Below are 279,357 nucleotides of genomic sequence, written 5' to 3'. Positions count from 1 at the left end.
AAATATGGCGACTTAAATTCAAAGTGATGCCAGTTAATAAACTCTTCTCTGCAATTGTTCAATTTGTGCTCTTGAGTTAATAATTTTCGCATAAATAATTGGAAAATAATGTCAAACGATTTCATCAATTTAAATATGTTGATGAAAATGCTTAAAGTAGAATTAACACCTCTCTTTTATTTTGGAGGCTGCAGTTTGTGCTAATTCATCACTAATAACATTTGACCTCGTTATTTCTACAATAATTCTACAGCCCTGGATGAAGGTAAATGAAGAGGGTGGATGCTTTGGTGAGTGGAGATACTCATTATTCTGAATGATTGTTAAATACAGATCGGGAACCTGTGTTTAATGTGAGTAGTTTCCAGGTCGGAATCATCAGCAGCAGAAAAGGGCAAATGAAAACCGGGGGCAGAAGAACCTCAACCTGTAGGAGAAATGTGAGTAAATCTCAACTTTTGCTGAACAGGATCGGGTCAGGCTTCCACTGAATCGCAATATATATATCATAATTTTTTATTTTTTTTTTAAATCAAAGCTGCATTAATTGAGGTTTTGGCAACTTGGAGGCAGTAGAACAAGCTGAAAACAACTTGTTAGCTCTGGTTTGGTGTCTACCAGCTCCTGGCAAAACATCTGTCTCTTCAGCTGTTAAATATTCCACTTTCTCAAGCAGCTATTCTCTCTCTCCAGGTGCTAAAAGAGGCTAAAAAGCTCCGTAGAGCTGCAGCGTTGGAGAGAAGTATCAGAGACTGTTTCATATTAGAGTCAGTCAAAACTGCAATATATCTCATATAATGAAAAAAGAGTTGATCCATTGTTAAATATTGATTAGTACATCTTAAAATAAAAATGTGACATAAATAAAATATATATCTATATATAGATATGTTAACATTTAACTGGGCTGCAGTCTGAAGTAGACAAAGTATGACCAGTAACTGAAAAAATTAAATCTTTATTTCTTGTCTGATGTCTGTTATACATTACTTGTGTATAACAGACATCAGCAAACAGTACAATGTACATGAACAACTCAGGGTTGGAAGATTAAATATCAGTGTTTATTTGTAGATATGTTCTCAGTTAATTGACAGCAGGTCCTGTTCCATCAAAAGACTGAAGACCGTTTAGTAATAACAGATTGGTAAATTTAAAGACGCTTATCGATTTAATTTAAAGACAGTTCTCTATTTTTTGGTGATACACTACTTAAAAATAAAATTATTAAAACGATGCTGCTGCCGTACGTTAACGGGAATCCGTCCAATCAGAGCTCTGTTGCCTCTCTGCGGGTTTACACTTTCCACCTCTAAAAATCAAGAGCTGTCTTTAAACTAAAAGGTACCCTGTGGAGTTTTGACCAGGTGCAGCCGTGTGGAGCTGTGTTTTTTATGAATGGGTCCTTGTATTTTTTTTGCAACGTTAGTTTCAAGCTATTCCACTGAGGCCTGGTGACAGTAATGTGCCAACGAAGGCAATGAAGGAAAAGACCATTAGCAAGTAAACACAGATGTAAAAAATGCAGGATTTATAATATTTAACAAGAACCCCAGCTTTGTAGATGTTTTATGGAAAAAAATATATTTGACATGTTAGACCTCAAAGATTCATCCAGTGAGGTTTGGTAAGAAACACTGAATGTTTGTTTACGAGAAAATGTTACATAAAATGTCAGAGAAACAAACTGAAATTGGCAAATACATTAGTAAACAGAATAATTTAAAAGTTAAATTTTTAAAATTTTAAATGTATTTTTAAATTCCATATTAAAGTTATTTTATTAATTCATTGTAGTATTAGTTCATGAGTATGGAAATGATATATTGGGAAATGTAATTGTGGTTTTTATATATTTTTAATGTTTTAACAAACTGAATCCATTAATAAATGCATTTTTTAAAGTATTAATTATAATTAAAACACTGTCCAAACGTATAATTATTCTAGTGGCAGACAAAACAGATTAGCACAAGCTCACATTTATTTGGCTTCTGATCCTCCAGCAGGGGGAGCTGTTCACTTACTGTCGGTTGTACAGGAGAAAAAAAAAACAATTAAGTTCAGCATACAGGATGCTTTAATTGTTTAACGGACTGGAAACTCAGCGCTCCACTGAGTGTGCTTCCCCTCACAGTTTATGGATCCATTGGCTCACATGTAAAAATATTTTTAAAAATCATTGTTTATTTCTACCAAATGAGGCTCGGTGGGCTTCAGACACGCGATGGAAGAAAACGCAGGTGTAATTTATAACAGGAAGTAAAAACTCTTCAAAATTGAATGATATAAAGTGCAGCTGGTGGACAAAGTCACTGAGAAGGACCGATATAGTTTGAGGGAAAAGTGCAAAAGCATCACATTTGGATTTACAGGGTCAGTTTATCCAAATTACAAAAATAAAATAAAGAATCTCTCTTCCCTCTAGTGTCATAAACAGATAGTTTTGGTTTTACATGTCAAGATTTGGAGATATACATAAATCCCATTCACTTCCAATGTGTTGGAGGTGAAAGGGATTTCACTATGGAAAATTTTCTCCTGTTGAGATTGAATGTTGTTTTTGTTTTTTTAAATGCTGTGGGCACTTCAAACTAAATTTCATTCACCTCCATTGTATTACGGTCGAGGCAGAAAACTCAGACGTATCTCCAAACCTCGACATATAAATTCAAAACTATCTGCCCTGATAAGATACCACTGGAAGAATGACAGAGGATATGTTTGGGTGAACTGACCCTTCAAGAGCCACCACAGCTTTTATAAAACTCTATAAAAAAGCCTTTAAACATGATTAGAAATAGTGAAAACTGGTGTAGAAGCAGTTTTGGCAGGATGCTCTGCTGCTGGTCACGTTCCTCCTGCCAGCAGTGGAGAAGACTCGGAGGCTTCATGTTTGAGATGTTGTGAAACGACGACCCCTGCGTGTGGCCAGTCGTACAGGTGGCTGCTCTGCAAACCTACCTCTGCTCGCAAGTTAATTTTCTTCATGTAACAAAAAAAAAAAAAAATAGTTAGAGAATGTTTCTCAGCACTTTCTCAACCCAGTTCCTCAAAAAGAAAAAGGAAGAGATCGACTTTTTATGGATGACAAGATTGACACCACTCTCACGTCCATATGCTAAGTATGAAGCTGGAGTCAGGACGTGGTTAGCCTAGCTTAGCATAAAGTGTTGAAGCAGCTAGCCTACCAGCATCTCAAAAACAGTTTTAACACGTACTTTGTTTGTTTAATCCGTACAAAAACAGAAATGTAGAACTGAAAACTTGTGGTCTTAGGAGGGGCTGGAACTATTTCTTGGTGAACAGCAGCCCGGTGCAGTGACCTGCCTGCCCGGCAACCTCTTGATGACTATAGAAAGTCACTATTCGCAGCCAAGAAATAGTCCGGTACATTACCCCCATAAAACATTCAACTGACAAGATTGGATTAAACAAACAAGACAAAGTTTTAATTAGTGATCTTTTAAAGGTTCTGGTAGGTGGATTTTTGAACTTTTGGACAGATCTAGGCTAGCTGATTCCCCGTATCCAGTATTTATGCAATGCTAAGCTAACTAGCTGCTAGCTGTAGCTTAATAGTTAGGTCAGATTTATGGTTGATGCAAGGGGTTAACAGGAGTCTGGCTGTAGGTTCCTGACAAGTGTAGGTTTTCATTTCCATCGCTGCTGTAGCCTCAAAGTGTTTTGTTTTTTTTAAGAAGGTGCATTATAAGCTACAGCTTAGAAACTGAAGCTATGCACTATTCTTTTTAAAAGGAATAGTTTTACTTTTTCACTCAATATCTGGACATGTAGTATCTCTATACTGGACAAAAAGAGATAAAATATGAGGTTTTTATTTGCAAATGAGCTTGTCTTTGTAGGAGTGAATTCAGAACGTTTTTCTATGCAGCGTTGATACCCGAGGGCTTTGGTCCAGACTGATTGTCTGTTGATTTACAGTAAATTTGACTTGAAACAAAACGAAACGGACCAGACCTTCAGCTGAAGCTGTGGGGGTGAAAATATGAGACAAAGTACCTGGAAATCCCTGATGTACGTGAGGAAGAAGCTGAGGAAGGAAAAGGCCAGGGACCATTCAGAAATAGTGCTGATGATGTGAGCTGTGTAACCCTGGGGAAAAAAAATAACATAAAATATATAAACCTAAATGTTTCAGTTCCGCTGCAAAGGGCTACGTATCCAACCTCTGTGCTTTTTTGATGCTGAGGATCAAACACTAAACTTCAAAGCCAACATTAAATGTCTGGTCAGATTCTAATCTTTTTGTCTTTCAACAGATATTTTCCTGATTTAAATCATAACTTTCAGTTTTGCACTGTATTTAATTTACATAAAGTTCTTGTAAAGCTGTTTGTGGTTGGAAAGAATTCCTCAGAGTATAATTGTAGTATTGTTACTGAAACCCAGGTATCACATCGGCACTACTATTGAGAAAATGACACCCAGCTCTAATGACACACACAGACACACAGACACACAGACAGACAGACAGACAGACAGACAGACAGACAGACAGACAGACAGGACTACTGACCGTCTCTCCAGGAGTCCAATGCAGTTTGCGTGGTACGTCCACTCCTGGCAGACTGGTGTGCATGATGACTGATGATACGAACACTGACAGGCTGTTGAGGATCAACAGTAATAAAGCAGGACATGTGTCCAGATAATCGCTGCAAAGGAACTGCACGAGATTCTGATTCAGAATATCCGACGTGTTTTTCTTCAACTACATTTCTCAGTTGTGTAGATTTTTGCGATGTGGTGTTTGAGCATGTTGTCCCACTACATAATGGGGGGGGCTTTCTCTTGGAAACTTGCATTTCTTTACTCTCTACACACATAAGTAAAGTAAGTGACAATTCCCGATGAGGATACCTGGAAGATCCCACTTTCAGTCTTCATACACCATCATGACGGGTTTGATGTAAGTGACGTTTCTGTTCAATTAAGTTTACCAGCACTCGGCCTCAAAAAAGGACGCAACATTTCGTTTCTGATCTGAGAAATAAATATTGATCACATCGATCACAGACATAAACAGTTCAAGAGTGACGCTTCAGTTTTTTTGTCTGGTCGTGACCATATCGGCAATGTAATGTGACTGTGCCTTTAAGAGGGGATATAAAACTTTCCTTTCCTCAGTAAATACGATCACTACGAGTCTGCTCTTACTGACTCTCGTGTAAATTAACTCTTGCTTCATGACAGCTGGACTCTGTGTTAAAGGATACTGCAGATGATGCTGCTCAGGGTCCAGACGCCAATGCCGAGGCGGATCAGGTAGGTGGTCTTGCTGTGGATGTGAGGTTGCATGTTGAGCGAGAGCAGCGTCTGAACCAGGATGTAGAGAGCCCCGACCCCGAAGGTCAGCACCGCCCCCACCAGGTGCATGGAGAACAGCGTGGTCTTCTGCTCTGACACACACACACACAAATTCACTGCTGACACGTTCAGACGCAGCACAGGTGTGGACTGATCCAGGACCAGCAGCACTCACCTGGAAGTTGGCGACCACACACATTCCGAAGGAGCTGATCCAGCCGAGCAGGAGCCCAAAGCGGTTCAGTCTGTGGAGTCTGAGTTTGTCGTCACCTGTCAGAGCCTCTACCTGTTTGTAACGCACGTACACCGTCGCTATACCTGCAAACACACACACACACACATATAGTAATCAATCAATTAAGATTGTGGTATGATTAAGAAGAAGTGTGATATCAGTTTAAATTATTTAAAAAAAATGGTTTTAAAAAATTAAAAAATATTGACCAATACTGATAAATAAGGATAAAATACAAACAGTTAATATTACTGTATTTATTTTGAAAATGAATGGAGTAACAAGCTGCTGCTCGTACTTCCTACAATATTTTATATGATATATTTTATTGTTTAAATAATTTTATACTGTAACTACATCCTTATATATTACTTTTTCATTTTCTGCACCGGTGGGAAAGCTTGAAACCTAAGCACATAACTGCCTGCAATGGCTGCCACACCTGTAACTTTTAGTGCATTTGACAAACCAAGAACTCTAACTTTGAGAAGATCACACTGAAGGAACATGCATATTGCACCCATGTCATCCCGTGATCATGGGATCGTATGACAGTAATGAGACCGTTAAAGAGGATGTAGTGTCAAATAGTGTGTGCGCGTGCATTACCTAAAAAGGCTGACACATCCAACATGATGCCGAACACACACCTCTCTGGTGCCATTGTTCCTGTGTCACTGCAACACACAAAAAAGGGGAAAGAGAAGTTTGGCTCATTGAGTTAAAGGGGAAAAAAAAAAAAAAAAAATAGTGTTTATCGTCAGTAATGTAAGATATGGACAGAGGGTCGTCCTGGTGTCGGTACTGAAACTCATCTACCATATTTCGACTTCAGTAACAAAATAAAATCAACTGACACCCAAAAAATGGGAAACTGCTTTTGTCCACTTCTGTCTAAAATCCCGGACATATGCCACAGCTCTCACTGAAAACTGCACGTGTGCTGCTCAAACACTTAGCAGCAAATCTTCTAGTTTGAGAGGCTGGAATCAGAAAATATTTGGCATTTTCACTTTCACTTTCACTATTTTTGCTTCAAAAATTACAGAAGCCATTATTATTATTATTATTATTATTTTTATTATTATCATCATCAAAATGGTTGCAGATAATTTTTCTGTTAATTGACGAATCGATAATTCGACCAGTCATTTCAGCTCTTCGTAGCGTGCAATGTAATATCTGTTTCAAGATCATACCAGTATAAGACTGAAAGTACAAGGGAAAAGCAGTAGGGGCAATATGGCCTAGAATTATTTATTATTATAATATCACATCTTATCAATACTTCCCAGCATGATATTACAATTATTTCTATAGATACAGTTACTTAAACTAAGGCAAACTGGTTTAACCAGTGACAACACTTCACCATCATGAGACTGTGTTTTCTACAGGTCTGATGGTTCTGACTGAAACAGCTGAACAGCTTCCTGCAACAGAAACACTGTCACAACAATCCCACTTTTAGTTAATATGTGGACAACATTTTTGTTGTTTCAGCCCATGGCATAATACCACAATGCTGTAGCTTTTCTGTTAAAACACTTGACACAGAAATAATTGAAGCAATTTGATAAAACAAACTTTACCAAAAAAAAAAAGAAAAAAAAAAAAGAGACCACAATATAAACTAAAACAGTTGAAAGTCTTAAAACTACATTTTGACACAGGTTACAGTACACATTCCTAACAAATCTGTAATTAATCAAATTATGTAGACTCAAATGACATGGAGGAAACCTGGGGTCCGGGGCCCCATTGGGCAGCGGCCCAATTTGCCCGATGGGTTATCCAGACTTGTGTCTGACAGAGCAATGATGGAAACTTTTCCTTTCCGTGTGTGTGTGTTTGCGATTGTGAAAATATTTAGCTTATTATTGAACAATATCTCCCGCCAAGGCAGGCAAGACAAAATATTATATATACTTTTCCTGACTGAATTTAAGACTTTTTACAATGATAAATACGAGGTTTTTTAAGACTTTTCCATACCCTGGAATATAACAGAGGTGATGGATGTTCATACCTCAGAGGAGACGTGTGTGTGTGTGTGTGTGTGTGTGTGTGTGTGTGTGTGTCCAGACTCAGACCTGATGTACGGCACCAGAGGATCCACATGACTCAGCACCACTGCTGTGATATAAGCGAAGATGAAGGACGCCGCCGTCCAGACGACCAGAGTGGCGGGCAGGAAGCACAGACCCTGCTGGAACCACCACATGGCCTCCTCACTGTGTGAGTGTGAGTGTGTGTGTGTGTGTGTGTGTGTGTGTGTGTGTGTGTGTGTGTGCGTGCTGCTGTTTCACTCTGTCCTGTACACAAAAAAAAAGAGTCATATATACACACTGATGTACACTACACAGTGGCATTCAACATCTGTGCTGCAGTTTCATTGCTAACGAAAGAGGAATTGAGCATTCGACACTTGAGACTCAAAATATCACCACTCTAGCGCTTAAACGACTAATCTGCTAGTAAGTCAACAACTATTTTGCTAATAAATTAATCATTGAAGTCGTTTAACAGCCATCAAAATATAGTATGTATTGATAAAAATATCTGTTGAAATTTCTTATCAAATCACAGAATCCTATGGCTCATGTAATTAGAGGCAACACCGGTCCTCAGAAGGACTCACAAATATCTAGCCCCCCTGGGTATTTTATTTTTTTATTTTTATTTTTAATAGGCCTCTGCAGAATTGATCCCAACAGAACATCGAGGCATCTAAAGTTTTCAGGGCCAGAGGCAGCTGCTGCTTTCCACCAACAAGACTTCATTACTCTTATTTCTCACTCTGAAAGTTTATTCTGTTACAAGAATAAACGCTAGCTTTTATGAGCCCGCAGCCTGGAAAAATACACCCAAAATAACAGAACTTTAGTGTATTTAATTATTGTGATAAAGACAGATGTTGAGCACTGACTGTATCATACTGTCTGAGCATGGCTGGTTTGGGGCCCCCGGACCAAAAATTTGTTGTTTAAGCCCCTGGCATAATACTACAATGCTGTAGCTTTTCTGTTAAAACACTTGACACAGAAATGATTGAAGCAATTTGATAAAACAAACTTTACGGGAAAAAAAGAGAGAGACCACAATATAAACTAAAACAGTTGAAAGTCTTAAAACTACATTTTGACACAGGTTACAGTACACATTCCTAACAAATCTGTAATTAATCAAATTATGTAGACTCAAATGACATGGAGTAAACCTGGGGTCCGGGTCTCTCTCTGTGTGAAACAATTTCACAAAGCTGAGCTGATTAGTCAGCGACTACTCCTGGCAGGTTTCCCCTTTTCTTAAATGTCAGTATTTTCTCCTTTGCTCTGTTTTCTATCTTTCTAAACCGAATCTCCTCGGGGTTTTTTTTTTGGTTTTTGGCCCTGTTGGTTGCACAAGACAAAAACTTCACCTTGGACATTCTCCAACATTTTATAGACAAAACGATTAATCGAGAAAATAATCTACAAATAAATTGATAATGAAAGTAACTGTTGGTTACAGTCTGTTATTATGTGCGTATGAGCGTTAATGAATAAACGCTGTCATGATTATCATAAAGCATTTTAATAGCCTGACCTGTCACAGAACATTAGTTTACGCAACCATCTGTTGGAGACTGAGCAAAAACTCGGGCAGGTTAGTTACATAGACTGAACTTTTATTCATTTGGGATCCGATTATGTGACTTCCTGGAGAGGCAGAAATCATCCCACACGACAAGCCCGTCCACCGCTTCGACTGGGAATTAAGTCATTAAAGTGCTAAAGCTCGGCTAAGGAAAGTCCCCGTCACCGAGGAAGTTAAACGGGAGTCGCCGATCAGCAGCTCGAGTCTCACACACACCAAACTCCATCAGAAAAACCCCGAAAAATTTATCGTTTCTTTTTTTTCTTCCAAAAACTACGCTACACATACCGCATAATGCCATGTTTCACTAATTAAGAAAATATTAGACACCAAACGACTCATGTAACGGCCCATACTGTACATACATACATATACACACACACACACACACACACACACACACACACACACACACACACACACACACACACACACACACTCACTCATTCAGCAAATATACAGTAACATTAAGGTAGTGAGTAACGAGCACGGACCAATACGTTTATTTATTTATGTTTAATACCAGCTAACATTTACTAGCTTGATAACGCTAGCTAGCTACGTCCCGATAACCTTCGTCTACCGATATTACCGTTTAAGTTTTGTTTTGTTTTTTTTAAGTTTTATCGGTTGGTCCACACAGTTGCTAGACCGAGGAAATAACGTTCGGTGTAGCCAGTCACACCGACAGAAAGGCGGTATTTAACTCAACATAATGACACTCACGTTATTCGAGTTCTCCGGCGACCATAATCCTCCTGCCGCACCAGAAGTACTCGGACCACTTATTTCAAAACCCGAATCTGGTGTTTAGACGTCCGTTAAAAGTCAATAACCGTCGCTGTACTGCGGGGTTTGTGGGCCAAACTTCCATTTAAAAAACGGCGATAAAGTTCTCACAGCGTCGTTGCTGCTTATTCACGGATGATGTGCGCGCATGCGCGGGTCATTGACAGGACAAAACGCTGGACCCTTTAATTCCCCGATTTTGTGCCTCGCAGGCGAACCTGCAGGAACAGCGCCGCTCTGGGCAATAGGGGCCTCAGCCGGAACTGCAGGTCGGGGGAGGCTCAGCTGTGGGCGTTAGATTCAAACATGAGCATAGCTGCCTCCTACACATCCTGTCACATGACCACCCAGCACAGGCGCTTAAGTTCATGGAATAAAACAGTGCGTTAACGTTTGGAGAAAAAAAAGGATAATTTTTAATGCCTGTTTGCCGCAGGGTTTGCATGTTTACTTCCTTCCACTTCAAAAATCAACAAAATATGTAATTAGCCCATACTTTTGCATTCAACTGTCCCTGTAGCTGACATTAAAAGAGCCGATTTGATGAGCTTTTACAGGGTCTTGTTCTTAGGGCTTTTTGCATACAACTGTAATTACTGGTATTCTCTTCTCGCTTTGTGCTGCAGATTGTCCAAAATTGTTAAAATGCCTCCCGGAAAGATGAGTTAAGTTACTGAGGAGCACGCTGAATATTTTACTCCTCACAAAGCAAATAAACACATTTCCCAAAATGTCGAACTACTCTCTTTAAGTCTCATCTCTTTCACCCGCAGTCAAAACCCATACCGTCCTCTGGCACTCGTAGCAGCTCCGTACTAAATGATGTGTCTCGGCGGCATCATCGGTGGCTTTCCAGAGACGACATTAAGGTGCTGGACGTGGACGTGAATCCATCGGTTCGCCCGTTTCCGGTAGAGCACAAGTAGAGACCTGGCTCCAGGTGGGCGTATGAGATGTATTTGCGCTGGCAGGTGAATGAGAGATTGTCAGGTGATCGAGTCTGCCATAGTCGTGGAATTACACACGGCTCTGCAACACTGGTGATAAGACCTGAGCTTGGCGGTCTGACAAAAGCCTTTGAAATTAGAGACCCGCACAGTGACGTGCCCATCGTGAGAGGCTTCACCTCTGTGCAGAACAACAGAAAACACACTTATTTAGGGCAAACTTTTACTAGTAACAATGAGAAGGTTGACCTGACACCAGTAGCTACTGTATATGCACATGAGCTGCGGCTGCTGATGCTGCATCTCACGGAGTCCTTATGAGAGGTTGTTCAGCTGCGGGTTTCAGGTAGTGGGTTAATACAGAGACTCTCCAGCTATAGTACAAACCATACAGCAGCATAGTACACGTGATTGGGTCATCAGTTCATTTTCCATTTTCTCCTAAAACACCCACTGTGAACAGAAATGAATGTACAGACATCCACTGTAGAAAATAAAGAATAAAAATCCAAATGTGACATTCCCGAAATGAGTGTTTATATCCAACACAGTTATTTAATCTATAATGTGCGTAATCATTTACAACCATGTACTACTTCTAGTTAGTGTATGTCTACATTGAACTGTGTTCCTTAAAGACTACAACCCAAATCAAAAGAATATGTTCCCACTAAACCATAATGAATGCCCGCCCATGTAGATAGCTTTAATTATATATATATAAACAGCAATTGGTTGTAATTTTGTGGCTGATTGGTGTATTATGACTCTTTAAGTGTTGCAGCTTTTGTTTGGTAAAATTACAATTTTTTTTACAAATAGTGACTTTTTTTCCCTCATAGAAACTCTTACTTCATTCCCAATACATCACATTATTGCAAATTTTTGTTAAATTACCACTTTTTTTCTTGTACTTGAAAATTTCCCCCAAAATTACAACTTTACTTTCATAATATTAAGGTTTATTTCTCAAAATTACAACTCTAGACCCTTAATGTCTTTTCTCAAACTGTATTTTTGAAATGCCACAACTTTGTTTTTTTAAAATGATAGCTTTATTTTCATAATTTTTTTTTAAATCCAAATATTGTTGAAACATTACTTATTTTTTACCAGTAGCAGTACACAATTTTCAGAAGCAATCAGGCCTTTCTCTCGTGATTTATGACTTCTTTCCTAATGTTATTTTCAAAATATTGCAGCTTTTTTCCCCCGGTTAAAGTACCACTTTTTTCTCATATTTACTTTCCTTTCATAACATCAACGTTGACTCTCACTATATTCCATTATGATATTACATTATTATCATAAAACACAGCAAATTTTCTCTTGTAAAATTACAACTCCTTGTTACCTTTTTCTGGTAAACTACGACTTTATTTTCGTTATGACTTTTACTCAAAATTAAGACTAAATTCTCATAATACATGACGATTCAGAATCTTTCTAAAAATCTTTTGTATTCTAATAATATTCCATCTTAAGGCAGTAAAGGACAAATGTTTTTGTGATTTGGGTGAAATGACCCTTTAACACTTCTGTGTGGAAGGCTTTGTTCCTATGAACCAATGACCTACAGCCTTTTTTTTTTTTTCTCTCAAGTGCTCAGAAAACTGTAGATTGTGACCAAACCATCCTGAACCCTCAACCCGTCCAGTTAAGACGTTGACTGTTCTGAGGCAATTGTACATCTCTTGAACTTTTTTTAAACAAACCACAGAGGCTTAAAACTGGATCTGCAGATGGAACTGGTCATTGAAATATGAATAAAACCAGCACAATATGTAGAAGCAAGAGACTAATCTCAGCTATTATCCAGAAGCAGCAACAGTAAACACCCACTCAGTGTCAGATGAGGCAGAACGAGCGGCAGCCACACTTCAAATAAACAGGTTTTTATTGACTGTCAGGGACAAAGTTTGATCTGATTCTCGTCAGTCACCACCTTAAAAACTGTGATGTCATCACATGACCTCATCACCTACACATTCAGCCCGCACACACACCTGTCCTGCTACAGCAGGTGTGTGTGTTTGTGTGTTGGTTGTGTGTGTGTGTGTGTGTGTGTGTGTGTGTGGGGGGGTGGGGGGGCACGATTTCATGTCAACCACACTGTGTAAATAACGAACACATTTTCAAAACAGTGGTTCAGTCGAGTAGAAGCATCTGCCGACAAACGCAGGAAGGAGTGCGATGTTCACATAAATAACCGTTATGGCAGCAGGTGGTCGTTCAGTTTTTAGGATGAGTCTGGTTATGTCTTGTTTTTTTTTTCTTATTGTTAGCAAAATCCCATGAAGAGTCTACAATCAGCAATGAAAGGATCCTACTAACAAGTACTGGGTAACGCTTTATGTTTATGGTCCTGTGTCTTCCAGATAATTACCTGGAAACTTCCTCATCATTTCAAAAAAAAAAAAAAAAATTAGCTGGTATTTATTTTAGTTAATTACAGGTATATTTCCAAGAGCAGTCTGACGCAATTTTGTTATGAATTTTAAGGGAAATCTGAGAAAAGGTTTAGTTGCTACAATTATTAAGTACCTACTCATTATTTTTGTGTTTTTAAGAAAAAAATGGGGAATTATGCAGTAAGTAAGTGAAAAATAGTTCATAAACAGATGTAAATGTCAACTCTCGTTTCCTAGAAAAAAAAAAAAGAAAATAATTCTTAATTTGATGGAAAAAGTGCCACAGTGTCACTTTATTTTACAGATCCGGTCTGTGTAAATAAGGTAGAAATATGTTTGTAGGTATAACAGGCGAGTTGATGAAACTTTACGGCATGGAGTGGGTTTTCTTTGTCGATCATCGCATCAGTTAGAAACGAAAAACTAAGGAATTTCCAGTGCAGCGGAAAACTACAGGTAAGCCTGAAATTCAAACAATAAGCAGCACAAATATCAATCGATATTTACCAATTACCGGACAGATCTATAATGTGTGGCACTTCAAATTCATGAAGAATTTTTTTGTTTGTCTCTCCAGGAAACTGATGGATATTAACATCTGCTTATGATCTATTTTTGTATTAACCAACTACATTATTTACTAGTTTTTGCTTAAAAACTTGAATATAACGAGCAAGTACTTAGTACCTGTAGCGACTAATACTTCCTCATTTTACTTATAATTAGTACTAAATTGTGTAAGCCTTCCTCGGAAATATCCATCTATGCACTGGCTATTTTTTTTTGGATAATTATGAGGAAAGTTTCCAGAAAATTGGCTGGAAAAAACACTGGATTCGTAAAATAACGTGTTACCAAGTATTGCCTGTGTACCCAAAGCCTGATAATGTGTATCTTGTTCCTCTGTGCTATAGAGCTCCATTGTTGTCCACAAATGATTAAATACACATCAATGAGCCACACTGTTGCACTGGGTGACGTGTTCCTTCATCACCATGAAGACAGACACACACACAGTGTCGAATATTCTGAATTGATCCCACACACACCATCCTGCTGCTGGAAAGACTCACTAGTGCAGCAAGTGTAGATTAATCAGTTCCAATAAAATAGCCCCTAAGAAAAAGCGCTATTTCCTCCTCTTTGAGTAACATTTGCTAAAAACTACAGTGACCAGCAGTTTTTTTACGGAGCCTTTTTAGAAATTAAACTACATATTTGAGAGACATTTTGAAAGATTTACATCTACATCAGTGGGAACCAGCTGGCTTGGAACTGAGTGCCACAGGCAGCGTAGGGAAGTCACAAAATACTGAAAGTCGGACTTACACATTGTTGGTTTTGGTCTTTTCATGGGTTTTGTTGACAGTAATGAAAATATCAAACAATAATACCAGGTAGAGATGAGTGAAAGGCGTGACAGAGGGCAGAGTGACAGCGGAGTGATCTGTAACACAACAGTAGCAGCAAAGTTAAACAAAAATCGAAACGAGCACTGATTCAAAGCAGCCACTTTAAAATGTCTTGACCTTTGTTCTTATCAACTTCAAAAAATGTGAGAAAATCTAAACCTAAACATGAGTTTTGTGACCTCAAAGCTCCACATTTGCAGAGCTCTGAATGCTTTTAAGTGGATCTTGACTTAAGATATTTTTCTTCGGTGAGGGCAAAGCATGTCTTTATCCATTTACAATTAAAAGAATAACGCAAGGAGGAAGCCCTACCCAGTGAAGCACTAACCAAACCATTGACTTCAAAAGAATATTTCAGAATATTTAAGTAAATAATATTACATATGATAATAAATATACACAAAATCCCCCCCCAGACTTGAATCACTGCCCTAAATTCCACGTGTCCCTTTTAAACGAGTGGTTACAGTTGACGAACCAAATGAAAAACACTGGCAGTAAATATTTTGAAGGTTTGTTCAATAACAATGTTCTGATATGTCAAAGAAAAATGTAATAAAGTTGTTATTAAGTTTCCTCCAAAACCACGTTTTGCTGACGTAAAACAGTTGGACAGTTTCATGTAATGTGCGGGTGATGTCGTCTTTTTTTTTTTTTTTTTTTTTAAATCATATACATGAAGGAAGGTTTTATAAATGTGTCAAAGCAGGATTTTTAAATTAAAAGAGAAGCATAGACATGGTAATGGTTTGGTATTTACAATAGCAAAAGGTAAAGTTATGCAAATATTACAAAAATTATAATCATGAAAAGCAAAGAGTTTCATTCATTTCCTATACATTTTCTTGCACATGAACAGTTAAAACACACTTGAGTTTCTCCTCTTGAACACACTGAGTAGCACCTGTACTCTCCTGAAATATTTGCTCTGTTTCACTATGAGTTTGTCAGAAGAAGAATTATTGTTACCGGGGCAAAAGATGAAACTGGTACAAATTCAATTCTGCACTGGTGAAAAAGAAAACAATGACAGTAATACTCCAGTATCTTAATATATATTATTTGTCCTCACATTCAATTGGCAGAAGCACATACTTTACACCACGTCATCCCCTGCATCTCTACGTGGAAAACAGAGGGAAGAAAAGATGAGTGCGACTAACAGGTAGGGACAGAGTCATTAATGGCCGGCGTGTCCTCAGTGAGGAGCTGAACTGAGGACTGAACAAGGCTTGATTTTGAAAACAAAAATGTGAAGATGGCAGGCAATCTGGTTGCAAACACTGACACAGTAGCGCACCAAGTCAAACAAGGAAATGATCTGCGGGAGAGAAAAGAAACACCGTCACTCGAAAGGAATAGATTATAATTAAAAAGAAAAAGAAAAAGAAAAAAGAAGACAGGTAGAAGTTATGAGTTGCTAAGTCAAAATGGTCACTGTCTCACAGGTTGGATGTACTGTCTCATTATTTTGATTTAATACCTCATTAGGAATAGCATCTCATAGTTTTGACGTACCGTGAGTATTTATTTATTACATATCAAGTATTACTGTCTTTTCTATTCAGGGCAGAATTGGGCTTCCAATACAACACAGAAAAAGCAACCATCATAAAGAAAATGTAACCATGACGGAATAAATATCAGCATCACTGATTAAACATAACTTTAATCTTAACTACAACTGACTTTTATTGAGTGCACTTCACCGTCAAAGAGAACATTTGTCCAAACCCAGCGTCACGCCTGTACTTACCAACGCAATCCAAAGCACCAGGTACTCGTCAATAAAACTATTGAAATACTGATCCAGGAACAGTAGTCCTGGTCCCAGGAAGGCTAAATCGTGAAGATGCATTTCACTTTTTGTCATATGTGCTACCTGTGGACAGACAGACAAACCACGCACAGTCAGCATCAAACACAACACTACAAGCTCTGCTGACCTTTAGGTGGGAATTAGTAAATAAAGTTGTTCGAAGGGACATTAAGCTCCAGTTTTACACATAAGTTGTGCAAACTGAGATAATTTTCTCTGTCACAGTTTGATTTGGTAGAGTGACTACTGGGGAAACGGTTGCAGAAGATTCAATGAAGTACACTAGATGCCCTGAGAATGTTTTGATTCTTAAAAGGAAAACTATGGGCCCTTTATCTTTTATATTTATGTTTTGTTTTTTTTTTTCATATGATGGTTTTATTAGTATGCTGTGTTGAACGTTTTCCTGTCTGCCCTATGAGCTCGCCGGGGTCAAATGTTATGTTGACTTCCAACAGCAAGCTGAGAGAAAAGATGAAAACGAGGAAGGATTTAAATAAATAAAAAAATGAATAAAAAAAAAAAAATCACACTGTCTCATTTGTGTCTTATGCCAGATGATTCACTTCCTCTTCCAGCTCGGTGCCAACTGTCAACAGTTTCATATTTTTTATTATATGAACATTGGTTATCCGCAGTTCTAACTCCTCCACCAAGAACTCGTGTTTCATAATGTCAGAAATGGTTTATTGGTTTCGCCAAAGTTAAAATTAAAATTTCTATTTGGTGTATTTGTTGTGGCTGACATTTGCTAAAACACAACATGCCCTCCTGTTGGTGGCAAGTTTACATGTTTTGCCAAATTTGAGGAATTCCTTTCAGATCCGGTCCCTTTTCTTTGAAAAATAATTTAGGCTTGCCGGTTTCAGGCAGGTTATCCACGAGTGAGTACGTTAAGTCCCCTTTTTAACACTGATCTACACAACTTTTTGTTTCTGTGACCACTGCTTAATGTTTGACTCTCCCCCTCATCAAAAAAGTATGTTTGACTTACAACTAATTTATTGGTGATTTTGGCAGAGACGAAGCCGAATGCCAGGATATAAAGACACGGATGTTTCTCGAAGAGCTGGACAGCAGACTTCTTGTATATCATCATCGCCAGAATTATAACTGAACCAATATGCAAGACTGGAGAGAGGACGCTGGTTCCCTGAGGACAGACACAACAAAAAGACAACAAAAGACGCAGATGGCTAATGTCAGTAGAAAAATACAGAGGAGCTGCTCTGACTTAATCTGTAGAACAAACTGATACTGATGAAACAACAACCTGCTTATTCTGATTAGAAACTTCCAGCTGCCGGTATTTGTACCCAATGCATTATAAACAATGAACATTTGACACCTCTTATAAATTAATTTCAGCATAATACATTAGACACATGAGTTATTATTAAGCTAAAGAAATAATAACTTTTAGGAAATCATCAATTGGATGAAGACAGCGTGAGCTCAGTAAAGTACATTTCTACATGCACCAGGTGTGTGCACTAACAAACATATCGAAAAATATATTATTTATTTGATATCTTATTAACATATTACTCACAACTTCAAAGTTCATCTGTGACCAGAAAACTGAACAAAATTTACTTTAACACAAAATTTCCAATTATCAAAACAATACAGTGGTGCTTTTTTTTTTTTTTTTTTTCAAACAATCCATTTCTGGTCGAGCGTACAGACACCACCCTGCGATGCATGTTCAATCAGATAAAAACCGACAATTTCACTTCTTTGTTTTTGTTAGTCGGGCTAACTGGCATAATTAAAAGCTCTGACAGAAGGGACCAGTGGGTACATGGAGGTCTCAGCAGTATTGAAAGGGGTCACTGTCAAACTGGCTCACTCTGGATTAAACCCGATACAGTTTATTCATACCAGCCAATCTGTGAGCCATAAGACAGGTTTCTCATTTATAAAATTTAGCAGGGAGGTAGAAAGCTCAGAAAGCCACAACCCTCTTTCAGAAAATTTTGTAATTTGCGACATGATGTTCTCAAGATAAACATATGGAAATATTCTGCGACCGGAAAAAGCGAGTTGCTGAAAATCAATAGAGACACAATTTGGAGGTAAATTTGGATGCGGCAATTGGCAATTCTTCCTCACATTACAAAACCTTTTTTTCTTCTTTTAAAAAACAAAACAAAAAACATGTCGGCTCTGTCTAGCTAACATGCAACAGCAGCTGACAGCAACTGCAACAGTGACAACGCAAACTGAGGCTACACAAAGTTAGCTAGTGAGAAATGAAGTGCTTGTCCCACACCATCAACAGTCAGCGCAAGTTAAAAGCACGTTTACCCTCTCATTCTGGATATTATGTTACCAACGTTAGCATGAATGAAAAGCCTGCTCTTTAGCATCAAATTTTCCAGACGCATGATAAAGGGAATAACCGCATTAGATGGCTGCGGTGTATGCAGGCAAAACTTTGCTCATAACAAACTATGTCAATACTGGAGTTAATCAGTATTGTTTATCAATAATTATGAATTAAATCTCATAAATTAATGAAAAGAGATTCTGCGCACCTGCCTTAGAAAACGTTTGCTCGATTCATTTAACAGTCATAATCGTGCAGTAACAGTCTGTGCTGTCGTAAAACAGGCGTTTCTTCCTGACAAGTTTCTACTAAAAACTATCCACCACTTTATTAAAATTAGGGCTCTGACAAGATCACCACATGCTAGCAGGAAAGAAATCTGCGGTTTCCAGACTTACTGCTATTGTGGATCCGTTTTTGCCCACACCTCCCGTAAAAATAACTCTGAAGTAATTGGTGCAGGAGAAGATGGCTCCTAAAAAAGTGCAGATGGCAGGAACCATTTTCATCTGGATATTTAGGATCGGAATCTGGGAATCGAGACATTACAACACTAAAATTAAGGAAACATAATACAACACAGACATTTAAATCAAGATATGTGTCGACCATACAGTAATTTGAGCTATTTTTGTAATTTGTCAGTAAGGTCACCTTTACATCCACAATGAAAGCATCATGAGTAATGTTAGAGAAGGGTAAAAGCGTTCCGAGACATTCTTTGTGTTTCTGACAACAATTACAGTAAAACATTCAAAAGTATCATAATAATATCAGAATTACCAACTTAAAGATCATTACATAATTATGGCATCATGCTATTTAATCTCAATCTGTAGGAATTAGAACAGATCACAGTTACCAGTGACTGCCAAAAAGCAGATCCTCCCACGGCGGCCAGCAAATACATGATTATTATGAAGATTTGCACCTCAGTCACATCAATGCTGAGTGGGAGGAGAAAGCAGAAAAATTTAAAGTGAGGATTAGTGACGTCTACCAGCACACAGTCATCCTACAGCCCCCCTCTACGACACACCGCTGGACGTGGAGCTGATGGGTCGCTGTTGCGTCCCTCTGCACAACACAGGCTTAATTTGGAGGTTCGAGATTTGACGGGAAAGTGGCTACATCAGAGTAATATTTCGCTGGCGCTTTCAACAAAATGACGATAGTGAGCTTTATAGATGTTGGTAGGTATATTTTTTTTTAACTTCGGACAGTGCCAGGCTAGCTGTTTCCCCCTGTTGACAGTCTTTATGCTAAGCTAGGCTAACCTTGTTCTGAGATTAAAGAGAAAAATGTACTTCCCAAAAATGTTGTACTATTCCTTTAGGCTTTCTGAACAGACATAGCCTGTCTGGGTACGTTGGCTTACTAAAGCCGGGCTCAGGCTAAAGGAATTTTGGGCCGATTTATCCTCGATCCCCCCACCTCCCAAAAATCGGAGGACAATCTGTTATAATATATTCAGTTTACAATGATATAAAAAAAGAGAAAAGCAGCAACTCATGGTGTCTGGATAGGGGGGCAATCTAACCAGATGATAAAGTAAAACATTGGTATATGTCAGATGTTACATTTTACAAATATCCACCGGGTCTCTCATTGTGCCTTGTCTTGGCCTTGTTGTTAGAAATTAAATGCAAAGATGGAATATATGAACGGATATTAGTGGTCTAACTTTAGTGTTTCCTGCTGGCAGAAAGTCGCCTCTGCCGGACCGTAACTCACTGACATGGACATTTGTCATAGTCTGATTTAGTAATGTCAAGTGAAGTCAGGCAGTTTGCCGACAGTTAGTTTCCTTCAGCTGATGTTAGTGAAGAGAGCATAAATTTACTGAAAGCTCCTATAAACAGAACAGACTTAATTTAAATTCTACATGTGCCTCCTCTGAGGTCTGCGGTCACTGTGGGAGCAGACAGCATTCAGCCATGCAGCAGCAGCCGGGAGGTTTACCATCGTGTTCCACAGGCCCGGACCCACAGTGGATGTGAACATCTGTAATCCTGCTAGACAGATCTGCACCTCTGTTATGTCAAATCTACACATAGACACATCCACATTTATTACAGCTCAACCGCACATGTAACCGCTATAACCTAATGAAATCCTCACTTACTAAAACATAACTAGCTGATCCACTTTTTAATAACTTCTACAATGCTATGGACTTTTATTTATCACATTATGTATCACATCTGTTTTACTATATCAGATTAATCTGATCTTTAAAAGGATTGTGAAGCTCTATATTTATGTATCCACCCGACTTGCACTACTGTACTACCATTGTACAGTGTATAGATAGTATACACAAAGAATAGCTATGGGTCTCACGGTCTCTCTCTCTCTCTCTCTCTCCCTAGCATTCAAAAAGTTTCCAGGCACCTAAAAGACATCTGTAACCTGCTCATGTCCACCGTCTGTGTGTGGAGCTGATCAACAGCTATTTATGCACCACAAAGAAACATAAATTCTCAAATAAAAGCAAGGCCAAGTTTCAAGTAAAAAAAAGTGACTGACACAAACAAAGGAAGACAGGCCAAATAAAAAGAAAATATTGTTCGGAGTTTGTTGGTTTTTCAGATGATCACCATGATGCTTACATGTAATTTGTTTGTTTGTTTTTTTTAAACTTTTGACCCATGAAAAAAGGAGTGGATGCAATATTTAATCAACATCACGCCACATTCAGTAGGTCTTCCTAGAGTGCATTTAATTACACTGCTTTAGGAAGGAGGCCAAATTGTTAGTTTTACAAAGGCAGAGTTGGGGGGAAATAGAGCAAATCTTAATAATACAGAATTACAGCGACACGAAAACACAACAAGCAAAACACTGGGAGGAACCGAGATGTCAACACTTGGCAGCTGTGATGCAGCTGAACCTCATCTAGTATTAGAACGGTCCAACATGAATCCAGTAGTCCAGACTGAACCGTATCTGAAGCTGTGAGTGTACATAAAGCTGAAAAGTCTTAGTCTTGTTTGCTTATTCTATGATCAGATATTTCCTGATTTAAATCCATATTCTGTTCGTTTTATTTATTCAAAAAAGTTATTCTACAGGTTTTGTCTTCAGACAAAATTAAATTATTATTTGGTTTTTTTTGGTTGAGTATATATTTTTACTCAGCTAACTGAGGTACGGAAAAGTATTGTTTTTGAATAACAGCTGAAACAGGTAATGGTGGAACTGTTAAAAAGTAACAACACTCAGACCCACTAAGGACGTATTGTAATGCATGAGATGAGTGTACTTATTGATAAATGGCGTGAAAACGCCCTTTTGCTTTTAAACAAACAAAGAAACAAAAATATTGACAAAAAAAAAAAAAAGAAGCATCTTTTGTTGACTCACATGCCAAACCGCAGTGTTCCTGACACGTATGTTTGCCAGTGGGCACAGTAGAACATAAACATCCCAGCGAAGCAGCAGAAGAACATCCAGTCCGGGTTGGTGCCCAGTTGCACTGCTATACTGGTTCCCAACACCACAAACACTAGAGGGACAATTACAACAACACGGGCAGTTTTTTACAGGGCTTCAGAGTTACAGAGACACAGTGGAGTTTAACAGGATAAAAAAAACTAACCGGTGGAGAGGGAGTCGCAGCCGTGGTCAAACAGCTCACCCAGCGGAGAGCTGCTATTGGTGCGTCTGGCCTGCTTCCCATCAATGGCGTCCAACGACTGGTAGATGAACAGACCAACCGCGCACAGCAGGTACGCCCAGAGAGGAGCCTGAAACAACACACACACACACACACACACATTCATATGGAGCAGGGGTCACTCCATCTCCGCCGTTATCAAATATGGCCACAACTGGCTGCTGGGCCAGCTATGGCCGGGAGAAAAAGGCAACGAACACGGTGATACTCATGTATATGTAAAAGCAGGAACAGCCTCTGTGATGTGAAAGGAATCTGTTCTCTTGTATTTCTGCCTGCTCAGTCCAGAGAATCTCAGACTTCAGAAATCCTGCATATTCAAGCACAGCTGGCACAGCTGGATAACTTCATTCACCGACCTTGTTTTACAGACGGTTGAGCTGTTTGAAAAGATTTCATTATGAGCACAGTGGACAACTGTTTTACTTTAGGCAAATCTCCAAACCCCATTTGTTATCTGTTTGTTTAGTGATAAAAGGGATGAATAAGGACATTTTATTGTTTCAATTAATTAAATAAGAGCTGCTAGTTTACTGGAGTTGAAATCATTTACCAATTAATCAACTGACAGAAAATTAATTAGCAAATATTTAATGAAATTCTTCATCGTTAAATTAATTTTTCGAACAAGATTTTTGAAAAATGTTTTTGGAAAAAAATGATTTTTTGTTTTTCCTTTGACTTATATGATAGTAAACTGAATATCCTGGGCTTAAAAATTGCTGATTGGAAAAAAAAAAGCAAATAATGCATTTTTCACTATTTTGTCATGTTTTATAGATAAAACGATTAATCGCAAAAATAAACAACAGATTTATCAGTTATGAAAAGCAATTTTTAGTGGCAGCCTTAAAATTTACTGTATTTTAATAATATTTATAAACTTTATTCAATAGCACAATTCAAGCATGAAATTCAGCACAAAGTGTTTAACATAAAGGGAAAGTCAAAATATTATATTATATTTTAATCGTATCAATATGCAAATAAACTTCACAGTACAGACTAATAACATTAATAATTAATAATCTGCTTAATTACTGAAACTTCCATAAATGTAATTTTAGGGTTTTCAGGGGGTTTACTGAGGGGCCTGAGAACCCCTGCACTTTTCACACATAAGACTTCACAGTCAACAGTTTTCATGGGGACAACTTGTCAGGTTGAAGGTAGCTCCAAAGAAAATACTGCTGACAGCTTGGTATTTGAATTATCCAGAGTGACCAGGATGCTGTGTCTAATGTTTCCAATGCACTGAGCACCACGACTGAAATTCCATTCAACTTCATTATATTGAGTGTGGGGACACCTCAGAAGGTCAACAGATGAAATCACTACTATCTACATGGATATAGATGCCAATGGGGCTACATGAGAAAATATGATTTATTTTTTTAATGGTTTGGCTGAACTGAACATTTAAGTTGGTCCCTTACAAATAAATTATTTAATTTATCATTCTGTGGGTTGAAACGGGCCAGTATTTGAAATGTACTTATATCAAAACCAGGCTTTTATTTCTAATTCCCTCCATTAAGTATATTTGATCATTTTAGTTAGTAAAAATGATCAGATTTTAATAAGAGGCCTCCCTGCTCCTTTTTTTAGATTTTTATTTTCATTGTTTTGCATCACAATAGTGCATACATCACTTCCATATGGGTCATGGGCCTGCGCTAAGGAGAAGAATCATAAATAAAAGTGACAGATGAAACAAAGAGGGGAATAGACAAAACTAAAAAACATATCAATTAATCAATTAATACTGTCAATACACTGTCCAAAGGCATTTGCGCCAACCGATTTGCTCCTGTTTTAATTTTCTTTTGAAACTCAACACTCAAAGACGTCTGCGTTTTACCCTTAGTCTTGATAAATACAGTGTAATGTAAATTTCCGAAGCACTAACTCAGTCAGTACAACAACAGACTCATGTCGTGCTCACCACTCTGCTGAAAACACTCTCTTTCTTTCTCTGTTTTTGTTTATGAATCCTAAAATCCATCTAAAATCCTTCCCTCCCCGGTAATCTTTTAATGTGAAACACCTGCAAGAGGTTGAGCTTTGTTGACAGGAGTTTAATACTGACCAAAAAAATGCCAAAAAAGCAACTGGGGTTGCTGAATGAAAACAGTATATGTGTTAACATGAGCTGTAGCTGTCCAGTATAAGGTTGTTTCAGAATGACGACTCACCTGCTCAGTGGCAGTTGGGCAGTAGTAGACGAGCACAAGGGTGGTGAAGACATTGGTGGCCAGGCCGATGATGGTGATGAGGTTGGGGGCAATCCAGGAAGGGACTCGTCCCACCAACCATTCCCAGTAACGCTGCATCAGAGGCTCCAGCAGGGAGCGTCCTGCACTGCTGTACCTGCAGGGACGGACAACAGCCAGGTGCGGACCTGACGACTTTAACTTGCCACCCAGGAAGGACCACAAATAGTGCTGATGACGCGACATTGTCATCATGAATAGGGCTGGGTGATAATTAGAATGACTGTTTATTGGCCTCCATGAGGACTGAACAGTTATTGGTTTTTATATTGAAATTGCTATTGGACATTTTAAAAACAAGTCTCCTCATAAACAGTGTCTTAAGAAGCTGTACCAGGCGACGGTTTAAGCTGGCAAACACCGATTTTGTCATATTCAACAAAAACAGATGCTATCGATTTTACTTAGTGAGAGACAACTATGTTTAATTATGTTTAATTCTGTAAATAGCCATAAGTGGTCTGGTTAATATGCTGTCAGCAATCTAGTGTCCGTACATTTACAGTTGGCCAAAGAAGAATAACGCTCTGAATAATTTTGATATTGAAAAAATAAGGAGAAGGCTGTGTCTTTTAGGACAAGACCAACAGATTAGCAAGTATTTTTTCTACCTAAATAATGTAGTTGATCGCTTCACATCGGTTTCGGACAGGTACCGGGTAGCTCTGCAGTTGTTCAGTATAAATGACAGAATCTCCTGTTAAACTTTTAATCACGTCATATCATCGGCCGGTCACTTTAAAACCTGTGACCTGAGACCTCCTGTATTCAAAACTGTACATCAGTCTGTCCTGTCAGTCTGTGGAGCTAACGTTAGCTCGAGCAGCTACAGAGCAGAGCCCTCGGTATCATTGGGTGTCATCATTCCACTATGAAAACACTATCAGACCTAATATACCAGCAATTTTTGAACTTTCCCATAACTGGACAACTGGGCGGCTGTTATCAATAAATATAAAACCACTTTTGAATGTCAAGATTATATCTGAATTATAGCCCAAGAGATACTTGATTTTTGATCATATGATTTGGGAGTTTTAAAAACCCAATACCAATATATCTGCTCATCGTTATTATACATACACACACACACACATATATATACACATATAACAGAGACAACACTTATACCAAAATCAATATATCTGCTATAAGCTACTGTAACGATATTATATGTTGTATCATTGTTTATAATAAAACAATATAAGCTTTTATTTGAATGTCACTGAGTAGTATTTGGTATACCACTAATGTAACATTTTATTATTTGTGAGCCAAAGTGGTCAGTTTTTCTATAGAAAACTATACACGTTTACTTGGTGCCTTTTCTCTGACTGGTTTGAACTCTGGGAGGACTGCAGCAACAAACCACTGTATTGTTTTATCAGATTCTGTTCATGTAGACACAAGTTACCTTTGTGATCATATTTGGTACATTCAAATCCTGTTTAAGATTTTGTAGACCACAAATACAGACTTGGAGTTTTTTAATTTACAGATAATAATTACACTTTAAACCACAATCGCAATATGGATCAGAAAAAAAAAGAACAAAAATTTTACATTTTCCTCATAGCGTTCTGCCCTAACAGCAACTTAGTTTGAAGTGTCTCTTCTGACAAAGCTTGATCATGTAACAATACCCCCTTTGTACAGAAGAGCCATGTACTCAACAAACACTGAACCCAGTCATATCAGACTGGTCAGTGTCTGGACATTGGAGTATAGTTAGTTCAAAACGTATCACTGCTAAACCATGGGACTGCATAGAATTACCTGTGCTCCTCCAGTCTCTTGAGCTGGTGTCTGGACAGGGGGGGTGAGGGCAGCTCAATCAGCCTGCGCAGCACTCCGGGGGCAAGCCAGCAGGCCGCCTCCATGCCCATGCCCTGCCCAGGGTCCTTGTCCCGGCCAAGGCCTCGGCGAGAACGCAGGCCCCCCCCTTGCTGCTGCCCCGTCGTGCTCATGGAGCCCTGCTGCCAGCTGGTCTGGTCCCCGATGGCTCTGGCTCTGCCTCTGCCACTGTCCTGATGGAAAGGCTAAAGATCCACACTGGGGCTGGATGGGGCTGGATGATACCTAGGAAAAAGAAATCAATATCACAATACTATCCTGTGAATCACAACATATGAACACAGCTTCACATACCCATGAAGCATTTTACTAGGCTGCAACTAATGACAATTTTCATCATCGATTAATCGGATGAGTATTTTCTCAATTTATCAACCAATCTTATCTTCTTGTCTAGAAAATGTCATAAAACTGTGAAAATGTCTTCAAATGTCTCGTTTTGACCAGCCAACAGACCAAAACCCAAAGATATATTTAGTTTACACTGACGTAAAACAGAAAAGCAGCAAATCTTCACATTGGAGAGGGCACAGAATGGATGGGTTTTTTGCTTAAAAACTGACTGACACAACAAAATCAATGAGCAAAACAGTTACCAATTAATTTTGTGCCAATAACGCAATCCTATGAGACTTCCTCTACTGCTAGTTGTTTCTCAGTTAATTCTTCAGATAGTCTTGGTTCATGGGACGTAATAATAAAGAGACGATATCTTTTAGATCCAGATTATTGTCAGTGATTTATAAATTATTGAAAAATGCAAAATAACCCATTAAGATCATAAGGGAAGTTTCATAACATTAGCAACTGAGTTTGTTGTTGCTGGTATAGCAGGGGTTTCTTTTTTCTGCTCTAGGAGGTTTCCCAGGCAGTTTTAAGGTTAGGTGTCTGCAATTAAGCTATTTTTGCAGGTGAACCACACCTGCACCACATACAAGTGGCTCTGTTGGTTGAAAACTTCAGTATTTTGTTAATGGTGAGGTTGAAGGGAGTCTGTCTAAATCCTTTCTAGACCTTAGGCTTACAGTAAATTGTAAGCTGTATACTGTAAACAGAATTAACATATATATTCGATCATAAAACAATGGACATCCACTGATAATACTTGCACCTCAGATAACAGATATGTGTGGGATGTGGATGAGTCAAAGACACTGCAAAGGATGAATATGTAGATGAACTTATGTTCCATGTCATATCCAGAGTTTATAACCAAGTTAAGACTCCTAACAGGGCCTCCAGTGCACAGGGTCTCTGCAGGGTTTAGCAAATTAAATGTAAGACTTTTTAAACCATTTGTAACACAAGAGAAAGCAATTTAATATTTGGTTCACAGTCATACTGTCCAAAATATGAAAGTACAATTAAAAAAAAAACAGGAGATATGATATGGCCTAGAATTATTTATTATAATTTCACACTTTTAAGCATTTACCAGTAGTGTATAGTTAATAATAACTAATAATTCTTAATAATCTCATTAATTAAATTAAAATTAAAGTTTTTTGCTAAAATCGGCAGTCGCCCATTGCAAGACGATGAACCTCTGAGCTACTGCAGCTACCAGTGTTTTTCTACAGCTCTTATGGCGCTGACACAAAACTCCACAAAAAAAGGACTGAAACAGTCCAACCTTTAGATGTATAACGTCTCCCAACAGCCAGCAATCACATAAAAACCTTTAAAAACCGCGGATGGCAGGCAAAGGAAAATATTCAATACTGTAGTAAATTTAATTCGTTACTTTTTTAACAACTTCTATAACCAATTCCAATGCTTTCTAAGGCTTCCCGAGACCCGCAGATGTGCAGGTGCACGAAGACGTGTCCCTGAGAGGCTGGGGCTACAGACGAAGAGATCGGTCCCCTGGCGTCAGGGCACCACCACGGCCGGGATCTGCCTCGGACTGCCACACGTGTTATTGTCACATGTGTTGTTGTTAGCGTCGTTGGTTCCATGAGTACATGAGCGAGCGTGTTGCCACCAGATGTCTGCTCAAACCACCAGACGCGGTACGCATCAGTATCTGCGGGCATGCCCGTTTAACAGGGCTAATTAGCGAGCGAACTCTTAGCCCCGTTCGAATCAAAGACAGTGTGAAACACCCACCGGATGGACTGTGTCTGTGCTCCTGAACTATTTCTTGTGACTGTCAGCGACACATGAACTACTGACAAGCCGCTGCCGACCTGCCTCGGCGGTTCGCTAAGGCTGCCTAGCATACTTGCTATTAGCTAATTTCACATTCTAGTGCTGGTGTTGAGGATAAGCATTAGCTGGGCTAGTTATAACTTGTTCTCTTGGCTTGTTCTCACTTCTATATACGTATGCTGTGGAACGTATCACCTCCGCTACTGATTTACATCGGGCTATACCACTGACACCTCCCTGCGCACTAGCCCAAGCTAGCCTGACTAGCTAACCCAAAGAACTGACGGCTGTAACACCGACTGACCTGGACGATTAAGGGACGTGAGCCGCGGACAGTCCGAGGGGCGGTGACGGCGCTTCAAGCCGACAGACAGCACCTCTCTGTGGGTGTAGTTTTTGATTTTCCCGTTATGAATTAGAACGCCGAAGGCACCGCTGCAGCTGTAGCTGGATCACCACGACCGGTGTCACTGTGGTTGACACAGCAAGCTAGTTAACGTTAGCAGTCACGGAAATCTCGCGAGGCTGTATCATGTTTCCATTCACTTTATGTCCCGAGTTGAGTCTCCCAGGCAGGCAGCTCTTGCAGACATCCTCCACCACAAGTGGAAGTCTTTTATTGTCACATGAGAAGAAAAGCATGACATTTTAAAACAACTCATATAGAAAAACAGGCTTTTAAAAACCAGTATTAATCCTGAGATATTAATAGAGACTTACCACAGATATGTTCAGGTAATGTAATGAAGAGCAATTTCAATATTTAAAATGTACAAAATGTGAGTTGTGCAAATGATCTTGGAGTACAAAACCTCAGCAGAGTGTGCAAGTCCAGCAGCTTTGATCGTTAATCACTTGCTGCTCATTCCCCTGATGGCTTGTGGGGAAAAAAAAAAAAAAAATGTCACTGAAACAGGGGGTACTGGTGGAGATACTACTGTAGTGTGTACTCGAGGGCAGTAGTGAGAAGAGGGCATGAGCTGGGTGGTTAGTGTCTCTGATGATGGACTTAGTCGCCTTCAAGCAGAGGGTAGAGTAAATGTCCTGAAGGGAGGGGAGGTCTGCATCAATGATCTCAGTTGGACACCCAGGACCCTGAAGCTGCTCACTGTCTTCGATGGGTGAAGCGGAAATGTGCAGTGGGAGTTGAGGGCCTCTGATCTTTCGGAGGTCGACAATAATTTCCTTTGTCTTATCAATATTGAGAGACGTATTTTTGGCCTGGCACCATGTGGTCTGGTGGGACACCTCTCTACTGCATGCCGACTTAAAACTTCAAACACCACTCACTATTTCAGATATTGAATTATAGGGTGAAAGAACAGATATGAGAGTGGCACCGATATTTGGCAAGAAAACAAAAAAGTGTACTTCCCAAAACTACTCCTTTATGAAAACTGAATGTTTCAAACATGTTTGTTCATGTCTGGATCAACCTCCTAGGGGGCCAAAATTTGTTGCTGGGCCCATTTGACCTCCACAGTTTCATTATTTCCCCACACACCGAGAAACCAGTCTGGGTGTCAGTCAGTGTGGCGCTGGCATACCGGACCGCAGATGTTAAAGTACCAGACAGGAAAGGACATCTCCACCTCCACATCCTAACAGCACGAGGCCAGACACAGTAACTGACATTAGGGAAGGCGGTGTGCTTGGATTGCAGATAAAGTCATCTTAATAATTCTCAGGGTTAAAGCGATGAACCGTGAAACTGAAACTGAGAGAGGCTGAAACAAACCACACAGGAAAAGCTGTGAGACGGTCCACGTAAATGCAAAAAACCAACAGGAACTCTCATCGTCGTTATACCCGGGCAGAATCAGTTTATTATTCACCTTTCAACAGGTTACGCATAGACACAACTGGTCATCCAAGACAGACCACACCAGGATCATGACTGAGAATTAATCCATCAGCCCCAAGGAGTGGGTCAGGAATCGGAGCGACTGTAAGATAGTAAGATGGTAGAGGCACAGTGGATTACTGAACAGTCCTACCGGGCCCAGAGGCCCAAAAGGGTCAGGGTGCCCCCGAGCTTCATCTTCAAAATGGTACCGAAAGAGACACAAGATGACCAAAAAGAGATGCAACAACGACTCCAAACAAAAGCGAAACCACAGGAAACAGAAGCAAAACTGCTACAAAGAGACGCCAAATGACGACAAAGAGAAGTTAATTATTATTAAACCAACAAGCTCCAGAAAGAGAAGGTCAGACGAGCGAATTGAAATGATCAGCTTCAAAAAGAAAGAGCCACCCATCAGCAGCAACTTGAGACAGACGGGTAATCTCTTGGTGAAGGATGAGTGAGGACCGGGAGCTGGTCAGCAAGCTGAGGGCTGAGCAGGAGGACCTCCGTCAAACGACAGAGCAGCAGACTTGAGGAGCAGGCCTCGAACCACCTCGAACTCGCCATTAAGCTCAAGGCTGATGGAGAGGAAAGGTGCTGCCAAATTTAAGCAGAGGAGCTGATGCACAAACACAAACCGCATCCGTGCAGCCACAAAGTTTAATATACATTTTCACGAGAGTGAAATTACAGGCATTGTTATACAACCACACATCTCTTTATACATGCACAAAGAGAGTTAATCAGACAACATGAAATTCATTAATGTCATTCCACACACTGAGGGTCTTTCAGTCTGCAAGTCCAGACTTCACTACTGTATGTTTTAAATTCTAGGAGAGGAGTAAGCACAGTTCAGTTTTACCAACTACAAGTAGTACAGCACTTGTTAGATTTTTTTCTTTTTCTTTTTTAGATTCGGCAAACGAATGTACTGAAGAAACAGCTCTATCGAGTATACACACTCTGTTGCACACGGATATCATCACACACTAAGCAGCGAGAAAAGGATAACGAAGAACATGCACATATTCAGACATGCTGAAAGCTGCGTGGGGTTGCATAAGACCCTATGGGGGTGATGAAAAATAGTAAATAGACACAGAAATTCTAAGATCTAGAGGATTGTATACAGACTGTTTTGCTCCTTTCATTTGCCTCGTACACCCCCCCCCCCCAGGACATGTGTGGATTTTTTTCAACTCTGTCTCAGTACAACATTCACATATCCGTGCGTGAGAGGAGCTGTTGGTGTGTGTGGTCATCCCGCCCGTCCACACCGGCCCTGAAGTGATTCCTTCCGAAGCCGACTACACTGCAGGAGATGGAGGACGAAACCCAGAGTCCTCTGTCTGTGTAAAAATGACCTGTCAAGTTCAGCTGAGAATGAAGTGAGGCTTTCAGCGGGATGAGTTAAACCCCACCTCACACATTATTTACCTATATACGCCTTGTCGTGTGTTATTGCTTACATATTACACAGTTGCAGCCCCCTGCAACCACATATTTTTTGCATCGAAGCTCTGATATGCATCTACTGTTGTGTCTCATGGACAGAATCTGTGATTCTGAGCGTTTTTTGTTTTTTGTTTTTAGGTAGCAGAGGGTAGTCTGGCTCTCTGGGTCGAGGTGACACAACAAAGCTACCCTGTGTCTTTGAAATGACGTTAATACACTTCTAATTTACCTAATGCAGTTTGAAGGAAATGTAGCTGCTGTCTAGATTATATTCAGCTGCAGTGTTTTCTTGAGTGAAGGAAGGAGGTGTCTCTTCTTGTGCCTGACACAAGTCAGAGGAAGGTGGTCAGGGGTGGACGGTGGACAAACAAAGTTCAGGACCTCACAGGATTCACATCCTGAGTCCTGTGTGTGGTTGGGTTTAGATAACGAAAACACCTGATGTCAGGGAAAGACTGGTTAAATGTTAAAAAAGTGAAAACATCCTGTGTCCTGCTTCAAGTCACTTTTTGACTTTTTCAATATGTAACCAAGGCGACAATCTGTCCCTGACCTGAAGCTCTGAGCGCCTCAACATAGCCATGAAAAAAATGAGTCATTTTTTATTTGCCACGAGTGGATACACTCCTGCAATATTGCAGTGACGAAGCGAATCAACAAATGAAATACTTTGTTTTGCAAAATCATGAATTAAAAAGGTTTCCTTATTATGCTGATAAAAAAAAGAAATTCGGAGGCATCACGTTTCTCTCCAGACGTGTGAGCATGGCGCACGTTAAGAGCATATTTACGTAATTTTTAGGAGACAGGTTTAAAAAAAGAGAGATGCAGCCTGTGTGCAGGAGCTGTTACATTAGCCCCGGCGCTCAGCCCTGATGTTAGGTCGCGGTTCTGAAGTGGGCGATAATAAATAGACTGTAAACTGTGTATGAAAGCGTTGCGGCTGTAGTCTGGAGGTGTGATGACAAGGTACAAACACGGTGCGTTATGTTGTCTACTGGCTGACTGTGCAAATTTGCAGGTCAAAGTTGAACAAAGTGGAACTCTAAAATGCAAGTCTGCTGGAGGAGATCGCACTGGAAGAACTGGAACGGCATGCTGGAATTTGTCTTCAGTTGAATGTAATGAGAGATAAAGCAAACATAATTAGATCTGGGCAGTATACGGAACTGATTCAGGCGATTAAAATTTCACTTTTTGTGTAAAAGATCAGAACAGTGTTTTGCACCTTTTTGCACAAGTAGGCCTAAAAAGGTCTATGTTTCAATCATGTTTTGGTCTTGCTGTGTTTCGTAGGAAAAACAGATTCGTCAAAATGGTGAACTGTCCCCAAGCTTAAAAGAAATTTGATTTTTTTTGTTGTATCACCCAGCGCTGGATTGTAATTGTAATGTGACTGAACTTTAACACCAAAAAAATGTATATGTTTCTATGGCTCTGCCCGTCAAGGGTCAGGGAAATGATCATAACTAAAACTTTAAATTCTTGAGACATCTGGACACGTCTACAGCTTAGCGGGTGTCTTGGCACTAAAGATGATCTTGTCGTTGTGTTGTAGGTGTTTTATTGTTCAAACAATGGACACGATTAATATTTTTTTTATGTCTGTCTCTATACAGTAGCTTCATGTTTGTGCATCAGTGCGGTGTTAGGGCTCTCTGTCTGACGGCTGAGTCAGGTAGGGATTAAAGAAGTCTCTCAGGAGGCTCTGCACCTGGCCGGACTGGGGGCTCCCAGCAGCAGAGACCAGCGCTGGATTCAGATCCAGGTTCAGGACCCTTAAGGGGTTGAAAGCCGCGGAGCGGGTCTGGGCGGTGTGGAGACCCTCGATGGCACTGGACAGCCAGATGAGTCTCTTAAGACTCTGGATGTTTCGGCCGCGGTCGTGCATCAGCTGGTGTTCGGTCACGGCTCGGCGGCTGCGAGGAGGCGGAGGGGAGAGCGGGAAGGATCCGTCAGTCAAAGTACACGTCCTCACAATTCAGTCAACATTCAGGGACCAGACATTTGGTCCAAATACACACTCAGATTCATACGGAAGCAAAAACGGGCAACTAGAAACCCAATTGTGAAATTTAAGCACTACTGAATACATAGTGTTGAAATCAAGATACCACTGCATTTTGTTACTATGAAATATTAAAGTTTGAAAACCATCAGTCTGAATTCGTGCGGTTTGAATTGTGCTCTTTGAAATTTCCAGTCAGTAATTTTAAGTTGTACAATTTCAAACAATCCACGCTCATACAGAGGGATATTTCCAGAAATCACGTTTCACTGTTTTCACTTTTCGCTGAAAAACCAAATCAGTGGGAAAACTTCCTGATTTTATTCTAGTGCTCAGTGGTGACCCACAAATCCCCAAACTTCCTTCCAGCTCAACTGTGAGCTCTGATAATCTGGACACTTTCATGCGACGCACCTTGTGAACCTGTAATTTTGCAGGAAATGAAATGGATTTTTTTTGTGGTTTTGATTTTTTGTTGTTTTGCTGTGAGTCTGGATCCCTGTCTTCATGTTCAGTGGGGTTCTCCTTGAGGCTACATCTGATGCACACCAAACATTTCCCTGCTGATGTTTCTTTCTTTTTTTTTAAGTTACTCCCTTATTTTTCAGCGAATGTGGGAACATAAAAACTGCGAACACTGAGTACGTTTTGTGTCAAAGCGATAAAAATCGTTCACAGCTTGCACCGTGTGATATCGTTGAAACAGGACGGGAACGACGGTCTCACCTCTCGTTCTGTTGACACTGGCCTGTTGTGAAGACGACAAGAAGCATGACAGCGAGCCACTGCACAGGTCTGTGGGACATCTGCATCTTCTGTGACAAAACAAAAAGAAACTAACATCAAAACTTGTCATCTAAAGCAAAAAGAAAAGGGAGATTCATCCATTGAGTTAGTTGGACGACTAGTCTTCAACCGTTTTAGGTTGTGACCCTTTAAAATGAAGAAATGTCTAACTGTGACTCCTCACTATTGCATATTTTATGGCCTGAAAAACACGTTGTCCAGATGCCACACTTCTTCCATTTTACAGCTGCAAAACCTCAGCTCGGTCCGAAACGTTTCGCTCCCAGTCCGATCTTTGTCGGGTCAAAATGCTTAACAACGGTTACCAAGCAACCGACCCGAGGTGATAAACGTCTCAAAGTAATTAACGATTAAAAACGGTGCATCTCAAAGAGTAGAGGTGCAAAGGCGATACATGGCCTTTTCAACATCAAAATAAAAATCCCCGAAACATCCAAAAATATCAGCAATATATCAAAACATGGTTCTTTGCTGGTAAAAGGGGAACCTTAAAAGGTTGTACAAAAAGTATCTTTTCACAGATGCTGGTTTTTAAATAGCCGTGCACCTACAGTATATGTGCGTATAATTACACCCTTTCCAGTAAGAAACAATGACAAACACAATTTCCCTGTTTAGTGCCTGACAAAGTGCAGGAAATCCTCTGTAAATTTGGATCACTGAGTCAAAAAATCCTGTAATCAACCAAGAACGTTACCAACCATGTATGAGTTTTTCACTTTTTCTCCCAGGTCAATTTTCTACCTTTGAACTGTTGGACTGAAAAACGGAAAACTGACGTTAAATGTTACACAGGCTGCGATTCTTGAAACTGCCAGCCAGAGGCTTGGGTTCCTCCCTGGAATTACGGTCAATATGTAAATGAACAACACGTCCACATTACGTTAGTAGAAAACGTAATCTGGCCACAATTACGTTTCATACAAAAAAGATGTTTGTCGATCAGGTTTAGTTGTTTAGAAACATAATTTTTAGCAGACAGGGTTTCCTCTGTGGGTCTAAGCAGAGAAATGTGTTACGGGGAACCGTAGGTCCCAGTGGAGCCGACGAGCACACCTCCCGAAACCAAGTGTCAACCAAGCTGACTGACTGATCCCGTTCCTGACACCGGTTCAAAACCGAAGAGAAAAAAAGCACGTTAAAACAGCCCCATGAACGTCGCCAAACGACCTCTTTGCGTTCCTCAGTCAATCCACCACATGGAATATTTTCATTTAAATAAATGTCTATTGACTCATTGTCTGTGACTGAACGAGGTAACACAATGGTGACTGAGCCCATGGGCAACTGATGAAAGTACTGCAATACTTATAAATTTGCAGTATTGTGAACTGGGTGTCTGTGGCGACGTTCCCTGAAAAAACATTGTCTCAAGTTGCCGCTAATGGAAACTGAACATTTCCTACTGCTGCAGCTTCACAATAAAAGCACTTAACGGGCGAAAAGTTTTGGACAGCACAGTTTGAAATATCGCAGGCTGTAACGGAACAAGAAGGAGCAGCCACAGCGAGCAGTTAGATGAGGAGCTGCAGGTGAAAGGCTGCTCACCTCCAACTTCTCAGCCAGGTGACCGACTCCCGTCACTGTGCCCCTGCTGTGTGCAGACCCATGTCCTGCGCAGCACAAAAAAATCAGATCATGGTTGCTCACAGAATGAAGGGAAAAGGGCCATTTATCGCCTGACTTCTTTATTCAAATGACAGTAGTTTGTTTTTGCTGCCCCCAGAATTCTGTGACCTGTGGTGTTAAACCACATTTGCTGTTACCACCAGTAACTACAGAGGTCGCCAAATCAACCGGGACTGAAATATTCGAGATTGCCACCTTAAATTCAGTTTTACAGCTTTCTATTATAAAATACATCTGACGGAACTTTAACGTCAAACTTTTCAAAACCTTAACAGGAAAATTTGTTCCCTGAAAGAGTCGCAAAACTGTTCCACAAAGGCAGACAAGTTAAACATAAATCACCACATTTGCAGAAGCAACTTTAAACAGAATAGAAGAAAACACAGGTTACAAGGGTGTAACTACACAAATAAAAATAAAATAGAAAACTGACACAAAAATTTGTTGAAATTAAAAAAATAAATCCCACTTTTCGCCTCTAGCTTTGTTAGGTGATGACAAAGGTACTTACATTGTCCCTGTTGGTGACAGCACCTCTACTCAGGATCAGACACTAAACTGACTTCAAGTTCGGCCTCCAGACCTTTTATAAAGCCCCCTGAGACACACACACACACACACACACACACACACACATGTTCAGACCTCCCACAGGCTTAAGAATCACCACATATTCAAAGTGGGGCCTTTGATTTGCTAATGAAACAAACGTCAGCGCCGTCTCTCTGACATGCGATTTTTGTGCCCGTCGGGAGAAAATATCAAACATTTTCCAGGTTTTTTTGTGTTGATACAATCCCAAAGAGCCTCCTGCATCTGCGTGTGGCGGTGGAGGAGGTTTACACATAATCAGGTGTTTTGAAAGGGAGGATGAAATTCAATTGAGGGATTATCATTTTTCTATTTTCTGGTCTAATCTGCCCTATTCCTCTTGGAGAGATGCAAGCGCCTGACAAAGGGGGAATTTGGAGAAATGGGGCTGAGTGGTTTTATTGATGTTGAGGGCGCCAACACACAGGAATGAGTCGGCGCTGATGAAGTGAACGTCAGCAATCTGTCCGTCAGTTCGGGTTTAAACTTTTCTGAACACACTCTGAGGGTAGTTAAGATGCTTATTGCCTGGAGCTCTTCTCCAGCTCCTTGACATTACAACCACCGCCACCTCCGAAACACTAATGAACCCGGATAAATTGGAGTCCGATTGCCGCGGTGCCGCCGCAGTCTCCGTTAGAGACGCAGTTGTCTTGACAACACCTTCCAGGACGAGTTTCCCTCAGCGAGAAATGTAGGCCACTGTTAGCGGCTCGTGGGCGGAGAGATGGAGCGGGGAGAAGTGATTTAGGCCGTCGAGGAGCAAATGACAGTGGTGTGAAGAAATTCAAGGAAGATGGAGATGGACAGAGAAAGAAAGAAAGAAAGGGAAAAAGAGGAGCAGGTAATCAGCAGACGGGGGTAAACATTTGTCACAGCAGGAAGGGCAAGGGCCGATCTGATTGTGGCTTGGTCCCGGTCACGTTAAAAAAACCCAATATTCACGCTGTGCTTTACGGATGAGGTCAGGGTCTGTATTTACCAAACTGCGGGTGAAATCGACAGTATCGTTCTCTCACTTTAACTTCCTTCACTTCTACACACAAGCATCCATCTATCAAAGACTTTAAAACACCCTCAAACGTGGGGGAGATCCAGGGGACGTGTGTGAGGCTGGCTCAGCGTAGATCCTGGAGGTCTTCATTACGGAAACAGAAGTGAACACGCACCTTCTAACTCATGCTTCAGAGTGACTGTACAAAATGTAATTGGTCAGGGTGAATAACAAGGCAGCTGAAACACTATGTATAATTCAGAGTGTAGTTTTAGTCTATTATTTGAATTTTGAATTTGATAGTGCTTCACCACTTTTTCATTTGTTTTCTGTGCTTTAATCAAGGACGCACAAAACACCAACAAAGCTGCTTTGATTTGTTGGTTTTTTTTTCCCATCACTTGCCTGCACTTATTGTATGATTTCTCTCATGCAACCTCCTCCACCAGCAGCAGAATTTCTTTTCCTGCTGCAGTTTCTTCCTTCTTCGTTTTGTTTCCGTTTCAGCCAATTTCCATTTCATCCCTTTATTTTCATCCCTTCTCATTAGGTTGCTGTTAATTTCACATGTTAATTAGAACAGGAGATATTAAGGATTTCACACAGTTAAAATGAACACACAGTAACAATAAAATTACTGACTAAAATGCAACGATTTGGTAATGATTAACAATATGGCAATATAGGCCAAGCGCAGGACAAACCCTTGTGTCTGATTGTAAACATGTGATGTACTCATGTGATCACTTGAGAGCATTTTCAGCCTTTAAGATTTTCATGCAATCGTGCTCGTGCATTTACACTCAGTTGTTTCCTCTCAGTGTCGTAGCTTTTACGGTTAGCGGCAGAGGCGGCCATTGCTGCGCTGGATTCAGGCTGCCTCCGCACACCAGGGAACTCGATGAAGCATGTAAACTGTTTTTAATTTTATCTCACCGACGTCAGCTATGGGTTTTCACTGCATACTGTGGTGAAAACGTACCGATGGTGACCACACCAGCAGCAGTTTGTGCCTCTGCCATTACCATGACGACCGTCCCTTTCAGAGGGCGCCGTGAGCGCAGCGCCGTGGCCCCGCGCCTCTATTAGAGATTCTGACAGTAGAGAGGCGAGGGGAGAGAGAGTCGACAAAGGTCCCCAGTTAGTGCCCCGACGGGACTCCTCTCTTCATGAGCAGTTTTATTTTGATTTTTATCTGGAGTCCACTAACGTTTCAGCAGAGGGTTTTCTGTCCAGTGCTTGTTCGATGAAATCCAAGGCAAACACAAAGTGAAACATTTTCACCGTATTTATGAGCTGAAGGTCGTTTTTCGGTAACATTTGATGAACAACGGGATTTTACAGTTTTTTTTTGTGACATTTCTGGCCACAGTAATTGTGAAAATTTGGGATCAGCATGCGCCTCGCTGGAATGAGAGCAGGCGCCGATCAGTGTTGCAACCCGTTTCGGTTGAAACGTCAGTATCACTGAATTAATTCCCACTTCTTAAAGAAACGTCCAGGTTGCCGGCGACCGGGGGGGGGCCGGCCAGCATCTGACCCTGGCTGAGGGGAGGGTTGTGACGGAGGGTCGGCTGATGAACCTTGACCCGTTGAGAATGATCTGAAGGAAGGCAGCATGTCAGGGTCGATAGGTGGACTGGCGCAGCACCGTTACTGGACTGTCAAGAGCTGAGTTCTGAGGTCAAAGCTGTGGATTTACAAATCCCACCCACATTTCACTTCACTGTCAAGTGCAGCACACGCCTGACGTAGACAGAAATAGCTGGTATGTGCCGATTATTCGATAAAATCGCTTCTGTTTGTGCATGTCAATAGGCCAATAGGCCAAAGGTCGTAAATGCTAAAATGAATGAAGGCTGAATTCCATTTAGCTGCTTCACTTTCGGGGTTGTGGTCTTGTACATGCTGGCTCACTGTCACACTGAGCAGAGCCTTTGTTAATGTTGCTGACATAGTGTGTGTGTGTGTGTGTGTGATGCACTACTGTGTCTAACTTCGTATCATGTGTTTTGTCTTGTTTGTCTAGTTTGTTTTAGTGCTGTTCTCTCACTGTGCTCATGTTTTCAATTATGACCAAGGGACTGCAGATGGAATTACGGGGACTGGTACAATACATCAGATGGTAACGTTGTCTAAAAAACATGCACGGTCCCTTTTTATATAGAATAAATAAACATAAATATTGTTAGTTACACCTGTGCTCTTCCTGCTATGACAAGTCAAAATGTCTGCTCTGATCTATGCCGGGAGAAAACGACAGGACATGTCAACCTGTCACAGGTGTGCGGACTATTTTGATGCACGTCACACACTGACTGTGTGTTTCCCTTTAGCAACTTGTAGTCATACGGACCAGTCTGAGTCTTATAGCAGAGACTCACAGATCACACCGCAGAGAGTCGGGTGAACACTGAGCTTCACGTGGAAGCTGACAAGTCGGCATTTATTGTCATCTGTGGGGTTCATTTAGGGCTACAGGATAAAATGTTTTTACTGTACCATGTCTTTCGCCACACAGCTGGGATTTGTAGACGTGGTGTCATGCAGCAGGAGGTCGTCCAGGTGTAAGGCAGCCGGTATCCACACGGTGGCAGTATTTCACTAAACAGCTTAGAAGAGGAAAGTCTTGCTTCACCATAACTGGAGCTGCAGTTTTATAGGGAGACTGAAGACACAAAAACTGTCTGATGTGTAACACACAGCATATTGGGACTGTTGGATAGCGACCCCTAGGGGCTGCAGTGGCGGTTACAGCCAGACGTCTTGATGATTTAGTTATTCTTGCGGCCTTACCTGGTCTTGAGGGTGGCGCTGGAGAAAAGATCGTGGGTTCATCCTCTGGAAAACAGGAATATCAGATTTCATATTTTCACGTCATGTCAACCTGGTGATTGGTTTTAAACACACTCTACCTTGTCATGGAGCAAAGTAGGTACATGTTCTTGACTTCTCTGCATTTTCGTTTTTCATCCTGTGGAGAGTGTAGACAAGAGATCTTCATGGTTACTGAGACCCCAGGTCCACATTATACTCAGTCTAATCAGGGCTGATAGGGTCTCGTTGTATTGCTGCAGGTCTCAGGTCTGTGTGTGTCAGTATGTCTGATACCTGAGTTCTCTGTTTCCTTCTTTTAAGATCCATCACATTTTGGATCAGATCAAATTATCCTTGTGTCTATTTGGTCCCTTTCAGATCGGGTCTTTTTTTAATAGATGTGGTTCGAATTCAGGTGGATTCAGGTGGAATGGGTCTGTTGCTGATCAGGTCCAATACTTTGAACCTGTGAAGACCCCTTGCGTGGACAGAAAGAGAAATTGAGCGGTCGGTAGGAGCTTTTACCGCGGCGACAAAGACTCGATCCCTCACCGGCTTCCCACCCATCAACATTAAAACCTAAATTTGACACAGTGAATCGTTTGAGCTGGAAGCATCGCCTACGAGTCTCTGAGATGGTGGGGGAGTCCTGCCACCCTGCATCACCCGGATGTCCCACAAGACGACATTTTAACCTGCCAGTGGCACCAGAGGAGAGGTCAGGAGGTCACAGAAATAGACCTAGGGTGGAATAAGTATTGAACCTTTACTTAAGTAAAAGTACCACCACAACAATATGAAAATACTCCACTTCAAATTCATATTTTTTTTATTTGACTTCTTGCAAATAATAGTGAAGATTAGATAGTGAAGATTACTTCACTATTATTTGTGACTTACTGGATAATTTGACCTCTAACATTTAAATGAACCCATCTGAGAATTTCCCACTTGTTTAATCTTTAACAATGTGTTATATTTTATAAGCTTATTATATGTTTTTTTGGTAAACTTTTCATCAGCAAAGTAACTGGTAATGGCAGTTGTCAGATTAGTGTAGTATAGTAAAAGCAGCAACTGAGCTGTTTTGAGTGTTGGACTCACTGGCATCGTCATCATCATCATCATCATCATCATCATCATCATGCTGAGGCACTAAAACCTTTTTAATAGCACACTGTGCAGGTATATAATTTCTGGCTGGGTCGCTATGGTAACGTAGTGATCGAAGATGTCCACCATATACGTGTGATTCCTGGGCTTGAATCTGGCACAGGAGCTCTCTGCTGCTCATCATCATTCGTCTCCGTCTCTGTGGAAACAAAAATGAAGAAGCACCTCAACCCCGATCAGGGAACAAAGTCCACGAGAGGTGCGGAGAGTCCCTGATGAAACCAGCCAGGAGGTCAGATAGAAGCGTTTCATGCGTCCGCACTTCCGGTTTTACAAAAGTCCGTAATTCTGAAACACCGGCCTATCCTGACTTCTGATGAAAGACTTGGTAATTGGGTGAGGCATCCTCCTCTTTTTGCAAATAACAGAGGCAAAGTTTTAAAAAAAAAATTCTAGTCTCCTCAGATGTGACAGGTCAGTCCGAAGTTCATAGCAAGATGATTTCTCCTTGTTATTCTGAAAGCTGAATGCAATAACACAACCTTTAGGCAGTAGCACATTTAGGTGTCCCCATTCAGGACAGACCTTCAGTGTGAAGGGACTCATTAGCTGTGCCATCGCTGGGGGGGCGTGTGTGGGAAAAACAAAGCGACAATTAAAAAAATTGGGATTTCAGAATACAAAGGTGTGAGACAAGACTTGAGCACCCCCGTAGGAAAACGGCTACACAGGTTCAACGCGCACTACAAAAGTCACTTTCCATAAGGAGGGGGGGTAATCTGTTGCTTTTGAAACGAGAAGAGCTTTGGATATATAAATTATTGCCACATTATTGCCACATGGATTGAATGAAGAGCCAGATTTAAGGTACTTAACTTTTCTCATAAATTAAGTACTATTTAGATTTTTTTATTTTTATTACTTCCGCCAAGGAGATTATGTTTTGGCTTGGGTCCGTATGTTGGTCTGTTGGTTTGTTAATTTGTCAGCAGGATTACACCAAAAACTACAGAACCAATTTGCAGCGAACGTGGTGGAGGGATGGGGCTAGGGCCTAGGGAAGAACTCGTTTCATTTTGGAGCAGATCCAGATCATTTACTGTGAAATTGAATTTTTTTTCCTCTGAAGTCTGGTGTATGTCTTTTGTCATTGGCCTTGGCGGAGGTCTGCGCTCTGCTGAGTGCATTTTCCAGTTTATTTATTTATTTTGACAGGCACTGTATTGGTACTAGTATTGTACTGGTGACCACAGGATGGGGCCACAATGAGTAAAGCAAAGGAGAACACCTATGCGGGTGACACAGATGTTGACTTGCCTCCTGAATGATGTAAATATCCCACAAGATTATTTGTATGATATTTAAAAATGTATATAAAGTGCTTTTCTACTTATTACTCCTGTTTGGCCCCTGATGAAGGTGTGAGCTGAAACACTGGGCTTTGATTCAACATTAACAGCCCGTGTGCGGTCCCCTTCCTTCAAATACTTCTGATTCGTGCCACATAACAAAAAGATCACAACATAGACAACTGCCTGAAAAAGCGGCAGTAAGGGGGGTCACCATGGCGCCGTGGTTGGGGGGGGGGGCACTGACATCAACCAACCTTTTACATCAGTATGACGACAGTAGCACAAATAAGACCTGACCAGTCAGTCAAGTACAAAACAATTATTAACACTAACCACCACTAAAAGTTGAGTAAGTTAATTAAGATGCAGAACCAAGTCTCTCCAAAGTCGGCAGGCAGCAGGAATCAGGAGGAACATCCACAGGCCAACGGCCCCGAGTCTACTGTCTGACTCCGGTACATGAACAGATCCGGTGAGTCCCGAGGCTCCCAGTCCGTCTCGGCGGCATTCTCCGGCGTAGGCATCCATCGACAAGAGTGTGGAGGTCAGCCAGTGTGTACGAGAGCTGGTATCAGCAGCAACCGGGTCGGGCCCGAGCTCCTACGGGTTTGTAGTACTGGACTGCACCGCTGCACCACTCAGCTTAGTTTGTGACACTTTTTTCGGGCTGTGACGCTTTTCATTGATATGGCTGGCAGTTAGTTTTGGCAACATGTGAGAGCCGAGTAGTCTGGGAGAAGGCGGGAGACGCGGTCAGCGTCCGGACTTCAGAGAACGAGGATATGGCTGTTTCCGGGAGGCAGCGCGTACCAGTGCGAACTCGATTTGTATGCGAACTCGCAAAAAAGTGGCAAAGATCAGCTCGTTTACTCTTTGGCCAGGACTCCTTAAAAACCGCGGTTTTTCGCTAAAGCATCCAGGTTTCTGTGATTTCATCAGCTCACAGTGCAACTTTTTACGTGCTGAGATTATACCTCTCAGGGTAGAAGCCATTCATCTTTCTCAACTCGTCATCAACATACGTTTTAGATCCCACAGCAATATTCGGAATAAAAAGTCTTAAGGGTACATTAAACTGTAAATACATTTTAAAAATCTGTATAAAAATAATCTTCTTAAAAAATCACAATTTGACACAGATTTATTTCAAATTCCAATGGCTTTATTTTATGTATATAGATTTGTATATATTTATATATATTTATATATTTTATATATATATACTTATGTAACAACTTTTACTCAGTTGCTTGATTATCATCTTTTGTTCAGCTTAAGTTCAAACGACATGACACTAAGACCAAGGCATTCCACATGATCATATCTTACAAAAAGAGTAAAGAAAAAAACAGGCGTGTGCGCACCTGTTGTACACACACACACATATACATACTACATCAGTGTACAGGTATCGTGGTTCTGTTCGTAGAAAGAACTGAAAAATAAAAAGGTAGATAAAGACAGAGACGAGCGGACGGGGTGAGAGTGCGAGGGAGAAGGGAGAGCTGGAGGAGCCGTTGCATTGGAGAATGTTGCAAACAGGAGGAGGATGTTCGATGGAAGCAGGCGGGATGAGAGTGACCGAGGGAGAAGGTGACACAAATGCTGAGGAAACACACCTTCGCCGAGCCGGCGGCCCGCCCCGAGACCAACACACACAGACCAACGCACGCACACACACGCACGCACACACACACATACAGGGAAGCACAGGAAGTTTTATTTTGGCTCACAAAAACCGATCACTGCTAAAAGCTCACAATCTGCCAGACGGGATCGGGGATACGGCTGAAGACACCGAGGTCACAGACGTTTAGCAACAATCGGGCGTTCAACATGCTAAGGTGCTACCGATGACGACGCCGATGTGTAGCAGGTCGAATCTTTACCATATCCACCATCTTAATTTAGCCTCTTAGCATGCTAACATTTGCTAATCAGCCCTAAGCACAAGGTGAGTTGGGGCCGATGGGAGTGTTTGTAGTTTTGCAGGTGTTTGATTATGAACCAAAAGATTGGATGAATTAAAATTTCGACCTGATGATGGCGCTATATGGGAAGCTCATCGGTCCCCGAAGATTTCACAATTCATTGACAGGCGGACATGAATGTGTGCATCAGATTTAAAGACAATCCATCCAACAGACGATGAGAAATTTCACTCGAAAACCCAAAACGTGAACCCAACGTGGCGCCACAGGAAAACTTAGAGGATCTCCTGAATCATTAGGATTCATGGCCTTGGCGCCACGAATGTCCGTGGCTTATTTAGTGTCAATCCATGCAATAGTTGTTGAGACATTTTAGCCTGCACCAGAGAGGAGGCGCGACAGACCAGTTCTACGTTCCTAATTTGGGTTGAATGGTGGAAAAGATCCCTGTTCATTAACAGCGCAGCACCACAACACTAACGCCATTAAACTTAGGTTTAATCAACCCAAACACAGGAGTTTGGATGACAGGAAGCGTTCATGTTGGTTCGTTGTTGTGTATTTTCTGTCACATTCCCGAGACATTCAGAGCCAAGTCATATACGGTACATCGAAGTAATTTTGACATGGACGTTTAGGTGAACACTTTTTACAGGTTGGAAACTAGCGATTATGGTAATTCTGATATGACATGAATGTAGCATAATGCCGGTTCCTTTAGACTCGTATACTTTATGTAAATTTGACTACAACAATAAATGAATCAAGAAAGGATTTAGTATGTCCTCACTAGAATTGTATTCCCCACAACGTGGGGGAGGCTTTGAAACAGCATTTAGACCTTCGTGTTGGGGAATATATTATACACAAAAAAATATCAATACAGTAAATAGTCAGTTAACTGAATTAATGAAATAGGATAAATTAAAATAATTAAAGAGAGATTTTAATGATGTCAGTATTTCTTGAATCCTGGCTTTGGCCCTGCTGCTGGATTTGCCAAACTATCCATCTCAACTTGCTCTGTGCACTTTACCAGCATTAATTTCCACATCGACGTGAAACTTTAGCACTGATAACATTTTGTCCCTGTGACAGTCGTTTCTACAGCCTGATAAAAACCAAATATTCAGAAAGATTTGTCAAAAAAAGTCAATAAATACCCGTTTTTTTTTACAGAGATTTAAAATTTGAGGGGAAATGTCCGGTTGTGTGATGATGAAGTTTTGGATCTAAGAGGAAAACTGGCTTGATGTTTACACGTGAAAACTGAAGTCAGTCTGAGCAGGTGTGTCAAACATGTAATATGGTAGATTATCCCTCATTTCTTTCTTCCTGTTGTGTTTGTTAATGTAGATTTAAAGGACAGTGCGGCATTTTATGAAATCCTCTTGGGTTCTGTCTTCTCCAGAGCTTAGCTTAAAGCGCAAAGACTGGAGGCAAAGGGAAACATCCACAATCCAACAACTTTAAACCCGCCTGATTTACGTTGTATCGAGTTTATTGTTCAGGTGTAGAGATATGTGTCCTCTTTAGAAACCTAAGAGACATTCTGGCTTTGGCTTTTTTTTTCTTCTTAGTTTTAAAAGGGAACCATATATTCTTGAATTACAAGTCTGTCATCACAACACAAACAAGAAGACTGCTCTCAACCATCAGACTGACACTGATGTGCATCGGAGCCCGACTGATACTGATACGACATATAAAATGTTTTGGTTTATTAACATTTGGTTAATAAAGAGGTTTGACCAAGATATGCAATGAGTGGGGCACTTACCAAGTTAAACTGATTGGTCAAAATAGTACTATAGTTTTCTGCTGATCAATTAATCTTCAACAAATCCTCCCATCTGAGAAGCAGATGGGAGGATACATGAAGGTAAACCGAATAATCTTTGGGTTTTGGACTGACGGAGGAATCTGAGGCCGTCATCCTGGGCTCTGGGAAACTATAAAAAGCATTTTCCACTATTTTATGGACAAAACAATATATCGAACCATCACAAAAAAACAAATAAAAAACAGCAGATTAATCAATACTGAAAATATTTCTTAGTTGCAGCCTTAACAAATTAACTTGGACCAGATTGAATTTCTATATTATCATTTCTGTTGTGACATTTCTTATCAGATGACACATATATATATTCTGCAGATTCTGATAAAATCATCCGATATATCGGTCGGGCTCTTTAACATCGACACAGACATTTTACAGGTGAGAAACGAACTCCATTATCCTCAGTTTTCTCCCCAACCTGGCCAGTAGAGGGACGGAGGAGGATAATGGATAAATGGATGTGATCGGTGAGATGATGACACCTGCAGAGCAGAAGCCTACCTGAACCACATGCTGCATGTTTCAGGCCTGTTAACTGTCATCGTCTCCCTGCTCCTCTCTCTGCACAGACGAGTGGGTGAGGAGTTCAGGATAATCTGTAAATCTGAGTGTTTCTGTGCCGTTGTGTGTGTGCGTGTGTCTGTGTGTGTGTCTGTGAGTGTGTGTGGTGGGACGGGAGGATGAAACAGTGGGTAGGTGGATGAGCAGACAGATGTGTTGGCTGTCTTGTTTCTGGATAAATGAGACGATGGAAACAAAAAGAAGAATCTACATCTTTCATTAATCCATCCATCAGAAGTCACACAGTTTTAATTTCCTCAGTGTGTTTCACCTCACAGTGCAAATACATGTGTGTCTGTGTCTGTGTGTGTGTGTGTGTGTGTGTGTGTGTGCGTGTGCGTGTGTGTGAGATGTTGCATGTGTCTAGGGCATGTATTTGAGATTCATTTGGAAAACAAGTCAACATTTGGGGATGTTTCATTCCATACTAAAACATGCAGAACACAGAACATATAACACATATACTGAACAATTAGTTTTATCCAAATGCAGTTACTCTTTTTTTTTTTTAATCTCTTTTCCTACAGAGTGGCTTTAGGCTACACAGAACACGACGGAACCAATCGCACCAGGTTGGACATATTGCTTTAAACCACCAATTTGTATATATGTCATGCATGCCACATAGATGATATTATGTTTATACAAAAATAACACCAACGCCTATTACTGTGTATCATAGTAATTACAGAAAACAAATATTTTTCAGTCTTTTTTGCAATGAAGTTCAACTGAGAAACCATATATATATCTATGTATTTATATCTAATATACATATATTAGATATAAATACATAGATACATTATATAAATATATAGAGATATATTTTGAGTGGTTATGACTTTTCCAGCTGTGATATTCCAGTTCGTTTGAACCATTTTTTTTATTCGTGAATTTTGAAGTGGTTGTGAAGGTTCTCCAGAGATTTCCTTTATTATCCAACTACAGGAAGCTGTTCTTTAGAAAGGCAGCGCTCTGAAGAGGAAGCAACGCAGTCAAAACGCAACAGTGACTGGATAAGAAGCGAGTTCCCTCTCCATACAGATGTCCTAGTGGAAAACTGTGGCAAAACCGAGATCTTATACACTCCAAGAATGAACCTTCGGAAAAAACTAAAACCAGGTGAAGACTTTCAGTCCGCCGCTGAGACTCGTCCTGTCTCGTCCCCGACTGTTTTTATTTGTGACGTGGCTGAAACCAGAGGCACAAACAGATCTGGAGTGTGTCTGATGGCGGGCCTGTACCGTTCACCTGGCATGAGACGTGAGGGCAACCAGTCAAACCAGTCCAACAGATGACCACCACAGCCACACCGAGGCCATGGCGAGAGCACAGGGACAATCTTATCCAGGCGGTGGGGGGCAAGGGGGGGATGGAGGAGAGGGGGTCATGTGCCCACAAACTGTCTAAACAAACTTGTGCAGAAGAAGAAAAGAAATGAGAAAACGACTTTGGCGGAACACTCCTAAAGCTTTGCTGGGTGATGATTGGCTGATTGCCCCCTCTCCCATTTCCTGTCACTGACACACACAGCAGGTACATTTCATTCACTTATATGACAATATTTACATTGCACTGACTGCAGGAGCACAGGTGATCTGTCAGATTCAGCAGTAGAACAAAAACAAAGAGGAAACGCGTCGTTGTTTGGAGGGTGTGTCTCATTTACAGGACACACTGCCAGTAGAGGAAGTGCTGTCACAAGCGCTTTGACAGTCCTGCTCTTGTCCCGGGATGAAATGTTACTCGTATAAAAATGGTGATGATATCTACAGCTGTGTCCTGTCACGGGCCCCACCTCCTTGACTGTCCAAATTTCATGATCAAATTAGAAATCGGGAATGAAGCTGAGAAAGGTGGCGTCTTTTCCTTCTTTGGCCTGAATTTCGATGACACAACCTGTGGTCCAGGGCCAGCCTGAGCATTTTTGGGGTCCTAGTCATGATTAGACTGCCCCCCCAACCCCCCTCACACCCCAGTATGCAACATGTACAACAACAGTTACTACAGTTTTTGATGATTAAATTACTGAAAGAAAATACATTTAAAACGAACAAAACCTGTTCTGTGTAGAATCATCGTTGAGGGAACAAATATAAAAACTCCTCTTGATTTTGTGAGCAACCCCAAATATTTGTAAAGGTATTATAGCTGCTGGTCACAGTTAATAAATCCTAACTTCAAATACTGAAATTACTCCAAATAAATTAACAGAGGAACCAATCGGCGTCTAGCAACTATGATCTGACCTGGGATCCAGTCAGGCTGGGTTCAAATTAGATTCAGTCTAATTGGGTTGGGTAGGGCCCTTCTCTATTGCCCCCGGTCTTGGATCAGTTTTTTAGGATCAGACAAGTTTCAATCACCCTCTGACTTGTTCAGACGAGGTCTAGCTGTCTTTGAGTCCCTTTCGAGCCAAGGCTCATAGACGTACGATGGGATCAAGATAATTTTAGCCTTAAGGTTTGTTTATACTCAAGCAAGACACCGTGGCCTGGGCCTCTGCAGTCGGCACATGAGCTACAAGCATGCACCGAAGCGTTTACGCTCAACGTGTTCCCCATCGCAGTATTCTCCAAAACACCAGGGAGCGTGTAAACGTAGCATTCTGTGAAGAAGCAAGAAGTAAAGTGTTACCAGACGAACATTATCGACCAAACATGGCTGCGCACTCCGCTCTACAGCTCCTTGGTGGTGCGGACGAATTAGTGTTTATGGCTATTAAACAGAAAAAAAAAACTTTTTCCATGAGGTTAATGCCATTTGACTGAAGGTTCATAGAGACTGCGATGACTTGCTCTCAACGCAAGAGGTGCAACTCGTGGCGCTCATTCTGGGGACACTGCGCCGAGCATAAATAAAGATGCTTTTAGAGAAAAAGGCCCGGGTCTGTTTTTTTGAAAAAAAAAAAAAAAAAGTCTGATTTATTCACATCTGGTGCAGGTAGGTTTTTTTCATGGGTCTGTGTCAGAAACCTCTAGGCTGGGGGGGCCGAAACAACTCATTGGTTCGTTTTACGATTTGGGCTGACTCTGCCTTGGTCGTGAAGTTACTTTCCCGGTTTTGGGTCTGTCTGAGGTGATGACATGTCTTCAGAGGACACGCCCATTTGAAGGAGGCGGGGGCCTGAGGTGGGACACAGCTTTGATCCTCGTTAAAGTCGTCAGCTCTGACAGCAGCCAGTTGGAAAACAGCATCAATCCACTCATTCAAAGAAATCAGGTGTGGTAGCTTAAAAAAAAAAACCCAAAGAAACCCAGAGGTCGGATAAATAATTATACACTCCCATTTAATGTTTGATACAGTTAGCTGTATTCACGTTGCATTTGCTGAACTCTAATGGAGTTGGATAACTGCTAAGTCACATAGCGTGTAGTGTGTCACAACATCTTAGATAAAGTGGATATACTCATGTAAAAGGGGGCTGATGAGACTAGATTGTTGAGATTCCAATTGAACGGCCAACAGGAAGTAAACAAGTCACTGCAGGTTTCTGAGCCCTAACATCAGGTGACCAAGACGACACACGTGGCATAAATATTTAGAGAGCTGTAAAAAGACAGAGTCCACGGTAGATTCATCTCATTCATGTACTGTACTGTCACCAAACTCTTCAGCCTATACATATATATTCATATATCTCCAAAATATTAAAAAGTACTTAATATAAAAATACAGAAGAATTGTAAAAAATGAGCAAAACATTGAATTTTATATGAAAATCATGCAAGAAAGATTCCCCATTTAGTTAAATAGTAACTCTAAGATTCAGGAAAGCAAGGGAATGAAAGGGAAGTGGTCGGATGAGAGAAGCGCAGGCGAACTGCCAGCCACTCGCTTTTCATGTAAACATTGTAGAGGTCCTTTAAACTTGGTTCGGCAGTGACGACTGAAGATTTTCTCCTTATTTTTTGGTCATGTTTGGAGTAAAGGGCCGGGGGGGAAGGGGGGTTAAGGGGGTCAAGGGGTGAGAAAGTCCAAAGGAAACCTCGATAACAATGAGATAAAAAACAATACAGACAACCTATAAAATATGGCTCTGAGTTACATAGAAAAAGCTCATCAGAGGGGAGAGGAAGAACCTAGTCATGACAAAACGTTGGAAATATGGCAGTAGTAGCACATTACTTCAATAACGTGTCCTAGTTCATAGATCGGTTGATGGCTGCTATTCAGACTAAAAGGGGATTAGACGCATCGCTGCTTCTGATTGGAAGATGATTCCTTCTTCTTTTAAGACAGTAATCTGCAGACAGTGGCAGGCAGGAAGTACTGAGCGGCAGCAGGGACACACATTGGATTTAACTCTACAGGCTGAAATCATCAGTTTCCCATAAACCTCAGCGTGGCCGCTACACTAATGTCTGTTAATCAAACACAGCAGGGCGGGGAGGGATGACGATGATCAATCACCTCCTCTGCTGCTGGCTGCGGGACGTCACTGACATCTGATTTAGTTTCTGTTAGTAAAATCTGACAAACAAAGTAAACATCAGAAGTGGTACTATGATTTATCTTAAACACAGACAGACCTCCAGAAACTGTTCAGAGATCCATTAACTTCCTGTCTGTTGAGCTGAACTCTCACTGTGATGCAAAACAGACTAATCGATACCGCAGTCCTTCCTGTTTTAATGCGCGCTCTTAAATCAAGTTTTAGAGGTGGTGGGACGACATTTAAAGTCAAAGGAAAGACGCAAGCGGACGCGACTGGAGTTGCTGTTAGGTTTTGAGATCAGTCAGAGTTGTTGCAACTCAAGATCGAGGGTGAGCTGGAGCGCCTGCAGTAATTTGGACACTGTATAGAACTGAGGTGGTGAAGAGGGAACTGACCCTTGATTTACCAGTCCATCTACGTTCAGACCTTCACCTATAGTCATGAGCTCTGGCTCAAAGAAGGAGACTGCAAATACAAGCAGCTGAAACGAGCTTCCTCTGCGGGGTGTCTGGGCTCAGCCTCATGGACAGGGAGAGGAGCTCAGAAATGCAGGAAGAGCTTATAGGGAGACCTGCTGCTCCTCGATGTTGAGGTGGTTTATCGTCTGATCAGGAAGCTTCCCTGTGAACGTACTCTGGACACGTCCAACTGGGAGGACAACCCTGGCTGCTGTGGGCTGGGGCTACCTCGCGTGGTGTCACTGCAACGCCGACCTAGATAAGCGGCGGAAAATGGATAGTTGAATAAATAAGGCTGCAGTAGGAATACATCTCATCCTCTGGCAGCAGTGTTCCGGCTGGGGAGTCCAAACCTGAACGATGTGAGCCCAATATATTTACTGACTTTGACACCGTGTAAGCGCGGTGAAAACAACAGCCAACTTTCCACGCTGCTGTGAGTCTCTTCCATGTGATCTGCAGAGTTCTACAGGGAAGGAGCGGTGGGGCGGTGGTTAGTGTGACCCCCTCACCGTGTCACGGTCACAGGTTGGCTTTTGTCATTTCTGGTTGGTGGCCAAACTTCAAGAGGGTGGGTCTTATCTAATAAGATCGTATCAGGGGGGAGATGCCAAAGAGATGAAGAGACAAATAGGAATGTAATAAGAATGCCACAAAATTTGTGTTTGAGACTGTGATGGAGAATTAATGATAATCCTCATCCCCAAAGTATTTTGGATTAGTTTCTGTCAGTGTATTTGTTGACCTAAATGAACGGAAACTAGCGCCGAATTCAGTGCACTGTTGCACCACGAGAAGAGGACCAGAGCAGACTGGGGCGCACCCATCTTTCGCCCAATGTGAGCCGGGATGTGTTCTGGCACCTCGCAACCCCGCGTGTGCAGGACCACACGGAGAGTATGCAGATTGCACTTGCCTACAAGTGTCCGGAGACACCCACTGTCCTGCTGTCACGTATAACAGCAGCTTCCTCTATGTTAGCTGGGTATTGACGAGTCTGTTTATGTCCTGTCGCGGTGACAGGGATGTTCAGTCCTACGGACAGGACGTTCGTGGAGCTCTGAACAGACGCTGCTGCATACTAACACAAAGATGGCTGTCTAAACAGAATCCCAAATATTCATTCCTAAGTTATCATGCGACTCAACACGAACAAAACGTAACATGCATCCTACTAGAAGGGGAACATGATCCACACTGCTGTTTCCTATCGACACTGTGGACATACTGGGCGAGGGGCAGAGAGAACCAGGACCCTGACTGGATGAGATGAGGTCAGACTCTCACTGAGCAGAACGCAAGCCCTCTCTGGACGCTGCCATGTTCGATATTTTTGGGTAGTAAACATTCTGTCTTTCCACATGCAACACCGCAGCTAAAAAGAAAAACCAACACATACAGACACGATAAAGGGATGAACATTTTTTTAACAGGTGAACCTTGAAGACTGTAGTGTCACACTCACAAGACATTCTCAGAAGTTTGAATCGACCATCAATAACATTCGATGGAAGTTTTAAAAACAAACAAATGTTCAACATCTAAAAGAAAAAAAAAGAAAAGAAAAAAAGGTTACACTTTTGCATTTGCCTAAAAATCTTCTGATCATCAAACCCGGCTGTTAGCTGTGTGGAGGAGCGGAAGCGTATGTACATGAGAATCACTGCACTCTTTGAAATGTTTTGTGCCGTTTTTGAGAGCGTTAAGCGGGAATGAAGCGAGTACGGAGCACGACATGCTGTTGTGAGTCCCGCAAAGATCGAACCCAACAAAAAAGCTCGTCAAAAGGATCATCAAGTAAAAAATATACATGAATGGACAAAAGGACAGGCCTTCCACTGTGGAGACTCTGGATTCCACCCTCTACTGATTTGTGTGTGTGGTGGTGGTGGTGGTGGTGGAGGGACAGACTTACAGGCAGAACAACGCCACAGTCAATATGAAAAACACAACGTGGCAGGAATGACTGAGGGGGGGTGAAGACGATGTGAAGCATGGGGAGAATGAGGGGACGAGCAGAGCGATGACTTCCCTCCTCAGTGCGACAGTTCAGTTGATGGGATGACACATGACGCTGATGAAGAGGAGGGAGGAGGAGAAGGAGGGAGGAGGAGCTCAGATGGATGACTCGCGGCTCTGGGGGGAGGCGCTGGGGGGCTCTCCTCCTCCCCCGCTCGCCCCGAAAGAGGCGCTGGGGAGGGGGTCGATCTCGTCTCCGGTCTCTTCGATGGGGGTGATGCGAGCCTCCTCCTCGGACAGGGGGACGAACTCAGGATGGGCCATGAAGCTGTGGATGGAGCTACGGGACTCTGGGCTCTCCAGCCCCGCGTACAGGGAGCTACGGAACGCGTTCACCACCTTAATCTGAAACAAAAAAGGAAAGGAAATGTCAGGCGGTCGAGCAGAACAACGGACACAGATCGCATTTTTAAGAAAGTGTGATGTCAAACAGCCAGCGGGGACTGGTGGATGGTGCTTCTGAATCCAGGCATGGAGGTGCAAAACCACAAAACACAATGAGTGGTGAATGAGTGGTCGGCTTGGATGAGAACATGGTGGGAAAACTGAAAAGTATTCACAACGCATCGGCACAAAAGGTGAAAAAAAAAAAAAAAAAGGTGTTGTTGGAGGCAGCTTAGTGCAGGAAGATAAACTGCAACAAAAAATCCACAAACAGGCAGCTGAATGTGGAGGGGCATCAAAACACAACGGCTTCCAACACGCACACACACACACGCGCACACACACACACACACACACACACACACACACACACACACACACACACACACGCACGCACGCACACGCACACACACACACACGTGCACACAAACACACACACGCGCACACACACGCACACACACACTTTTTTACCTGTAGTTGTCGTCCTATCCTGCACACTGATTGATTTTTATAATCCCACTTCATATTTATAATCGCAAATTTTAAAATTTAAATCCAACGCTGATAAACTACGGGTCCAAAAGTATGTGGACAGCTGGATAAAAGTATGTGGACACCTGACATTTGCTGGCTAAAGAGATTTGCTCCTATTCAGCCACAAGAGCATTAGTTAGGTCCAAAACTGATGTTGGATGATAATTTCTTGCTCACAGTCGACGCTCCGGTTCATCCCCAAGGTGCAGTGCGGAGGTCACGGCTCTGTGCGGGCCAGTCAAGTTCTTTCACAACAAACTGGGAAAATATTTTTTCATGGACCCGACTTCATGCATGGGGATTTTGTTATCTTGAAACGGGAAAGGGCCAAACACAAACTGTTTACACAAAGTTGTAAACACACTATTATCTAAAATATGACAGTATAAAGGTTTCCCTTTTTTCCACTGGAGCCAAGAAAAATAGGAAAAACGCACCCAGACCAAAGAGGATGTGGACAGGGTGAGTCTTAGTCTTAATGTATTAATTACAGATTAAACACTTTCCCTCGACCTTCCTTCCTTCAACCCATTAGTGATTTCCTACATTACCCTGAATGCTTTTGACACACAAACTCACACTGTACTTGTGAGAATGTATTACCTTCCACATCTTCCAACGTAAAATAAAAGCTCAGTCCTCTCTTCCACATGAATAATGTGACTCCACAGCTGGGTGGAGTGAACTTCATTACTGCTTGGTACCAACAAGAGAACCAAAAACTGCCAATGCAGGTTTAAAACCTTGCTTACTTATTCTTTGATCAGATATGTAGCTCCTGATTTACATACGTTTTTTGGAAGTTTCAGGCTGTATTTTATGTAGACAAAATTTCTTGTATGGCAGCCTGTCTTCAGACAACATTTAACGTTTGAAGACTTTGTCTTTTTTGTCAAATAAAAAATTTGTGTTATTGAAAATCATTTTTATACGTTCTCAACGTAAGTTAGCGAAAAAGGACCCGTATTTCGTTTTCACAGCCGGATTAATCAGGGAATACGAGTCGGGTCTGTGTCCCCTCAATGCAATGAACACCCAGCAAACACTAGGTCGGGGTATCGAAAATTGTCTGATCAAGAAGGTCTTTGTTAATATTGTACTTCAGTGGTGCAAATTCGCTAACAAATTTACTCTAAATCAAATTTTGATTTAGAGTAAAAAATGTATAAATACCAAAAAACAATTGATATTCAAGAAAACTGTGACTTTTGGGGCCCTTGAGGGTCTCGGAGCCACTTTGGCGACTGGTAATTCAGCCACAATGGTGTCATGATACGCTGCCCCAGTAAACAACATACACACACACTTGGCGAAAACAACAAACACATGCAGACTGTGAAGTATTTCTAATCACATTCAGAGTCAGAATCATTTTGTCCTCTAGCTGCTCTCTACTCTCTGCCTAAAGTCGCTGCCACTGTGATGAATCCACCGAGGCTGCAGCTGATCATACTGATTTATACACACCAGCAGGCACTCTTCATTATAATTAATAACCCTGCAGTTCAAAGCTCTCTATTACTGAACCACAGGAGGGCTGCAGGCTGAGCACTGCAGCTTAGAGCATACATGCAACCATCACACACACACACACACACACACACACACACACACACACACACACACACACACGCACACACAACTCACAAGTTAAAAAGCTCTTGGCTGTTAAACCATGAGAGACTTGCTGAGCCTGACAGATTTAACCCTGCTCGGGATTAACACATAAAATTATCTTGGTGCCCAGGCTGTCGCCTCTGAGAAAAAGAAAAAGAAAAAGAGAAAAACAAACAAACAAACAAACAAACAAACAAACAACAAAACAAAAAAGAAAGAAAATAGGGCAGGGATTTTTTTTTTCCTGTTAGAACCAGAAGAATGTCTCTTCTCATTGGCCGCGTGTGCCAACAGTTGTGATGTGTCATCGACTTGTCAGGCAGCAAGTCACATCAGGGTTAATGGATGTATGTTAGGAGTTTAAATCTCCACAACATGCAGGAGGAGAAGCGGCAGGCTGAGAGGGAAGTGGGGACAAATATTTAAAAAAAGAGGGAGATTAAGGTGGAGAAAAATCTACAGCAGGGGAAGGTTAAGCAGCAAGCACACAGAAACAGCGTGAGATGGAAACACAGATCAGATTGTCTGCAAGATCATTCTGAGAGTTTTTAGATGGTAGAGCTGAATATATTCTATATTTTTCTTCCTGTCAACAAATCCCATGAAAAGCCCAACACTCTCACTATGTTCTGTCTTCTCTGTCCTATCTCTGGCACACGTTGATGTGTCTTCAAGTGTTCATTTTTCTGATGAGCTTGGTTTTAGTCATTCATTTTCTGCGGCCTGGTGTACGGGCGGGACCTCGATCCAGCGGCCCGTCCCGCCGATCCCTGCTGAGCCGACTCTAGCTCCAAATGACGCGACCAGCTCAAGATGGCAGCGCCTGTATCCACGACATTTTGTTTCAATTTATGTACAGTGGGAGGAAGTGGACACGCGCCCTCCATCTTTATATAGAGTCATTGGCATGGATTAAACAAATGAGATTAAACTTGTTAATTAGTAAGCTTTAGAAGTGCTGGTAGGTACTTCACTTTGAACTGGCAGTTTCCCCTGTCCTTCCAGTCTTCATGCTAAGCTAGGCTAACCACATCCAGTCTAGTTCCTGTCAGTCTTATTACTGCTTACTAATCGCCTTCCTACAGCTGTTTCGCAGAGATGCATGTTCTTTTTCAATGACTGCAAATGCAGACTGGGCATTTCCTGCCGCTTCTGCTCCACATTAAAGGCTTTCCGCAGGAAGCCTCTGAGAGGCTTTTATTGTGAATAGGCTGTAGACAATAAAATTTAGCGGACGGAGAGATTAGCAGAGCTTTGTTAGAGGTGTAATTTTTTTTCTTTTTTTAATTGTTTTTTTTTTGTCAGCGGCTCAGTTTTGAATATTGCCAGCTATGTTTGAATGGTTGACTTCTTTACGTTTTTCCGTCCAGCTTCAATGGCTATCACGTGCTAACTACATTTCACATCAGTTCCAGTTTAATCTAAATTACTGTCATGTTTTGTCAGTCAGTTATTTATAATAATAATAAAAATAATCATTAAGATATATCAGATTAGTTCAGGACGTGCAGACACCTGCTGGTGACAGAAACAGTGTGATGGATTTAGTTGGTGAGTCATGCAGCATTCGGTGTTTCATGCAGTTCAAACAGAGAAAAGGAGACAGAGTCCAGCCAGGTGAAGCGTGGTGTTAGCTGGCCTCCGGTCACCCGACTCACTGCCTGCAGTGGAGGAGGAAGCAGCAGCGGGGGGCGGAGCCCCGGCCGAGTTGGTGAGAGAGGAGGAGGAGCTAAGCCCAACGTGGGTGGGGCTAGAGAGAGTTTTGGCGGCAGTGGCGTCATTGTGCTGGCTGACGACGGACGGCTGGCGGCGCAGGGCACCTGGCACCGCCGCCTGGCCCGTCTGGAAGGTATAGACCACATCCATCTGAAGGAGGGACAGCCACAACACACCGTTAGACAGCAGAGACAGAGACAGAGGAGGAGAGAAGGAGGAAGCAAGGGAAAGACTTCTGGAGAGGTTAGAGAAGGTTTTAAAGAGGCTGGAAGGTAGTGTTTGGGTTTAGGGTTCTGAAGGTCAGTTATCATATTTCACGTCTAAAGTGCAACAAACACTGGACAGAAAGAAGAAGTAGTCCGGGTGTAGTAGCAGGGATGTACCTATCCGGAGAGTGATAAAATTGCTGTTTTTCTGGAGAACTGACAAGTGTTAATGGAAAGACAGCAGTGGCGGTCGTGTGGCCAAGGAGTTGATGTGCATCTACCCGTGATATTAGAAGGATGACATCAAGATGCTGCCAATGGGTGTGGGTACTGTTGCCCGTAGCTCTGTTTCTCCAAATACAAATAATCAACCACATGTTTAAAAACTCAGTTCTTTCTTCACTGGTCACAAAGAAGTATTAGCTAACCCAAAACTGTCTTCCCTAAGGCTGGGTATGAAACCCCAGCACGTGGCTTTATACACAACAAACAAAGATGCATTTGAGAAGCTTGGCTTATTATATTAAATAGAAAAAAAAGGGTCCTGTGGAAAAAAACAAAACAAACAACTGTACTGTATCTCTGCTGGTATCAAACACTTTCACATGACACCCAGCCTTGGTTTTCACCCTCTGGTTTTAACATGTCAGATGGCTTCATTAGCTTTTGTTTGTGGCAGAAAGAAGGAACATGAAATAAAGACAGAGCGATTCCTATTTCTCTGAAAGGACCACGGCGACGTTTTTTCTTACCCATTTTAGCCCATTTACTAAAAAATAAAATCATGTATTATTTTAAACATCTTTTATTTTTCCCCTCATCCAACGGAGTAACCTGAACAGTGGTGATCTGTTCTGCAGCAGAGGGGAAATTTCTTCAAGCTGACAAAGTGGGTAGAGACACAGAAGAACGTGAGGCAGAAACAAAAACAAGAAGAAGAGGATGAGAGAGAGATCAGGATGGAGGAGAGGTTTGAGGAGTGAGGAGAAGAGGGGGGAAGTTCGAGGGAAAATCCATAATGAGAGAGAGAGCTGTCATTTAGTTAGTGAAAGACAAAATGTGAAAATCCAGACGTTCCGATAGAACTAAGGGATGAAAGAAAAAACAGAACAATGAATAAAGAGCTTTTGAATCGGGCTGAAAGCGCTTTGAGAGAGAGAAGAAGTGGAGACAAGAGAAAGAGGAGAAAATGTGTCACTTGGAATGACTGATAAAGTTTCAGCAGTGAGTGCTGCTTGTACCAATTATTCCCCCACTGTGTCTGCCTGTCGAGGCGTTGAGCAGCACAACGCTGCCCACCAGGATTAGAGAGGAGGAGGACAGGAAGAGGAGCATGAAGAGATAAGAACCTAATTAGCTTGCAGCCTTTCGTCACCTCCCCCTCCATACCCTCATCCTCCCATCCCAGGAGGATGACAGACTGATATTACAGATACACAGAAATGAAGAGAACAGAGGAGAGGTTCCTCTTTTCTCCACAGCGTGTCTGATGGTGGAGAGACTAAAGAGGACGGGAGCTTTGTTTCACTTCCTTCTTTCGTGACGCTCCACGCCTTCGTGAAGGCCAGGTGAAGGTTATCATCACCGTGTACGTACCAGAGGGGGCATCCCACCTTGCCTGGAAGGTGGAGCATGCACCTGCCCATCCACGTAGCAGCTTTTCTGGAGCTTTCGATCGTATCACATGATCTTAATCAGCAGACTGACTTGGCCACGTTGTCATGGAATTGTGGATTGTAGATTTTTTCAAGAGCCTTAGCTTTAAACCTCAGCTTTTACATCTGCAATAACTGATTTTTTTTTGGCCACTCGGTGGCAGCAGAAACAAGTGTTGAACACAACACTGAAATTTCACACTTTTTAAGTCGATATGTTGAATTTGTCAGCAAACCGTTGCTTCTTTACACATCTTGCAGTTACTTCACAACATTATCATTCATTTGGAGTCTGGTTTTGTCCACGTGATGATTGTAAATCCAATATTCCCTCTCTCCCTCCCTTTTTGGTCTCTACCAACTCCTGAGGGAAATATCCGGCTCTTTAGCTATTAAATGCTCCACTAGGTTCACCAGCTGGTTTCTAACTGTGTCTGTCCGCTGTTAGGTGCTGAGCAGTTAGCGTACAGTGGGTTTTTAGAGGTTTTTCTCTAAAAACCGCTGCTTCCTGCGGCTGAAAACGACGCTATGAGAGCAGTGTAAGAGTGAATCGAAACCTCACTATAAAGCTCTGCAAAGCCGAGGGGAGCCGCAGATTCAGGTGTTAATTCTCTGTAGGTTCATCATTACGAGTGAGTCCTTTCGCATTGTCACAATGTTTTTACATTGTCATTTGATACATTGCTATTATAAGGAACTCAATTGTAGCTGCTGTAGACTAACATAATAGAGAAGTCCTTAAAATTTTTTAATTTTTAATAATAAAAAAATAATTCTTAATTAATTTAATTCAATTTAAATCTTGTCTCTAAATCTCTTGTTTGGCTGTTTAGGTTCAGACAACAACAAATAGACAATAATTTGAGCAGTTTGGTTTGATTTGTTAGATGAAAAGTAAAAATGACTGATTCAGAAACATGTTTCAGCATAGTAAGGTATATGAAAAGATACTGTTGGTTGTTTCTGGAAAGGAAACATCTGAAACAATATTAGAAAGCCTGACAAGCCTCCCGTTCTGTCTGTTAGTGTGAGTCCTTGAGACTTTTCAGAGAGTGTGTAAAGAAGCAGAGAGCTCAAACTGAAGAGAGGTCAAACTGAAAAACTCAAGTGGACAAAGCAGAAGAAGATGTTAGTTATTTGTAATTCATATGTGTTTGCCCTCCACCCACAATAAGTAGAAGTTAGTCCTATGCTGAGAGGACGACATCTCACCTCTGTGTGTGCGTGCGTGCGTGTGTGTGTGTGTGTGTGGCGGGGGGAGCAGAGTGTTGGCTGCTGTTACTGTGGGTGAGTGTTAGCATCAAGGCTAATGAAGCCCATAGGGACTGAATGGGACTGCCTGTGGACATGCTAATGCTCAGTGAGTGCTGCTCTATCCTGTAGGAGGAGGGTAACCCACACACACACACACACACACACACACACACACACACACACACACACACACACACACACACACACACTTGTCTTACATCAGTTGTGAGGAAACTCAATGACATAATGCATTCCCTAGCACCTTACAGTAACCATTACAAATAAATGCCTAAAAATTAAGTAGCATATTCAGTGGCAATTCGATGGCAGAGCTTATTCAATTCACTAGCTTCTAACTGCTAACTCTTGTTTGAGTCTGATATGACTTGAATGAACTGCAGCTCATGTAAACTGTCAGAAATGTTTGTAGGGAATGAAGTGTCCTCTCATTGTCTTGATGAAACGCAACGTTTCTGGTGGGACAGTTTGTCTCTGCTCTCAGTTCTTTACCTCACTTTGATTCAGCGGACGTTTGGCGAGGAGGAGGAGGAGGAGGAGGAGGAGGAGGAAGAGCTGAATTGGATTTAAAGTTTGTTTTGCAGACGACAGAACAGAAATTTACCTGGACAGCTTCACAGGTTTAAACAATAATTGACTGACCAAAACAAACGAATAATTAAAAAAAATAATCTGAGTAAAATCAAAAACAAGTCTTAAATGTCATCTGCTCTCTTCCAGAGTCATGTTACCATAGCAACTGATGTTTTCTGCAGCTCTGACAGAACAGATATTTGCGTCATTTTATTATCTTCACCTTGTAAACTTGACATCAGAAAAAACCTTAAAACAAAAAGTAAGTTAGCGATAAAGTGGCTGGGGGTGTGGTGGCGAGGCAAAGCGGGCGTACCTGCGTCTGGATGCGGTTCAGACCTCTGAACCAGAGGATCTGGCCCCTCCTCAGCTCCATCTCGGCGTGGTCGATCTCGTCGGCGCCCTCCGTAAGCTCCTCCTCATGGATCTCCTCCTTCGTGATGCCGTGACCTGCCTCCTTCAGGAACTTCAGGTGGTGGGTTGGGATGGCTGAGATCAGCTGAGTTTGACAGAAAAACAATTGTTTTGTTAAAGGGCCAGTCAGTGTTTGAAGTTTTGGGGCGGGGGGTCTAATAAACTGTTAAGTATTAAAATTTCTAATGCTACAATAAAGGATAAAAGAAATGAATAAAGTCTAAGTAAAATCGAATGTCCTGTTGAGTGCGCCTGACTTCATCTGCTGTCAATAACGCCTGTAACATGATTGATCGGGACATGTGCAGGGTATTTTTATGCCTATGTGTAATTATTGTGCCTGGATTTGGTGTCAGATCAGTGATTCCTCAACGACCGGCCGCAGGAGCGCATCTCCTCACAGCATATCCAGCTCAGCAGCCTCTCCCTTGTCTTATCAGCACACTCCCATAATGATTTGTCCATGTACTTATGAAACAAATTAGTTATGAAACTAGAATCAGGCCTAAATTAAATACTAATGTAGGGAGCTTTTTATTCTTTTATTTAAGCCATTATATACATTATATATACATATTTATAATATAAGCTATTTGTTGTTTTGTGTTTCTATCTAGTTAGGGAATGTGGGATCCAGAGTTTGGGGAGTTTGAGCCATACTAGAGCCTAAAAATCAGAATATCTTGGCCTCCGCTGTTTCTATCTCTTTTCAATTTGTCTTTTATGAGTCCCTCAGTTCTATAGAAGTGTAAGACTAAACCACGGGAATGCCCCTTTAAGGGCAGCGATGATCAATATAATGAAGACGGTTTTTCCCTGAAATACCGTGGAAGTGTGACAACTTAATTTCTGATAACACTGATGACAGCCTAATTGATTTTTACTATTGAACTGCTAACAAACCAACTCAATTATTTGTCTTTTTTTTTCATTTAAAAATTCTTACTGCTAAAAAGCAAACATTCCTTAAAGCTGTACTGAAGCTTGACTTATTTTTAACAGACCTCAAATCTCAAGCTGTTTTTTCAAGTGTTGTTTGTTCATCGAGAGACACACCCAGTCTCCTGCTGCGGTTGGACATCAGCTTCACATATATCTGTGACCTTCCCCTCCTCGCTCTCGGTAGGAAACAAAAGGTGTTTTACCTCTAAAATAACTCACAGACATCAGATCAGTCTGTTTCTGTCAGCATCTTTCTGTCTCTCTGTTCTCAGTCTCTGCCCTCCAACTGAACCCACAGGCTTCTTACGACTGAACATTTTTTCTAAACCTGTGTGTATGTGCGTTTGCATGTTAACAGCATCATGCGTGCGAAGCCGTGTTTGTGTGTGCGTGCGTATCCACAGAGGGACTGACACGCCGGGTTTGTTTTCCCGCGGTGCTCGTAAACAGCAGCCGCACTGCTTTCATGTGCTGAGCTCATTACCATGGCGATGGTCGTGATGGCAACGCTGCAGCAGCGCGAGCGTGACAGGCAACAGTTTGCTGCCACAAAGCTCACATATCCACCTCTTCATCCTCTCCTCAGTACATGTTTTTCATTCTCAGAACCGATATTTCACGTTCAGTTCTGGTGAGACTGAAAAGCACCTGTAGGTCTGGTTCTGGTCTCACCTGTCCCCACAGCAGCTCTCCCACACCGATGAACACACACCACAGCCACTGGTCGATGGTCAGAGCCGTGCAGGAGAACGGCTTCCCTCCGAACTGAACGATGATGATCTTAGGAGGAAAAGAAATACGGGACTTGTTAGCCGTGTTTACTATGACGGTACTGTCTAGTAGCACAAGTCTGGTGATGTTCAGCACTTTTCTTATCACCAACAGTGAACTGATTGACTAACAACTATTGTGTGTCTCCAACCAGCTGTTTTAAGACATTACTGATATATTTGTTTAACTATATATTTGTGAGCCGTTTTTTTTTTTTGCATCTTCCAGCTATGAACAGTGGAAACCGCTTATAGTGATCAAAAAGCTTGGGATAGAATCATTCCTATGGAAACGCTGTTTAAATACTTTGCTCATAGTGATCAAGTAGTCCACTTACAGTGTTCATTTTGGGTCTTTTCATACATGACAATATATGGAAAAAGGATGTAAGACTGTTGTAACCTACTGCTACAAGCTGTCATATGCTTAGGCTCTCTTCTAACTTTTTTTTAATGATGTTTTTGGACTGCCATAGTGCGTAACGACCGTCCCCTGCCTGCTTTCCCAGCATCAGTTCATTGTGTGAGAGTCTGCGTGTGTGTGTGTGTGTGTACATGCACTTGCGGTGCGCACTCGCACACCACGTGCTATTTTCCTCCACTCACACCGCCCTATTTTTCCCTCCCGATCCTGCTCTGCTTGCATCCGTGGAACTTTTACAGCGCTGACTTATCGTCCCCGTTCTTTCACTGCAGCAGGTGTATTATGTGAGGGGCATGTAATGCTTTCACCCTGACCATTCAGACTAGGTTTGGAGCAGGACACGACGGCACAGTTTATGTTATTTTATCTTTAAATCTGTTAATAGCAAAGCTGTCCTTTCCATTACTTTATATTCATGTAATAAATATACAAATGTCAATTAGATGGCAATCTGCGTAACAGTTAAAGAAAAAGAAAAACTTTTACTACTTGTATTACAGACCGTGACGCATCTCATCTCGTCTCACGATCAGTTTGCTCAATAGATTCCTTGACAATTACCTCATTATATACATAGCCTTTGCTGATGATATAGTGCTACTGCTCTTTCTCCCTGAAGGTTAACCATTACATGATGTATATGATGATGATGACAATGATGATGATGAGCTACCTGCAGGGCGAAGGTCCCCAGTACAACGCTGCAGAAGATGGGGTTCCTGTAGATGCCCTCGAACACGTTCCTCTCTCCGTGGATCTTCCTGGCATTGATTTCGTTGAAGAGCTGCATCATGACAAACACGTTGAACACGATGGTGTAGTGCTCAGACGGCGGCGAGTGCAGGGGAGCGTTGCGGCCGCTGTCGATGTCGAAGAACGTCTCACCTGAGAAACAATGCAGGAGATCAACAAAATAAATCTAATTTTTTTTGACAAAAAAACAATAGATACAATAAACAGATTTTCTAAATGGAACAATAATTCCATTAATTAAAGATCTCACAGAACAGAACAAACACTGATGATTTTTCCACAGGTAACTGAGCAGGGAAGTTCTGGCTTTTCTGGTTTCCAGAGTTGGAGTTTTCCTTGCCAACCTTGTTAGTCGTTTAACTCACCGGCAAAGAGCAGGGTGAAGATGATGACGAGCTGGTACACGCCGTGGCCCAGGATGTTCTTCATCATGGTCCTGGAGATGAGCGGCTTGTCGCGGCCGTAAGGTTTACGTAGCAGCAGAGACTCGGTGGGGGGCTCGGTGGCCAGAGCAAGAGATGCCAGAGTGTCCATGATGAGATTCACCCAGAGCATCTGGACGGCCTTCAAAGGAGAATCCTGCAGGAGGAGGAAGAGGAGGAGGTGGTCAGGAGTTTGATTTACAGGAAGGAAAAACTATCTGAATAAGGGAAAATGATAGGAATGATGAATGAAAATGATAATCAACAACCAAGAACACATTTCCATCTTGTTTGGACCTGTAGTATAATTGCAATGTGTCATAAGGATCAGTCAGAACATGATGAATATGATGTTCAGAGGTTTTTTCTTAAAGTGTATTTTCTTTCCTACTTTGTTGTGACAAAGTGGGAAAAGAATTTTAGAAATTTTCCCAAATTTATTATAAAAGGAAAAAATGACATATAATAGTGTCATTTAGCTCAGATCCCTCCCATTTCTCTTGATCATCTTTGAGATGTTTCTGCACTTTGATTGGAGTCCACCTGTGGTAAACTCAACTGATCGGACATGGTTTGGAAAGGCACACACCTGTCTGTATAAGGTCTCACAGCTGACAATGCAAATCAGAGCAAAAACCAAGCCATGACGTCAAAGGAAGTGCCTGCAGAGCTCAGAGACCGGATTGTGTCGCGGCACAGATCATGGGAAGGTTCGCAAGAGCACAGTGGCTTCCATAAATCTTCAATGGAAGAGGTGTGGAAGTGCAAGAGGCACCTGAGCTAAATTTGAAGAGAAATGGTAAGGCGTCTGAATACTTACGTCAATGTAATATTTCAGTTTTTCCTTCTTAATAAATTCGCAAAAAAGTCTAAAATTTTGTTTTCGCCTTGTCATAATAGGGTCTTGAGTGTAGATTGATGAGCGGAAAAAAACATTTTTTTTTTACATTTTAGCATAAGGCTGCAACATAATGAATGTGAAAAGACTGAAGGGGTCGGAAGACTTTCCGAATGCACTGTAAATACATTATAGTGCTATCATTATGGAGAGCACAGTGACCAATTTCATCATAGTGTATTTGCTCGTTAGCCCGATTCTGTTGAAAGGCTCACACCAGGTCTGTCTTGTTGCAGAGGCTGGGCGTGCGCAGGCATGTAGGCTCCCGATCCCCGGGCGCTCCTGGCTAATTAACAATCTAGTGGCACAGCGGTCAGAAAAATGTGGGCCGCTTTATCCCTCCCGTACTTGGCATGTGACGCCGCGTTGTGTCAACGCGTTCGGTTTTGTGTATCTGTATTCTGGAAAACCGGCTATTAAAGTTTGCTGGGCATGGACATGTAATGCTGGCTAATTGGTCACAGGCGGACCTACTTGATAGGCGCTGCAACAGCTGTAACCTTTCTTGCTGTTCTTGTTCAGTTATGTGACACATCCTAATGCCTTCCCATAATTACATATTGTTCAGTCCTGTTAATACGATTATTATGATGATATTGCTGTTGATAGATCTGGAGGTGATTAAAAAAACAGTTTCTGTTAGACTGCAATGTATATTGCACGTATATTGCCTCCCTGAAGGTCCCTTTTCCTATATGTAAGACATTTACTCCCCAGGCATTAGTAGATCACCTCTTGTCAGAAAGCAATTTCTAGACTTGTCACTTCATTGTTAAATTGTGTGTTTTTTCCTCCGGTACAGATAATACACACGGCTAATCTGGCCTTGCTTTGCTGTGCTCTATGTTATCAACACTTTGGGGCGACGGCCATCCTGTATATCCAGACCTATCCTCATTATCCTGTTCTTTTCAAATGCATGTAAATGCACAAAAAAACATTTACACACACACACACACACACACACACACACTTCATCGGACTCCCTCCACTTCTGAAACCCAACCTACGCCCCTGGATCCACAATAAAGGCATAAATCAATTTACCGTCCTTTAATGATCTGTGCCAACATTTCAGTGGCCTATCGGAAACCAAGCCCTAGATGATCAGTGAGCATAAAAACAGCACAGAGACCACAGACCTGCTGAGTCCCCGTTATATTTCAGGATTATGGTGGTGACGTGTTGCCATGGTTTCAGGCTGTATCTTAGCCTACTTTCTGTTCTCCGCTCTGTAGACGAGTTAGTTATCTGTCCTGCCAGCTGTGAGCCTTTCAATTAATACACAGGCGCAAGTTACTTTTTTTTTTTATTGTGTAAGGAGTTCACTTTCACGATTAGAGACACACTATGAAAAAAAAAAAAAAAAGTAACATGGTTTCCTCGCCTCCTCACCGCAACCGAGGCGGTCACATCAAAGTCACGAATAATTCGCCTTTTCTTGTTTCTTTGGATATTTGACCAAAAAAAGATTTACAGATGTTTGCAGAGTGTGGGACAGATGCATCGTACACAACAATGAGCTTCAAAACCTAATAAAACTATCAAAACACAAGCTTCAGCTCGGGTTCAACAATCAAACAAAAGTCAACAGGTAGAAAAGGTAGAAATTCGGATTTACAAACAGCTCATCAGAGAGCAGTGATACAACTCTGTCTTTGGTCTCTTCATTTGGCTCAAGTTCTCAGTCAAATGTCTGCATCCTGACTCAGGTTGAATCAGCTGACTGATGACAGGAAGATGAAACATTTAAACCCGACGATAGTAAAGCTGCAAGTCTGTGGCGGAAAATTTGACTTTTTTTCGTATGTATCTCAATTGTAGGAAGTCAGACTGAGCTCACTGTTCTTTAAAGCACAACTCAGCCTTTTGATTAAAACTTGGAGAGGCAGTAGGATCAAATAACATAGAAAATACCATAGATTTGCTATTGTTAAAGGAATGCAAAGTAATTGTCTCTAAATACGTTTGAAAGTTAATTTTTTTAAACCATAGAGTGTATAGTGACACTGCAGCTCTGTGAGGCTGTACCTAGGAACAGTCATGCTAAGACACTCCCGGTGATAATGCTAACATGCTGATGTTTAGCTGATTTAGATGGTTAGCACTGTTCCATTTGCTAATTAGCAAAAAAAAAAAAAAAGAAACACAAAGTACAGCTGAGCCTGATGTGAATGTTTTGAATGGAATTAAGATTTTTTTTTTAAATTAATTAAATAAACAGTTGTTTGATATCCCATTACAATTTGTATATATGATAAATCACTTCTTGTGACAATGAACACATGTGTACAAGCACATGCATGTCCATGCGTAGTCATATGCATGCATATGTACTTTATATGCATAAGAACTTGTTTAGTTAGCGTCTGGACTGTGGAGCCTCTACAGATTCATATAAGGGGAACATTTTGCATGTGATAAGGGTGGGCAATGTAATCTGTGTTCCTTGCATTCATTTCTCAGTCTGAAGCTGTTTAAGCAGTTGGGTGTATTATTGTCTTCAGTTTTAAACTATCTGTAAGAGTATATGTATGTTTGCAGTATTTGTAAGTAAATGTATTTGCATATGTACCGTGTTTATTAATTAATTCTCTTTATTGCTTTATTTCATTGTTTTCTTTCTTTTGTTTTTATAACTTTAAAGACTGAAATCAATCAATCAGTATCGGGCAAATTGAAATTTTGACCTGATGATGGCGCTAGAGGGAGATCTAAGGGATTCTAAGCCAATTTTATGACAATCCATCCAGTAGTTGTTGAGACATCTCAACAAAGCTAGTATGGCTACAAAATATGGAGGTTCAGACCTTTCTATTATTAAAATTAAATCGAAATTTAATTTACCACTTGGGTGTGCATGATGTATGACAAAATAAAAATTTTAAATAACATGATGTTGGAAAACACATAATTCCTGCCAGGATGAAAAAAAAACAAAAACTCCACTACGGAAACACTACGATTATGATCATGATGAGTGAAATTTAATGTAAAATGGACCCATTCAAAATGCCAGACAATGCGACAGCTAAATTTGAAAGAAAATTTGCAAACTGGATTTTTACAATTTCATTTGACTTCTTTACTCAATTCAATTAAAATTAAGTACAGCTCTCATTTCTGGTCAAAGTTGCTTATCCACTATCAGCAAATTTAGGCTCAATTTTTTTTTTTCCAGAGAATTATGTGAAAATAAAGTACGCTTTCAAAGCACGATTTCATTTCAATATTGGCAGCCCCAGTTTTCCATAAAAACACCATAGAGACCATATTAACAGAGACTTTAAGTGTGGGGCAAGGGGCAACACCGTGGATGTCCATCACTGTTGTCAAGACTAAAAATGGAGACACCCTGGTATGTCTAAGCAGCTGTGATGACCCGTAACCACACGTGAACTTCAGATCCAGTGTGTAGCCCATGTCTTACCTGTGTGATGCAGGCGCCGGTGAACGCCACGATCACAGCCACCACGTTAACGGTCAGCTGGAACTGTAAAAACTTGGAGATGCTGTCATAGACGTTTCTCCCCCACATGACGGCCTTGACGATGCTGGTAAAGTTGTCATCGGTCAGGATGATGTCAGACGCCTCCTTCGCCACATCAGTGCCGGCGATTCCCTGACAAGAGGCAGAAGAAGGTGATCAAATCCTAGTTTACACCATCCTGCTGCTGGAAATAGTCACTGGAGCCCCAAATATGTATCAATACTCAACTGAAAATAGTCCCAAACAAAATTTCCTCCTGTTTGAGTAACATTTGTTACTCATACATTTGTTACATTTGTTGGGCACAACAGTGCCCAACTCTTTTAGGAAATTTCTGAGCCTTTTTAAAAGTGAAACTATATTTTAAAAATTGACATCTTCAGTAGGAACAAAGGGGCTTGGGACTGGTTGCCACAGACAGGGTAGGAAAGTATTGGGAAATGGACTAACGCATTGGTTTTTGTTCTTTTTAATGGGATGTGTTGACAATGTGAAAAATAATCAAAGCAGGAGCTGCAGTGTCTTTGATAACTAACAAGCATCACTAGATCACAAAGAGCTCAAAGTACAAACAGTACCTGCTGGTCAAAAGCTCAAACATTGTGTTTACAGGAAAAACAACAATAATAATAATAATATCAGGTAGTTGATTGGAGGATGATCTGATCTACCAATGATGACACACGGAATAAATCAGACATAAAGACCAGCAGGCTGTTCCTGAGCCCAGTCCTGTCTTTGCCTCACCAGCCTCATTTGTGCTGCAGATTTGAGCTAAATGACACCTCAGGCTACATCGTCATCATTTTCCTAGTTTCAATTTAATGGTACTGTCAGCTGTCTTGCCGTTGTTCTCTCGGAGTCTCAGTTATTATTTCCTGAGTTTGAAGTTGCTCAGCAGTTCTGCGTCCTGTCATGTCCACAGTCCCTGAGTGCTCTTCATGGGTTTAAAGCAGGGGTCTAAAACGACAGTACCATCTCGGGGACCAGATCTGGCCCACAACAAATTTGATAAGAGCCCCCCACATACTTACTGTCTCATCTAGCCTGCGGTTTTCTTTCCCATTTTGAGTCTTCCGCAGTGTTTGATATTAGAGTCATTATTTAATTTTTGCCAAGGCTGCAGGTCGCCACATTAAAAAATCTCTTTTTAATTCACATGTAAAATTTAGCAAGCGCTGGTTCTCAACGTGATGGTTGGGATACCCTAAAGGGGTCACATGATAAATCTGAGGGTTCGTGAGATGATCAGTAAGGTAGGAAAGAAGAAAGCACATACACCGTACATGTACTGTATATATGCTACACAAATTACAACTTTTCTTCAATCTGAGAGGGGAACATCATTCATTCGGTTGAACTGAACACAACTCACGGACATACTGTATACAAAGTGTGAAGAAAGGGTCATGAGAAAACATTGCTTCACGTTAATGGTCATAGAGGTCATGAGGCAAAGAGTGGGAGCCAACAGCTGTGACACCTGACGCCGAAATGTCTCTCTCGAAACCTAAGCAGTTTAAAATGACTGCTTTTTTGTCTCATCTGCAGGAGAGAGCTCCTGTTCCCAGGAATACAGCTTCAGCAACGTTATTATACTGTACCTCAAAAGCAGTATGACAGGTACAAGGAAGAGGAGAAGGAGATACCAGCGACTCAGCCTCAGAGGGGATGTAGCTGAAAAATACTGGTTTTATTTTTTTCCCCAGTCGAGTGTTCCAGGAGAGAACAAGCTGGCCAGTGGCCTCCAGGCGATTTGAGTTTGACATTCCTGGTTTAGAGAAAAATGCAGCTAAAGTGCAGATAGCTTCAACTGAGAATATTTTAAACCCAATCCACTGGCACAGTGGTAAAAATAAAACAGGAGAATTAGCCTCCTGTTAACAGTAACCATTTAGAAGCTGTGTTCTAAGTTGCTGTGTCTCCCTGCAGAGTCAGACTCCCCCAAACAGACGGAGGTGGAGCGTTGTGTTTTCCGGCTGAACAGGCGATAATTGATCTGGGACACTTGGTGCAAACTGAAAGAATTCCAAACGGGCTACATTAGGACTGGAAGGTCACTGGTTTAAGTCCCCAGAGTGCCTCCGTTATGAGTTTAGGAACAGTGACTTCTGTCAGGGAGCGGTCCAGCAGCACAGCAGCTGCTTAGCGGCCTGCAGGAGGCACTGGTGTTCAGATGACTTTTCCTCAGTAAATGAAGGTCACAGCAGCACACAGAGCTCAGCTGATGTTACTGAGCTCGTCCACAGGCCCTTTTTATTCGCTCTAATATGAGTTGACAATTTTTTTTCAGTGTAGCTCTTTGTGGTCTGATGTCAGCCGGGGGAAACGCCTCGCTGTGAATCTTTTCCGATCTGATGCACAAATAATCAGCCGCTGATTCATTCACATTCATTGATGACAAACAATTCCTCAGGTTTCAATCATTCTCTTTGTCTCCATCTCAAAACATTTCTCAGGTGAATCACTTGCTGTTGCTGGTTCACAACTGCATTTGACCCTTTGAACCATCAGAACCCAGAAACCTCTTAATCACAGGCTTAATCACAGTCCCTACATGTTTGAGTGAGTCACGTCATACACTGTTTTATTACCGTACAATATTTTTCAGACTACGTTGGGAAACTCAGAAATGCCGCTCAACAGGCATAATTCATGATATATACGTTTGTATGTATAGGTTTGTTTGCACTGTCTATGGTTTGGAGTTTTTGGCACTACAGTTCCCATCATGCTGTGAGTGAGTGTAATGTTTCCACTGAGTCAGTCAGTTAGCTGTGGGCTCCACATGAGCCCTGTTTTGTTTCTTTTTTCACCTCAAGTTGTGGGTGGTCTGTTCTCTGTTTCCCAGGGCTGATATTTTTAAAAAAAATCTTTATTAGGAGACACAAGGTCACGCGTCAAATATCAACTCTGTTCTGCGCTCACATGGTAAAGACTTCATACGTCAGCTCAATGGAAGATAACTATAGGACACTAAATAAGAAAACACTATAAAATGTTATGGGGTATATTTTCTTTTCAGTTACTCACATGCTAAAGATGTAACGTTCACTGTCTTTTACTAATTTCAGCTCAGTGTGCAAATTTCAGAATAAAGGCAGTAAACATGGCAGCTGAGCAGGACCCCCACTATGTGGATAAGGCGAGGCATCCAAACTCAACATTTATTGATTTATAATTCCATTTCACAGCCAACTCAATTAATCCACGGCATTAGGCTCGAGCGTTATTGTGGATGACGTTTGGAGAAAATACCTATTTCATGGCTGCATTAGAAACATAATTAACTCAAAGGACTTTTTTTTTTTTTTTTTTCCCTTTCGGTAAATGATGCAGAGCAAACCGAAGCAGCAGATGATTAAAGCAGTGAAGAGCTGTGGAAAAAAAGACGACAGATAAAAAGAAAGAGAAAAGCTGAAAAAAATGAAGAAGTGGTTACCATGGCAAAGCCAACGTCAGCTTTTTTGAGGGCGGGGCCGTCGTTGGTGCCGTCTCCTGTCACTGCCACCACCTGTCGGGTTTCACCCACCGTGCTGTCAATAATGCCTGATCAACAGAGTGGAACAAAAGAGACAATTCTCAATCTCATATTTCAGGAAAGATATGGACTCTGTTAAAGCATTGAAAACATAAACATGCCATGACTATTTATTTTTCAAGTAGAGTTTTCAGCCAACATGAGATCTGGTTTAAAACTACAGGTATTATTGCTAACCAATAAACAATATACATTCCACGGTATGATACTGAATCCCCGCTAGAATGAACCCACCTTTGACCAGAGTGTGTTTGTCTGTCGGTGAGGAACGAGCCAGAACGCGCAGTTTGGGCCAGACTTTGTCCAGACGCTCTTGTTCCACCTGGAAAAGTAAAAAATACATTTATCAGTTCTTTTTGCACAAACACATTATGTGCCAAATACTGCCAAATATAATTACTGCCTTTATAATGGACACTACCTCTCGTATGTTTTGAAGTGTTATTTTTCCAGAATAATGGAAATACTTTTCCTTTTGGACACGCACACACTCGGTGCGAGCTTCATCTCACGTATGTGCCCAAACTGACTCTCAGCAATGTGTTTCTAACTGCTCCAAGACAGAAAACAGGACTGAGATTGAACAGGCAGTGAGAATCATTTATCTGTTGCAGCAGCTGGGACTAGACCGATATATAGGCCAATATTAGCTTTTTGCAGAATAAGTAACAAGAAAATGCAGAACAGAAATGTAAAACTAAGTTTGAGATCATTTAGAAACAGCGTCAATATAACACGGTTTGTGCACCAGACAGGAATGTCAAGTGGATTTGTCTGTTACTTGTCCTGCCCAGTATGTATCTTAGTCAGAATTCTTTAAAAAAAAAAAACAAAAAAAAAAACTAAGGGATCCATATTAAGATTGTTTATTTATGTTATGTGTTTATGTTTAAAAAAAAAAACACTACTCTGGGAGATTTTCTTGTTATTCCGTTTTCTTTAATTTTACATTCATTGATATCATTATCGTCCTCAAAAATCCAGTACCAGCCCAGCTATACTTATACTAACTGCTATGTTGTGCCTACAGTAGTTAGTTTTACACCGAACTCCCTGCCTTATTAAACTGCACCGTCTCAACTGATCCTGCTACTGAACTAACGGCTGTAATCAAAACACTGTCACTGCAAGTGACTTTTTAATCCTGCGCTGCGTTCATGTAAAATGGGCGAGAAAGAAACTACATTCTAGTGGTGGGAAGTAAAATACATACGACAGTTTCATTAAAAAACAGAAAGCAATGTAAGCGGTAATGCGTGAACTATATGATACCCGACACCTCATTAATAATTGAACGATCATTTGGTTGCTTCTATGAATATTTTTTTCCTAAGTTGAGTATGGCTGTATCACACATAAATATGGTCATAAATCATACTAACATCAAAAAAGTCCATGGAAAATGTTCATCCTGGTGTAAAAGATTCTGCGGAAGTAAACGTTGCCTGAACTACTTTAGGTTACAAAGAACCAAGTGTTTATTCAACCGAATGCAGCAAAAAAATCGCAAGGGATGCATTTTGTCAGAAAATTTTCCTCTAGCTCTTTTATAATTAGTCACTAACATTTTCTCACTGTTTCCATGACAACAGTTGATAAGGTTCAAGTTGTTTTTAAGTTAATAGTGTAACTCACGTACTACGATCAGACTCAGCGCGACTCTAATGGGACGCCCATGTTGCTTTGTGTCTGCTGGATGTGGAAGTACTTGTCGGGCTCAAGGACTTGATCAGCCAAAATGGCGCTTAGTGGTAAACTGCAGTAAAACATTCCTGTACTCGTCTCACCTCTCCCTTGTCGTTTCTGATTTGCTGGTTGAACTCTTTGCCCTCCAGACACAGGAAGTCCTCCCCAGGAAGCAGGATGCCACACTTGGTTGCAATGGCGCGGGCGGTGTTGATGTTATCTCCAGTTACCATACGCACAGTGATGCCTGCACGCTGGCACTTAGAAATGGCCTCCGGTACCTGGAAGAGTGTCGGCAAAACGTGCAAGTTTCAACAGCATGAAACCTGAAAGATCTGCACAGACATTAACAAGTCCAGAAGGGCAGAGAAACTCACCAGCTTCTGTTCCTGATCACGTTATAGATTATTATGAGGCTATAGGAAGCTCACTCATCTTCAATGCAAGTGAAACGCTGTCTACCAATGATAGTCAGGGTTTTTTTTGGTTGAGTTTATTCGGCTGAAGTCATGCTAAATAAAAAAGGAACACAGAGGATACCCCCCTGAGCAAGATGCCCAATGCCCAGCAGCAGCAGGTTCCACCTGAGAACCCACTGTTCCTGAGACCTCCTCCAAGTCAGTCTGTCAGAGGCGATAGAGTAAATAAACAGCTGTTCAGATGGAGGTGTGTGAGGAGGAGTCCATGGTGATGTGATGGTCAGCTGACAATCAGAAAGCTGTCGGCTACTTCCCCCTGCTCATCGGGAGGTTTCAACTGACCGGCAGGGGTTCTGTGTGTTTGCTTACAAATACACACACACATCGTATCTTTGATTCATGCAGAGGGGAGCCTTGACTTGAGTGGAGGGGTGAAGGGACCCTATTGTTATTATCACAAACATCCTCCAGCGAGTGACACGGTTGAAGAAACTGGGAACATACATACATACATACATTCAGCCAGCGACATTTTAGGCCAACACACGCACCGGCTGCGTTGTGGAGCGTTGCATAATGTTTCAAGTGTCAAACAGCAGTTGAAAACTTAAAAATGGGTTGTGTTAGCATGAATTAACATTTCAATTATATTTTATTTTTAACACGATGCTACAATACTAGGGCTAACTAGACCTTCCCTGCAATTCATGAACGACACTCCTCCTTTATTTTCCAGTCTTCTACATCAATAATCAACTGTTGAGGAAATGGGCTTTTAGCCCGGGACATGTTAGCTTTAGACTCAGTTTAGCATAATGTCATGTACATAGCCATCAAGTGCATATTGAAAACCCCTTTGCATGGTTCTCCTTTTAAAAACAGTCAGCGACATAAAGAGTTTTAGAGAGTCTAACGTTAAAGTGCCGGAAAGCTACAGCTGATAAAATCCAAGAGCGACAGCGGTTATTTCAGAAAAAATTTGACGGCCCCTGGCTAAAAATGAGAAGCTGCTTTTGCTAACTTGTGTCTGAAATCAAGTACCCATTGTTTAAAAAAAACACTATAAATTTTGACTGTAAATCTCTCACCGTTATCACTGTGAAGAATAGAATAGAATAGAACAGAGAAAATAAGAAGTTCCCAGGCATAAAAACGGTAAGTATTAGCACTAGTTGAGTGTGATTTGCTCTACTGATTGGTTGAACTGGGTCATCGCTGGAATTTGAACAGTGCTGTGTCCTGACATGATGACGAGCACCAAGATGCCCTTTAAGGAACTGAACACTAATTGCAAGTGGTTATACAAGGGTTCAGCTCTTTGATGGTGGAATTAGTTCTTTATACAGTTACAGTGCCGACTGCACAGTCAGGCCACGGTGACACACGTTTCATGTTTCCGAATATGAACAGAAAGAATAATTATGTGCCCAAGAGCTACAATATTCTTAAGAGTCTTGTGTCCATCACAGGTTGTGCAGCGATAAACGATGAGCTGCTGCCTGTTCCCTGCTGCTCTCCAGTTATTTCCATCCTGTCTGTGATCTTTGTGCTCTGACATTAAAGCAGCAGGCTGCAGCACTGATGCTTTCTGAGCTTCATTACAGGCTTCATTTAACACTTCAGAGCGTCCGAATCGGACACACCTGAGCTAGACTCACTTCAGCTACATGTTAGGAAAATAATGTTCATTTATCTCGACACTTTCATACACTGCTGAATGTTGGAACATTTGCCTTACAACACAGATGAGCATGTCACATCAGCTCAGTTGCACTCCTCATGTGGTTGATTTGACCCCCTATTTTCTTTGTTCTCTCACAGGAATAAGCTGAGCTTCAGGGACTCTCTGCTGCATTCCTGCAGTGCATGCAGGACATTTTAAAGTAAGCCGAATTCATTTCTGTATCAGTGAAAACAGCTGCAGACTGCAAACACTGATTGTCAAGTACTATAGATCTACTGACAGCAGATAGAGGCTCTTACCGCAGATACTCAAAGTAACGAAACTGCTTCTGTCACTTTTTGTGTGAACAACCTAGTGCAACGTCGTGAATATCTTTGAGAAGAGACTGTATGAAAGTCTGCGCCACTATCTTTATTTTTATGATTCCTGGGGTTGAGAAAAAACGACAAAATACACAGGAAAGAGATTGAGGAGGGAGTGGAACGCAGCCTGGAGGAGGCTGTCACGGCAGACTTCTCCCCCTGCCTTAGTCTCCTCTCTCTGTACTATCATCTAAAGAAAAGTCTGTTTTTGATTGGCGGCACAGCTGGATCTGTTGAAATTTTTCGGGCAGAGTGGACATTACGTTTACAAATCTCACATTGAAATATAGTTTCTATCCTGGGATTTACTTCACACTGAAGCCACGTTTTTGATTTACTAAATTCCATCTCCTGTCACTTCATTTTCTCGTGTTAACTGCAACAGAGAAATTCCAGCAATTCTGTCCACGTGACTCCCCCCAAGAACCATTGAAACATTCACGGCGTAAGCCAGCACACCCTATCCCGTAACTGTGAGGCGACGTCAGGGTTCGAATGCATCTTTTGAACCTGTGAAGGGGATACATTCAAGCTGAAACAGCCTGTTAAGTCGCTCTTTGACTAGATGGTAAACTGGAAAGAAATTAAATCTAAACATTAGGAGTAATATTACTCCTGAGGTGTATTTGTTCCAGTATGAAACTGTGGCGTAGAGGTGATGCAAACAGCTGCAGCGTCTAATCACTAACTGATTTCTAATAAAGAGGTGTGTCTGTGGGATAAAAAAAACTTCCGCAAAGGCTGGTTTTGTGGAGTGTTACTCATGATAGTTTTATTAGTTTTATTGTTGGTCTGTGGGCTATTCTTAAAACTGGGCCTTATTAATTTGAGTAAGTGAGGAGACATGAAACAAGGCCAATGAGAAACACCCTTTTACTTAAACGTGGTTGGACCGCACATCGTACAACCCTATTTGTCTGAGTGTTCCAAAACTCCAAACTCTGCAACAATCTGCCAGATATGAACATATGGGACAAATTAGGCTCAACACTTACACATGTGACTAATTCTGCCTTGTAAGTAACAGCCCGTTCTGTGTGACTGTAAAACATATCGGCTTCGGATGGAGATGGAAGCAGACTAGCAGTCCAGCATGTCGCGTTTCTGCTAGTTTATATCATCTAGCAGAAATGAGCGGGACTTTACTAAACAGCTCGTACTGCCTCCTTTAGTGGTAGGTTTTGTTGCACTTAATGAAAGATCTTATTGATTAAAATGTAACCACAATTAAGTCTGTTTCATTTTGTCCACCACAGCCTCGGCTCTGCTGCACGCTGTGTGTGCATGTGTGTGTATATGTGTTTGCCCTACCATCATGCAGACACATCACTCACAACTAAAAATTACACCAAAGACAAATTTTCTGCTCTGCTGGTCTCACGCCCTAGTGTCTTCAGTATGTAAAAACTCTCCAAGTTTTTACTTTTTTAGAACCGGTCTCAATTTAAATGTCATTCACACCAGCAGCATTTAAAGTTGGCTCACCTGATTTCTTTTCTCAATTTTATCCTTATGCTTCATTTGCATTGTTACTCTCATTGGACCACAACGTATAAATAAAGGTTGAATGAATTAATCAACTCAGAACTCATTTTTCAGGGGCATCCTGACACTCAAAAAACCTCAATTATTAATAATTGGTAATGGCTGACGGATCATTTTTTGATACACAGTTGTACCAATCAAGGTACCCAAAGTATCTAACAGTGTTGAATGATCAAATTCTTAATGGTGACTGATAACTAATCATTAACACACCTACTTTCTAGACAGGAACATAACCCAGCATCAGGTGTCAACTACAGGGAGTACTTTCAGGGTCAGGATATCGGTGCAAGTGGGGTTAACCAGGGTCTGTACCTCAGGTCTGACGGGGTCCTCGATGCCGACCACGACGATGCAGGTCAGCTCATTCAGGATGTCATTCTCGTTGTCCCAGTCTGGCTCTCCGGCCTCAGCGGGAAAGTCCCTGTAGGCCACGCAGATGGTCCTCAGCCCGTCACAAGCCATCGGCTCGATCACTTTACGCACCATCTCATCACGGTCCTTTGGCTTGAAGCCGCGAGCCTGGCCCTGGGCGTCCAAGATACGGGAGCATCTATGAGAGGAGAAAAGAGAGAGATGGAAGACGTGGTTTAAAAGGGAGACATTAACAAGTGAGCGAGAAATGCCATCCATTACTTCATCCATCCAGTCGTCATTTGATCTAATTTCTTACTTCCTCAGGATGATCTCTGACGCTCCTTTGCTGTACATGCGGAAGCCTCCATCGGCGTTCTTCAGCACTGTGCTCATGGACTTGCGGGAGGAGTTGAAGGTGTAAACCTTGTAGAGTTTCTCTTCAGGGATCTCGTCTCTGATTGGCTGGTAGTCCCTCTTCAGGTCCAGCACAAGGCCCAGCAGAGCACACTCGGTCTTGTTGCCCACGTGGCGGGGCAGGCCGCCTTCTTTCTCTGGAGGCTGACAAGGGGCAAAAGGTTTGGATGTGATGTGATATCAGAGGTAAACGTTTCATCGGTTTCATGTCATCACAAATATTTGGGGACAGGACACCAAGACTACTTCTGCATGTACAATAGTTTAGTTTGTGTGTTAGTTCACTTATTCAAGCACTTGTCCGAATATGTTCTAAGACATAACATAAAAGAAGCTAAGAAGCATTTTAGATCTGATTCTAATTCCCTAAAATGTCCAAATTCACTGAGCTCATAGGCTAACCTTGGTGCCCTGTGCATGGCTCTGTAGTAAGAGAGATAATCTGTATACAAAGGGTTTGTAGGGGTGTGTCTTTTTGTGGGTCTGTTCTGCTCCTCATTAGATTTTGGAAAGTCTACACTCCAGCTCCTCTAGCCAAATTCATCGGTTATTCATCCTTGAAGTCTTGAAACATATTGTTTGAATATAGAAACAACAAATCAAACCTGTGATGCTTGAATAATATTTAATACTTTTTTTAACACTTTTTTTGTTTGCCTCAAGATCTCTATAGTGCTGTCTCACTCAATTTATTTTAATATTTTCTAGTTGGAAGCAACTCCTCACTTTCCTTTGTGCATTGCAGTGGTCTGGAATTAGGATACAGTTACTATGTTTTTGTGGTTCAACAGACCAACAAAGTGGCAAGTCACATCTCATCAGTTTCAGGGGTCAGAATCTCCCAGTTCAACTTTCATACATCTGATCAATAATTGAATATGATCAACTTCATAGCTGTGAATCAGGACCTTCAGTTTTTGAATCAAGTAGTTCATCATAATTCATAATTCAATAAGGGATTCAAAAGGATTCAGATTCCATAGAAAGCTGTAAAACCTCAGACTTAAACGCAGGGCAGTCATGGACTAGTTTGACACTTCAGGGTTAAGGTTTAGGTTAAGTTAAGCCTCCAAGGATTAATAAAAACAAGAGTGTGTGTCTACTCTCCTACTTTTATCTTTGTGTGGACCAGTTTCTGACCTTGAAAGTCTGGACATTTTGTCAAGCCCTCACTTCTTTTAAGGTGTTATACACTGGGTTTTAGCGTTAAGTGTAGGATTAGGTTCCGGTTTGCATTAGGGTTCGTGTTGCAGTTCAATGTTAGATGTGACAGTGAAGGTCTCACCAGGATTTTGGTGGTGTACGCTGAGTTGATGGAGATGCTGTTGACCATAATTTCGAGAGTCTCTGGTTTGATGGCGTCTGGTTCAGGGACAGTTTTGTAGTGTGTGTCGCCGATGTAAGCTTGCACCACCGTCATCCGGTTCATGGTCAGTGTGCCTGTCTTGTCAGAACAGATGGCCGTGGCGTTGCCCATGGTCTCACAGGCATCCAGGTGACGCACCAGATTGTTGTCTTTCATCATTTTCTAAAAAATGGAGAGGTTTGTGGCGGAGGTTTACTTTCAGAGTTTTGAAAACTCCGTAACCTGGCCTTAAAGTTAATGACATGTTTGACAGGTGTAGTTATCAAATCCTCAACAAACATGACGTGATTCGTAAAAATCCATTAATGTTACACTTCAAATAATCCCCTTTGCTTCCCATCCTGCTTACCTTGACAGAGTAGGCCAGAGAGATGGTCACAGCGAGCGGCAGGCCCTCAGGAACGGCCACCACCAGCACTGTCACACCAATAATGAAGAACTTGACAAAGTACTGGATGTAGATGGGGGTGCACTCGGCCACCCAGGTCCGACCCTGGATCCCGAAGGTGTCGATCACAAAGTAGAGGATGAGGATGATGACGGTCAAAGCCGACATGATCAGACCTTGTTGGAATGAGCAGAGCGACTTTTAAGAGAAGCACACCTATTCCTATTCAGATCAAGTCAGTTTTATATATAGAGGCTAAAATCACAACAGGTATTTATAATATGTACAACATACAACATTGCTTATACTCAAAGAAAATCCTCCAGGAGGCAACTGGCTTCCACATACTATATTTTATTGCAGTGTGAAATACAAATGAGATACTCTAGTTATTCCATTCCAACGACTGGCCTATGTTTATTTTTCATAGTTTTTGTTGTGGTAATGCTTTTAAAACATTGCTGAGTGAACTGGCAGTTTTATGAAACACACTGAAATCATGGTTCAACTACAGTCAAAAACAGTGTTGTTGGTTTAAATTTTAAAAAAGCAGTGAGGTCTGAATTCAAAATGTAGGTAAAAATTCTCGCCTAACGGGACGCTTGCCACTTGACAATACAAAAGGGGAAAAAAGCTGTTATTTGTCTGTAATTTAGACAACATCCTGAGTGTAAAATCAGGAACAGGTAAGGACAGGTGAAAGAGAAAATCCACTGCTTGTGTTTTTCTGTGTCATCTCTCCTGTCAGTCACCTCCTGTCAAAGTGTTTTAGCCCAAATTCTATTTCTGTCAAGTAATGAGGGGCAGTTTATTACTGAAGCTGGTCTATGGATGGTGCCCCCCCCCCCACTATGTCCTGAAAGCCCCTCAGTGTATTAAGGTCAGTTGAAATGACACAGAAAATACCTCCAATTCCGGGATGATTCCTGTTCCCAACAAAACATCCATCCAATAAAACTGATTGCATTCTGACCCTCAGCTTCTCCGTCCCCGTCCTGAGCACTTTGTGTGCTATTAAAGGAACAGCCCCACATTTCTGGATATCCCCCTGTTCTTTGTCTTCTCCAGCGTCAGAAAATGAGTATCAATTTCATCTCTGTGCGTCCAGTACAAAGAAAGGGCCGGGACGTGGTTGCCTAGCTTAGCACAAAACCTGGCTCAACCAGCCCAAAAAAAGATTAATCAAGCAGAGGCTGTTCATTTTTAAACACAAGTGTGAACAAGGATGAAGTCATTTCATCAAGGAAAAAAATAGTGCTCCGCTCAAAGCAGATCAAAGAAGGCATGTTCACTCACTTTCCAACATCATGATCCACCCTCATGTCTAGATTTCACACTGACCAGGATAAAATTTTAAACTGGACAGTTGATTTAGTCAGTGAGTTGTAGTCTTCAACTTGAATAATGTGTGTGAGTGTGTGTGTGTGTGTGTGTGTGTGTGTGTGTGTGTGTGTGTGTGTGTGTGTGGTCCTCACCAGCCTTCCCGATCTGTACAGCCAGTCTGGTCAGTTTGCCCTGCAGCACCGACTTCTCCTTCTTGGTCACGTTGACCTTCTTCACCGGTTTGGCCTCCTCTTTCTCCTCCTTCTCTTCCGACTCAGCGGCTTCCTCGCTCTTCAGTGGCTGGATCTCCAGGGCAATGCCGTCCTGGGTCTTGGCTGGAGGAGGAGGGGTGTGGGGGGATCAGGTGGTTTTTGAGGGGTAAAAGGAGGAGGAGGAGGAGGCAGGTTTTAAGGGGCAAATGAGTGAGGAGAGTTAGAACAGGGGAAAAGAGTAAAGAGAGATGAGGAGGAGGAGTTTAAGGAGAAGTCAGGAAAAGGTTTGTGATGAGGAAGAGGTGAAGATGAAGGAGGATGAGAGAAGGAGTTATGGGACAGAGTGATGGATGGGAGGGAGAAAACAGACCGTGAAAAAGGTAGATGGTTGTATTTTTTAGGAATGAAGATGGAAGAGAGGAATCGGGAGCAGAGGATGAAGTGAAGTAGGACGGGTTGACAAACGGTGAATGAATTAAATCAATAAAAGTAATAATAAATTACAAAACAAAACAAAAAGAAGAACGGAGGGGGGTTCAGGAGTGGTTTGGGGATAAAGGGTAGAGAGGCAGAGAAAACGTTACAGATTCAGTCGGAGGGAAAGGTGAAAACGACGGGACGAGTTTTCTCAGAGATCAGAAAAGACCCTTGACTCTTTATCATTAACATGGTGACCCTTTGGCTGAATGCAGAGAGTAGCATGTCATCATATTATGATCACAAAACATTCATGAAAAGGTCCAGGTAGCTTTCAGAGAGTGTCACAGACGAGTTGGGAGCAGCAGGTCATAATGAAGAGCAGCAGACAGAACAGAGAACAGCAGATACAACAGAGAGGATTTAACAGGGGACAGTCAGTCACACACAGACACACACACACAGACACACACACACACACAGACACACACACACACACAGACACACAGACACACACACACACACACACACACACACACACACACACACACACACACACACACACACACACACACACACACACACAAAACTGAGTTTGTTTAACATCAGAGCTCAGAGTTTGGAACGAAACTGGTCTCTGAAGTCTGACATGGTGTCTGGTTTCAAGTCCTGCTCGGTGGCTCTGCTCCTCATTTGCATAAACACTGTGTATTTGCATTTCACTTCATCAGCTACGATCCTGTTTGGACTGTACTACTGTAAGTGCAGCTGTTTGATCTGTTTGATCTCTGCTTACACTGAATTCAGCTGCACTCATTCCGTCCTCTGCTGTTTGTCATATTTCCATACCAAAGAAATGTGAGCAGGTGATGAATGGAAACAGAACAGATGTACAACTAATCTGACACACTGAGGTTTGATGTGCTGTTTGTCTTCGTGAACAACTGAGCTGACAACATTGACTGAAACTAGGAGGATTTTATTTTGAAATCCCATGATGTCCTTGTTAGGTAATTAACATTAAATACTTTAAATGTCTGATTGGGCCATTAAATATATACACAAATACTCAAACACCATCCACAAGTTAACTGTGTTTTACTGCACTAAACTCTGTTGGAGAGTCACTGCCGGTAACAATATCAACATCACTTCTGAAACCAACAATACCAACAGATCATGGACATAAAGCAGGTTTAGATTCCTGGATGACCATTAAAAAGTTTCTAAATAACAAGAAAAACTTCCTCTGTTCACTGCTGAGAAACTCTGCCCAAGTTATCCAAAATCTAACCAGGCATTGGTTATTGAAAATTCAAATAAAATTCAAAAGGAATGGGGGAACATGTCCATTGGAAAACCTGTTACACTTGTCCTATTTTTATCATCTACTGGTGTCAGATAATGAAGCCTGTTGGGTCAGCGAAGACGACTGAAACAAAATAGATTTGTTTCGATCAACTCTATTACAGTTTTTCGTTTCTGTAGGATAAACTTTCACTGGAAGCAGCCAAAAGCAAAATAAGTCAATAATAATAATAGCGAGGGTGGCAATCTGTAGTGTTTTGGAGTGAAAGCATAGAGTCCTCTTTTGTGCCGTTTCTGCTGTGAGTTTTCAGCAGACATTAAAATGTATTAAAACTAACTGTCACGGAGCCTCATGTAAGAACCAGTTGCACAAACAGATTGTTCTGTTTAAGGGGAACTTGTCACACTCACAGATTTATTCACAGCTGTACGTGACTAATCCTATACAGACAGTCTTCCTTTCTCCACAGGAGAAAACATTACAACAACATATAGCCGATAGGAAGAAATAAATAGATAGAGGCTCTTGGCATGGCTCGGGCTGCACTGAAAGTTTGGGGGTAGAAGGGTTATTTGGATAAATGTGGAAGAGGCTTATTGTGTTGTGCTGCACATATGTATAAAGTGTAAACGTTGGGACATTGTGAGGCTTACCAGGGTTGGTGTGGCTGGAGAAAATCAAGAAGCTATGTCTCTCTGTTTCTGCTGAGTTTTATGGTATTGGGGTGTGCCTTTTACATTGTATGTGCAGATGTGTTTGCTAGGTTACTGCAAATGTTGTTATTTTTTTATTGGTGTTTCACAAAGTCGTGGACAAGGTGCTAATGGAGACATGGAAACCTTTGGCACTGTTTTGCATAATAATTTTTATGTTTGTGGCTAGATTAAAACATGCTTTCACTGGACGACGCTGGGCTAATGACTGTCAGCCGTCGGCCAAGCCTAACTTCATTTGGCTCTGTGATGTCACGGTGTTAAAGGCTACAGTAATACCTCTCATTTTTGGTTCAGCCTTAACATTTCAGCTAAATTTGTGTTTTCGTCTGCTGATTTCTGACAGCAGGACTCAGAGATTTGTGTGGTTGTTCTTTTTACTCTTGGGAGACATTTTTGTGAATAAAACTTGTCCAAAAAATCCAGCAGAATGAGTAGCCTTATGTAGCAATTTGGGGGTGTTGACCATGCTGGTGAACAAATCTCTTTAACGTACACCTGTTGATGGACAGTGGCATTAATCAAGATACAACGAGCAATTTACAACTATTTTGTACACATGTTCGAACACTCATAGAAGAAAAATTGACAGAAAAACCTGAGAGAAATTTAGGATCACTACAAGAAAATGTTCCTGCATGAGGCTCAATGTCATTAAAAAAGAAATGTCCTCCCAGTTCGCTGTTGATATTTTGTAGAAAACATCCACAGTGAGCTTGTGGACCTTTAAAGATTTGGGGATGCTAGCACAAAACCAGAGAGCGTATCTTTAACGTTTAGTGATGTGTTTTTTGGACACTTTTATCTCAAACAACTCCTTCACTGTCAGTGTCATTGCCTCATTCTGAGTTTCATCAGGTTGATAATGAGAACCCTGAACTTTGCTAAAGCGAAATAATTTCAGGACAACACAGCCTCAACATGACATTTAGACATTCTGAATGTGGGGATGAGTCAGTGTCAAACCAGGAAGCTGTGGAGCTTTATGCACATGGTCCACTCTGAAGACAAGCCACAACATAGAACTAACTGACACAGCTTCACATGAACAGGACTGAGACCCACTGACCAACCACAGAACTGTAAACAGGCGCAGCACTGAACCATGGGAGAACGTATGGCGGGCAGAGAGGGAGGGGGGGGGGGGGGTCTGACAATCCAAAAGAAAGCAAGTCAAAAAACAGAAGACAAACTCAAAGGATCACCCCAAAAAACGAAAAACGACAGCGATGCAGAACCACAACAGAGAGAGACAGGAGGAGGTAGAGGAGGCTGCAGAGCTGTGGAGGCTGCAGGAGACTTCAGCAAGACAGAAAATTAACAGAGAAGAGGGAGAGAGTCAAACAGTGATTACAAGACAACATGAAGTCCTGAGCAACACCCTGCAAGGAGGCAACAGTGAGAGAAATGAGTGGAATCAAAGGCGAAAAAAAAAAGAAACTGAAGATACACAAACAGAACAGACGACAGCCCACAGCCCACAGCCCACTAATACTGTAAGGGTGCAACTCCCACACACACTGACAGCCTCGAAACATCCAAAACACATCATGGCACTGTTGGGGTCAGTTTGTTTTTCTCACCGGTGTCAACAGACAGTCACATTCATTTGAATATATTATAAATGTATTGAACCATGTAGTGGGAAAACTGATCATGTAGCATTTTAAATCCTCCATAAAATCATAAGTACAGTGTGGCCTCATCCTAACTTCAAAGGACAAATCTACCTCTTTCCTGGAAGGCCTTCACCGTGAAACACCTGCAGGAAGCGTTTAGTTTCACTGATATTAACTTAATATTGATGGAAAAACCAAAGTAAAGGAGAAGGAATTGGAATTATCAGTGGATGAAGAGTTAAAAGATAAAGGGAGAGCAGCAGAGTGGTGAGTATGACACGATGGAATTAATTTTAGTAAAAAACCGCAGCTTTCTAGTTTGCACCTGTTTTAATTTGCTGTTGATAGAAACTCAACACTTCCTCCGTGTTTAAATGCAGTATAAATTTCCACAGCAGTAATTCCATCATTGCAGCAACAGAGTCATGTCATACTCACCCCTCTGCTGAAAGTGTCTTCTATTTATAACACTAAACTGTTTTCATTCACTCATTATTTCCAGTTGTGTCTACACTTTGATGTTTTTTGATCGCCGTTAAGCTACTGTCAGTTAAGCTTCCTTCACAGATGTTACACTTTAAACATTTTTTAGCAGCTCAAAAGGCATCATTTCCCCTAGAACTGAAACGATTAGTCGATTAATCAACTACCTCATCCACAGAAAATCAATTGGTAACTATTTTGATAATTGATCAATCGTTAAAGTCATATATTTCTATCAAAGATGCAATCACTCTCACGTTGGGATAATAAGCAGAATATCTTTGGTTTGAGATGTCACCTTTAGCCTTAGGAAAGTGATGTGGCAGCTTTATCGAGAATGAAAGTAATCCTTAGTTGCAACCCTTTTATAGTGAAACATCTGCAGGAAGTATTGAGTTTCAATGATAGTACCTCTACAGTGATCAAAAAATTGCAAAGCAGAAGCTTTTCAAGGTATCAGAAATACTTTGCAGTGTGCGTTAAACGCCAGCTGTGGGACTTTAATCATTTAAAGGTGCATTACTTGCTCTTTCGACCACTAGTGGGCAAAAGAACTCATCCATCAGCCCCGACACATTATAAAGTGCAAACGACTGCCTATTTCCACGCCCATCAGAAACAAAGGAACATCATCCCATTGGAGTCATATGAAAACAGCTGTGTCCTGCTACTGGAAATTGAGCCATACATTTAATCTGGCATAGGACCAAAGCTAGGAGCTAAAAGAGGCTAAAAAGCTCAGTAGAGCTTCTTGTTTGGCTCTGAACCTACAGAGTAGACGATTTGACTGAAGGTGTTTGGTTCTTGATTTGCTTTTAGTGGAGGTTGTAAGTGACTGCAGTTCTGTCTGTGAATTATTTCTGTGTGCAAAGCTGTGATGAGCATCCAAGAGTAGTGTGTGTGCGTGTGTGTGTCTGTGTGTTTCTGTATACATCAAGAAGCGCTCTGCCTGCAGCAGATGCTCAAACCATAGGAGGTCGGGAGGAGGGGAGTTCTGTGTGTGTGTGTGTTTATGAATAAGAGTGTGTGTTCTGACACAGCTTGTGGAGGAAGCTGGACTTGTGTTGAATCACACGGGACACGGAGGACAGTTGGCTGGTCAAGTTTGGGAGGTTGGAGTGGTGACATCATTAACACAAAAACACACACACACACACACACACACACACACACACACACACACACACACACACACACACACACACACACACACACACACACACACACACACACACAAACCAAATCCATTAAATATTTAAAGGCACCAAAGGAGCACCTGATGTCAACACAGCGTCAGACACCTCAGAGGTCAGAGTACATAGAGTGACCCATCACTGATGGACTTATAATCGTGACTCAGTTCTGAGCGTGAAATGGCACATTTTGAGGACAGAAAAGACTTTTTGCAAGCACATGAATTATATTTTGTAGAGAAATAATTATCACTCAATAAGTCACTTTATTCTAGTAGAAAATATATATATTTTGTGCTCAGTAAATGTATTTGCTTGTTTGTTATTATTCACATAGGTGCAAGTTGATAACTTCCAACACTCAGTTTTACTCATTTGCTCTCTCTCAACATTTTTTCTGCACACTTACACAACCTAAGTACTTTATAAGTTTTGGTTACATATCTAGTTTGTTGAACCTCTATGAAATTCTGCTAGGAAGTTATCGTGTATCTTATTAGCCTGCAACCTAGATGTGTTTGTTGCTAGCTAGCTCACTTCCTCAAGAAAAGCAGCCACTAATTAAGCTAGCTTGCTAACTAGATCATTTAGAGTTACACAGCCAAGGCGTTATAGTCTCTGATGTAGTGCCTTAAAAAAAGTGAACTTCAACTTTTTCTCGAAATTTTTTTATGAAATGTCACAGTGGAGCCCTGAATTGAGTGTAAATTTAAAAACTGTAGTTATCACACTCACTAATTACTATTAACCACCTAAAGGCAACAAATAACGATTAATTTCAATGTTGATTAATCTGTGATTATTTTCTTGATTAAATATGTAATCTATAAAATATCAGAAATTAGGACAAATGTCTATCACAATTTCACAAAGCCCAACTTGATATAATGAATTTACTTGTTTTGTCCGAACAAAAGTCCAGAACCCAGAGATTTTCAGTTACCATCATAGAAGACAAAAAAAGTCAGCAAATATTCAGAGAAGCTGGAACCAATGAATTATTGGCTTCTTAAAAATGACTGAAACGATTAAATGATTATCAAAATAGTTTATGATTAATTTTCAGTCAGCTGACTAATTGATTAAATGAACGACCTTACTGACTTTATGCATTTCAGCAACACAGAAGTCCTCCAACAGTATTTTGTTCTTTTAACTTCCTTTCCACACCTGAAGTGGGGATGTTTCGTGTTGTGTAGATTGACATCTACTGCTAGAGATCACCTTGTTGTTACATTTTAGTAGATATCTGACCCAGTTTTATCATATAAAGTTACAGCGAGAAGAACGGGTCATCGGCATCAGAGGTCTTGATCCTTTTCACAATCAATCGAGCTGCTACTGCAACACACAGTAAGCTAACTGAAATAGTCTTGAGATTGTTAACTCCAAAAGTAACTTTGTGTCAAAGATCATCATTTTAATGGAATAACTGTGGTGTTGTCAGGTCGTGTGACGTTCTCATAAATGTGGACATGTGTTCTCAACTTTGAGAAATGTGTAGTAGGCTGAGACTTTGTATGCTTTTAAAACTAAATGCAGTACAAAATCATTTTTTAGATTTAGATTTATTTGAATTTAGAGGCTCGGTTTAAGTACATTAATGATTTCAGTGCCATGGCTGTGTAGCTGGTAACCATGAGGTTAGCTAACTAGACTAGTTAGAGAGCAAACAAGTAAAAGAGAGGGCACTTTCATATTAGGTACGATTGCTTCGTAACATGTCTGAGTGCAATAGCCCCCCCCCGACTGTACCTGAGTTAACGTACGTATATAAACACTCCGATACAGTAGGTGGCGATATGCACCTTGTTGATTCGCAATCCACCAATAAACGCAAAGAAGAAGAGTACAGGTGTGCTCACATTCTAAGGTAGCAGTCCACTTCCATGTTCTCACAGAGAAGAATTCACAGTTGATGTGAGCCGTACCCAAGAACACTTGAACTCTGCTCGAGAATGCCTTTTCGTAGATCCGTGCCCGGGTACGTTACACAGTGTTCACACTAATCAAACGCACAGGGCTTTTATTGAGTACAACATGTATTTTTGTTTCTTACATCAAATTATACTTTATCATTTCTCTACAAAAAATATTTTATGTACTTGCAAAAAACAGATTTTCTTTGCTCAAAATGTCCCATCATGCACTCAGAATTGAGCCAAAAATGTAACTCCATAGTCACCCTGTGACAGTTGCCATGACAACTGTGGATGCTGCGATTGGCTGTCAAAGACTTGAAGGTTGAGAGTTGCACCCTTTGACAGGTAAAGCAAGGCGAGAGAATGTCCCCCTTTTTACAGCAGAGAGAGAGAGAGAGAGAGAGAGAGATAGAGAGAGAGATGGACTGGACACTCCCCTCCTGCCGCTGGGTGGAGGGTGAGGAGGGGGTGAGTAACAGGGAGGATGGAGGGACAGAGAGGGACAGATGGATGAATGGAGGGGTTACCTTTGTTGCGATTTTCAGGGGGTCCTTGTTTTTTACCTGTTCGGACAGAGAGAGAGGGCGGAATGCTGATAAGATGGCTCAAAGGAAAAATAAGATCAAATCAAACTGAGGGAAAACACAAAAGTTCAAACTGATAGAAACCCACAGGTGTGTGTGTGTCGTGTGTGTGTTGTGGGCAGGAATGGACCAATCAGAGGAGAGAGACACATGACTTCCTGCTGCGGAGAACCAACGGCCACAATGTTTGACGGTCGAGCTGATCAATTTATCAATATATCAGTAATCAAAAATAAATAAAAAATGTATAGTTCAATTTGAACATTTTCAATAGAATGTTAAAAATCATGTATTACACAGTTACACATTCTTGGTTTGATAGACCATAATGCTCTGTTTACATAGAAAATGACTTTTATTAGGTTTACTTTCAATCACAAATACCAAAAACAGTGTATACAGTGGTATCAATTAGCCCCCCCCCCCATTTCTGTATCCCATAACTCAATTCTTTATTCTATTTCATTTTGTTTTGTGTAGTTGTTGATCCGTCCATGGCAGGGGACCCTTATTGAATGACGTTCGCCACCTCCATGTCATTTCATTTCCTGTCATCTCTCTACTGTTGGCTTTCTAATGAAGGCAGAAGATCAAACATTTGTCAAGAGGTTGATTTTTTTTGGGGTTGACGTTTGATTTTATTTGACGTGAGCTACTAACAATGGTTTCCGAACTAGATTCTTATATGTGGAAGAGGCTGCTGATCCGTGAGCTTTACACTTAAATTCCAGCTTGAAGACTTATTGTGAAAATACTGGACAGAACTACAAGTTCTCTAAACATCTTTTACGCATCTCTGTCAGCTGTCTGTAACACCTTGTGATCAAGTATTGATCAGACATTTGACAGTGTGAGTACACATCAGGCGCGGGATATTTACTTTCTGTTGCCCTAATATGGAGCTTTCTGCTTTTATTGTGAAAGTAGGTTCAGCAAGGTCAAAGCCAACACACACTCACAAACACACACACACACACACACACACACACACACACACAGCTCTTTATTATGCAGCTGGAGCTTTGTGATTGATGACTGAGACTGAACGGTTGCCAGTGTGTGTGTGTGTGTGTGTGTGTGTGTGTGTGTGTGTGTGTGTGTGTGTGTGTGTGTGTGTGTGTGTGTGTGTGTGAGTGTGTGTGTTTGCACATACTTAAGGCTGAATGCATGTAAGATACCCAATGGGTGTGACTTGAAATGAATGCATGAATGTGCGTGTGTGTTCAACGGGTTAATGTGGCCGTGTGTGCGTGTAAGATCTGCTGTGTGTATGACACACAGCAGTTCCTTTGTGTGTTCTTGTACTTCTATCTTTGTGAGGACCATTTCAAGTTCCAGTCTTGCTGGGTGTGGACACTTGAAAGTGCGGACATTTTTGGAGAATGAGGACAATGTTGAGAAGTTGGGACACCTGGGAAAGCTGGGGCCATTTTGTCCAGTCCTCACTTCTTCAAAGGGCTTTTTTGGGGGTTCAGGCTCAGTTTTAGGATTAAGGTTAAAATTAGGTTTACTGCTGATTGAGGCTAAAGTTAGGACCAAGGGAATGTATTATGTCAATAAAGGAATGAAGTGTAGCAAGTCCAGAGACGTGTATGAGATGCTAATCTAAATATTAATTTCAGTTTAATCTGCAAACCTGCCTTCTTGTTTTCCTCATTAGGAGTTCATAACTGGTGTATTTTTTAAAATCAGTGACTGGAGGCCGAAATGTAAACCTGGGCGTCTCTCTCCGCTGAGCTGGTACATTCAGCCAATTCACAATGAATGCCTGACAAACTCAAAGTTTAGCGAATAAAACAAATGATCAGACAAAAACAAAAGAAAAAGACATGAGTAAAAGGGGGTTAGCATGATCACAAGCAAATCAAAAGCAATAGAGACCGACTGCAGAAGCCTGTTGGTTTACATCAGACTGCTCTGTGATAGTACGAGGATCATCTGGACTTTGGCTTTTGAAGGGTTCCACTTCAAAAAGCAATTGTATGTAAACAGGGGAAGGTACGTTTCACATTTTTAACCAACGTTACATCATTTTAAATCCATCCCTCATTATAATGGCCATAAACTACCATGAATAAATGAGATCATGATATAGTATTTGTTCAGGTGACCGTCTCAGCAGATTCTTTGTCCTTTTTAAGGTCTGCGTCGAAACACTGCTTCATTTGCAAGTGTACAAACTGGAAAATTATGCCTTTCAAGCTTCCTATTTAACACTTATTCAGTTAAAGCCGGGAGATTTACAACCAAAGTTCATAATAAGGTTTTGAAACTATGAGTCTTTGATTTCAGAGAGAAGTAAACAATAGCAGCTGCCAGTGAATTTTTTGAAAGCCACTTGCAGATTTTATCAGATCTAGCTACTCAGCCAACTGACATTAATTCTCCGGAGTTGGTTAAAAACTTCCTCCAATTGACTTTTTAATGTTAAAACGTACTCGTTTGAAAAGATTGATTGATTGAAAGTTTGAAAGTTCAAGATTCGTGTTAAGACATGGAAATAAAGGAAGAACACTTTTTTTTGTATTGCAGGGAAAGGCTGTTTATCCTTAGTGTTATAGTTGAGTATAAAGAGAAAAAAGACTTATGATCAGATCTATTTCTTTAAGACAGTTTTGGTTACAACTGTAGGTAGAAAGCTATTTAGCCAGGCATGCTAACGTTCAGTACAAGTGACACCACCCTGCAAACTCTTGCAGAGAATGCAGAGTGTCTGTCTTACAACCCCGTGTACAGCGGATTTATCCAAACACTGACGGATCTGCCATGCCTTGTTATGGTTGCTAAACTGTGACTGGACGCCCACTGCTTGGGTGAGGGGTTTAACGGACACTCAGTTAGAAGCTAACCTGTGAATTTGCTGCGGCTCGGTCAGATTCTTTCATCTACTGTCAGTTGTTCAGCAGATAGGATCACAGTGTAAAACAACATCATCACTACAGGTCACCTCATCCGTGGTCTCATTTATTCACCGACGATGCTTTTGTGCTCAGATTGAAGCTAAATAGTGCTAAAACACTACAGTTAGACCCTTCAAACAGCTCTGCTGTTATCAGCCCAGACTGGATGAAGTCTACCTGCTGACCGAATCAGCGAGTATGAGAGGAGAAACTTCAATTCAACACCAGGTGATAAAAACATGCAAATATTTCCAATCTGCACTGTTCAAACAGTAGAGTAGAAATATTCTGAAGCTGACACGGTGATAGTCATATTTCTAGCAAAACTTCCCTCCCAACACTTCACACAATTACTGTCCTCGTATGACCTTCAACACTTCAACATGAGTTGTGTTTTTTCAGACGTGTGTCACAGGCTTTGTCTCATGTCTTACTTTTCTTGACCTTCTTCTCTTCGTCGTTCTCACTGGCGCCCAGGAGAGTAAAGATGATGCCAGTTTGAGAGTTGAGGCCGACCGCTGACACCACCATCCTGCCCGATCCCTCCATCACGTGGGTTCCTGAAGAAAGATTCAAAAAGCTACAAGTCACAGCTGAAACTTGGTTTTTAGCTGTCCTTTCTTTTCATTTTAGATTATTATCAAATCATTTATGATTTTATCTGTCTAATCTTTTCTTCAGCTGCGTCACTGAATACTTTAAAAAGACCTGTGTTAGTATTTAAGTTTACTCAAGTGATGTTACAGCATGCTGATGTTGTCAGCTGGTTGGGTTCCTCAAGGATTGACTTTTCAATCTAGAGTATTTTGCCTCTTGCCGGTGAGGATTATCCTCTGCTCCATAAACGTAGTCTTGAAAATATGAGTTTTGTTCCTTTTTAAGTTTTGTTTGTTTAAGTTTGAACCCGTAAACTCTGTGACTGCAAGCCTGCATTTTCAGATATTAATTTTATAAGTCTGAACATTTAAAGTTGTACCTGTAAACCTTGTTTTGCCAGTTTGTGCTATTATTATTTTAGGGTTGTGAGCTAACCTTTACAAGTTGTGAGGCAAAAAACAGACACACAGACGGCACAGGTTCGATGTTTGATCCTTGATTTTTTTTTGTTTTTTTTGTTTAAGTGTAATGAATATTGGCAGAATCACTTCAGACCAGAATCATCCATTTTGGTCCGTGTCATGTGACTGTGAACAGGCACTCACCGGACAGCAGCATGGGGTCCTTTTCCAGCGACTTGCGGACGTGGTCGGATTCTCCAGTCAGAGAGCTTTCATCGATTTTCAGGTCGTTGCCTTGGATCAGGATCCCATCAGCAGGCAGCAGGTCTCCTGCAAGTATAGAGGTCAGGATTCAGAGGGTCTTATTCCCATCAGCCCCGGGAATCGAGGAGGATCTTATACAGGACCTGCATTTCATTTATTTCTCAAAACGGTTTCAGTGGTAACAGATATTTGCTTCAGTCTTCAGTCTCAATTTCTGATGAGACAGAAACATTACATTAAAAACTTAAGCCAAACTGCTGAATACATGCTGTTTAGCTCTCCTATCGATGATGAAAATAGGTTTTATTGCAAAATGGAAAATACAACTGAAATTTTAACTTAATCTGCCCACTCTGTAGTTGTTGTTGAGTCAGGACAGTGTAACAGATCCATGAAATCCACGGCATGGATCACAGCATCCTCTGGTCAGTGATGCTTCAGACCAAAGTTTAACAGAGAGATGAGGGAGGCAGGATATGTAAAATTATCCGTTCTTCGAGATACATTTTTAGCTTGTATTTAAAGTTTCTCTCATCCTCCTTAAACATGTATTGTAATGCATTACTTTCTGTGTATGTGAAGACACTATGCAGCAGGGCCAGCTGGATATCCCTGTTAACATACTTTTGTGGGAAGTAGTTTTGGTCTGGGTGTGTTTTTCCTGGTTTGGACTAGGGCCCCTATCTCCACTGAAGGGAAATCTTAATGTGACAGCATGCAATGAAATTTAAACTGTAGTGATTGTCCAGCTTTGTGTCAGCAGTTTGGGAAAGGCCTTTTCCTGTTTTTGACATAACAATGCCACTGTGCAAAAAATCCAGGTCTATAAAGAAATGGTTTTTCTAGTTTGTCATGGAAGAACTTGGCTTGCCTGCACAGAGCCCCTGACCTCAACCCCATCCAACACCTTTGGGATGAACTGGAACGCTGACTGTGAGCCAGGCCTTATCACCCACCATCAGTGGCCGACTTCACTAAAGCTCTTGTGTCTGAATGGGAGCAAATTCCTGTGGCCAGGTTCAAAGGTCTGGTGGAAGACCTTCCTAGGAGAGTGGGTGTTGTAGCAGCTGATGAATGCACACGGTTTTGAAATGAAATGTTCTACTATCACATACAACTGAAATGTTCAGGTGACCACACACTTTTGGCCAGATTCTGTGTCAGTTTTTTTGAATGCAGCTCAGAGTTAAGTTTGCTAGAAACCCACAGGACAGTCTTTCATGTTCAAACAATTCAAACTGAAGTGAATGAGCTTGAGAGGTTTTGGTAAAACTCTGAAGACTTAAAAATATTTTTCATAAAGTTGCATCAAAGTAAAAAACAAATCAGAATGGACATTCAACAGATGGAAAATGACAAGAAGGAGGCATCATCCATTCCTGTCTAAGTGCATCTTTAAACTTGGGAGCCAGTTATTGACGTCATAGGTTTCATGTTTCAGTCTGGCGTCTTTGGTCTCGTACCATATTTGATCTGAGCAATGTCTCCCACCACGATCTCAGCCACAGGGATCTGGATGACCTGGCCTTTGCGGATGACGGTGAACTTTTGTTCCTGTTCGATGCGACTCTGCAGCCCACGGAACTGCTTCTCCTTGGACCAGTCGTTGAAGGCCGTCACCAGGACCACGATGATGACCGAGAAGAGGATGGCGGCGCCCTCGATCCAGCCAGCCTGGGACTCGCCCTCGTCCTCGATGCCGCCTGAGACCTGGCCACATGCTGGGAGAGGACGAGGACATGTTGAACTGGAACCACTTTTACCAGATAAATACGTCAAGTCCAAACAGGTCAGAGCAGCTTTGTCAAACTAAAACTGTACAACAAACTTACAGCTTCAAACTGATTTATTTTAATGCTAGTTTTAGCTAAGTTTACAACACAAATGTTTCAATATGAACGATAATTGTCCTATTTTTTCTCATTTTGTATATTCAATCCTAGGCAAATTTTTAGTCTTTTTAGAATACAAACCATGTTTTCTTATTCACTATCTCTTAGTTTTTTGAACATCTTTACACAGGGCAATAGTCGGGATTTTATGAATATTGAATTCAAGTTATACTGTTGATATGTCAATAGATAGTAAATAAATGAAATATGAATAAATATAAAATACAATAAATACATAAATAAAGAAGGACATGATTAAACAAATTTAATAATTAAATACATATGTTTATATATTACAAATCAAACAAATTACTGAAATAAATAGATAAATTAAAATAAGAGTTAAAATAAATGAATACATAAAAATATACTGTCCATAAAAAATGTAATTTAAATGATCAATCAATCAATCAATCAATGCATAAATAAAAGCTTGACTGCACTGACCTTCACTGTCGCCCCCTGGTGGATGGTAGAAGGACAGGCCCAGCGAGATGATTGCAGCGATTTCCAGGATTATGAGCGTGACGTCTTGCAGAGCCTCCCACACCAGCTGCAGGAACGTCTTGGGCTTCTTCGGGGGGATGAAGTTTCTCCCAAACGCCGTGTGACGTTTCTCCAGATCGACGGGGTTACCAGACAGACCTGCAGACACAAACACAAGACATTAATATTCATATAATATTAATCATGTGAATACTTATATTCACATAAATTTAAGTTTCGCTGCATTTCTTGGTCTTACATGACAGTAAACTGAATATTTTGGGGTTTGGGCTGTTGGACAGTTGGACAAAACAAAACATTTAATGATCATCTTGTGCTCTAGGATATTATGATAATCCAGGATATGATCTAGTTGAATTACTGTCGCGATAACTGGTGTGTATTTACCAGAAGTGTGGATGTGTCGGCTGTCTGTGATCACCTTGTGCCTACATTTCAGGAAATATCTGACCAGTTTTATCACACAGCGTACAGCATGAAGGACAGAAAGAGCGGGAAGAACAACAGATAGAAACAGTGATTGCCATTTACGTAGCAGAGCTAATAAGATCAGTTCTCCCACATAGCAGCGGGTTCAGCTGGTCATGTTTCTTTTATGATAGTCACGGTGTCTGCTCAGAATGTGTTAGAACTCTTGTGTTATAACAATACGATATCTTAAGAGATGTTATCTGACTGTCGCCGTTCCAAACGTGTGCTAATACATCTTAAATCAAATCACAGAGTCACAGTAGAGACTCATTTGGTTAGCAACACTATAAAACACTGACATTGGCTATTATTGTGTAACAAGCTGATTATTCCAACTTATAATATGTATGTTATATGTTAGGCTTAAAAGATGGGTCCCAATTCATGTTGACAAATCAGATTCCAGACCAACAAAGAAAAAATCCCCTAATTCAATTGCCTTTTGTAAAGATGAAAGCAAGTAAAGTTAATAACATGCAACAACATGCTGAAAACTTAGCATCGGAGCTCTTGAAATTTTTCTTTATCAAAACAGCTAGTGCTACTGCAGCACAAAGTAAGCCAGTTGAATGTAACTTAGCGCCAAGGATTGTCTTTTTTTCAATCCAGCATCTGTATTGGATATGGTGTTGTCAGGCCTAATGACCTCCTCAGAAATGTTGACACGTGTTCCAAACTTTGACAAATTGTATAATAGGCTGTGTGAGCTGATCAGGACAAAGACTTTTTACTTGTATATATAATAGCCAGCAAAACCAAGAGTCAAAACCTGTTTTCAAACTGCATCCAGTAAAGACTTAAAAGGCCACCTCCAGTCTTCACCCTTTAGTGGAAGTGTGTTTAGCTTGGTACATAGCTGTGCACCTACACACATAGTGAGGGAAGAAGATGCAGAGATGCAGTAGTTTTTGCAACATGACCTACTTTAGTTGCAGGGAACGTGTTATGGGAATAGTTGTTTTCTCTTTTTCTTTGGGCAAATCACCAACACAGACAGATTTGTCCCACCCAGAAAATTGACGAACTTTTGTATTCATCATTTCCTCCTTTCTGACGGGAGACAGTTGAAAAAATATTCAGTAAAAGGTTAAACAAATGGTGCGGTCAGATGCAGAATATAATCCTCATGATCAGATTTGAAATATCAACAACTGTAAGTGGTTGGTTAGTTTTCTAGGTTTCGCTGACCCATGTCTGTTGAATACATCAGTGGTTCCCCAACATTTCTGGCTTCTGACCCCTTTAAACGACCCTTCATCACAGACTCCATTTGTCTACTGGTTGTGATCAGCCCAACCAAAGAGAAAAGATTTTTGTTTTATTTTAATAACTTTTAGAGGCCTGGCGAGCTAAAAAGATCCAGCAATTCACAGGAAGAAAAAGTAAATATTAGAGAGAAGTCTGATGAAATAAATATACTTTAGATATAGTATGCTTGCTTTGGCTTCCTCTTCCTGTCAATCATCAACTGCAACCCTTCAGCTTTATCTTGTGGTCCCTTGTGTTGATTCCCGCCCTCAGGTTGGGGACAACGGGTGTATGTTTTTGTCTTTTGGTAGGAATGCGTCCATGGTTGCATGAACTGACCTGAACCCACCCCTGCTGTACAAACAATCTGCTCCTCCTCTAGAGCCAAGCTGCTCCACGTCAGTAAAACGCCAGCCAATCAGACCGACCCATGCTCGATCAGCTGGCTCACACGAAGCTACTGAAGATCCCCGTTAAACACTTATTTGGAAATTGAGAATCAAAAAAGAGATTAATGGTTAACGGAAATAATTATTAGTTGCAGCCCTATAATTCTGACAAGCAACAATCAAACAAAAACAATAAAAAAGGTTTGAATAAATAAAACTGAATGTGTGTTGTAGTGTAGCACTATCCTCGTACACAAGCTTTCTAAAATGTCACTCACAAGATTGCTACATTTGCTCGATTAGTTCAGTTAACTGAAAAATGTCTGATGTTTCGCTTCCTGTGCAGAAAGATCTCTTACAATCCTCTGCTTACTGACGACCAAACAATATCTGTGAGTTATTGATTCCAGAGCTGTGACAGTTGTTTTCCAGCAGTGACTCACATCTAGCGACTCGTCCATTTTCCATGTAAAGACAATGAAAATAAAAAGATTTCTCAGTCAACACAGATGCTTGCAAGGGGGCAGAGCACGAGGGCTATGTATCTAGAGCTCCTTGCAATTGGCTTTTATTAAAACTGGACAAAAATTTGATTTTAAAAACATGATTTCCAGTTTGTTTATCGAAGTATATTAAATAACGAAGGGTAATCAGCAAGTCGTGTTTATCTTCACTTTCGAAAGGATTTTCTGGGTTGACCTAATCACAGGACCTCGTTAACTTTAACTTCAGTAAACTGTGTTTATTTGCAGCTATTTCTGATGCACAGGGACAAGTCTGAATGAAAGCTAGGTTCAACAATCTGCTTCTTTTTACTAGATCTGGTATTTTTCAGTAAAACCCAAAAATCTGTGACTTCCTCTGCATGGCTGCGCGGGGAAGGCAACATGGCTGCGGTGGACTCTTGGTGGAGTTGGGAAATGTGCAGTGGAACGTGATCTGAATGTCAACAGACTGCACTGCCAGGATTTCTCATGATGGAGGACTCTGTAAGTCGGCAAGAACATGAGCTCAGACATGTTTCTGTCTTCATATGTTTTAATAATGGCCTTTAATAATATTCCATCTCTGCTTATTCTCTCCAGACAGACTGAATGAAGAGATCCCTTCCCCCTCCTCCTCATCCTCATGACTTCTTTCCATCTTTCTCTCTTTTCTTTGGATGCAGTAATCTGGTTAAAGTACCAGATATAAGGTTCTGCCATTTTGAGGCTTTATCTTACAATACTTTCAGATAAGTTGAGACGAAGTGACGTGAGAGTACGTTTTTGTGAGACGGCGTAAGATTGATGAGAGGTGAGAAGAGGATGCAAGATGATGGATGGTAAGATACGGGGAGAGACACTAAATGAGATGAGGAGGTAGGTTTAGGGGATTATTTGAGATGAAGTTAGAGGAGACACGGTGATATGAGATGAGATGAGGTGATGTGATCTGATGTGAGATGATGATGGGATACGAGAAGAGAAATGAGGACGAGGTGAGATAAATTCAGAAGCGGCAAGAAGAATCTAAAGTGAGATGAGGTAGATGAGGTGAGCTGAGAATGGACTTGGGTAAATAAAAGAAACTTTTCAAACCTAAAAGCTATTGTACTAACACAGTAATCCACCATAGAGTGGTGTACATGAATATACTTCGGTTGATTTGGCCGACAGTATAGCTTCCTAACATGTCTGACTGAGTATCTCTGTGGTTTAGAGCTGCAGCAGGAACAGCTTCATGATGAGCTGCTCCACAGGGATTTTAAAAATACACTGATTCTCAAAGTCGTCATCAGACATGTTTCATCACACTGGTTTATTTCAAAGTTTGGTTTGATCGCTTTGAAGTCAGCGATTAATGCTGAAAGCTCCTGACACACTAAAATAAAGAAAATCAGAATCACAGCGCACCCTTAGAGGCTGTTTGATCGATACGAGCCTCTTTCTCTGGTTAAATGTTTTGATTGTGACGGCGAGTTTCATCTGGTGCCTGGCATGAGCTCGCCGTGTTTGTGAAGGTCCCCATGGAGTTGCAGATTAAAGCTCTGAGATGATGTTCCAGTAATAGCAGAGCAGTTTGCCCCACCGCTCGCCTGTTACAGATGTTTATGAATTTCAGCCTCTAGCAGGAATGGACATCATTGGTCCAAAACGAGGTCTCTTCCAATTCACAGCTTCATCGGCCAACGTGCAGCTTCATCCTTTGCCGCACACAGCTTTCACTTTCATTCATTCTCCCTCTGACAGATTAAACTGCAGCAGCACGTATTAATGTCCAGTCTCATTGTTCAGACTTTTTGATGTCCACTACAAAGACAAAGGACCGTTTGCTTTATCATCTCTGCGGCTCATCCACCAGCTCTGTCCTCGCCTCCGTCGCTTCTATCGTCATCCTGCAGAGCTTTATTCTTTCACTGCCGTCCCACAGCTGGACTAACAGTTACTGGCACATACAGAAAGAAGTGATGCAACGGTCACACCTCAGCTGCAGCTTCAGCTGTAGCAGACCAATTCCAAGCACGAAACCCAACTGTTAAGGCATGGTCAGACTGAGCGCCGAGCGAATTTTAGGGGCAATGTGACTGCGTGTAAAATCAATGCAAAGATGTGAGTGGCCACGGACAGTTACAAGCCTGGCCCAAGGCCACACATATTAAGGCAAGGACATGTCCTCCTGAGATAAAAAGGTTTAAACAAAAATCTGCACTTTTTCTAAGGCTTCATGGATTAACATTATTTCCTATGGCAAAAAGAACTGGAGTTTCTGGAGCGATTTTGCGATTAGTAAGAGTCACAAATTCTGAAAATTAAATGCAAATTGAATTTGACAACAATCAAATTCAATCATCAAATAAAATTGAATCTAGCAATGTTTGGAGTTACTTGAAGTGAATCAATAGTCTTTCTTGACCACTGAGGCTCGCATTTCTGCTAGATGTGAAAGACTCTTTTCTTTTTTCTGAACACAGGCAGGTGGAAAGTGAGCAGTCTGCAGACATCCAACCCAACAAAAACTTTGGTAAGCTGCCAAACACTGTTACATGGTCAGATGGCTACGGGAGGATGAGAAAATTGCATTTCAAATCAATTCACCATAAGTCTTGCTTTACCAATGTTATTTTGTATTTTGTATGGCACACAGCGTGATCACTCAGGAAAATGTGAAGGATTACTTCAGGACATGGCGTTCACTTTAGCGAGCATATTTGTTTGGCCTTTCTTCTTGCTAGTGTCTGAGTGTACTGTGAAAAACAACAACCAATGCTGGGTTTTTAATACATATTTGAATGATATTTGTCCAAAATGATGTGAAAATATATATTTTCACAATGCACAATGCCTAAATGACCCAATCATCATTTCATGATATCGAACAGTAGCTGCTAAAAGTCTAACTGCAGACAAACTGCAGTCAGACCATCTTTCAGCTTTTTCTTTTGGTCTTTCTGGACAAAAAGCAGTCTCACCGTGCTTACAAATGCATGATGATATGTGGCTTAATAGCGTGCAATAATACACGGTGACACGCATTTACACACACACACACACACGCAGTAAGATATCTGAAGTCCAGGGGCCAGGTGTGTCAACACATAAGCACCAAAGCCATGTATACATCTAGCCTCAGTTCGTGTTGTATTACGTTACATTTGAGTCACAGAGCTTTTTAATCTTTTTTAATTGCGAGTGACCTTTATTGTATAATGGTCTTTTCATCCAGATGGTCAGAAGAGTCTTCGGGGATTAATGGAAATACCTCCAGGACAGCGGTAAGAGCTATTAAATGACCTTCCGGCTTTTTCAAAGATCGCTGAACATTTATTTTTCGGAAAATCAGACGCTTGGCGCTGCGCCTCAAATGTAATGGTAATACACAAGAGGCACAGACTGGGGCTGGCGTACACCGAAAGCCGAAAGTAAACAAATAGATAAATAAATGATACAAATACATTCATACTGACAGTGAAGCCCACTCAGACTTCTCCAAAAATGTAATAACAACAATGAAAAAACTTTTCAGTTTTGTTGAGTTTTGCTAATTTCTTTCTGGTCAAGACAACTGCAGTCATCACACAACGGCAGCTCTGTACGTCTCCTCTGCTGTCACTGATTTCACTGATGCACGGTGAATAATACAATGCATGTGTCACACGGCTGAGCGTCTTCATTAATCATTTAAATCTTCTGACGGGTTTCCAGGATCTAATGGTAAATGACCGCCCTCTACACACTGACGAGCGACTTCATACAGATTCCAACAGTGAGGTCATTTTGAGTACAGCAGTTGCCCTCAGGATGAGGCCTGAAGTCCATCAGAAATCTTGGGGCCTTTTCCCTCTTTAAGGAAATCACCGAACCCCAATTCTGCCTTATAAATTAGCAGGAATATGACAGTGAGGTCTCCATGTTTGCAGTCTCATCTGAAGTCAGACTGCTCCCTTTCTCACAGTATTAATTGAGCAATAATGGCATAAATATACCCAAATGACTGAATGCATCTTATTTAATTTGCTAAATAAAGTCAACATATATAGTCAAGATACACTATAATGGAAATGTATTGTTCTGTACAGGAATGTCAGTGTCTCCTAAAATGAAAAAATTCAGCATCATCTGCCCTCAAAAACAAGCAGACATGATTGGCAATTAGTGAAGCTCACCCACTGCTGTACTGCTTTCATTTTTAATAGTAATACAATGCAGTATGATTTATTGCTTTTTGTTTTTGTAGGAACCGACACATGAATCTTGGTCGCTAAAGGAAAGTCAGATGTAACAGCAGAGTTTAATTTACAGGCTAACAAAGAGCCCGTTCTATCTTCAATACCCACAGACTGGTGTCAGGAAATAAACCTGCTTCATGTAGACACTCACATCCTCTGTTGCAAAATGATGCAATGACTGAGCTTCACAAGTCCTCAGGCTTATGCTTTTTTTAAAAAGTGAAACCCTTTATACCACTAAATTACATACAGTGTATTTTAGATTTGTATTTCTCAGCTATTTTCAGATTTTTGTAAAGTCATGAGTGAAAATTTTAAAGGGCAAGATAGGCTATAAACAGTTTCTTTCAGTTGTTTATCAGCGATGTGAGAGGATGAAAAACCTGATTCAGAGTCAGACAACAAAAGAAAGAAAGACATGGAGAGCGTTGCATGTCTTGGTGTCTTTCTCCCGCTCGGTGATCCCCTAGAGGAGCATTCTGCTTCGACTGGCAGAGACATAGATGACCTGAGGCTGTGTGTGTGTGTGTGTGTGTGTGTGTGTTAGTTACAGCGAATAGGACTCGGGTCACGCAGCTCAAGCTGAATCTCAGATTGGTGGCTGGCTTCTCACGCCACAGAGCTCGAAAATATCTGACACGCCAGCAGGCCAAGAAACCTCTAACCCTACATACACTACTACTGCGTGTGTCTGTGTATGCGTGTGTGTGCGTGTGTGTGAACCGATTTGCGTGCAACTCTGGTTTAACCCCTGAGCGATGCTTAATCGCTTGCTCAGTGCGTATCTTGATGAAAAGTGTAAACTGACTAACTGAGCAGAGACATGGAGGAGGAAACTCGCTGCGGCCCAAAACTGACCAATCACAGCTGTTGTTGTCTCTGTGTGGTTACAATTAGTGCTGCAATGACTAGTTAATTACTCAACAAGCAATTGCCATAAATTCTCAAATAAAGCCAGTGTTCAGATAATGGCAGTGTCTCAAATAATAGCCAGGAACGTGCCCAGTGGCTAATAAAGGCCGGGTTAAAGAATATTGAGGATGCTGGAGTTACCTTAGTTCTAGTATAACGTACTTTTCCACGGCACTAATTCTATCATGACAACAACAGACAGTCAGGTTATACTCACCAATCTGCTGCTCTAAGTTTCTCTTATTAACAGAAATTATGTTTTCACACTAATTAATTCCAGTTGGTTCTTCACTTTGCTTTACTTCTGATTTATGTTAAGCTACCATCTACATAACTCAACACTTCCTGATGGGTTTTTTTTTTTTTCCATATTAAAAGCCCACCTATAAAAGGGAGGCCTGGAAGATGTTTAATGTAAAAAGGAAGCGGAGGAAGTGTTTCATTCATGGTAGCTTAGCTTAGCATTGTTTGGTGGCAAGAGGCAAAGAGAAATCCCCGACAGGACCCTTGGTCGTACTGATACTGATACTACTGGAATTAGTGCTGCAGAAATTGACATTATGGTGAATTTATCAAGTCAACAGGGAAACGAAGAGGAAGTTTGGATTTTGCATTAACTTGGGAACATGAATGTTCCAAATAAAGGCCTGGTTTTCTCTGCCACTGAGGTAAATAAAGCCCCCAGCCGCTATGTGGGAATTTACATAATCACAAGTAATCACTAACCATCAATTATCAACTCCAACCATCCTCTGGTTCAAGCTTTTCAATTTGAGGATTTGCTGCTTTTCTCTGTTTTATATAATTATAAACTGAATATCTTCTTCATCAGATCTCAAATGTCAGCCCTTCGCTGCTCTGGAAACGGCCACCTGGGAGCTAGGGGGTTAGACCATTTTCCACAATTATGCACAAAGGCTGTTTTGAAAAAGATCAAATGTCAGTTATAACAGGAGCTTCGCCTTATGCAGTTGGCCTGTTGTAGCTGATAGATTCTCAGTTTTCGTGATGACAAATATAGAACCCATGAGTTTTAACTCATCACATGTTCTCTGTAGCTCTGGTCTGAGGGGCAGATATTAGCACGTGAGAGAAACGGCGAAAATCTCTTCAAGCTTCACACTGCTAGTGCTTTAAATCTGCATAAAGCTGAACATCTGACGGTCAGCTGATGGCAGTCGGCGACTGTTTAAATCCATTTTTATTTGCCCGTTTCAGCTCTCAGGCCTGGATGTTTGTTTGAAGAGACTAACTACTTTACATGAAGGAATAAAAGTGACGCTACAGAGACAAAGAGAAATCATGTCCTGTCTGCTTCTCACCTGAGCGGTGACAGCACATGCTGCTGTTCATTTTCCTAAAATAGTCATTTATTTTTAGGTCCGTACGTGTGTCTTTGTGAAGGTCTTTCTAAACCAAGTCCTGTTTAAATAAAGTCTACATCTGGCTGTGCGTCTCATGCTCGGAGGCTGCGTGTCCTCGCAAACATGAAATGCGCTCAGATTTTGAAAAATAATGAGAAGGACGATCAATGACCTCCAGAGAGGCAACAGACCGATTCATCAATACACATTAACCAGCAGGGTACATAGCTGCAGTTGAGCCTTGATTGCGTGTTTTAGGATTTGTGTGTGTGTCTGTGTGTGTGTGTGTGCACGCTTGTATCTCTCATAGGCTACTTTTGGGGACCAATTTCAGCCTAAAGACAAGGTAATGGGGGACAACTTGTCCAATTGGGAACAAAATCTGTGTCCCCAATAAGGAACACAGATCGGTCAGTGGTCAGTGGGTATGGTTAGTTCTAGGGTAAGTCTCCAGGAAATGAATGCAAGTCTATGTAATGTCCCCAAAAGCTACCAAGGTCACAATGTGTGTGCGTGTGCATGGTCAGGTTGAACTCGGGACAATGACAGTCATCTCTGCATCCAATCGGAAGCCGATTTTGACAGACTGAAAGTAAAAGCAGCTGAAGAACAAACATCTCATTATCACAGCCAGAGCAGCGGTCTGATACAGAAACAAAGTTAAATATAACTGTGTCAGGTCTCTGCTAAAACAAGGCCTCTGTTACTGAGCTAATTGGGTTAGCTAACTGCCAGCTGGCTATCAGACCGCAGAGCAGGCTTTATGTTGTGTTTCAGGGTGTGAGAAACGCGCGTAATATCAGAATGTTAACATTAAAACAAGAAACCAGATTAATTTGAGAAACCAGATTAAGGTGAGACACAGATAACCTGTTTGAAATTCAGGTTTCCTGCAGGTTTCAGTGTTCAGTAAAAGCTTTTCAGTATTTCAGTCCAGACTTTTGCCACGATTTACGGTCAACGTTTTTTCAGCAATAGCCCTACAATGGATTCATATTCTGTTATTGCCTTCTATATGGTTGTTTTCATTGTTAGTGGCGGATTCCGCCATTCCTTCAAGGGATCCAATTTACCTTTATACGCACATCAGACTCACAGGAAACAGAGCAGCGTTAAGGTGCTGCTAATGCAAACCCACCATGTCCTGCCCCTGTTGCCTCACATTAAAAGTGTTAAACTGACAAACCATGGGGTGGTTTTTATTTTGAAGTAGCCACAGGAAATGCTATGCAATTGTCACCAAGATAACTAAAAACACATCATCAAAAAAAACAAAAAAACAAAACATGTTTTTGGTGGTTTTAGATGAAAAGCTGCAGATGACAGGCTCTAAACTGTGGTTTGTGAGAAACAACACTCCTTCATCATGCTCACTATAAAAGGTAAACAACTACTGTGCTGGGCCCAGCATGAAATCAGGCCTCACCGCTTTTTTTTGGTTTTTTGTTGTTGTTTTTTTTAAGAAGAGGTTCATTTCCGTGAAACTGAAGAAACTCCAGCCACTGATGAAGACTCTGAGAAACCTAGTAAGTGGACCATTGGTTGTGATTATTTTGTCAAATAAGAACTATAGCATCAGCCGGCATATGTATATGTGAAAAGCTAAAACTGGCTAATAATATTCGCCTGCCAATGTATCAATTTGGCTTTAATTTCAGTGTATATATATTGATATCACAATATAAATGCCTGTAATACACCCACTTCTACAGCAAACCCTCTGTTCGCCACAATCGTCACTCTCAGTGAAAAAAAAGTGAATAAAAGACTGTAAAAATGAATTTGGAGTTTATTATTAAAGGTGACACAGTGTATTGATCTACGACTCGTTCAGACCGTGTAGCAGTGGTGCTATCAATGGGTGAAATCCAACACTTTTCTATAAATTGGTTTCTTACACCAGGACAATATAAACTGGGGGAATCATAAAGCCATCTTTAAAGGGTTATGTCCAGTACTTCTGGAGTTTACCCATACTAGTGACTGTGGCTGTTTTCACGTCATATTTTTTAAGCAGCCAAGTGGGAAAAAACCATTCACATCAGCCTCCAACTTGTAATTTTAAGTTGGAGATATTGGGATTTTCTGACACCGATGATACTCCTCTCTCACTGGCAGTTACATCAAAATCAAATTCAGCTATGGAATTCAGCTAATTTTATAGGAGCTATACACTGTTTGTTTGTATCTGGTTTCAACTGTTAATGAACTGCTACGAATACATAACTAGGGCTGCAGCTAATTATCTTCTTGATTAATCGATTGATCGTTTGGTCTACGAAATGTCAAAAAATAGTAAAATAAGGAAAAGACCCCAAAGTTACGATCTCTAAATGGTTGTTTTGACCAATCAACAGCACAAAACCCAAAACACATTCAGTTTACTACCATAAGCCAAAGAAAAGAGGCAAATCATTTCATTCGAGAAGCAGGAACCAGCAAAGGTTTGACTGAAACAATTAATTATTATAAAATCAGTCGACCAATTGATTAATCGAGTAATCATGGCAGCTCTGAACATGAAACAACAAAAATTAGCTAATGTACGTTATTTATCTGGTGTGACTACAACGTTATCACTTGAGTTTAACCACCTCAGGATAATGTGTGAACACTCCCAAGTCGGAATATGGGGCGTTTTTCCTGTCCTTCCCGTTCTTGCTGACATTGTGAGGGTGCAGCATGAAAGCCAGAATATCTTGGCGTCCGCTGCTCCAAATTTATTGGAGAATTTATTGGAGAGGCTGCGGAACATTTGCTACTTACCCAGGAAGAAAATGATTCAGCAAAAAAGAGCTGCTTAATGGAAGTGCTAGACTGAATCCCTGGCGTACTCTTAAATGTGACTAAGCACAAATAATGATGCCGATGTAGGACATGATATTACTGATAAAAAAAATATAAATGAAAGACAGCAAACAGTATCTGGACTGAAACTGGACTGACACTAGTCCACCCTAGTTAATTCCAACAGTCAATCATTGTGTGTTTGCCCTCAATCTTGCATTTAGGTTTCACCCAGTTTTTTTTTTTTCTCTCCGTCCCTCCCTCTCTCTCTGCAGTGACAATATAATTACACTTTCTTCATTAAAGTGAGTCATTTCTTGCGTGGAGGACACGACTACGGCTGTCCTCTGATTACTAAATGGAACAGAGCAATGATCTATGGAGCCATTAGGGGAACGGGGTGGAACTAATTTCAATCCTGGAATGGACCGATGGCTGCGAACACACAAACACACACGCACGGAGGGATCAAAAGATGAGACGGCGAGAGAAATAACAAACAGAAGCTTGACGGCCATTTTCTGGCCTCGTACGAGCTCTGACTGAAATCTAAACTGATCGTCTTTCACCATAAAATAATTCGTTTGTCAACCAGAAATGGCTGTTTGTATTAATTGTTATCAGTCTACTCCGATTAACCAACTTCTTTAATAGTTCAGTGATTCCTTTTGGTTATCTATAGATTTTTTTGTTCTTTTTTCAGTTTTTTTAAATCAATCTGCATTATTACTGATTATCCATCGATACACCTTACCCAGAATTATAAGAAATAGTATATAATTCATGGCCTTGCCCGGTTACACTACAGTCACCTGAAGAGCAACCGACCCACACTAAACATAAACAGTGACTTTCTACATGGCGGGTCTCAGCCTGATGTGAAAACATCTGATTTGCAAACAGTAAGACAAATTAAAAGTACGATGTCGTGTCATAGTTCAGCGATAAAATCGTATAACACACACTTGGTCACACTGACCGGCAGTAGAGTAACTGGAGCCGGGGTTTGGTCCAGTTCAGAGGCAGTTTAGCATTTAGCACAAGGGCTGAGAGTGTCAGGGTGTGTAGAAACTAAGCTGAAGAAACAAGACCTGCCTTCAGCTGCTCTGCTCCCCTTTTCTGTCACCCTCCTCTGTTTCCATGACAGTCTAGTTTGCAGTTACGTCATTTTGAGACAAGGTTTGTAAAGGTTCAGGGCCTACCATGCTGTTATCTTATGTTTCCCTGTGTACAATTATGCAGTGAGAAAAATAATCTATTTGAGTGAACGAGGCAAAAATTTGCTCTTCAACCCTAATGAAGGAGTCAAAATTAGATTTTTATGACGCAAGGCACGACAGGGTCACAGGATTAGATAATAATGCAGCACATTCATTTGTTGATACTGTACATTGGTGATGCAAATCGTCAAACAAATTTACAAATCGATCAGATACCAAGAACCAACTTAGACACATTGAACCCGGGAATTTTGGGAGCCCCTGTAGGTCTGGGATCCCTGGGGCCGATTGCCAGCCGCGCCCGGTTGATAAATCAGCATTGCAAATCATTCAACTGAATGAGATTTAAATCACACCACTCTTTTTATTTAGTGGTTCCCAACCCCCGGGCCGTGGACCAGTGCCAGGCTGTGGGACATTTGCTACCGACCCAAGAAGAAAATGATTCAGCAACAAAAGGGGAATAAGAACTTTGATATCCAAACCTTTGAGCTTTTAGTGTTCTTGGCAAAAAACTAAAACTGAATCTAAATTGCTCCAAATCCTTGGCAATAGACTGCATTTTGACTCTTATTAAACTAGGAGTTTTACATTTTGATTCAGTCTGGTTTGATGTGTTGGACACGTCTTACCTTCTATAGGTGACGTTTTCAGGCGGCGGCAGATGCCCTGCACGTCTCCGTACGTGTCCCGTATCTTGTTGACGGCCTCGGCGCTCCGCAGGTCCATCAGGCTCCTCAGATCCGTCATGGCCACCCCAAAGTCCCCATCGTGGTTGCCCTCGGCAACTGAATTCCCCGGAGGGTGGTCCGCTGTGTTGTTGGCCATGTCGGTCCTCTTCACAGAAGCGTAGGTGTTGTTAGTGTAGTTGTTGTTCCTCCGAGTGTCTTTGTTAAACTGACCTAAACGTCGGACTGGGTCGTCGGTTCGGAGGAATTGCGGGTAGTGTACTTCGCACAGGAGGCAGGCAGAGGAGACGAACACTGAGGTTAACTCCTGACCTGGACGTGCATGCTCCTCTCGGTTACCAGGGAAACAGGGGAGTAAACATGTTCCTCTGGGTTATTGCTGAGGAGGAAACAGAAAGAGGCAAACAGGTTTTTATAAACCAGATCCAGACAGGAAACAGTCTGAACAAACAGCAGCCAAACATCACATCATCAGCCGACAGATCGGTTCAGGACTTCCTTTGAATTTTACTAATTAATAGCACAAAGACTAATTGGGTCAATTAGAGGAGACTTTCTCATCTCAGATTATTAAAGGAGTCCCCTGAATCACTGAGGTCATTATGATATAAACTGATTATTGGTTCGCGCTGCTCCTCTGAGGCACATGATTGGATATCTGCTCTCCTTGAACCGTCTGCTCTGAGTTTGTGACCGATGGAGAAACAACAATATACTTTTTTTTTTTTTAAAGTATAATTTCCTATTTTCTCTTGTTTGTGGGTGAGTCACTTTTCATCCTTCCACATCAACCCACAGTGCATCACTGGAAAATTAATCAGTACATCAGTTAACACACAGATCAAAGGTCTAACAGGAAAGAAAATAAAGCAGCGGCGATTATGAAAATAATGAAGAAAAATTAAGTATTTCCTTGGATTGTCACACGGAAATGAGAAATCCCCGGAAGAAAACATATACAACCTCATGTACCCTAAAGTTGAGCCTGCCTGGCAGTTCATCATCCCCTCTGTAACTGGGTAAATCTATAAATCCTCCCTCCTCTGCTCTCACTGTGCGTGCAGGTGCAAAGCCACACGGCAAGCTAAACACACCTCCAATAAAACCCGAACGCAGGAGTTACCCTTTCGATTCATTACCTGCAGCAACTGTAAAAGCATTACTGAATGAGAAGTTCAATTATAGTGATTACAAATCAGAAAAAAGATGAGATGCCATGATCAAGACTAAAGTTGCTGTAAAAATAGTTACAAGGACTCACAGACACTTTGTCCTGCTGATGAAGAACCAGGAGTTGGGACTGAATACACGACAACTCTCCAGTGTGGGATTGTGTGTGTGTGTGTGTGTGTGTGTGTGTGTGTGTGTGTGAGAGAGAGAGAGAGGGAGGGGGAGAGAGCGGGAGTGTGAGAGTGCGTGGCCAAAGTGTGACATTCCAGCCCATCACCATAGATTATGTAAATTCACATCAAAGGCTGTCCTCCATTTTTCACTGTTTAGTGTTCTGTCATGGACACACACACACACACACACACACACACACACACATACACACACACACACACGGCGTCACAGCCTGTTAGAGAAGTACTGCTGTTACCAGTGCTGCTGATACATGTTTGGTCCGAGCAGGGTTCTCCATGGTGGTGGTTTGTAATACAGGTGACAAAGGCAATTGCCTCGGTGAGCGGTTCTCAAACTGGGAGGTGGCACAGAGCCATTTTGAGAGCGCGTCGGATCGAAAGAATCCCAGGCTCTTTTCCGACATGTGAGTACGTCACATCGGTGTCTTCATCAAGCAATTACAGCGATGGCTCTCTGTCATTCAGATATACGGCAGGTTGCTTTGATAAATGTTCCTCACAGCTTCTTTCAGACATGAAAGGACAGTTATGGAGAGAGCCAAAACGCTGTTCGTGCAAAATTTGGCACCTGCTGCACAGAGGGAGCAGCATCCCTGCGGTATCGTTGATTCGAAAAGTTGACTGATCTGAAGTGAGAAGAGTGTTTGCTGTTTTCTCACAGGCTGCATCACTTCTACACCTGTACAATCTAATGCAACAGCACAGCTACAAATATCCATAGCTATATCTTTATGAAGCTCATAATGTTCTGTTTTTGATGACATTGTCAGAAATGTTCAAATTATTATTATTATTATTATTATTATTATTATTATCATCATTATTATTACTACTGTTGAGGTCATAGTCAAAGGTGGTGTTGTACTGGGCCACATTATAATGACGTGCATTATACCTCTCAGTATAATGCAGTGCAGCGCAGTACAACGCCTTCTCTATGAATTCATTGCTAAAACATAGGTTTTAATCAACACCTCTGTGAGACTGTCAACAAAAGCTGTACGTGTGTACAGGGAGTGTATTTTAAGTTTTCATTAATTACCACTGTGAGTTGGACTGTCCTTGAATTCCCATTTGCTCACGTGCTGTATGAATAGTAAGGCGTTTTGCCGGATATTTATTTATTCATCCATGCAGGTGGCATGAAAGCTGAAACAGTAAAATGGCAGACAGTTGGTCTGATGACTATATTCTGTTGTGACTATGCAGCTTTTTTTTTTAATTTAATTTGACTCGTTTTGACCTCGTTTGCCTCGGTTGCGCTGCGTGGAGGAAAAATAAGTCATTTTTATAGACTGATTCGAAATGAAGCGAATCTCCTTAACGATAAAAAAATTGGCTCATTCAGTGTTTCATAGTTTATTTAACTGATTTTATTTTCTTTGAGCATATCAGCTGGTACTTAAGTAAGAAATCACATTACTCGTAGTCAGAAGAACACGACCCGCGCGTCATTTCTCTCTGTCCACATTTAACCTCGTGCTGCTGCAGCCTTTAGTGAGGACATTCGTGTCAGACTTGTGTCACGGTGAAGTGTTACGGAAATGTCACAGGTCGGACCGTGTAAGATTTTCATCGCGACTTTTACATAAAAGCGGCTCAGGTGTTCTACTAAGACATCGGCCTGATCAGTCAGAACATTAGTAGGTGCAGATGAAAGGAGCTTGATTCATGGAACAACAAACACACAACAGAACTCTGATGCTAGAGCGATATCAAGTTTCAAGTTTGCAAGATTTATTGAGACTATTATTACTTATTAAAATTTTTGACAGGTAAATGAATCGATTAGTCGATCAACAAAACAAAAACAAAAAAAAATAATAAAATATTTGCTGTTTTGTTTATTCTCAAATATGAGGATTTGACGTTTTTGTTTTTCACAAATGATAGCGAACTCAATATCTTTGGATTCTGGACCGTTGGTAGGGCAAAACATTTAAAGACGTCGCCTTTTTCTGTGAGAAATTATTATGGGCATTTTTTCAAATTCTCTGGCAATTTACCGACAAAACGATGGATCAATAAGTCGAAAACATAACTGTCAGATTCAGAGCAGCGTAAAAAAAAAAAAAAGTCATTGCATTCTCCACCGAGTCATAGCTCAAATCTGAACACACAGATATGATACATAGGGGTTAAAGTGGGCCAGAACAATCTGTAATGGTGTTCTGGCACCTTTGATTAATCAGTAAATAATCCGATTAGCAGTTTCGTACATAGCTAGAAAAGGCTGGAGAAACTGCGGTGGGATTGCTGGCTTCTGGAAAAGCTGACGCTTAACTGCGTGGCTGGCTGCTAAATAAAGGCTGTAGCTGAGCCCCGTTGCTGGAAAGGCCGGAAAACTAATCTGCATTGTTGGCATAAATTTGTATGAGGGAGTAGATGGAAGTTGTCTGAAGTGAAAAAGGGCTGAAGGATGCAAAACAGCCCATGAAAGGAGTTTATCTGGAAAAAATAAAAAAAAAAAGCAAAATAAAAATTTGCTGACCGGTATTAAGTCTAATTGAATAATAATATATAATACAAATATAATACTGAAACAGTACAAAAAGCCATTTAAAATAGGGCTGCATCTGCCGATTATTTTCTCGATAATCAAATAATCATTTCATCCAAATTGGTCTATAGTGGTCTTTTCCGCCATTTTAGCATGAAAAATTACTTTAACGATTAATCAATTATCAAAATAGTCGGTGATTATTTTTCTGTTGATGGACTATTTGAGAATTTGACTAAAACATAATTAAAAAGGTTATTTATCGTGGGTGCAAACGCGCCAGTGTAGCTGGCAACGTTGTCACTTCCCGTCTCGGCCCTCTCGGAGACCAGAGACAGTGAACCAGCTTGTTTTCTTAGCTAAAAACCCGTAGGAATCCTGAAGCCCGCCTGCCGTCACGCCAGCATTACTCGAAGAAAATCGTGATCTCGTATTGTTTTTTGGCCCTGCGTTTATTTTAATAACACAAGTAGGCTACTTCTTCGTGGACATTGGACGATTGTATGTGTATGATAAAAAGCTGCAATGTAAACTGAGATTTGATCATTTTAGTTCTTTCATTTTTGCTTTTTGTTTATTAAGGCCTATTTAGTTATTATTCTTCGTTTGGGGTACGGTCTGCCTGGGGACAAAGTCTGACCATTTCATTACCGAAAAGGGCATAATTAATTTTTTTAGCCCTACCATAGGCCTGAGACAAAATATTTATTCTGCTGACATTTAGGTATTTCATTGCACTTTTACAACTAATTTGCATGGCCTAGTTTATGTGCATTATCTTGTGTTAAAAAAGTTCTTTTACGTCAGTGTTTGAAATAAAGCTGCTTTTGACTTTCATTGTTAACCACATACAACCCGTTCATGGATAAACATCCTAATAAAGCCGCATTAGATTCAGAAAAAAAGCCGTTATAGCTTATGACTTCATAACTTCTGATCTTGTCTCACAACCATCATGTTTGAGTGAGGGTTATTTTTCATCAAGACAGTTTTCTTAATTTACCGTGTGTGTTTGGATGGATGTTGCGGAGAAGATTCGTTGAGGCGGAAAAAGACTGATAAGACCGCTGTGCAGTGGAAAATATGATATAGTTCCTGATTTCTCATGAAGGTTCCTGGAAAATTGCCATAAGGAATCCATTTCTTGTCAGTTCACGTCCAACTTTCTTCAATTCCCTTTATTTTCTATTTCAAAGAGTCTACTGAATTTTTTAATCTTCCTCATATCAGGTTTCACAGAGTGTTCTATCAATACGTGTGTGTGTGTGTGTGTGTGTGTTATCTTAAACAGACCAGGACAGTTGCCCTCTCTCTCTCTGCTCAGTAATTATCCGTCTGTTCACTGACCATAAGTCGAGTCATTATTACGACAAGACAACAGAGAAATTAAATGAAATAAACTGCCTTCAGATGTTATCACATTCATGCTTGTTGTGCGGTGCTACACAAGTAGTTGGTGATGTCACTGTGACAGAACGTGTTAATTACAGATAATGAGATTACTTAATTATACAGGCTCTAAGAAGAGGAAATTGGCAACTATTTAGTTAGAACGCACCAAATAGGTACGTAATTGTACATGAATTATTCAGATTCACACTAAAGTAACAGAAATGGTTAGTGTGCTCTGATTGTTCATGGAAATCATGATAATACAGTCTGAAAAAACATTAATAATAAAACATTAGGTTTCCAGAGAACTATTAGCAGCCATTTTTTTCATGTCATATCAGGTAAAATAACAGTTTTCTGGCTTCACTTCAAATAGTATTTTGTTTCCCTTTTTTGGATTAAAATTATTTTGCTCTTCTTTTTTTTTTTTTTCCACTGGAAAGCTGAGTCATATCCTTTGAGACAACCCCACTTTTCTAAATGTCACTATATAACCTCAGAGGGAATAGAAATGATAACATGCTGATTGCATAGAGAAGTAACAATTTGTGTACTTGTAAAGAAAACACTGGTTCACTGTCTGAAGTCTGGATCAGTCTTTTCTGTGGTAAGACAAAAAAAAAAAAAGAAATATTTGTCAAAAAAATGACCAGTGTTTTATGTATTTCGTCAGCACAGGAAGAAAATGCAGGTGAAAGCCGGGAAGGATGCCATGGGCTAGAGATGTCCCGGTATCCCAGTTTTAATATAAACCACAGTGAAACATTCTAAAGAAAACAACACCACCAGCTTCTACAATCGTGATTATGGCTGTTTTCAGAGGGCATTGTTCACACAGCACCTTGCTCCTGCCATTAGTCACAAGGGAGCGCCTTTTTTTTTTTTTTTTTTACACAGCAGTGGCTGCGGGACCAGAACAACCAGGCTCCTCGTCTGTCTCAGGCGAGCTACTCTGGCCATGACCTGCTATGCTTGTACTAGCTGGTCTACTAGCTGCTGAAGTGCGGCTCGTTCATCGGGCCTGAGCCGCAACGTTTATTGGGACTGGAGAGGGAGCATGCATTTTACATGAGTAAGAACGAGGAAACCCCCTGCATCCAGATCACACACACACTGTTACTCCTCACAGGTCAGCTTTAACTCTGGCCTTGGTATTTGTTGGTAGGAATGCCGAGATGCTGTGCATACGTTTGAGTGGATCTAGAGGTTTGTAAAAACCCTACATACAGTTGTATGCAAGAGTTTGGGCAAATTACATATTTTGTTGATTTTTGAAGTGAGAAGAAAGAAGTAAATAGAACCCCTGCCACAAATAGATATTTAAACAAAATTGCCTTTCTTCAAATGTTAATACACTGCTACTTTTGTTTCATGAATCCAAAAAATATTTGAAAAATTACACAGTCTAAAGACCAAATTGTTGACAATAAGGTGAGTACAGGTTATCGACGGCGTGCAGGAATTTTTTTGTTCTTTAAAAGCTGTTAAAGCCCCACAGAAATCGGAAAAGACAGAATCTCATCGAATATAAGAGACGCAAACATTCAAAGTCATTTTCAGTCAACTGTCTTAAACCTCAAAACAAACAACCTGCTTTTGTCAATGGTGTTTTGTATGTTTGTTCGTTTGCTGAGTCCAACAGAGCTTCAATATGCAGCTCACAGCTCAGTTATTAAGGTTTGATTCAATCCAAGGCGATCACAGTTTTAAGTAATACAGTCGTATTTTCAGGAAGGTTTTAAGATCGTGATGGTGATAATACCGTTTTTGATATTTTCGGCCAAAATAATTGAAGGATGAAAATTTGATCCTGGCACATCCAGTGGAATTTCACAAATGTAATTCTCTCACACACACACACACACACACACACACACACACACACACACACACACACACATTTATAAATTGTTAACTACAGCACCACACCCATTTCAGTCCAAAGGTAAGCATACTATTTTTAGGCCTTAATGACACACCTTCTGACACACACATTCACCTTTTCTTGCTTGTCATGTGACTGAGCGTATATGTGGATGTTAGGCTATGACGAGCAATTGTTTGATTAGCGTAGACTAGATTAACACACACTCCACCAGCTATGCCACACTGTCACTCAACACTGTGCTTAACCGAAGCATTAGATCATTGAGAGAAAATACGGGTCGCGTGTGTGTGAGAGAGAGAGAGAGAGAGAAAGGAAAATGACTTGTAAAGACAGGAGACAACGCGACAGAGATGAGTTCTGAACTTCATCTCATACTGAAAACGCTTCTTACTGTTTTCACGGTTTTATTTTGGACCATTTTCACACATCACTACAACAAAAGTACAGTGTTCATCAGTTCTCGACAACAGCTGAGCTTTCTTGCTGAAAAACACCAAAATTTTTTAAAAGAGGCTGAGGCTTAGTAGACAGGTGAGTCAGACAGAACAGGTACAACCGGATGGTGATAGGACTGTGATCACCAACATCTGCACTTTTGCAACTGTTTGCACCATGTGATAATCTTGAATTACAAAATATTATGGCAAACGTTTTTGACTATATGACCAAATCGCTTCCGTTAGGGACCGTTTTTGAATATTTCCCTATAATTCTGAAACTCGCTACATGAGAAGTACTGGAGCTGAAACACATACAGTACATTTATATCTTCATATATATGCAGATAAATAAAACAAAGTCACACCTACATTTACGAAGGCCTGTCAAGTACATCTAATATGGCCCCTCAAACCGCTTTTGGACGTTGTGCTACAGCTCATGATGGAGTGACTTCCTGTTTACATAGTTTACATAGTTTTGGTGCTATAGATGTTTCCTAGCAACAAATTCACCCATAAGGGTAAAACTTAACTTTAAGTCTCCTTATATAGCATTAATAAACAGTATAAAAGCACTTAATGGTTTATAATACTATAATATATCTGTGCGCAGCTGCAAGGATGTGTGTAAGTTTTTTATTTACAGTATTTGTCAACAATTATAACTTCTCCTATGAAGACATGTTTTTTTATTGTTACAGATGTGTTTTACTATATTGTCATTTATTACCTGTCTATACAACAGCCTCCAATTGTTGGTGCCCACTGGAGGGGTTATAGTTGTTGACATATACATTAATAGACACTTACATCTTCTTACAACAACATTATAGTGCACATTTTTATATACTGCTTATAATTGGTAAATAGGGGGACTTAAAGCAAAGGGTTGCCCACATAACTAAAGTTTTCACTGGCTAAGATCTTAAGTTTAACTGAAACTAGGTAGTTGTTACGAAGAACTGAGGAAGAAGTTTACACACAAAAGTGATACGAATCAGTTACACATCGCTAGCTAACAACCAAGTCCTGGCATGTCTGATCGGATAAGTTCACTTAACATCAGTGACGTTTGTCATTTAATGTCAGTGTCATTTAACCAAGTCCCTGAAAAGACACAAAGAAAGAAAGAAAGAAAGAAAGAAAGAAAGAAAGAAAGAAAGAAAGAAAGAAAGAAAGAAAGAAAGAAAGAAAGAAAGAGAAAAGGAGCGATGAAGACAGATAGAAAGGGTACCTATGTACAAAAGGAGAGAGATGAAACTGACACTTAACCTTGTTTGATAATTCATCCATGTAATTCTGCATTACTCTATGGTTTATTTGTGAAGTGGAACTACACTGCAGACTGAATCAGGCTTGTGCCACAAAATAGGCCAAAAAGAAACCAACAATGAGAGCTCGACAGGAAGTGATGTCAGGACATTTAGCTGTCTCTAAATATAGATGGAGGATCTATGTAACCATAAGACAGAGTTTCAATATGTGTGTGTGTGTGTGTGTGTGTGTGTGTGTGTGTGTGTGTGTGTGTGTGTGTGTGTGTGTGTGTGTGTGTGTGTGTGTGTGTGTTGGTGCAAGAGACAGTGTGTCTGTTCGTTGTCCATCTTATCTGTTTGTTATTGACTCCAGATGAAATTATGCTGCAGCCACCATGTTGCCAGCCACTCAGCTTATGTGTGTGTGTGAGATATGATAAGCCTGTGTGTGTGTGTGTGTGTGTGTGTGTGTGTGTGTGTGTGTGTGTGTGTGTGTGTGTGTGTGTGTGTGTGTGTATGTGTGTGTGTGCAGAAAATTACAGAAAAACAGAAAAGGCCAAGCAGAACACATTGATTCATGTGTGTGTGTGTGTGTGTGGGTGGGTGGGTGAACCAGCAGAGGGGACAGTCTATAGTCCTGGACTTGGTGTCTCTCGATCTGTCTGTGGACACTCTCTCTCTCTGTCTCTCCAAAATCTTATGCTGCTTTTGTTTCCTCACAGGAAACAAAACATTTATAATTTATGCTGACATTATTTGTGTGGTTAACTGAAGCCTTAAAATATTTCACATTTTGTTTTAAGACTAAATCTACAAGCATCCTGTCCCATGTTGTATTAATACGTTGTGGGATGAATGGGGGAGATGGAAATATTCCCGTATTTACGACCTGTGAGTGTTTAATGTCATCAGACAACTCAAGACAGTTGTATGACTGCAGAGTTGGTCGTGCATGATGGCGGATTTTCCATCCATAGTCTCATAAATGTGTTTTCACTGTGGAGCAGAGGCTGGTGGAAAAGTCAAGAGAGAGGAAGACGTTTATCAAATTTTTCTTTCTGTTTTAGCGTTTCATTGTGGACAGAGATGTTTTTGAAAAACACCTGAAAACATAAACATGCAGGCTTTTCACATGTAAACAGTTTTTAAAATAATCTGTCTCAGTGAGGACATGATGTGTTTTTTGGCAGAGTGCACTGTGTATTTGTCAGAATTAATGTGAACAAACCTAAGGAGCAGAATGATTCACACTGATTATCATCACATCCATCATGTTGTTATCATTAGGACATCAGATGTGCATTAACATACAGCAGACTGAGTACAATTTTTACATGTAAAACATTTAATTAAAATTAAATTTTAAACTTTCTGAAGGGAGTTTCATATGTGACAAAGAAAACAGTTATTTTACGTAGGTGGTTGTATTTGTGAGCTGTAAACTAGGACATATTTTCTTTATTGATTGATCCAACTATGTCTTTTAAACGATTAATTATCCTTCAGTCTACAAAAGAAAAGGTTTTCCAGAGTTTTCCTTTGTCCAACCTCCAGTCTAGACTTCTGCCCGACCCAAAGATAGATTTAGTTTACACTCATATAAAAGAGTGAAGCAGAAATACTCAGAATGGAGAAGCTGGTTGGAGTTTTGACAGATAATATTAAAGGTAATGAATCAGTTGTTAAAAAGCATTGCAGATTATTTTTCCTGTTGGTTGGCAAATCAATCAATCATCTTATCAGTTCAGCTCTAAAGGCATTACATGTGACAGCTGTGGTGAAAGCAGCGAGCACCCTTGACTAGGGACTGAATGAACACCCGAAATAGACACGGAGGAAACAAGCACCTATCTGTCAACACCAGACCAAAACAATTCACAGCATGTGTCAGGAGGGGGTCAAAGGTCATCGACCATGAGTCAGCAAACTGCCGGAGAAAGACCGAGCAGGTCATTCACATCCGACACCAGAGGCTACCTTTCCCCTCATATACAACCACCTGTCCTCATGTGACTGAAGTCCATGCCTTTCCTTGAAAAAGGCTGCGGGAAATGGTCGAAAGCCCCGGAAAAGGATAGTAATTATGGCTGTGTCAGCACTTGTGTACCTTTCTGTAGCTGCAGTTCTAAGTGAACTTATAGACCAAAATAAATACCGAACGATCAATGTAGTTCAACATATTCACATATTTCCACTCAGGTTTGTTGTGACTGTCACAGCCCAAAATTAGTTTCCAGTTCTTTTCTGACAAAAAAGAGGGGGGCAGGAAATAGCCCGGGTAGAGTAGTAGACATACAGTGTGCCAGCAGGCCAACAATCTCATTCCACAAAGCTGTAAATTACATAGCTTCTTATAAAACACTTGACCTCCTTTGCTGTCTTTACAGTCACTGCAGCCAATCAGCTTCCCTCCTTCTCTGCTGCTTGGATTAGTGCAACATGCAGTTATAACACAGGAATATATAAACGACATTATTTCCTGGAACAGAGGTCAGTCCCAACCCTTGCGTTAAACTGGCTGGTCACTGTAGGGCCTTATATATATGCGTCAGAGTTCAATACGGCTGAACTCAAAGCGAAGGAGGCAGGGCAATTTGCGTTCTTCAGCTTCAGGAGGGTTAACATGTTGTGGTACTTTTTTGCCCAGAATTCAGGTTGTTTTGAGGTTTTAGTCAACAAACTCTTTTCTAAACAATTTGACTTTCTGTGGTCTCTAATTTTATATTTCAGGTTAACAAAAACCACAGTCCAGCTGCAGTTACTGACATATTTCCGTTTCAGATTATATAGATACAAAAATTAATTGACTGAGGATTTCAAAATCTCTTCTCTCTCTCTCTCTCGCACACACATACACCACACACACCCAGACACACTGCATTAGTTTCAGGTCGTTAAAAAGGTTTGATTTTTCTCTCTTTTCATTATCCTCCATCAGACTCTTCCCCTTGTACGGCTGCTGTTATCCCCCTTCCTCTTCCTCCTCTCTGCTCTCTGCCTCTGCAGACACACCTGCTCTGCATACTAAAGCAGCCTGCACCGCCCTCAGACACACACACACACACACACACACACACACACACACACACACACACACACAGACGGGCTGCTGGCCTCACCCTCCACACAGAGAGGAACTTTTTTTCTTGTTGCACCCAGCAACAGATCACACAGACACAATCCCACTGAATCAAGTCACAGTGACTCCACACAGACATTTCCACATGCAGGGTACGTCAAACAGCCGACACCGAGCCGCAGCATGTTTGGTCTAGACGACGGTGTGTGTGTGTGTGTGTGTGTGTGTGTGTGTGTGTGTGTGTGTGTCTGAGGGAGAGAGTGCCGCAGCATGAGAAAAAGAGTGAGACCAGGAATGCAGGAGACCACACCCATATCTGCAGTCATGTGACCAGGGTGGAAAAAGGAAATCCCCACACTGCAGAGAGAGGAGGCAGAGGTCTGGACTCACTGTGGAGCGACAGACACCCACACAAACACACGCAACTCGAACCCAGGAATCATCTCCACACACACAAACAGACACACACAAACACACAATGCTGTTTGTCTCAGGTCAGTGTGTTAATGATGCTTTCAGATAATGACACAGTATGGCCAGTTCCTGAAGACCATCTTAGAATTCTGAACACACATACGACTCACATACGTTGTCGTGGATAGGCCAGAGAAAAGAGCATTGAGTAATCCGAGTTTGAATGCGTTTTTTGAACATCAGTAGGGGTGTGTTCAGGCCACAGCTGGGTGTTAAGTTGCCTTATAAGTACAACTTTGCCATGTTGAATATCAGCCTCACACTGGGAGGAGGTGTGGGCTCATCTTGATGATAAATCCATTAATGACAGCCTCGCCTTTCTGCTTCTTGATTAGTTGAGGCCCAAACATTACTGGCATCCGTCTGACTGAGCACTGATGAGTTGGTGTCAGCGTTAGTTCAGGGTTCAACTGGTGTCTCAAACACTCTCACTCAAACAGGCCTGATGTTGACTCTACCGTGTTAGTGTGATACAGTTTGAGATCACTCATTGCTGTATGAAAATAAAACGACTCTCCAACAAACATCCGCGAACATACACTGAGGCTGTAAATACGTCTGAAGACCTATCAATGTGCTCCCAGATCAGCAAATATGAGCAGAGATTTGTACGTATGGATCTGTGTGTACAAGTCTTAAAGACCATCTTCAGTGAGGCATGATCAGTAAGACTCACAATATGAACCAGGAGAAACTCTGAGAGTTCAAACCTTCTGATTTAAGTGGGCTTTAACTATTTTTGTGTTTTGCATTCAAAGCACAACAAGCTGAAAAAAAATCCTAAACTCTAAGCAGATGAAAACACCACATCATCGCATCTCTGTGCTGAACTGCTTTTATTTTCTGACCGCAAAAAACACAGAGTTCGGAGGAATATTACCACAGTGGTTTGAGCTTTTTCAGATTTGCGAAAAACAGCAAGTCTGCCTCTGACACACTATCAGCTGCCTTAAAAAGATGCTGATGTGTGACAGAAGGATGGAGATGACATGGATGAACCTGTGGAAACAGAATTTAATCTGTTCAGCGGGAAAGACAAGTGACATACATCTAAAACACTACTATTAAATATATTTTAAAAAGCTCAGCGTGCATTGACCATGAAAGCTGTGTGAAAACACACCAGCACACACACACACCAACACACACACACACACACACACACACACACACACACACACACACACACACACACACACACACAAAATTGTTTCACTATTGGTGGGGACTGGGGACTGACTAATCCATTCCCCTTACCCCCTACCTCAACCTAATCAAAAAAAAAATAAACCCCCAACCCTAACCCCAACCCTAACCTAAACCTAATTCTAACCTGAAACCCTCAAACAGCCCTTTGAAGGTGTTAGGACCTCACAATGATGGTTTCAAACCAATATTTGTCCACACAACCATAGTTTGACGTGTACACACACACACACACACACACACACACACACACACACACACACACACACACACACACACACACACACACACACACACACACACACACACACACACACACACCCTCTATGGCTCCATGCAGAAAGCTCATTCCTGGGATTCCTGACTGACTGGTTGGATGATTGGACACTTTAGACAACCTGAGTGAGGCCCCACATTGTATTGTACTGCTGTGTGTGTGTGTGTGTGTGTGTGTGTGTGTGTGTGTGTGTGTGTGTGTGTGTGTGTGTGCGTGTGTGCATGTAGGTGTGTGTGACAGAGAATGTGTACAGTGTTAATAGTGCATCTCATTACTTTTCTGTGTCAGAGATAAAGCTCAACTATCGTCTGTCTTCATTCCTTCCAGCCAGGTGGCCAAAATCCTATGGTTTTCTGTGCATCTTACCACCTAGAGCTTTTATTTCTTAACACGCCAAGTTACTGCTTCTAAACAGGTTAAAATCTGTCATTTATTGCAACGATGTTAACTCAAGTCCAAATTATACTTTACCCATCCAAGTGGCCACAAGGGTCCATGAGATGTCAATGTTGTCTACCATGTCCACCAAGGTCTGTGTTTACCATCCATATGTAGCCCAAACATCATGACCACATGGACCAACACAACGTACATGTGAACACATTTGGCTATGCCAACAACCAATGTAGAATACTATCAGCGTCTGATTGGGATATTATTGAAAATGATAGTAATTCTATTTTATCATTCAGTGTATATGAGTCAAATAAATCACTGATGTTTCGTGCAACACACTTAACATTATCTGAAGATGAACTCTTTGTTGCACTGCTACAGGTCACAGAATACGGTGCAACATCAGTGGTAAGCTGAGGCCCAGCACGCCTCCTCCTCATCTTATCAAAAATGCCGCAAGTTCGTATTTCAACGTCTGACGGTAGATATTTAAACAAAGAACTTGTCGTTCCCCTCTTTGTCGTGAGAACCCTCCCACAAATATTATATTTTGCAGTTGTTTCATTGACATTGGAACTTTCAATCTGGTCCACCATATTTGTTGAGTTATCACGTGTTTGTTTACATTATTAGTCTTTCTAATCTTTGCTGATGCCTGTAGTGTCACAGAAAGGCAAAAGAGACAGAAAACATCAATGAAAGATTGAATTAGGGATGTGTTGGCCACAGACCTTAACGAATCTGAGTATTTTACCAACTGGGACCTGGATCAGAATGGAACCAGCTATTGGAATCACCCCCAGCTGTGTGTGTGACTGCCTGTTGACAATGAATCCCTGCCATTAGGTGAAGTGAGTGGTCACAGTCAAGGCAGAGAGACAACAAAGTGGAGGGAGAGACACTGCCGCTCAGCTCCCATGGAGATAGTTTAGATTAGAACTAATGATTGTGGGTTTTATTTCAGTTACCAGCTGTTATGATATGACCAGAAGTCCATACGTTGGTCATACGATAACAACTAAATCATCCCTATGACAACTGAGCAAACCCCACCCACTTATGAAGGCCACCAAATGAAGCTGAAAGCGTTGGAAAAAACAGGTAAATTGAATATTTGATCACTAAAAATTAGCTAATTATTTTAGCGGTTATGATTCAAATAGGTCTGGTGCTGCGCTCAAATAACCGAGCAAATCAAAGCTTAGTAGGTGGAGAGCCTGAAAAATGGCCTCAAAATGCAGCTGCACAGGTTGTTGTAGGTCGACTTACAGAAATCCTAAGACATCTCTAACCTTGAATCGACATATTTCTTTGACCAACACAACAAAGGCTGAATTAACTGGTCCTAGTAACCGCTACCACTTCTTACAGCTTCTGCGTCAACTGAAAATGATGTCAACAGCAAACATACGTCAGTCGCCGCACAGACTGATGACTGGAAAGAAAAGAAATACACGTTCAGCCTGATTATCAGCATATAATTGGGTCACAATCTCAGCCATCTCGAGCACGAATAATCTGTAGTTTGTGTGTTTGTCATTAATGACTGTGGCTGATGAGTAGCGGCGTCAGCAGTTGTCAGGTGTTTTCTGGGCTGACCTCACTACCAGAGGACCATGTTTACTGTACGCGCTTCTGAACTCTGCACCAACGAACACTGCGACTTCTCGATACCTGCACACATTAGATCCAACCACTGTAACAGATCTAACCATTTTTAAAAATGTGGGTATTTTTCTGTGAACGCTGGTAAAATGATGAGTGTGCTAGACTTGAGATAGAGTCATCCACATGTACGCTGAGAGTGTGTTTTAACGTTGCGTGTTTATGTGAGTGTATGTGTTTGCGTTCATCTTCAACAGTAAACACTGCTGGAATGATGGTACGGAACCGCTGAAGAGAGCAGAGGTATTGGTGCACTATGTGGCCAAAAGTATACGGACAGCCCTGTTCACATACTGGCGATATCTCACATGGCGTTTTCACAGCAGAAATGTAATAAATGTGCTTTTTGACTGAACGACTGCTCATGGGCTCTAGTAGCCAGCAGACTTACATTATAGTTTTCAAATAGTGTGGCTTTGGTCCAATTTATTCTTCTCTCCCTCATCCTCATCCTACAGCTTCAGAGAAGGGGCGATGGAGGTGTGGTTGGAGGCCAAGAGTCCTCCACAGCTCCATATCCCTCTTCAACTCGTAAGCACTCTTTATTTGATAGTCCACACCTAGTTTTGAGCAATCCAGTCGTATCGAAGGTTATATTTGACTTAGCTAACGGTGACATTACACAAGATAAAGAAGCTGCCACTTCACTATGACTAATAATGCAGTATAAAACGGTATATAAAACAATACTTTGCTTCCAACTTTGAGTCAAAGGTTTGTTTTCGGCCCTTTCTTGTTTCAATATGACTATGCCACCGTGCACAAACCCAAGTCCATGAAGAAATGTTTTTTGGACGCACGCAGTCTGTAGACTGACGGCAAGAAGAATCGCTCCTTCTATTTTGTTGTATTTGGCTGAACAACATGAAAAAGTAAAAAAAAAATGCTGTGTGATACTGCTTTACAAAAATAGAACTATGGATGGGAAATAATCAGTACATACACACGGTGCACAAAACGAGCGTCCAATTTACTTGTCTGCAGACTTGGACAGATGAAGAACTTTACTTCACGCGAACCACTGCAGACCCTTTCGGACATGCTAACGTGGAAACCATGAATTGACCTCAATGCTTCTGGGGCTGAAGGGGAATAAATTCCTGTACCAAGGTTCCAAAGTCTGGTGGAAAACCTGAAACCAGAGGAGTGGAGGCTAGCACCAGGTTAATGTCCATGGTTTTGGAAACAGATGTTGACCTCTATCACACGTGGCTGCAATGTTCATGTTTTCAAATAGCTTTGGTCATTTACTGTGTGATAATGACTCTGCAAAAATTGTGAGCAATTTACTAAGCTCAAGCAAAATGATTTTAAGTATTAGTATTTATAAAAAATAAAATTGCAAAAGACCGCTCCAGGTTGATCTTTCATCCTCTCGTTGTTCTGTAAGGGAACCCTCAGAGTCAAACTATTTACCATGAATCATACATATATTCATGGTCCTCCTCCTATTCCCGCTCTGACCTATGTGCTGTTTGAAGGGGAACTCCTTTGAAGTGCGTCAGCATCTGTGCAATAAAGACACTCCTAACGTGTTCCAACAGCTAACGAGCTCCACAGGGCTGTAAGAGTGGGTCCTGCCTTTGATATGGCACCAGGTGACAGTACCTGCAGCTGGGGTTGGAGCCAGCTGACCTCCTCTGGGCTGCATACTAACAGGTGGAGTCCCGAAACCGAAAACCCTCTGCGGCTTAAATCAAAGGGATTTAGACTGATCATCACTTCTTACTGGAAATCCTGAGGAGTGAGCCATAACTGTTACTGCTATACAGCCATATTAGTACAGCACCATCAGTACGGAGAAAGGTACTGGCCCATTTAACTTCTGTTCTATGAACATTCATGTCAATTGAAGCCTGCAGATGGCTGAATTCAACCATGCATTTCCTGTTTCTGTGTGATCTCTGTCACCTTACCAGCCACAGTCTGTGATCACTCTCCTCAGTATTTATTTTTTTGCTAGAGCAGCTACTTTAAAAGAAAAAAATCAAGGACAAACAAATTTAAACTAACATGGTTCTTTCAAATTAATTTGGACACAACCCCTCGTAACTTAGCCTAAAATACATTGTGGCTGCAGATTTCCCCATTCATTTCTATGAGGAACAGGAAGGGGACATATTTGCTGTGGGTCATGATTTGATCCCGCCTGATCAGTCTGATTGAAATTTATAACTACCCCAAGGTTCTCCAATATCCAGCCAGTTTGAGAGGGGGAGTGGGACTGACCTCTCGTTCAGTGGACATGCATTTTAGGAACACCACCACTGGAGGACAAGGTATAGCCTTTTGCAGTTACACACCAAGAATTTCCATTTTACATTTCAAACATCAAAGAAAAAAGAGAGAAAGTTCAAATTCAAATAAAAAGGGACCACCCCTATTTATGACCCACATCAGAACAAAAACCTAATGTGATGCACATTATTTAGGTTTGGGAGCTTGAGGAATTTCAGTGCATTTTAACAGTCAATATCGTTCTACCTGAGGCAGTTAACGTTACATTAAACATCAAATAAAATGGGCAGAGCACCAACACTTGAGGGCATTTGGAGCAATCTTGTCTGGATTTTAAATTGGACCAACTGAGAAAAGCCTGAAATGGTTTTATATTACAATTACAGAGACCAGAACAAAGCAGATTTGCAGAAGTAAGTGACAGAAAGCCATGGCATGCCAATGAGACATGGAGAATGGCTCTAGCATTTTAGATAACAGCAGTTGTCTGCAGCTCGTTGATAAGCAGGACACACCCAGTGGGACACGCCAGCATTTTCCTCACGAGGTAAATGGTGAAGAAGAAGAAGAAGAAGAAGAAGAAGCTAAAACGTATGACAGCACAGGGCTGCAAACATCCTGACGAGACAGCAAAAAGAGACAACATATCCGACAAGTCAAACTTCACGCCCGGCCCCTTCCTCGTGACGTCAGGGAGTTCATGGCTCAACATGCTATAGATACCAGAGGGGTCAGGATCAGTGGCGTGTAAGGGCTTGACAAGTGCAGAATAAAGTGTGTACAGACATATTCATCAACTTTACATTTCACTTTGCCTCTAAACTTCAGTGTTTCCATGTAAAAAACATGTCAGGTGACCTCGGTGTCATTGTGACATTATATTACAACAGGTATCAGGTGTCACCAGGAGAAGCTTCATTTGTTATGGACAAGTTATTTTGGAACTGATCCAGGTTGACTCCCAACAGTAAAGCTACACTTGCACACTTAACCTCTGAATGCATATGAATGGAATAGAGCAAATAATGACTTTTTTTTTGACATTTTTATTATTTATTAACCTGACAATTATTTTCTCAATTAATAGATAATTCCTTTGGTCTATAAAATGTTGGAAAATTGTGAAACATGTCCATCACAGTTTCCCAGAGTCCAAGCTGACAACATCAAAAATCTTGTGTTACCAAAAACCCAAATCAGAGGATTTTGGCTTTTTTGCTTTAAAAAATGACCTAAACCATTATACAATTATTAAAACGTATGCAACCTAATTTTCTGTCGATCAACTAATCAATTAATCACCAATGAATTTGCTGCAGCTCTAGAATGGAATATCTCCATGAGCATTTTCATCATTATCATGATGGTTCAGACAAATTAGGCGAAGGAAAAATATCCCAATAGCCAGACTAAAGTTCCATTTAGTTTCTCTTCATCATTCGGTCTGACATCATGTTTATGTTTTTGTTTTTTGGTCAAACATAATGGGTGTTTTTACCATGCACTGTACTGGGAGCACTGGGAGCAGTCAGCATGTTCCTGTTCTCAACCAGCGGATCAACGTCTGCGGATGATCAGATTTAAAGTCGCTGTGTTTTTGCTATTTATCGAGAGCGAAGTGTTGAGGTGTCAGGACGGCAATCAGTTTCTTTCCTTCCTCCTTTGCTTTGTTTTATGTTCCATGGCCTGCCATCAGTCTTGCTCTCAGTCCCACCTTTGCGCAGCTGAGTATAAAAAACACACGCACAGAAACACAAAGACCTGGAACCTGAGTCATAAGAGTCTGCAGTCACCACCAACTGCAGCTAACAGCCTGCAGGTTATACACGTTACTGCAGAAGAGCCAACAGATGCACTTATCTCCCCTCTTCACTTAACTTTATTCACACAAATGTCTCCTCGTGTCTTTTGACAATAACTGAAGAGCAGTTATTGTCCGTGAGCGTCTGTTTGTCCACAATGGTCACCAGTTTTCAGTTTGAGTTTGAGCTGTGTCATCGTGAATTTTTAAACGTCAGGCCATGTCAGGCCGTGGCACCCTAGCATGAACAACTGAAGAGCCAGTAAACCAGACGACAACAACTTAACATCAGTCTTATACAGGGCTTCCCACATTGTATTATAGCAGCGGAAATAAGGTAAAATAAACTGCTCCAGTAACATTGAAAGATACTGTTAGACCTTCTTGAAATATAATATCAAGATTCATGGGAAACAAGCAGAGCTGCTACATCAAATATCACCAGAAATCAACTATTCCACGAGTTAGTGAATGAATAGTGTTGCAATGTTGAGAGAGAAGAAAAAACCTTGAGTGTTTTTACAAGTTGAGAAATGTAAAGACAACTGTAGAAATGTGTGAGGAAAAACTTCTCCACCTCTTCTGACCTGTTTACTCCAGGAAACCCTGAAGTGAGTCATATTTCATTATGCACCGATTTAGATGCCACATCGGGCATCTACATAAATATATCAAGAAAGAAATGTTCTCTTCCCTGCTGGCTGAAAAGCAGCAGCCATAACTGAGTGTATCAGACCTCTGTGTAACTGAGGAGATAAAAAAACAAAGTAGGGAGAAATAGTCTGAAGGGGTCAAAACTCCAGCAAGACTTTTAGCATTAAGAACTTTATTGTGGACCATCACATTGATCCTCCATCAACGTGTCAGAAGAGCTAGAACAACAGAGGAGTTAGCAGAGAAAAGGACGTGTTTACACAGGGGTTGGAAAGATTGACTGTTGACTGTGGCCATGTGTGTGTGAGTTTAAAAAGAGTATTAATTATGCAGAGTATAATTAATGAGTCCTGCTAAAAAGAGCAGGAAATACAGCACAGGCTATAAGGAATATATTTAAAGCAGCATTTTTCCTGTCAATTAGTGGAATGAATAAAAGTACCTGTTTAAAAAGGTCTACATCAGAGTATTGGAGTCATTATGACCATTATTCATCAGTACAGTGGAAGTCCATCATCTAGCTCTATCTCAGGAGAGTTCTGGAAGAAGACAGAGAATCCATCTTATTGACTGATTCTGCTGCAGCCTCGCACTGCAGACAGAAACATCTTTTAGTTTAATGTCCTTAAAGTCCAGAAGTCACTCTGAGACGTTCAGGCAGCAGACGCACCGTTGTAACTGTCTGGAGGAACGTCACCAGTGGAACCTCTCTCAGCCTGTCTCCACTGCAGAGACTTATCGAAACATAACATACCCCATCAGCCTATATTTGTTTACAATAATATCTCAAATGGCACCTTTAGAAATATGGAGTTCCTGTATGCAATCTACCCATGGATGTACAGTCAGCTATCACTGGATTAGGTCGATACTGAAGAAAACTTGAAAATGTGATGATTCTCAGGCAAGTTCATGTTTTCTATAATTTCTAAGCAGATTTAGGGATGTTAATGATGGACATTGGAGGTATCTTTGGAAAGTGTAAGTCACACTGAATTAAAAATGTGTCATGTCTGTGTGTTCACATATGGCCAAGTTAGGGTGCTGAGAAGCAGTACTGTAACTTTTGATGCCAATTGCAGCAATTGGGCTGTAAGGAAGTGCCTCCATGAAGCAACTGTTTATCATGTTGGTAATTGGGCCAAATTTGCTGGACAAACTATAACAACTAACGTCCTGTTTCCCACATCCCCTTTACCTGTCCCTTTCACCTCACACAGTATCTTTACCTCACGTCTCTCCCTTTCCACCCTGTCTTCATCTCTTCAGTTTGAAAACCTCTGGTACATGTACCCATTTTCTCCAAATCGGCTAATTTGCCACTGTTCTCCGCCTGCTTTGAGAGTGAGTTCTTAGAACTAAATTTGGGCCCTGCTCAGGAGGTGATAGTTAACCCATGTTCCAGCTACTGTCATGGGTTGGTGGCACTGGTGTCAATCATGATTCATCAGATAGTCTGACCTGGGATCTTTGTTGCATGTCATTTCCCGTGTCTACTTAATGTGCAAGACAGTTGACCAAGACTTATAAAAGCCCTGCACCAGATGCAAGGTTGTCATTGTTATGCATTTACACAAAATACAGGTAACCATGTACAGCTATGAACTATCAGTACCAGATGCTTAGATAAAGCAGAGCAGCGAGATCCAGTTTAATACTAAATTTCAGCACAGGTAGAGCAGAAAACTCAGCACACCAATTCATCTGTTCCTGCTGTTTGTTTTTAGGCAATGGTGGGAACAATGTCATCTGGTAACTAATGACATGATGATTCAGCCCAGCAGGTGATTGAGTGACGGATCACATTGTACGTTCACTTCCCAGATGTTAATCAGAGCAGCACTTTGCAATGTTGGGAAAAGAAAGCCTAATATTTTGGGGGCATTTAATGCATTTATAAAAAAATAAAGAGATGACAGGAAATGAGGACAGGCAGAGGTGGGGAACGATATGCTACAAAGATCCCAGGTCAGACTCAAATCAGGGACGTTGTGGTTCATGGTCAGTGCCTTAAATCCCTGGGCCACCAGGCACCCTGTCACTACAGCATTTGTTCAGCTTTGGTCACAACACCCTGTTGTCTGGGAACCATTGGGACGGTCTCTCCCACTGCTGCACTTTTAATGATGTACATTTGAAATGTTCCTGTTTGTAAAATACAGTAGAAACAAGGAAGATTTTTACTGGGGTCTGCACCAAACAAGCTTGTTCCCTTACGTCTGGAGAATATGATTTTTAGACCAGGGACTCTCTGTAGCACCTAAAGGCTTCATTTATAATGGTATGCTGTGAAACATTTTACCTTTAATCAAAAAACTGCAGCTCTTATGATTTGGATATTGCACTTGGCCATATTGCGATTTCGATAATATTTCAATTTATTGTTCAGCCCTAATGTATTCTTTGATATGGCATAACAAAACCAAAAAACCTAATCTGACTATTAGTCAACTACTACATTCTTGAGTCCTAAACCGCTCCACTTTGCAAAAAATTTGTTAGGACATTTTTTCCCCCCTATTGTGCAGAGAAACAACCCCAATAGCCATCAGCCTCTTCCAGTCCTCAGCAGTGAGACAGCACATTACTCAGCCTCAGATGACTGTTGGTGAAGCATCTTGTGACTGAGAGCAGAGTGGAAAAAAAGCTTCACAGTCTGCTGTTTGTTGGGCTGAAAACCACTGGGACAATGTGACACCGAACATTCCTGGGTTTCATGAAAAAGTAACTGTTCAAGCAGACAGAGTGAAGAGAGAATCTGAATGCAGAAAACACAAGCCGCCATTCATTTCAATGGGTTGGAGGAGTTTATCTCACAGTCCAATCGGAGAGCAGGAAGATTGTTTGGAGGAATGTGATGTGAGGAGTCAGTCATCAGTTTCTGTATTAGTATGAGGATCTACAGCAAGTACATCATAAAGACAGCATGTGTCAGATGGTATCAACCAGAGCTGTGCAGGGGGTACCTATTCTAAGTGCTGGTTATGGAAAAAAAAAAAAAACAACAAAAAATTGATTTACAGGTAAAAATGAACAGGATGCAGCTGGCCATGGGCACATAGGAAAAAAAAAGAAAAGAAAGTAATGTTTTGGTGTTCATCAGCAGAGGTAAATTTCATATAGTAGATTTAGACATTTTCTGCACTCTTTGTCGGAAAGTCATTTTGAAACTTTGCATGGATGAAATAAATTTTAGCGCCCGACCGATATATCAGTGCATCAGTAATAGATTAATCCACTTGTTGTTTGAGCATTACATTTAATTTGATTTCTCCTTTCAGCACTTAAGCACCAACTGCCACCTAACTGCCACAGAAATACATTTTCAGAGCTAAACATTCTTTTATCCAAAGCCGCATACATTTGTCTCAATACCAACACAGACATCAGGAGAAATCTGGGGTTCACTGTCTGGCTCTGGGCAATATTGTCCTAGATATTATGTTTAAATACAACAAATTTGCCACACCAAATGTGCTTTGTAGGAAATGTCGTTGCGACCAGATTAAGTTTTCTATTACCGTGATGAGGATTGCTGTTGATTTACGTACAAGTCGCAAATATGCTGATACTGAACGTGTCAGTAAAATGTTCACGGACAACACATTTGTTTTCCACCAAAATATCTGACCTTGCAGAACAATATCCACCATCCAATATCCAATATTGTAGTGACTAAAGGAGTATTAAACGTTTTTATGGTTATGTTTAGACACTCACAAGTTAAAGTTGGGGAAAGATCCTGGTCTGGTTTAACACAGAAAAAGTTCACAGTGACTTCAGACACAACGTGTTTATTTACATTTAACCAAAACCACGATCTTTCCCTTACCTAAACCAAAGCGCTTTTGTTGTCTAAACCTAAGCACAGACGGGGCTGTGGATGCAAATCCCCGGTCTCTGATCTGATAGTTGTGTGCTTTGTACGCCCGCCATCCACCTCAACCACCTCCTGGCAACTCTGCTGCAACGCTGCATCTGAACATAATCCAACCAGGTCACTTTGACACCAAAAGGTATTGTGAAAACAGTTTAGCAGTATATGAACGTTATTTCTAGGAAAAAGGGTTGCTCAGGGACACTGCAACACCTAGACACGAGGTGCTGGGGCTCAAACCACCAACCCTGCAACCTACCGACTACCTGTTCTACCACCTTAGCTACAGCCGCCATTTTCACCAGAACATTTTAGTCTGGACACATAACACCATTTCTACCTTTTCTAGCTCCCCACATGCTGATTTAAGCAGAACACAACAATATGACACATTCAAAGGTCACATGAAAACATGCATGTGTGTGAAGCCATGCATGATTGGACACACGGCTCTCATGTGCCTCTCCTTCACCCTCTAATGCTCTTTTTTTTTTTTCTTCGGGTGAACTTTGAAATGAAAAGCCACCTCAGTTTCATTGAGCACATGATCTCACAGAGCTGAGGCCAAAGGCTCTCTGACTGTACTGAGAGTCAAACAGAATAACAGGTCAGAAGAACAAACCTCCAGATCTGATTCTGGCCCTCAGAGTCAGAAGTCACTGAGTTATAATGACCATCAGCGTTCAGGAAAATCAAGCGAAACAGCGGAGAACAATATTTTTGTACCAAAGTTGAGGTTTTTCAAAACAGCAGAGGAGCAAGCAGGTCCCTGTTCCTCTCTGATGTTTTTTGTTTTGTTATAACACATTTCATCTTTTCAGTGTCTTGGCTCCGAGAGCAAAGTGTGTGTTAAGATCTGACTTGTGTGTTTCTGTGTGTACACACCGTGATGAATGGCTGCATGCTGACTGTTCAGTCACCCTGGCCAAACAGAGCCACGCCCAGTGTCTACAACACAAACACTGCATTCCACCGACCCTGCTCTCGCTGCACAGACCACAGACCAGGACCAGGAATGAGATCTGAGTAGGACTGAGACCTGGTAGACAGAGGTAGTGTGTCTGTCGCAGAGTTCCCTGTTGCCAGCTAGGCAGCACACTGAGGGGAGGACAGAAAACAAACCGCAGCAGGGACTCTCTGCAGCGTCGGCAGTCTGAACAGGAACCAGGACTGAATGGCAGCAGGGTTTCCCCACAGAACTTTTTGACCACTTTTGGCAATGTTTTAAAATCATGTAGGAACGCCTGAACAACAGTCAAACTCTTTAAATAAACAGCATATATGGTATTTATTTTTAACAATGTTACAAGGTTTCCAACGCATCTGAAATGTACTTGGGGGGTGAGGAGGTTCCCTGAAAAATACATAATACTTTAAAAATCAGTCAGCATTAGGGATGTGTATCTCCCCTTGTCTTCAATACGTATCTAAACGCATGATCCATTAGCCGATACCAAAACAACAGATTCATTTGCAACTATACAATACACTGGGATTCAGAGTAGATTTGATAATATTGGATATTATTAATATTGATTAAGCTCTGATTCAATAAGATAAGATTTACTCTTGTTCATAAATGAAACTGTGTTGTGTTGAGTAACTTTTTAACCAGTCTCCCAGGAGGAGGATGTTTTCAATAAAATGCTAAATGGTCAGTATCATCCATCATAATTTGGTAGACACTTTATGACATCAGTTATTGCCTCTAAACCAGAGGAGATGGGGCCAGGAGGGAGTAAAATAAGCTGATAATGCGAGCAAGACTCATTTTGGGTTGACTTTTATTGTCTGTAACTTTACTGTCATTGCACGTCACTTTTTTTAGGGGATTTTTTGAGGTTTGTGGATCGAAATGCAGATTTTAATGACACCCTGGCCTGAATTTTATACAGCATTTGGGTCAGATCTGTGGTTGTGTCTCAATGTATCATCATCTCATTATCAATGTGTTTACTAGATGATAGCTTAAAACAATCGCCTGGCCTTTCTTGTGTGATGCTGAATCACTGCTGGTTTATATTTCATAAAAATTTAATAATTTCTTCTGATATTGACGTAGATGCGGTTTATTTAAGGTGGGGTGGGGCACTTACACTGTAAAACACTGTGGGAAACCCTGAGAGATAGGTTACTGTTAGATATATAGAAGACAAAGAAATCACTCTGTCCACTGTCTAAAGTCGTGACACACACACACACACACACGCACACACAAACACACACTCAGCCCTTGTTGGCTTTGTGAATAGGGAAGTGAAATCCTGACTGTTGCCAACACAACATGAGGAAACCATCAAGCCTCCACTTCCTTTTGGCTCTCCATCCGCCCTCCATCTGCTCACTTCCTCCTCTGACCAACGCCTTTTACTGACTGTCTCTGAGTGGACACAATCACTGGCTCGCACGTGAACGCAACAACAAACACAAACACAAACACAAACACACACACACACACACACACACACACACACACATCCCTACAGTCTATGAGAAACCCCAAACTCATAGACTGTAAAAAACATCACTGAGTACAAGTCTTAGTGGGACTTGGTCCTGCCCGTGAATAATGTGTGTCTTTATGTCTTTATGTGTTCCGATCTCATGTTTTTCAATCTTTTCTGACACAAATAAAATAAAAGAAATAGTCAGCAATTTCGCTCATTTTCCGCGATGTAGCAGGGTTGGGCAATATGGCGATTTTCCCCGTGAGGTAATATAAATTTCTCAGCTATCAGATTTTGCAACACATTTCACACTGTTGTATCCTTCCCTTTAACATCTCTTAGTGTATCAGGTCATTGTAGACACTGTTAGAAATCAATGAGCAGGACTACTCAATGGTGATATTGGAATTTTATGTAGTTTTTGGAATAATGTGACAATGTGCTTTGAAATGTCAACTTTTAATTTGCTGGATGACTCATCATTTTCCCAGTTGAATTTACAGGAAATTTAATTTTTTTTAAATGATTTTTAAAAAATTATATATATCACAATATATGCTGATCTAAAATTGCATATAGTTTTATCCATAATGCCTCCTAAAATGTAGAAACCGTGATTTGATGATGAAAGATGTTCATCTCCAATTTTTCTTATCCTGTTTGGACATGATTGACAATGTTTGGACCACGGACGGTCTTCTCCGAGTAAAGGTGGGATTTTGAGAACACCTTTATATACAGACAGTTTGCGATGATCACCAATAAACTAACATTGAGGACAGTGTGCCCAGCCTTTAATGCTCAGGAGTGCTCATCGAAAACCACAGGAATGACACAACACTAAAGAGCAACATGAAATGTAAAGAGAGAGAGAGATTTAGATTAAAACCACTTAGAATTCTTATAAAAATGTAAGTTTAGACATTGATGAAATAATATACCACTATTTGAGTCGGTTCACTTGCAGCTCTGCACTGTGTGTTTCAATCCTGGCAGCTTGTTGGTAAAAAGCTCTCTGTTCTCTGATACACTCTTTCTCCTGCAGCATTCCTCTCTTTACTCTTTCATCTTTATCAGTTGTTAACATGCTGCAGAGGGATACCCAGTAAGCTGCCAGCATTTAACACACACACACAAACACGGTGGACTACAGAGTCTGCAGGAACATCGATCCAACAGCTGCTCAGTCCTTGAGCTGAGTCAGTTCACTGCAGTCTGTTTAATATATGATATATAACATTGAACGATTGGGGACTTTCAGTCAGCGAGCAGTTGCTGTCGCTGCCTCCACTGCTTCTGATGTAAACATGACGCTGAGTGTGCCAATGAGGTAGCCTCCCTCTCTTATCATGCCACTGCCACTTTCGTTGATAACTTTGTCGCTGCCATCTGAGTTGATGGAGGTTAAACTTTCGAACTTGCTGTGGGACCATGGCAACCACAGAAATCATACAGAGGAAAATGAAGCAGGAGTTGATTTTACTGGTGTCTGAGTTCTCTGATTACTAGTATATACCTCTTCAGAAGCAGAGAATAAACAGATCCATCAACAAAAACATCGGATTCATGGTTTGATTATGCAAGCGGAATCGATTAACAGTTTATTATTTAGCTAAACTTGCTATATTAATGATTTCATATAACCATTTCCTCTACTTTAGGCCCGCTCTGTTTGGCTACGTGAACAGATTACTGAAGGTGAATAATAGCAGTTTGCAGCATATGGCACAGGTCGTTTGCAGGATATAAGGTGGCCACGCAGAGTTTTGCCCTGCTGCCACCTAATCAATGAACATAAGACTGACATGGTGAGGTGGCAATGTTAAACTGGATTTATACTTTGCACAAGGGGTTCAATTTACAATGTGATTTACAGTTCAGCGTTGGACTTCACCCACTGATATGGCCACCATGACACTGGAAAGTTCTATGATATGTGATTAGTCTGTTTAATTATATTCCCCGCAGTATATACAGTCTTATGTTCACTATGTGATACAAGGAAGGTCCACCATGTTTAAGTCCCGAATATGTTCCAGACTGTTAAGTTGTTTTTTTCACTGTGATCAAGAGTGGTGAGCAGAAGGTTTGCAGTGGAGAACCCCTTGCTAGATGAGCCCTAACATGCCTCATGTTGTATTCATGCTGACCAATAACTGCCAGAATCAGAAATTTAGAGGAGAACACACAGTCAATCACAGTTCTTGTGGTCCCCAAGTGGGATCTCTGTAGCCGCCGTAGCTCCCATCTACTGTTACATTTTTTAAGAGGGGCACTTCAGCTACAGCGGCTACTTACATAGGCTCCAAAACTACAGCGTGTAATGCACAAGTATAAATCCAGCCTAACAGCTTGCTGTTTGAAAGCACATTTGCTGACATTGGAACACTGAGACTTTGAGAGACTCTGAGAGACTCTGAGATTTCTCAGGTTTAATTTGGAGTACCCTAAAACATGCATTTATATCTGGTTATTTTATCCATAAACTGTTTCTCTCTCTCTTTTATAATATATATATATATATATATATATATATATATATATATAAAAGTAATATATATATATATATATATATATATATATATAAAAACTGAATTCTGATTCAGTTTGCATTCAGCTCCCAGTTCCCCAAAATATCCGGATCTGTTAAGCTCCAATGCTAATCTTTTATCAAACTTTTTATCTCTACTCACTATAGTATTAGCAAAGAGCAATGTACATTCTAGGTAGCAGCTTGTCATTTTTAGCCAGCGGTGACCGTCGCTTTCCTTGTCACTGGCAGCCGATTTAATCAGCAGTAGATTATTAATGTTAATTAAATAACGGATAAGATAAATTTTAGGTTGGTGGTTAACATTCCTTCTGCAGCTGGTGTCTGTACTCAAAAAGAAAGGACTTTATAGCACCACTCTATAACCATGATGGTATTTGTCAATTTCAGGAGAATCCCTCAGTTAAACTTTTGTGCATATGACAGTGGTTTTCATTTACAATGTTATAGCTGTGAATCAGGACCTAAAGTATTTGGATTCCGATAATCAATCAAAATTCCATATCTACTGCTGCTCATCTTGTTTTCAGGTTAGAGCTACAGGTTGTCACCATTAATTAGGCTACCAATAAAAACTCCAATGTGTCTGGTTTCTACGCCAACAAAGGAGCCTGCAAAACAAAACTCAATCTTTTGAGTTTTAGTTATTAATTACTGTAGTTAATTGCCAATGATGAAAGCTGAACCTAACTAGATTTGTTAAAATGTTATTGAACACCAACCCTCGTCAACACACAAATGCCGCAAGTGTAGGTAGAGAGAGAGAGAGAGAGACTTTGATTCGGTTCATGCTTTTTAAAAAGTCTTAAGGAAGATGCTGTTGTTGAATGTCCATCCCACAACTCAAGCCGTCCTGTCTGTCACACACAAACACGAACTCCCACATTCCCACCCACAGAACAGAGAGAGAGATGTTATGTAAGCATGTGTCAGGAGGACACTCTCAGATGGTCCAGTTACAATCCCCAATCCTGCTGACACCTCCTCAAACATCTGTGTGAATATTCCCCAAAGGCAATTGCAGAGTGGACCCGGAGCAATGAGGGGTCCCCTTGACAATCATTACCACTGAGGAGGCTGACAACACAACAATGGGAATCCATTATGGTCTCTCGTCTTGGAGTCCATTATTCCCTTCTATCATTTCCACTGACCAGATGGGCAAATGTCAGGTGTGTTTGAATCCACCTCCATGCTTTAAAGTGTGTTTGTTGTCAGTTTTAATCCATGGGTAGGTTAGTTTCACCAGTCAGTTAACTGCTAAATGAGCCTGAAGCATCATTGCTGTTGCTATGGTTACCTGCACTTTAACATACTGTACGTCATGCAGAACTGAACAGGTCAGAAAATTTCATGTGTGGCACATTTGGCTGGTGTATGTGAGATGGCGTGAAAGGAAGACCAGTCTGAATTTGTCAAACCACTCGGCCTTGGGTTGGGCCGCAGACTTCTGATACTTAAAGCCAGCCTGCCAGCCAATCAGAAATCAGAAATCAATTTTCCTTGGTCATAATATACACTAAATTCACAAATGGAAGAACTAAGAGCCCTTAAAGCACTAATTCCATCAGTAGGGTTTCACCTTTTAAGGTAAATACTCTTTTACTAAAAAATGTATTCTATTCACTTTTACTTCACTTTTTTCTAAATCTGTTAAGCTACCATCAATGAACCCAAACACTACCTGCAGGTGTTTCACATTAAAATAACACTTTAAACTCTTTTTATAATACTTGATAATATTTATTCACAAAGTACAGAATATCTTTCGAAGGGGTGTCTAACATGACTTGCATTAAAAACAGGAAGCACATCTGGAATATCCTGCTTAGCCTGCTGCCACCGCAACCCAACTCCAAATAAGCAGAAGAAAAAGAATGAATGAATGAACGAAAGAATGCATTAAAAACCTACCAGGAAAAGAAGGGATTATGCCACATCTGTGGAAGTGTTGAGTTTCATTTCAGTTTACTACCAAATTAAGAAACAGCAAAGTAGGAGTGAATGGAAATCATTTATGAATGAGAACAGTATTTGTGTTAAAAGAGAAGTGTTTCCAGCTGAGAGGTGAGTATGACATGACTGTTGTTGTACAACAAGTAAACACGGAGAAAGTGTTGAGTTTGCATCAATAAGTAATTAAAACAGGAGTAGATTAGAAATGGAGAGGCTTCTCACTAAAGTATGATCGAGTACATTTTTAAAACAGGGGAAATTAAAAATCAGTGCCTATCTCTAACGTTAGCCTGTTTCTAATAAAGACCTGTGATGGAGATAAAATAAGAAATTAAACCTGTTGATACCGATGTTACACAAACCCTTACATGATCCTGCAGTGTACCATAAACACTTTGTTTAAGGATTTAGGATTAATCAATTAACAGACAGAATTAACTGATAATGATCATAGCCATTAGTTGCAGCTATGATAAGCATCATCTCATATGACATGTCTCCATGTCCACAGTCGATCGTGTTAGAAATTTTATTCATATTTTAATAGTTACGTTTCTGTTTAATTCTTGTTTGTTGCATATTTTGTGTTGTTATCTGTCTGTTTTTTGTCTGTAACTCATCTTGGCCAGGAGACTCTTGAAAAAAAAGCAAGGCTTTCCAGGTTAAATTTAAAAATTAATAACAAATAAAAACATTGCACACAGCTGTACTCCTGCAGTTTCTCCATTACAGTGGGGTGAACTCTTTTTCTGCCAACAGAATTATAAAATAATTATAAAGGACAAAAGCCCCTCTTATAACCACAAACACTGAGGTTCTGCTGAGGAGGGACCATCCATATCTAAAATATAGGACTGAGCATCTCACAGCTGCACTGCGTCCATTAATAATTGATGTGGACTTACATAAGAGACAAAGTGTGCGCTGCTGGATCTGGTTCACGGGCAGGGATTCCGTCTGCGGAGGGGTTTCCACATTTCACTGAATTTTAAAAACCTCCATCCACATCAGTGTAACGGACGGTGTGCTCGGTCGCTTTCTTTTGTCCCTGCTGTGAATGATACCATGCTCTGGCTGCTACAGGAGCATGAGGATCTGCAGGTGTAGGACTGAATGGTGCTGTCACAGTCATGGTGTCCAACAGACTAGGGTTGGGCAAAATGACGATATAACAGTGAGGCTGTGCACATTTGTCAGCCGTCACAGATTTTGCCGTAACATTTATACTAAATTATCTATCTTTTTAATGTCCATATAGCAATATTGGATTTACTGGATTTTTGGATTGCTTTGATTAAGTACTAGGATTTTACAGGTATTTAATTAATTGGAAAAACCACATTTCCAGAAAATGTACTGTATCTTAATATATATTAATGTTTAGGCTGCAACTAATGATTATTTCAGTTATCAATAAATCAGCATTTTATTTTCTTGATTAATCAATTAATCGTTTAGTCTACAAAAAGTCAGAAAATAGAAAAAAAAAATGTCCATCGCAATCATCCAGATCTAGGGTCCAAGCTGATGTCACGATTGCTGTAAATTAATTTCCTGTCAAACACCTATGTCTTTAAGCTCTAATTCATATCACTGTATGAAATGATGCATAAATGTGATGGATCCTTATTACCTACCCCTCATTCAGGCAATTCTGTAATTAGCTACTGAATTTTACAAAGTGTTTATTCACTGCAGACGTAAAATTTCAAGCTCAAGCTCTTCAGATGTAAAACATGAAATTTTTCCTCAGGACTCGTGTATAAAAAAACTGTCAGAAAAAACGTAAAAGCAACATGGCAAAAACCCGAGGGCAATAAAAGATCAGAGTTTGTTCAAGTGCATCTAACAGATTCAAAATAAAAAATGACAAGGTACTATTATTATACTTTGGTTTTTGTAAATGGTCCCTGATACCTACATGTAAGACAAAAATTCATACTGTCAGACTGTAAACAGCAACATGAGCATCACAGTTCAACAGTTAAACCACCATAAAATTACACAAGACTCCAACAGTTCAGCAGTGAGAGAGGAAACTGGTCTTCTGCCTCGGGGTGACTCAGATCATTCTGATCTGTAAATCAGGCCCCAGAGGGTTTGGACTCGATCCGGGGTCTGAAGAACTGGATCACTGACATCAAAGTAACACACTTGTTTGCAGCCTGATTGTCAGTGTAGCAGGTCGGTCTGAGGTGCCAACATTTCAAACCCACTTTCCCTAACAACCACATACGCATTAAAAACACAGCTAGGGTTCATGTGCTTTAGTTCCATGTGGTGCATTTGGTAGCTGGATAACAACAAAACATCTCCATCTGCAGTGATGAACAGCAGGTGAAACACAAGAACATCCATGATAGGCTGACTGGACATTTCAACAACCAGACAGACACCGAAATAAACACTAGACCTTAATCATCTCCATTTTTCTGCTTGTTTCTGAAAAACACTTTCGGGGGAAATGTAGGAACATCACTGCTATTCAATGAAGTTGAGAAAAAAAAAACACCTGATACAACACTTTAGAAAAGATTAAACGTCATTAATGCTCAGTGGGGAGAGCAGTTTGATCATCCACAAAGAAAAGACCATTTAAAAATCAAAATAAAACCTTCTTCAGTAAAGAATCTGACTGATCTCTATAAATAAACCACAATTAGATATCAGATCTATTCTTCTTTTTGCTGCTGAAGGAGCCTCTACCTCCTGCAGGACGTTAACAGGACAGACACACTGAGTCAGCATCCATCTGATCCTGTGGTCATCAGGACCGCAGCAGCCGCTTCTGACACAGACAGAGCAGTCATCTGTCTGTAGGTAAACCCGACTGTGTCCTCAGCTGGGAGGAGGTCACGGTTGAGGTTGGAAAGACAATATTCATCGGAGTGAATTATTATCAGACAATATTCATTAGGATAATATCAGACGCAGGCCATAGCCAGCACCATCCATCCAATTATTATCTATACCTATCCATTATCCTGTTAGGCTATCACCGAGTTCACCTGGACAGGTTGCCAGTCTATCACAGAGCGGACTTGTATAGCATAAAACTGTCATATAAAAACTGGTATTCAAATTATGGTTGAGTCTCAAATGACAGCCCAGGGTGTGGCCAGCACCGACAAATACTGGCCTGGTGAAAAAACATTCAAGGGTGGAATTACCTGCAGCCAACTAAATGCTTCACATGGTAGATTCAGTATGACACACACTTTGACAGCAGCAATACCTCAGCATACACTCAACATGTCCTGCAGTTCTCCAACCTGAAGTCCCACATAGGTCGTTTGTCTCCTGTGTTACAGTTCAGTGTTTTCATCCACCCCTACCTCATCCATACACGGACTTTGTCGCTCTATTGCAACGTCACCTGACGTCCTCCTTTGCTCCCGACATAGTTACTACGGCCACTACAAGTCTCTGTCCCTTTAACATAAACATGTCGTTTTGGGGCATTTGCTGAAACGACTGGTCCTCTTTCACACAACCAATAGATGTTGCTTAACAATAAAATGTAACTATGCGTCATAACAAGCCACTCGCACAAACAGCCTATGGGGCCTTTTTTTTCTATGGGAGGAAAGTCTCAATTTTACCATTGAGCTGGAAAGCTGAAGAGCCTGGAGTGAAAACCACACCCATCCAACACAAAACAGCACTACGCCAGTCTCCTTTTGGTTTTGGAGCACACCCACTCATCACTTATGATTGTAACTGGAAACATTTATATGCTAACATCAGGAATTTTCCCACAGTGTGGTATGCTGGAATCAGTCTAATCCAGGCTGTAGGTAAGCAAACGTACATGGGTCTCGTTCGTAGCATGTTCGTGTCTGTGTTTATTTTATACTTGGGTATAACGTACACGTCCGCTAGGAAGCAGTGTCACGTTTGGCAAACCGCAATGTATAGAAAACGTCGAAGAAATCAGGAAACACAAATCAATTTCACCCGGAGGGCAGTATAAATAAACCACTACATCTGTGAGACAAACAAGAAAGAGTTTGGATTAATCAGAGTAATCGCACATGTCAGTAATAGGACGGGCAACAATATTTAGTGCCTTATAAGAGGAATTTAGTTTACTTTGCTCTGCTAGAAGCTCAATTGTGGCAGTACTCTGCTGAAAAGTGCATGCAAACTCTGAAAGAAAAAATATACAGAAAGCGTCACGACACGATGCTGGATCTAACAGTCCGTTCGCTTGACATGCAGGTCCAAAACCCCGCGTTGTTCTTTTCGTAGGTTCGCAAGGACGTTTATGCGTATCTCGATGGAAGCAGAATTCTAGCTTTATCTGCAGCACTGCAATACAAGTATTTTCATTATCAATTACTCTGGTCATTATTTCCGCAACTAATTGAGTACTCAAACAAAGATGTCAAATATAGTTTAAGTAGAGCACTAGGTGATGCCGTTAAACTAATGTCTTGTTTGTTTTGACCTACAGTCCAAAGCCCAAGGATATTCAGTTTACAGTGATATAAAAGTGAAAAAAGCAGCAAATCCTCACACTGGAGAAGTTGGAACTGGTGAATCTTTGGGATTTTTGCTTGAAAAATGACTTTTACAATGAACTGATTGTTGCCAATTATTTTTCTGTCAATCAACTAATGGTTAATCAACTAATCTTTTCAGCTCTAGTTAACTCAGCCGTGGACCACCTCGCCTCCAGTAAAGACCCCCTCTGCTAACTTCATTAAAAAAAAAAATCAATATACTTTCATTAAAATTAAACTGTTAACCTTCAGGGAACTAAAACAGAGGAGCCATTTCACAGAGCAACCGCCATCAGTTTAGCTGCTGTTCAGGTCGTCATCTATCAACTAATTATAACACGAGACAAGATGCATCAAGATTTGGGTGCCAGACCACCTCAGCTGAACCACTTCATGAAGGGAACCCCTGTCATAGGATTGTGCAAAATTTTAATACACTGTCCTGTGAAGAAACTTGCACATTGAAAATCACTTGTACTGATCTGATTAAAATCCATCTCTGAATTTTACCCGATGAAGTTCCGAGAAAACGCATTAATTATGTGAGAGTTTTTGAGCCAATGCATCTGTCAATAAGACTTTGAGGTGTGCAAGAAGTTTGTGGTATTTCTAATCACTCCACGAGGTTTATGAAATTGAGTTTTTACGTGGCCCTGTCGGGTCTCGGCGCCCATACAGATCCTACAAATAAGATCAATGCATCACTAATCATTTGCTTTCCCCCTTAAATTCAAATGGCTATAAAGCGATTTGGAAGATTTTGGAAGCAAAGCACAGACCCGTGGACCAACGGCTGGTGAAATATCGTGGATTCATTAGTGAAAGAGAAGCACATTGGATCAAAAGAAGCCATTTTCACTTAATGATCCAGCAAAAAACAAAAAACAGTCACCTTGCCATTGCTCCCCTCAGCATCATCTCAAATTTAACCTTCTTCTCTGGACGGGCGTCAAAGTTTTCCTTGCCACTGATGTTCTTTGCAAAGAGCTTCTCTGTTTAGATGAAATAGCAGCACTGGAAAACAGAAGGAGCAATGCCCTCGTTTGGAGGTCACAAGCTGAGGAGGAGTCACCATGAGCCAAGATGCGGGATCCCCCCTCCTTTCTAACGCAATAAGGCAGGACACACCCAGTTTAGAGGGCTTGGGGGGGGGGGTGGCGGTGAAATGAGAGGAGAGGAGGAAAAAGAAGCAGAGCTGCTGCTGCTCATCCGCCCATCTTAGCAGATGACGTAAGGACAGTTCTTCGCAAGCTGAACGCCCGTTAATTAAAATTAAACAGATAAATAAATAAATAAATAAAAACGAGCTCGGTAAAGATTTTTTTTTTTTTTTTTTTAATTTTCTTCCCCGCCGTCGTTCACGGCCGCCCCGTCCATTATGTGACAGCCTGGAAAGCAGAAGTAGTACTTACAGCGTGAGTGCTAAATGTGGGGAAACCGCTCCAACAAGCTGAACAAGCTCAGTCCGAAGGCGCCGCATTCATGGCAACAGTGCGAGGACGCCAGTCGTGCCAGAAACACATTTTAATGTCACAACGGGAGCAACCGCCGCAGCAACCGGTGTCCACTGAGAGAAAAAAAAAAAAAAAACCGGCACGTTGTTATTATCGAGTTACCCGAGGCTGTGTAATTTCCGGATGACAAAGGGCTCGTTTGGATACCAAGGGGAAATATCAAACGGAAAACAAAACATTGCAGGCAAGAGACTATGAGCAAACTGTTTCCAGACACTCGGAGACATCCGCGGGCGGTCAGACTCCTGCCTCTTAGCCCCTGCAACGGTCGATACGTGCCGTTCCGTCGCCCGGGGAGACCCCCTCACAACGGCGCCATGCAGAATCTGACCATTTTAATTACAGTTCCCCGTTAGGCATCGAAATGTTAGGTTTTGATACACCTTAAAACCCCGCTCAGACCCTACAGGAACCGCTCTTCCCTTCGGCACGCCTCCACTCCTAGGAAAACATCACGTTTTACTAAAATGACAACTTTACCAACTGATACGCACTCACGGTCTCCCGACTGGAAAACATACAGCGCTGGGTGACAGGCTACTAACGAGTACTGCGTACAAAGACTAAAAGTTGACCTCTTATCAGAATCGAGTCCTTTTCGATTCACCACGGGTGTATTCGATCCCAGACGATCGCACAATGCCGCGGCGCATGTTTTTACAGGCGTTTCGGTTTGTCAAAAAGCGATGTTTAAGTTGGTGCTTAACGTCCACATTTTTGAACGTAGACTTGTGACAGCGCTGACTGCAGTCGAAAGAAAGGCACGTATTGGGGCTGTAACCTAGCTAACTGTCGGGACGTTTGACGATAAGAAACGGGTAGAAAGCGTGCCTCGGAGGGGGGGGGGGTGGTTGCGAGACACTGCTGAGATTAATTTCGCAGAAAATACAATAAAATGGGGGTTATAGTGTCCCTGGACAGGGTGGTTGTGCATTCGCACCTGTGGAAAATCCCGAATTCGCCTGTAGTTGCTAATAAGTGGGTGTCAAGGTAAAGAAACAGCAGTTGTGAACGTTACCCGGATGCTAAGCAGTGCGGACAAGCGGGGACGCGACAGACTCCTTAAAAACACGTTAAAAATTTCACTTTAGCGGTGCCCGGAAGACGAACGATGTTACGTTCCGTGTCCTTGGGCCACAAGTGAACTGGAAGAAAGCGGGCTCGTGTGCGAGTAAAGTTTAAAAAAAACCAAAAACCAAAAAAACCAAAAACCAAAAAAAAAAAAACCAGAGAGAACAGACGTTACCTCTTCTCCGGGGATCCTCGTCCAAATCACGTCCTGTGGTTGTGTTGTTGAGGCGAGCGGCGTCTTCTGTTCAGAGGGGTTTGTCCATTTCCCAGCAGGGCTCCAAGTTGACAACTGCAGCGGTGAAAAAATGATTGACGGGCCGGCTTCTGGGGGGCAAGGGAAAGAAAAAAGAAAAAAAAAAAGAAAGAAAGAAAGAGAGAAAGAAAGAAATCTTCAACGTCCCTTTGTTCCGACCTTTACGCCAGTTTATTTCACAGTAAATACATTCATAGGAGCGTCGGCTCTGGTCCCTGCAGCGGCAGCCCCGAGGAAGGAACACAGACCAGACCCGGATTCAGTCAGAAATCAATCCGTTAAAAGGGGAAAACAAACTCCCCCCCTCTCGCCTGAAATAAAAAGCAGAGGAGGGAAAGGCTCTGATAACAAAGAGCAGATCCAGTAAATGAGCACTGGTACTGGGTGTGTGTGTGTGTGTGTGTGTGTGTGTCTGTATGTGTGTGTTGTAGAGCGGTGGGTGGGACTGGGGGCTGGGGAGGGGTGTTGGGAACGGGAGGGGAGGGGAGGGGAGGGGAGGGGGTCCGGCACATTCAAACAGGACCAGAGAAAAGACCCGACGTCCGGATCAGCGTCTTCGCCTGGCGAGCTGGCGAACTGAGTGAGGGACGTGAACTGGTGCCGGTGGAGACCGCGAGAGAGGGAGGGACCAGCCCGGGATTACCCTAGTTTTAAGGTGGATCTATGAATTAATTGGGTGATCGAGCAGGAACCAAGCCCTAGCTAACGACAGCATCGGGCCCGGACTGGAGATCCAGGCTGAAGCCCTGGAAACTTGAGAGGAAGGATAATCTAAATCCACATCTGGATCTGTTGGAGGCTCATTTCCGCCAGAGGCAAAGAAATCAAATCATGAGATACTCTCATTTATTACTGCATGGTGTTTCATTTTTGTTTCAAACTTAGTTTTCTATGGTAACCTACAACGTTAAGAGGGAGAGCTGTACCCGTTAGGGCAAAGAAATGTTGCTTTCAAGAATAAATACAGTGGTTAAAAGTCATAATAGCTCTTTTTTTTTTTTTTTTTTTACTTAATTCAAGAAAAAAAAGTCACATTAGCTTTTTTCCAGAAAAAGGTCATAGTATTTTGACAAAAAAAAAAAAAAAAGAATAATAGCCAGAGTCGACATATAAAAAAGTTATACAATTTTGATAAAGAAGACAGTATTTTGAGAAAAAAAAGTTGTACTATTTAAAAAAAAGCCATAACCCAAAATAGAGGTTAAAGTGACATATTGTGAGCAAACATTTGTAATTTTTCTAAAACAGTAATATTTTGAGAAAAAAGTAATAATATTTCTAAATTACATCCAGATCTTACAAGTAAAAGGTGTAATATTTCATGAGAAAAGTCATAATACTTTGAGAATAAAATTGCAGTATTTCAAGATAAAGGTCGCCCTTTTTTCAAGAATAAAGCTGTAAAAAAATTCAATTTAAAAGAGCAGTTTGGACAAAATTAAGTCAAACTGAACATTATTTTGAGGAGCAGAATCGTATTTTCTTCCTTCTTTTCCTGTTATAGATTTATTCTGTGCCCCTGGGAGGAGTTACAACTCCCAGGTTGGGCACCACTGCTTTAACTTATGTCCAATAAAAAAATCTAAAATTGAATATGAGTGGAGTCAAACAGCAAAGAGTCCGCCCTTGAACAGTGCCGAACTGTTTTTGTGCCATGGTCACGCGTTCAGGTATATATTTAACGTCTGAGGAGGAACTGAAACGCATTTTCAGTGGGGAAGATGTTTTTGTTATTTAAATGCTGTTCAGGTGAAAATCTATAAAACCTCTCCTATGATCTGATTAAAGCCTCCGACCCTCCGCGCCACGTCTGTTTAATACATAGTCATGGAAAGCAGAGTTCCCATCGCTCTAAATGAGAGATGGAGATGCACATTGTCCGCTGTATGTGCTGGCGTATGGTGAATTTTTTTTTCTGGTGCAACCACGTGAACATGAACAAAGAATCAGAGAAGAAATTTCTCTCTGACTGCCAACTGGCCACTCAATCAGCTCTGCCTCCTACGCTATGCTAATGACAGAGAGGCAGAGAGGTGGTTAAAGCTGCCATTTAACAGCACAGTACCCTGCTTCGCTTGCCATAAAAACACCGAGTGCAGATGAGGGAGAGCTACTGATTTTCGTAACTGTGCCCGAAGTCGCCATCAGTCACCACCTACCACAACTTGACATCCTCCCTCGAATGCTGTGTCCTAAGACTACATCCTGAATGTACACAGTACAGAGCTGCGGATTTTTGTGATAATTCTCTCTGAGTTCACGACTATGAGCGACCCCTTTCACAATCAAGTGGTCATGTGATCCACTTTTAATATAAACATATTGATTACAGCCACTTTTTATTATGCTGCATCTTTGCGGTTGCCAGGTCTTTTCTTTCCTTCGCATGCGACTGATGTTAAATCGGACGTTAAAAAAAACAGGCAGACGGTGTCACTGCGGTGGTTTTTCCAGCCCCGAGGACTGTCTGCAGATCTTTCTCTCAAGCTACCACGAATCGGGTGGTTAGGACACCCCACTCGAGAGACAAAAGACAGGTCAAAACCAGCCAACAGAGCCCTCATTGCTGCCTGGAAAGCTAATAAGCTAATTGATGTGAGTGCAAAGTTACAATTCAATGCAGCTGGATGAGCTTGGGAACATTTTCAGCAAACGTCAGACCTTTTCTTATCTGGATTTTGGCCATTGGACAGTCAAGGATATTTTAGTGAGTAAATCAAACTGAAACTGAAAAGATGGAGGGAACGATAATGGGGTTTGACAATGAGGGGTGCAGTTTCGTAGATTGTCCGGATTATCTTTACATCCGTGCAGCATTTCAGTTTTGGTGTTAATCAGATCAGAGGAATGTGCTGTGTCAGGACTCACCTGCCCGACTCTCTGCAGTCCTTGACCTCCCCTCCCGAACACGCTGTTGTCACAACACACCTGTGTATCTAATGTCAATACATCCTTCAGAGTCTGTACAAGGCAGGACATGCAGGGGAAGAGCTGGACATTCGGTCTCGAGAGACACCGACCGGGGAGCCTAGCACTGGTGAGGACAAGAACGACACAGAGACAGAGGGACGTGCACTCAGAATAATTGTAAACGATCAAAGTAATACTGTAGGAGACAAAAGGTCAAGAGGGCATCCATAACTTTTCACAGACTTTGAAGTAGGGGTGGGGTTCAAAAGCAATTTAATCCTCTATTGGGATTAAATTGGAATCCTCTCATCAAATCTAATTAGGTTTAGCTTTCAACACTATCAAGTAATAACTTATAAAGCCAAATATCACCAATCACAATTTTGCCCGAGGGGTCTTAACAATCTGTGCGGCATACGACACCCTCTGTCCTTAGACCCTCGAGTAGGATGATGAAAAACGTATGGTCATGGTGATGTTGCATTTACCACCTAGAGGAGGATCTTTTGTGCATAATTTTCTTCAATATTCTTCCAAGATGATGACATAAGCAAACTTTCTCGTTTGCTGCTGCGTCATTAGCAGGAACACACGCCAAAATAGCAATCCACAGCCTGTGAACTGCGTGCAGATGAGCAGGGAGCCGTTTGGGTAACCACCGATTTGCCGCACCACTAGATCCCTGTGCAGTTTGCTACAACAGCTAATCCAGGGGGCTAGTTTCTGTGTTGAAATGATTTATGTAAAACGTAAGTTTATTTGGAAAGCCTGAGGAGGCTTGCACGGTTTCCCTTGATATTCATTGTTTTGTTTACATTTCCCATGTCTTTAAAAGTTGGCGAGTGCAAAGTTTGCATGACTCACGGTCAGAATGACAACGCTATTGACAATGAGACCCAGTTTGGAAAATACCTGGGTCTTAACTAGGCCTGACCTGGCCATCAGGAGTGTCTGGGCCAGTTTTCCACATCTTTACCCTAAAGATGTTACATTAATTGGGCCCCTGATCCATAACCTAAACCATCTAAAACATTTATTTAGTTGCTGGAGGCATTCCAAAGTCTGGAAGGGAAAGCGTCCTGAGAGACTCATCTCAGGGCAAAAAAGTCTCCACTACGTCTGTTCATGGCTGCAAAGGCAGCAGGAGCTTTCTCTCTCTTTCACACACACACACACACACACACACACACACACACACACACACACACACACACACACACACACACGCACACAAAGGTCTTTTTGACAGCCAAAGTAGCCACAACAGTGTCGCATCCATTTTCTGAGATAGATGGGTTGTGACTGACTGTAATGAAAAGGCAGACAGGAATGCAGACCTCTTTCCTGGGCCAATTGTCATGCAATGATTTTCGGTTTAACCAGTGCATGTTACCGGTCCAGTCTCATAAAACTCCTGTATGACTGGGTTTGCTTTATCAAACCTATCTTTTACATTTTTTCTGTCTTTACATTCGTTGATTTCAGTTCCTTCCTCCGGTGGAAATGATCCTTGATAACCACCAACATTATCACGAGACCATCATTAATTCATTGATGAATTCATTAAAGAAAGATGTTAACGGTAGAAATCATCGTAAGCAGTCTTTGTTAAAAGGCCTCGAGCAGCACAGACCAAAGCATGCTTCTGACTGATCTTGTTGTCTGCATTGTAATAGCGTCGTACATCACTGTGTAATGTGTTATTGGTGCTTCTGCCCTGCAGTTCCACAGATACGAAAGACTGATTCCACCTGCAGCTCGGAGTTACTGCAGCACTAAGCAGCTGTGTTTCATGGTAACTTGACTTTATATTTCCTGTTTTATTTTTAGCCGTGTGGTTACGAACACTTTGGTTCAGAGTTAAACCCTGTTGATAACTGTCGGATGGATTAGCATAAAATTTGTTTCAGATGTTCAGGGTCCCCAGAGAATAAATCTGGCATTTCCTGTTGCACCGCTGACAGTCGATGCCGAACTACACATTGAGGTCTTGGTTCAGCGTTTACCTACAGTGTTGCACAGGTGGATTCGACAGGCTGACCAAGGGAGTCGTGCCTCCCCCGGAATTTGATAGAACAGCCCTGATGCCACCTGAAAATTTCTGTCACATTATTAATTACTCCCTGCAGAGCAGATGTTTGGCCCACAAGTCATTGTTACTACCATCTTTGCGTGGATATATCAAAAAAACTGTAGAAAAATCAAGATGTAATTAAAAAAAAAAAAATTGTGCGTCATGTGCGGTGTTGCCAACATTTGGCAACTTTTAAGAAACCCTTTAGCACTTTCTGTAAAAGCCTAGTGACAAATTGAGAGCCTTTTTGGTCAGACATCAGCTCATTTTCCTTGCAGAAAGTTGCCAACACTTCTCAGCGAATGTGCACTCACCCTGCTCACTGTGGCTGCAGTTTTCTGGACTGACTTGTGTTCAATGAGTGGGAGGGAACAGCAAGTAACATAAGTCGACCAATCAGAAACATGGATCAGCTGTGAACGTGCGCCCCTCTGTGCGACCAATCCCCGGTCCCCATTGTTTGCCAGTGGGAACTCCTTCTATTTTGCTTTTTAGGTGAAATAAATGGACGATCTACGTAGCTTTACAAGAGTCAGTTTATTCTGGTGCCTGGATCCTCGCTATTAAAGGTACTTCAGTTACACAGCCTACGCCACAGCCAACAGATAAAGTCTTAGAAATGACAGGTAGATTCGGACGAATATAAATGACAGTACTTTGAATAATACTTGTTAATGATAAAACTAGTTTGAGTCAATTTAATTGGCCTTATCTTACTTTTTACTTTCATTTTTGAAATCAAAAATGCATACAGTAGATGCAAGTAACGACATCTCACACGTGCAAAATAGTGCATGATGTCGACTTTGAGCTATTGGAGTTGGACCAAGTAAAAAAGAAAGGTAAAGCCAATTAAATTGACTCAAACTAGTTTTATCATTAACAAATATTATTCGAAGTGCTGTCATTTATATTCGTCTGAATCTACCTGATTTGGCTGGCCCTTCTCAAAACTTCCCTTTTTTCTCAACTTAACTCTTTCTGTAAACACTTTAACTTTATCACAGGGTCTTTTTGCTGTTGGAGTGCATGCACTGTTTTTCTGTGCAATTAGGGATTAAAACATCTTAAACATTTTTGGATGCGCTCACTTTCAGTTTAATCTAAAAAAAAAGTGATTTAGATGAAGAATGGATGAACTGGGGATTTTTACCGTTATATGACTGTCTGATAGTGCTTTTCTGCCCTGTTGGACTCAGAACGTGTATGAAACAATCTTTAATCTTAAAGCTTAGCTGACAGAACTGCCATTGTGAGCTCAGGCATGATATGCTGTGCAGTACTGCCAGGTTAAAAGCTAACTGAAAGACCATAAAATACACAGAAACAACCATAATCATAATTTTACGGCAGAGGTGGTATTAACCTTATAGAGTTTTGTATTGAACTGAACAGCAACACACCACTGAACTGAAGACAGTCAGATTATCAGAATCAGCGTAAAATGTCGTGGTGTTGTGAACGGGGATTTTTTTAGGTTATGGACGTATGTATGTATGTACTGAAGTGCATTTGAACACTTAGCTTAAAAAGAAAACCAAAGAGTCCTGCACACTGTCCATCACTTGAACTCACGTTATGATGACATTCGGTCCTCAGACCTTCTTTTTTGTCATGTCTTTTCTGCTAATATTTTTCCTGTATTGTATTCTTGTAGATATGAATGAGTTGGGGGAAATCGTGATAAGTAGCTCTTTTGCCCATTTTTAGATTCCTTTGAGTGCCCTTTTCTTATTGTAAAAGACTACAGGCTACGCAGTGTAATACAGTACTGATCTGTAAAAAAAAAAAGGTCCTACAGGGCCCTATTGTCTAACCTGAAGCAATTTTCTATAATATTGGCATATTCATTATGTATGTTTACAATTGTAGGAGCACAGTATCATAGTTCTTTCTGTATTTGAGGAGCTCATTTCCCTTAATCTGTATGTATACCAGGAAGTGTTGCTGGCCTCTCCTGGTTGGCAGGTTTTTCCCGGGTGAAAGCCCTTCACCCGGGACAGTATGTGTGGCGCTACTTGCATATATGAATTTTCCCCGATGAAGGTCTGAGGACCAAAACGTCATCCTAATAAAGTTAGTTCAAGTAATGGACAGTGTGCGAGATTGTTTGGTTTTCCTTTTCAGCCCAGGAGTTTTTTATCCCTTGCGCCTGTGAGTAAGACTTTATGGTGTGCAAGAACAAATCAGTAAAGGTGTTCCTCAGATCTCAGCGATTGACTTAGGCTGTGTCCAAAATCACTCCCTGCTTACTTTATTGTGTTTACCCTCCATTTTATTTGAGGGTGTGAATCCTGATAAATGTGTGCACTACGGTGTCACCAAAGACTCCCTCGATGGAACTAAAAAGTAGTGTCTATGGCACGTACCTTCTGTTAATGATTATGCAATGATGATGATTCATAGTTTCCAAAATCTCTGTTTACTGCTCACCGAAGAACTACTGAGTGTTTATTATGTAGGGTGCAGTGGATGAGTGAATGACCGGGTGGCGTGGACACAGCTTTGTTGAGTAAAATATTTTCAGAGAAGATAAGAATGATGGCCAAATCTCTGAAAAGATTGTATTTAAAAAAAAAAAAAAAGGGAAAAAAAACAACAGAATTGTCCTTTAATGTTTCATATTAATGTGTCCAACTTGTGAAACAACATGTTTACACTTCAACTGGAGGGTTTTACTCATATGTATCATATGTGGGAGTTTTCTGTGAAAATGTGCAAGACCAGGAACCAATCGAAATCACTGACCAGCAGTCCCACTGAAACGTGATGCAGTTTTCCAGAGAAACTTTTCAGTGTTAATGTTAATTACGAAATGGAGGCTGCGATTCAAATCCATCAAGCTTATGTAACACCGTGACTTCCTGGGGTCAGAATCCACCTACACTGCAGCTATCTGACAACACACAGCATTTAGACAACTACTTGAGGTGGAAACACATAAATCTCTCCATATATGCACTGACAAGGGTGACTGGATGTTGTATCCATGGCTACCTTCTCACATAATCTGTATTATTTTTATCACAAAGGCTTTTCTGTTTTTTCTCCTGAGCCTCCTGCTAACATGATGGCAATATACACAGATTCAGTTCTATATGTGAAGGAACAAAAACCGAACAGGCTCAGTAACTCGGAGAGAAGGTTTGAACAAGTGAACAAGTGATATGATTTGCACTTGTTACCCCTTTGGCAGCAGATATGAATGTATGTGATGTACAATGTTCTCTGTAACTAAATTCATGCACTGCTCGGGAGGTGCTAAATGCAAGTTCCAGGTATTTTGAAGGGTTGGCTGCATTGCTGTCGATTACGATTGGTCAGTCACCACCATTTTACTACTGCGTCGGTAGGAAGCAGGACAACGATCCGTTAAACAAGACTAAGAGCCTACAGTCATGTTAGCGGCTCTGTGAGGCTGTACTTTAACCTAGATGCTCACAGTAGCAATACTAATATTCTTATGCTAAGCAGGTATAATGTTTACCATGTTCATCCTTTTAGTTTAGCCTGTTAGCATCCTAATTAGCACTGAACACGAAGTACAGCTGGGGCTATTGGGAACGTAATTAGTTTTGAAGGTATTTAGTCATAAACAAATGAAAATTTTGACCCGAGGGCGCTTCATGCATAATTGAGGGAGCACCAAATCCATCCTGAGGGGGATATGAATGTGTATACCAAACGTCATGACAGTCTATCCAATATTGTTGAGGCATTTCACAGAAAAAAAGACCAATGTTAACCACATGGCGGTCAGAGTCAAAGGCTCACAAAAGTCAGCAGGATTCATCTTCTGTGGACCATGATTGTTTGTGCAAAAACTTCATGTCAGTCCATTTAACATTTGTTGAGATACATCAGTCCGAATCCCAGTGGTGGATCGATCGACTGACATTGACATCCATAGAGCCACGCTGCTGGTAGTAGTATTTACTGAGAGGATGACAGAGATGGAGTCAGCGGCTACATATCAAAAGGTGGGCCAGATGATCTTTCTGGCACAGTCAGTCAGAGCAGGAAAAATTAAAAAGATCAAATAAGGTTATACAAACGGTAAATAATCGCAGTGGCAAAGAGCTAAAAAGTTATTCGGCTGAAAGCCGTTTTGTGTAGTAAAGTAAACCTGAAAGAAAATCAGTGACAAAATAAGCACTACTTTATCGAGTGTTATCTGTCCCACAACCAGTGGCTTCACTCTCCTGACAAAAAGACCACAAAAATGAACTAGGTGTCCCACTGTTTCCTTTTTAAAAACACGTTTCTGAAATGGTTTTCCTGGTATGTAAAAGACTCACAAGGTTCTTAAAAGCTTAGAACCAGGTCGGTTCTAACCTGGGGACCAGTTACAGGTGGGTAAGCTCCTTCAGTGGAAAAAGGGTATAACAGATGTCACTTGGCACTTAAAGTAGCTGCTTTTCGCTCTAATACAGCGATATTAAAGGATAATTCTAGTTTAATACACCTGGGGGTACTACCTTGGGTAATATTAACATTGTACTTAATTAATATTTAATAGATTTGGGAGCAAAAACTGTCTAAAACTTTATCATGGTTTACACACCCACCTTCTGTTTCAACTTTGATGTACTGCACTTTCCGCATGTGCTCGCTTTCAGTTTGACCTGCAAATAAAGTGGTTTAGATAATCTGGATAACCTGTTGGTTTGGTTCTAACCGGTCTGATCATCCGGCGGCACGTCTCATGGCCAGTCAGACCCTCGTTTTACTGATGTCACCGTGTTGCCAGATATCAGATCTTAACCCGGTGAGTACAATGCTATTATTGGTGATAGGAATAAGGTTTAAAAAAAAATTGGGATTATGCTTTTTTTTAAAAAATGACATCACAGGAGCAATTTGTAGATTTAAAGAAGAACAATTTTACAGCAGATTTTCAGGAGCTTTAAGATTCACTGCTTTTGGTTAATTATATGAATTATATTCAGAACTACCCTTACTATTTCAAAATAAGAGAATTTCTCCTGGATTTTACGTCCTCACACAACCAAATGTTTCTTTGTTTTTTTTGCTGCAAGAGGAAGCATTTCTTTCGTTAACAGTAAACCTCTTAAAATCAAAATTTTTTGTGGCCTTTTGGTGGTTTCTGTTTCAAATCCCACTCCGTTTTATTTGTATTCATTGATAAAGTCTCAGATTATTTAAAAATATGTATATATTATGTTATCATTTATGATTTAAAGCCTCAGCACCTCTGTGTATCTTAAATCTGTTCAAAACTGTTTAGGCTGCAGCTCTGGTAAAAACAATCTCTGATGTTGTTGGACCAACTCTACACCATGTCTTTCAACCTAAATGAACATAAAAGGCCGTTTGTCCCAACCCTCCGACCTGTAGGAGCGGACCAGCACCAGGCGTACCAGACGCCTTTGTTCTCATGGTAACAATAACAACGCATTTAAGGTTGTGGAACGGTTAAAGTTTGCTTAGGCTTAGGCATAGAATCTACTTGTTTAGGTTAAGGAAAAGATGGTGGTTTGGGTTCATATTGGTACGTCCTTAAGGTTAGAGGTCCTGAACTGGTTGTGGAACGGACATGGATAAAAGAGACAACAACAACAGTGGTCTGCCATGTGAAAGTCCTGTGTTTTGTCGAACCCATCCATCCACCCCGCCCTCATCCTGACACAGACTTTGTTGCACCTTATACTACGTAACCTAACTTCCTCCTTTACTTCTGTCGTAACTACTATGGCCACGAGAGGTCGCCTAAAAGTAAAACGTAACTATGGGTCGTAATAACCTGCTGTCACAGACGACCTATGGGGTCGTTTTTTACAGGAGCGTATCAAACTTCAAATTTCGAGACATAATTCAAAGCTCAATCTGAACTGACAGAGGAAACTTTTAAATTAGTGTAATGTAACTACAACAAATACAAATGTATGCATTTTGGTCACAGTCCTAGCTGTTTCCACAATTCACGAAGAAGAAATACAGCCTTTGACAGCCAAGGTGAAAGGTCAGGAGAGAATCCATACGAGGCGGCATTGTTTCAGATCGAACATTGATCCCTGTCACCTACTCAGGGAATGTCCCGTCATTCTCAGTGCCTAAGCTCCTGCAGCCAGCTGTCAACTGATGGATACCCTGGCAGAGGAGTCCCCACCCTGGGTAGCTATGGTGAGGCTTCCCTCCTGGCCTGGAGCTCTGCTGGTGGTCCCTGACATGGAGTCCAACCCTGTCATTACTGCTGCCCGGGGGGGAGGGCCTTCTCACTGATACCATTAACTTTTCATCAGCAGTTCTGGCTCTTAACCCAGAGGAAATGCTTTGGCTTCAACAGCCCATCATATACTCAGAGATATATAAAGTATATATACACTATACATACATACATATACAAGTAAACTCTTCTTTCTCTGCAGTATCATCTGAATGTCTTGGACTCTCATTACATACAAAAAACATACAAACACCAAATTTATTTTTAGGAGATTTTACAGCTTCAAGTAATTTTAATTAAATTTTAATAGTCCCACCCAGATATCAAAGCAGAGTCAATCAACACAATCGTGTCTTTTTACCTGCTGGTTTAACTGAGCTCAGCCAGACGCTACTGCAACCAACCAGTTAAGCAACCTTGACTTGCTGTGTCGTGTTGGATGGATAAATGATGGACGGGAGGTTGCGCCTATTTCCGTGCTGCCCTCCACTGTGTGAATAGGAACAGAATATATGCACTATATAAGCCAACCGTATGACTGGTTAGTCATACAATTGGCTTGCTATGGTCGGCTCACACCCAGCAAACTCTGGCATTTATTGTTTTAGATCAGTCATATGTAAAACAACAAAAGCCATAAGATTTGTGCATAGCTGGTAAAAGATTATCAGTTTACTCCGTATATAGATTGATAAGTATTCTTCTTGCACTTACTGACATAATGTGTCTTTGCGTCATTGGACAATGTTGGTCAGATATTGAGTGGCTGTTGTCATTAACCCTTGTGTGTTCAGTTTTTTTTTTCCTTTGTAATTTTAGATGGTTTTATGTGTGTGTGAGTTAATTCTTTGTGCGTTTTTATGTTTTACACCCACCCACGTGAGGGACAGATAAAGTATTTTGAATTTAATATCTTTCACGAACTGGCAAAGTCTGACATAACACAGACAATAACTTGAACATACTCTATGTGCCTGGACAGGGATATAATATATATACTGTACAGTCATGCACATACAGACACTACAAAACAATAAAACAACGGACACTGCAAAGCAGCACAATCGATTGAATGAGTTTCATAGAGAGGTGTGCCTGTAGAGGGAAAGCCCAACCTCACGCTCACAGGGCAAAGCAAGCGACTCTCTTCTAGTCTTCGGAAAGTAGCTGAAGTTTGTCCAGAAAGTTGCTAGATTTGTCGCTAAGTGTTTTTTTGAGGAAAAAAGTTGTTCATGGGGTCTGAAAAGTCGGTAAATCTAGCGACAAAGGTGCTAAATTGGCAATTTGATAAGAGGCTAAAATTGAAACTCTCGTTTACTATCATTTATTTATATTTTATTACACTACATAATTCTTGAGTTTATATCTTGAAAAATGCTATATTCTTATTCTTATTATCATTATTATCATCATCAGTATCATTCCCGTCCCATCAGCTCAGGAGGAAAGTCTGCAGTTAGATGTCTAAAATGAGACAGAAGAAACTACATTTTCTATTCTGCAGCAGACACTCAACATTTGTCCGACACCTGGAGGAGGTTTGGTTCGTCTGTGTTTAGTGTGGATGTGTTGTGGGTTTGATCCTCCTGATGCTCTGGAGTGAGCACATCAACACATCCAGCCTGTTCTCTGATTCTCCACCAGGAGAAATGTGAAATGGCAGGTTGTGACTTCATGTGTGTGTGTGTGTGTGTGTGTTTTTTTGTGTGTGTGGGCGGGCTCTGGCCTTTTCCCCTCCTCTCCCACGTCCTCCAGCTCTGCCGCAGCATTAGCATCCAAACAGCAGCTGCAGCGCTGTATCCCATCGCTCACTTCAAACAGCAGCACAACCTCAGCTCCCACACATACACATACACATACACATACACATACACATACACATACACATACACATACACATACACATACACCATGTCACACTATGACCATGTAGTACAGTTCATATATCACAGCACTAGAAGAAATAGCACTTTGTACATGTCAATGAGATGTATTCATTTGACATTCAACCCACGCAGTAAGTGACACATACACACACACACACACACACACACACACACACACACACGCACACGCACACACACACACACACACACACACACACACAGTTATCAACCCACACAGTATGAGCACTGCACGCACACAAACACCTGAACACACACACACACAGCTAACCCGCACACAGTCTGTTCCTCTGCGGAACCACTTCAGCTGTTCACGATCTTCTCTTGTTTCTTCACTTTTCTTCCCAAAGTACAAATTCAAACAGCTTCAGTCTGAGTGTTGAGCTGGATTTAAACTTGTGCATTAAGAGGTTACAGCAGAGCAACAGAGCCCAGGAGCCTCTGTAGCTATACCACGTCCTCCACCAGAGCTGACCTGCACCAGCTGAAAAATGTAACTACACACTGGGCCTATGGGGAAACAGAATGATAAAACCGTTGGTATATTCCAGGTCTTCACTGGCCCATACTTTTTCCAGGAAAAAAGCCACAGCTTTGTAAGGTTAGTCTGAAACCACACAGTTATCAGCCTAAATGCCATGCAGAAAAGATGGCATTGAAAAAATTTTATTACGTTATTACGTAATACGTCATTTTATTAAGTTCTAACATGTGAGAACATTTTTATCTCCCAGTCAGCACAGATCCACTTGATCCCGATCCACACCTGCAAAGCTCAGCACGAGTCAAACAAGCACAAACCGATCCGTTACCCACAATTATCTCTGAATCAAACAACACTCAAACCACACTGTTAATATAAGACTTGACCCGACCTGTACTCAGATAAGGGCTCCGAGCTGCTGCTGGGCAGTGCAGGTAAAAGCTACAGGTGTCAGGGTAAAGTAGGAGTGCTCAGTGGCAAGGGGGAAATGTTTTTTTAAAAATAAAAATTAATAAATAATAATAAATAAATATGTGCATATTTACAATGTGTCCTTTTAAATGGGTTTCTGCCTGCTCATAAAATCCGCTGGCAGAGGATCAGACTCAGACATGTTCAAACCCTGCGATCTTTACGCAAAGCTGGCACAGCGTGGGAATGACACCATGATTTAATGTTAATTGCCCTTGTGTTCTCCACTTTGTATTTGATTGTTTAATGATACAAGGACTCTTTAAGGCCTTTTTTCCAATTGGATAAATAATTACTGATATTTTTCAAATAAAATGCATATTATTGGACTTTAAAGACATAAATGAGGCTTTTCAAATATGCAGAGGGAGAGCTAAATTGTGCGGTTTAACCTACTAATTATTTATAGTTTGCACAACTATAACTGGCAGCACTGGTATGTCAGCATGCCAGTATACATCAGATGCCTCTTCATGTCACGTCAGCCATTTCTAAGTCTTAACTGAACAACTCGTAACCCGGAGCTTCCCAATAGCCTGAACTTTAAGAACCTGCACGGTTTTGGTTCTAGGTTCCCTCTTGTGTTTCCACTGTGTTCTCGTAAAACAGAACATTTTGGATATACGATATAGAAAAGGCGACACCAGACAAAATGTTGTACTTTTTCGAAATTAGCAGGCAGCTGCAGTTCTCTTGGATCAGACAACAATGGAATGAATGCCACTAATATAGATTTTCTCTCATGTTTACACTTAATGACTTAAACGTCGGTGTGATTAAATCAACCCAGTCTCCTATAAATTACGTTCATATACAATTACACTGTTTTCTTGCTTACACTGAGGTGGCGGCGTAATTGCTGGGGGGGTTGAACGAATGAAGCGTTACATTTATTAACAATAGCGAAGTCACGGTTGGGGTGGATGGGGGTACAAAGAGCACAACTGTAACGGCAGAGACCGGGATTCACATCCACAGTCCCATCTGTGGTAAATGTAAATAAACATGTTGTGTTTGAAGTCACTGTTAATTTTTTAATAACTTTTTTTGTATTAAATTAGACCCCGATCTTTCCCCAACTTTAAAATAAGGTTTTAAGTTTTAACCTAGATAAATCTGATGTTTTAGTGGAAAACCAATATGTTGTCTTTTACTGATACGTTCAGTATCAATGGATTTAGGAAGTGGCAAATACATAAATTAACAACATTTCCTCATTACATTAAGAGAAAACGTAGTCTGGTCAAAATTACATTTCAGCTCTTCTCTTACTGTTGCAAATTAGCTGTATATAAATGTAATTTCCAGGAGATGGGGTTGAATTAAATTAGTAGAAAGGACCACACCTGCAGGAGGAGGTCAACAGAGCCAAGAGAGAACATAAGGCCAGCACCAGACCAACTCTCCAGGACCGACCGTGTCCTTCACTACAGGTTGTACAATGGAAACAAAAGCAGAACCAGTGACAACGGGTACACGCTAAGTTATGGGTCGTTAACTTCCTCTAGTGGAAAAAGACTAATAGTCATGTGAATATTATTCCCGCTGCCTGTCAAGTTTGGTCAGATTCACTGCTGCAGTTTGGTTGATCGACTACTTACTGGGAATCCACGAGAGATGCAAGATGTCAGCAGTGTGCAAGCTGCGCCGAAGCGCTCATCCATTCAGTCCAAGTTGACCCCGACGTCTGTTGCAGCAGCTCTGTCCTCAGAATCAGATGTCCTCTCAGCAGCAGAGAGGACATTAGGAGGACACACTTTCTTCACCATGCTGAGGAACAAACATGCTAACGGATTAGCTCGGCTACCCCTGTGACCCACATCTTGCATGTCACAGCAGTCCGTCGAGAGTCTCCCATGCTAACAGGATAAGACTGGTAATAATGGGCAGCAGGATGGGAACCGATACAATACGAAGCAGCCGGCAGTTTGCAGATAATCATGTAAAATCCATGGACTTGTGTGAGTGACCTCGGGACTGATCTCCGCTTTTACACAGATGGTAGTTTCTAATTACACATTTCCAACATTTGGGGGGTTGGTGGGAACGAGAGGAAAGTGCATTAATTAATAGACAAGTTCAAACGAAAGCTGCTGTTTTAATGAAGCAAGATCAGACCTGCAGATAAGACAGAGCTCAGTCAGTCAATCGAGTGTTTGTCTTTATCTTTCAGTGACTGTGAGTGCATGGTCTTTTATTGCATAATGACCAGATCAGTGTAATTGCTCAGTGATAATCTTTCAGCCAACTTCACTCACTGACATCACAGAAAAAAACAAAAAACAAAAAAAAACAAAACGATCTGTTCTTCACTGTTTCCTGGTTTGTCGGCAGACAGCAAGGCTCCAGACCAGGAGATGTTTTATTTATTTCTCGCTGAAGCTGAAATTAGATGACAGTGACACAGTATTGAGTTGGTTGGACTTGAAGTCAGTATCAGCAGAGCACAGACAGTGGATTTAGAAACAGAGCCGTCAAAGGGACACTTTACCACTTCAACCTCTCATTTTTAGGCTTTTTTGCCTTCAAACTGAGACTGAATTACACAGGAACTCAAAAATCCTGTCTGAACAACATCAGACAAAACAAGAAAATGACAGTTGTTGCGCTGCCTTTACAGATTTTACAGCTGCTTTCCATATTATTCATCATGAGATATTTCTGAGACAAGACTAGTGCTGCATTCACACATACAAATACAAAGTAGTAGGCAATCTCTGGCCTCTCATGAATCTGACGTTTACATACTCTGCTCTGACTGGACAGTTGTTTTAGACGTACCGGCCCTACTACACATGAAGCAGCTGTTCATTTCCTGTTGCAGTTTTTTTGGCCCCTCACTAAAGAGTAGCTTTGATTTCGATGTTCTTTACCTTATGATGTGCATTTTTTGAAACTGTTTTATTACGACAGTGACGCCCAAGCGGGCAATGATCAGCAGTGATCAACTCTGTGCTTCTGTCTCTGCGGGCATTAGAAGTAGCAGGAGCGGTGTTGCGTCAGAGGACATTCGCATAAAGTTGAGCTGGTTGTCTTTTAACTGTCTGTAGCTCAGCAAACGGAGCCGAGCTGCAACACCAGGTCCCGTTCACAGACAACCCACCCTTGAAAAACTAATTTCCAGGAGCCCCCGTGATGACCTGAAGTAGTTAGCAGTATAAACCAAGTACAGCTGAAGCTCATGGGAGTGCAAGTCATAAACCAAAGTATTGGATAACATTAAATCTTGACCTGGGATACTTGACATTGGGAGAAGCAGACAGGAGGAATGATGAATAGCACTGGTTACTCCACCCACTAAATCATGGCAGAAAAGTCTCAGATTAACTAACTGATATGAGTGAGGGGGTCTGGAGCGAAGCTTAGCAGAGGAGACAGCCATGTAGGGCTTCAGCAACCAGGGGAGAGGGGAAAGGCTCAAGCTGCAGTTGGAGGTGATGAGCAAGACCTTGGTCCATGAAACTTTCATCCGCTCCAGAGTCTACAAAACAGCCAACTCCAGGGAAGCCGCAAGGGAAAATAGATGAGCATGACTCAACGATCGGGAGGGTTTAGAAGCGGAGGAGATTCAGCTTTTTACTGGACACGGCACCAGGAAATGTCCCAATAGACAGCAGTAGATGCACCTTCACTCCTTAAAGTGTTGCTGTCGCTCTTCAGGGGAAAGGTGAGTGCAGCCCACCCGCATAAGTTCCTCCTTACCCCCAGGAGGCCCAGTGACTTCCTCACTGGAGCACACCACAGGGCTGGAATGACGATCGGTCTGAGGCCTGGAAGTGGACTGCCCCCCGTGGACAGGAAGTCTTCTCTCGGGTCAACTCTTCTCTTTCTCTCTCTCAAAAAGACGATTATCAGTGTTGATGGCTACTGCAGCCAGAGTCAAAGTCTGTGGGTAAGTCTAGAGGTGCTACACGATCTTTGATGTCATCGGAAAGACTGTGCAAGAGCATGTCAGACAGAGAGTGAGTTTTTCATTCGCTGTCAGTAAATAAAACCCGAGTAACCCCAATAAAACCCAGGCTGCCTCGTGACCAGGAGTACAATGTCCAAGAACTTTTCTGAAATCTTCCACAGACTGGCAAATAGAGGACTGTCTGTCCCGCTCAGCAGTGCCCTATGCCCGTGACCTCCCACTGAGGTTAGTAATTATGAAGCCTACGCAGGAATGTTCACTGGGGTATGATAGGGGCTGGAAGATAAAAGTCAGGGAGCAGAGAGTCAGAAAGGAGCGGCCAGTCTCAGGTTCATCATACCTTTCAGTGGTGGAACGCATGATTCATGGCCAGGAACTGGCATTGTCAGAAAGGCAGGGGGGGCCGGGGCAGCTACCGCCAGACCTTGATGGTTGTGGCGCACCAACACCAGCTGCCTCTAGGCAGTGAGTGCATGGAGTTGCTCCATAATGGTGGTTTGGAACACATCCTGGTGCACGTGGAGCTCCTGGAAACCTCCGACCAATTTGGTCAATGCCTGTTCGTGGTCATGCAACCACTTCTCCTGAGACCGGAGGACGCTGCGGAGAGCGCTGATCTCCGAGGAGGCTGTCATGACCAGATTGTACTGTAACAACACTGGAAAGAACAGAGAAGCAGACGCAGAGACACTCACACGAAGCGGGGTTGAGTTCATTTAGGTGAAGTCTCTACTGATAATCAAAAAGGTCTTACACAGGTAGGCCGTCCCAACAAGGCAAACAAAGTAGACAAAAATCCATAAACCCGGGAACAAAGTCAAACAAAACCAAGAGAGGAAACACTAGAGAAAAAAGCGATAGAGAGCTAATAGCACATGGAGAAAGAAAAAAAATTTGGCCATGTGGCATGGGAAACAGGAAGGTATATATACATGGGGTCGACTACCAGGAGCACTAAGGGTGATTGGTGACAAGTGTGGCTGAGCAAGGACAGGAAACAGACGAGGGCAGGAATCTGAAACAACATGACAGGTAAGTATGTCAAAATAAAACAGGAAATATCGCATGACACTTACTAAAACAGCATATGGCTAGTCACCAGTCATAGTCATTTTGGTAAAGACAAAAAAACTGTTCACTTTATCACAGTAACACTGAAACAGAGCTGTTGGTATTTACCTAAAACTCTGTGCGCCCGAGTACAACAACCCAGAACATCAGTTCCTAAAGCTACACTACTTACACAGGCTGCAGATCTCAGTAATTATTTATTTAAAACCCAAACCATGTTTTGGTTTAATAAAAACAAGACCTTCTGAGGCTGTTGTATGCATATTGCAAACATTTCTTGCATTAATTTACCGTGAAGAGTGTGTGAGTGTGTTATATATATATATTATACACACATATATACACATATACATACATACATACACACACACACACACACACATTTAACATGCCGCCTCACAAAAGCAGCAGATACCAAATACTGTTTTCTGTCTTTTCTACCTCAATGTGACCAGCGTGTGTGTGTGTGTGTGTGTGTGTGTGTGTGTGTGTGTGTGTGTGTGTGTGTGTGTGTGTGTGTGTGTGTGACTGTGCCACCTAAATCATGTAGGCGCTGCAGCAGAGTGTCAGATATCGACGCCATGGCAACAACACAAAGCTATGTGGTTACATAAGGATAATCAAAATTTCAGAGTTATCAAAAAAATACTGATCAAAAACAGACGAAGACTCACCTGAGGGGCTGCTGACCTCATCTGATCTAAACTGATCTGGTCCGAACTGATCTGATCTCAGACCCCTTCGTGCAAGTTGGGCGGAAAGCGATCCGGTACTGAAGTGTAAATCTAAAGTGTAAATGCATAAAGCACTGGACCGCAATGCAATTCTGTCTCAAGCATTTGAGACAGGATGAAATTCAACAGTTTGAGACACATTCTGGCTAGATGCTGAAAACGTGTAAATGCATCCATCTCTCCAAGACACGTATGTAAACTTTAGTTCTTTGAAGTCAAACTACGTCACTAAGGGATCTACTGTACATCAGGGGTCCAGTGACCATAATCAACCTGTTGATCTTTGTGAGGTTCCAATTCGATCGGGAAACACTTCAGTTAAAAGGTAATTTCTTAATTTTCACCAGTTCGAATTCTCTCCTCGAGCTGTACCAGGACTCTATCAGCTGTATTAACATACTGTATTAATTGTAACATCTGTTTGCTGCTTTGTTTATTTGTTTATTTGTCAACAGGATTACGCAAAAACTACTGAACCAATTTGCACCGAAATTGGTGGAGGGATGGGGCATGTGCCAGGTAACCCATTTAATTCCGGGGGCAAATCCAGATCATTTACTATGAGTTTGAATTTTTTTCTCTGAAGTCTGGTGTATGTTGTTTGACATTAGCCTTGGTACGTCCCGCCCTGCTCCTATGGTCACTTATTGCTTTGTTCCTGTCAATGTTTTCTGTGCTTCATGTTTTATTTTGAAATCACTTTTCTTTTTGTGTCTCCGGTTGTTTTACTTCCTGTCTTGTGTGTTTCCTGTCTGTTTGATTGCCTGCCCCGCCCCGATTAGTTTCACCTGTTCCCAGTTACCTTCCCTGTTTATTTAGTCTCTGCATTCCGCTCTTTATCAGTTCGTCTGTTTTGTTTCCTGTGCTAGTTCCTGAGTTTGGATTTCCTGAGGTCTGCTCATCTGCATGTAAGCCTGTTTTCTTACATTAAAAGCAGCTTTTTTTTTTTTTTTTTGCATCAGCCTGCCTTACTGTATTAAAAACGCCAGGCGTGTTTTGGCCTCTGATAGCCTTCAAACTCGTGGATCTGTCACTCAAACTGGACTTCCTGGATCCTATGTCAAGTCTCACCAGTACCTGAAACAACTGCCCCGTTTCACCACAGTTCTTTGCAGGAATGTCTATAGTCTAAATTCCTGCTCACACATTGTCAAGGTAAACTTTTACCAGAGCCATCATGTCGAATGGTTAACCACTCATGCCGTGGGTGCATCAAAATCTGATTGCAGCTGCTCGTGGCCTGGGGTGTCCTGACCCTGTTATTGATCTGTTGCCTGAGACACACTGCATTTTTAATTTGGCCGTCTTTCAAACTTGACGGTGTGTGGGGATGATTTTTTTAAATTTAATGCTGCACCTTAGTTTCCCCTTGTTTAAAACATCAAAATGGTCACATTTGCAGTCCAATGTTTTGCAGCTTTAAAAAAAAAAAATGTTCCATTTCTGACACAGTATATTCACACTGAATGTATGCAGAGTGAATATGAGACAGGATGTGGACATCCTTCCCATATCATTTCAATCAATCCCCATATCTTCCCCTAAAAAAAAAAAAAAAAAAATGGAGATAACATTGCGCATTTTCAGACAGTCGCTACAGGAAGACATTGCTGCACTTGGTTGTTCACACAAAAAGTGAGGAAATAGTTGTCAAGTCAAAAAAGAGAGTTCAAACCCTGGCTCCTTTCTCACCTCAAAAAAGCAGACCAAACAGTGAAGTGGGATGGATGCTTTCACATACTTAGGTTTTTTTTTTTTTTTTTTTTTTTTTTTTTTTAAATGACCCAATTATGAAGATATTATTTAGAAATACATCAGTAAGCATTTTATAAACATGGAAAAATTCCTGTGACAAATGGAAATTAAATCACAACCATGTGTTTCTTCCTGATGCAGAGTGCTCCTACACTCAGCTTTTTTTTTTTTTTTTTTTTTTTTTGCTCCAAACATCCCTCAATCACCCAAATTCCTCTCTATCTTTAGAACAGGACTGTTTCAGCCTCTCGTTCACAGATTAAATGTGCCCCTACAGTGTAATGAGCCATACACATAAACAGTGATGGGACTTGATCACTACTGAAAATTTAATTAAATGTAAGGGAACAGCCAGAAGTCTGACCCAGCATGACTCAATGTATTGTACAGTTTTTGGGCTGTGACGCAAGCAAAAAAAAAAAAAAAAGCCCTGATTTTCACTTTAAACATCTGCCTCTTCAATAGAGTAATCTATTAAATGTCCAAAATAAAGTGTTTAGCTTAAGATTCTTTAGCTTGTTAGTTTAGTCTGAGCAGATACCAGAAGTCATGGACAGGCATGTTCTTACAGGAACTGAAGTCAATAATTCCACATTAACTATGCATCAAGGGACAATGTGAATACAATGCGATAGTGTGGTCGGCTCTGCGATGAACCTACGGAAAGATATCACCTGAATCTGCAGCTCCCCTCGGGTTTGTTGAGCTTTGTAAAAAGTTTTATCTTATCGTTTTCGCTTTCCAGCCCACAGCTTTACTGTTTTGGTTCAATCCCACTGCTCTGATAGCGTCATGTCTGGCTGCTGCAGTCAGCTGGTTTCAGAGAAAAAGCTAGAAAAACACACCTTCCACCAACTGCTCAGCACCAAACAGCAGACAGACCTAGTTAGTGACCAGCTGGTGAAAGCAGCGGAGCATTTAGCAGCTGAAGAGCCAGATATTTTCCCAAGGAGTTGGTGGAGGAGGCCAAAAACAGAGTTAAAAAGAGAATGAATATTGTACTTATATTTTCTAGGTTACTAGAAACATAACTCTAAATGAATGCTGGACGTTATGGATGATTTCTCAATGTTCACAACTTGTTTCTGCTGCCCGCAAGTGGCCAAAAAGATCAGTTATGCAGTTTGCAGCAAGTGAAACTGACATTAAAATAGATTTTAGGCAGAAATCAGTATATAAAGTATCTCTCTGGTTTTTAGTTAGACTTTGGTACTTCAAAATTTTAATCCCCCAAAAATAAATTTTGATCTTTATTTTTTCTGCAGTGACAGCATCCCATACATTGATGTCTTCAAGTGTTTTTTAGTTAAGTGATTTGATTGGTGATCTGTGTAGCTGGGCTTTAACAGTGTTGATTGTATCCCAGTTCCATAAAAATTCTTTATAGTATCTAATACATACTGATCTGTATAGTATATGTTGCAGTTAATATCCAAGAAATGAACACACAAGTGTTTCAAACTATCAGGAATTGATACAAAACTTGTGCCACTGGATGTCAAACTGCAACGTACTGTCATTAATTACACCTGCACCAACTTGTTTTTATACAGAAAATACGTTTCTTTCCCAGATAATGGAAATTAATTGTAAATTGATTCTTCGACACACAAGCATTTCAAAAATAATCAGCTTCTGCTCTTTAGATGCATTGGGTAACACACGGAGTCAGATTACTTTTGCCGCCATTGAAAGAACAAGTATTGTTTTATTCTGTCTGACACGAGTAATAATTGAGGTTTACGGTTGAAAAAATATTGTTGGGTATAGTTCCCCTTTAAAGGGCAGGAGGTGAAAAGTGTGGAGAACTCTTAAGTGCCTTGGTACTTACAGTTAACACTGAGGCAATATAAAAGAGAGGACAACAGAGACTTATACACTTCCGTCAGTACAGAGATACGCCAAGCTCAAACGTGTCCTTGGAAGTTAAAACAGTCTGAAAATGTGTTTTACCTTCAAAAAGTAATTTTTCATAAACAGATGTTGGGAAAGGGGGAGCATCTTATGATCAGAGCTTTCTTGCACCACACTACAGTTTTGCGTTTTTATTGTACCTTGAAGCTGCTTTGCTGCACTCCCTGTTCTCGGACAATAAAGAGATTTCATTGTTTAACCAAGTATCAGAGCGTTCCACTTGTGCGTTTTCTACTGGAACTTTTGTATGTGAATCCTGCTGGGTTTTTTTTTTTTTTGAGTATTCATTAACGCACACTCACCTGCTTCCAGGGAAGAGCTCATGAATAATTATTTTACACTTTCCAAACACTCCAACACGTTTGCTGTGTACAGACCCTGGGAGCTGTCCTGATTATGCTGTTTGCTTGTTTACGAACAACATTTTGCCCAGCAGCCTCTGCAGCCACTCACTTTTTACCGTCTCAGGAGTCCACAGCCATCCGGCTGATGCTGCTTCTTAATGCCCCAGAGCTGAAACAGATGCCTCCTGTTCTCCAAAAGAGTTCACTGCCGCTGAAGAAGAATTTATCAAAGCTCTGCTCAAAAATAAAAATAAATTTTAAAAAATATATTTGTTTTGCCACTGGGATTTAGCTCCAGCTGTATAAAAGCATATGCATAACAAACAAATGTATGTGTTTTTCTTTCCAATCTATCGTGTTTCATGATGATGCAGTAACAACAGAGAGGAGGAAAGTGTTACTCTTCAGTGCATTTAAACTATTCAGGAGGTTTTTGTAAAGCAGCATTGCAGTCAAGACCAGTCAGTTGAAGGTCAAGTCCAAGTCTAAGTCCAAGCTAAAACACCCAGTTTACAGTTTAAGATATCATTTCATATTTTGAAAGCCATGGAAGAGGTGTGTCAAAAATGTGTTCCCATTTATCCTTAATTTTGTATGGCTTTTGAATCAGACCTTAACTCTGCTGAAAGGAAAAACCTATTTCATTTTCGTGGTAAGGCAACAGCAAGTCATAAGTCATAATCAAAATACCCCTGAGACCAAGACAAATCCAAGTCAAAACACTCGTAAAGCAGGGACGAGTCAGAGGTAGAACACTCATGAGACTGGAAGAAGTCAGAGTCAAGACAACTACAACATCGAAACAAGTCCAAGTCAGAATACCAATGTTACATAGACATGTCAAAAAAATGGGGCAGACCCAAAAAACCCACAAGGCCAAGACAAGTCAGAGTTAAAACACCCACATGATTGGAACAAGTCAGAGTCAAAACAACTATGTGACCAAGACAAAGTCATGTCCAAGCCAAAACACCCATAATGGCTGAGACAAGTCCCAGTAAACAGGTCAGAGTCAAAACACTCACAAGACCAAGACAAGTCGAAGATAATAGGCAGAAAGGTCTCGCGACTGAGACAGTAGCAAATACTACAGCTCTGATATTAAGTCAAAACAGTTTGTATATTGTTGTAGCTAAATGACCTTTTGATCATAAATCTATCAATACTGTGTGTCAGACTGCCTGAATCATATCCTCTGTGAGGCGATGCAATGCTGCTGATAGTCCAACTGAAGATTTTATAATCTAAACATGAACTGACCAGTGGAAACAGTCAGGTAAGAGAGTTGAAGTCAATAAAGAGAGAAAGTATTCAGGGTTCACAGCTGACTCTGTGACCTTTTCTTGACCTTTGGTGAACATGTTGCCAAGTGTGGGTGATGATGCTGCTCCGATCAATAACGCCCACCAGACCCATCTCTAGCCTGAGGAGCTGACAGCAGAGTGAAGCTTAGAGAGGGCATATCTGCACTCTGACTGTGTGTGTGTGTGTCTGTGAGAGAGAGTGTGAGAGATTAAGCTTTCTAGACTGAACAGCATTCATGTCCCACTTTACAGGGTCTCATTCACACAGACATCTCCTCCAGGCAGTGACTCAGGTGAAGCAACAACACTATCAGTGCCAAGTCCTGCAAGTGCCCCCTAGAGGCAGCGGTGTTCATTACAGCCACATCAGGAAAGCAATGTGGCTGTGATGAACAAACACACTGATGATTAGTACTGGGTACTGAGCCTCAATATTAAGTGTTGCTGGGAGACTGTTGTGACTGATGGTGCTGAATTGTCAGTGTCATTAATAACGGGGTGCCACAGGGGTCGATACTCGATCCATTACCAATTACATTTAGTGTACATAATTCGTCAAAATTTAGTACATCATCATTTTCATGGTTATGACAATTTCATATAAGCCTGACAGCAGTCGCGTCAGCCATGCCTGGTTTTGCTGCAGTGAGCCACTGCCGTCATCGGAACAGCAAAGTAGTAGAGCGGATGTAGGCTACAGCCAGTTGACAAACTTGATTTTAGGTTTATGTGTGAAACAGTCAGAATAGCGCCGTCCATGACTGCACTAACCTCGGCGGGATCCATGTGGATGTTACCAGGAGAAACAATGAATCTCGGGAATGAGATGGACCGCTGATGGAACTCACACTTCTCTGCCTTAACAAACAGTTGGTTCTCCAACAGCCACTGAAGAACCTGCCAGACGTGCTTGCACACGTTCTTTCATCTTGGGAGAAAATGAGAATGTCATCGAGGTACACAGAAAACCAAATGATTCAACATGTCCTGCACTACTTCATTAACCAGAGCCTGGAACCCAGCTGGAGCATTAGTGAGGCCAAAAGGCTTTACCAAATACTCATAGTGGCCACTAGGAGTGTTGATGGCAGTCTTCCACTCATCCCCTCACCTCCTCCTCTGATGTCTGGCTTTCCACGGCTAAGCTGTCAGCCTGATCTGAGCAGGCGGGTGGAGGAAGCGGAGGAAATAACCTCAGTTCATCCAAGGGAAATGTCAGTTCACCTGTTGTGTGCTGGCATCAAAACAAGGCTGGTAACAAGAACGGTGGCAAAAACCTCACCACCACCCAAACCACTGAGGGCATGACTTCAGTGTCCTCACATTATGTAACAGGCACCCAACACTTTCTCCAAGGGCTGCGTGACATTTGGTCAAGCAAGACTCCTGTTTTGTTCTAATCATCTTGGAGATTAAGAGTCGTACATAAGAAGAATCATACAAACTGCAGAAATGATTTCCTCAACCACTTTCTGTTGCTTCTACGACAGCAAATCCTGTTTGTCTTTGACTTTACTGTACACTTCTGAATATTTTGAAGAGCACCGTCAGCTATGAGGCAGAGCTGTGAGACGCTTCATCACACTTACAGAAATATGACAAAGGTGTTGACATGTTGTGCATCAGACAGCCTTCGACCTCTATCAGGCTCAGTGGGCCTGAGCAGCGCACTGAAACACTAACAGGAGCTGACTCAGCATCTTCTTACGTTCAGCAACTTAAAACAGCAACACGTCATGTAGACGACTAACATGCAGTGAAGGATGACCTCAACTCCACATCCTCCTGCTCAGGTCTCTCAGCAACAGCTGATCCACATCCTGCCACATCTGCCCGGTAACACGCCTGTTAAATCTCTTTGCCACAACAAATCATTATCATGTCGTCACTGCCTTCAACACAGAACTGTGTGTTCCTGCTTTACACCATATCCTCCTCTACACGAAACATACTGATTCCATTTAGGTTTTTGGATTAGTTTGAAATCACCAAATGTTGGAAATTAAATTATTATTTTATGCTGTTTTTCTCCCCATCCATCCATGCTATTCGGCGTCTTTCAAAGACTGCACTATAATAATATTAATAGTCCTACCTATAACATCAATTCCCAGACAAAAAAACACTACTCAAAAATAAATGAATAAGTAAATAATTAATCACCTTGCTTCTAAATTGTTTTTTTTTCTTCAATCATGGCTCAACACTTCTTGCAGATGTTTCACATACCTTCCAAAAAGAAAGAGGGATTTTGCTCTTTGAGCTGTTATGCTCTTCTAGACGGAGTTAGACATCAAATATAAACATTTCCCTCTCTCTTCTAAATGACTGTATCCAAATAAAACAGACTAAATGTGTAAGAAATAAACTGAACTGTCATGGCCGGTGCAAAGTAAATTTAAAGCACTAATTAATGTTAAGAGTTTGTTTAATTTTAATAAACTATCATTAAATACTGTATTGGCCTGAATACAGGACGACCGTGATTATAAGGCTATTATAGTGTTTTTGGGAAGAAGACTTTTTAAGGATACGTAACACTCATCCTGTTGGGAAAGTTTTCCTGAGATACCAATAAGTCCAAGGAGAAGGGAGTCCTCATGATCGAAGCCTTTTCTCTTTAATAAGTGAAACATGAATTACGGTAATACGTTAAAAAAAACAAAAAACAACACATTTGTATATCTTGTCTATCAGTTAAAGACTCACACTCTCTCCTGTCAGACTCATTTTTTCTGACAGCATTTTTCAGACTTCAGCCTTTTTGAGCTCATCATCTGCGACAGACGTAATTCTCGGCTGTTTGGCAGGTTTTCTCCCTGGTTGATATCTGCAGTAAAGATATCGAGAGACACTATCGTTTTCAGTTTTCATGAACTTATCTCCTCCGCAAAACACATCACCTGGGGATTCAGAAGCTCCTGCAGGTCAAACTGTGTTAACGAAAACATCTTCAGGACTGACTAACTCTGAAAGACTCACCATAAGCAGACTCGAAAACACTCGCTAGTTTAGGAACATAAGACCACAAACAACCCATAGTTCAATACTCTGCAGGAAACTGTAGTTACACTGGTTCTCTCTCCATTCAAAAACAATATCAAGTAACTGTCTCGTCCTCAAATATAAAAACGACCCCCAATTTTTTAAAGCCTCATTTTCAGTAAAAAGAATATCGTCTTGTATTCGGGCCAGTGCAGTGTAATTAAGTCTAAATTCATAATCTTTGGTCACCACATAACAAAATTCACAAAATAATGATAAATTACGCTGAAACAGTGTAATTTTTGGGAGTTATTATAGGTGACAAGTTATGCAAGAAACCACATAAAAAATTATGTTAAAAAAAAAAGTTGCTAGGCGTTGCTAAGCCCCGCCTCCTTAGTTTCTGTTGCTATGACATCCGCGCCTTCCATTCTAAAGCTTCACGTACACAGTCAACAGTGATGACGGTGGCAGATTTAACATCAAATAGATTTCTGGGTGTCTGTTTTTCAAATTTTAGTTGAGTGACATTTAAACAGAACAGTTGGTGAAAGATGTCTTTCCACGGTGAGGCTACAGTCAAGAGGGTAAAAGTTGTTCATTGCCGCGATTTTAAATCGCGGTCGATTTAAAAATAAAATGCTAACTGGAAAACTGTGCAGATACTTACCATTGGAAAAGATATGAGCTCAGGTTTTAAGTGTAGCCCGAGTCAAAACGTAGTGAATTTGACATGAAGTGCTCACGGACAAGAGGAACCTTCAGGGAGAAACCTTCAGGGAGAAACCCCAAACAGCCTCCGTACCCACTGTACAAACGTTACAACGTCTGTATGTGCGTGTGGGAGCGTGTCTCTGACTGAATTCTGAACTCACCAGAAACTCTGGTTCTCTCTGTTATTTCCCTCTAGTCTCTCTCCTTTTCCTTCCTGTCGTCCTCTGTACGTTTATGAAGCAGATTCATAAAGCCCCAGGATACGCGCAAATTTTTTGCTGAAGTTGAAATATTTTGAACTCATGTGGACACACATCTTAGTGTCAATTCACGCCACCCAGGCCAGATTTGTGTCTTTCCCTCGACCATATATCCGCCTCTAAAACTCACCTCACGTTCTGCCTGAGCACACAACGGGAACTTTGAAGAAAACTTTTAATCTAACGCTGGTTACATTAAGCCTGAGGTGCAGCTAAGCCTGGAAACTAACCTGACGAGGACCAAGCCAGTGTGGAGGGACTGGTTTTGAAGGTAACTTAGGTTAGACTTCATAGAGTTTAAATTCCTGAGGGTAAGCCTGATTTACTGGAGTAAGCCTGGTTTAACTCGTGATCTGGTTTATGCTAGCGATACACTAAACTCACAGTAGATGTTCTAGTCTTGAAGGGGGATTTTTCTAATGATGGGTTACCACTGTGGGAAGTAAACTTGTTAGCCGGCCCTGCTAGTGTTTGTTCTTACGGTAGGGCAGATAAAACCCCATGTTTCCCAACAGAATCTCTCTCACAATATCTCCATGTACATTCTTCTACATGCAGTGAAGCTGAAAGACTGACAGACTGCATGCCGCGTAATTATTTACAGACTGCAGTACATTTCAATTTCAGTTATTAATTGCACATAAAACATTCTGCAGATAGAAGCCCAAACCACCACATGACTGAGATTAAACATAACAGCTCACCTGCAGTAATCAAATTAAGGGCCATTACAGTAAAAGGAGTACGCATTGCATGATGGTAATCAGTGACACAGGCTCGTTAAAAACTAAAATGACAAAGAAAACAGGATAATTCACTCACTAAATGTCAGTCACTCACTGTTAGCCACAGGCAAAAGCACTTTGAACATTCAGACTGAGTAAAACACTGAAGACCAGAACCTGCAGGAGCAGCATCACTCTCCTCACTTAGCTCGCTAATTAGTTTTAATTGACTGCAGCTGCTGCAGCTCTCTCTGTTTGAATGTCCGGCAGGTGAAATGGAAACAGCCTAACTAAATCACTGCTGGGCTTTTTAACAGTATTCAAATAGAGGAAACGTGCGCCGAAAGGAGGCCTACGAACCGTACGAAATCAATCAATAGGGTCACCTCTGTAACAATAGTTAGATCATCAGCATGTTGTTTGTTCTGTCAAACACTTTGCTAATGTGGCTCAAATGAACGCTGCAGGCCTTAGGGGACCCTGCGGAGGCTGTTTTGACTGTCATTGCTGTAAATAAAGGTCAGTACCGGCTCTAATCTAATGAGTTAATAGGCCGACATAACAGGTTACTCAGTGAAATCAGGTTACAAGGGGAAATCAGTCATGTCATCAAACATGTAATGCATCATGATGACCTAACTGTGGTTACACGTCTTTTTCCCCTATCTGGACATTATTTTGGAAGCAGAGCTCTCTGATTTTCAACTGTCTTAGTGTTGCAAGACACTTCCTGATTTGTTTTCAGGTGCTTTTGAAAGCGAAGTGAGAAGACAGGCTCCGCTGTGAGAGCCCAGTTTTTCCTGATGTCTTTGAATTTTACAGTCAAATACTCACCTGATGGGGACTGACTGAATTAGACCTACAGAGTCTACTTTATTTCAGTTTCAGTTTTAGTCAGACCTGAATTTGTTTCAAAGCAAGGATGCATCTCTACATGAAATTTTGGAATTTCTCTAAATTACATACTAAGCATGTTCGGTGTGTTCTGTTTGCTGGTCTTGAATTTGCCATTCGTGGTAATACTGACGAAAGTTTGATGATAATAAAGTAAAAATATACAAAGTTAAACTCAAAATATAAAACACAATTAAAAGACTTTGGAAATAGCTTGTGCTGAATATAAAGTGACAAAGAAAATCATTCCTAACTCAACTCCACTTCGTAATTTCTATGTTCAAATCACAAATGAAAATTAGACCACCGTTTAGTGTCTTCTGCTGAACCAGGTGGAAGACACCTGTGTAGCTACCTTTGCTTTCCGGTGGTTAAGCCACTGTGAACATGCATCAGAAATGAGGAATTTCTCTCATAGCGTTTAGTGATTCGAGGTCTTTGTCCTGCACTTGCTCAGATCTTAAATGTATACATGGACAAAAAAATCCCAGTGGAGAAACCAGGGCCTGTAAATTTCAAACTGCTAAAAGTGAACTCCTTTACTTTCCGCATTTCATTTTGAAATCTGATAGGATGTTACACAACTTTTCTTTTTTATTTCTGTGCATGTATCAGGGGTACAAACTATCACTGTCTAAGTGTCTTCATTGTTGGCACCTTTCAAAATGGTACTAAATTCAGCAGCAGAATTTCTGTCCTGCTCCAGTTTTTTTTTTTTCCCATTTAAGACAATTTCTTATCATTTCACCCCTATTTGTATATTCTAAATATATTCAACTGTTGTTTCCCTGCTTGAGATATTAAGGAATTTAAACAAATTAAATGGACTTTAAAAGAAATAATATCAAATATATTTTTGGACATAACATATTACTGAGTAAAATATAAAGATTATTAAAAAGAATGGAAAAACATGGCCGATGTAGGGTAAATCATTGTGTCTGACCGGCTATTCCTGCTCAGAGTTAACGTGTGATTAATCACGTGACCACTTGAAAGCTTCTCTTTAATACTTTACTTCTACGTTTTGCAATCATTTATAATAACTCACTTGACAAATCACCGCTTTTAGCCAACAACTCTCTTACTCCCTGCCTGGGTCTTTAGATCTTTCTTAAGCGTAATTCATAGTAGCTTGATAAATACAGCCTGAGGTTTCTCTAATCCCCAGCCCTGACTACAAACAACAGTTTTTCTAGTTTAAATCGGAAACTGCAGAAAGTCGACTGTTACGGAAGTGCAGGTAAGCACGCTGAATCAAACGTTAATACACACATATATCACACATTAATCACGACACTGGGTCTTCACTATTAATAACTCCGTCACACACAAACCTCTGAAGTTTATGTGTGGCGTCACCGGTCCTAACACACTGTTGGTGTGTGTGAGGCTGTGTATCTGCACACGCGGAGTGGTACATTTTGTACTCTAGGGCGGCTCCCTGTCACTGGGTCGACAGTCTCACTGGAAATCAATCGAGCCGAAACCTCTTCCCCCACGGCTGCCTGCTTATTGATTAGCTGTCAGAGCGAGAGAGGCCGAGGACGACAAGAGAGCAGGCCTGGGCGAGAGACAGGGAGAGACAGCGAGAGAGAGAGAGAGAGGGAAAGAGCTGACGGGACAAAGCAGGAAGCAGAATGAGAATGAGGAAGAAGAGGGAGAGTTCTGCAAAGACTGAGAGTGAAACTGGGAGACGGGGTGAATGACGAGAGGGCGTGAGGAGAGACGAGAGGAGGAAGCCAACAGGGGGAGTCTGAACATGAACCTGTGCCATTTCGCTCTATTTCTCCCCCACAAGTCAAGTTTCCATCCAAATGTTGCAAAAATTTTAAAATAAATTTTCCAGAAAATCGGCAAAAGAATTAATGTGAATGAATGTAGCCACCATTACATGCTATACTTCTGCATGGGCGTATCGAGATAAACAGCTGGCGGCAGTACTGTTGTACTGAGTCGCACGCCATTAGACCACTGCAGAGGAAGATGGCCAGCCAAACCTCAAACAGTGCAAAACCATCTAGAAAACATGATGGAAATATGGAATTTATGTTTGTCCACATAGGTCACGGGCCGGATGCGTAAAACTTTGTGAGGATTCACAACCAAAATTGTGTGTACGCAGAGAGACATTAATACGCATGCGGATTAATTTCGTCACATTTATGAAGCTGTGCGTACGCCTGGTCCTGTTTTATAAAACTCACTCATCGTGTGCACGGGCCCCGTTTCTACTTCCACAGTTCACGATAAAAGAACAAACATTTGTTTGCGTACCGATACTGGTGCGCTCCACCACTCATTAGACCTGTCAGCGAGCAGAATGGCGGAAGAAGAAGCCGGGTTTGACCGACTGTGCACGCCATGGATCATCTTCACATTTTGTGTTTACTGACACAGCAACTTTTCCACCTCAGCCGAGTGAAAAACTTTGTGTGTGTCTGTGTGTGTCTGTGTGTGTGTGTGCGTGCATGCATGCATGCAAGGTTGAGGGGGGGATAAATGTTGTGGCTACATGAATAAGTAATGGATGAATAGATGATGGATGGGTGGGTGAATAGATGGATGATGAAAGAAAATAGGACAAATAGAGGAATGATAAATGGATGCTTGGGTACCTGGAAGAAAGCAGTGGATGGATGGACGACAGAGGGATGATGAAAAGATGAAGGGTGGATTGAGGGGATGATAGATGGATGTATGGGTGGATGGACAGATACGGAAATGGATAATATAGATCAAAAAATGGATGGATTGATAAATTGATAGGTGAGTAAAGCCATGGACTGATGAATAGACGGATAGATGGATGATTGGATGGATGGATGGATTGATGGATGAATGGGTTGATCATTGAAGATGAATACAGCGATAAATGGATGGATGGATGGATGAATGGATAAAGAAGTTAATAAAGGTGTGGTTGGATGGATGGATGGATTTGACAGTTTTGAATGAGATTTTGGAAAAAGATGACTTTGTCCACAGAGACAATGCAGCGAATAACACAATACCTGAGCTCAGACTCTTTTTCTAATTGACATTGTATCACTCACATTATACAGAGAATGCACTACAGCCATATATAGTGTAGAATATTCTAAAAACTTTCTGGACTTATAAATTTTATCCTCCATTGAAAGCCTAGTGGAAATTAATGCAGTCATTCTTGTCGGATTTCAGGTTTTCGTTAGCTTCGTGAACCTCCACACTCATCTGCAGAAGGGGAGATGGGTCGGTGCAGAGAGATGCTCAGTAATGGAGGATGAAGAGGGAATGTAAATTTCAAATGTTAATGAGATTAGAAAAAGGCAGAGGAAGAGTTGAAAAGAGGAGGTGAAGCAGCCGAACGTGGGGGTACAGCTTCCCTCTGATGTATCCCAACTATCATATCTGAGCTTTAATGATTCTCTCTGGATGAAGGAAAGAGAGACTAAAGAGAGATCAAGGGAGCTGAGGGGGTGAGGAGGGAGGGAGGAGTGGGGGAGGGTGGAAAGAAGTAAAAAAAAAAAAAAAAAAAAAACGTAAAACAGCATAAGAAAAGACACAAGTTCCCTTCCAGACATACTTATTCTGTATGCCTCTTATGGCTGCAGATGTATTAAAGTTTAAATTTTTATATAAAACTCTTCAGACTTCAGTTCAAACCGCCCTGAATCATGAATTTGCTCAGAGAAGAGACTGTCATGGCCAATAATGAGTCCCAAATTGAATCCTGGTGTTAGGTTTTTACCTTATAAGTACAGAAATTAGGTTAAATTAAACTCCAAATCAGCTTTACACGAGTTAAACTGTTTAAATTTCACGTAAATACAGTAAATTCTTGAATCATTCACCTCCACTGCAGACAGAACCTTTTTTTCAAATTTCCCAGCTTTTTAAGTATATTTCCTCATATTTTAGTAAAGCCTCCCTCTTTTCTGCGTCCTCTTATTCATGGTTAACTTTTCTCTTGATAAAGTCACTGTAATATACATTTCCACAGCACTAATTCTATCAGTGCAACATCAGTCACATCATATTTACAGTGATAATGTTTTCATTCACCAATTATCTCCAGTTTTTTCTTCTCTGCTGTTTTTTTTTTTTTTTTTTTTAGTGAACAAAATACAGAAAACATGAAGTTCAGTGATTTGAGCCATTAGTCCAATACTCGCTATGGTAATGACACATTACAGTTCCCAGGACAAAACAACCCAGTATCCAAAGAATGTCGTCCACGCCGGACGATTCAGCACCTGGTGATTTACGTACACTGTCAACGTTCAGTGTGAATTCGGGAAATGGTGTGTCCTTTATCTAGAAAGGACGAAAGCAAGGGTGTGGATGTCGGGGCGGCAGACGGACTTGTAGCACATCTGATGTTCATGCAGGAGACCGGAGTTCACAGTTCCTTTACAGACCCCGTAGTTAATGTTCCCATTTTTATTAACCATAACCACAATCTTTTCCTAAGTTCAAATCAGTGTTTTAGTTGCCTCCCCAAACACTTACTTTAATCAGAGTTTATTGGTCATAACCACGATCTTCACCTGACCTTAACCATACTGCAGGTGCCATATTGATATTAATATGATACTGAAGACAGCAAGAATTTAAAAACCCATTGTCATTAAGGTAATCAGGGCTTTGCAGAATCGTCCAATATACATGTTCTTGTTTGTCAATAAGGTTGAGACAAAAACATGCAAACATCTCTCTCTTTATTGAGTTATTTTATGCTCAGTAGTGTATGAGTTTAAAATAAAAACACATTAAAACCACATAAAACTGAAAGTGACAATGATTTTTTACGCCCAAAGCACATGTGCTTCGTTTGAATGACGTAAAGCGTGGGATGATGAGAATGACGTACGTCACTACCATCTTTTAAAACAGCTAACTAGGAAGCTACAGACAAGGTGAACAGTGTTCTGCATTTGAGAGACTCTCCTCCTGTAAAAGAGCGACCCGCAACTTATCATGACCCATGGTTACGCTTTATTGTTAAGTGACCTCTAGTGGTCGTAGTAATTATGACGGGAGCAAAGGAGGAAGTCAGGTGATGTAGCACGAACAGCGACAAAGTCCGGGTTAGGAGGAGGTTGGGGTCAACAAAGCACACGCACTTTCATACGTGAGACCGCTGTTCATCTCCTGTGTGAAACCAATAGTCATGTAAATGATAAAAATAATAATCATCACCACCATCATCATCATCATCATCATAGAGGCCAATGAAACAGTCTCTGTTTTTAACTCAGCGTCTCTCTCTGGAGACAGTGGGCGGGCACACAGTTTGACTGACAGGAGCATGAAGTTAGCCAGTGGGAATATGCCGTGTGAAAGGGGATTCATTAGCACTTTCAAAGGGACACAGTTATTTATAATTAAATGCTGAGGCTGTTCAATAATAAATGACCAGCAATGAATGTTTTCCATTGACAGAGACAGAATACAGAGAGAGAGAGCGAGAGGAGCAGAGGAAAGAGCAGAGTGCAGAGGCTGGGGAGGGAGAGAATCCACGACGGTGCACAACCTTCAAGGCGGCTGAAACTTATCACACACGAAAAATACCATCTTACCCCAGAAGAGGATTTAGGGACTGTTATTTCAGTGTCCTTCTCTGTAACCTCAAGGTCACAGCTTAAGCTCTTTAACTTGACGTAACAAATTGTGCTCATTGTTAGTTATTAAGTCCGTTATCCTAAAATAGGAAAACAGTCGGAGGACCTTGTTTTACGCAATTCCTTCCTTGGCCTGCCGGCCCCTTAACCTTAAACATCATGACTACATGTCTAAATGCATCACCGTGTTTCATGTGAAGTGCTTCTCAGACGGTCAGACAGCGCCTGAAACCCCCCAGCTTTAGCCTCCAGATGTGGTCGGATGACATTTCATACAGACCGGTTTGTTTTGATCATACCCCCGTCTTAACCTCAATATTTTGCAGGGGCATTAGGAACATTTTGCCATAGAAATGTACCTGTAACTGCGGTGCTTTTACTGGCTAAATTGCAAAAAGACGATGTATGCATTGGTTTTGCTAGAAAATCGCATCCAAAAACATACCGTGAATCTAGATCGCAATGCAACAGGTGAAATTCATCAGTCTATCCTTGAATTCTTGAATTCTGAATTCCATTGTTGTTGGAATGAAATGGAAATATATTATTTCCCATTGTCGTTTTTAATGATATGAATGCGAAAAAAAACAAAAACAAAAAAACAACAGGGAAGTGAGATGCCCTTGCAAGACGTTTTCTCTGGCTATGGGGCTTCATTTAACAACCACATTTGAACACCTTAGCAACCACAAAGAAAAATTCTGAAAACCACCCAAAACAGCTCAGAAACTACCTTGTATCACCCTGTACAGATTCTAATAACATAAACCTCTCTTGTGTTGTCAGTGTCAGTGTTTGATTTTGGTCAATTCATGTGTGTCTAAGCTCGTAAACTTCAAAGCTGACATAAAATAAAACAATTAATAAAACGCATTATCTTTTGAGTGTTGAACTTCGCGGTTGCTTCGCTGACAAACACAAAATCGCGACACATAAAAAGCTAATCTTCAACAGAACATTAGCTGACTAATGCTAAAGGTTAGCATTAGGTTAATAACATTAATACTTCGGAGTAATTGTTTCAGTAGGAAGCGATTAACACAGTTTAGAGCGCGAATTCCCCGAAAGCCTAAACCTGCGGGCTTTATGTGAAAAGCAGATACTAAACGGATGAGGCGGACATGAGAGAGAGAAAGTGTCTGAGAGTCAAACCCAGGAGAAACAATGAAGCCTCGTATCTGAGGAAACAAAACGAAGAAGAAGACATTACCTTCATGTCTAAATTGACCCCAGTGAGACGAACGAGCTGCGGATCTTCTCTAGAAACACCAGCGAGGGAGATCATGGAACAGATACAAAGTCACGGTAACGCTTCGGTGGATGTGATGACATTGGTACCTCGAGAAACCACAGGGGAGCGATAACGCAAACGAAGCATGATTCTGCGGAAACATTCCCTCTGACTGGAGCGTGCTGACGAACACGTTGTCTAAAAAAAAAAAAACAACAAAAAAAACGAGGAGGCTGATCTCCAAAGACGGTCTGAGAGAGGAACTCAGCTCCAAGAGAAATAATTACCGTATAGTTCTTGGAAATGTGTGTACGTACAGTGTGTGTGTGTGTGTGTGTGCGTGTATGCGTGTTGGTGTGTTTTTCCCCCTGTGCTCATTGAATATAGCCTGCGATGAAATGCTGACTGGCAGCCATAACTCTTCCAGCAGCGGGACACATTTCATTCGTCCCTCCCCCCTCGTGTCACCTCTCTCTGGACCCATTTCTCTCTCTCTCTCTCCATCACCCCCCCCCCCCGAGACGGATTTGTATCTATATGAGTGAAAATATCGGGGGTTTGATGCTGATGTTGAGAACCAGGTGAGGTAGTTTCACATTAAGCTGTTGCTCCTTTCACACACACGTGGAACTCCATATTAGCGCTGGTTCATTGTGTGTGTGGACAGCAGGTGAGATAAACACGCTAAATGTGAAATGTGTCCACACACAAACACACAATTCAGCATATACGGAGAATAGAGTTTCAATTAATGAATGAATAGTAATGAATATTTAATGGGGATTAAATGGAGCAATTTCTTTTGTGGAAATGCAGCCAGAGGTCAATTCTAAAGTTAACACAACGAATTGAACTAACTAAATTAACAGTTTCAGATCTTTGTTGTCTGTATTTTTCCTAATTTTGTAATTTGTTCAAAACTACTAAAAACGTGATTCTTTCCAGGAAACTTTCAAGAATTTATTAGCAGAAATCAGATATAAAATAAAGCGTTGTCATTATTTTCTACTGAAGAAATAGTCCCCACGGTCTTTTCTTTTCATACTGCTACTTTGCTGCAACCACACGGCCTGATTTCCAGTACGGGCTGTCACCTCAGACTGGAAATTATATTGAGTTATATGACGTATATGAAAACCATAGACACTCTGCGGAAATTTCATTCACCTGTTTTGCTCTTGAAATCTCAGAAAAAGACATCTCGAAACCTGGCAAAAGAAAGAAAAAATTAAAAAAAAAGAAAACATAACCACTGCAGCCAAAACAATTAGTGAGTTAATCAGTTGCTCAGAACAAAAAATAATTAGCAACTGTTTTAAATATTGATTCATCATTTTTAAATTAAAAAATGACAAAAATTCTCTGATTACCGCTTTCGACATCGGATATCTTTGTCGGATCATGTTCAGCATTTGGAGATGATTAAATAACACAAGGAATTTGAAATGGCCCCTTTGGACTCTGGGAAATTACGGTGAGAATTTCTCACTATTTTCTGACTTTTTATAGATCGAGCATTGTGTTGATTAATCAAGAAAATAATCCGCGGAACAGCCACAGCGTTTGACACTGACTGCCCGACACGACATAGGACTACTTCCACCTGAAGTACCGAACAACCCCAAACATCAGCACCATACATCGCATCACAGCTCTTTTTTTTTGTTTTGATTAAGAAATGAAATTTCTATATCTCTATATTTCTAAATATGAAATTTTTCCTCAGATAAGCGAGTTGATTGAACGGTCAACAACTCAAAAGCCTGAAAGTAAAACCAAATATGTGTCGGGCTAAGAATTTTGGCCCAGAAATGTACAATTTGCTTCGCTGAGACAAGTGATAAATGCCAGCTGTTGGTGTCTACACCAAACAGCCCGTACTGTAGTCGGCTGCACTGGAGTCAGCCTCGTGAAAGCACCATGTTCAGCTCCCAAACTGTCCAATATGAAATCCCAGTGTGCTTACTGTACTGTTACTGGGCTTCCGCTAGATAAGTGGTTAACATTCACACACTTCACACCTTTACCAAGAATTTCTTGCCTCCTCCTTCCTCTGTGAGAGCGAACCCTTCGGCTGTTTTCAAGTCAACAACAAAGAATGGAACATATCTGAAACTGCTGAGTCTGCTATTAAATGGATCAGGGCAGGACTTTCCCAGGGTTTGCACTGTGTGCGTGTGTGTGTTTGTGTAAACATCAGGAAACAATAGTGGATCGTCAATATGCCATATTCCTCTGTATCCCCCAGTGATATGACAAACATGTTGTAAATTGAGTTCCATCTGCTGCACATGCTGAAAAATTTAAAAGTTTTTAAATGAAATCTGGTGAGTGGGTCTCCCCTGGTGCTTGTTGGCTCTGCACCACAGAGCTATCACCACCATTTGCTCTCACATACTTTCAGCAGCATTTCCAACTCCCAAAAGGAGAGAGCAAGACTATGTGCACATTAATGGTTGCGGATAGTGTTCGCAGACAAGACAGAACATTTTAATTAGCGAGCTTTAGAGGTGTTAGTAGTAAACTAGTGAGTCGAATATAAGTAGTGTGAGGAGGCATTTTGGATGTGACACCATGGATCGGTATGGGCAGGAGACAGTCAGTAGGAGAGCTGAAATCCACACAATTTTGGAAGAAGCACTACAAGTTACTAGACTTGAAACCAGAGCGGGTGTGGTTGCATATTAAACACAACAAGAGGTTGGCCAAGTGGAAGACTGTCTTTTCGTGTAGTGTTCTGCAGCTGCTGTTTGAGCTGTCATTTTACCAATAATGAAAATAATAATAATAATGGTGATTTTTATTTTTAGAGCACTTTTGACGAGATTTAAAAGGGGCCAGTGATTCTGCTGACCTGCTTTTCCTCAGGCAGCGCGTTCCAAAGTTTCGGGGATCTGACTGACAACGCTCTGTCACCGCTAGTTTTCAGCCGCACCTCGGGAGCAGATAAAAGATCCCCGCCCGAGAATCTCGGGCCACGTACCGGCTCGTGTGTAACTAAGAGGTCAGACATATGGCAGGGAGCGAGGCCACGAAGAGCCCTAATAGTGAGTCAACAGTAAGATCTTAACATCAATTGTAAAACGTGCCGGTGCAAGGAGGCTAAATAAGGCGCGATGCGGTCACTTCTCTTAGATCTTGTTAATAGCTTGGCGACTGAGGTTCAGTCTGGAGCTAATTAATAGATTTCTGGTTGAGGCAGGCGAAGAGGCTGTTGCAATATAGTGGAGGCTTGAGGAGATGAAGGTGTGTTAAATGGGCCCTGTGGCTTTGAAAGGTAAAATAGATCGTATTTTGGAAATATTTCTAAGATGATAAAAACAAGACAGCACAAGTTTTGCTGTGTGCTGCTCAAAGTTTAAGTTGGTATCAGTCCAAACGCCAAGATTCATGGCAACAGGCTTGATGTGTTCCAACAGGGAGCCGGCAGAAGGATTTGTTTTGCTATGTGCTGGGAACCCCTGATGTCGATCTTCGTTTTGCTTGAGTTAAGCTGAGGAAAATTTTTTGACTTCCAGTTTTTGACATCACATAGGCAGTCATGTAGTGAACTCAGCAGACCAGGATAAGCAGCTTTAACGGGCAGGTACATCTGAATGTCATCGGCATTACAATGAAAGGAAACGGCATATCTAGGGATAATATACAGAGCAAATAAAATTGGTCCCGAACCCGAACCCTGAGGGATACCATACTTGACAGGAGCAAAAGATGATATTAATGGAGACGCAGAACTTCCGGTTTAACAGGTATGAAGAGAACCATTCTAAGGCTGTACCAGATATTCCTACCCACTGCCTCAGTCTTAAAAGGATGTGGTGATCGACTGTGACAAAGGCTGCGCTAAGGTCCAGAAGAACGAGGACAGAGCACATCCCGTCGTCGGCAGCCATTGAACGGTGATTAGTCATTCTGAGATGGGCGGTCTCAGTGCTTGCGAAAGCTGGACAGAGATTTTTGAAAAATATTATTGCTTAGTGCTGTTAAAAGCAATTGCTTTGACAAGTATCTTTCTAAAAGTAGTGAGAGGAGGGTTAATGTTAACAAACTGTAGAGCCACGTTCAACGTTCAGCTTGGTTACCCATACACCACCATGTAGCACTGACACAAGCCCTCATCCCCGACCATCGTTTCATCGAACTGTGCTACAGAGTGTAGACGTGTTGCGCAGAGGGGATTCCTGCCTCTGTGTTTGAGCGTGAGTGAATGTGTGTGTGCTACTAACAGAATGGTGCAGTACTTATTTATGTGTCCATTGCGGCATTTAGCTTCAGCAAAGTGCTGCAGTCACTTTTTAGCCCACCCTCCCCCAAACACACACTCGCGCGCGCACACACACACACACACACAGACACACACACACACACACACACACACACAGTCCCATGTAAGAGCACACGGTCAAGCGATTGGCGCTGCACGCTGCTGCATGTGTCAGGGCTCAGCTCCTATAATCCTCATTGATTCATGGTGTAGAAAGGAAACAGCTCCCAGGAGAGAAACACTCGGAGCCGTTGTGTCCATCAGCTGCTGCTCGCGTGAGTTCAGACCGGGTGTCTTTCTGCAGGCGTCTTTGTTTCTAAAAGTGTGTATTCAGTCTGAATACATGATCAGAAAGCTGGGTGGAGGTTTGGAGGTTTGGGAGTGCTGCAAGCAAATCAGTGAGGGTATCTTTTAAAAAAAAAAAAAAGCATCAGAGTTTGTGTAGGGAGGAGTTTAGTTTAGCTGAACATTTCTGGAGCTCGAATTCATTCTCAAGTTCTATTTATCTGAATATTATCAATTCAGTTGAAGTTTTCTCCTTCCATTTTTCCCCCAATTACAGTTTTTTTTTACAGTATATACTGATGGATGGATGGATGGATGGATGGATGGATAAATTAACAGATAAATTTACTGGTGGAATTGTTGGTTTGATGGAAGAATGGATGGTTAAGTGACTGGATCATATATATGGATGAACAAACGGGTGGATGGAGGGACAGATAGATAAAGAGGCCTACATAAACGGGTGGATGGATGGATAGATAAATGGATGGATAACTGGGCGGTCAGATGGGTGCATTGCTGGTTGCATGAATAAATGAATGGATGGATGGACAGTTAAATGGATGGATAGATGTATATAAGTGTGGATAACTGGATGAATGTGCAGTCAGATGGCTGGGTTGCTGGTGGATGAATAAATGAATGGATGGATGGATCGATAGATGAAAAAGTAGGTGGATGCCTGACAGGAAGCCCTGTCAGGCCAACGATAAAACAAAAGATAAAAACAAATAAAAATAGATCTTTTATTCCTTTTCCTGACGCACATGTTGTTCAGAATCGGGCTTCAGTCGGTTTGTTTTTCTGTGAGCAGAGACACTAAAAGGCAGCTGACGTCCATTCACACGGAGACAAACAGCGAGAAGGGAGGAGGGGGAAGGACGCTGTAAATCCAGAGTTTATGGTCTGTCCATGGACCAGTAAAACACACTGAAAACTGGGGTATCAGTCATCAGGTCAGTGAGACAGAGAGACAGAGAGAGAGAAGAAAACAGGTCATGAGGGAGAGAGAGAGGACGAAAGAGATGGAGATGAGAGAGGGGAAGGAGGTCGAAATGAGGTAGAAGAGGGGGCGGAGGAGCATTGTGGTACCATCCCTGTCTTGTTGTGTTTCTTACAGCGCTTCCTGTGTGAGAGCCCTTGTAGGCCTTATCTATCTAAAGACCAATTTGAGTTTGAGATGTTGGGAATGGAGACATTTTTGCAAAGTGAGGACATTTTGGGCTCAAGTTCACAAGATGGGTCCACTATCCAACCCTGTGTCTTAGGAATTACATTTATATACAACTAAACTGAAACAGCAAATATGTTTTGTAATATGTTTTGTATATATGTAATATGTTTTCTATAAATATAATGAGGTTATGTTGTTAATTTAAAAAAAAAAAAAAAAAAGCGCTGCGTTTGAACATTATCCTGCCAGTGATTACGTTTGAACTTTGACCACAAACTTTGCGGTCGAAGTTCAGTTGTATAGAGACATAATTTGTAGGAGACAGGGTTGTAATATCTAAATCAGCACAAGAAAAAAAAAGAGATACTTAAAATATCATCTTTTGGGAATTTGGGAGCTCTGTAAGAATTTGAGATTGAAAGAAACAGGCTCACAACAAGGTCCATTAAGTAGCCGTTTGGGAGCTTTACATCGTACCACATGATCTTCCTCAGCAGATGGAGTTTGTCTAGTTTTCATGGAATTGTAGATGTTCAAATTTCCTCAGTCCCGCTGTCATGGATTGATAGCGGGACTGAGGAAGATCTTGTGATACCACTGAAAGCTCCCGAACAGCTTCTAAATCAACATTGTGGTGAGATTGCTTAATCAGTTTCTGCGTGTTCCTGATAAAACTGGTGACTAAAAATTCAGCAACAAATCAGACGTTTGTCTCAAGGCTAATTCTGGAAATTAAATAATGTCGATAATGATGCCTGAAATGCTGACTGATCAACTGTAAACAACAGTAATGATACGCATGTTATAGACTGTGGTGGAAGAAGTATTCAGATCTTTTACTCACAGTAACTAAGAGTGGCAAGACAACAGAGCAGAAATACTCCATTACAAGTAAAAGTCCTGAATCCCAAAAATACCACCAGAAAAATTAAGTAAAAGTATTAAAAGTAAAACCATTTCCTATGGAAACTTTTTTAATAACTTTTGCTATGTATTATTGGATTATTGTTACTAAAACGTTAATGTGGAAATTACTTTTTTACTGTTGCAGCGGGTCAAGGTGGAGCTGATTTAAACTACATAATATCCTGTTGGGTAATTTAATCTATAAAGACGCATAATATTTTACAGGATGATCATGTAAAATCTTTCTCTGCAAAGTAACCAGTGGCTGCGGCAGTCATTAAAATGTGGTTGGAGTAAAAAAAAAAAAAGTACAATATTTCCCTCTGAAATACAGTGGGATCGAAGTACAAGTATCTCAAAATTGTACTGAGGTAAAGTTTGTGTTAATATTCCAACACTGGTTATACAGAATATTATACAGTAATTGTTGGCTAAGCTATAGATCCAAAACATATTTATCTTATTAGTAAAGTTCTTACATTTTGGTCTCTTTTTGCAAAAACACTTGATGTGCTTTTTTTTCCTCAGCATACTGAGAATACGACTAATGAGAAATGGTTTAGGAGTTTTGCTGTACTTTGCTTTCCATTGCAGCTGTCAGCCTGTAGTCGGCCTGTGATAACTTGTGGAAGGAAAAAAAAAAATCAAAATGTGGAGGGGAAACCTAATGAGAAAAAGCTGCACTGCACAGCTTCGTCGAGTGTCAGACATTGTGGCTCTTTCTGCTGCAGTTCAGCCTCACACGGAAGACAAGCTGCGGGAAAATGAAGGGCGGAGGACAGTCATTTTTAAACTGCTCTGGGCTTCCGTGAGAAGCTGATGTCACTTTCTGAATAATGTATAAGCCATATAACGTTTTGCTCTTATAGCCATGCATATTTGACCAAACCCTTCTGTTTCTGCGGGGCAGAGGGAGCATGCAGCACTCAACATGCAGTATGTATGTTTATATGCACACAAGCATCCCAACCACAGTCCCGAAAACTTGCTCTATAAATATAAATCTGGTTATATTCTGTATTTTTCCCTTCATGTCGACAAATCTCACGAAAAGACCAAAAACCAACAATGAACCGATCCCGCTAAACAAGCATTTTCTGTGCACACAGAGCTTGATGTAGCTTATTCCTCTGTGCCATCGAGCTCCATTCTTGTCGAAAAACTATTAAAAACACATCAGTGGACCACACTGTTGCACTTGATGACATGTTCTTTCATTACCGTGAACACACACAGACACTGTAGTTTATTTTGACTCAATCCCATACAAACACTGTCCTGCTGCTGTAAATACACGGGAGCACCAAATATGGACTAATCCACTGGTGGAAATAGTCCCCCAACAAATGACCTCTCTCCATGAGTCTGAGTAAAATTTGCTGGTTTTTTTGTTTTTTTTTTAGAAAATTTTCTGAGACTTAAAAAAGGAAACGATGTATCTGTGAGCTGCTTTTATCTCTTCAGTAGAAAATGAATGGGCGGAGAGAGGCGGGCCGTGGACACGGTGGGGAAGTCAGGAAGTACTGAGAGACGGACTGACACGTTGACGGCGTGGGTCTATTCGTGGGATTGTTGACGATAAGGAATGTAGACAATAACACCAGATTTAAAATTGCCCTGTTTATATTCAGTGTAACTCACCAAAACATACGGAATGTGTTGACTGCATTTCCTTCCTCATAAAACATTTACAAGGAACATTTTTAATAGTTTTGATGACCTGCCTTGTTTACATCCGCGGCAATTTGCAAGAAGTTGCGTCCCTTTTCTGGCTCTCGCTGGCGAATCGCTGCGCTTCTCTCCACATCGGCGCCACCTGTAGGTCAGTACAATAACCTGTGAGACCACTGTCAACAACGTGTTCTGCGTCACGTGCGTGGGTGCGCAGACATCATGTCAAGAAGCTGTCACGGTACAGGAGGTTCAGCATGAGACAGACTCAGCACACAATGTGAAAAGCTGTGTGGATGGCAGTGGACTTGAGTCTGGAGGAAGCACCTGGCAGTTACTTTGTACTCAGGGAAAAACTGTCAACAGTGTTTTGGGAACAAGTTACCACTGAAAAAAAAAAAAAAAAAAAAAGTCCCAAAGCAAACTGTCAGTGTGTTCTGTCGATTTACAGAGTAACAGAGACACTTTTCCTGGAGACAGCTGTTGCTGTTCAATCCGTTTTATCTCTTCTAATGTAAATTTCCGACACTGTGCGCTCTCAGGCTCAGTACAAATAGGCACCACAGTTATGGATGTGACTTGCATTCAGCCTGGCTACAGCTGCGGAGGGATCCCCCCTGTTAGGATGCTGCCTGAAATCATTGGATTATTGAAGAGTGGAGGAGCTGGTGGCCAACCTGAGCCCTTCACACTCATGATCACAATCACAGACATCAATACCCTCCTCCCTCTGCTGCCATCCATTCTGCAGCCCCCCCCCCTCTTCTCCTCAGACTGCTGAGTGGAGGAGGCAGAGCGGCTGGGAATCCCACAGTCATACATTATATAACCAGCTCTGTGCTGCAGTCATGGTGCTCAAGCTGTGACACTGATTAACTGGTGGCTGTTCTTATAAATCTAGCAGATCAGCCTCCACTTGGAAAAATTAATCATTTTTTCCATCTACTTAAAGGGCACACTCTGATTTTGTTATAGCACCTTATTTTGCCAAAATGTACCGTCGGCTCAGTCTTAAGACATGAGTGGATTTTTGTAACTTTCTGAAACAGAGAGCAGACATGTCAAAAAGCAGGCAGCTTTAGGAGTTCAACACCATGAATGTCTTCGAGGAGAGACTGTCTGAAAGCGCGTGCACCGTCATCCCCGTTTGTGTGATTCATTGTGTCTTGCCCAGCTCTGTGACGGCGGGCTTTTCACCCCGCCTTTCACCGTGGACACTCAGAAGAGGTAGAAACGCTTTGACTTCCGACGTGACCGGACGTCGTCTCATACGAACTGGTTTGTTCCGGAGCCTACCGTGACGTCCTCGAGGTGGACTCGAGCGGAGGTTCTCGAACTTTTTTCTGTTATGCCCGCCCCTTTGCGAGCTTAAAACATCACAGCCCCACCCCTAATGAGTTCAAATGAATTGTTAATGATGTTTTTCACTTGTTTCAGTCTACACACGAAAACTATTATTTTGTGTTCATAGTTATGACACAGAGAGAAGGAGAAAACAAAGGGGGACGACCTGTTAAACCTCCTTTCAGTCTCCTACTCTGTGTTTTAATGCCGCAAAATTCACAATATAGGTTTATTCCCACTTTACAGTAAATATTATTCCGTTTCTATTGTCAGACAATGGAGCTCAACTGTATCGGACTATACGAAATAAGATGCGGAGGAGGTAGGTGAAGAAACAGTGTTGTGACACCATTAAGACAGAATTTTAACAGGTCAGACATTAAATGCTGACAGCAATGTTTTGGAAGAAACAACACACAAGATAGAAAGTTTTTTTAAATCATTGGAAATTTGGAAGAACAGACACAGTCTAGAAACTAGACAGGAAAACAGAATTTTTCCTTCAGAGTTCCTGTACAATGAGGAAGTGGATAGTGCTGCCGGAGTAGTTTGAGAACTTTCTCTACACTGGACCTCTGAACAGCACTCGTTACAGTCATTGCAGATAGAAGAAAAACAAAAACACAAAAACACATTAAAGACAGCAGTATCCACTGATACTTGTAACATGTAAGAGTACGGTTAAAACGAGACAGGGGCCTAGGTGCAGCTTCAAGTCTTACTATAAAACCATCATCAGGACCAGGTAGAGGTGTCAGGAAGCAACAGATACTCAACAGCAGGTGTGCCAGCTGATTAATCATCTGCATCGATTAGGCTGAAGGTGTCAGAGGCCTGAACTGTCTTATACACCTTAACTGCAACAGCAAATACGTTTTTAAGAGCGTATTTGTTTTATGTTTTCTATTGACGTAATGGGGATATGTTGTTAACTTATGTATTTGGCAAGTCGCAAATGTGTCGATACTGAACGTATCAATAAAATGTTCACCGACGACGTATTTGTTTTCCGCCACGATATCTGATCTTACAGTACAATATGCATTTGTAGTGATTACAGCATTTTTAAAAAAGGTTTTTATGATTATCTTCAGGCACTCAAAGCACTTGGTTAAAAAAGGTGCTATATGTAAGTTTTCTCTGCCGCTGAACGTGGTTTCTTGCCGGTAGCGGGTGGTGGTGATGGTCGTCTGCCACGAGCTTCAGCCATCGTTGCGTTTCCAATACGAGAGGTTACGTCCTCTGGGCAGCGCTACGTCTTCGTCCTCTGCTGTTGGACCGAGGGAAGACTGGGCTCTACAGCGACTCACCAACCCAAAGTGACGAGACGGGCCGGGGCTAGCTGGTTAGCATGCTAACTTCAGTGGAAGAAAAGAAGGGATAGAAATAGAAGCAAAACCAGAGTAAACATTTGTGTTGCTTTCCACCGCTGGAGACGTCTCTTGGCGAGTAATGGAAGAAAGTTTGATGCTGAACTCGCAACGTTTCTTCTAGACTGGTGAGTAAACCGCTGTTAATGCTAACGCCGGCTATGTAGCGATAGCAAATACTTACATATAGCACCTTCAAGTTTAGGGACGGATGATGGTCTGGTTTAATACAGAAAGAGTTCACAGTGACTTCAGACAAAACTTATTTATTTACATTTCACCGAAACCACGATCTTTCCCTTACCTAAGCCAAAGTGTTTTCGTTGCCTAAACCATGGACGGGACTGGGGGTGGACCCCTGGTCCCCAGGTTTGACAGTCGTGCACTTTGTACGCATCCACCATCGACCTCCAACCTGGTTACCGCCGGGCGATTTCTGCTGCCATTATTAAATAATAAAAAGTAAAGTAAAGTCAGTGTGAGCGTGAAACACACCTGAACTAAAAAGCAAGAATGGATCAGACAAGAAACTGATCTCCAGGAAAGAAAGCGAAGAGGTTTATTTCCCAAAAAAAGTTTTAACTATTCCTTCATGTTCAAGTACAGCGGCGGGAGACGGCAGCCCTGATGTACTCCTCTGACAGTGAACGTCACAACACTTCACCATCGTTTCAGCTTTATCACCACATTCAGACGTGGTGGTGGAGGTGTGGTTTTTGTTTTGTTTTTTTTTTTTTTTGGGAAGCACTGCATGAGTGCCAAGGCTCAGCGAGAAACCAACGGCAGAAGGGACAGAAAGAGAAAGAAAGGGTTAATTGTATAGGAGGCTGAGCGGCGTGGGTGTGAGGTCACAGCTATAATCAATACGAAACAGTCGGAGAAAGTTAGAAAGTAGAGACGGGGACATAGAGCGGGCAGGTAGAGAGGGGGTGGGAGACAATAAAGCTCAACTGATTTGAATTCTATTCATAATTCTCTGCTGGGAGGTTGGTTAGCTGAAGGCGGCGGATGATGAGAGATGGAATGAAAGAGGGGGAGACGGTGTAGGAGGAGGAGAGAGAAACAAAAGGAAGGACAGGATGGGATGGAGTGTTGAGTCTCTGAGGGGGAGGGAAAGTGGGAATTATATACAGCTCGACTTCAAACAGAAAGGTAGAGGGACAGACACAATGAATGAAAGACAGACAGACGCAGAGAGAGAGAGAGAGACTCTGCTGCTTGGAGGTTTGGACACTGATTTACAGCAACTGCTCAGTTTGATTCCTGCAAATCAAAAAACAAGAACACGAACACGAACCGTCTTCCTCCACATACACACACATGCACCTCTATCTGTAGCAGTGGGTAGCAGTGCATCACAGTAATGCGATTACTGTTTTCAGTAACAAGTCATGCAAAGTGCAACGCATACCAGTCGTGTGGCAACTGTGGTACACAACAACAGACGTGTCATACAGCAAGTAGGAGTCCGGGTGCAGTGGTTGGTGTCGGTGTCGGCCCAGGGAGGAAAATGGATCAAGCCCGTTTTTCTGGAGGTCCGACACACATACGATGCGGGCTAATATGACAGAGACGCATTCTGGCACCTCAGTGCAGGTCAACCCACGACCACGTGGATCACACGGCACAGATGTGCGGCAGTGGCTTCTATATTAATCCACATTTATATTCATGCTGTATTCGTAATTACCAGATGTAAAATAGAGAATGGAATGAAAGCGAATCAAAACAAATCTAATCGAGACCTAATGAACTGACATTTAAGTCAAGTGGACACACTGATACAGTGTATACAAACAGGCGACAAATTATAGGAAAAACCTAAAAATTAGGGGACAAACGCACAGACAGATGACAGTGCCCCCATCCATAGGACGCGAGGGGTCACTGAATGATTTGACGAGGGGAAAAATTATGTGAATCGTGTGCTGGGGCCTTTGCAGTCGCCAGATCTCAACCCAAATGAACACCTAGGGGAGATTTTGGACTGATGTTGTGCGACAGCGCTCTCCAACACCATCGTCAAATCACCAAATGAGGGAATATCTTTCGGAAGAATGGTGTCCATCCCTCCAGCAGAGTTCCAGACACTAGTAGAATCAATGCCAAGAAGCATTGAAGCTGTACCGGTGGCTCGTGGTGGCCCAACACCTTACTAAGCCACTTTATGTTGGTTTTTCCTATAATTTGTCACCTGTCTGTATATACAATATATATACAAACTGAAACGCAGTTTATATTTAGATACCACCTGGACGTTTGGCCTTCACTGTGCAGAATGTTACATGTCTTGAGTTTGTTTCCTTTATGAGACCCAATATAATCTGCTCTAACACCTCAACATACATGTCACTCACACACACACACACACACCTTAACGTAGCTTTGCAGTGTACTTCCTCTACAAGCAGTGTTTGTGTTAGTTTGGGTGTATTTTTGTGCTGCGCCGTAGTTGGGGGGTCCCAGTGAGACCTTTTCCACAACAGGAACTTACCGACACGTAACCTGGAGCTTTCCTGTTCTACAAACTGGGAAGGATCGCATCATTAAAAAATGCGACAGTGGGACATTGTTCTTCGTTATTTAAAAAAAAAAAAAGTCCTGGCTGATGTACACACAGAAGTGCAATGGAAAGTAGAAAGTGATTAGTGCTATGTTGTTCTAGTTAAAATGTGACAGATCTGCTTGACCAATCACAGTTATATTAAATAGTTTAAATAGTTTAAATAGTTCTTTAGTGTTCAGAGGTGGGACAGAGGCGCGTGGGTTTTTGGAGCCACATTGATTTGTTAAAGTTACCCCTAACTAGTGTTGTACTGTTTGGCAGAAGACAGTCCAGTAAGTCGCATGGTGCCAGTTTGCCAAAATGTGAACAAACAAAAAAAAAAAAAAAAAACTAACTGACTCCAAAGCAAAATTATACTTCCTGTTTACATCCCCCAAAGCCACAAAATGATGGGAATTCTCCTAAAAGCCCCCAAAATGTAGCGCACGATCAGAGCAGATCAGAGTAAGACAAAGAATAATAACAGAAACAACAAAATCCCTTCATTAAATTAAACATTTTCGGCTCGCCCTGACGTGTCTCTGTGTCGATCTACGCTGCCCACGGGCAAGTTCACACCTAACTGCACCTCTCCATTGGCTTAACATGCGATCGCACCGCCTCTAAAACTCACTTTGCTTTCTGTCTGAACTCCAGCCCGGTCCTCACAAAGATGAAAGTAAACAGCAAAGACATTTGTTTTCGTCCCTCGTTGAGGACATTGTAAGGGGCCAGTCACTGGAGGCTTGACCAACCCTAAACCTAAAACTAAATTCTAATCTGACACCTAAAAGAAAACAGTCAACCTCGTGAGGACCTGCTTAGTCCCCCACAATTTGAGTGGGTCAGTACACACAGACACACAGACACACACACGCACACACACACACACACACACACACCCCATATGCGGGTATAAAATGCTGGGTTGTGTCTTGTGTCTCTCGTTCTCATAAACAAGCGAAGCTGCTGGACCTGCCAACAGTCTAAATATGGACGTTGTGAGCTGGTCTTTGTTAGGAAGCTGTAGGCCTTGTGTATAAACATCCAGCCTTCCGACCCAACACACACACACCCACACACAAAAACTACATAGTTTTTAGGACTACCTGATGGAAAATCCACGGCAGTAATGTTCTGCAATAAAAATGTATTCTTGCCTCACAACAGGTAACAGACAAACATCAAAATGCAGATGTTTTATAGTTTGTTGCTAAGTCAGAGTAGAGTAGGTCAAAATAAAACATCTTTCAAAAAGCTCTGGATTAGAAGCTGACAGACATTCATGTACACAAGTTTAAAAAAAACAAAAAACAGAAAAACCAAACCGCTGTGCCACCTGTATCGGGAGGAGTAGGTGTTAATAAATAAGACCTTTATGGTCATTTTGGAGGATAGTTTGTGCTGCTGTCGGACTGCATTGCATTTTGCACGGAGGTGTTTTCTGTTCAGTTGCCTTCCTCGTTGATATTAACATATTAGAAACAACCGTCAACAATCCAAAACAGCACCACAAATCCTCAAAAATGACCATGAAGTTGAATCAACACCTCTCTGAAACTGTTTCAACAGAAACTGACCATCATGAAAGGAGGACTTACTGCAAGACTGTTGCATTGGACTGGATTAGTTTGAGATAGGTGCGCCTACCAGACTGGGAACATGAACCATATCTGGCCACCATCAGCTCCCAGAGTCCCCCATGAGCCTGGGGGATGTCAGGTTTTTCTGACACGGTGCAGCGCTGCCCCCATGTGGCCACAGAAAGACAGACAACGCTGTAAATACTCACGCCAACGTTGACCGTGAGATTCTCACCACATCCAAAGAGTTCAAGATTCATCATCATTTCGCAGATATTTCACTGCAAACTTTTTCCATCTTCCCGCTTCTTTTCCACCCCTTTGTTTATTTGATTCCACGATAAACATTTACGGTTATAAAGTGGTTTTAACTATGAAAAACACCACATTAAGGCTCGGGCCCGTGAGGTGTTGTAAGCCTCAGTACATACATGATATATAAACACCTGTATCAAATCCTATATGACTTGAATTCTTTGGAATTGGAGGTGGGCGGATCAATACCTAATTATCAATGCTACTGATACTTGCATTGATACTAGCATCAATAGGATCAATTTAAAAAAAAAACAAAAAACAAAAACTCATCTGTCCCACTCTAGATCCGGACACATGGCCGCTCTTCATGCGCTCTTTGCTTCTCTGCTGCTGATGTGTGTTTAAAAAACCTGTCCTGTGTTCTACATAGCATCCATGTGATTAGGATATTAGGTAATTAAAACAGAATAGTATAAATAAAATGGTCTATGTTTGGAAAAGATTTTGGCGATAATAAAAATGTATTTACAAATAGCCTGTTAAGGATTTAAGCATGCACCACCAAAATCATGACACATCACTCTCGCCCACGATAGTATATTGGCCGCCTTTAAAAATAAAAAGTATTGGTATCGATTTGGGGGATTTTGATTTTGAACAAAAAGAAAAAGAAATTTAATTTGGGTTAAACCCTTCTTTGATGTTTTTCTTGAAAGACCGCCTGGCCTCCATGCCAAGTTCTTGGAGGCCCTGTTTGCTCAGGATTGAAAGGGACCCCCAGAGTTTATTTGTAGGCTTCGCTGGTGTTTCCCATGTCCTCTTGAAGAGCTGAATGAGGAAGTGATCCGGGCAGGCCAACCCCCCAGCCCGCTGCTGGGGCTCCGGTCAGCTTCCGCCGCCTGCCGTCTCACAGTGACATGAAAAAAAAAAAAAACTGGACCTCTTCTGTGTTCTGGTGACAGAGGACGAGGAAAGCATCCGGAACCGCTGGTCCGGACGAGGAGCTTAGAGCTCGACGGTCTCTGCAGGACTCCAGAATCAAGCTGGGAGGGACCAAGCCTTTTTGTGGTCCACTGGTGTAAGAAGTATGCAAGTGATACCACAACGTCGAAATACTCGTAAAAGTAAAAGTCTTGTATTTTGGGCAAAATGTACTTAAGTGTCACGACTTGTGTTCGAGGCAACAGGGGAAAAGACCCAAATGCAGACAAACACACAGATAATAACAAATTAGTGGCAATGATGAGATAAACACTTACAGCCAAAGGCAGCAGGTCCAAATAGAAGTGGCTGAGAGTCCAAAGGTTAACAGGAACAAGGCAGGCAGGGTACCGGTACCTGTACGGGTACGGGTAGAAGTGACTGGACCACAGAGACAAGTAGCCACTTCTGACAATCTGGCACCTGGTTAGAGAAAAGGGGCTGGTGAATATACTGAACTGTTGATTTGGGAAAATGAGGGACAGGTGTGTTGGCAGGTCAAGGTCAGGTGACACAGAAAGGCGGGAAAGTCGGAGGGCACCTGGTAGCGAGGATGCGGGCGGCATTTCTGCAGAGTTCCAAAAAAATGTACGGTGTTGAGGGCCTGAGGGACGTGGCTGGAGACAGAGACAGGGAGGGGGGCAGATTGAGCAAAATGAACAGGACCGAGGCAGCCATTACGATATCAAACGGTCAAAAGGGAAACTCATTGTGGAGACCGGCCCCTTTCAGACTGCGTCTTGTAAAAACCTGATTTCCACAATGTGGACAGTGACACCATTTTTGTAATTCTGCCTCTGCACACCACCACGATAGATGTGAAACGAAGCCATTAAGATGTGATTGAGTTGCAGACTTTCATGCCGATCCGAGGTCAATTGTCCAATTACTCTTGAGCGTCTGAAAATGGGGCACCATGTGTAAAAAACGGCTGTAATTCCTGAACGGCTCATGCAATACTTTTGTTAAACCCCTCGAATCAAAGCTGGAAGTCATTTCAACTTCAGTCACATCCTGATGGTCTCTCTTCAAATCCATTGTGGTGGCGCCAAGAGGCAGAACCACCAATATCTTTTGTCGCTGTCCAAGTCGTTATGGGCTCACTAACCTAATCGGGGAGTCCATCTCTAACACCTCGAAATATTGACAATAAAAGAGCAGGAGGCCTCCGGTGTCTCAAGGGGGCCCTGGGCAACCACTCAGTCGGCCTTTGCCTCGTGCTGGCTCCGCGTCCAGTCAGAAGAGCGCTCCGTTTGTGGACGGGCCCCCCCCCCGTTTGGCATCGCGGACGGGCACTGGGCTGTCGTCTTGGTAATGGCTGCGGGGAAACAGACGCTGTGCCGTGTACTTTCCTGAGCCCGCCGAGACCGGACGCAGAGCGCCGCAAGCAATCGCGGAGCAACTGCCACGGCACACCGGGGGCCCGAAACACACGGGGCCCCCGGTGCTACGTTGAAAGCATACACCCCAGCTAACGACTGCCAGACTAAGACACCATCCATCCATCGGCAGCTCAGTCGCGCTGAAATCGAATCACACACTCAGGACGGACGCAAACGTGCGCGAGGCAGCTGCGAATTGACCGGGGCAGCGACGGGTTGACCCGCCGAAATGTCGGCGAACTCACATCAACGCGCCGTGGTCGGTTTTTTTTCTCGGCGGCGAGCGGCGGGAAACGTCCTGCGTTCATTCGCCCCGTGCGGCGAGAACCGTCATGGGTCACGAGGATGCGGGCGTTGAGCAGGTGTCTTTCGACCGCATGACAAAGTGTTAGTGAGGAGCCTGAGAACTTTGAAGTTCCTTGTCTTCCAAAGGCCTGAGATGTTGTTAATGCCCCCCCCACCAGACTGTCTAACGGTTGATTGAGGCTCGGGTTTGTTTCCGCAGTGGAGACGTGGGGAGACGCTTTGGGTCCATTTTCACTCGTCGGGAACTCATGCGCCCCATTTGCGTCTCTGTGGACGTGGAAACTGGGGGAAGCGCCCATGAACACAGCGGGAACACGCAGGGTCCACGCACGGGGCCCGGTCGGGTTCAAGTCCACGGAACTTGTTGGTTTTAGACCATATTGCTGACGTGAGGCCGCCGTGCCGCTGCGTCTCTGCTGGTCGTCAAGGCAACCAAGAAGAGAGGAGTTTGGGTTTTGGCTTATCGGGGTGGACCGCAGCAGACCCCCCCCCCTTGCATCTCTGCCCTCTTTCTTCTCTCTCATCAGTGACCGGGGAAGCTGGTGGGAGGAGGCGGTGGGTGTTGTGTAGCTTAGCAACTCCCTTGGTGGACGGCAATTGATATGCAGCTTTGTTCAAGTGTCTCTCTCTCTGAGCCAGAGAAGGGGGACGCCTGAACAAAGCAGGCCTTATTGAAGCTTCCCCTCCTCCTTCTCTTTGCCCAGGCACAACGACGTGGGAGGACAAATATTTCAGCTCAAAGGAACCGAGGCTCCACTTGCAGCACCGGTCCTGAAAGTGTAACTCCGGGGCCGCCGACATCTGTCAGGGGACTCCAGGTGTCCGTCGGCAAAATGAATGCATTATACCTACGTAGTATCTGAACCAAAGTCGTCTATGTACTGCAAACCTCTTCTTAATCCACTTGAAATAATCACCCAACTGAAATCCACAGGTAGAGTCTTCCTCTACTGCCTCCTAAGATTTTATCTGATTAAATGTCTGACATTAAAACACCAGGTCGGTAGAAGCTGTGGGTAGTGTTGGTGTGGTGCTTCTTGTTTGACTCACTCAGAGATACCTGTTTTCTTTGCACTGCGGAGGCCAGGAACCAGAGACTGAACTTGAGCCGTTTGTAGAGCCAAAAGCATAAAAAGCATGTTAAGCTCAGATCACCACACACAGGTAGCTCACATTCCGGTGGGCCTTTTTAAAAGAGCATTTCGTCACACGAGAAGATGGATAACAGTCTTAGGTTAGTTTCAGTGCAAAAAAAATGCACATAATATTGCACAAAAGTAAAGACTGACTAATATTTAGGCCTAAAAAAATTAGCCACGCCACTTCTGCGCCAACTCGGAACCGGAGTTGGGCCAACGGCGGCTGAATGCCGGCGGACCAAATATGAGCCAGTTTTCGGGGCCCAATTAGACCTGCCGGGTATAACTTGAGTTCAGAGCTGTGGACTTCGCAGCAGTTAGCTGCACTAGGGCCAGCAGTGGCCCAGCATCTAGAATCATACCGGGTAAACTTAACTGGAATGAAGCATTCAGCGAGGGTTTAATAAGGAAGGTCTGCTCCCTCGCATTCTGCTTTATTCCTCTGTGGGTGAATGTCTGATATTCCGTCCTCTACTCCTTCCGCTTTCCCACGCTGTCAAATTTCCTATATTCACAGTTTCGACATCACAATACTTGACCAATGGTCTTTCTGCCTGCGCTCCCCGAGCCCATCAGTCCCTGTCTGCTGTTCTTTAAACATCATTGCATTTCTGTCATTCTGTATTTCAGACCTGCTATTGCACAACCCACCTCCTCCTCATCACCACCTTGACCTCCGGGACGTCCAGGAAGACTCAACTGAAATGCCCCCACCGTTCATCTGCTTCCTCTAGGCTGCTCCGGGGTTGGGTCCTGTCCTATCTACATCTTCATTAGGGCGTACGTTCAATGAAGATGCTTCACATCAGAGTATTTTTAATGAATCGCCAAAAAAAATTTGTCGCTTGCTACCTAAATAAATATTGTCATACACTTTGAACTGATCTCTCCTTATTGACCCGAATCCAGGAACCAGCCATGACAAGGTGCCTTCAGGTGGCGTTGTGTTCTTTAGAGGAGTCAATTTAAATGATGAGTTTGTGCCTCGGATGAAGTCGTGATGTAGGGCAAGGTTTTTTTTTTTTTTAAATGTTGAAGAACCTACTTTTTATGTTTGTATGTATGTTGAATTCATTTTTTTTTTTGCTATTCATCCATTTATTGTTCCTAAACTCATGTTGAAATTCAACAAATTCAAAATAATTCACAATTTTTGAAATGGCCACAAGGTAGTATCTATTTTTGTCGTCTGCTCTCGTCTCCATCAGCGCCTATATTTAAAAAAAAAAAAAAAAAATTAAAAAGTCATCCACTGATGACTGACAAACATAGGAAGATATGGCCAGTTTGTGGTTTTCTAAAGAGTCTCTAGAAATCACTCTCTTATTAAACTCTTACATATTCCTTCCTATTTGCTAAATTTCCTCAAATGTCCTCGCAGCTGTTAAAACTCTTCGCACAAAGCACAGGTTTTGTGCTGGATCATGCAACTTCAAACCATGCAGAACTCTGTTTTGAGTTTGGTGTTGTTAAAGTTAAGCCACGGGGTACTTTTGCGAATCCAGCAACCGGACGTGTTACACCTATTTAGACCTTAGGCCTGGAAGCAGGAGGAGGCCAATTAACCCCGTGTTATCAAAAGACAAAAACTAGACCTTCCAAAACTGTCAAGACACAACATCTACATCATGCTGTATCTTGACAGTATCTTGCACACAAGCTGCATATCTTGCTTCACAAGGTAATATATGGATGAAAATATTATCACACAAAATATCTTATGTCCACACGATATGGATCTTGTGGGCTGATTCATATCTTGATCCATATATTTTCTTTCGCCCAGGATATTATCTCGTATGCCCAAGACATTATCTGGCATTCGGTACCGTGCAAAGGTTTTAGGCACTAGGAGTAAAGTGAGGTAAATCATTATTGGCTGAGACCTCCCTTTGCCTTTAAAACCGCACCAGTTCTCCTCGGTTCACTTTCGCACAGTTCTTCAAGGTGCTCGGCCGGTAGGTGGCTTCGCGTGATCCCAGGCCGACTCCGTGCTGATGTTGAGATCGGGGCTCTGTCGGGGCCAGACCGTGCGTTGCAGGACTCCTTGTTCTTCTTGTATCTGAAGACGGTTCTTTACGACTCAGGCCGGATGTTTGGACTCATTGTCCTGCCGCAGAATGAATCAAGGGACCGGACAGACGCCTCCCAAGTGGTACTGCCTGATGGAGAAGAATCTAAACATCTAAAGTGCCTAAAATGTTTGCACAGTACTGTTTATCAAGATAGGAATCTGGTAATAAGATACTATATGGACCAAGACATGGACCTTGTGCCCCATATTATAATAAAAAGAAAAAACTTATCTTGTGGGACTATGGGGGCTCTATATATGTTTGAAATATGTTCTGTGTTCTTTACGAGCTATATATATAGCTCTCAGGTGGTTGTGATCTGCTCTGCTCTAGATGAATGCCTGGAGGCATGTTCTTTACAGACCTGTGTAGTAGGTTTTTTTTTTCACTTTCTGAATGTACAAGGTTGTACATTACAACATATTCAAAGAAGTTGCAGACATTAGTGCTGGAAGAAATGCATGACATTTCTAGATCAACGAGTTAAAAAGAAAAGAAAAGAAAAAAAAAAAAAAAAGCTGAGAAAGGCCTGAAAATATTTGGGTAAGCTAGGAATTCTTGTCTGCTCTCCCCAGCAACTGGTTACAGAGTGACTGTGTTCATTATGTCTGCAGAAAACTCAAAGGCCAACTGTTATTGTGAAGCTGTGACCTTCAATAATTGAATAATGACAAAAAGGAGCGTCACAGTCAGGCATGAACGGCTCTCTCCTTCAGTGGGTGTCGAGAGCACTGCTGCGTCGCATTCCTTCCGATGGAGATCAGAGTGACACATGAGCCGTTTCTCTCTTTCCTAATAAAAAGAAGCCACACGAGTTTCCCTCCCAGGTGTTCAGATGTTCACTGAATAAAACTGTTGTTTAAAATCAAATGCAGCTCTTGCTTTTCCCTCTCTGTCTTTTGGCCTCTTTTTTCTTTGTTTGGAAAAAAGAACAATTCGCCTCCCCCAAATTTTCTCGTTACTCTATTGTTTTTTTTCCTTTTCTTTTTTCTTTTTAACTTAACTCTCTAAATTTCTTTCTACTCATGTTTGCCAGCTTAACATTTAATTTAAATCCGACCCGGATTTCTGCAGGATTAAATCAAATACTTAACAAGAAAATTCTACTTTTATATTAAAAAACAAACAAACATAAATACATTTGGGAGAGTGCTGATGGCGTTTTCATTAGTTTCTTTAGACCGAATTTTGTGAAAACATGTATTATGTTTTCATTCAACAGGAGGCACATTTGGGAAATTCTCACTTTTTTTATGGATGACCAGAGACAGTTATTTTATATCTTTCTTATTATCAACAAATCCCACCAAAGCCAACAGTGTGTTAGTCTGTCCCTCGGTACTTTCTTACTTCCCTAACCTGTCCGTGGCACTCAGCCTCTAGTGCATTTGTTGGGGACTGTTCATTGGCGGATCCATCTGCATTTAGTGCCCTGGCGAGTATTTCTGGCAAGAAATGATAAAGCAACATGTTGCCCAGTGCAACAGTGTGGCTCATTGGTGTGTTTTTAATATTTTCCGGACAACAACGGCGCTCCGTGGCACAGAGGAACGAGGTACAGACGGGTGACAAATTAAAGGAAAAACCTGAATAAATGAGTAGAGAAACATCCCTAATGCAGATGCTTCCACACAGGTGCACTGCATGGTACAATTAAACAATTAACATCCAATCAAGCTCTGTAGCCTGTATAAAAATGCTGCATGAATGGATGCGTAATGCACGTATAAAAATGCACGTATAAAAAAGGCTCCGTTAACACAGATAGAGCATCCATCGACAGCTCTAATGTTTGTATGAGTAAATAAAGTGTATACCAGACATTAAAAATTACAATGAGAGGGAATTAGTCACAGGTAATGCAACAGTTTTTCTGGAAGAAAATCTAAACTTTATAAACCAAAAATAAAAAAAAAACAAGTGAAAAAAGGTCAAACTTCACACTGAATTGTTTCATGTAACTAGAAAATTTTGATTGATCTCTCACCGCAATTTTAACCTGCTGTCTACACAGGATACGTTTCAGCCATGTAACCGCCTGTGTTTCACACACTGCGGTGTACTACTTAAATGAAACATCCTCTGTAGAGACGGTTTTCAGTCAGGCCATGAGCCATGATATCAGCAGCAACAGCAAAATCGTAAAAACAAACAAAAACAAACAAACAAACAAACAAAAAAACCAGTTCACAAACAGTCTGTCAGTCCGCTGACAAAAGTCTCAGTATGTCTTCATCTTCAGTTTAACCACAAAACCATCTGAAAATCCCCCAAACTCAAACTAACCAGTGTTTCTCTCTCATTCAGTACTTAGAGCAGGCGATACTAATATCCTGAATGAGTATTAGACAATTATTAATCACTACAACATGTAAAATGTAGCATAAAAAAACTGCAAAACTATTATGAGTCCTTCGATAACGGGATTAAATCCATCTAAACTCCTTTTTTATAAGAATTATAATCTATATTCTGTATAGTTATCTAACTCTAATCAGACAGGTTTCTGGTTTACAGCCTGAGATTAAAAGATCATTCCGGTTTATTTACGTCTTGGGTTTTATTTCTGTAGTTGTGTCCATCATTTTTATCAGCTGTAAGAACATTGTACTCACTAACGTAATAGCTGAGATCGGGGAAAAAAATCTATATTTCTTCTGCTTGATCAGGTCGTCTCAATGAGAGAGACCGGAGTACGGCAAAGAGAAATAAAAACAAACATTTCACTAAAAAGAAGTCTGACAAACACCGGCCGTCAGACAATTAGACAGGTTCACTCACAAACCCACTTCCTGCTTCATCTTTGACCTTCCGTACCTACTGTAGTTGTCGTTTCACCAGCAATAAAACGAACTTTACCGCCAAATAAAGTGGTTTAGATACACTGCAGGGCCAAAAGTATGTGAACCCCCAGACAAAGTATTTGGACCCCCGAACATTACCCCCATATACTGTGGGTGATATACTGTATGTTGAACTTATGTCATTCCAAAACCATGGGCATTAATCTGCCACTGTAACCACCTCCACTCCCCTGCTTTCGTTCTTTCCACCAGATCTTGGATCCTGGCTGCAGGGATTCGACCCCACTCAGCCACGAGAACATTAGTGATGTTGGGTGATGAGGTCTGGTGCGCAGTCGGTGCTCCAGTTCGCCCCGAAGGTGCTGGACGTGGTTGAGGTCAGGGCCCGTGTCGAAAATCAAGTTGGGGTTTTCACCAAACTGTCGACACAGAATTGGAAGCAAGCTGTTGTCTAAAATTTCACTGTATACCGTATTATAAAGACGTCCCTTCATTGGAGCTTAAACCAAGAAATATACTTTTGGCCGTATAGTGTAATCTGAATAAACTTTTGGCTTGTCTTATTACAGATGAAAATGATGGACAAAACTATAAAAATAAGAACAAAGCTGTAATAAATCTAAATGATCCTTTAAAGTTTCATGCCTGACAGTCCCGGGCCTCAGCAGGGCGTCCCGATAGCTGATGAAGAGTCTTTCACCCTGTCGTAGACCGCTGGTCCTGTCGACAACACGCTCTTCATCGTCTCGTCTTTGCTGGAAGGAGACAGGGAGGACGGAGAGGGTGATGCGGCTGAGGAGAGGGTGGAGGTGGCGACGGCCGAGGCCGAGGAGGATGAGGAGGAGTTGCTGTCGGGGAGGCACTCTTCGCAGCAGCAGCAGCAGCAGTCCATGAAGGCCTGGCCCAGGGAGCGACACAGGCACAGCAGCAACACCGGCGTCGCCGAGCATCGCACAAACAACAGGAACTGTCCCATCAAACCAAGCGCTGGCAGGGCCAGAGCCGGGAGCACGGCGGACGCCGGGATGGAGATGTACGCCAGGGTGATGTTACAAATGCTCTCCGGCAGGTTGCATGTGATGTACAAGATGGTGAGCCCCATCACAGTGGAGCGCAGCCTCTGCTCCCTCACCTGCTGCTTTTTCTTTGTGGAGGACGAGGATGAAGAGGAGGAGGAGGAGCATCTGCCGATCACCTTGTCACCCTCAGGTCTCTGCAGCAGACGCTGGGCTAACACTTGCCTCGTCACCAAGTCGCAGGCCAGAGTGAAGAGCAGAGGCAAACAGAGGTAACACCCGAAGAACCACCACATGCGGGCCTCGTGGTAGGTCAGCACCAGAGAGTAGATGCTCTCTGGGAGCTCCACAGACGGCTCCCGGACACAGATATCCACCTTAAACGCCTCTGTTCCGGCTCTGAACGCTGCCATCAGTGAGCCCCCCTGCTGGCCCTGCTGCGGGTCAGTGGGGAGCGTCGGCAGGCTGACAGTTTCCTGGAGGAGCTGCCACAGAAGCAGCTCGGGGGCAGCCAGCACCATGGAGCCCACCCAGATGACGGACAGCTTGGACAGGATGGACTGGCAGGGCTCCACCTTCGGAGCCCGAAGGGGCCCTGGGCCGGTGGCTGCGTGGAAGCGATCGATGCTCAGGGCACAGAGACTGAACGTGGCCACTCCCAGAGACGTCACCTGAAAGAGGAATGACAGAGAGGGGCGGCGTGGAAAGGAAGGTTAATGGCACAAGCGTCTGTCGTGCGCTTGCAGAAAATCAGATCAGCTTTAAGTCACTAATGAGAACCTGCCCGGGTGTGGACAGACAACCATTCACACTCGCTGCTTACACTGCACAACGTACAGTCTCCAGTTAGACTAACCAGCGTGTCTTCGGACTGTGCGAGGAAACAGTGTTGACCACTGCACCGCCTTGCTGCCCCCATCCATCATGTCTGCGGAGAAACAGTTAGCTGCAGCACCTAACTCCATTAATCCAGGCTCCAGAAGTACTTTTCCTTAGTGTGTATTCCCTTTTCAGATTTTTGTTCGGATGATCTCTTCGTTGTTCCTGGGCATAAAAACACAGGACTCTCCTGGACACTGTGATGATTCTACAGGTTTATGTTATGGCCGCCAGTTTGAATTATTTCAACTTTGTTTCTGAGAAATCATATTTTTTCCCATTCGGTTTGGTGACTTTTAATCAAAGAGACAGATATTTTCAAACACAGTTACTCATCTTCAGCCGGGAGAGTTTCCTATCAGTCGAAGCTGCTTTAGAAAGGGCTCCAACTGTCAGCCACTCGCGGTCTATGGAGAAACTGAACAGGACTCGCAAATCTATGAGTTGTTACTAAAGAGATTTTGGTTCGGTTGCACTGCAGCCCTTTTTGAGGGGCTAAGTTCTTATTTATGGCTTAAAAATGATCTATAAAACAGTTGTAAATTGTTATTTTTTAAATGTATAAAGCCATTAGTTATTAGTTAATAACCTCAAACAGTGTTTAAACACTATTATGAATGGTGTCTTTTTGAAAGTGGTACAGAAAAGGGTACATTTTTGTTATCAGAACTGCTGATACTTTACTAGCATAAAAAATTCAAATGATGTCAAGCTCTGATTTTAAACAGTGCAACATATTTCAAACTATCTAATGCAATTTTTTTTTTTTATAGCTCAATCTGACTATTTTTTTTTCCCCAAAGCGTTGCAGAACTTCCAGGTTCACCCTGCGGGCTGTCCTCAAGCACTGTACTGATTCATGCTGCTGCTCTGATTCCACTCAGACGTGACCCGCACGACCGAGAACTCAGACATAATGAGACTTCGTGCAGACGGTCTGAACCGAGCAGGGGGGGGGGGTTCTGTTGCTTGAAGAACAGGTTTGAGGCTTCCCTCTGCCTTGTTAAGCTAAGCGAATTAGCTGCAATTGCAGCAATAGGACCCAGGTTGAAAAAAAAACAACAAACTAACAGCTAAACAGCTTCCCTTAACGTTTAGAATACAGAAACGGGGGAATCAAATGGAGTCACAGCTCTTAGCCTACAGACTGGGGACAGTTATTTGTGCCTTGTGCACATTAAAGTCTGTGGTTTTGGCCAAAAACACGGACTATCTTTACAGAGACTTGTCCTCCCCTCTGTGAGTGCTTAATGACCTCAAAGAGTTAAGACACAACTCAGGATAATTAACACCCAGCTCTGATTAGCATGAAAATAGTTTAACTAACAGAGCACAGGGGGCAGCTGGCTGCCCGGCCCGCTTCAAACACTGCCCAATACAACTCCCAAAGCACAAACTGCTAAAGAGCGTTTTAAAGAAAACGTTAATTAATGAGCAAGGAATTAATTCGTCAATTAGCATAACAATGGGTAGAGCAATGAAGAATAGAGGGGGCCGGCAAGCTGACCTTGTTAAAGGCTGCCTCCTACAAGCTGTTATTACAAATTAGTAAAAGCGCACTGCAGTGATTTAAAGCGTGTGGAGCAAAAAACCGGGCCTCGGCATGTTGAGACAGGAGACCGATGAAGCCCCTGAAAGATCCAACAGAGCTCTACCTTGTTACTCTGCGAGGGTAATCTACCCTCCGAGCTACAATACTAATTGGCCGAGCTTTTAACCAACATAACGACTGTAGGACCGGCTCATAAGTCAGTATTGAATTTAGAGCAGCAGCCATGAGTCGATTGATTATTTCTTCTGACGATTTTATATACGATTTTATAGAATAAACGATTAATCAAGCAATCGAGAAAATAATCGGCAGATTAATCGATAACGAAAATAACTGTTATTGTTTATAAATTGTTGTATGTTGTTTTCACTATAAAATGATATGATAAGAGGCAAAACTATTAAAGTTAAATAATCAATTAGTTGATCGACAAAAGAATAATCTGCAACTATTTTGATAATTAATTGATTGTTTCAATTATTTTACAAGCAAAAACTGAGAATTCTCTAGTTCCAGGCTCTCAAATGCCAGCATTTGCTGCTTTTCTCTGTTTTATATCATTGTAAATTGAGTATCTTTGGGTTTTCGACTGTCGGTCAAACGAAAAAAAGACATTTCATAAAATCACCTTGGAGACTGGGAAGTTGCGATGGGCGTTTCTTCACTATTTTTTTGATTTACTAAGAGAAATACAAAACGCTGGTGCAGAAAACCCCCGGGTCTCAAAACAACCTAAAAATGTGTATGTTTTAAAATGTGGGAAATAAACTTTCCCCGGCTGTTTAACACAATTTGTCTTTCACGTCTCCAATTTCAACGGCCGATGTTCTGTGCTAATAAAAAAGGACTTCTGTCCTCCTGTGTCTCATCAGCAACTGGAGGCTGGCCCCCGATTTCTCTCCTGCTTTCCTCAGAGGCAGCAGCAATGTTATTTTCTCTTGCCCTGCTCCGGACGTCTGTTTCTCTGCACCTGTTCATAAAGGTCCCAGTTCCCGCTCACTGCGTCTCTGCGTTTCGCTGTTCGGCTCCGCGAGCTGAGGAAGAAGAGTCGCTTCATGAGTGGCCCCCCCGCCGGCCTCCCCTGATGGTTCGTAAACAGACGAGTGACGAGGCCAAACAGCCCATGACAGCACGTCTGTTGAGAGTAAAGACTGCTCTGAGTCTGAGTCTGAGACTGGGGCGCAGCGAGGCACAATCAGGCCGTTCATCACAGGCCTGGATGTCTCTTTATTAAACTGGAACACATTTGCAACAACAGTGGTAGTGTGAGGCCACCGTGTTTTTTCAGTCGGACCGATTAAAATGAACCATCATCACAATAAGTTGTTTGTTTCGACCATTTAGCTTGTTTGACAACTTTCTGCCTCACTATGGCCGCTTGATATCTGAGTACCGATACAGATAAACAACACTAATGGACTCCACTGCATTTAGTTGAACTCAAAGCTTTACTTTGACAAACTTGTACTCAAAGCAATTTGGGACAGAAAATTGTCTTTAAATCGATTAATCGCTAGTTTTAAGTCATTTTTTGATCAAAAACGTCGGCATCATTCTCTTGTTACAGCCTCTCCAAAGTGAGGTTTGCTGATTTTGTCTGTTTTATATCCCTGTAAATTAGCTACATTTTGTGGATCAGTGTACTTGTTTACAACTATTACTCCTCCTCTTTGTAGTTGTTTTGAGTCGTTTGTGGATCGGTTGTGTCTCTTTGGGGCTGGACTGGATATTTTATGCATCATTTTGAGTCTCTGTGTCGTCTTTTTGGGTTTCTTTGTAGTTGCTTCGAGTCTCTTTTTGGTCCCTTCACATTTCTTTGCAGTCGTTTTTGTGTAGTCACTTTAAATGTCTCTCTTGTTTTGAATATTTTGTGGTTGTTCTGTGTCTCTTTGCGGTAGTTTTGAGTATTTTGTGGTAATTTTGCATTGTTTTTGACTTTTGATCAACTTTCCAACGAGAAATGTTCCCAGTCACATCAAACAGAGGCTCCAGCTCAGTGCCCCCCCCATTCCCTGACCTTTCACCTGCCCCGTTAAGGTAAAGTGAACACCTGTCCCTCACGCACAGGTTCAACTTCTCCTCACCTCCATGTAGGGCACGAGCCGACAGGACAGGTCTCCTAGCAACCTCTTCAAGGTGAGCTCGTGGAAGACGACCACCGGGAGGCAGAAGAACAGCACGAGGAAATCCCAGAACGCCAGGCCCGCCAGGATGCAGTTCCACGCGCTCTTCAGGTAGAAGTTGTGCCACACGATGCACATGAGCGCGAGGTTCCCCACGATGCCCGCGGCGAACAGCACGAGCGCGAGCAGCATGACGGCGTACGCCCAGTAGGCGCCGTCGGTGACCGGGAACAGTGGGTTGAGGAGCCCCGACCCACGACCCGACGAAGAGTTGCCCGCCGGGGCAGAGGTGTACCGGTCGGCCCGCGGCGTGGTGAAGTACCTGCTCGGGTCGTCGTATCGGCGCGGTTGCCCGTAACTGCTCGGGGAGTGCGGGTCTCTTCTCCCGGGACTCCCATCTTTGGCTCCTCGGGCGACTCTCCAAGTTTCAACTCGGTCTAGAGAAGTCTTCTCCGGGGAGAGGGGCTCCTCTGTGCCCGGAGGCGGCGCGCCAGCATCCTCCGCCCGCTGCGCCTCCAGCGCGGACCCCGTCTGAAATTCCGGGTCTGAGTGGACATGGCGGAGCTGCGCGGTCCGCAGAAAGAGAAGCAAAAGAAACACCGGGCTCATTATTATTATTATTATTTTTTTACCGTTGAACTGAATGTGACTGGTCCGTGTTATCCGCCTCTTTCACCGACATGTGCCGCAACAAATATTTCACTCCTGAAGTAAAACCTGTCCATAAAACTGTTTGTCTCGCGTCCCGACCTCGCTCCGGTCCTGATGGAGAAGTTTCGACTCTGCTGCCCGTCTCAGCAAAACCTGTTACTCACCAGTCCCAAGACGGCCTGACTAAGACACGGAGCTTCCGGTTAGGAATTTCAAAATAAGAAAAAAAAACGGAAGTGAAGCGATGCACGGAGGTTAACAGTTTAAGTCTAGATACTGTTTTTGTTTGTTTTTAACCACTTTGGCAAAGCTGTTTTGCATCAAAAACTGTTGAAACTTAATTATTATTTTCAACTTTGAATACTATATTGGATATTTTTGGTTGGTTGTATGAAATGACATTTGATAACTGGGACGTTTTTCATTTTTTTCAGTTTTCTCTGATATTTTAGAGACCTAATAGTCAAAAATACTCATTAGCCTCAGCCCTGGTAGAGACTAATTATAACAACACCTCTCATTATAAAACAATACAATTCAACAGGAGCACAAACTGTAGCCTCCAAAATGAACATAAAGTTGAATCAACACCTCTCTAAAAAAAACTCGACACTATAAACTTCACGAAGGTAGAATTTATTGTATTTAGACTGTATCAGTTTCTACTAGGTGGACCTAATGATCTGGACACTGAGTGTATTCCCCTCAGACTGGAAGCTTCTTCATATTCACATAAACAAAATCTCACGTCACTTTATTTTACAGCACAAAGTGACACTGAAGCTTCTCATCAAACCATCTGTCATGAGGCAAAAAACAAAGTCCACAATGAGAGGAGTCGTCATCAGATCACTACAGTCTGATGACATCGCTTCATCTCCAGCCCAGAAGTATGATGTGACGTATGGAGGACCAAAACTGACTTATTAAAGAAAGAATGAATAAAATGGCCAAATAAAGAGAGAAATAAATGAGTACTGATCAAGAAAACTTTTCCATCCTGATTCCTGAGGCACGATACAAGATAAAACAATGCAGAAATAAGTTGTTACACCTGTTACATTTATTTCTGTTTTTATTATTTAATTTTATTATTAATGGACTTATTTCCCTATTCATTTCACCTTTTTGTTTATTCATGTACTTCCTAACAGCTTTGGTCCTCCGTGGCTGTGACTGCCTGCTGCTGCTGACTGTCCTTCAGTTCATTTGCGGCACTGTTTCCTTGGCAACTAACGACAAAAACTTGTGCGGCTGTTTCGATAGGCAGTCTCCAACCACAAAATATCTTTCAGGATTTACTAAAATAAAAAAATAAATCTGGTATTCTGATGATTTCAAACTTTCGCTTTAAGTGTGTGTCTTCAGCCGCCGTCTGGTCTCCCTTGTGCTGACTGTTAAAATCAGTCCGCGGCACAAAACAGCACCAAGACGGAGAAAAGAATCTTACAGCCCCTAATTGTAAAGCCCAGATCAGGGTGTGCAAACTGAAGCACAGACTCCATGTCCCGTAGTCCTCAGCTCTTCAGGGAGGACTTGAGCTTCCTGCGGGCGTCCTTGTGTTTCTTGCGGTACTCCTGCAGAAACAGACAGTAAAGTAGAAATATCTTTACTAAATCATGCCCATTTAAGGGGTCAATATTAAGTTTAATCTACAATAATAATGATTGAAAAAAATGGTTTGTAGAAGTGTGGTCCCAATATTGTAGCTATGTTACTTGCAAATATGTGAGGAAAGTTAAGAAACTGCTTATCTAACCCAACGTGTACCCAGATTTGTGAATGTGTGCAAAAAGCTCTAAATGTGGACTCTGTAGCCCTTGGAGGCTAAAAGCATTTCCACTTAGTTTACAAAGACAGAATCCTTCAGTTCCCACTCTCCCCGTCTCTCTCCTCCTTTGATTGTGTGACTTATCCACACCCCTGCCTGCATTTTGATGTTTTCTTTGCCCTAAGCCGAGGCTCACAGGCTCATGCTGCGTAAAGCCATAGCGTCTTTATCGATGCTACCAACAGACGAGGCCAAAGAAAATTAATTTCCACATCATGCACACAGTGGATTTAAAAAATGCACTATAAACGAAAAAATTTTTTTTTACTCATTTACAGTATTTTAATACTGTGTAATATTGTCATCTGGTTTAGTAATCAAAGAGCAACTGAACACCCCAGTTCAGCTTAAACATGGCCCCTTCACAAATTCAGAAGCAGGGTCAATGGAGATATGGAGAGTGTATATTTGCCCCAAATACCTAACACTGATCAACACTGTAGTAGTGACTGGGGGCAAACATGACATTGCCTTGTACCTGTCAAATGTTTTAAAACAAAAACAACAACTTCTTACCATAGTCACTCAGACATATTTTAATAATGTATGAGGATGTTCGCCTGGTAAACATGTTTCTTCATGTAAACAGACGTGTACCTGTCTGAGTGCGCTCCTCCTTTCCTCCCACTGCTCCCTCTGCTCCTCCAGCTGAGAGGAACGACAGAACGACCTGGGACCCTCTGATGGAGGAAAGAGAGGGTTGAGATCACACACACACACACACGCACACACACACACACACACACACACACACACACACACACACACACACACACACACACACACACACACACACACACACACACACAAAAAATCCACATCAACTTTAAAGAAACTGTACAACATTTTAGGGAAGTGTTGGTTTCCCCTGAGACAAACACTTTAACAGCACCAGTGGGATCATGAAAATATATTTGAAGATCTTTAAGGTTCGCTTAAGGAACGCTACGTGATCAAATCACAGAGTCATGCACAGAGTGCTGAGGTCACTGATGGGGCTATGAGAGGAATAATAATCCATCTTTTTTTGGAATCTCCATCCTACCCGTCAATCTGCTGTCTTCAGGGTGGAGGAAGAAGAAGAAGAGGTCGGCCTTTGAAGGAGTCTCCTCTCTGTGAACAGTTACACAAAACATACAAACACATTCAGATGACACTGGATTTGAACCGAAATGATTTCAGAATCACCTTCTGCTCCGGATCAAGGAAGTCACAGGTCGACAGGTAAGTTTTGGTAACTTTGACCGTCACGCCCACTTTATGCAGTAGTTAGCCAGGTGTGTGGAGGCGTGAAGGCAGGTGACGTTTGAACCTTTTCCATCCTTCACACAAACTTATCTTAGTGTCCCTTTTGTGTGAACAACTGAGTGCAACATGATGAATGCCTCCAAGGAGAGAAAGCTTGATGATCCATCACGTCTCATCCTAAAATAACTATTTAACTGATCTAATCGCCTATCAACGAAAAATTCATTGGCTGTAAGTATTTTGATAACTGATGGTTGTTTCAGTCATTTTTCATGAATATATTTGGCTTTTGGACTGATTTTTGGATAAAAACAAGGAATCTGAAGATGCCGCAGTGAACTCTGGGAAATTGTAATGGACTTTCTGTATTAGTTTATTGATTAAAAATAATCAGTAGACAAATCAATAATGTCTTTAGTTAAAGCCCCAGTAGAAACTGTTGGAGTTTAGACGCGCTCAGGCAACACTAAGTAAAGTAAACTGAGGCTTTCACACAAAAACACACATGTGGGGCAAGCGACAGGTCTTAATTTTGATTTTACTCACTCTGGGGTTTTAGCGGTGGTGCTGCTTTGCTCATCATCTTCCTCCTGCTCTTCCTCTTCCTCCTCTGAGCTACTGTCATGGAAACGTGGGTCTTGTTGCCATGAAACCTTTGAATGCTGGATGCTCTCCACCTTGTACTCTGCTGGCAGAGAACGACTGAGGGGTTACAAAAAAATGGGAAAACAAACATTTCCCATGAGATGAACATTTGAGATTTGACCTACCTGTCTCTCTACTTTCTGTTTCTGTGTCATCTCCAAAGAAGGAGAATTTAAATCCAGACAGCTCCTCTTTCTCCGCACTGGGAGCAGCCGAGACGAGAGATGACAGCGAGGTCGGCTCTTCATCTTTCCCTCCTCCCTCCTCTTCCTCCTCTTGGTCCCAACTCGTCCTCTCTTCTCCTTTATCGACATCGTCCTTGGTCAAACCAAACACGGCCTTCAGGTTGCCAGACACGTCGTAATAAATCTCTTTAGAAACCTCCGGAAGCTTCTGAGCCTCCTCCCTCTTCTTCCTCCTGGCAGACTTGCTGTGAAGACAATAGATCGCATGAGAGTCTTACTGGATTTGATGCAGTTAGAGTACATTTTAATTGAATGGGTACTTTAGTGGTTTTCTGTGTGACGATTTTAAATTGAACTGTTTCTAATACGACATGCCCTACAACAACACATTGGTATATTACCGTTTTGACGTTTAGTCATCAGCCCCATTAATATGTGGTGTGCCACAAGGCTCAATACTGGGTCCCATCCTGTTCTCTAAACACAGCGGCTTGTATTCAGACACCGCTACTTTTTTTGACACTTCATTTTAATATAGATTTAATTTCAAATGGAATAAACTGACTTCACAGTTCTTCATACAGTACCCCTATATGACAAAAAATAAAAATAAAAATTTTTGATTTTTTTCCCAAATGTATTACAAATCCATAAATGAAACCTTGCATTTAAGTATTCAGAGATTACTGCAGAGATTAAGCATCGCAATCCAATACAGTTGTCAGTGAAAAAAAAAAGTGACGCAAAAGAATTACCCGAACTATCATCTTTTTTAAATTCCAAACCTGGCACCTACATTACTCTAGTACCAAATGTGGATTTATCCTCTGATGAAAATCAGCCCCAACAAATCCACTTTTTTTTTTTCTGTTTGAGCAACATTTACTAAAACTGCAGTGCCCTGCTTTTAAAGGAAATGACTGAGCTTTTTAAAAGATGAAACTATACAGTATATTTGTATATTTTCAAGTTTTACATTTTCAGTAGTAACCAGTTGGCTTGGAGCTGAGGGCCACAGACATTTTAAGGAAGAATGCACTAATGTTGGTGGATCGGTCAGTCTGGCCCATATCCTAGCTGGTTAATGAGGACAGTATCGGGGCTGATATCGATCCAACAGATGGGTGCATTCATAGTTTTCGTGTTCGTACCTCTCCTTGGCTTCATCTGTTTTGGTCTCAAACGCAGCATGTTCCTCTCTGCTGGGGTCATAGTGCAGGGCTGAGATGTCTCTGCACAAACACACATTTTGATTAATTGATTAATTAATTATCTGTTGAAATACAAAGTTCCAGTTCAGAAGTGGCCGTGGTCCAGACCTTGTGCGTCTGCGTGTGACTGACCTGAAGGTCTTGGCTTTGCCGGCAGTCTGGCTGCTGCAGGTTTGTTGGCTGCTGCCGAGGACGCTCTGCAGGATGGACAGGCTCTTTTTCCTCTCCTCCTCCAGAGCCTTATCTTCCTCCGTCACGCTCCTCTTCCTCTCTGAATCACCAACATATAATTTATGTTTTTGACTACATAACATTCTCCTTCTCCATCCATGATAAATGTGTATTTTCAGACGAGCTGGAGACATTTTAATCACAGATGACAGATGTTCCCACATCTACAGGACTATTCATATCCAATATAAATTTTAACAACCCCAGTGCCTTTCCTCTAGTGCCACATTCACGACAAACTCCATTTTCTCATCAAGAACTATAAAAAGAAAAACAGGTGCGGACAACCTTTTTTTTGAAAACAATGTGAATAAGAAATAAACATAACTTCTGAAAACAAAAACTACGATAAATGTAATACAACTGTTATCAGTGATTGACAACTAAGCGATAATGTGAAACAAATAAGATAATTACTGTTGTAGTGCAAAATCTTATACCTGCGTATATCTGTGAAAACACACATTGTATGTCCTGAACAGTATTTTCCACCAGCCTAAACGATCTCTTCAAGAGTCCACGTAGCCATTTAACCTGTTGCACTAATCACCAGCATCTCACATTTCAGTACAAACATGTCTCTGTCAGTGATGTTAGCTAATGTTTCCAGTAATGGGAATAAATAAATAAAAAGAAAAAAAGGCAACGATTACTGGACTAAATTGTCCTACAGTTTGCACCGTCAACCCATCAACAAACCGGACCTCTGCGCTGTTGACAAGGAAACAGTTTTGACGGTTCTACAGACCATGACTGCAGCGCACCCACAACCTCACCTGACTCTTCGTCTTTGCTGTTGTCCTCCTCCAGGAAGCGAGAGTCCATCCGGAAACGCTCGTCTGTCCCGAAGCGAGACTGCAGCTCCATCAGCTGGACAACACACAAACGACCAACCAACCAACATCAGCGGCAGGCGTCCACTCATACTGTCACGATATCCTAACACAAGGTTTGGATTGCCTTGAAATCTGGTGCAGACATGTAGAGTCCCCTGACGATTTATCTCTTTTTGATCCTCTGACTTTGGTGATTCTCTGACTTTTCTATCGCCTGAAGCTTTGTCTTAAAGGTCAAGCCATTTCAGTTCAACAGAATATTAGACCACTGTCTGCTCTCCTTGGGAGATGATGTGTCCAGACTATAAACGGAGGACACTGTGGATGTAAAATTATAAAGGAACATGAAGAAAACTGATAAGGGAGCGTTCGGTGCAGCACCCTGTGACTTGGTTTTCTCACCTTCTGACCTGCCCGACCTTCAAACTGAGGCCTGATGTCAAACCTGCCGTCATCCTCCTCTTCATCGCCATCCACCTCATTCTCACTGCCGCCAAACAGCTGAGGGCCCGACACTTTCAGACACACCTGTAGACACACACATGGTTAAACCGCAGCTGATTCATCTATGAGAAAGAGAAAACTATGAGGTTGCCTGACCTGGGTCTCTCTCAGATCAGTAACACCTCACGCACCTTCTCTTTTACTGTGTCGTTCTCATTGGCTGGTGCCTCATCACCCGTGGCCTCGTCCTCTGATTGGCTGTCCTGGAACAGGGTCTTCTTTTGATGTCGTGACCGGTGAGGTTGTCTGCTGCTTATCTTCATCACCACCGTCCTCCTCCTCCTCATCATCATCAGAGCCAAAGACGATGTGTTTCCCTGATCGTGGCGTCGGGGCATCCTAATGGAGATTAATGCTGGGTGTTAGACACAACTCCAAACGAATGCTAATGTTGCTCCGTATCTGAAGATGTGTAAATATGCAATTGACTGCTAACAACTTCCCCATAACTAACTATAAATGGAGGATTAGTGGTTCTCAAGAAACATAAAAAGAGAAACATTAAAGGACAGTCAGTTAGGGCTGGGGCGACGCATACACGTAACCGACGTCACATACTGGGACAACGGCGGGTCGTAGACGGCTTTGCCCGATCAAAGCGTGGATTCCCCGGAAAACAAGCTGCAGCTACAAAACCTCGTACAGGATCGTCTAAAGTGTGGGACTATTGTAGACAGAGGCCCCAGCTCTGCAAATTAGAAACGACTTATCACAGCAATACAACTGATATGCGCAGCCACTTGAAGCGAAAGCATCCCGGGGTGCTTCGTTTAAACGCAGCGACAGCAAGACAGCACGGTTTCGTTTACTTTTCATCCTGGCCCAAGCATGATATATAAGGATTATTAACAGGAGGAACAAGTCATTTATGCGCCGCTGCTGATATGGTAACGTGACTTTACACCATGCGTCATCAAACGTTGTTGTTCGGCCGTTGTATATTACGTTGTATATTTACTGTTTCCTTTAATGACCACGTAGGAGTGAAAAAAATGGCATAAACCATCATCACAGACTCTTGTTACGGTCTTCAATGCGTTTCAAATATTTTCCTTGCTGATGCAAAAATACTTTCGCCACTGACTTTCTTAACTGCATATTACTCCAGCGATGAAATAAATCCATGACATACAGATTTTAATTTTTAAGTCAAGTTCTTCAGTGAAAAGACACCGATTCTCCAGTTCAGGGAAAGGGTCACACAGTTATCAAATTAATCTAAACCCGCTTACCAGCTTATTAGATACACCTAGACAAAACTGTGCTTTTAATATTCTGTCAAACTTAATGGAATAAGTTAAAAATGGGATTGGATGGTTATAAATGGGATGGACAAAAAATTAGGAAAACACCTCTCAGTATAACCCAGTACAGTTCAACAGCACCACAAATTACAGCCTCCAAAATGACCATTCAAATAAAATCAACCCCTCTTTCAAACAGATTCAATAAAAACTGAACATTATAATCCTCATAAAAGGGAGGATTCATGGCAGGACTGTTGTATTATACTGCATTAGTTTTATCTAGGTGTACCTAATAAATTGGCAAATGATTGTATTTGTCACAGGAGTCCTTTTGAATTTGTGGTCCTGTATTTTTTTGATCAGGTATCGGACAAATAAGGTGTATTATTATTATTAATAATATCATAACACATCAGTATTGTGGAAATGAGATGATGTTTGAATGATTATTTAATATAATATTAAACGATTAGTGAGATTACAAGGACGTTTTGAACAGGCACTGCACTAGTCAATGTAAAGCTTGTTCCCTTTGCCCCTGACTGGCCAAAGAAGTTTATAATGCATCATTTCACTGCAAATTGAATTACTCTGTTTTCTCATCTTTAAACCAAATTTATCTGTTTCCAAGGTAAAAATGACCTCAGTTCAATTAATTTGTTTAGAATATCTTTTTTTAAATTCATCAATTAATTAATTTATCATTATTAAGCTTAGTCTAATCCAACAATCAACATTAATGAACAAGTCTAAAATTATTCCCAAAACTTAACTAAAACCAGTTCTGACCTTAACCCCTTACACCAAATGAAAGAGAAGACTGGACTTTCCGAACACTCAAAGGTCTAATCTGGTCCTCACAAAGGCTAAAAACACACACGCGCGCACACACACACGCACACACGTGCATACAAACACGCACACACACATTACACCCACCAGGTTGGTTAGAGCTCCCTGGATGAGCCTCTTGTGTTCTTCAGCCTCTTTCAGTCTCTGTTGGATGGCCGCTAGCCTCCTCATGTTGGCCTTCCTCTGCCGCTCCTCTTCCTCCTCAGGTCCTAAAGTCACCCGGGAAGGAGCCTGCTCTTCTTCCTCCTCCTCCTCCTCCTCGCTGGAGGAGGACTCACTGTGAGGAGCAGGGGCGGTTTTCCCAATAGCTTCAGCAGAGATAACCTCTTGCTCGTCCTCATCTTCCTCAGTGGAGGAGCTGGAGGATGAAGGTAAAGCCTTTGCTGCAGCCTTAGCTGTAAGAACAGTCTGACTGGCCTTCATCATCTTCTCAACTTTCTCCACCTCATCATCACCACCACCACCACCACAACCACTGATGGAGGAGGAACTAGTCTCAGCTTTCTCAGTGTTTACAGGAGCTTTATTTGAAACCATGTCAAAAACCTTTGTAGCAGCCATGTTCTTCACCATCTCCCTCTTTTTCTCAATCTCCTTCTCCTCTTCATCTTCATCTTCCTCCTCCTCTTCATCTTCCTCATCCTCCTCTTCATCTTCCTCATCCTCCTCTTCATCTTCCTCCTCCTCTTCATCTTCCTCCTCTTCATCTTCCTGCTCACTGCTTTCTGACATCGTCTTCTCTGTTTCTGTGTGTTTCTGTTTACTCAGAGTCCTGCTGGTTTTGCTGTCGGCTGTTTCTTGGTCCACTTGAGGAGCTTCAGAGTCCAGCTTCTGTTTTTTGACAGCACTCCCTCTTACATACTCCTCCGCCTCCTCATTTGTTTCTGATCCCTCGTCCATTGTTTTCGTCCCGTGGAAGGCAGGCAGCGGTGTTGACACGAGGCCTTTTCTCTTCTTCTTTGTCTTCTTCTTTTCGTCGTCACTGCTGTCCTCCTCCATGATGGCGGCCAGGATCTCTTCTGGCATGGTGCCTTTCTTGGGAGCGGGTCCTTCCGCAGGGCCAGATATTAGGTTAGTTTCTTGTCTGGTGCCGGCGCTGAGGATTCTGGGAGCTGTAGTTTCAGACGTCTCCTGGGATTCTTCAGCTAGCCTCTGTAGATCAGCCAGGGAGATCTCCAGACAGGGGACATTAGCAAACATGGCTTCATAATCAGAATCTGAACAGGAATCAGCTGATTCTAACTCCCCGTCATCTTCATCTCCATCATCCTCATCACTATCTGATTCTGAGAAAGGGGGTTTTACAACAGGGAGGACTGCCATCTTCTTACTCTGGTTCTCAGAGCTGCTTTGTTTCTGAGAACTCTGTTTTCCAGAATCCCTTCTCTGCTCTGCGCAGGAAGGCTTCCTGGAACTGAGGCGTTCTTCAGCATCTGCTGAATCGTCGTCGTCCTCCTCCTCTTCTAATCCAGCTTTACTTTTCCTTTTCATCTTTCTCTCCCTGTCTGTGTTGTTGCCTGAGGGGTGATCTGCGTTGGGCAGAGTCCGTTTCTCCTGCGATGGAGGAGGAGGAGGTTTCCTGGAGGCAAAGAGTTCATCTGTGTCAGCTGAATCATAGTCATCCTCGTCTTCGTCATCTGGCCTACCTGAAATTGCAAAGAAAAACATTCCGTTTGATATCTTTAAGAAAAAGTTTGTTTTCTTATTCCATTATATTATATTATTTTCATTCTTTCACACATATTTCTTTTTGGTTATGATTACAACCAGACTGATACACCAGCCGGTGATAAGTAACAAGAAATGTTGGAGGCCATTTGGAAACAGTGTCACCACTAAATTGCTTGTCCACCAGAGAGCGCTGACGAGTTTATTTTTTCACACTGTGAAACGTCCCACGTAATACATATCATGGTCAGTATTCCGTAACAACCAAATTTAATGGATCTTTATCAAAAATGTTTGTCTAATCGGCCGATATACATCGTTATCAGATTTTTTTTGGGTTACATTTTACTCACTAGCTTCATTGCAGACACACAAGGAAGCAGCTAAACTGCCAGACACTGCTTCACGGCCGAGTCCATGGCGCATTGCGAAACGCAAGCAACAAGACAGGTTTAGCAATGTCCAGTTTACCAGAAACCAGCAGAAAACTTACTAATTATTATAGTTATTTGAAAGGTTCAGATTGTTTTAAATTAACGACAGATCAAATTACACAAAAAAACATTTTCACCCAAGCTTCAGGCTTTTTGAGAGACAGGAGAGGGGCGGCTACTTTGAATCCGCATGTGTGAAGAGGTCGTTCCTCCACAGAACAAACAGAACAATTTTCACTGAACTAGTTTTTACTGAAGAAATCCTGCTGGTGAAACCCGTACATCCTCCCACAATTGGTAACACATAGCTCCTCTTTAGGAGAAACACTGATTAGACAAATACTGAGTCTAAAAACAAGTGGAATTCCTGATCAACAAACATCGGTTACCTTTCTGCTGCTGACGGGAACGTCCCGACTTGACCAAGTAGTCGAGTCCTACCACTTCCAGGTTATCCTCCTCCACTTCCTGCCACAGTGCACCGTGGGAGGTGCTCTGAGCCGCCACCAGCCTGCGGATTTCTTCGTCCGAATCAGCATCACTGTCAGTCAGAGGTGCCCACTTCCTCTGACCCAGCCTGTGGCTGGCTGGCAGTTCCAATCTGTTGGTGAGCCGATGAGCCTCAGTGTGACGGACAGGGTGAACAGTCTGCTCAGATCTGAGAGGAAACAACGAGGAGGACACAGGCTGATGGGAGCAGAATAACAAATTGTCTAGATCTGAGAAGTGGGATCATATCACTATTTATAATAATCCTTCGATTTTTTTAAGATAAAAATATTCATAATTTGTTCTTCACTACATTTAAAGCCATTTCAAACTATAAATACCAACAAAGTAGATAGTAAATTAAGCTGACCTAAAATCATTATGTAATAGTCAACAAATTCTTAATTTAATTTAATTTAATTATGCTATATTTTTCCCCATATATTGCCTTAAATATGCATAGTACCGAACCTGTGACGCTGGACACGAAACGTATTTAAAGACGATAAATCAAAAACCAAAGAAAAGCTTTGATCCAAAGAAATTCATTAGTTCTTGTATCAAATGTTATGTTTCTAATGGTGAGAATTATAGAATTGACATAAAACGTCAAAGAAATTAGTGCGGGCATTGGTGAATTCAACAAACCAGTAGAGACTGAGAATCCCAGAAGTAAATTGGACCTTTTGGCAAGCTAAAACCAGCAGCAAGTTTTGGGAATCCACAAGATCTTTAACGCCTTACGAGATTTCCAAAAACCATTAAGCATATTTGGGGAAACCCAGTAGAACCAGTAGAGTAGAGGTCTTCACGGGTTCCCATGGTTCTCAGTATAATGTCTAATCTGATCTGAATAGGTTTGAGCATACTCAGCCTCAGCCCTGATCCTGTGGTTCGTCATAATCACCGCGAGAGAAGACATTTGAGGAAACCAGTAGCCTCTTTAAAAATATGCAATTAACTGATAACTATTTTCTTAAATTTCATTAACAAATATTAAATTGGTTAGAAAAGGATCTATCGCCGAGTTGCCTACAGAACTTTTTATTGCTGCTGAAGGTGAAAAAAGGACTTTCAGATATTTCTATACATTAGCCTTTGAAGCATTTAAAACAAACTATTTTACAAATAGTTGTTTGACTTTCCGTTTTTTTCGTAGAGCATTTTTATTATTAAGTGATATTGCTGATATTTTCAATTGTGGCTGCTTGTTGATTGAAGCTGCTGCCTCCGTTAGGGTCTATTTGGGTCTTTTCAGGTCAAACGCATTTTGGATCAGGTATAATTATCCTTAGGCCCAATTTAAATAGGGTCATTGGTTTTAGGTATATTTCCCAAGGATCTATTTAATCCTAGAAACCAATAAGAAATTTCGGGGATGTAAGGAATCAGTAAAAACATTTGGAAACCTCCAAAAACCCTCAAAACATGGAATCCTAGACACCAGCAGGGATTTCTGAAAAACTCTGGGGAGTCAAAAGACAAGAAGGAAATCCAGAAGAACGTTTAAAAATAATATATCTAAGAAACCAGTAGAAAACATTTGGGAATCAGTCGAAACTATTGTGAATCCCAGGAACCAGCACACACTGCTGAGAATTCTAGATACTACTGGGAATTTTGGAAACTAGAGGAAACCTTTGAGAATCCACGGAAAAAAAACGGAATCCCACAAACCCCCAGGGACTTCCTGGAAACCCAGACCAGCAGGAGGCTTTTGGAATCACACTAACAAACGGAATCTTTTGGAAATCAGAGAAACCAGCGGAACTTTTAGGTCAGACTTCAAGCAGCAGAAAAAAAAAAAAAAAAAAAAAAAATCACATCGTTACCTGCTTCTGCCTACACCGTTATGGGACTTGACCATGTCTGTCCGACTCTTCTTGGGTCTTGGTGGCTCGTATGAAGGGAACTCGCCCCGCCTCCTTTTGCTGATGTCATCATCCCCTCCCAGTACCTCCCAGGTGAGCTGGGTGACAGGCGTGGGCTGGTCTGCGGCGGCTCGGTCCAGCCTGCGGATGTTGTGGCTGTATTTGGACGGGTCGTACTTCAGGGTTCGAGCTCTGTTGCCTTTCTGACACCTGAGCTGCAGGACGGGGAGAACTCGTCCGAATTTACTCACCACCCAGTCCTGAAACCAGAGCACCCAGAAGACAGTCAACAGTCAACAGCTCCACCCTCACACACGATGCCGTGCGTCGCATGAAGAGCATTAAACAGACACTAGTGGGCCCCCTTCAGGCTAATAAGTAGTATTTTCATTTACATGTGTGTAGTGTCACAGTCAGTGTTTCTGAAGTTGAAGCATAGAACGAATAAACAATTGAAGATTTAAAACAAGGACTCGTGGATTTTCCAAATTTCAAATACTGATACTGGTATTGACGCTAAAAAATGCAGTCTTGCTCGGACTCTTCTGGATCCTACGTCCACACCAAACCAAGGTAATGTCCATCACTCCTCTGGCAGTGAAGACCCACCTCACTTTCTCATATAACAAGAACAGACTGTATGTTACTGTATTATACCTGTAATTATTTTTATTATTTTTTTTTTATTCATCACATACCTTATGTTACGTAACTATCGGTTTGTAATTCCTCTAATTTTATGTGTTTTCATAGTGTAAATTCATATATTCTTATTCAATATACAGTTAATTCTGTTTAATGTTCAGGGACAATTCTACACCTTACTACAATAACCATTTGACATGGACAAATGCACATTACTGAATATCATCGTAAAGTGTATATTCAGTAATAATATATAGTGTCTCTATTCTGGCAGCATCTATAGTCACAGAGCCTTTCTGAGGGAAACAGGAAGCAGTAGATGACCTGACCTTGTGTCCTGGTACTTCGGTCCCCGGCACCGCGGCCTTCATGGTGAAGTTGTCCACGCCGGCTTTGCTCAGGGAGTCCAGCAGCTTCTGTCTCTTGTCCTCAGCGGCAGGCGGCTGGAGGCGCTGCTCCACCGCTTCCTGCCGCTCCTGAGCCAGTCTAAGACACACATACCACAATCTCACTACACATGCAAATCAGGAACAATCTTTTATCAATATTTTATGATAGTTAATTATAGCAGCTTATCTCTTGCCTCTTAGTCGAGTCCAAAGACTTTAGAGGGGAGGTGAACATGGCTTTACCTGTGCAAGAAACTCTCCTTGGCTGCTTCAATCTGCAGAGTTCCCCCTTTCCATCTGGATTTGTTCAGCACCGTCAGACCTGAAGAGGAGACACACTGATCTCATACTGGTGACCCAACATGACCTCTGATGTTATTTAGATGTCAGACAGCAAACACGAGCTACGGCTAAGAGTGAGGGATACGCAAACAAAAGTTTCAACAGCATCAACCCCCATGAACCTGGTCTGAGGTTGGACACCGCTAATTCCAAACTTGGAAACAAAACAAACATGTTTCGGACTGAAACTCTTGACAATACATTTTGTCTATTCCATAACCTTAAAATCATATTTTCTTCTTACAGTCTCAAAAGTCTAAAATAAAAGAATATTTCAGCTGTTTCCAACACAAATCATTTAGTTGAATTCTTTTGCAGAACCACAGTTTTGCAGTGATTTGCTTGAGTCTGTCTTGTTTCAAGATACTGACGCTCACGAGAAACAAGGGAGACTGATCTATGAAGCGTGTTATCTCCCCACACCGAGAATATTTTCTCCTGGTTTAACTAAAATAAGACTTGAGGGCACACAGAGCAGTTGAGTTGACGCAGCAGCTCGGTTCACTCACACTTCTTCAGGTCAGCATCTGAAATGTCGATGTTAATGTAGCCGAAGGTCTTGTAAGGAACACCTGCAAAAAAATAAACAGAATTAAATAAAATTTAAGAAATGAAATCCTGTTATTGTTATCATCATGGCTGTCAGGGTGTCAGTGTGTGCATTGGATTCCTCACCCTCCTCATCCCTCCGGGTCCGGAGCTCCACATCCTGCACGTCTCCAAACTTTCCGAATCGATCCTTCAGATCCTTCTGGGTGACCGAGTGGCTCAACCCGCCGATGTACAGCCGCCGCATCGCTCCGCATCCACGACAACAACGTCACTGCAGGGAGAGCAAACACCAGTGTCAGCCATCTATGCCCATCCATCCATCCATCCATCCATCCATCCATCCATCCATCCAAGGCAGCTAACTTTGATGAGCCATAAGGTTTCAATGTGAGTACTTGCACCTTAGCAGTTCCAAATAGGTTTGATTAATCAGTGATAAGTTGTTAAGCTGAAATTTATCATCGCAATTTTAATAAAAATTTAATTTCTTCCCTTGGTCTCAGATCTGAGGATTTGCAGCTTCTCTCCATTTCATGACAGTGAAACCTGAATAATTTTAGCTATTTGGACTAAAGATGTAAATTTGCAGATGGACAAGGGTCATCACCTTGTGTATTTTACATATTTACAAACATTAAAACATTTATCGTGTACAAACGAATACCTTGGTGTGCAGGTACATTATTATTATAACTATTCTACAAACAAATGTCCTGTACAGACACAAAAACAGTTCCTCTCTTCAGTTAGGCAACAAAGTCGACCGTCTTATCGGCACTGGAATTACGGTGATAATATTTATATGCTCCACCATGTACGCTTCAGTCACTAGATGTTTTGTATCACAGTGCTCTGAGTTTAACTGGTGACAGCTTTAACGGTAGGTCGGCCCTATTTGTCTGCGAGAAGAGACCTGCACTCATTACATTATATTTTAAGTGCTGTTACAACTTTATGGTCATTTTGGAGGCTATAGTTTGTGCTGATGATAACCTGTATTGCATTTTACTGAGAGGTTCAGTACTGTGAAACGTTTCACGTGCTTTAGTTTCTTCTCCATCACACAACACTATCATGGAGGCGTCTGATCGGTCCCAGATTCATTCAGCAGCAGGACAAAGAGCCCAAACACACAGCCAGAGTCATATAGAACCATATTCAGAGAGAAGAAGAACAAGGAGTCCTGAAACAGAATGTCTGGCCCCCCACAGAGACCTGATCTCAACACCATGGAGTCAGTCTGGGATCACATGGAGAGACAGGAGACACTGAGACAGACTAAATCCACAGAAGACCTGTGGCAGGCTCTCCACAATGTTTGGAACTACCTATCTGAAAAACCGTGTGCAAGTGTACCAAGGAGAACTGGTGCAGTTTTAAAGGCAAATATTGGTCACAGCAAATATTGATTTGATTTCGTTTTTTTCTGTTTACAGCACTTTGTATGAAGTTAATCGACAAATACTAAATAAACTATCCATGGCATTATTTTTGAAAGCTTCCTGACTTTAGTCACATAACTGCCATAAAGTTGAATGAACACCTCTCTAAGGCAGTTTCAACTAAAACTAAACACTAGTACCTTCATGGAGGGAAGATTTACTGCAGAGCTGTTGCTAAACTGCATATTCACGCGACCGCACTCCCGGTGCCATCAAGTCTCTAATTAAATTCACTCACAGCTGAGCTGATAGAGTCACCGCGATTAAACGACCGGTCTACTTCGTATCGACAGAAAAAAACCCAACAAATGTTTACCTCACATGTATCCAGGCGGTGTTACCGTTAACTCTGTCCGGGGCTGCGCTCCTGTCGAGTTTACCTTCCGTACTTGTTTCCCACAGAACCGAAACGTTCCGGTGTGGTTTAATGACGTTCAGATAAAAAAAAACCCCAAAACAAACCCAAATCTGTAACCAAACCAAACCCCGGCCCCCCGCTATTATAAAAAGCAGAAATAAAGCCAGAAGCGGCTGCCAGCACATTTACCTACTGAAAATGTTAACGTATGACGGTTAATCAATGAAGAAATAATTATTTTCCTCATGATTCGTCCAGCTCAAACCTTAGTAGTTAGATGCAACATTCTGTGTAGAGGGGACTCTCATAGTCTTTGTATCAGACAACTTTTTATTTAATATCTATAATCAATAATAAAGCGATAATATGTACTTTTACGATAGATATCTATAAACATGTAGGTTATTTGCACCTACAGGAAGGCGCACAGTCTGACCAATCTTCAGGGAAACAGTTGACCCCCCCATTCGATTCATGATAAGTGGTAGAGTCCAGAGGGCGCGAGCCTCCAAACTGTTTTGGTTGTCAGAGGAGAAGTAGCCGGTATAGCTCGGGTGATTAAAAGCGTTAAATTGTTAAAGAAAAAGGAATTACGCCATTTTACACATGTGTATATAACAGTTTAAAGTGACTTTTATTTAAACAATTCGACATTATAGCGGAGACGAATACGGTAAGCTGCCTTTTTACAGTTTTTAGACAGTCTAACCCATCGTAAAGTCACCTTAGCTAGCTACATTTTAGTGCTGCCGTGATTAAAACTAATGTAACCTACGTTAATCATTTTAGAGCATAGTTATTTTATCTTGTAGACTGTTAGAGAAGCTTTTAGGGGATTCGAAGTGCATTCATACCATAACTAAATGGAAAGTGGCCTCTACATGAGTTTACCGTTGTATTATTTATCTATTATTTCACATTTAATTTACGAATAAACCCCTTGAGATGATTTTCAAGGGCATTCTTAAACACAGAAATTAACAGACATTTGAGCAAAATATACGGATAAACAATAATAACATTGACAATAACACACAAACTTCATCTCTGTTGCAAGTGTCCTCTGCACAAAAGAAAGGAATGAAACCACTAAGAAAAGAAGGCAAATACATTCAAGAACAAGAATAAGTACATTTAAGGTAAACAAGCAAAGGTATCTTGAAGCCATGAAAGAAAGTAATAGATTTGAGTGATTTCAGCAAATTAATCAGTTTGATGGTGCTTTGAATTTGAAAGCACTATTAGACTTTTTTTGTAGAAATTAACAACTTAATAAAGAGAGAGTGTTGAGTGTGTCTAAGTGAATATGATGATGTAAATGGAACTGGAAGCTGTTTTAAGTATAAAGTATAAGTATAAAGTAAATATATTTGAAAACAAACTTTTATTGTACTTTAAACGATAACTTATGTCAGATATGGTTTTCCCACAAAAATGTTAAATTACCTTGGTAAAAATAAGTATATTAGTTATACCCTTTTGTGACAGTTGTCTTATTGGCCTGTTTATGTTGTTTGTTTTGAAATTTTTTTTTAATGCTGCCCTCTTCACTCACTGAGAATTCCACATTATTTTTTATTGAATCAGTTGGTTTTTGTCTTTCAGGATGGAGGAGAAGATGAGCAAGGAGAACATCGAAGAGGTGAAAGTGCTGGAGGCTCAGATCGATCATCTCCGGGCTGAAGTTGCAGCGTTGCAGCGCCAACAGCAGGACAACCAGAAGGAAATGACATTCCACTTCAGAGGACAAATGCGGGATGCCCTGTGAGTTTCATTTTTATTCTTTATTTCTGAATCTTTCTCAAACCCTCTTTAATTTTTTGACCTGTAGCAATTCCCCACACACAATCTTACACCTTCAAATTTTGATTTTCACCTTAAACTTAGACTTCCTCTGGGTGGTGCATGTAAATAACTAGAAAAGGGTAAACGGAAGTGCTGCATTGTTGTGACAGTTTGTCATTCCTTTCTACAGGTCATATATGTGCGGACAGAAACATGTAGGAGGGAAGGAGAAGGTGGCGTCCAGGCTGAAGGACGAGGTGGAGGCACTGCAGGATGATCTGAAGCGGCAGACACAGATGAATGGCATCAGTCTTAACAGCTGCACTGCAAAGACTCTGCAAAGCAGTAAGAGAACAGCACTGACTGAATCCACAGCCTTCACTGCTTTCTGACATTTTATAGGTTAAATTACTAATCAGTGAATCTGGTAAGAACCAGCAAATTGATCAATCAAAATAACTGTTAGTTGCAACAAAAAAAATGTGATTTTTTTTTTTTTTTTTTTTAAATAGGTATCCTGTGGAGTTTTGACCACTAGTAATCCTATGGAGCCATGTTTTGATAAGTGTGCCCCCATTTTGTTTTTATCCTGCACACATCCTGTTGGTTTCACGCTGAGCAACAAGTGGTGGCGGTAGCATGCCAAGAAATGTAGCAGTGCCCCCCCAAACACAGTGAAGAAGAAGACTTCCTGCATGTAAACAATACAAGATTGAGAATACCTAAAAATCAACTTCACAAAAATTTTATGAGGACGTAAAATCATTCAACATATTTGTTAGGCATCAGGGTTGAATATAAACATAACTTCTGTTTGTTTGCAAGAAAGTACCACAGGGCAGATTTCAGTGGGTCCCTCCTGATGTAGTAATGTACTTAAACTAGTGTGATGTGTGTGTCTACTAGGTGACAGTAAGCTGGTCCAGCAGCTCTGTGTATCAGGAAACTGCTCTGAACTGGTCTTCCAGGTGGAGTTCCAGCTCTCTGAGGTCAAGGTGAGTCTTTGGACGAGTTGTTGTTTAAATAATGTAGTGAAGAGACCCGATCTCGGCTTCAAACCACACTGTGCATGGCCACCATCCCTGCTGTTGATACAGAGCCTCCTACATCTAGCTTCTCTAAATCTTTCAAAGAACGATGTTTCAGCTAAAATAAGAGTACGATGAAATTGCTGAGTTTCCATATTTATGCTATCGAGCTCCAAGTTGCTTGTAAGCATTCTTCTCTACCCATCAAGAAAATGTCAGTAGGACTGTAGTCTAGTTTTTAGTGTTTTCCAGACTGATAAATAGTTAATCCATCTCCTCCTTTGATTTCTGTTTGTCCTTTTCAGCTCACTTTATGTCTGTGACCATCTCCTTATTTCCACCTAATATCTACCAAGCAAAGCATCTGATGATTTTCTGCTCTTCTGTGCAAGTGTACTCATGATTAGAGCTCAATGTTATTGGCCAACATTAGCTTATCACAGATATATACTAGGTGTCAGCGTATATTTCAGTCAGTGAATCTTAAATATCACTATCATTATCAGCCTGGAAAATCCAGGATCAGTTGGGCTCAGCTCATCGTGCCCACTACCCAGATATACCTGGTATAGACGTTCAGATCCAACTCGGTCTGCATGTCAGAGGCCTGGTGGGCTCAAAGACCATCCAACAGGACTCCAGCCAAAACCTCGCTCTCAATAGAATCATAATATTTTCCAGGGTATTAATAAAAGCTGTAGATTAAACTCATCAACTGTACAGAAGAGATCTTTGCGGGTGTAAATGAAAAGATATCAGAGCATTCAAACCTTCGTCCTTTCCTTACACAAAATTTATTGTCTGATTCTTTGGCTAAGATTCATGGTGCAGCTTCTTTTCATTTACACTTTTGAAAATGGTTCTGGCAACACGTAACACACCGAGGGGGACATTTCTGTGGACTGTGTCCTTTTCAGAATGGGTGCTGGTGCTGGGTTCAGCCAGCAGAGGGAGACAGAGGGCCATGCTCAGCGGTTCACTGGTGGGGCATCAGGTGCAAAGATTTTAGCAGCAGTCAGACGAACAAAGCACTTTAGAAAATAGAAAATTCACTGTCAGGTCTTAAGTGTCATTCAATCATACATTATACTAAACTGCCTTAGAGGAAATAATGTCAGGTGGAATCAGGTGAAGACATGTCGGTGAAAGTTCAGATCAGAGAACTTTATAAATTTGATATTTTACATGTCACCTTTCATTGTTCATGCACGAGAATAATGTGAAAACTCTCCTCCAGCCAGGGCTGGTTCTCCTTTTGAGATTTTTTGCAATCTGTGGCTATAATACTAAATATTAAAACGTCAACCAGCACCAACAATCATTTATTCCTGACCTTACTCTGAGAAGTGTAAACATGTTTTTCTGTATTTGTTTGATGTTGTCTAAACACAATCTCTGTCTAAATAAAATACAATAAAATCCTCCTAAAACAACTGTCAAACTTATTATTTAAATCAAGAACTGTCTGATCAGAGAATAGGATTTTCAAGATTATGAATCTAATCAGACATTTAATGCTAACTTTCAGCATTTGACAGTTTTTCATAGTCAGTCCTCTGGACCCATTTTGGTTTGTTTCGACAGAGTATTGGATTTCAGTATCCAGCCTCCACCTCCCGGCCTGTTGGAAGCGCTTTCTGGACCATCACAGTTAACAAAAATAATGGTTGACCCTTGACATCAGCCAACACTGTATGTGAAGTCAACAGTAATTGTAATTTTACTGTAGGGAGAATCAGTATTACTGTGATCTTTAAAACTCCCTCATGCAGGTCCAACAGTCTTCTGGATTTCATTCTAACTGGACTAACCACCAGAACAGCTGGTTTCATTGAATCCCTCCTCCTGCCTGGCTCATGAAGTGCCATTAAAATTGTAGTTTTACTTCTTAAGTTTTAACTTGTTTGATAAAGACATTAATTTTTTGGTTGTGTAATTTAGAAAAAGTCATTTTGTAAACAAACACTCTCTGCCTGCCCTTTACTCCAGTTTGATTAATATTTACTTTTTGTATTGCAACATAATGTGGGCTTCCAGGAACCTGAGACATGTTTTGTTATAGGGGTAACCCATTCGAAACCAATCACAGATTTGATTTATGGCTCCCCAAATATGGAGCACCATTCTTCTTAGCATGGAGATGGATATTAAAAGTATATGTCAGCATTTTGGGGAAACATGCTTGTTCTCTTTCTTCCTTAGAATTACATGTTGAAAAGGAAAATCAATCTCATGTCTGTGTTACAGATAAAGCTGGAGATAGGACACGGTCAGCCTACGTTAGCATAAAGACTGGAAGTAGAGGGAAACAGCTGGCCTGGCTCTGCCAAAACTTAAAATATACATCTACTAGCACTTCTAAAGGTCATAAATTAACACGTTGTATCTCTTTTGTCTAATCTGTAGACAAACAGAAATGTAAAAACTACAGTTTTTGGTTTTATGGCAAGTTTTGAGCTGGAACTATTTCTTGTTGAATAGTAGTCGATGCAGTGACTGTGCGCAGCTTCCCGAAATTTTGTTGTTACTGACGTTGCCATGTTTGGTAACATTGTGTCTGTATAGAGACAAAATTTTTGCCATAGCTAGAGACACTACACAGAAGTACTGGGTCAGTGGTTTCACTGTTGTCGTCACAAAATAGTTCCAGCACTCAGACAGGAGACTGATATCGATCACCTAATGAATAAGCAGCCCTGGGTTTCTTGTCTCTTCCTGCTCACTCTACGGTGTACTCTTCTCATTCTCAAAAACATGCTTTTTTTTCAATAAAACATTAAACTTCATCGCAGCTGTGCCCTTCGTTCATCCTCCAGCTTTTGCCCCGATCAAAATCAAATGGCAGAAAAAGTTTTGGAGACGTCTACTGACGCCAAGTTTTAAAACTTGTCTTTCGGCAGAGTCAAACTTGCTGAAGGCTCATAGGTTTGGCCCGATGGCCAGTGCACATACTAAAACATAAATACTCACACACTGATAAATGATAGGTGAAACAGATTTGTGATGAATGATTAAAAGAAATCAAGCTCTTTTACTTTCAAAATATACCCACATATATCTACATGATTCAGAAAAATCAAGAGGAGATTCAAAGTTAAGTTTACTTTGGTCACCTTTTGTTTGTGTCATTCACATTTAGTGAGCTCCACCACCTGCCTTATGTAATGGAGCAAAGTCAGAAGCCCCAAGCATGACAGAAATGACCTGTCGTTTCAAGCAGCTTGAAGTGTTCTCAGTCTGACTCCCAAAGGAGGGGAGGACATAGACATGGTGGCAGGCATTTCAAGCTTTCCGTTTATTTTAAAACCATCATCAGGAGCAGGCGGATGTGCCAAGGAAAGAACAGACCTACACTGTCTGTCAGACATAGCAGCAACAACACAAATAAACAAACAATACTCACAACATTATGCAAACAACTTCACCTCTTTGGAGACTTTTAAACCACTGTGCAAGGAAGGTTAAATCTGCTGATGGCCAAATATACAGTACAGTGTGTGTCGAATATCAGTGGATCTCCTGGTGAATAAACTAGCTACAGTGAGTTTTTTGTTTGTTTGTTTTTTTAACTGAGCAATTGATGGTTTTTTTGTCCTGCAGGACGGTCAGAGATCTGAGAGAACAATCAGTGATCTGAACGTGGTGATGGACACCAGTGACCTGCAGAGCTTCAGCAGCTTCCTGTCTGGGTAAGAACTCACACTGCAGATTGATGTTAAGCTGATCTGGTCTTCCTGCCCCTGGATTTCTGTCTGCGAGTTGTCACATGTGTCTGTAAATTAACCTTTTCTTCAAAAGCAAACCTTTTCAAACTGATCAGCCTCTAGGTGATGGTAATTGGGATTTTGATTTTTCCCAGGATTAGAATATACTGTGTTCAAATCAACAGTAATCAATCAAAGGAATAGCATTAAAAAGATGCAACTCTGTGCATCAAACCGACACTGTTTCCGTTGTCTGAAACTCTGACTCTGAAATTGTGAGTCAGAGTTGTTAGCTGTTCTGAAACGGCAACATTCGAAAGTGTAGTGAAGAGTTGTTCATCGTAGAGAGGGGCAAGATGCCCCATCACTTAAAAATGGAGACTGTGGCACATTCATACAGACATTCATAGTGTTGCAATCACTTTTACACATCAAAAGTGGTGTGTCAGGTGAAAAATTTGCTTGAAAGACAAAATTCAAACCCTTCTTACTCTTTCACCTCCACACCCATGGCCAATCACTGTGGTCAGCTTATAACTTGTTTACACTGTCTGTCTTCCCAGTCCAACTTTACATATTTAGTATTGATGAAACAGACCATGGATGAGGCGGTCTGTTTAGTTTAACTCAAGTGTTTATTAAACGAGAAGAAAATGTCAAGCTGCAAACGCCTGTCATCCAGCTGAACCTCCTCACTCACACTTCGACTCATTCTCACTGTTCGCTCTTTACTCACAAACAACAAGCCTTTCTCATGGCAGAAGTTTTCACTTGTCAAACACAGGTTTAAATCATTATATTCATAATGGCTGCTTTCTGTTCAGGTGTGCTGGCTTACTGGCACACCTAACTGTAAATGGAGCGTAGCCGTCATTAATTTTGTTACACCCCATTATTTTCCTGGTGTGACTGTTCAAAATACCTGAGCTGCATCTTGTCTTTTGACGCTTACTCAGTGATGTCTGGAGCTTAAGTCACTACTTCTGTCCTACCAGGTGCTTTTTGCACAGCAGGAAAAATGTTATTTGTTATCAAACCCGGGAGCTTACCGATGATCTTTCAGCACAGAATCTCTGTGTCACCTTTAATCTGAATTTTTGAACAGGTATAATGTTAAGCTTGACCTTTGGTGCCTTCCGCATAAAGTCAGGATGAATCCGCTTGTGACACATATCAGTTCCAGTAGGGTAAACAGCGGAGCTCTCACTCCTCATGAAAAATTCAAACCACAATCTGAATGTGGGGAAAATGATAAGAAGTATTTGTTCTGTAATGTCAAAACTCAGTATATAATCAAAACAGGCTGTGTCTTCCACGCATCTCTCTTGAAACTGATATTGATATTTGAGTGTTTTAAAAAAAATTACATTGATTAATTTAATTAAATAATATTATAATTAATAATAAAAATAAATAATCATCATCAACATTAATATTAATTAAATAATAAATAACTGGTATTAATTTTTTGACCTCAAACATATCTTTGACATTTCTGCATTTACATGTCTTGTTATTTATCAGCCAACACATAGTTTACACAGATGCTGATATATCTGTGATAACATAAAATCAAACAAATATATCTGCTCTACTTTTATTATCATTTATTAACACAAAACTAGAATGGCACTCAGTGGAGCGCATGCCTCCACCAAGGCCAAACAATCCTACACCTCTCTCTCTAGCTCTTATAACAGACAAATAAAAGGAGAACGGAAGTAGTCTGATAACATAAAAAAGATTTGCCATAAACATAGTAAGTACAACTCTGTGTGTAATTCGGATTCAGCATTCTTTCACAAGATCTGGATTATTATCTGGATCTGCGCCAAACTGTACAAACTCATAGATCTCAACACCATAAATATGTCTATTTCTTTACCTCAAGATCCATACAATATTTCCTGAGAAATTGACGAAAATGTTGAAAAATGCCCTATCTCACACAGTAAAGGAAAAGGGGGGGGAAAAAATCCTGGATCTGCCCTTTTAACCGGATCGGCACCAAAATTCACCGAGTTCTTCCCTGGGATGTGCCCCATCCCTCCACCAAAATCGGTTTAGTACTTTTTGCGTAATCCTGCTGACAAATAAACAAACAAACCAACAAACAGACACAGGTGAAAACATAACCTCCTTAGTGGAGGTAATAAGTTTACCAATGGATAAGGTGAGGTACCATGTAGAGGTTTATTCAGTTCCCACAGCCCTTGAGGGTCTTAAATGTGTTTGCTTAGCATTACACATGGCACACTTGTTATTGTGCTGAGATTTTTGGTTTAAAGGCCCTGAAAAACCCCTTTTCTCAATAAGCTTTGTACAGTGAAAATGGGGTCCTACATTAACACATTTTTTGTCCAGTTTTGGTTATGTATTTCACATTAAAGATCTCTGTATTTGTGTACTTTCACAATCGTCTGGGAACCATGAGTCAGTGTCTCTACAAAAGTTCTTGACTTTACATCTGGACTTAACTTTGGATGCTCTTTGAACAACCTAAAGGGAACCAGAAAAAGGGACTGTAATCAAGAATTTGATTAACACTCTGCAACAAACATGAAAACTTTAAACAAGTAAGGCGTTATTATCCAATTATTCGATCTGAGCCAATGGGCCATATTAATATAAACTACAATTACCAGAGGCAGTCAATCTTCACTGCGGTTGTTCCAGTTTGAACAACTTTTGTCTCATTATTCCGACAATGTGGACGAAGAACAGGCTTGAGAAGTATGGCGTAATGAATTGGCTTAATGGTGGCTTGAATTAACAACAGAATAAAAGGTTTTTAAAAAAAGTCATATAATTAATACAATATGTCCAAATAGCATAACCTTGTTGTATCTCCAAACGCTCTACCTTTCATACAAAAAAAACAATAAGAGTAAATCCTGAACTACCGATCCCAAACCTGTAAAAGGTAGGTTACAAAAAGGTGCTTCCTTATATACAGTATGCTGTATGTTACAATGGCAATAGCAAAAAAAAAGAAAAAAAAAATTCTTGGTCTGGTACACTCTGTCTGAGTGAACCTGGGACATTTTGTTAAAGGCTTTCCAGAGTTTTCCATGGGGGCCCGGGGCTAGACGGCAGTCGGGTGAAGTTTCCAGACAACTGTTATTCCACACAGGGCTGATGGAAACATGGCAACACCCTCCCATATAATGGAGCACTACCAAAAAGACAGAGAGAGAGAGACTGATCCCTGGTCTGATATTGCTGTATTAAACTGATTTGGTCCTACCAGTTCTGAAGGATGCAGATTGATTATACCTTCAGTGTAGAACCAATTAAATTATACTGTCTGTAAATGCAAAAACCTTATCATGTAGTGATTCTAATAAGGTGGAACATTTTAGTGGCTTTCAGTTCATCATCCCAAAGAAGCAGTAAATTTTGTTTGCAGCAAACAGTGGGGAAAAAGAGATCAAATTAAACAAAAAACTCTTTGACTAAAATAATTAACTGTTTTGGATACTCTGCTAGGGACACATTTTGGTTGGTAGCAAAAGAAAAGAAATAACCTCCACACCTAGTGGAGACATTAATGCCTGTCACTGGAACAAATGAGAACAAACATGTAGTTTGGTTGAATAAACTCGAACACATCCACGTAGCCTAATCCTAAACTTTGTTGTAGGATTTATGTTCCATTCATTCTTGGTGCCTCCACTGACTCAATGAATGACAAGCTAATCTTTGGCTTGGATTTGGTATCATGATTGTCTGTTTAGCTGTTTCACAGCTGGTTAGTTTCCTCAATTTTGCATTAATGAAGAAAACAACAATAGGTTTAATGACAGGGAGAAAGGTGTCCAAGACATCAGAGTAACAGTGCATTTAGGGAACATCCCCACCACGATACAAAGCACAAACTGTTGTACTTATACAATGTGAATTTTCAATTTGGACAGATTGTTACCGATTGAATATTAAATATTCTCTTACTTTCGAAGGGTATTATGAATTTCTAATAAAAACTGACGGTCCTGATCAGTATCTCTTGGGGACCAACAAGTGCCAGATATCTTAACATCTTCTGATCAAATTAATGTAATATTTGCTTTTAATGTTCATGGTCCCCAGAAGATGATCGCTAATGTTATGTTCACCCCTTGATATATATTTTTTTAGTGTCATTATCAGCCTTAACCAGTCAACCTATCTCTGGGTGTCATTTCCAGTCAAAACAGAAACTGTGGTAATGTTTGCCGGGAGCAGTTAACTTAACATCTGTCATGTCTCTCAAAGATATATGTTTTTTTTAAGGGTTGCGATTTCTGTAATTCGATTTACAACAACCTGTTCAGCTGTGTCCAATTCATCCACACATGCTGCAATTTTCATGGCAGTTATTCGGTTGTTATTTTATTGGCTCTGGCATAGGAAGATGACATCCCCATTCTTTATTGGGACCAACAAAGCTTGGATTCGCTTGGTTACTGTTCCAACAAGGGAAACAGCCGCCATTGAGCACGACACCACTACGAAATCCGAAATGCGAGCAATGATTCAGAGAACCATGCTGTTGACTTTTTGTTCTGCACCATTTTCGAGCTAAATTGTTCACTTCAACATACATGCTAAATAACAGAATCTGAAGGGTAGATTGCCATAAAACGCACTGATCACATTCATGCTCCCCCAAAGATTAATCCTTTGATTCCCCTTTAAATAATTGGATACAGCAGCCCTACCCGCAAACAAAATCACCAATTCATTGTCACATTGTCATCTTTAAATCTGAGATACATTTTTTTTATGACTACCCAGCAAAACAAGTTTAATTACACTGTCCAAAATACGGGTATGTATACTGTATAAGTTTTTTTCTGAAGCTGAATGCAGTTTCAGCCATCGTTTCGTTTACAATACAAGAAGGTAGAATACGCCCTCTGGGCAGTGCTGCTTCTTCATCCTCTCATGTTGGACTCAGGGCAGACTGGATGCTACACTGACCTCACTATCTCAAAGACGTATTACGAGATGTAATGGGCCAGGGCTAGCTGGTTAGAATGCTAACTTCAGTATACAAAAAGAAGTGACAGAAATAAAAGCAAAACAAGCGTTAACATTGGTATTGCTATCCTCCACCGGAGACAGCTCTTGGCAAGTAAAGGAATAAAGTTTGATGCTGAACTCAAAATGTTTCTTCTAGACTGGTGAGTAAATTAATGCAAATGCAACTACTCTCTTGAAAGTAAACTTCCTTTTTAGCTTCAGAGCTGACTGATATCTCCTGCTGCTGTTCTGACTTCACACTATCAGCCTGTCTTAGACCAGGAAACTCAAACTGCACTTCAGGAACCCAACAGTCGGGATCAGTGCTTCATCAATTGCAGGCTGGTAGTCAAAATGGTTCATGGATCAGTTGACTTGAATCCCCAGGTGACAAGAGCACTACTGTTCTTTAGGATAGTTTTTGACATCATCCAGTCTGCCTCGAGTCCTGTAAGTCCACCCCACAATGCACTGCGCTCAACAGTGTTTCCAAGTCACAGTCACTTGGTCACTGTTGGTCTACAAGAGTTTTCATCTATTCTGCTAATAAAGATTTTAACCTGTTAAGACAATAACATTTAGTGTGTAAAGACGTCAATATCCTGTGTGAAAGCATCCTTGGCTTGCGATAGCTGTCTAGGCAGACCTTGCAACTGCTAACATACTAATTGATACATGATTAATCTTTGAAGGCTTCAAGTCTTTTTTCTTTGGTCTTACACATGTAGGTACAATGATTCTGAGTCTGACTGTGAGCATAGCCCAAATGCAAGTGCTGATATACTGCTTTCATTATACAGCCTGTGTCGGTTAAGAAACCACTTCAGTGAGACAGCAGGACAGATGTGTCAGTGGAATAAAAATAAACAAACAAAAATTCAGTTGTTGGTGTTAATCTTTAACAGTTCCAACCATCTTGATATAACAAAGATTATCAGGTCCCCCCCCCCCCAACCTGCAAGAATGCACGTACGCACACAGAGAGAGAGAGAGAGAGAGAGAGAGAAGGCAGCAGTGTGTCAGAATCATTATCTCCAGTATTTTTCCATCTGTTTCTTGCCAGATTCTGCAGACTGGACCATACAGTCCAGATGTGGTTTGGCCTCAGATATAGAGCAAGTCAGACTTCTGTTCAGAAGCAGGAAAATGCACAGAAAATGCACCTGAGCACATAAACACAACCCATACAACATATTTAGTGTATATACATCAGTGCTGAATTTCCTTAATCCAAATTTACAGTGTTAACATCGTCAATGTGAAGCATAGCTGTGCCTAAGTACAGTTTCACAGAGTGTGGCTGTAGACTCTTGTGAAGACTACACACTTTCTGGCTGCAGTTGAGACCTCTGGCAGTTCACATTGTTGATGGATTACAATAGCACCCTCTGGGATTAGGACCTTTTATTCATCAACAATTCAAATGATCAACTTTGAGGAGGTAGAACTAATAAATTTTCTTAAAAAAAAAAGTTGTAAGATTGCTTCTTTTTCCCTATTTTCCACTTTAGCAGCTGACAATGAAGGAGCAGACAGGAAAAAAAAGGGTGAGAGAGGGCTTTAGGACATACAAACCAGGGCCCTGGGTGGTATTGAACGTTGGACATTGCAGTTATGTGGCATGCACTTTAACCATTCAGCTACTGTGGACACTTGATAAAAACAGTTTTAATGATGTGTACAATGTCATTCCAGGGTGGAGGAGAGCAGGGATCTTCTGCTGTTCTTCAGGACTCTAAGGAGTTTCTCAGACAGGTGTGACGACCGGTGCAGAACCTTCCGGCACTTCCAGGTAACTAATGACACACCTGCACCAAAGTGATCTTCAAACTGGCAACTTCACCTTCAAACACCTGCTTTCCTTGGTGTTTAACTATTTGTGTGTTGCTGAAACATGACATATAACTGTTTGTTCCTCACAATGAATATGACTGACTCTGGATTTGGCCAGGTTGGTCCTTTTCTCCTACGAAATGTGTTGAACGCCACTGATCACATGGCAGTAGGATGGCAAAACATGGAAGTATTTAGGCCCAATGAGAGTTCCTCAGCTTTTCTTTAATTGTTTGTATATGAGTCCAAAAACATGATCCATCCTGAATTCCTTCAGTGGGGAGACCAGATGGTCAGTCAGTCAGTGTGGGGGCAGACAGACTTAAAAGGTCAGCTCCAGGTTGGAATTCATCTTTAACCTCTGCTGTACCCCTGCTGGATTTCACCCTCATCCATCAGCAGAAGAGCCTTGTTGTCTTGTCCAACTAGTGGTCAGAGGTTCAAACGTGAAGGTTTTGATTTCTATTTGTGGGCCAGCTGGACTGGCTTCAGGTTTGCCATTTCAGAATGGCAGTAAAACTCTGACACTGGGTTTGCTTTCCTGAGGCAACCCTTTAACACCCACTGTTCCACCCACAGGACAGTAGCACTATGATAACTTTCACAGACTGCCAGCATGCATTGAAAATGCAATATATGTATTGATAGATTAGACTCTGATCTTTTCGGCCACTGTCTCAATTTCATGAAACTCAATGTGGGCCTCCAAACCAAGATGGGAAAATCCTTATCAGTGCTTTTCTTCTCGAGAGTTTTGGTGCAAGATAAGCAATAGATTGGAAACATTTAATTCTCAAGCCTAAATTTGGGTAAGAAAGCATAGAGATACAGTAACTTGATTGATGGCTGGGTGAATGGCTGAATGGGTGAATAGATAAATACAATACAACAGATAAACAGATAAATGTTGATACAAAGTGGGATTTTTTTCCTGTTGTCCCAAAATTAAACTTTAAAGTTAAAAGATGGCTGTCGCCCCCTTTTCAAAGGAGATACAATGACACCTCCAAAAAGGTGCCAATTTATACAGTGGCTAATGTATGTAAACTGCATAGATTCAGGCTGATGAAAGAGTAGAAAAATTATTGTCAGTGCAGTGGGTGTGAATTCATGTTGGCATGGTAAATATCAGGGTGGGACTTAATTGAAGAGGGAGCACTAAAATGTCAAATAGTAAATCAAGCTGCAGAGTCAATATGGAACCTATTTTCCTGTTTACTTGGAGAATGTAAAGTTCTGCCAAGTTGGCTGGGCTGAAGGAGAAATAACCCACATTTTCCATACTGGCCTGTGTGCTCTAAACTCTTATTTTGCTTTACTTGCATTTTCTTCAGTGTTATTATGGAAAAATGTAATTCCCTTTCTAACTGTTCTGGTGTAATGTGGAGAGTGCCTTGTAATCTGATTTCCATGCTTTAATGACACACAGACATGAACATGTACTTTGAGGAATATACAAATAAAAACATAAAACAAAGAGGTCGCATACAGTCCAGGCCAGGAATCGTAACATTTTTGTTGCTGGTAGACCATGACATTAAACAGCGAGTCACTGTAGAACTACAGCACTGCAGATCATGGTTGGCTACATACCGGTTACAAACCACAGATATTTACAAGCATGTGGCCAATCACTGATTAGCATTTCTCCATTGAAATATTACTGTTAAATGTCTCTCAATGCACAAACATTGAGACTCTACAGTCAGCCATGGAGAATGATGTAATGCAGTTGTTTTTGTTGTGCTAGTGGTGTGGCTTAAAGATGGCGATATCAGTGTCAACTTAACAATATTAGTTAGAAATCTAATGAAACACCATTTGTAAATTATCTCATTATAGTATTTGACATTTCCGTATTGACATTTCTTGGTATTTATTGGTTGACACAATATATACACTGACTTCGACACTGGAGGTTGTGTTGTCATTTAAAGTAAACCAAATGATGTCAGATTGTCTTTATAAACCTCTGCCATTATCAGTATCTTGTACTGTTCGTTCAGTTGAAATATTTAGGACTGTGTGGTGTTATGAATTTTTCAAACTGTAAGGGCTTGGGATATAAAATGTGGAAAAAGTTGTATGTGGTCATCCGTATGTATGAAACAGACTCCGACAATGATTCTAAACACATTTTAATTAAAAAAGTTTAACTTTATTAGAATATCCTAAAAACATAGCTATGTCACATACACATCTTCCTGGACCACTATCTTATTCACATCAGTAATTTTTTCTTACTGGAAGGGAAGAGTTAGGGACTCAAGCAAGACATTTTAAAAGAAGACAAAAGAGAGAGGAGTCATTTTCACATTACTATATTTCATAGATATAATGCTCCCCAGGTCACTTCAACTGGAGTCTATAAATTAAAAGGAACAAGGTGAAGTTAAGTCACAAAATGTTTAAGAAAGCCTGCAGCTGGACAAGTCTACATGGCCATTGCCCTAATGGAGAAGCATAGGTAATGGAATAATTAAAAGTGAAATTAATTCACACAATGGTAGAGCGAAGCCCAGAGTGCTGTGTTTATTTCTAGTAATTTTTCTGAGACAACCACTTAATGAGAAAAGTATTTACAGACTACCTGTAGGCAATTCAAGACAGTCTAATGTTTATCAGCTGTCTGAGTCAGCTGGGATCAATAGTCTGACAAGAAAGAAATCTCAAAGCAACATAAAATTAATGTCATTGAAATGCTAACAATGCTCACGGGCTATTTTCCTTTAATTGCCATTTCAGAAACGTTTTCCACTGTCATGAAACAAGGTTCAGTTGAAGAAATAAGACTAAAAATCAACATGCAGGTATCAAGTATTCCTTCTGTATGACTGAATTGACTTAAATCCTGTTTGGAAGATACTGTATCATCTTCTTCCCTACTTCTCTCCTACTTGAGGTTTACTCAAAAACATCTAAAAATATTGTTTCTTAATCTAAATCTAAGATATCATTCAGTTGTAAAAGTATGCCAGACAAAACTTCTGTCATGTATTGTGCTTGCAATGATGTCTGTCCAAAAGAAATCCCAATTGAGCCACAATAAGCAAGATGAAAACGTGGGTGAATTATAAACTCCTTTTGGACATATTTTACTTGGTGTAGTATTCTAAAACATTTTGTTGTTAATTTAATATAAAACCTTGAAATCTACAAGATAATTGTTTAGGTCAGTAAAAGCAGCAAAAATATTAAGAAGGTTGTAGCAATATCTTGAATTTTAATTTTAATTTTTTTTTCTTTAAAACCTAGAGTTAATTATAGCAACAAATGCTTCTATTTTAAAATTCATTTCACAAAGAGTGTGAAAACATGGGCCTGTTGTGTTTTTAAACTAATAGGTACAGGTAGTTACAAGCAAGCCTGCTGGCTTGTGGCTGCACCTGTGTGTTGGTTCAGTGTCGCAAGCAGTTTTTGTAGTTTCATTCATCCAGGTAGTACTGCGTCAGGTCAAAATGAAACAATAAATTGGACTGTCACTGTGGGGGTTTTGACACTTCTCCACTCATTCACATGAGGGTTACATCAGTTCTACTGGCATTACATCACCTGTGCAAAAGACATTCAGAGGGCACCTCACCTGTGGTGTTTTCTGAACAGGTGGCCTAAGTCTTTTTAGGCTATCTGTCAATTACAGTTCCATTGTGAATGCTTCAGTATGCTTCAAACAAAGTGTTTTTTAAATTTATTAACAGCATCTGAATACCCTTTCCAATAGTGGAATCAAAGGCTGTGTTGGACAGTTTTTGTAAGTTGTCCAAAACAGACAAACTGACAAGTCAAGTTTATGCAGAGATTGGCTAGGTGTGTGGATGTCTGAAAGTAGTCAGGGTTTCAACTTCTTTTCTTAAGTTCTTCAATCACTTTTTCCAAAACACTTGGAAGGAGAGACTGTCTGAAAGCACGTGCCATTATGCCCATTTGTATGATTCAACGCATAAAGGTTACAACACGATGCAAAAAAGACAGAGTTGTTGGAAAGAGAACAGGGTGGCAGAGGGATTTTGCCACAAGGCTGTTCACCTCACCTTTCCTTGAGGACATTCATAACTAGTAGAAACACTGATTTTACACATGGTCATACAAACTAGTTAGTTTGAAGCATATTGAAGAATTCACACACCTTCTCCGATGGCTTTGCACCAATTCATGTGACTATGACTCTCAACAACTCTCGTGCAGCTTCCTGCAGACATTCTTGCAGACAAATGCCTGATACTCCACCAGACAGTAGTACTGATGAAGGCCAGAGTAGAGAAACTCCTTCAATTCTACACCTTCAGTCCGGTGAATGGTTTCATTTCGACCTGACAATGTCACAAGCTGTTTGTAGGTTTGCTGAAGTAAAAACATAGACACCATGGGACTAGTGCCCCAAAATCCAGAACGTCACGGTATCCCCCAGCACTGTGTTGTGGGGAAACTGCTCCGTCAGCAACAAAGGGGCTACAGTAAAGTTTCTGCCTCCTCAGCGGTACTTTCCAATAGGCAGTACCTTCATACAGGTGAAGCTGTCGGGGTATTTGGACAACACCACCGGGTTGCCGTCTAAACGGACCTCATTGAGGCTTAGTCGTAGGTAGTAAGTGTCATTAGACCTGCAGAAGGTGTCTTTGCTGACCTCAGTGATGTTGTTGTTCTGGAGGAAATGAAAACAATGTCAAGAATGTAACAGAGCGATTAAAGTAGAGTCAAAACAGGATTAGGTTTAAAAAATTTTCCTGTAATCTTGATTTTAATCTCATTTAGTAAATCCTAGCAAAAAAATAATGAATGTATTCTATTTTGAATTAAATATAGAACTCAACCACTTGTCCAATAATAAGAAGGTGTCCGTATATCTGAGGTCACTTTATTTGTATATATTTTGATAGTAAAAGATACAAACCTGTAGATGTAAAATCCGAACACTCTCTGGGATGTGTGGAACAGCTTCCAGCTGGTTGTCAGCCAGGAACAGGTTGTACAGCTTGGTCAGTTTCTATTGGGGAAACAAAATCACACCACAAACACCCAGTAGATTTAATAGTTATTAGCTGTCCTATCAATGTAAGGGAAATAAAGGTGCACATGCAAATATATACTGCATACCTGACTATAATCCACACAGTGTTTAAACCAGATACACTTCGGAAATAACAGAGAAGTGACTATCAGTTATATGGATCTGTTAACACTTTCAGAAATATACTTTTTGTTTTCTTTCTGATAGTGAGATGAAAAGACTGATATCAATCTCATGTCTGTACATTAAGTATGGAGCTGGAGTCAGGATGTGTTGATCTTAATTTAGACTAAGTACTCACTAGTTTATATGTTATAGCTTGTTTGCTTAATTAATACACAAAAAAAAATGTAAAACATTTTTTGCTTTTACGAGGAGTTAGGAGCTAGAACTATTTCTTGTTGAACAACAGCTGGGTCGAGTGTCTTTGCATTATATACTGTGCTGTCACATTGAAGTTGCTGTGTTTGCCACCATCATGCCTGTACAAAGACCAAGACCAAAACCTGTGCTCATCAATCGTATCTGTCAACCTGCGCTATGGCCAGAGCTGTTGCACAGAAGTACTGGGGAAAGGTTGTATGGGCAAGAAATAGTTCCGACATGTATCTCCCCCTAAAACCATAAACTTCTCATCTCACTCTTGAGAGGAAGAAAATAAGCGAATTTCCCAATATGTTGAACTATTGAACCAACTAATATGATGTTTGAAATCTCTGCAGTTAGACAATAGAAGGTCCATCCAAGCATTCCTGTAATGCTTTTCTATATAATACGTTCTACAGTAACCTAAAGTGTTGTTGCATAGTATCCTGTAGTACGCCTGTCTTCATCTTAAGCATAACAGTATATTGCTGAGTGGAGCTCACATGGCTTGCTGGAAGTTTGGTTATTTCATTGAAACTTTTGTTTTTTGGTTCGTATATCTCTTCAGACGACTTGCTAATGATCTTGCCAATGAGCTAGATCTAGTTCCGGTCATTAAAAAAAATGCTTTGATTTGCCCCAATCCCCCTCCTTCAGATTGAGTTTGGTAATTCCTAATTGAAAAAGGTGGGAGAGGTAATGAGGTGTACCTTGAAAGCATTAGCTTTGACACCCTTGGTTTTGAGGCGGTTGTGGTTGGCGTTGAACGATGTGAGTTTGGCAGGGAGCATAGGAAGTTTGACCAGTCTGTTCTCAGCCAGAGACAATTCCTCAAGCAGTGATAGTTTAGAGAATGCCCCGTCTTCAATCTCTGAAATCAGGTTCCCTGTCAAGTCAATCCTCTTCAGAGTCACTGTTGGCAGATGGAAAAAAATCAGTTGTCATTTGCTGTAGTCATGTAGTCATTTTGGATGTCTCACTTTCTTTTCTTGTTGTGCTGCCATATTAATGTTACATTGAATGTTAGTATCCCTCTGCATTTTTGTTTAGTATTAAATATTTTTTAATAAAGTTTACACTTTTTGGTGTGTTTGGTCACTAATCACAGCACCTGCAGGTTTTGGCACCTGTTTTGGATCAACTGGTTCTTGTTCCTTCAATGTTCGGCCGAGTTGCTACAGACACCTGTCAATTTGTTCCACCAGTATTATTGTCCCTGGAGAGATGACTGTAGTCCATTACAAATATTTCTAACAATGTAGTACCTGTTAACTACCATGACGTATACCAGATAACCAGCTAAACTGTTCAACCAAGATCCTATAGAGAGGGGCATCCCTAAAAATATATTTGTAGATGTATATTTGTGAAATAGTCTTACTGGAAAGCTACTTTTTGTTTGGCATATATATCGGATATCAGGACTTTTAGTTCCAGGTTTGGGTCAAGCTCCAAAAGCACTAGCTCCTACATTTTTCACAATACAGCTTGATAGTCTCTTTACATTAGACCCTCCCTGCCTGGGAGGGACATGGACATGGTAAACACATATTTCAAACTCCAGTTTGTAACGCAGGCTTTGAGTTAGACGGAGCTAAGATCATACTGATGATATCACCATGACACCAACATGAGTTGGGCATTACGTACTTTATATACAGTGGAAAGATAAAGTAAGTGAACCCTTACCTGGAAATAATTTTGTTTTATATATAAATCTGTCTTAAAATGTGGTCAGATTTACATCTAAATTACAATTATATGGCAGAGGTGAAGCAGTTCTGTAAGGAAGAATAGTCCAAAATTCCTACTGAACGTTACCAGAAACGCTTGTTTGAGGTTAATGCTCCCAAAGGAGATTCAACCAGATATTAAATCTAAGGGTTCACTTACTTTTTCCACCGGCATGGTGAATGTTTAATCTTTTGAGACTTTATTGAACACAACCATTATAGTGTTTTGTTTTATTAGCTTAGGCAAATTGTGTTGTCTGTACTTTGGATTTAGATGAAGACCAGATCACATTTTATGACCAATTAATGCAGAAAACCTGGTATTTCTAAAGAGTTCATGTGCCACTGTAACTGTTTTCACAGGTTGAATAAGACTAACCATGACTAGTAAACCGATCTTCACTTGTAAAAGTGGTGGAGTGCCCCTTTAACATAAACAGCTATATGAGGGCTTTGTCTAAATAACAAAATAAAGTATACATTGTGTAAAATTTTGATTTCCGTCAGGAATTATCTAATCAAAAACCAAGAAAAAGAATCTGGCTTAGCATTTGCAACCAACATTCTGTCTTTAACAGCATGACCATGGTCTGACTTTGCTGAGCAGGCAACAAGTTATGATGGAGACAGTTTTTAGACTTACCAATGTCAGCAAAGTCTTTGTTGCTGATCTTTTTGATCTTGTTGAAGCGGGCATACAGATAGGCTGTCTCCTTAGGCAGCGTGGGAACAGTGGTCATGTCTGGACTGACCTCCTCACAGTACACTGAGCCAGTCAGACACACACACAGCAGGCAGGTAGGTAGATCTGCAACACAGAGTCACCACACAAACATTAAGCCTTCTTCAGAATAATTTGCCAACATCTATATCAGCAAAGAGCTGTTGCAGGCAGGACGGAAAGCTTTGACTGACTTTGCTGCAGTCACAGAAGTTCACTTTTAACAACCAACCACTGATCTATGACTAAGGCTTGAACTAATAATTACTTTCTCAATTAATTGGTTATTCTATAAAATGTAAGAAAATAAACTTTCTTGAAATCCAAGGTGATGTCTTCACACGTCTTGTTTTGTCTGACCTACCAACAAAAACCCAAAGATATTCAGTTTATTATCACATAAGATAAAAGAATGTGGAAAATTCTTCTATTTCAGAAGCCTATTGATTAGTTGGCTCATCAGCTATAATCAGAACTGTTACAAAGCAGAAAACTGAATTATACTGTCAAACCCACATTTTTCTACCTGTGTTGAAAGAATATTATGGTACAAAATAAACAATTTTGATGAATGACGGCTTATAACTTCAAATATTCAGTAATTCTCTTTGTGTGGGAGTCAGTCATCCTCCGGTCACCTCCATTTCATTGCAGCAGTGAAACTTCTTACTGGCAGTAAGGAGAGAGACTGAATCCGCTGTACTGTTGTCTCTTCACTGTTTACCGGTGAAATATCTAATTGATTTTGAGTTTCTTTTGTTTTCACAGCCCTGCATAAACTGACACCTAATTACATCTCCAATCTCCTCAGTTCATATTGTGCTTTCAGACCCCTCAGAACCTCTGATCATTTACTCCTCGCTGTTCCACGTTCCCAGAATCCAAAGGTGACTGAGCTTCTAATGTTGCTGCTCCTACAATGTGGCACAGTTTACCATTGACTGTCAGGCCTTCATCATCTTTCACCACTTTTAAATCCCTTTTTACTATTACCTTTCAGTTATTTGCCTATTTATTTTTGTTTGAATTATTTAACTTTTTAAAATCTCTCTATAAAGCACTTTTGTCAACACTTGATTTTTTAAATGTGTTTATATAAATAAATTTGACGTGGCGTGACGTGACGTGATGTGACGATAACTAGGATGATTAGCATAAACTCACAAGTTTTCCAGCTATAATTTGACTGTTTTTAAATTTTCCTTTTTACTTATTTTAATGTGCAAAGGTAGATTAGTCCAGTTCTTGTCAACCCAGAATGTAAAGAAACAGGTGCTGGTGTCAAACGTTGGTAAGCACAAGTCAGCAACACTACTCTGATGGAATGAGTTCCCCAAACCCTACAAATGAAATACTCTGGTCTCTGTTGTTAAAGATATTATGAACCATACTGAGTTCTAGTTGTACACTGTCCAAGCACTTTCTTAGGAATACCATACAGTGTTAATTTCGTTAATGAAAACTGTGGAAAAATATTCGGTGACATCCAATTTTTTCATGATGAAAACAAGACAAAAACTAAATAAAGAGTAACCTTTGAAAATGACAGCGATGACAAAACAAATAAAAACTAAACAATAATGTGAAAGATGGATGAACAGACAAGTTTTAATGCAAAATCATATTTAACAATCCTCATTTGTGGAATCACACATTGTAGCTCTTGATTAGTAAAACAGTTTCCTGTGCTGCCCAAAATATTCTTGTTCAGAAGATGATTTAGCTGCTTGACCTGTTGCACTATTTTTAATAAGAAACACCTGGCAAAGCTATGTGTCTGTCAGTAATGTTATCTGATGTTACCTGTTCTTGGAAGAACAGATTTAGGGACTAAGTTCATCTACAGTCCACTGAGAATTAGACAAGAGGCGACAACAAAACAGCTGAGACCAACTAAGATAACATGCAGGCAGCGCAATGACTTTTTAAAAAGGTAAGCTAATGTAACTATCAAGTACTGTAGATGTGGAGGTAACGTTATTGTTACTTTCAGCTGGTTATCTTTAATGTTGCTATCAGGAGGAGTAAGTTCCAGGGTTAATGTCGTTGGTCCATCAAAATCATCCTGTAGATTTTTGCTAAACAAAGATCACAGTGTTGATGTTATCTGACGATATAGCGTCTCCTCTCAAACTAAACCCAGAAAATGTACAGTATTTTACAGAACAAGTTAGCGAATCCAGCTTCTGAATGACTCCCTGAACTGCAGTGAACAGCACAGGTAGCTGTAGTAAAGCTAGGTTAGCAGGAACAACTGTACTAGTTTAGATTAGAGGGACAGTTCTGTTTAAACATACAGAGTTTGGAAATGCTAACTGGATTTACTGAGGTGAGCCAATCTGTATTACTGCAGAGCAGCGTGACATGGGCTCCTTGCGAGAGACACCTGTAACCATGGAAAAGTACACAAAGTTCGCAACAGATGCTTAGTTTTTGTTGATTAAAACTAGACTAAAAATAACAGAAATTAAATGACTAAAATTTGGCCAAAACTAAAACACATTTATGTCATAAAACTAAGACTAAAACTAAATAAATTTTGAGAGCCTCCCTTTGCTCTCAAAACAGCTCAGTTCTTCGTTGCCTGGATTCCACAAGATGTTGGAAACTTTCCTTTGAGATTCTGGTCCTTGTTCACATGATTGCATCACATCATTTCTGCAGATTTGTCAGCTTCACATTCATGCTGCCAATCTCCCGTTCTAACACATCTCAAAGGTGAAGATTCAGATCTGGTGACTGAGAGGGGGGGCATTGAAGTTCACTGAACTCATTGTCATGTTCATGAAATCAGTTTGAGGCAACTTTTGCTTTGTGTGATGGTGTATTATCATGCTGGAGGTAGCCATTAGAAGATGGTAAATTGTGGTCATAAAGGGATGCACATGGTTAGCAACAATACTCGGATAGGATGTGAATTTCAAAAGATAACTGATTGGTATTAAGGGGCCCAAAGCATGCCAAGAAAACATTCCTCACATTGTTACACCAGCAGCAGCAGCCTAGACTGTAGACATAAAGGCAGGTTGGGTTCATGGATTCAGCCTGTTGATGAGAAATTCTGACCATACCTACCTAGCATCTGCGTGCCTCGGCAGAAATCAGGATTCATTAGACCAGACTACGTTTTTCCAGTCTTCAGCTGTCCAGTTTTGGTGAGCCTGTGCCCTGTGCCTCAGATTTCAGTTCTTGGCTGACAGAGTGGAAACTGACGTGGTCTTCTGCTGTTGTAGCCCATCCACCTCAAGGATTGACAAGTTGTGCATTCTGAGATGCTTTTCTGGTCATTAGAGTAGTAAAGAGTGGTTATCTAAGTTACTGTAATCTTTCTGTCAACTCGTACCAGTCTGGCCTTTCTCCTCTGACCCCTCTCAACAATATGGTGTTTCTGTCCACAGAACTGCTGAAAATCCCAGGAGATCAGCAGTTTCAGAAATACCCAAACCAGCCCGTCAACCCAAAATCATGCCACGGTCAAAGTCACTGAGATCATATTTTATCTCCACTCTGATGTTTGATGTGAACATTAACTGAAGCTCCTGACCTGTATCTGCATGGGTGTATGCATTGCGCTGCTGCCACATGCATTCATAAGCAGGTGTAAAGGTGTTCCTAATAAAGTGCTCAGTGAGTGTATGTCTAGAGTCTTTATAGGCGACCACCTGAGCTTCCGGAATAGTTGTTGGCCAACATGTGTTCCTGGGTTCAAACCCAACACAACCCTGAATAATCTATCATTTGTCTTTGAGTGTCTTTCCCGGACCTTCAAACCATTCAGATTAAGTTAAAGCAACTCTCAAAACAATTAGCCATAATTTTAAGTTTCCCTTATCATTTCAATTAGATTTGCTTGTTTGTGTGACAAGTTGCTGATGAGGTAACAAGGTCTTTGTCTTACCTATAACGTCTGCTCCCTCTGGGACTGGGGTGTAATCAGGTTCTTCAGTAGGAGGCAGGGCCCTCTGCAGGAGAAAACAAGGCCTGTTCATATACTGGCCAGCTCATTGGCTAGAGCAAAACATTGACACTGCCAGGGTTAGGGGGCCAGTTTTGATAAAAAATGCATACACATTGTGCCGTGTCATATTTTGGGTAGAAACCAAATGAAGATGAAACAAAATCGTATAGATATCTGTACTGCGCTGTGCTTGGCTCAGCCTGGAGTCAGTAACACTAGCATGTAAGAGGTTAATACAAAGTTAACTAACTTCAGCCAGTACAGTTAGACAAGATGGACAGGTTAGGTTTGATGTAATGGTTAATCTGGATAAAATGCATTACAGCTGACAACTTTCTCTTACATACACAAGCATGTAGACCTGTACCCAGTTTACACTACAGTTTACACTGATGGTGATATTAAGTCTTACTGTTATGAATTTATTGTAAACTAAGGGTTACTGTAACTAAGGGTGGTAACTGAATGTGTGATGTTGATCATTGGAGAACAATAAGTTTAGTCTATTAGAGATCCTATTGGGTCTAATAAAATACAGCTTTGTTGGCATTCAGACCACAAGATCACTGTCTTTATAAAATGACACAAAGTTGTGTTTGTGGGGGCATGCTGCTTCAAATATAAGTGAGAAGATGAATCTGAATCCTGAAAGTTAAGTTTCAGTAACGGATCAATGAGTTTAAAGGATTATCAATACCAAAACACTGTAGAGTAAGTTAGAGCCAGCATTTTTAAATTTTTCAAATGGCAAGTTATAACAGCGATAATCACTTTAATAATCAGCGATAATCATCACCTCTGTTGCTAGAATACCCAGGTGAACAGTCGAATTACACTGTTCATGTTACAAAGTCATCTACAAGGAATGCGTGCTTGGATGTATTTGATTGGCGAGTGCAATGCATTCTTGGATGATGTTTCCACAGAAGTTGTTGGCTAAACTTTTGCAGAAACATCATCCAAGTTTAACTTTTTTGTTTCATTGCTTTGGCCAGAGCCTCTGCATCTTGTCCCCTCACTGTGCTAACACAGTGACGGCCACTGTCTGAAAAGAACAGACTCTGCTCAGTGCCCGCATTATCAACAATCTAACATTGATTTCCAGGGTATATTGGCTAGCAGAGCTCTCTATAGCAGTCCTCATTATATTCTGCAACTCGCTTACAATCATGCACACTTGGCCAGGGGCTTAACTGCTATGGCCTAGTGTGCATGATTTTAGTGTTTGTTATTAGTTGCTGGCTCTGATGTCTGTCACTGATGTTCTTGATAAATTAGGTGTTGTGGATAAGTAACCATCTCTCTTCAATACATATTTTTATCAGGATCTTTATCCTCAGAATGACGCATACCCAGTAATGCTGTCGTACTGCCATGTAGGAGCCAATGCAAAACAGGTTATTTTTAAGGTTTTGTGCATTCTCAGTCCCTGAACCAAGAAGCCTTTAGACCTTTGGAGGTTGTCATTAATTTTGTCCTTCAGCCTGAGTATATTTGGGCTTCTAACAAATTCAAATCTTTAAATGGTGGTGGCTGGGTAACTTAGTTTGCCAGTAAGCCCCTCACCAATGAGGCTTAGCTTGAGGGCTAGCTTATCCTCCATCATCGCGCCATGGGTTCAGTTCCCTTGAGGGGCTGTAACCAATAAGAGCATCCCTGAGAAAAATACCAACCTCAACCCTGCTGCTGGTCTCTGAATTAACTGTCTGTCCCTCAAACGAATCAAAGGGAACAAAACTTTCCACGTTGTGGATTAAAAAGTCAGCCTAAGTGGTTAACTGTATCTGCAGTAGGGTATGAGTGTGTATGTGTGTGAAGGGTCTGGCACAGAATTCTATGAAAACAGCTGGTCCCAAATGAAGTTTTTATTCAACTGAAGTTGGCAAAAATTTCTGATAAAATTTGACTGGTCTGAACAGAATCTTAGCAGTGTGTCTATGTGCTTATATTTAGTGTAAAAAGTGCATTTAAATCCATACATAGGATTGCATATATTTATTTGTGTTTATAAATTTATATTTATCACCTAGGTAACTAACCTTAAATTATTATTTAACAGTGACATTCACAACTGTAAAGATTGTCTTTTGAAGTTGTGCAACAAATGAATGGCATAAGCAAATTACTGATCAAAACTGTACTTGCTGACATTGGGGTACTTGCAGAAAAATGTGTTAAAGCTTGAAAAAACTATAAAATTTCAGCATATTTTAAAATATATTTTAAATTAATGTATTTTTCAGAGTTATTGAAGACAACATTTTCTGGTAGATAGGCATAACGTAAGTAAGAAAATTCTTACCCTAGCCCTCCTTGATTTTAAATTGTCACTGATGTATCCGTTCAGCTCCCTGCCAGGTAGAGATCCTGGTATCAGCTGTGAGTCCTGGTCAAACCTCCTGGCCGATGCTGCCACCAGCCATGGCACCAGCATACAGGTGAATAAGAAAGCCTTCATGCTGTCCAATGCAGTGTGACACCAGCTCGCCTTAAAGCCTGAGTTTGGGTCAGCAGCTGCTCTCAGCTACGAGCCCCTGTTGGGATGTGTCAAATGACTGTATTTAAAGGCTGAACCAGTAGCTTGCAGCACACTCTTAAAGCAGGGTTTATTGAGCAGAGCACTTAACCCTTGCCTGACCACTAACCATCCATCTGCTGTGAGAGAGACAGAGACACAGAGAGGATATGCAGAAAGAGGCCGACAGATGAAAAAGAGGCACATATGGAAAAAGACAGAGTTAAAGAGAGAATAAAGTGCCCATTTTTTCTGGTAAATGTCCCTTAAATGTGTACAGAAAAAATATGCACCACAAAAACTGCAGAGAAAGCAGAAAAACTGAAAGTTGACAACCACAGTGTGAGTGTGTTTTGTCAGGAGGAATGTCTGTGGTCTCTGCCCAGCCACTCAGTAATGACTCTTAATAACCAACCTATCTTTCATTAGGCTGGATGAGTGTTTTTGTTTTTTCTTTACTGGTTGTGTTTTTCTCTGACAACACATTTAGCAGCTGAAATTATGTGATTACTTTGGACTGACCAATAGTTGAATCTGCTTTGCTTTCTGGACGACTCCTCTCAGAGTGATTAATCTTTCAGGTTACGGTTGGTGTTACGCAATGCTGTCACCACTTTCAAATTATCAACCAATTAAACTTTTTCTCAGCTAAAATGATGAAAGTATAATTAAATGTGATGTACACACATGGTTATACAGGTGGAACTAAAGTGCAGAGACGGTGTGGTACTGGACAAGTTTTATCCAAGAAATCTAATCGGTGTGGTTGCATGGTCCTGTAAGAGATTCTTTGCAGGCATCAAGGAGGTTTTAGGGTACTTTAGGAGGTTCTGATTGCCACTAAGGTGGTTGTAGTGTACCTTCAGGAGGTTCAAGTGGACATTATAGGGTATTTTATGGGTCCTTACGGTGGTTGAACATCTATGGGAGACCATCATCGAAATGATGATCACAGCAAATGAAACAGCAAATGAGGGAATATCTTTCGGATAAATGTTGTTCATCCCTCCACCAGACTGCCACTGGCTTGGAGAACGTATGACGTGCATCACTAAAGTTGTGCTGGATCCTGCTGTTGGAACAACACTTTACTAACACACTTTATGTTGGTTTCTGTTTTCATTTAGTATCCATTTGTACATTATTTTGAGAATCTAAAGGAGGTTGTAGGGTTCCTTACAGATGTGTTGAGGAGTTTCTTTGGAGTCATATAGGTTTTCGAGGTCATTGAGGAAGTTCTAACGTACTTCATGAGGTTTTGCTTGCCACTGAGGAGGTTTTAGAGGTTCTCAAAGAGGTTCTTGGTGTTCATAAGGAGGTTCAGTTGGGCATTTATAAAGTTTTAAGGGTCGTTTTAGGTAGTTGAACAGGTTCTGTTATGACATATTGGACAGCACTCTTTAGAATAAATTCTGAACAGGTACGGATTGAATGAGCCTTGATTCACCTTGCAGTTTTCGTCATTTACACGACTAGCTATAAAAGCTGTCATGATTGTATGCATGGACTAACAGATGTTTCACTGTGCATTAAGCTTAGTTTTAAATGAGTGTCCTGTTTGATTAAAAGCATTATGTCGGAAGCAAAGCCTAATTCTGTGTTTCTAACATCCAGTGCTCTATCTAAACCAACTGAGGACTCTTGTTTGTGAGACTGGAGCCAGAACAGTCCCTCCAGCTGCAGCATTTGGTTTCCTTATTGCTTCCTTCCTGATGCTGAGTTGTCCTGAATGAGAATGATGTTCAAAAGTTCAGATGCTTCTCATCTTTGAGCATTTCAAATCTTTCTTTCAGACCTGTTTCCTGATATGTATAATTCATTTGATTGTTTTATATAACTTTGCAAGTAGAGCAACACACCAACAGTGTCAAAGTCTGTCCATTCTTTGTATTGATTTTAATTAGAGGAATGGGCTTTAGGACTTGAGTATGCACACTGCAGTCACATACAAGACCACACACTCTCCTACCATGCCAAGTGCAGAAAGGCATAATCTGTGTTGAGATTTCTCATCTGCATTGTTTTTGGCAACATTTAGGTCTAATAATCTTGGCCCTTTTATAGTTTTAGCAAATGCCTCTGTGCAAAAAAAAAAAACACATCATCATCGTTGCCCCAAAGCAAAACAGATTATAACTTTCCATGACGTGGCACGACACGAGATATTTGCTTAATTATGTTCTAATGGTTCAACCTTTTTGAGGCCTTACATATGTATTTTGATATCACTATTTCATATGAGCTTCATACAAATCACCACCATCTCACATTGTTGCAACAGTAGATTAGGTATATTTACTTTTTTTGATTATATTTTTGATATATTTAGTTTTTTAAACCATTTTTTTTAAGATTGTTTTTTGGCATTTTTGCTTTTTTTTGGACAGTTGATAGTGAAGAGACAGACAGGAAATGGGAGAGAGAGAGAGAGAGAGGTTTGACATGCAACAATGGTCCCTTGCTGGAATCGAATATAGCTCTTGGGACTCTGTAGTTATTTTGACGGATCGGTAAAAACCGACCATCAGAGAGCTTGTGCTTGGTCAAAAACTGTTGATGATTGAGTGCATGCAAAGTCTGATGGGAAATGATTTGAAACACTGACTAATGAGGATTAATAATCATAAAAATTATCCATCCATCTATTTTCTGCGGCTTAACTGGTCACCGTGGCAACAGGCAAAGTAAAGCTGCCAGTATGGTTCTTCAGAGGTGCTCATTGGAAGTGCTACAGAAACCACCTCCTTCCACACCTTTCTGGGGGCTAGGGGCTAGGGGCTGGGGGCTAGGGGCTGGGGGCTAGGGGCTGGGGGCTAGGGGCTGGGAGCTGGTGGCTGGGTGCTGTGTCTGACCATCTCTGTACACACTTCACACTGTGATTGGCCAGCTGGCCATATTTAAACAGTATCACATCTTCCCCCTCTTTATAATGTTCTGCTTTTCATTCCATCTTCTAGTATTGTTGATCAGAACAACTATAAACAGTTTTGATTTCTGACATGGTTAGATGCCATAACCCAACCCTAAGGTAGCCCAGACGTCCCTCTCCTCAGCCACCTCCTTTATCTCTTCGTTGTCGATCCCAGGTTGTTTCCAGACCAGATGGGATATATAGTCCCTCCAGTGACTTCTGGGTCCACCCCGTAGTCAACCTTTAGCACACGTCGAGAAAACCTCCAGAAGGAGGCATCTAGGAGGCATCCTTATCACATCCCCAAACCACCTCAACTGACTCCTTTCAGTTGAACAGAGCAGTGATTCAAGCTTATTCTGGATGCGTGAGCTCAGACATCCTGCCAAGGAAATTCATTTAGGTTGTGTGTATCTGTGATATCATTCTTTTGGTCATTACCCAGACCTCATGACCACAAGTGATGATTGGACTGTAGATTGACTGACTGGTAAACTGAGAGTTTCACTTTCAGCCCCAGCTCCCAGCTCTTCACAACTGTCCAGTATGTTACTACATTACTGCTGACATTGCAGCAATTCTCCTGTCAATCTCCCAGTCCATCTTACCCTCACTTGTGAACTATACCGCAAAGCTCATGACAATGAGATGACCCTCGGTGCATACAGTAGCAGTATGCAGCCAAGTGTGAAGTGGCCGGGATGAGAATCGGCAGTTTGATGCCATGGCACTCTGCTCTGAAACAGTGTATTGGCCCCCTTTTAGACTGAGAATTAGTTGCTGCTGCAAGTGTAAGAATTTAAGTGTCTCAAGGTCATATAAATCAGCTACGTCCTAAAATTACTATTTTGGCAGCCAGTAAAACTTAATGTGAAATATTGTAATTGACTTGATTGGCTGATGAACAGAATGAAAATGCTCTTAAAGATCGTAGGAAAAGGTTAACAGGTTCCCGGTGATCTGAGTGAACTCTAATCAGAATAGTGATCCTGGAAGATATTGTGAGAACATTTTGGACAAGTCATATCTCAGCTGTTCATCTCTTTAATCAGGGATTCTCTATGGTTTACAGTGTGTCAGACCTCTACAGTATTGCTTTTCGAAAGAGTTATGAAATGATTTACAGGCAATAACACATGAATAAATAACAGCTAATATAATTAACACAAAAAAATGCCAGAAATGAATGAAAAACAGAATTACTGGAAAATGGGGGGGGGTAAGCATGAGAGAAGTTTCCAAAACAGAAAGGCCAAGAGATTCTTACTAATAAAATGAAGGGACTCTGTTCATTCAGCGTATGCAACAGCTGCTGAAGTCCAGCTGTTCTTGGGTTGATTTCAACCTTGGTCTTCAAGTCAGAGAGATGTTAGGCTTCCCCAGAGCAGTTCTTAAGAATTTGCAGTGTTTTTGGTGTTGTCCCTAGACATGGTGAAATGAAACGACAAGAGACACTATTCCTCTATAAACAAGCAGAGCAAAAACTGAAGTCTAACAGCAACACAGTTAAATAGAAAACATGTGACTATTTCAGCCTTCAAGAGGAGAGGAAAAAGAAGGGGGCCCAGATATAAACATCCAAGGAACATGAGCCCGTACTGTTACAGGTGTGTTAGCAATTATGAACACCTTTAAACTTTTACGACTCTGGGAAAAGGGCCAACAACTGGAGAATGTTTTTACTGTCACTAATTTTCTAAACCAGAGTTTAGCTGTCAGGGTGGTTTCAGTGGTGTTGCACTGCAAAATAAAACAATGTCAATGGGGAAAGCCACCCACAACAACACACAAAAAACACTTTATTCCTGTCATATGGACTTGCTCAACATTTGTCTGTGAACATGATTGAGGCTTTTTTTTTTTTTAAAGCTTGGAATGTGACAGATACATTGAAAGCAGTTTTACTTGCTCATTTATGCTGCAGTTTGATCTGAAAGGGCTAAGAAGCGTAAGAAAAAATTTGAAATAAATTTGGATGAGGTTGGCGGATGGATAAATGAGCACACCAAGGACTGTAAACTCTTCAGACAGACGTGTACAACAGAGATCTTTATCAGACAGTCAGTATGATTTTTATATCCCGAATGCCAACATCAACTGGTCCAGAGTTGGTCTAACTCGTGCCAGTTGGTTGAGATGCCCAAATCAGAAATGGTCAGTGCATGTGCACATTACAAACAAAATGGGGACCCACTTCTTGAAAAATTGTTTGTAGTGCTACTGGTGGTCTGTAATTCCACAGGCTACCTTTAAGGCATTAGCATGTTTTAAACAGTCTGACAGTCACAGCCACTTTACATAATGATTGCCCAGGTGTGCAAAGGTATGAAAGTAGGCGGAGTTTGAACCTCTCTCCCAAACTCTTCTTTTTAAGTCTTCACACAGCTACATTTGTCACTCTTCATGTGAACAACTGAGTGCAACACCAATAATGTTCTCAAGGAGAGACCATTTGAATGTGTGGGCGATTATCCACAACTGTATTATTATTGTGTCTCACCTATCTCAATTAGCCGTTCAGAAAAGGAATGAACACTTTTGCCTTTATATGTAGTCCAATGCCACAACGTAAACTAGTTTGTTTGAAGCATTTTACCACCTTTACAGTTGGAATCCTTAAGATTTTCTGTCCAAGTTGATTTGGCAACACCTGTGGTTACTACAGCAAACACTCCTTGAGCTGCCACCTAGTCAGAAATACTACAGTAGAGAAACTGGTGTATCTGTTTACAGTGCTACCAAACATACTCACATTATTTTAACAGAGAAAAGATGCCAGGAATAATTTTAACTAAAATCTGATTTAACGCTGCGGATGGTGCGAGTAGTTTTCCACACAACAGCAGGGCACAGTAACAGGATTTGGTAGGGGATCTGATAACAGTATTTTGTTGGCTGAGGAGTTGGCAGATTGCAGGCACTTCTTCATCCAACAGCTCAATTTGGCTGGTCCTTCTTGTTCCTTTATTTTTTGAAATATGTAAAACTGATCCGCTGTCAAAAATGACCTCATCTTGTTTTGTAGATGCATTTTTTATGAACGATCCAAGTGAGTTCTAACCTCCATGACGAATACATTGCTTCACAATAAATGCCACATGAATGATTTTAATGTGAAGTAGCAGTATAATGAAATGTGATAATGTAATTACAGGATGTAAATACATTGGGTCCAAGGTTTGATAAGGATTATAACTTTAATGTGTCCCAACAGCAAAATCAGTCAAGGACACGGGAAGTCCAACCCACTCAAATTCCCAGGTTTTACTGTAAAAAGCAGTGCGCATCATCTGTCACAATGCTGATGGTGCTGACGGCAGGTGATGTCACCCCCACTTTCAATGCATCCTTTGAACAGGATAGTCACCTGATTGCACAGGGTGATGGCAAGGAGAATTGGTGTTTGTTACCAGATTCATTTGTGATATAATTTTTCAAGGACGGTAGGGGAAGTGAGGTGTGTTTTCTCCAGTCTAGCAAACATAATCCATCCTCTTTTATGGCAATCAGAATTCCAGCTACTTGGGCTTTACTGTAAAGTACTAAACTTTTTTGTATGACTTGAGATAACAATAAGTTGAGAATTTGCCTAGAGCTTTGATCCGTGACTTCTAGCAAGCTTGTTTGCCGAGCATCGAGATAAGGCTGGAGAATGTATCAAATTAATCAAATTACTGACAACATGAATGTCTTGCTGTTTTAAATTTACTTGCAAGACAGTTTTCAATAAATCAACTGTCTGAGTATTGTGTAATTTAACGACTAGCTTCATATAACTTGATATAACATCTAACAGGAAGTTCAACTAACCACTCAGCCCACAGTTTGATCCAGAAGTCCAGAATTTTTAACTCGTCATACTGTACCTTACCTCTTTTTGATCCCTTTGTTATATCTGTGCATTTTTCCAGTAGAACGAAAGAAATGAAATAATCATATTCTCAGTGCTGAAAGAGTAGATGAAACTGCAGATTGGGTGAAACATCTAAATACTGTATCACACAGTGTTTCTTGTATCCTATTATTGTTTCTGTTCCATTTGGACACTTTTCTACTTTCTAGTCAAGTCAGTTTTATTTATCCAGCTTAAAATCACAAAAAGACATTCCATAAAAATGCTTCTTTCTGCTGTCAGAGTAGGTTTCAGTCATAAAATGCTATTATTCAGCAAACTGGTAAAACCGGTCAACCTGTTACAGAGTATTTTTGTAATGCTTGAGGTTGCCTGCTCCAAAAACACCACTATTGTATCATGTAAACACAATCATCGTAATGGTAAACTTTTTTCTGGCCTTTTTCCTCTGACAACTGTGATCAACGTGATGGCGAGCCTGGTTTTAGGGTGACAGGTGTAAGCGGGCGATACGTAACGGCAGACTGAATCCAGCCTAGACAAAACAACACACGTCATTGAATCCACTCCAAACACAGATGCCCATTTGACTGCAGAGTAGCTTTCGACACAGCGGACCACCTGGTTAGGAATTAAACAGCCTTAGTCTGCATGGGTCTGGTTGAAAACTGACATGATGTATTAACCCACCACTGAGAGCTCTGTGTTTTGGTCGTGACATAGCCACCCGTCAGCTCTGGGCTGCCGCCAGCAACTGCAGAGCTGACAGTGAGGTTTTTTATTTTAGCTCAGAGACTAGTTATGCAATGAGTGTTACATGTTTTTCAAATTAAACGACTGGCAAAAACTACTACCTTCTATTCCCTTAATAGGCTGTATGTGAAACTAAACAGAGAAGAATCAGACCTGCGGATAATGATCATCCAGCTTTGGACCTCTGTGGAGCTTTTTAGCCACTTATAGCTTACACTTTTTGTTTTGTGCAACATTTACTGAAGGGTTCAGTCTCTGCTCTCTCATGAACCATTTCCAGTAACAGCAGGCAGCTTTTTTTTTTTAGCAAACATGCTCTGATAAACCCACGGTATGCTACCTGCCCAGCACCAAACGACAGACAGACAAAGCTAGAGAATAGCTGGTGAAGAAAATGGATGGGCAAACCAGATCTAAAAGGAGAGTAAATATTTCAGCATGTCTAGTAAAAATTATGCTCATGTACTGCTAAATTTCAACAGCAAAACCACTTTGAAGGAAACTTTATTGCCCCTTGATTACATTTTTTATCAATATAATGATGCATTATGAAAGATTTTAGTGTTCTGTGTAAGCAAATCTAAGCACTTGGCTACAGTTAATGAAAGATCATATATTTGGTTTATTATTAAACAAGCATGAAGCACAACACAGCAGACATGTCTATTTTTTCAATATTTAAAATAATGAATTTTCCTTGACCTTAACCAAAATATTTTAGTTGCCTAAACCTAACCACATGAGCAGGTTGGGAACACTGGTCTCAGCTGTCAAAGACCACTTTTTATATCCAACATCCATTGTGCCCACCTACCTTTTACCACTTCCTGGACTAGAAAAGCTTCACCAATGAAGAAAAACCATTTTAGGGGACAGATTTGCTGTCATCAGGTGGACACAAACAAAACTCCAGTGGGATCATAATGCTGCGGTGTTAGCCTGAAAAAACTTTATTAGGAGATTTTCTGACCCCAGTGGCAAAAATTCAATTATCGCAGCTTTAAAGGGAAGTTTAAAGGAGCAAGACATCCAGACTAAAAGACACGCAAAATGACTACAAGTGCGTTTGTAGTGTTGTGTGTGTCCAGTAGGTCCTTTCAGTAATCTGTCTCATGTCATAAATTATCACAGTATATCGTAATTGATGTCAAACAGCATCATTTGCACCATAATTCATTTCAAGAATAAAACATGAAATGCTATTTTTATTAAAAAAGCAAAAATTTGGAATGGAGGCAATGATACACTGGATAAATGAGACCTCCCACCTGTTTGTGGCTCTCTTCTTACCAGCGTTGGGCACTAAAATACCACACAGACAGGCAAAGCGAATTTCAAGGTCAGGAAAATCAACAACTCGCTTGTACCTACCCCTTTTATGCAACCCATAGGAGTGTTTCCTCAAATGGTGCCCCTATGGGGGCAGGCGCACATGACCTTTGCCGTCATGGTTACAATAATAAACTGTGACCGTTAACATTGTGTAACGGTCACAGTTTGTATACGTTTAGGCACACAAAACTACCTGGTTAGGTGCAGGCACAAAAAAGTCTTGGTATAGTTTAGGAGATCATTTTCTGGGTTACAATAGCTACTTTGTTAATGGCAGAGGACCTTTGTTGTCGTGATTCCAATAATAAACACGTGGTTAAGGTAGTGTCAGTGTCCAACAGGAAACGAACAGCTGTCACCCATGTCAAAGTCTTATGTTTTGTTGAACCATCCATCCCCGCCAACCTCCTCCAAATGCAGACTTTGATGCTCTAATTACTACTTCTAATTTTCTGGGATATTGCTGAAAATGCTGTTTCAAATTTACAATCCTTTTAAAGTACATGGCTCCGAGCTTGACTCATCTTTTATCTTTAGTTTTCATAGTGACATAGTTAGTCTTTTTAAAATACCAGTCATAAGAGCCATTCCCTCTCCAAAAGTTGTTCCTGCAGCTGAGTTGCCTTTTTTACAATGTTAAATGAAATTAGTACTCAGGTCTGTGTTTCTGTAGGTATATTTGTTTTCCTGTAATCTTTTCGAAATAAACCCATGTGCAGGAGAAGTATTTCTTTCTTCCTGTTTACTGTAGGTTTGAGTCTTTTCCTTATGCTGTGCCTTGGTTCAAATTCACTCAGCCTTGGAATTCAGTCCCAGAGGATCTGCGGATGACCTGATGGTTAAAACAGAACAACTGCAGCCTCCACTCAGAGATAACCGCTTTGGTTTTAGAAACAATAGGTTAGTTTTAATTTCTGCAACATTTTTTATTTCTTTTGTCCAGAGTTTGCTGTAAAAGAGGAATGTTGTATTGTTTTTGTTGACATTTGAATGGACTCTTCCATGTCATATCTTTATTACACTGAATTTTTGGTCAGGAGAAGGGACTGTCTTTTTTGTTTTTTGTATTTTTGACATTATCATCCCTCATTAAAAATGAAATATTGGATTTCACTTACTCTGTCACTTACTCTGCTTTATTCGGTATAACTAAAGGCCCATTCCCACCAAAAATCATAAACATAACCATTTTATAGTAATTTTATAAGCAGGAGAATATAAATGCAGTTTTTTTTGTTCCACTCCAAAAAAGGAACAGGCAATTTATATAGCTCATTGCTTTGACAGCCTGTTTGGTTGATGTGTATTGTATCACTTTGATGCTGTATTGAGGAGTAATGGAGACCTTCTGCTAGAAAAACTGCAGTGTCTATGCATGGTTCCTGTTGTGAAAGTGAAATGCAGAGCAGATGTTGGGGATACATAGGGCGGAAGACCAGGATTTAAAGTATGCTGTTGCACATATGACTCTGTCATGCTACACAAGTTGTTCTGTGTAAGATGGCTGATAAATTGCGGTTAGATTGAAACTAGTATAGGTGAAGGAATTGATGTTAGGCCTGGACTGAAGCATGGTTTCAGTTACCTCCTAATAAGTTTGATATGACAGTTATACCATGCCAGAATGTTGTCCTTGTTTGAATTTTCAAGAAAATCCACATGCTGAGTTGAATGTGTACTCTCTCCTGTTTTGTTTTTATTACATGCTCAGTCCAAGATTTTCATTTTCCTTCAGAAATATTAGACTCTCTCTCTTTTTTTTATTTTTTACTCTTTTTTTTTTTTTTTTTACTCGATCCAGTCCAGGCCAAAGGGAGGCCCTGCAGTCTCAGGGTAGAGACAGGGAGTTCTGTTCTTCTCTTGCTTCTTCTTGGTTTATTTGCCTCAGACTTCATCAAGAGCCATTGAATTCAGGTGTGGTGAATTATACAGGATCTTTGGTTCATGTCATGTTGTGGACATCTCAGGGTCTGCAGTCTTTGTGTAACTGCTGACTGTTTACTCTAATGAGCCTTTCATAATTCCCTAAGCCTGGAAGTTCTTATCCCAGCATGAGGTTCACTGTCACCTTTTTACTCAAACAAAACACCTCAGCACACAGGGAGGAGGTTCTTCCACTAAGTTCCACTGGCGATGGGTGGAAGGGTGTAATACTGAAATCCAAATTCCATCTGAAAATAACCTTTGGAAAATGGCACTCTTTTCCTTTGTGATGTAAATGAAGCCAGGATAACTGCAGAAACAGAATAAACTCTCACTGGTTGTCAGCATCTATTAAACTTCATGGATGGATTGTAGGGTAAATGCACATAAACACCATTTATCCAACCTCTAAGAAACTGGACAGTGTTTATGAGGATCCCCTGGGGTGTTTATGTTGAGTTTAGATGGCTAAACAGACTCTCACACTTCTCTTGTACATTTTATGATTGCTAAAATTGTCCTTCACTGGCATCATGGTATGTTGCATGTGAGCACAGAACAGTCATTAACCGACATCACTCATTTCTGCTGGGAAATAATAACAGTCAACCCTTCCTTTGCAACGAAGGCAGCAAAAACATTGGCGGGGCCCATTTCAGGCAGACACTGGATATCTGGTCTTTGGAGATCTGGACCCATATTTATCCAGCATCTCATAGTAAGCAAATCCGTCCTAACTGGCCAAAAATTCTCAGGATGAGGCATATTTTGTAAGTTTTTTGACCAGTAATTTTCTTAACCAGTGAAATGACTGCTATCTGTTGATATTAAAGGGAAATCCAGAGGTGTCTTAACTTGTTCGCAGCTGAGATTGGTGTGCCACAGTCCACAGAAGACTGTAACATCATTGACGCGAGTGCAATACTGAGCAATATATGCATGATACAGCACTGTTATAGTATACTGTAGGACTGTCTGTCTGTGGACAGATTTTGTCACCACTATAGCGTCACAATTGTGCAAGATACAGCCACAAAACCTTTCAGGTGTGTAGCTGTGATCAAAATGAAGGCTGAGTTCGAAGATGGGTGTGGTCTGACCCATAAATACTGAGTACTCATGTAATAATGTAGTAATGACTGCTGCTCGCTCATGTTATACTGTATACTGTATTACTGACTATTGAGTACACATGTCATAATGTAGTAATGTCTACTGAGTTATCATGGATCGGAAAATAAACATGTTGACGGATGTCGCGTCTGGGGTGATCCCATCGCAAGATGGTCTCTAGTTGATAGTCATAATTATGAGATTAAAGTTAAGAATTAATTTTTGCATCATATGTTTTGTAATCTAAATAAACTATTTCCCTTTCTGCATTTCAAGTTTAACCACTGTCTACTATTTCAAACAGCAATGGTCAGAAAACTACAATACAACATCATACTTTCCATTTTGTTTCTGAGAGTGTGTTGAATTACCGAGTTCTCACTCTCTTCCAGGAGAAATTATTCGCCTGGTAAGTCAGTGTATGACGCTTCATCAATAACTCTCAGACCTACTCTGAAGTAAGACTGGTTTTAGTCCTAATTTAACTTTCAGCATGATCCCTACAGGGAGTTCAAAGATACTTTATAAAAACAGGGGCAAGTGTCTGTAGTTCCAAGTATTCATACAACTTGGTCTACTTATAGAGTAGAGTTATAAGTGAAGACTTATGCATCCCTAAACTGAAATGTCAGAAAACAATCACACAGATCTACCAATATTTAGATTTATCAACTCCTAGATGGAACTGTTGAGTAACAGATTGATAACCAAGTAAAGAAACTAGCTTGCTGAAAGCACAAATCATCCAGGAATGGAGAGTGTGGCTCACCCTGCTTAACCCCATGAATGCTATGAAAAGAGTCGGATACAGTTGCACCCATCCTAACATGCACATTCTAATAGGAAAACCAATATACAACAATTCTGCGAATATATGTAGTTATTTCTTTAAGGCTCATTTTGTTAAAAAGTTATTTGATTTGATTGATAAACAGCCTGGGAAGCATCTAAGAAAAACATGGACTTGGTGGAGTTGCAGCTAGCAAACACAGGCACAAGTTAAGAACTGAAACAACTGATTTTTACAGCCTCTATGTTGAGTTCCTGGTAAATTAAACAAGTGCTTTCGTTCCCTCTGATCAAATCTCTTTTGTCTTGGATCTGTGTTGTGTCTGCAGTGTTAGTGTCTGAGATGATGGTCTCTGTTGGTACTGGACAAGAGACCAGCTCTGATTAAACTTTCAACTGAGACATGACGGTTTGGACTAAACCAGTATGAGACATATGGAGAATATTATTGGTTGACTGGGTTCCAGTTTGGGGTGGTATTGGATAGTTTTTTTTTTCTTTGTTCTCTGATGACTACTGGGTTTGTTATCCCAGCATTCCTGGCATATTCCTTCTCCCGGACACAAACTGATGGACAGTTTAGTGTTGACTCAAAAGTGATTCACGCTGACTTGGAATCGGTTCACATGCTAAATATCATTAGTTCCCAATTAAGCCCTTGATTATTCTAGTGACCCCCTGGTGTTTTAAGTTTTCAGACAGTGCTTCATTTGTCTCCAGGTCGTATGTCCCAGCTGAGCATTGACCATCTTTATCAGTTAAAAGATAAAGGCTTACTTACAGCTAGAAGGCACTTTGTGTGACCTCGATCCTGCTCAGAGATAAAAACAAAGGGAGCTCAGGGTCAACATGTGTTTCCAGGAACCGTACGTCATTCTTGGACCTGAAGCTGCTGAAAATTAATCTGCGTTAGTGGAATGATTCAAAATTAAAGGGATTATGTTCATAAGATCTCAGTAAAGACTAATGATTTTGCATTTTTGTTTTTCTGACCTCTAAACTTAATATTCACCCATGTGAAATTTTTTTTTTAAACATTATTTGAGAGAATATCAATCAACTATTAATTGGTATTGAATTTTTACGCTACAGTTATTTCCCCCACATTCAAAATGTTTCTTATCCCAATATACAGTACATAGCAAATACTGTATACAGCGCGTGCCATCTTTTTTCATTTTATGCAATATGTGTTTAGTTAATATCAGTGAGTTCTTCACCACCTGAAATGCTGCTGAATGAAGGCTGTCTTGTTTCTTCAGTTACTCACAATGAAGAGTTTGTTAATATTGTCAGTGCTCCTCATTAAAACTGATGAGTCCCACTATTGGCTTACTGACAGGCTTCAGTGACAAATGAAATATGATGGGACTAATTGAAAATCTGTGATCTACACAAGCGTGTGGACCAAGGCATAATGGGACATATGGAGAGTGTTATTGGTTGACTGGGTTCCATTTGGGTGGTATTGGATAGTTTTTTTTTTCTTTGTTCTCTGATGACTACTGGGTTTGTTATCCCAGCATTCCTGGCATATTCCTTCTCCCGGACACAAACTGATGGACAGTTTAGTGTTGACTCAAAAGTGATTCACGCTGACTTGGAATCGGTTCACATGCTAAATATCATTAGTTCCCAATTAAGCCCTTGATTATTCTAGTGACCCCCTGGTGTTTTAAGTTTTCAGACAGTGCTTCATTTGTCTCCAGGTCGTATGTCCCAGCTGAGCATTGACCATCTTTATCAGTTAAAAGATAAAGGCTTACTTACAGCTAGAAGGCACTTTGTGTGACCTCGATCCTGCTCAGAGATAAAAACAAAGGGAGCTCAGGGTCAACATGTGTTTCCAGGAACCGTACGTCATTCTTGGACCTGAAGCTGCTGAAAATTAATCTGCGTTAGTGGAATGATTCAAAATTAAAGGGATTATGTTCATAAGATCTCAGTAAAGACTAATGATTTTGCATTTTTGTTTTTCTGACCTCTAAACTTAATATTCACCCATGTGAAATTTTTTTTTTAAACATTATTTGAGAGAATATCAATCAACTATTAATTGGTATTGAATTTTTACGCTACAGTTATTTCCCCCACATTCAAAATGTTTCTTATCCCAATATACAGTACATAGCAAATACTGTATACAGCGCGTGCCATCTTTTTTCATTTTATGCAATATGTGTTTAGTTAATATCAGTGAGTTCTTCACCACCTGAAATGCTGCTGAATGAAGGCTGTCTTGTTTCTTCAGTTACTCACAATGAAGAGTTTGTTAATATTGTCAGTGCTCCTCATTAAAACTGATGAGTCCCACTATTGGCTTACTGACAGGCTTCAGTAACAAATGAAATATGATGGGACTAATTGAAAATCTGTGATCTACACAAGCGTGTGGACCAAGGCATAATGGGACGTATGGAGAGTGTTATTCGTTGACTGGGTGCCATTTGGGTGGTATTGGATAGTGGTTCTCTGTTCTCTAATGACTACTGAATCTATTATCCAGACAGATGGAAGAGGCTTTTGTATTTGAAAAAACGGCGTTGTTTTGATTCTAACTTCTGGCAATTACAGGGTCACTCACTATCACCTCACTGTAAAAACATTGACTCAAGTGGGGCTGCATAATTCAGGTCAAAATGAGAATCATGATTTTTTTTTTCTTTTTTTTTTTTTTTCCCCCCACTCAAAACTGAGATTCAATATTTTCTGGCAGTCCATACAGTCTTTGTGGAAACAGTACAAGTAATATAACAATTAGCT

At 41.2% G+C, this 279,357-nt stretch overlaps 8 protein-coding genes and 1 long non-coding RNA gene across 13 annotated transcripts in view; 2 read left to right on the top strand and 7 right to left on the bottom strand.

Moving 5' to 3' along the window:
• Window positions 1-917: 917 nt before the first annotated feature.
• Window positions 918-10,145, bottom strand: dram2b (DNA-damage regulated autophagy modulator 2b). The gene is made up of 8 exons (XM_040116380.1): window positions 9,932-10,145; window positions 7,660-7,881; window positions 6,176-6,243; window positions 5,507-5,649; window positions 5,241-5,418; window positions 4,541-4,623; window positions 4,024-4,116; window positions 918-2,985 (listed from the first exon to the last, which is right to left on the bottom strand). The coding sequence occupies exons 2-8, from the start codon at window positions 7,788-7,790 to the stop codon at window positions 2,851-2,853; spliced, it is 831 nt and encodes a 276-aa protein (XP_039972314.1). The 5' UTR covers window positions 7,791-7,881; window positions 9,932-10,145; the 3' UTR covers window positions 918-2,850.
• Window positions 10,146-15,414: 5,269 nt separating this feature from the next.
• cept1b (choline/ethanolamine phosphotransferase 1b) lies at window positions 15,415-29,407 on the bottom strand. 3 transcript variants are annotated; one of them, XM_040159732.1, is made up of 10 exons: window positions 29,177-29,407; window positions 26,644-26,946; window positions 24,790-24,964; window positions 22,517-22,664; window positions 22,282-22,423; window positions 20,878-20,962; window positions 19,314-19,445; window positions 17,578-17,736; window positions 16,521-16,646; window positions 15,415-16,085 (listed from the first exon to the last, which is right to left on the bottom strand). In XM_040159732.1, exons 2-10 carry the CDS (start codon window positions 26,832-26,834, stop codon window positions 15,963-15,965), a joined length of 1,281 nt encoding a protein of 426 aa, XP_040015666.1. In that variant the 5' UTR covers window positions 26,835-26,946; window positions 29,177-29,407; the 3' UTR covers window positions 15,415-15,962. The 3 variants fall into 3 exon arrangements, with proteins under 3 accessions (XP_040015666.1, XP_040015665.1, XP_040015667.1); XM_040159731.1 differs by lacking the exon at window positions 20,878-20,962 and adding an exon at window positions 19,778-19,862; XM_040159733.1 differs by lacking the exons at window positions 15,415-16,085; window positions 20,878-20,962 and adding exons at window positions 16,104-16,377; window positions 19,778-19,862 and having other exon boundaries at window positions 16,456-16,646.
• Window positions 29,408-33,827: 4,420 nt separating this feature from the next.
• On the bottom strand, window positions 33,828-35,005 carry pth4 (parathyroid hormone 4). Its single transcript, XM_040116442.1, has 2 exons — window positions 34,914-35,005; window positions 33,828-34,098 (listed from the first exon to the last, which is right to left on the bottom strand). The coding sequence occupies exons 1-2, from the start codon at window positions 34,997-34,999 to the stop codon at window positions 33,828-33,830; spliced, it is 357 nt and encodes a 118-aa protein (XP_039972376.1). The 5' UTR covers window positions 35,000-35,005.
• A 13,021-nt stretch (window positions 35,006-48,026) lies between these two features.
• Window positions 48,027-151,920, bottom strand: LOC120783271 (plasma membrane calcium-transporting ATPase 1-like). Of its 2 annotated transcripts, none has more exons than XM_040116142.1 (21): window positions 151,420-151,920; window positions 112,640-113,075; window positions 98,849-99,046; window positions 97,973-98,230; window positions 96,450-96,575; window positions 95,682-95,807; window positions 92,291-92,326; window positions 84,048-84,230; window positions 82,534-82,748; window positions 82,104-82,346; window positions 80,721-80,962; window positions 80,363-80,600; window positions 76,139-76,318; window positions 74,586-74,673; window positions 74,253-74,359; window positions 70,751-70,942; window positions 66,366-66,579; window positions 65,921-66,132; window positions 64,726-64,833; window positions 63,014-63,196; window positions 48,027-55,085 (listed from the first exon to the last, which is right to left on the bottom strand). In XM_040116142.1, the coding sequence occupies exons 2-21, from the start codon at window positions 112,833-112,835 to the stop codon at window positions 54,837-54,839; spliced, it is 3,594 nt and encodes a 1,197-aa protein (XP_039972076.1). In that variant the 5' UTR covers window positions 112,836-113,075; window positions 151,420-151,920; the 3' UTR covers window positions 48,027-54,836. The 2 variants fall into 2 exon arrangements, with proteins under 2 accessions (XP_039972076.1, XP_039972077.1); XM_040116143.1 differs by lacking the exon at window positions 151,420-151,920 and adding an exon at window positions 150,072-150,175.
• A 55,344-nt stretch (window positions 151,921-207,264) lies between these two features.
• Window positions 207,265-208,990, top strand: LOC120783289. The gene is made up of 3 exons (XR_005706322.1): window positions 207,265-207,601; window positions 207,751-207,980; window positions 208,816-208,990. It is a non-coding gene; the product is annotated as an uncharacterized LOC120783289 (long non-coding RNA).
• Window positions 208,991-211,753: 2,763 nt separating this feature from the next.
• Window positions 211,754-219,458, bottom strand: gpr37l1a (G protein-coupled receptor 37 like 1a). The gene is made up of 2 exons (XM_040158681.1): window positions 218,596-219,458; window positions 211,754-214,751 (listed from the first exon to the last, which is right to left on the bottom strand). Exons 1-2 carry the CDS (start codon window positions 219,241-219,243, stop codon window positions 213,726-213,728), a joined length of 1,674 nt encoding a protein of 557 aa, XP_040014615.1. The 5' UTR covers window positions 219,244-219,458; the 3' UTR covers window positions 211,754-213,725.
• A 447-nt stretch (window positions 219,459-219,905) lies between these two features.
• nol8 (nucleolar protein 8) lies at window positions 219,906-236,363 on the bottom strand. The gene is given in 19 exon segments (XM_040158713.1): window positions 219,906-220,862; window positions 221,714-221,796; window positions 222,162-222,229; window positions 222,911-223,049; window positions 223,135-223,439; window positions 224,346-224,426; window positions 224,538-224,676; window positions 225,413-225,506; window positions 225,875-226,000; window positions 226,108-226,197; window positions 226,199-226,315; window positions 228,163-229,721; window positions 230,567-230,835; window positions 232,499-232,797; window positions 233,512-233,668; window positions 233,815-233,893; window positions 234,423-234,485; window positions 234,589-234,736; window positions 236,224-236,363. Coding segments are annotated over 18 exon segments (3,849 nt in total). The 5' UTR covers window positions 234,710-234,736; window positions 236,224-236,363; the 3' UTR covers window positions 219,906-220,802.
• A 351-nt stretch (window positions 236,364-236,714) lies between these two features.
• The window catches only part of LOC120807067 (centromere protein P), a 106,678-nt gene continuing 64,035 nt past the window's right edge, over window positions 236,715-279,357 (top strand). Inside the window, exons 1-7 of one of the 2 annotated variants that reach the window (XM_040158718.1) lie at window positions 236,715-236,938; window positions 237,323-237,404; window positions 237,871-238,029; window positions 238,241-238,395; window positions 238,957-239,045; window positions 242,679-242,767; window positions 249,482-249,578. In XM_040158718.1, the coding sequence (XP_040014652.1) occupies window positions 237,872-238,029; window positions 238,241-238,395; window positions 238,957-239,045; window positions 242,679-242,767; window positions 249,482-249,578 (588 nt within the window). In that variant the 5' untranslated portion in view covers window positions 236,715-236,938; window positions 237,323-237,404; window position 237,871. The remainder of the gene's footprint in view (window positions 236,939-237,322; window positions 237,405-237,870; window positions 238,030-238,240; window positions 238,396-238,956; window positions 239,046-242,678; window positions 242,768-249,481; window positions 249,579-279,357) is intronic. The other variant, XM_040158717.1, reaches the window with a different exon arrangement.
• Window positions 251,045-263,942, bottom strand: ogna (osteoglycin, paralog a). The gene is made up of 6 exons (XM_040158719.1): window positions 263,708-263,942; window positions 261,346-261,409; window positions 257,370-257,534; window positions 255,704-255,906; window positions 254,511-254,603; window positions 251,045-254,261 (listed from the first exon to the last, which is right to left on the bottom strand). Exons 1-6 carry the CDS (start codon window positions 263,861-263,863, stop codon window positions 254,091-254,093), a joined length of 852 nt encoding a protein of 283 aa, XP_040014653.1. The 5' UTR covers window positions 263,864-263,942; the 3' UTR covers window positions 251,045-254,090.

Source organism: Xiphias gladius, chromosome 21 (genome assembly GCF_016859285.1).
Source record: "Xiphias gladius isolate SHS-SW01 ecotype Sanya breed wild chromosome 21, ASM1685928v1, whole genome shotgun sequence".
Taxonomy (NCBI): Eukaryota; Metazoa; Chordata; class Actinopteri; order Istiophoriformes; family Xiphiidae; genus Xiphias; species Xiphias gladius.
This window is presented reverse-complemented; position numbering and strand designations above follow the sequence as displayed.

Bases quoted from the DNA above. Each gene is read 5' to 3' on its own strand.
- dram2b (XM_040116380.1), bottom strand. From the start codon at position 7,790: ATGTGGTGGTTCCAGCAGGGTCTGTGCTTCCTGCCCGCCACTCTGGTC. The intron at 4,624-5,240 runs GTATCCTTTAAC...ACAGCCTGTCAG, and splicing joins CCTGAGCAGCATCATCTGCA to TGTTCGTATCATCAGTCATC. The intron at 2,986-4,023 runs GTACTTTGTCTC...TGTTACATGAAG, and splicing joins CGTACATCAGGGATTTCCAG to AAAATTAACTTGCGAGCAGA.
- cept1b (XM_040159732.1), bottom strand. From the start codon at position 26,834: ATGAGCACGACGGGGCAGCAGCAAGGGGGGGGCCTGCGTTCTCGCCGA. The intron at 24,965-26,643 runs GTAATTCTATGC...CCGTCCCTGCAG, and splicing joins AAGAGACTGGAGGAGCACAG to GTACAGCAGTGCAGGACGCT. The intron at 22,665-24,789 runs GTGAGTCGTCAT...GTGTTGTTTCAG, and splicing joins GCCCAACTGCCACTGAGCAG to GCTCCTCTCTGGGCGTACCT.
- pth4 (XM_040116442.1), bottom strand. From the start codon at position 34,999: ATGCAGATGTCCCACAGACCTGTGCAGTGGCTCGCTGTCATGCTTCTT. The intron at 34,099-34,913 runs GTGAGACCGTCG...GCCTCCTCGCAG, and splicing joins CAGTGTCAACAGAACGAGAG to CCGCCGAGCCGTGACCGAAC.
- LOC120783271 (XM_040116142.1), bottom strand. From the start codon at position 112,835: ATGGCCAACAACACAGCGGACCACCCTCCGGGGAATTCAGTTGCCGAG. The intron at 96,576-97,972 runs GTACGAGACCAA...CTATACTTGCAG, and splicing joins CATTGCTCAGATCAAATATG to GAGACCTGCTGCCTGCTGAT. The intron at 74,360-74,585 runs GTGGGTTCATTC...TCTGTTGATCAG, and splicing joins CAAACACACTCTGGTCAAAG to GCATTATTGACAGCACGGTG.
- gpr37l1a (XM_040158681.1), bottom strand. From the start codon at position 219,243: ATGAGCCCGGTGTTTCTTTTGCTTCTCTTTCTGCGGACCGCGCAGCTC. The intron at 214,752-218,595 runs GTGAGGAGAAGT...TTCCTCTTTCAG, and splicing joins GGCTCGTGCCCTACATGGAG to GTGACGTCTCTGGGAGTGGC.
- ogna (XM_040158719.1), bottom strand. From the start codon at position 263,863: ATGAAGGCTTTCTTATTCACCTGTATGCTGGTGCCATGGCTGGTGGCA. The intron at 257,535-261,345 runs GTAAGACAAAGA...TCTGTGTTGCAG, and splicing joins AGAGGGAGCAGACGTTATAG to ATCTACCTACCTGCCTGCTG. The intron at 254,262-254,510 runs GTTTGTATCTTT...CATTTCCTCCAG, and splicing joins TTCGGATTTTACATCTACAG to AACAACAACATCACTGAGGT.